Below are 257,032 nucleotides of genomic sequence, written 5' to 3' on the forward strand. Positions count from 1 at the left end.
ACGCCTGTCCCGGACATTCCGCATGAATGGACTCAGGTAACGTAAGGCCCTTTGTGTCCGGCTTCTTTCATTTGAGCAGGACATTTTCGGGGTTTATCCGTGCTGTCTTGTGTGCCAGTATTTCATTTATTTTTATTGCTCAATCATATTCCATTACATGGATAGGCCACAGTTTACCTGTGTAGCCATTGATATTGATAGGTTTGTTTTGAACCCCGCCCCCACCGCAGCGATCATTTCCAGCTCAAGCGCAGGTCTGGAGGGGCAGAGATACGGAATGGGATGGGGGGCCCTGCTGTGTAATTCAGGAGTCCAGGGGCGCCGGCCAGCATTTGGCTGCAGAGGGTGGGGTCCAAAAGCAGAGGCCCGGCGGGGGGGTGTGGGACCTCACACCTGGTCCCCCCTTCCCCGCACCTTCACCCTCTCCCAGGACCCTAACTGGAGCGGCGCGGCAAGTCTTTTCCAGGAACCTACCCAGTTTAGGAATCTATTTGCATGGCAAAGGTCCCGTGGCTCAAGATGGGGAATTAAAGTTATTAGCAAGTCTTTTCACAGATAAGTGGGGCTCATTGGCCAGCCCCCGCCCCTGCAGAGAACCTCTCCTGCCTCTCAGAGACCGGGAGCGGCCTCTGTTGATTAGCACCTGGGTGTGAATTTTCATTAACACGTCCCTGCTAATAAGAGAGAATTGGAGATGGGAAGGGGTTGCCGTCCCCAGCTCCTGCACCCCACCGCCTTCCTGGGCCGGCCGCAGTCACACCCAGAGAGACCCTGCTGGTGCCAGTCAGAGGGATGAGGACAGAATACAGCGTCCAGGTAGGTGAGCCCTGGGCGAGGCTGACAATCGTGCCCTGCAGATGTCCCCCGGTGGCGCTGGGACTGAGTGAGCCTGTGTGCGTGCACGTGGCCCGCTGCCTTGGCTGCAGCCAAGCAGCCTGTCTCACGGAGGGGACGGTCCTGGGCGGTGTGCCCCCCACCCCCGCGGCCCTGGCAGTGTGTCCGCGGCCGGGAAGAGCAGGGGGCAGGGGAGGATGGAGCCCTGCTGCCGATCGGCCCTGGCCCGGTCGCTGCGGTCACCGTGCGGCCCTCCTCTCCCGCACAGCTGCCGTCACAGCCCGAGGGGTCAGAGCTCACGCGGCAGAAACAGGCACACAGGGAGCAGCCACTGCGGGCCGGGCTGTGCATGTAGGGCTTGAAGGCCACCACCTGATTCCCAGTTATTTCAGGTGAGGTGGGCAGGTGTGTGTTATCACCTGTTTTACAGATCAGGACACTGAAAGAGATCAAGGAGTTTCTCATGAAGCTAGAACAGGGCTGTTGGGGTGGGGACAATGGTGGGTAGTGGTGGACAAACCCAGTCTTTGGAACAGCCCCAGCCAGCAAGCATGCACGTGTTCAGGGGTGTAAAATGAGCCCCTTAATGCACATGGGCTGCCAGTGCCCTTGCCAGCAGGCATCCTGCTTCTGCTTGCTGACCACACGTGTAGCTGCTGCTGAGACAGCTGTGCTGGGTAGAAGCCGATGCTGGATGGGCCCGTGTTTCAATGAGGTGCAGCGAAGCTGAACTTGCTTGCTTTTTCAAGATACCAAACATTCTCCCTAGTTTCATTCCCCTTCACCTATGTCCCCCATGCCCTGACCTCTCTGCTTCAGCAATTACCAGTCTGTTCTCTGTGTCTGTGAGTCTATTTCAGTTCTGTTTATTTGTTTTCTTTTCTTTTCTAGATTCCACAAGTAAGTGAGATTATGTGGTGTTTGTCTTGCTCTGTCTGATTCACTTCATTTGGCATCATACCCTGTAGGTCCATCCATGTTGTCACAAATGGCAAGAATGTACTCTTTATGACTGAGTAATATTCCATTTATACATGTACACCACACCTTGTTTATCCATTCATCTACTGGTCGCTTCTGTATCTTGGCTAGTGTAATGCTAATGTGAACGTAGGGGGGCATATATCTCTTTGGAGTAGTCATCTCATTTACATCAGGTAAATTCCTAGAAGTAGAATTACTGGGTCATATGGTATTTCTATTTTTAGTCTTTTGAGAACCCTCCATATTGTTTTCCGTAGTGGCTGCACCAATTTGCAATCCCATAGGCAGTATGTGAGGGTTCCTTTTCCTCCACATCCTTGCCAACACTTGTCATTTCTTGTCTTGTTGATACCAGCCACTCCAGTGTGAGGTGCTATCTCATTGTGGTTTTGAGTCACATTTCCCTGATGATTAGTAATGTGGAGCATCTTTTCCTGTGTCTGTTGGCCATCTGTGTATCTTCTTTGGAAAGTCTATTCAGGTCCTCTGCCTATTTTTTAATTGGGTTATTTGGGGGGGTTGGTGTTGAGGTATATGAGTCCTTTATACATTTTGGATGTTAGCGCCTTATCAGATACTTTATTTGCAAATATATTTTCCCATTCAGTAGGCTGCCTGTTCATTTTGTTGATGGTTTCCTTTGCTGTACAGAAGCTTTTTAGTTTGATATCCTCCTACTTGTTTATTTTTGCTTTTGTTTCCCTTGCTGGGGAGGCATATCTGGAAAAAAGTTACTAATGCCAACGTTGAAGAGTTCACTATAAATGATAGGCGGATCTTTCTGTATTCAAGACATTTATTCAAGGACATGCCACATGGGGTCACAGTATGAGCCCAGGACCAAGGAAAGGAATAGTGGTCATGAGTTGTCTGCATATGAAGATGGCAGACTGTCCCGGGAGCAGGGCTGGAGAGGCTGGGTTGGGCCTTGGGTGGGTGGGTGGTGCACCCAGAGGAGGGCAATGCACTGCTAAATTAACAGGTCCCTCTGAAGGGCACATGGGTGCCCCAGGATTCTGAAACACCCCGTACCTTGAGAACCAAGGTGGCACAGGGCTGGGTGTGGAATCTAGCCCTAACTGCAAAGCCCCTGCTTATCCCAGGACGAGGCCAAGGGCCACTTTATCCACCCTGCACTCCTGCCACCCCAGGTGTTGCCCCTGCATCTGCACAGCCCTGAGGGTGAGCGCTTGTTTGCTGCCTCTTGGTCCCAGCCTTCCCCCAGGCCCAGCACCCCCCTGAGAAGACCTGACGCTCTTGGTGCTTCCAAGGGGCTCCGTCACCCCAGGGCAAGGACCTCTGCAGGCCATGGCACACTCGCCTTGGCCCCCGTGGTGCCCAGCTCCAAGAGGGGCCAGAGCCCTGGACCCCCCGCCCAGCACTGGTCTGGGCGGCTTCTGCCCATCTTTTGGCATTTTGCTGGACCCTGGTTCCCTCTCCCTTGTCCCTCCTGTGGGGCCCAGTATATAAGGTGCCCTATGAATGCCCAACCCTCTGGCCACTGCACACACACTGGGAAATGGGGAGGTGGCTGGTGTGGGCAGCATATGGCTTTGGAGAGGGTGGACAGGGCACCTCCATTGTCCTGTCCTGCTAGGCACCACTCCAGCTTCTTCCCTTGTGGCCCGTCATTCCCTCCGTCAGACAGCTCTCCCCTCCTTCGTTTGGGTGGGCATGACTCCATGTCCTTCTGGGGATGGGCATGTGCCGCGGCTGCTCGGCCATTACAGCGCACCGTTCCGGACTGCAGCCACATTCAGGTCAGGGAACAGCGGGCTTAGAACTTTGCTGGGACCGTCGGGAAGGGACACTCAGTGTGGGCGCTGTTGGCAGTCGTATTGCTGCCCAAGCATTGGGTCTACCTGGAAAGTGAGTCAGAACTGAGGTGGAGAGATTCCTGATGTCACCCAACATCTCATGGCTCCGGTTACACGGAAAGCGTTAAATCTGGACTCTTACATTAGCCAACAAATTCCCCTGTTGCTAAAGTCAGCTTGAGTCGGGTTCCTAACACTTGCTGTTGAAAAAGTCCATTAGGGCTTGATACAAACTCTTCCAAGCTCTGTAGCCCAAGCCTCAACTTCCTGCTCTGTAAGGCGGGGAGAATGACACCCACATTTCACGAGGCTGCTTAAGGCTTAAATATGAGACACAAGGCACAGTAGCTGCCCCATAATGCCAGTTCCCCATCTCATTTAGATGGTGTGTGGGGCTGGGGTCGCCATCCAAAGTTTCCCGCCCTCATCTCCAAGGAGAGAGGCCACAGGGCCTGCTGTGTAGTAAGGATCGTTGTAGAAAGTCACTTTGCTGTGTTTTCATTCCCATGGTAGGGAAGGTGAGGGACGGAGGAATTCAGGTGGGACCCCTTCTTCCCGGGCCCAGTCAGCTAGTCAGTGCCAGCTCCGTGAGGAAGGTGTCATGCCACGAAGAGCGTGTGTGACCCAGGGGAGGAGGTGGATGGGGACACAGAATGCGGCCTGTCACAAGGCCTGTGCACAGTGCAGTTTGTCAAGGGAAGCAGGCAATGCTAACTGCCTGCAGTTCCCAAAAGCACCACACGGTGTCCTCAGAGAGGCAGGGGACCCCTCCACCCAGTTTTCCTGGTAGGGCAGTTTCTAGAGAAGAGAGAGGCTCTTCTCTGTTCCCCTGCTGTGCCCCAAGACCCCAAGCCTCTTCTAGTGTTCCCAGGTCAGCAGGCGAGGGGCAGTAGTGACACAGCACGGTTCCTGCCTGCCCCCTCGCCTGGCCCTACCGCCTCTCATACCTGTGTGACCTCAGGCAGTCACTCAACCACTCTGAGCCTCTGCATCTCCAAAGTGATTCCATAAAGCTTTTGAGCCAGCACAGAGGGAAAAGAAGTGGGTGGAGAGAAAAACGGCCACACAGTAGCTGGGCTGGGCTCCGCATCATGCTCATTTGAGCAAAGTGTCTCTCCTGGGCCTCTAAGGCAGGTGGTCCTCACAAGGCCTGGGACTTGGGCTGAAACCATTGCAGGGGCGCTGCTGGGATCTGGACAGGGTGGGAACAAAGGGTTACACACCACAGTAACTTTGGAGTCTGGAAGCAATATCACTGTTTATTTGGGTGACACATCTGCCCTCTGGAGGGCTCTTGCAGGTGGCTTAGGGGTTGAAGGTCCCCCCAAATCGCACCTTTCCCCTTGCTGGCTCTACAGCGGGCCCCAGCTGCAAGTCCAGGCCCCAGGGGCCTACTGAGCTGCAGCGTTTTGTTGTCGTGTCTGCACCGCAGGGCCTCCTGGGGTGAAGCCTGCCTGCCGCCAGCCTTCCCGAGAGCCCGTGGCAGCAGCCAGGTACTCCTCGGGGTGCTCTCTTTGGAGAAGCAGGGCACACTTCTGGAGCCGGGTCCAGGGCTCCTGCTCCTTCACCTCGTTCTCCAGTTTCTGAAACCTGCGGGTCACACACTGGAGATGAGAGGAACCCCTTGGTGCCCCTTCCCCAAGGTCCCCAGGGCAGACCGCGACCACCCCGTGCTGATACACGCACATCTCCCGGCGGCGCACCTGCCTCTTGGCTGAATGCTCAGGCCTCGGCGCGCTGCGCAGCGGGTGCGCAACACCTGTCATGAATGAGAGGGTGACAGGTCGAGCATTCTAACCAGGAGGAGGGCCATGTCAGGAGGCCTGGGGGTTCTAGGCGCTCAATGTCTCTGATGCATCAGAATGCCGGCGAGTCCATTCAACAAACGTTCCTTGAGCGTCTACAGTGACAGGCCCAGGTGCAGGTGTCAGCAGATCCCCTCCCCAGTTTAGTCAGGGCAACAAGAGTAAAAGAACATTTGTAACAGACGCATTTCAGTGCAGTGGTGGTGAATGCAGAAAGCAAGAGGTCCACCCGCCTGCCGAGGGCTCCCAGAAGATAAGGCGCTTGTGTGGGGCTTTTAAAAATTAAGAGGTCATTTTTTTAAGATAGCAAATATGCATGTTCAGTACGGGAGAATTGGAGAAGCCCAGGATTCACCCCTCCTGCTGCAGGCAGAGTGGGTGCTGTGAGCAGGTGGAGGCAGCCTTCGTTCTGGAGAAGGGGTGCCCGCTGCAGCCCAGGCTGCTGCCTGGGGTCCTAAGTGTCCAGATGATGTTGAAAAGCTTAGGAGAAACAGGAGGAAGGCCACTTTAGGGGGGAAAGATGATGACTGCAGCTTTGGGTTTGTTTTGAGGCTCCCACGTGGAGATGTGTTTGGCATTCAATGCATTCAAATACCTTTCATTTGAAAAAGTGATCTATGCTCTGATTAAAAAAAAAACAGAAAACAAATAAAACAAATATAAGTGGGTTTACAATGAAATCCCTTACCTCAGATCCTTATTTCCTACTCCTCAATCAACTATAATAGCTCCTTGAAAACGGTTTACACACACACAAGCATAAATGTACATATGATCTTTTTTTTTTTAACTTAAACAGAAATGTGAGATATACTATTGTACATCCTGCTCTTTTCACTGATGAGATGCACCCTAGATTCACTTCGGGCAGCACACACAGGCCTGCCTCATCCTTTTCCCTCTTGATGGCACTCAGGTTTCCAGTCTTTCGCTAATGTCACCAGGGCTGGGAGGACCGCAGCCGCGTGTTTGTGTGTGGGAGCGGGTAGCGGGGGAGGCAGAGTGCATGCAGGCTAGAGAATCAGGCTTTGGACTTGCACTGCTTGTGTTCAAACTCAGCTCCTTCACTTATAAGCTGGTGTCCTTGGATGGGCGATTTGACCTCTGTCAGCCTCAGCTTCCTTCACGGCCCAGTGGGAGTAAGAACAATAGCAAAAAATAAGATTATGCCCGCAAAGCACTTAGCATAGTACCTGGCACACAGCAGGTGCTCAGTAAAATCATAATAATACATCTGAGGCTGGTTAAAAAAAAGTGGAAGTGAAATTTCTGGGCCAGGGGGTCGGAACAACGTGGCATCAATGAGCAACCATCCAGGAGGCAAGCCAAATGGGTGGAAGCAGGACACAATTTAAAAGGAAGACCAAAAATAAAGCCGTAGTGTACTTAAAGTGGGTGATGCTTAAAGTACAATGTTGGTGTGTAGAAAGGCTTAATGATCAGTAATAAAGTACAGCGGCCAGGCAACGTCCCTCAAGGACATACGAATGTCACCTGTTTTACACAAGAGGACACTGAGGTCTGCCCCAGTGACACAGCTGGAAGCCCCAGTCAACCCTGGAAGTCGTACTGCAGGGCTTGCTCCCTGAGTTTGAGGCTCTTCACAGCCACCTCTCAAACAAGGAAACACCGGAAGCCAAACTTGCTAAACAAGCAACGAAAATCCCTCCTAACGGATGACCAACTAGGAAGTTATTTGCAACATATTGACAAAGAACTCTTAAAGTCAAAAGAAAATGAGCCTACCCATGGGGAAAAGACCCCAGGCAGGTCCCAGAAGGAGAGAGAAAGTATTGGTGACATAAAGACCTCAACCTCTCCATTTCCAAAGTGAAATCATAATGAGCCACCGGCTTTTGTCCTTTATTTCCTGGCCAGTGTGGGGAAAGGCTAAGGACACAGTGAACCCACCCTCCCTGCAGGCCCCCAGGGGATGAAGCTGCCAGTTAAAATGTGCCTATCCCAGAACCTGGAAGGGCCACCTCTTAAGAATTTATCCTACAGAGGGATTATGGAAAAGTCACAAAAATGACTGTGAGGGTGCTGGGCTGGGAGGATGGGGCCACAGTGGCCTGGGGAGCGTGCAGTGGGCTGCGGAGCCGGACTCCTCTCCTGGGAGTTGGGAGGTGGCTGCAGAGCTGGGACTGCATGTGCTTGTTTTCCAGCCTGGGGACACGGTGCGTACACATGTCCATGGTCAGGACAAGACAGTGGAGGTGGCCACCCACAGGGGATATGATTTGAACGCTGTGACCAGGCCCACATAAAGGTTCCGTCGAGCTGGGCCTGCCCCAGCCACACAGTGCGCCCCTCCCAGCTCCTGCTTGGTCCCTGGACCAGGGCGCACTTCCCTGAGCTGCTCGGTTCCCCAGTTCCCCAGGCTCCCTGAGCGGGGTCAGCCCCAAGTCCTGCCCTGCCCACCTGCAATGCCACACACTGTCCGCAGCACTGACTCCAGCCCTTTCCCTGCAGAGGTGCCCGGGGAGGAAGTCCTCTCTGCCCTGCCCAGCCAGCTGCTGTGGGGCCTCCCTGGGGGGAGCTGGGCCTGGGTCCCAGGAGCTCGGCCAGACGGAGGGGCAGCTGGGAAGGGGAGGTGGGCTCTGGGTTTCCAGAGGCTGGTGGAGGGCAGGGCAGGAGGGGCTGTCCTCTGCCCAGGAGGGCAGGCCCAGCCTCAGGGGTGGGGGAGGGGGTGCGAAGTGTGTTGGACACCCTTCCAAGGAAAGTACACAGGCTTCCCAACCGTACTGTCAAGGAAATTTTCCTTAAAATTAAAGGTCATTAAGTTAAGCTCTCGAGTGACATAAGCCTAGATTTAAAAACTGAAACGAAACATGATCTCAATTTAGTGGAAATGCCAAAGAAGAAACCTGAAGGGAATTCACTAGCATATTAGTGGTGGCATAATGGGATTTTTGGTGATGGATTATGGACTAATTAAATCTTCGTTTTTGTAGTGACCTGTGTTCCAAATTTCTACAAGTGAATAAATAACTTAGGCCAGAAATAACGAACAGCACTTTGTGCAGCGGGGAATTACTCTGTTACGGTAGCTCTACACTTGAAGCAGCTTGCATGGGCTGAGTGGGGTCTGGCAGGGGTCTGAGCCCACCCTGCACCTGCACCCTGCGTGAGGGTGGGTGTATCAGTCAGGGCCCCTGGCTGCGCCCTCCTGGCCAGGCAGGAGGTGAGCGCCCCAGACCTGGAGCTGCTGGCCTGCGGTCCATCCCTACAGGGAGGGCAGCCAGTGGCTTCTGGGTAGACTGGGGAGGCTCACTGTTCTCAACGCAGTAAAAGGAGGGGGTTAGACAGAAGGTCAAAACGGAAACAAGCTCATTAAACTAGGAATTTTCTGGGCCTCATTAGGCAAGAGCACCAGAAAGTTCCAAGCCATGACCTCACCCCGAAGGAGTGAGTGGCCTCACTGTAGCCGTGGCCTAACTACATACCTTTGACCTTTTTTTTTAACCTTTGTTTTAGATTTTCCAAAATTATGCATATTTTTTTGTAGAAAAGGTACAAATAAGAAAAATACAAAGAGAAAAATCACACATACTTCATCACCCAAATACAACCACAGTTACTATTCCCAGTCTTCTCCCTTTCATTCAAAATCAGGATTATACTGTAAATAATATTTTATAACCTCTCCCCATTTTTACTGAGAGAAATTCAAACCTACAGAGAAGTTGCAGGCACTCCAGTAAACCTGCCCCTGTATTCGCCGCGCCTCCCTCTCCGTCTCTCCGTCTCTCTTCTCCTGGGCTTCCCCAGTGCTAACATGTTCTCTCTCTCTCTCTTTTCTACACTGTTCTGGACCACGTGAAAGTTAAGTTTTGACATCATATTACTCCACCCGCAGATTCCTCAGTTGCACCTCCGTCAAGAGTCAAAGTAAGAAACCCCCACGGGAGGTAGTGCTGAGCGTTCTCAGTAAGTCTCTAATTAGGGGCAATGTCAACTGACCCCTCCTTCACTGTCCTCCTCCCCCAACACCCGGACGCCATACTGTCGGGTGACGAATGGGTGGACTTCCCGCCTGTGCTGAAAACCACCCAAGCATCCCAGCCCTACCCGCGAAGGGACCAACCGCCCGAGGGAAGTGCAGTCATGAGGAGCTGTGGCGCTACCTAGTGGTCACATTAGGAATTACCCCCGGCATGAACTTGAATTAAGGCGGAGGGAACCCGTCGTCCTTGTATCTCCTGTTTAGTGAGCCTGTGTATCACCCTGTGCCTAGGTTGTATTTACTAATTATATGTATTATCTCACTGAATGCCCACAAAACCTGAAGGTGAGGCTTCACCCAAATGTCCAGGACACTGTCTGGTATACTGTAGGTGCCCCACAAATCTTTTTGAATGAATGGAGAAACGGCTCTGAGAGGTTAAGGAACACAGCCGGGGCCTCCCAGGTGAAGGGCAGTGTCAGAATGCAGACCTGAGCATCTCAGCCATTCTGCTCCATCCCCCATGAGGGGAGGGTCCACAGAGAAGGGGGGTGGTTGTGAAGGGATGCTAGGGGATTGGAGCATCACAAGCTCTCAGAGCTCATGCTGGAGAGGGGGCATCAAGGCCCCAGGCAGGCAAGGGGCCGCCACCAAAGTCACCTAGCTCTGCAGTGGCAGGCCTGCCATGAGAAATCAGGGCTCCACTATGACCCCCCTTCCACCTGAAATGCTCATGAAGGTAACCATCAGCAAGAATTTGCAATTCCCCCAGAATGCGCTGCGGATGGATTACAGAGACACCCGCTCCTCCGGAATGGCCTGCGTACAGCTCACTGTGTGTTCGTAGCAGAAGGGAACACACGCACAGTGCACGGGACGGGGAACGGGGAGAGGAGAAATGCAGCACATAACCGTTTCTCTAGAGGATAATGGAGGGAAGGGCCTCAGGGGCTCGCAGCATTTTCTATAAAGGGCCAGAGAGTACGTGCCGTGGGCTTTACGTGTCATACGCTCTCTGTCGCCACTGCTCAGCTCTGCTGTTGAAGCATACAAGCGGCCCTTGGTAAGACATCAGCAAATGAGCATGGCTATGTTCCAGCGAAAGTTCATTTGCACAAACAGGCAGCGAGTGGGCCGATTTGGCCCAGAGGCTGGGGTCTGCCGCCCACTGTCTTAGATGACTGTGTCTAATGATCCGAATAAGCCTTTAAACAAAAAAAACTGAGAAAGCAAAAAGAAAGATGGTCTTGATGAGGAGAAAACGCCGACAAACGGCCCTCCTTTAGACCAGCCTGAACTCACTTCTCCTTTCCGACGCACTTGGGAGGGAACCGAGTGTGGCCCCTGGGCTAGGAAGAGAGAATGTAACGGCGGCACCATCTCAGCATCCAACCAGCTCCACTATTCCTCGACCCAGACACAGCCCCAGGGGTGGGGCTGGGGCCCCGGGACCTCTACCTCATCCGGAGGAAATCCTCGCATCTTTTCTCCAAGGGCAGCACCCGTGCAAAGGCCGTGTCACCCACTAAGTCAGTCCGAGGAATGGTGTGGTTTCTTGCGATGTTTTCCAGGAGTGGGTAGGCCTCAAAATTAAAATAGAAAACAGAATGTGGGGTGTCCTTGGCTTGGTCCGTGGTTGCAGTTTCATCTGGGCTGTCTCCTGAGGTGGGACAAGAAGACAGGTTCTGTGGACCCCCAAGGAATGGCTGCTTCCCCCATGCGCTGAGGCCTGGGCGGCACGTGGGGGCTGCTGTCTGCCAGGCACCAGGTCACTGGCCTGTGTGAGGGGCTCACTGGACCCGGAGGAGCCCAGAGAGAAGCCCCTGCCTGGCGTGTATCTAGGTGCCTGCCTATGACGAAGCAGCAGGATCCCTTGGGCACGAAGACTTGGGAGGGGATGGGGTCAGCCTGCGCATGGTGAGGGCCTGAGAAAGTCAGGGAAGTGGTCGGCAGCCACCCCAGGGTGCATCCTCATACCTCGGAGCAGGAAGTATGGGTGGTGTAAAGACACAACAAACGTCGGCTCCCAGGGGGCCGCCAGGCGGTAGGGCCTGGGCGGGGCGAAGGCACAGACGGTCTGAGGCACGGCCACATCCAGGAGGCGCACAGAGCCATTCCTGGAGAAGGTCAGCACCTGCCCAGCAGAGAGATGGTGGGTGGGGACTCGGTGCTGGCGCTCACCTGGCGCGGAAGCAGAGGAGCTGCTGGACACACAGACAAACAGACAGACAGCACTCATTCGCTCCTGGGGCCCCGGCCCGGGGTCCACCCACAGCTGTTTAGGACAATGGCAGGGGTGTGTGTCGGTCCCTGCGGCGCCCCAGCAGCAGCGGCCCCTCCGGGTGCTGTGTGGGACCCTGGCTGGCCTTCCCCCTCCTGTGCAGGCTTCTCTTTCCAGTCCCCCAAGCTCTCTGCTGAAAAGCGCCCCCCTGAGGCCAGGATTCAGCCTGCATCTGGCAGACACTCTTCCCCCCACTCCCTGGGGACCCTGCTCAGTGCAGGACCCCCCCACCTGACCACCTGAGATCCCAGGTGGGGCTCTTTTCTCTCTCTAGATGGACATACTGAACTCTCCCACTTCCTTAAAAGCCCCCCCTCCCCCCCTTACAGCTGCTGCCCCATTTCTCCCCCTTGTCGCCACACGTGGGGCCTCTCCCCTCTCCTCTGCTCGCCATCTGCCCCTGCCGCGGACACTAGGCGGCACGAAGCACTGATTTCTCTCCTGCCCAGGACACTGTGCCATTTCTGGTGTTTGGAGCCTTCTCCACACTCCCCTCCGGGTTCACTTGGGATGACCCTCAGTCATCCACGAGCTCATTTTCCTGGCCCCGTAAGTGATGGCCATGCCTCTGGGAACCTCATCTCTACCCACCTCCTCTGTCTGAACGGGGGAACCTGCTGGGACCCTGGCTTTAACCGCCACCAGCGCTGGCGGACAGAGGGCGCTCTCAGAGCCTCCTCTGGGGTCCCACAGGCCCCCTCACCACGGCAGGAGCACACCGGCAATCACCCTTTCCCTCCAGGCCAGGGCCTCCTTCAGCAGGCCCCGTAAGGGTCAGGGGGTCAGCCCCATGCCTCCCTCTCCTGTGGCTACAGCCACAGGCCACCCAGAACTGTGGTTCCATCCCCTCACCCTCTGTCCCGTCTGAGCACGCAGCTCCCCCTCCAGCCCCCACCTCACTGCAGCTCCCCTGAGGCTTGGGCCCACCCCACCCCAGCAAGTGGCCCTTCCCTCCACTGCCTGGCCCCTCCCCCCAGGGTTCTGGTCTGTGGCTTTGGGGACTCCCGGGGGGCACCGGACACACTGTGTTCTGGCTTCAAGGTGCCGCCTCCTTAGCTCCTATGGCTCAGCTCTGCGGTGCTGCCACCCCCTGCCCCCCACTGCTGCAGTTTAGGTAGGGGACCCCTCTCTCTGTCACACGGCGGCCGCTACCTCATGCAACGTGAGCCTTTGTCACGTTCTAGGGCAGCTGCCTGGCGATGTGTCTGTTTTCCCAGCTGAATCATGAGCCCCGTGAGGGCGGGGACCTTCTCTCTGTACCTGGCGCCCAGGCTGGTCTAGGGCCTAGCACATGATATGCCTTCAGCAAATAGTCTTTGAAGGAGAAATGACCACGTTCATTGAGGAGGAATGAGAGGAACCTACCATGCCCGGTAAGGCTGGGATGGGGGCCACAGCACAGAGGGCTTCATCCAAGTGCTTTTCTGGCCTACAAGAAGCAAGACACGCAGGCAGTCCTACTGGAAGAGTCTTAAAGTTTTGCCATCGTCTCCTAGCATATTCCTAGAGAAACTCTCCGGTATAAGCATCAGGAGATACGGAGACTGTTCATAACAGCAAAAACTGGGAACAACCCAAATAGCCAGTGAGAATGCTGAAGTAATTGTGGTGTTTATATGATGGAACACAATATAGAAAACATAATTCTATATTGAAAATGAAAATAAAAGGCCATATCCACCAACATGATTGACTCTCATGAACAATGTTGCAAAGCAAGTTACAGAATAAATAGCATTGAAAAGCCAGCTGAATACATAAAAGATTATTCCATTTACACATTCCCTAAATATGCACAGTTAAGCGACATAGTGAGAGATACAGTAAGATGGATGTGGTTAATTCTTAAAGAGAGCAAAGAAATCATGAATTTAGGAAAGTGATGTGGTGGATCGGGAAAAAAATGGCTGTTTTTGGCAGCAACTCCCATCAAAAGGTGGAATCTATTTCTCCACTGCTTGAATATGGGTGTGGCCATGTGACAGGCAGTGTGGCTGCCCCGGCCTGCTGCTGGGCACCCGGACGCTTCTAGGTGATCGGGCGAGACAGCCGGCAGGGGAGGCCACAGGAGGGGAGCCGAGTGCCCTGGCCAGCAGCCTGCCGCCCACCGTGTGTAAGTGAGGCCAGCTTAGACCATCCAGCCCCTGGCAGAGCTGTCGGCTGCCCGCAGGCACACGTGACGGCCTCAGCGAGCCCCGTGGAAGGGCTGCCCAGCTGAGCCCGAAACGGAAGCGCTGACCTACAGAATCAGGAGCTGAGCAATGACCGTTTTCTTAAGCCATTGAGTTGTGGGTGGTTTACTGATGCAGCAACAGATGACTAATAAGCGGGTTACCGTGGGGAGGAGAGAGAGGAGGATGTGATAAAGGAGAAGCACAGAGCCTTACCTGAACTGAAGGTCAGCTTCTTAATCTTGATGATCAGTATAGAGCAGTTTCTCTCCCTCTCTCTCCCTGGTGTGTGTGTGTGCGTGTGTGTGCGTGTCTACATGTGAAAGACACTGGTGATCCTGAGAAGCTCATCAGCAGAGTGATGCCTATGGGGAAAGTGGACTCTAGCTGGAAAGGTCTGGTTTTTTGCCGTTAGTGTCACCTGTGTGGCGGATCGTTTACCCGTCCCGCCCACAAGCCACTGACCTCTCAACAAGCACGCGGGTGGTGGGCCCGTGGGTACGCTTGGCTTCCACCAGATGGAGAGAAGCGTCTGTGCACAGCACCACACATTTCATTCGGGAGGTCACTGGGCCTTCGGGATACATGTTCTGTCCTTTGTGGACTAAGAAGTGTTTCAGGAAGTGAATGCTTTGGCAGAAACACCCCTCAGGAAGGGCGACGACCCCGAGCGGGAGTCCTGGAGAAAGTACACACCGGCAGGTCGGGAAGGGGGCAGAGGGGTGCTCCGTGGGGCCGGGGTCTGTGACCGGCAGGTGGGGCCCGAGGGCAAACTCCAGCAGTGAGCACACTCTGTGAGGGGGACCAGGCACCCCTGTGCCTGCGGGAGAGGAGCCCCTGCAGGGAGCCCCCCACTAAGTGTGGGGAGCCGCTGGGGAGGGGGCAGCGTCAGCCTGGACTGGGAGGAAGGAGGCCAGGTCCGCCCAGAAACTACAGGCCAGCGCCCTGCTTTCCACCGCTGACCGGGAGATGCAGAAGTGTATCTGAGGGGGGCGCGTTTCAGAAAAGGAGGGGGAAGTGTGTGTGTAGCCCAATTTATCAGTATCCAGAAAAATGGAAATGAGCGACTGGGCAAGGGATTGTGAAATCATGATCCTTCTTCTGTCCTTGAAGTATCTTCCCATATTCTAACAATGCTGTGGGTGCAGGGAATGAACCTCAGGGCGGCCTTTAGCCGTGTTCATCTTGGCGTCACGTGGGGAGAATGTCCTCCTCTTGGGAACACCACTGAGCTCCTCAGGAGGAAGTGGCCCACAGGGCGCCTCCTCCGGTCCTCACCAGCTCCCGGCTGAGAGGGCTGCCCTGGGGCAGACGGCCTGCCACTACCCTCAAGTGAGACACATGTCCTTTTGTAGAATGACAAACCACTGATTCATTCATTGCTTCTTTAGAAGTTTGGTAGAGGGAGACCCCCCCTTAGAGGCTGATGGATTTAGGGTAAGTGGATACCCCTGGTTTTCTGTATCTACAAAGCTGGACCCAGGACCCAGGATCCTCACACCCAGACCCCACCAAGGTGCCATCGCCCAGATGTCGCTGGTCTCACACTGACCACATTATAGGTCACTGCTTCAGCACAGTGAGGTCCCTGCTGACCAGGGTACGGGTACAATAGCAGGAAGGAAGACTCGCTTATTCTGGGAGCTCGGGGCTGGGAGGGGGAGGCTGACGCTGCCATGTATCGCATCAGTGCTGAAGACACTGCCTCAGTGAAGGCCATATTTCCAGGCCTGGTACAGCGCTGGGCACAGGGCAAGCACTCAACACATGGGGAATGGGGAGTGTCAGCATATAGTATGTTCAATAAATGTTTGTTGAACGAATGGATGAGGGGGAGGCAGGACAGCTCCCCAAGGTGCCTTTAGGAACACAAAGTGACTAGAGAAGGCCCAGCATGATAGGAGTTCCAGAGCTCCCGGGGCCCCGTCCCCGGAGACCCAGCCGGGTGTCAGGCAGAGGCGGGGGCTCACCGTCAGCCAGGTCCCACAGTGTGAGCACGCCATCCTCGCAGGCCAGCACCAGGTGGGAGCAGGAGTAGCTGAGCTGAGAGGCCGTGATGGGCGCAGCACAGGGCCACACGCCCTCGGGGTCTAGTGGGGGGGGGACACCGCCAGCAGGCTGCCTCCAGACCCTGTGCCCGCCCGCCCCCACCCCCTGGACACCCCCGCGACATGGGCAGGAGCACCTGTCTGGAGCTGCCACCCTCTCCTCTCTCCGTAGTGCTGTCTCCTTCCTCAGATAAAGTAGTAAGTCACCCTCCCGTCCTGCTGCAACTGACACTTAATGAATACTTAGGTGCTAAACACTTCACGTGCAACATTTCATTTAATTCTCATAAGGGTCCTATGCAGTATGTCCTGTTAGCGCCCCCATTTTAAAGATAAGGAGACCGAGACAGAGAAGTAAAGTGACTTGTCCAAGGGCACTACAGAAGTTTAGAAGCCAGATTACTTGGGAAAAGAATGGAAGGAAAGGAAGTCTTCCTTTTGTGAATTTTTAAATGTTACTTCTGAAGTGGAATTCCAAAGTATAGCTTAAATGTACAGCTCAAGGAATTATCACAAAATGAACTTGCTCCAGTAACTGCCTCCATGAGTCTGTGAGAAATAATTTCAAAGGGCTTTCACGTACAGAAACTCTCTGGCTTGTGCCATTCATAGCAAACGCATGCAGGAGGGAGGGACGGTGTGATTAATTTGCTCTGTGTTTCAGGTGGGAAAACCGGCTGGGGTGTGCAGTGCCACCTGAGGCTGCACGCCCAGAGGACAGTCAGGCTGGGACTGGACCCGGCCTCTGATGACAGGCCCACACCCCCTTGGTCTCAGCTGCCCGAGGAGCCCTGTGGGCCTGACTGGGCTTTGTCCCTACTGACCTGTCGTCTTTAAGAAACATGACAGTTCAGAGATGGGGCTTTGGGGTCACACCACAGCCACACAGCCCCCCATTCCTGCCTGCACAACTCTGATCCCCTGAAGTCCTGCTCCCAGCTAAGCTGGAGAGGGACATGTTCTGTGAGCCTGGTGCACGCAGGCAGCCCCACTGTGGCAGTAATGTGCTGGCTTTACCCTTTAGAGCCCGGTTAAGTGGATAGAGAAAGAAGCTGTGGCTTCCAGTCCAGTGCACGCCAAGGACCCGGGCTGCCCCTGGGGAAGCAGAGGGAAAGGCAAGTCACAGGAGGAGTCTGGGTGGCCTTTGGTTTGTGCCAAAGTGTTTGCCCAAGACGAGGATGGTTTGAAATTGGGCAGCGCCAAGCCGTGGCAAGCTTCCTGGGGGGAGGGCTGGGCAGCCCTGGGCTGTGCCAGGGCCACGTTGCCTTCCTGGGTGGGAGGGTGCTCACAACTGCCCTTTGGCTGCTTCACATCTAGGGACACTTTCTACAAAATGAATTCATGTCCAGAAGCAGCCGTGGGACATGTGTTCCCACCCTCCTCGGTGGCAGGTCACTCCCTGAAGGCAGTGCCAGCTCCATTTCCAGGGAATTGGCTTGGGGGCCACAGGTTCAACCGGATACTGTCAAGCTGCTGCTGGCAGCCTACTGTGTCCCCTATTCCCTCCCACCATGAGGGTTTGCTGGGCAGAACCTCTCTAGGAGGGCTCGCTGAGACCTTCACCCAAGGTGGCCCCTCGTCCAGGACGACGGCCTGCTTCGTGCTCACTTACCCGAGGGGCTCTGGGCTTCTGCTGGCATTGTAGTCATGCAGCTGGGAAGGAGGAAGTGGAACGTGGCCGTACTGGGGAAGAAAGGGACACTAGTCAGAGCCATGGGCAACTCCTCGGCAAGGAGAGAGGCTGGCAGTCATGGCACTAAGACCAGAGATGGGTAGGCAGGATGGACCTTCCCAGGGGTGCAGGGCCATGAGGCAAACTACATTCTGTGTGCTGGTCCTGGCGGGTGCAGAGGCTGGACGCCAGTGGGGGCAGGATGGGGGAAGCTGTGGGAGTCACTCCCAGCCCCTGGGTAGCGCCTGACCCTGGCAGAGCCATCTCTGTCGGGGAAGATCTCTTAATGACCAGACCTGTGCATAAACGCTTTCTTATCCTGGGACCAATACAACCATACGCTGATAAACTGACTTTCTTCTTTTTTTAAAGCCCCAGTTTCCTGATTGATAGGGTTTGTAGCTTTTTGTGGTATAAATACTCCAACTGTGGACAGTTACCAGCAGTTTAACAGCTGGCCTGCAAAATCTAAACACCTTGCCAGGCAGCACAGCAGTAATGTGCCAGGGGCTGGTGTGGATCTCAGGTAGTGGCTCCTGGGGCTTGGCCCTAGGACTTTGTGTTCTGAGCTGGGAAAACTCTCCCCTTGACAGCAAGATGAGAGGTTTCACTTCCCGTGTGAGGCAGGAACATTCCTGAGATCCGCAGCAGCTAGTGAGAACTAGTTCCTAAACCAGCTCCACCAGACACTTCAAAGACTTGGCCTTGGATTTGACAACTGCAACGTGGGGTTAATAAGGTCTACCTGATGGCTGAGATTAGAAAATAATGTATTTTAATAAATACACATTACATTTAGAAAGACTGAATGAAAATGTTAAGAGTGGTGACTTTTATTTCCACCTTCAGGATCCTCTGTGTGGTTTAAATGATCAGGAAACAAAAATAATTTTTGAGAGATGCTATGCTACATAATATTGTAAAATCAGCTCTTCTTCTCACCTCTACAGGTATCTATTCCTTCTTTCAAATCCATATTATCAGCTTTTGCTCTAACTATATTTAAACAATCTCCATACAACTTTTCAAAAGATCTGCTGAAGTTCTCGGAAAAATCTCCCAAACGAGACAGAACTTTTAGAAAGGGTTGATCCGGATGGCTTCAGCTCTATGGGTTGGCTGCTGCCTGTGCCAGCGAGGAGAAGCCCTGGGGGCACCGAGGCTCCCTGGCAGCAGGGCGTTTGGGCCGGGCCTCCTGTCGGCTCACCTGAGCGGCTGCTCCTCACACTCCCCGTCCAGGTACTTCGCATAGGAGGCGCTGAAGATGGCCCTTTGCTGTTCCCACTGACTGTCCTTGATGAAGTGATTCTGCCCCGAGCCCAGCCCAGAGCAGCCCTCTAGCTTTGCAACAGCTTCCAAGGGGCTTTTGAATGTGCTTCCTAGGTTGAAAATATTCCAGAATTGGTCAGACCGTCTGATCTCCCCCTTCCTGATTTTCTCCTCCCTCCACCATGCTTCCCAGGGTCCCACAGAATCCCTCCTCCTCAGAAACCCCTTCCTGTCCTGTCACCCATCTGTGAGCCCAGGGGTTGGGTCTTCCCCCCGGCTTCACTCCCTCCCACCCATGGGAGGCACAGGCAAAGAGCAGCTGCTGTCTAGGCTCCATCTCCCTCCCTCCGTCGTTTCCTGTTTCTGGATGACAAAGCCTCCAAAGGAAACACTCACTCTGTCACTGGACACCTAAATCACTATCGCGGTCTCCCACCTGCCAGGCGCTGTCCCTGTTTAGCAGCTGCTGAGGACCCACACAGCCAGCTGTCTCTATGTTTACGTTTATCCAACCACCTTCTTTAACAATCTCCTGTCTCTGCCAATCACTTTTCTTATTACTTCCCTTCCCAGTAACCTTCCATTTCTCTTTCTTTCCTCCATTCCCAAGTCCACAGTAAGACTGAGTGATTTATTTTCTGGGCTTACAGCCCAGCTTTCAGAACCGCACTCTTTGGAAGGGCCCTGGTCCCTCAAGTTGCCCAGGAGGTCCCCCCGCACCCCAGGTCTCCTTCCCCAGGGACAACAACTGTTACTGGTTTCTTACATAACTTTCTAGGAGACCCTGTCACCTGGGAACGTGTTAGAAATGCAGACTCTCAGACCCCACTCCAGACCTACTGAAAGAGAAACTGTGGGTAGGCCCAGCAATCCAGGTACCAAGTCCTCCAGGTGGGTCTGATCTAGCTAGGGTTTGAGAACTGTTATTATGCACTAGACCCCTTCGTTTTCACTTAACAAAGTATCTTGGAGATCACTTTATGTCAGTACCACAGACCTTGTTTGTTGCTTATTTTCATTAATGAAACTTTTTTCTTATTGTGAAATATAACACATTCAGAAAAGAGCAGACAAATGTGTTTCTTAGCAAATTATTATCAAGCAAACACCTACTCAAGTCAAGAAATAAAATATCACTCACTCCCCAGAAACTTCTCAAGGGCCCACTCCAGTCACAGCCCCCTGGGAAGAGCATAACCACTCTCTTGGCTTTTAAGTAACCTTTATTAATTTTACTTTTGCTATCTAAATGGGCTCCTAAACGCTATAGCTTTGTTTTGCCTGACTTTGAACTGTACACAAATGGGATTATACAGTGTTAACCCTGTCTACCTCCTTTTGTTTAATATTTTTTGTGAGATTTATCCATTTTGCTATGTATAACTGTAGCTTCTTGCTTTTCGTGGCTGTATAGTATTTCATTGAATGAATATAGTACAGTTTAATCTTTCTATTTTTGAAGAACATTTTGGTTTCATGTTTGGGGCTATTAAAAATCACATCACTGTTACCCTTCCTGTACATGTCACCTGGTACACATTTACTTTGCAAAACTATCAGGTATATACTTAGAAGTAGAGTAATCAATTCATCCCAATTTGCTTAGGAATTTCCTGGTTTAACACTGAAAACCCCACATCCTAGGAACCCCTCAGTCCCAGGCAAATTAGTAGGTTGGTAACCCTACCTAGGAGTGTAAATGCTGGGTAACAGGATACAAATTATCTTCAGCATTACTAGATAATGCCAAACAGTTTTCCAAAGCAGTTGCACCAATTTTCATTGCTAATTGCTGTGTAAGGGAGGCCTGATTATCCCATATCCTAACATAATATAGTCAGTCTCTTAATTTTAGCCATTGTGGTGGGTGTGGAGTGGTATCTCATTATGGTTTTAATTTGCATTTCCTGATAACTAATGATGTTGAGTACCTTTCATATGTTTATTGACCATCTGAGTAATCTTGTCTGTTTTATACTGAATTATTTATCTTTTTCTTAATAATTTGTAGGAGGTCTTTATACATTGTGGACCATTCATAAGCTTTATGTGGCTTGCTCTTTCATGCATAGTTTATGACTTAAAAAAAGTTTCCTCTTAGAACTATACTTATAATTTAGATATTGCTGCTAATAAATAGAAAAGATGGGAAATGTGGAGAAAGGCAAAGAAGACAAACACTGAGAAATCAATGGTAAAAGGAAAGAGAGTATTAGTTAAATTATACTGACCTGTAACTGGTTTAGGTGGTTTGATCTTCACTATGTGAACTGGAAGACTCAATTTAACGTCTCCTCTAAAACAAATGTCTACGTCCTATAATAGGGAAAAGCAACAGTTAATAAACCAACCAAAGGAGATAAAAATAGAATCATTAGAAACACTCATTCCAAAAAAACGCAGAGAAAAAAGAAAAAACAGATGGGACAAATAGTAAATAGCAAACTGGTAAATTAAACTAAAACATATCAATAATCATATTAAATAAAAATGGCTTAAACACCCCAATTAAAAGGTAGAGATTGTCAGAGTGTATAGAAAGGCACGACACAACTATATGCTGTCAAAAAGAGACTCACTTTAAATATAATGACACCAATATATTAAGAGTAAAAATATAGAAAAAGATATATCTTGTAAAACTAATTTAAAAAAAACCAAGATGGCTATATTATACCTGACATAATAGATTTCAGAACAAAGAATATTACGAGGAATCAAAGGATCACTGAAAAATTATAAGATGTTCAGTTAATCAAGGGACCATAACATTCCAAATGTTTATGCACCTAATAACAAGAGCTTCGAAATATATGAAGCATGAAACATGTCTCACTAGATTAAAAAGTTCTTAAATTACATGAAGTATGTTCTGTGGTCATAATGGAATTAAAGTAGAAACCAAAAAAAAAAAGAGAAAGATGTCTGGAATGTCTTCAGTATTTGGATACTAAACATCATGCTTCTAAACAATCTATTGGTCAGAAAAGAAAGAAAATAGCAAATTAGAAAGTATTTTGAAGTATTTTTGAAAATAACATATCAAAATATAAAGAATGCAACTAAGGCAGTGCTTAGATGTAAATTTATAGAATTAAATGCCTATATCAGAAAAGAAGAACTTAGTCAATGAACTAAGCTTCTACCTCAAGAAACTAGAAGAAAAGGAAAACATTTAATCCAAAGTAATCAGCAGAAAGGAAACAATAAAAATCGAACTGGAAATTAGTGAGATAGAAAACACAAAACAATAGAGACAAAGAAATGGAACTAAAAGCGGGTTCTTTGAGAAGGTCAGTAAAATTGACAAACCTCTAGTCAAGATGATTAAGAAAAAAAAGAGAGAAGACACGGTATTACCAATACCAAGAACTAAGGAGATGGTATCAAAACAGATTTTGCTGATGACAAAAGGATCATCCCCCGTCCCCAGGCCCTCTTCTCCGCCGGGCTCTATGAGTCAGGCAGGCGATCACCTGAGCCGTCCCTGGGAAGAACTGATCAGCTACAAAGGAAATACAACTACCCTTCGCTTTGAGAGTTGGCATTCTGCCACTTTGCTTTTATAAAAGGCCTACATTAGTAACTGCTTTCATAAACCAAAAGAAACAGGATTTTCATTTTTATGAAAAAAGGTGAAAGGTGAAGAGAGCATTCAGCATTTATTCAGCAGTGAACCACCGTGGGGGCAGCGGATGACTCCGAGCAGTGAGAGCTGCCCTGCCAGCTCCTTTCCCGGGAACTATGCTCAGCATCAAGGCGCCATAGCCTTGAGCTTTGTGAGCATCAGGGCTTTAACTTGGTTTATTTTGTGCCTTTCTTAGCAAGAGGTGTCTTGTGGTATCAGAAGAGCCTAAGAAAGGTTATTTTTTTGGATCTGGGTATGCTAAAAAAATTTTCCATGTAAATTCATGGTAACTGTTTCTTTGCTTTGTGCCATGATGTCTTACAAAAGTTTTCATAAGAGCACTCTACTTTTGGACAGCAGGGAAAATCTGTAATCCAACACCCCGATATGAGTGCTTCCCAGTAAAACAGCCCAGTGAGGGCACCCTACAGTGAAACCATCAACAAGCCTCAGACACGCCCCCCGAGCTTCCTGTCAGCTCCTCGGTGACCTCTGCCCTTAGAGATGAGGGGAGAGCTAAGGACCACCAGACAAGTGAAGAACGCAGCTCCTCCGAAAGAAAGAGAACAAAACAAACAGAAAGGAGAAAGCAACTTGGGGAAACAGACCATACAGGGAAAAGAAACATCAAAAAATTATCAACAATGTTTTCAGGGAACTATAGTAAATAATATAGTAATATAAAATAAATAAATAAATGGGAAGGGGACAATCGGAAACAAAAATGGGCTCTCAAAAATGAAAATATGATGGCAAAAATGAAAAACTCAATGAAAGAGTTGGGAGACAAGAGTTGATAAGCTCTCCCTAAAGGTTGAACAACAACTAAAGTATGGAAAATAGAACAGAAAATATACAGTATGATCACCCAGCTAGCAGGTGGCATAGCAGGATTTGAGAAGGTTAGTAAAATTGACAAACCTCTAGCCAAGATGATTAAGAAAAAAGAGAGAGAAGACACGGTATTACCAATACCAAGAACTAAGGAGATGGTATCAAATACACTCACTGAACTCTGGCAGTTTTGCTCCAACATTCAAAATTCTGCTGTAGGCAGACAAGTATTTTAATGAACAGGATAAATATTATAGAAATATATATATATAGGAACGACAAGGATCACATTTCAAAACAAATGAAAAAATATACATTCCTCAAAAATATTTGTGTGGCAATTGGCTATTTGAAAAAAAACAGGTAAAAGTTGATCCCTTCTTTGCTCCATTCAAAAAAGAAATTCCCATATGAATTAACAAGTGAGGTGTCAAAAACAAAACTACAAAAGTATTAGAAGAAAACACAGAATTTATCACCTTGAGATAGGAAAGCCTTAAGAGTGCACTTAAGAGAGCAACATCTATAAAGAAAAGATTGAAAATTTTGACTATCTACAAATCTAAAACTTCTTTTTATAAAAAAAGCACAAAGTAAAAAGGGAAACAACAGATTAGAAGAAAATATATAATGGGCAAAGGATACATATAGGCGACTCACAGGAGAGAAAACCTCAATAGCCAATAAAAATATAAAGAGATTAAGGAAAATTAACATGGGATGCCATTTTGTCCCATTAATTTGCAAAAAAAAAAATTCATTGATAATATCAAGGTCAGAGAGACTATGGAGAAATATTGATTAGATGTACATTTTTAGAGAACAATTAGCAGTATCTGTATTAAAACTAAAAACACACATACCCTTCAGAAGCACTTGGGTATACAAAGAAGAATTCACAAAGATTTTCATTGCATTATGTAAAAGCCGCAAACCGGGAACACCCTCACTATCATCAGTGGGCTAACAGCCAAATAAGCTACGGTATCTCCATTATATGGAAGGGAACACAAGACAGCAAAAGAACAAAGCAGGTTTTTTTCAACACTGAAAAACCTTGCCAAAAAGTTGATGAGTAAAAATATGCTAGTTTGTAAGAAAATATATATCGGATGATACAACTTATACAGAAAAAATTTCCCATAAAACAAAACTATATTTCTCAAAATAAACTGGTGCAAGAATATAAATATATACTAAAGGTCTAGAAAACACACACCGAATTAATAAAGGGATCACCTTGGGAGAGGGCTGCTCTATCTGAATTACCTGGTTTTCCCAGGGTGATGTGTATACGTATTATTTAATTTGGAACATTATGTAATTTAAAAATGGCAAAAGGTCTCTAGAGATACTTCATCTGGAAGTTTGCCACCACTCTCCTGATAGGCCTGAGTCCTCTGAGCTAAGCTTCTAGAAAGCACAGCTGTGCCCTCCACCTCAGAGGGAGGGCCAGGAAGCTCCAGGAAGCCACCCCATTCTCTAAAGTCTCCCAGCACAAAGGCGGGACCCCCCCCCCGAAGAAACTGCATGATGGATTAGGCTGTTATCTTGGCAAGGGTAAACTGAGTTTCATGGAGCTTAGAGCATATATTTCTGTGTAAGAAAACACAAAATTTTGAACATATAATGCCCATGGTCACCCTAAAATCACCCAATGTGGGGGTAATTGTGACAGAGAGAATGTTGAAGTGAAAAGAGATGGTCGTCTTGAGTGATTGTGGTTAAAATGCTACTTTTGCCAATTTTACAAAAAGATGTGACCACGTGAACACATTGCTAGGAGCCCCCCAGGGTGTTGGAAGGGGCCACACAAAGGAGGGGCCCTGAGACTTAACCTCCTTCACCTTCAGGGAAACCCACCTCTGGACAAATGAGTGGGTCATTTATCCTCAAGATCTTCAGTGGACATGAAACATAAGATTAAGTCACAGAGAATATGAAAATAGTGTGCTTTTTCTATATACTTTACTAGTATATTTGATACTTGAGGTGAATTTCAAGTCAAAATAAAAATCTCTAACCTGCAACTTTAGTTTCTCTGAAGATTTTCTTTAAAGTTTCTTACCATTTCTAAATTTTCTGAAACCGTGAGATCAAGAGTGTTCTGAGGAGAAAAAACGAGAAATTAATTCACAACAGGCTTCATATATATTCCCCTTCCCCACTTGAGTCCTCTGGCTGCTGTTGTGGGGAGTGAGCTCATTCAGTGGGCACAGAGGGCCAGTGGCTATGGGGTCCTCGGGCTCGCAGGATTTTAACACATGGTCCCTATTCAGCACCTTCAAAGGTAGTGGGGGAAATGGAATAGTTAGCGATACAAGTAGAAATATGAATGAGCAGAGGTAAGGACATCAGTTAGGAGACCGTTACAAAAACCTAAGCTGAAGTGAATGTTTCCGATTGGAAAAATATATGGATGATGCTGACAATTTATTTCTGACTCACAGCACAAGAATTACCATTGCAGCTGACATTAGTTGCTTACAACTCAGGGTATAGGAACTGAGTGAATTATGGTGAGAAACCTCTCTCATTCCAAGGTGCTTTTGCCAGTTGGATAATAAATAAATTCCTCAAAAAATGTATCTGCCAGGCACTAAGTATGATACCAAGGGGTTGGCTGATGAAAAGTAAAAGGTACATTTTGACAATCCAAAAATGTGTCACCTAGTTGAGAAAAAAGGACTTCCATGCATAAAAGGAAAATAAAAAATAAAGGCAGTATGCAGGAAGTGTCAGAAAAGAGGTACAAAGAATAAATTCTGTGAGTTTAGAGGAGGCAGATCTCTGGCCTGCAAACTCTCCCAGAGATACAGGGCCTACACCCCACAATGAAGACATGAAAACTGGGGAAAAAGACATCTTCTCAAAGCTCAGCAATGATTGTGAGACTCAATCCTTGTCTCCTATCTTAATAATTTTGCTAACCCTTTAGCACCTAATTATGTAAAACATGATACAGTATGTTTTAAATATATGCTCAATTAATATTGTTATTGGTTAAGAAACAACACCTGTACATTGGGCAGATGAGCAAATTAAGTCTTAAAATAATATCTGCTGAGGAACTATATTTTAAAGACACAGCACAAGGCCCAGGGACCTTATATAATTAAACTGAAATGGTAGAGTTCCTACCTTCTAAGAATAATACAAAGAATATATGTATTCCTGTATATTGAGAACAACCTGTTTATACCATAATCTGGGAAATTTGGTGGAATGCATGCATGGAAGGATTATTTCAGCAAAGGAGGGAAAAAAGATTACCTACTAGGCAGGAGTCAGGATTCCCAGAGAAATGCCTGGGGGTGGTCTTGGTGGAGCGGCCGCTCCGAGAGATGCTGAAACTCCCACTACTGAAGACACGTCCGCTTTTTAATAGCTTAACCAAAGCAACTCAGTTTGGGAGACAAGGGCCCTTGGGCCCGTTGTCCTCTCCACAGCCTCCAGAAGGCCTCATTTGTCTTCAAAGTCCAAAGAGGACTTAGGTTAGATGTGGGTCAAGGCGGGGGAGAAATGTATCAGCTAAAAACTGAGCTGTTTCTTACCGGGTGCGCCTGTCCGACTTTTTTCTTTGGATTTGTACCCGTTTGGGGGTGCTCCACCTCCTTGAGCCAAGACTCCTTGGGCAATTTATACACATCCAGCCAGATTTCCCCAGCTCCTGCATTGGGAAACCAAGGGACCATTGAGCAACTGCAAGCAGGCGACCAGTGTCCTCTGAGAAATGGCCTGTCTTCTCAGAACCGCTGGCACGGAGACCGCACCCTCGGAACAGCAGCTTTGGCCAGCTGAAGGAGCCGAGTTCTGCCAGGAATATTCACGCCCTTACTCCTGTGGAGAGCCGCCTGGCACCTCCCCGCAAGCCTCCCCATCTAAAGCTTCTCTCATGCTCACCGCACTGATGTACCAGCTTCCAACCAAACTCTCTGCCTTGCCTGGTCCCCAAGTTTTCTAGGTTCCAAGTGGTAAATTCCACTGACAGTTTGTCTTACAGCTCTTCCTGTCTGGGGAGGAAGGTGGCAGATGAAGAACCAATAACCGGGAGCGGCATGGCTGAGAAAGTCTCAGAATCTGGAGAGCTGCTGTGAGAGGGTTCTCAAGGGAACCCACCGTTGGAGGAGGTGGCAGCCCAGGGGGTGGTTATGGGACAGTACCATTGTCATAGAAACATGCTTAGCTTCTACACCAGATACCTGCCAACCTAGGAAAGGTTGCTTTCCCACGGTAGGGGATTCTGACTAAATGTTCCCTTAAGAGAGTTGTCATCTGGACACTTTGATTGCAGAGATCGGCCTCCAGTACTGTGAGGAAATAACTATCTTTGTTAAAAGCCACTCAGTCTGTGATGCTTTGTTACATCAGCCCCAGGATACTAGTACAGACCATATAAGTGTCCTTTGATGCATAAAGAATTACCAAACATAGATCTTCCTCAAACACTCAACGCTGGAGGGGCCTGGGGCAAGAGTGTAAATAGAGGCCCGTATGCCATATGTCTAAATACTTTAGAATTTAAAAATCAAGCTAATAATCATTTGAGTAAAATATGGTCTATCATCACAGTAATAATTGCAGCACATAAGATTCAATGTTGAATGCTAAAATTAGTAGGCAAAACTTTAAGGAGAAACAGGATATTTGCATAGTCTTAAAATACCTCCCCCAAATGTCTACCAATTACTATGGTGGTTTCAACAGTTTTCCAAAAATTCTTTAACCCTCCCACCTCCAGGAAGTGGTGCTTAAGTCCTCTCCCCCTCAGTGTGTTCTGGACTTAGTGACTTACTTCTAACAGAGTATGGAAAGGGAAAAACATAGCTGAACAGTGGAGGAACCTAGCAGACACCACATTAACTAAGAGATCAAGGTTACCCACAGCAGTAGTGAGTTATGTTGTTATCACATCCCTCCTGATATGATGCAGTGACAAGATCACTTCACCTCTGTGGTATTGTCCCCCAAAATCCTTAACCCCAGTTGAATCATGAGAAAAACAGACCAACTAAAATTGAGGGACATTGTACAAACTATCAGCCTGCTTCTCATAAGTGTCAAGGTAACAAACAACAAGAAAGACCAAGAAATTGTTACATATAGGAGCAGACTAATGAGACAAGATGACTACATGCAATCCTGGTGCAAATCTGAACCTTCTTAACAGCCTTAGGTCAATCTTGCCTTGCAGGAGGAAGGCTGCAAAGTCCCCTCCTTGAGAGATCCCCATCTTCAGACAGGTGGTTTGCTTGCTGGAGTCATCCTGAAAAGCAGAGATACTGATAGAGTAAGCTCAGCCTGCTCGCTGCCCAGAACGGGTCTCAGCGCCTGCGGGGTTCACCCCAGGGAACACCCATCCCTTTTAAGGCTTGAGACGTGAAAAGATGTCTCAAACTGCTTCATACTTCCCATTTCTGTACAGGAATTGGAAAAGATTGTATGTAAAGAAATAGAACTCGATGTTCTGTCTAAAGGATTTTAGGTTTATTTCCTGATTTCTTAAATAGTCCTGATGATTTGTGGTGATTTCATGCTATCTGACCTCCTGGTCAGGTACAAAAACCCGACAGACCTATGCCAGCACTCAGTTATTCAAAATGAGCTGAAATAAGTTCCATTCGACACTGAAAACTCAGGTCAGTTGCTTGAAGAAAGTATCTAGACTGCAGGAGTGTCTTAGTTTGTCTGCAATGCTATAACAAAATGCCACAGACGGGGTGGCTTATTAACAATAAACAGTTATTTGGCACAGTTAGAGGCTGGAAATCCAAGATTTCCAAGGATTTAAAAAATCTGGCAGATAGAGTGTCTGGTGAGGGCTGGCTCCCTGGTTCACAGACCTGCCACCGTCTCCCGGGCGCTCACCTGGTGGCAGGGCTGAGAGAGCCCTCCGGGGCCTCCTATCTCTAAGGGCACTGATCCCATTCAGGAGGGCTCTGCCTTCAAGACCTAGTCACCTCCCAAAGGTCCCCCCTCCTAAGACTGTCACAGTGTGGATTAGGGTTTCAACATGAGTTTGGGGGACACATTCAGCCCACAGAAAGTAGAGACTTATTTTAACCCTAGTATGAAACCTACTCAAATTTCAGGCCTGGTAAAGGAGTCTCAATGTGTATGGTTGTGCTGTACCTTTAAGGAGCTTTAAAACTAGCAAAGGTAAAGTGGCTAGACTAGTTAGGCTGGTAAATCCCCTAACTTATTTAAGGAGAACTAGTTTTAAACATTTCTATTTACCAAATTTAATATCAATTTGTGGTTATGGAAATTTCAAACATACATAGAGAAAATGGTATAATGAACCCCCATGTATCTATTGCTCAACTTCAGCAAGTATAAATACATATATTACATTTCAACCTCATTAAATCAGTATTTTATTTAATTAAGCCTAAAAGATTAATAATAATTCCTTAATACCACCTCACATCCAGTCTGTTTTCAAAATTTCCTCCATTGTCTCATAAATCTCTTATCTTTTCACAACTGGTTTGTTCAAACTGGGATTCAAATAAAGCCCATGTATTGAGTTAATGTATCACTTAAGTCTCTTTTAACTTGAAACTGTTCCCCAATTTGTTTTTCTTTTTACCATTTACTTGTTGAAGAAACCAGGTCATTTGTCCTATGGAATTTTTCATATTTTGTATTGGACTGATTTTATCCCTGTGGAGTTTTCAACATGTACCCAGGGTCCCCTGCATTTCCTATAAACTGCTAATCAGATCTAGAGGTTTGATTAGACTTAGGTTCAACTGTTTTGGCAAAAGTACTTCGCGGGCATGTGGTGTCTCCCTCCTGTCTCACGTCAGGAGGCTTGTAGTAGCTGGTTCTTCTCTACTGTAGGAACGTAAAGGTTGATCATTGAGAACACGTGTTGTCATCCTGACTCAGCAGCCATAATGTTCCCTACAGCCATTGATGGTCATTGCCTGGACTGTTACTCTGTAAAATGCCTACAAAATTTGACATAGCCTAATTCTATCATCCCTTCTGTATTTGTTACAATTCTTCTATAAAGATCTTTCCATCATCAACTATTTGCTTACCCTGATACACAGCCTATATGGAAAAGTCAGGAAAAACACTTTATTCTCTCCCTTGCCAGTTTTCAGAATACTGGGTTTGTACCCTAGCAACTTCCAAAGGTAACAATGAAGACTTTAAAAATATGTATTATGAATTAATGTTTTTAATGTTTTTGGTGTATTCTAACCCACCAACACCACTTTCTTTATCAGGTCCCTGTCAATTTGGGTATCGGAGTTGTGCTTGTCTCATAAAATGAGGTGAGGAGTACGCCCTACATTTGTTTCTTCAGTTTTTGTGTATATACAATTTACATACAGTTAAAGGCAGAAATATTAAATGTACATCTTGGTGAGGTCTAGCAAATGTATACATCTGTGTAACTAATGCAAAGTCAAGGTGTAGAGCATTACCATCCCCCCTCTAGAGATGGTTTGCTGGTCTCCTGTCTCCGTCAATACACCCCTATAGGAAACCAACGTTCTGAACTTCCTTACCAACATAGATCAGTTCTGGAATTACACAGAATGTATTCTTCACACATCCTGGCTTCTTGCACTCAACTTAAAAGTTTTTTTTAATTTTATTCACTGTGTTGAGAGCATCAATAGTTCGTTGTTTTATTGCTGGATAGTATTCCATTGAATTAATATACCACTGACTTTAATTCATTCTCTGATCATTTCCATTTTTTTATATCATAAATAAAACTTCTTTGGACATTCTTGTACAAATTTTTTGTGGATATATATTTTTGTTTATCTTGAGTAAATACCTAGGAATGGGACCAATGGGTCAGAAGCTTAACTTTATAAGAAACTACCATACTGTTTTTCAAAGTGGCTGTACCATTTTATACTCCTATTAGCAATGTCTGAAAGTTCTTGTTGCTCCATATCTTCATCAGTATTTGGCATGCTCATTCTTTTTAATTTTAAGCATTATAATAGGTATGTAGTAGTACCTCAGTGTGATTTTAATTTATATTTTTCTGTTAACTAACAACTTTAGGCCCCTTAAAAAACTAGATATTTGTGTATCTTCATCTGTAAAATGTTAGTTTCCTGTTTCCTGGGGTGTCTTTTTATTACTGATTTGGAGTTTTTTAAAAATTTTCTGGATATGTTAGGAGATACATATATACATTGCAGGTATGTTCTCCCAGTCTGTGGCTTGCTTTTTCACTTTCTTAATAGTATCTTTACAATAATAATAACTATTACTATTAAGACCTTTATTAACAGACATTTGCATTTAATTTTTGAAAAAATGGAGTTGTAATGTTTTACTACAAATTAAAAATGAGGTTCTTAAGAATCTCTACTTTGCCAGATATGAAATAATTTTAAAGGTATATTGAGAAAAACCAGGCTTTTTAGAAAGCCTATAAAACCACTTGGTATTACCAAAAAGAGACGCCTTTTAGGTAAAAATAAAAACCCAACACTGCACAGATACTGCCAGTAGTTCTAGTTAGCTGGTCAACGGCCAAAAATAATCACTCATGGTTTCCAGCTCCAATCTTTTGTTCACTTCTAATTGCAGGATTTCATGTAATGGGCTGCTTGGCAGGTAGTGGTGTGGCTGCTCAAGGCTCTTGGGGTTCACTCTCAGCTCCCAATACTGATCAAACTCTAGTAACATTTTGATGAGCAGAAGTTCTCATTTTTCTAACAGCCTTATTATTACCCCTGATTTTTACTAGGAATGTAATAACATATAATAAGCCACACATGTTTAAAGTGTATAGTTTGATAAGCTTTGGTTTATGTGTATCCCTTGAAACCATCACAATTAGGACAGTGGACATATCCATCACCCCCAAAAGCTCTCTCCTGCCCCTTGGTAATCCTTGCCTCCCCCTTTCTCCCATTCCACCCTAGACAAAAACTGATGTTTTCTGTTACTAGTTCATTTGCATTTCCTAGGATTGTATATGAATAGAATCATACGGAATGTGTTATCTTTTGTCTGATTTCTTCACTCAGCGTATTTTGAGAGTTACCCATGTTGTTACATGCATCAACAGTTCATTCCTTTTTACCACCGAGCAGTATTCCACCGTGTGTACATACCACAACGTGCTGACCCATTCACTTCTTGGGGGACGTTTGGTGGCTTCCAGTTTTTGGCCCTCTCCCTTCCCTATGGTAACCACCAGTCTGTTCTCTGGGTCTGTGAGTCTATCAATGGACATTTAGGTTGCTTTCAAAAAATCACTTTCTGAGAGCCTACAGCATACAGCCAATGTGCTAGGGACAGGGGCACACGGTGAATGGGATGTCCACTGCCCCCAGGGAACTTACATCCAGGGGAAGACACAGCCATACACACAAATAAGCATGGAGGATGAAGAAACACTGCTATAGAAATTCTGTTCTATACAGTGGTGACCCAGAGAAGGGGGAGCTCAGAGTGTGTGAGGGAAACTAGCTCAGATATGTTTGAGCTGCTCTTGAGGAAAATTAAAGAGGTGCACATAGTAGGGAGAAAAGCAATGAAAGCACTGCAAGGAGAGAAAGCAGCTTGGGAAAGGGAACAGGATGTGAGGCAGCCTGCAGAACTCGGGGTCTTGTAAGCAGCTGTTATGTGTTGGGCTGGTGTTCCACTGGGAATGGAGTTCGTAGAAATTTTCTTCTCACAGCAACAGGGTAAATAAATCCAGGCATTAACCATGTACCATCTGATATAAGGGATATTTTTAATGAGGCTTTCTGAACAGGGAGTCTATTTCTTTTCACTTTAGGACAGCTATCATCACACCCATATTGAAAGTAAACTTAATTTGTTGCAGCTTTTGGCCCAACTATAGGTGAAGGAACAGGAACTTACCACTTCATTGATAGCTCTGATCAGGAAAAGACCATCTTTAGAAAAATAAAACAGTCTAACAATACCTGCAACAGAAAAAATAAGTGAGCGGGTAAGACAGACAAGCAAGCCAAAGAAGAACCGTGATTTTATTTCAGCTGTTCTGGAATTACCATCACAGCGCACGCATTCCCAGGCCTCCTGCCCGGCCCCGCCCTGCCATGCTCATGCTGGACTCCCTGCCTTCCTCCCCAGCGCACGGGAACTGTTCAATCTGTTCTCCTGGCTGGGCCCTGTCCACCTGCCTGGCCCCATCCTCTTCTCCTGGAAGCCCCTGTAGGCACTGTGGCCACCCCACCCCACTCCCTGACTGCCACCCACCTGCGTCGGCACATCCCCGGGTCCTGCCTTACACGGTTAGCCTGCTGTTTCCTCTGAGCGTATCTTCCTCTCAGCGAGTTCCTAGATTCCTTGAGGGGCAGGACCATGTCTCACCTTCTCTCTGCCTCGTCTTTCAACCCCCACCAAGCTCCTCTTGCAGCTACTTTTGTTGAATTGGTGATTCTGTGATTCTAATTCCCACTCACCCTGAGGCTCCGGCACATGATCATCATCCATCATGACTTCTCACCTCTTTCTCTGGGTGCCTCCCAGACACTCAGAACACGTTCCAGCACAAGTCACTGGGGTGAAAGTTTATCTCCACCCGCTAAACAGTCCAGGGATGTGCGAGGGTGAGCCGAAGCTCAGCCCCCTAACCCATCGCACTGAGGGTCACACCAACACAAAACCAACTAGGCAGAACGCAGGGTGACAGGTGCAATCCTATCTTCAGACCAAACTCCCCCTGAGTATATCAACATCCCCATTCCAGGTGCCTCAAAGCTGTGTGTGTGCAAACAGAATTCTTCAGCTCACACGCCCCTGAAACCTAATTCCATAACTTCTGTCAAGGAATGGTATCACCACCCACCTAAGGAAGAAAGGAGACTTTTTTTCATTTCCCCTTCACTTAACTCCCTACTCCCCACCCCATATACAAATCCCATCACTCACCAAGTTTTCCCATTATATTTTCCTTTCCATTTCTCCAGCTTTTGATTTTTAACTAATTTTAGATTTATAGAAAAGTTGTAAAAATAGCACAGAGAATTCCTTTACATCCCTCACCTCACCTCCCTAGTGCTAATATTAACATTTCACATAACCGCAGAACAATTTTTCTTGTCATTTGAACAGCCTCTGCCTTGGTTCCGACCTTCAGAACCTCTCTCCTCAACGAATGCAATAGTTCGTTCTGGTCTTTCTGCCTCTGGTTCTGACTTTTACAAACTCCTCCCAGGGTGTTCTTCCTGAAGTGCCCACCTGGTCAGGTCCCTGTGCTGCAGGGCACTGCCTACAGTTCTCCATCCTCAGGTTGGGGGACAGAAGCCAGCCGTGGCTTATATGAGCAGCAGGATTGCTGAGTGCCAGAAGGCTGTGGGCTCCGGAGCTGTGCTTGGTTCGAACCCTGCCTCTGCCATATATTTTTCACACTACCTCCAGTAAGTTACTTAACCTCCATGCCTCAGTTGCCTCTTCTGAAAAGAAGGGAGAATAAACTGTCCTTACCTCCATGGGCCAATATATACTCAGTGCTAGAAAAGTGCCTGGCACACTTACTGTTCTGTAGACGTCAGTTAATACTATGTGCCCAGGGAGAACTCTGTGTCTGCCCTGCCCATACCTGGAAAGGAGATTAAATTGAACAACAGTCTACAGGGACCAGTAAATTAGGCTAAAAGGGAAGATGAAGAACAAGTACCCATTTCATCCACAGTAGTGATAAGTATTTCATTCTCCAAATCCGTGGCACAGATGGAAGTGACATCAACCTTAAGTTTCTCCCAAACATATATCCGTTTGGCATCGTAGAGATTATAGATGGAGAATCCTTTGGCTTCTCCAATAAATACATAGTCTTGGGAAATAGCCATACAATTTGGCATTTTGTTGAGCTGGGAAAACAAAAACAAAGAAAAGAGGAATGATTTTCAGCAGTCACCATCTGCAAATACTATGAGCTAACTTGTCAGAGAGGGATGTGGGAGCTTCTTAGACATGATATCTGCAATCACAGCATTCCCCAAACAGCCAGAAAGTCACAGCATTCCCTTTCTAGGGGCCAGAGAAAGAAAAGAAGTTGAAAATAAGTACACATTCACAACACCAAGTGGGACCACAGGCCCTGTGATGGGTGAACAATGGCCCCATTCTCTGCATATCGGTCATTAGAACACTGTGGAAAGAGCTATAGTTGAGGCAACAGCAGATTCTCAACCTTCAAGCAAGACAGGGGTTAATACGTTCGGAAATATTTTTAAAATAACAACAGGATATAAAAGACAGCTGCATCATCTTCAATACCATTTCCCCAGGCAGTTACTAGATCCACTATAATTAACATCAGCATGTCTATTATCTTTCGAAAATGCACCTGTTTTATTGAATGAAGGTTCCTAGTAGGAATTCTTTTCTTGGATCAAGTGTTTTCATTTATTAACCCTCATCTGAGAATCAGGGACTACTGGTCAGCCGCTCCATACCTTGCTTTCTATAACTGGAGGGTACATGGTGGGCTGGACCCGGCGGAGCTCAGCTTCCCTCGAGGTGTCCCTCTCCTCGATAATTTCCCACGACTTGTCAAACAGAAGGTTCACCAGCTTGTTGATCATTCGATAAGGCTGAGGCAAGGAATCCACCTCCTGATCTGGATCCTTGAAGACATAATCCTTTTCATCGTCCTTAGACCAGTCCTTCTCCGTTGGGGATGGCACCTCCAGGGCCCCCTTTTGTGTGAGAATGGGCAGCCTCATCTTCTGGGCTCGACTTCCTTTGGGGGATGACATCGCAGAAGGTAAACCTGTGAACTTCAATGAAACTCTGAAAGCAGATAAAGGAAGTAGGCAAAGATACTTTGAGAAAACAGGGAAGTTACCTGAAAACCTCTCTAGCATATCATCCTCTGAGCACTGTTCTAGTGGCTGGCACTTTCCTTACTTAGTCACAGGACTGTAGCCACATAACTCAGATAATGCTCTTCGTATTAGTCAGGATATCAGCAGAGACAGATATTGACATCTTCCGGGCCAGCCTAAGATGACGTATTCTATGATGGAAGAAGAATTTGACATCCTTATTGCCTTTCCTCACTTCCTGATAAGAGAGTGGCTGTCTTTCTGTCCCATAGAGAACTTACCCTCTCTCCTACAACTTAGGCTGCTCTTCCATCTCTGCAAATGGCTGTGCTTCAGCCACCTGGGGAGTGGGCCATGGCTTCTCCCCTTCCTTTCCCCCCTCCTATCAGATGCAGTTCAAGCACTTCTAATGTTTGCTGTCTAATTCTTTTATTTTTCTTTCTTCCCAGTGATGCCACCCAGGAGTTCTGTGGGAACAGTGCCCAGGAGCTATGAGATTTTCCAAGGGCCTCCAGAAGTGTTTAAGACTTGAAAAAAAATGGAATAAAAAACTAACAAAACAACCCACATAATCAAAATAATATTTACAACTTAGCAGCTCCACTCTGTGTGAGTAAAGTTTAAGTCTATAAGAACAAGTAATCTGTACTTTGTAACAAAACTGTCCAAATTATTTAAATGCTTTCAAATATTACAGTCAAAAAAGGAATTTAATATGGAACACAGGGTCCATTTTAAGATGCTTAATATGTAGTGGAGTAGAGTCTTGCACTGTCAGAGCACCTGCGGCCACAGAAGTCTTATAAAGGCCATGCTGCCATCTTTTCTCACCCGCCGACCACATTTATGCGGTTTCTAGCGCATGAGCAGACAAGATCAGTTGAGTCTAAATCTGAAAGGAAAGAATCACCTGAATAATTAGTGGGAAAAGTAGCCTGAGCTCACAAAGGGTCAGGAATGATGCCTGTTTCCAACAGTGAGATTGGGAAACCTCATAATTCACATGCTTCAGGTAAAGTACTCAGAAGAGTTTTGCCAAGGAATGGGAAAAATTGGCCATAGAATAAATGCTGCTGTGGTACTGCCCATCAAATCTTAGAAGTTAGAAGATAAAACTATTACTAAGTAATTTAACTGCATGACAGAACAAAGCTCAATATTTATAGGAATACAAAAATATCTAGCATCCAATGAAGTAAAATTCACAATGTCTGGGCTTCAATAAAAAAAAATTATCTGACACGCAGAGAAGCAAAAAATTATAAGCCATAATAAAGAGAAAAATCAGTCAATCAAAGCTGACTGATAATCAGCACAAGATATTAGAATTAGCAGACAAAACAGTTTTAAGTATATGCCACATGTTCAAAAACCAAAATGAAATGCTGATCATGTTAAGCACAGATGTGGGAGATATTTTTTAAAAAATCCAAACTAAACCTTTAGAGATGAAAATCACAAAGTCTGAGATGTAAACTACACTGGATTAGATTAATAACAAGATTTCATAGAGAAACAAACTAGATGGGTAGAAGAAAAGATTAATGAATTTAAAGCCACAACAGTAGGAACAAAATGAAAAAAAGAGGGAACCAAGGGTTTGGGCAGAAGTGTATGTGGCTTGGAGCATCTACACTCTGTATGCAAGGCCCCTCTTATTGATGCAGATGGAAGCCAGAAACGGGAAGAGTAGGTGGGTAGGAGAGGACTGGGGACCAGTTCTTCCCACAGTATCACATTCCAGCTGTGTTTCCAGGTATTCCAAAGAACCCAAGAATTCTTAATATGAAATGGGCTTTCTACATCATTATGAAAGTATATTTGTCAAGGTAGGAGAACAAAATATAACTTATTTAACAATTTGCTACCTTGATTTAAAAGTTTGAAATATTTTAACATATGGAATGTTTCTATTTGTACCCCTTCCCCAGGGCTTGCAAATGTTAGGGGCAGGTCTGATGAAGGCAATACAGATGGCAAACATAGGTGACCTAATTTTTTTATTATAAGGGGTACATTTATCAAATCACTGCTAAGGGATGGGTGGAGTTCTATGTCTTCAATCCCCACAGAAGGAATGTTCAGTTTTGCAGTCGCATCATTATCTATTTGTAACCCCACTTTGTTCATTTAACCCTTTTAGGATTTCCTCCAGTAGCAATCTCCTTTTGGTGTTCAATAATCCTAAGAGAAAATTCTCACTTTACCCGGCTCTCATTCTAGAAATACACTCCACGAACTGGCTTAACCATCTCTGCTCTAACCGTTTCCTTACCCAGACCCGGGGCTGGTATTGTTCAAGGGAAACTGAGGCACAGGGCTGGGAAATTAGAGACGAAGGCCCCAAGCAATAGCTCAGGGGACTGTCCATTCAGGATTCCACCTGGGGTTCACAGGTACCCAGGATCTTCCTGGAGGAAGTCCCGGGAATACCTGAGGCTGGGGAGGCAGGACCCTTCAGAGGCTCCCACTAGAAGGTCCTGGATGTTGAAGGGCGGCTGGGGACTCGTGGGCAGGCGCTGCACCAGAGGGCGGAAGCCAAGGTTGCTCCTACCTGGGCCTGCCGCTTGACGTCGCCTTAGTAACCACCACTTCCGGCCCCGACCGGAAGCCGGCTGCGGCCTCTCGGAAGGTGCGCCCGCCCCCTCGAGGCGAAGAGGCTCAGCCCCTGCGGCGGCCGGAGGCGCGCGCTCCCCCGGGAACCGGGTAGCACTCGACGGCTCGCGACGAGGCCGGGGCGACGTGTGGGCCTGGGCTGGGCGCCATGGACGTTTTCACCCGGTTCGCCAACCAGACGCAGGGCCGGGACCGCCTCTTCAGGTGAGTGAGCTGCCGGCCGCCTCCACCTCGGCCCCTGCCTTCGGCAGCCCTGGAAGGAGGTGGCAGGCCCGCGGACGAAAGCGGGCCGGACGCCGCGGCCCCGGGAGGGAGCCGGGCGCTCGGGGCCGGACTCGGCGCCCTGCGTGCGGCCGGGCCCGCAGCCTCCTGGGGCCGCCGGCCGTGCCGAGCCCATCGACGAACCCCCCTCCCCGGAGAAGACGGGCTTCCCTCTGCTCAGCATTCTCTCGTGGGAGCTTTTTAAAGAGAGACTTCGGGTTGGCGTTTGTGGCCAGGGAAGCCACCCACGTGGTTGTGGCTTCAGGTACCCCATGATGTGCTTATGGAGAGACGGAACTCTTATTTATCCCCTTTCTCTGCCATTATTGTCCAGTCTGCCTCATTGAGAGACTGCCTGTGAAATAGTTTTGTGAACTGTGAAACGAAATACAGTGTGGAGAGCCTCAGAAAGAACTGCCCGCACTTCTAAGGTACGCGCGGTGCTACTGAAAGTATCACACGGGGCTTGTGGCGTTAATGTTAATTCGCTCACGATGTCTCTTTGAGAAATTTGGCTGAGTCTTGCTCAATAATAAAAAGCATAGTTCCAATTGCAATTTCATTTAAGAGCTTTTCCGCCTCTTCTGGGTGTGCCAGTGCTAATACAAACAGTTCAGTAAGAATAGCCCCGGTCAGGAGACTTTTGGAAGCCACTTTATGCCCGATATTGTTCCCATTACCTTTGGGCTGTGTTTCCATCACATGTTCTGCCCTTTGGCCCTGTAAAATTACACCTCTTAACTCACTTAACCCTCTCACAACCCTGTGAGGAAGATGCTGTAAATCGTTCCCATTTCCGAGATGGGGAAATAAATAGAAGGTTGGTACATACCAAGTGGCAGAGCTGAGATTTAAATACAGTTGACTTCAGCTTCCACCTTTTTACTACCAAGCCATGCTATCTTTCTGATTAATTTGATAGATTTAAAATAATGGTTCCATTATATACACGCTTCATTGTAATAGAAGCCTACAGTTCCAACGCACTCACAATGTTACGCTGCAAGGTTTATCAACAGGGGTGGTTAATAAAATAGTTGTTTAGGATGTACTTGTTCAGCAAGATCTGGGATCTCTAGTATTCATTTCCAGGCTCCTTGGTGACCTATAGCTTCTGAGAACAAACCGGCACTCATAAAACGATGCCTTGTTTTTGAAGCATTCCTATTATTAAATCAAATCTGAGAAAGAGGAATTCATTGATGTGGTCAGCTTGACCCCTCTGCCAGGAAGCTCCTTTAAAAGAGAAAAAGACAGATTATTTCTCTTTACTTCATCCCCAATAACAAGTGCCACATTTCAGAAAATATGCCACATTTTTATTGAGAATATTTATAGCATAAAGGCATTCAAATGCAGTTATAAGACAGTAAGAAACAGGCACCTACTTTATTAAGTAGACTGCCAAATGCGTCTAGATGTTGATTATGTGATACAAAATTTCTCATTTGTTATATTTCTGTTAGCAAGGCATTGTTATTTGTAGTCATAACAGTAACTACTACTGAACATTTAGTATTATTAAACACGAGTCTATTTTAAAATAAAGTACTAATTAGTTTTGAAAGCCAAATATAAAAACATATCTATATCTATTTATATGTTGGTGTGTAGTTAGTCCTGTTATAAAATATTAAGCAATGTTCAAACTGTGGACTTTTGTTTGGTTCTGGTTTGAGTGTATGTCCTGCCACATAATTAGTTGGTTAACTACATTGTAAAAAAAAGTTCATTTTAGAAATCTGAAAAGCTTTTCACTGTAGAAAATAAAGAATACAGAGATTTTTGTGCAGTTTACCACTTTGACTACATCTATTTCGCTATGCCAGCAAAAGACCTTTTGAGGGGGGCTGTTCACTGGATTATTGCAGAATTCTCTTTCATTACCTTTGTGTTGCATTTCCATCCCATGCCCTGCCCTTTGGCCTTGTAGAGGGACTGTTGCAGAATTTTGCTCTTGTAAGGGCTGCTTACATGAGAATTGTCTTGGAAACTTTGCCTTTAGCAAGATAAGTTTCGCCTTCCCTTATTTCTTGAATCAAGTTTTATTTGGTTTGTAAATCATTCTCCTCATTTTTTTTTTCCATTTCAGAGCCACTCAGTACACATGCATGTTGCTTAGATATTTATTAGAGCCTAAAGCTGGCAAAGAGAAGGTGGTAATGAAGCTCAAGAAACTGGAGTCTAGTGTGAGCACTGGCCGTAAATGTAAGTACCCTGTCTCTTGAGGGACAGCGGTTCCTGGTTTAGAATCCTCAGACCCTGCAATTCACAAAATAATTTCCAGATCATCAGTTTCTAGCCAATCAGTTTTATTGATGAAGTCGACTAGTAAGGCTGCCCTCGTCGGATGACAGGCCAAAAAGGTTGAATGTTTGGCTGCAGACCATTTGCAAACACCTTCCCACGTTCACAGTTGGCGCTGTACCATATCTTTTTGCTTAATCATAATCAGTGGCACATACAGTGTGTTAGTTCACCTTTACTTCTCAGAATCACAAAATGTTTTCTCAGTCCCGGACATGATTTCTGGCTCCTGGGAGTGCTTTATATTCTCTGGGAGAACAGAGTAGCTATATCCTGCCTGTTTTCCCCTACTTCTGTTGGACTGTCACAGGAAATGGATGGATACATTTTCTTAGACCATTTGTGGGGTGGTTTCCTGTTTAAGGCAAAAAGTGAGGTCAGTGTTTGGCCTCATTTAATTCACTGTAATGAGGCATACTGGGAGATCCGTTACTTTCAATAACAACTGGATGCCTAACTCCTAGTTATTTGATAAGAACTAGATCTTACTAAGTAAGTAAGGAGAAGCTAGAATGGAATATAGAAATCAGATGTTGTCAATTATTTTTGAACACCTGCTTCATGTAGGTGTAGTCCTGAGCTTTATGGGAGAACTAAGATCACATGGTATAAATAATGATACAACATTTAGTGCCAAATTTATTGGCCGGGGTAGAGGAAAAGAAAGGTGTTTTGGAGTAGATGGAACTTGAGGTGTGGTTAGAGAGAGAAGGAACGAGCATTCCTGAAAGGTGGTTTCCTCTAGTGAAGCCTCAGAACTGTTATGAGCAAACCATTGTGCTAGAGGATCAAGAGGAAACCATTTGGACAGAGAGGAAACTTAAGGTGTCAAGCAGAGGATGGGAAGGGTGGGGTGAGCTTTGAAAGCTAAGAGTAGAAATTCTCAGATTCTTTAGAATGTTGAAGCTCAAAGGTCTAGTAGAGGTCACAGGTCTCTGAAGTCCAGGAAGGATTTACCCAAGGTCACTCAGCCAGTGAGTGCGAGACTGGAATTCAGGGCTATTCATTGCATAGTCTGTTCTGTGTTATTTTCCTAAAATAATACCAGACATTCTTCTGGGATTATAAATTTCCAGGGTAGCTGCTTCTGAGCATTTGCTGAATCTAAGAGAATCCTTTAAGAAAAGTTACTTCTTCTGTAGCCTCCATAATGTTTAGGACTCCAACACATTCTGAATAGTGTTCAGTAAATGCTTGTGGACTGATGCATCCCTGACTGATGATATGCTCAGTTTTAAGGACATGCCTTGCAGTGGTTGATCGAACTCAACTAGGAGTCACATGGCAATATCATTAGTTGTCCTATCCACCAATCCTACCATCTCTACTTTGTTTTCTTGACAATAGGGAGCCAGAGTTAAAGAAATGGCAAGGTGATAATGGTGATTCTTTAAAAAACAACAACAATCTTTTGTCTGGAAGTAAATAAAAAACAAGACATCAGACTCACCAAAAGAATGTTGCATCTGGAGTTGATGTTATCATAGTACCTTCCTTCTGAAGAAGGGTAGCTGGTAATACTCAAATGCAATAACCCACCCTCATCACTGACCTTGCCTGAAGGATGTTGTAAGTCAATGTTAAGATACTTGCTGGAAGGGAGGCAATAAATTTAAACGGTCACAGTCTTTTGTGCCTGCCGGGATCGGATCGTTTTAGGGGTCCTTAACAGGGTGTAAAGTCCTTCTCCTTTCTTGAGCAAAGACGGATGACAGTCAGTCGTTAAAAACCAGTGCTGTCCCTTCACTCTGATACAGGGATTCTGCCTTCTTATTACATATTAATTAAATAACTGTTGTGGGTTCTTCTTGCAGGGTTCAGACTAGGCAATGTGGTACATGCTGTACAGGCGACTCAGCAGAGCATTCATGCCACTGACTTGGTACCCTGCTTATGCCTAACATTAGCCAACCTGAACCGTGTGATTTATTCCATCTGTGACACCATCCTCTGGGTGAGAAGCGTAGGGCTCGCCCCTGGCATTAACAAAGAGAAATGGCGAATGTGGGCTGCCCGCCATTACTACTATACTGTCCTGCTGAGCCTGGTAAGGGATCTCTATGAAGTCACCTTGCAGATGGAACAGGTTGCACACGACAGGGCAAAGAGGGAGAAATCACCATCCCAGGATCCTCTTGGGTACAGTGTGGCCGATGAGGAAACAGAATGGCTCCAATCCTTTCTCCTTCTCTTATTCCGATCTCTGAAGAATCACCCTCCCTTGCTCCTGGACACGGTGAAGAATTTCTGTGATATCCTGAACCCTTTGGACCAGCTGGGGATCTGTAAGTCCAACCCTGGCATCATTGGACTTGGAGGTCTTGTGTCCTCTGTAGTAGGCATCATCATTGTGGCGTATCCTCAGATGAAGCTGAAGACGCGCTGAGGGGTTCTCAGGCTGAAGACACATACCTGCTTTAAAAGACACCCTCTTAGAGAACGGACATTGGTGTTAGGCACAGACCGTGTTGTACTGTGCTTAAGGACTCATTCATGCGGGCACTTAGTGACCTGTGGTGTGAGCAGAGGCGGGGCCAGGAGTGGAGAAGGGGAGAGCATCAAGATTTAGAGATGTTCTTTGAGAGGGCTGGAGTGACTCCTCAATTCTGAGTATTTTCCCTGCCCCTTAAATTTATTGAGCATCTCTTATGCACATAGTAGGAGCTTAGTGTTTGCTGAATGAATAAAAACTTAAAGAAAAAAATTGAAAAAGGCCCTAACAAATGAACACTAAGGTACAGTAACCTGTGGGCATGTGGGCCTTCATGGCTTTTGCACGATGGCAGTAGATCTGATGCACAGCCCTCTTCAGATCTACTAGAGGTGCCTTATTCCTGTGATCAGTTACCCACCAGCCGATCCACCTGATCAATTACCTTCTTCCATAGATGCCAATGCCAGGGTGGAGGGTAGCTGGGCTGGGCTGACAGCTTTTAAAATTGCTAGCCCTTCACTTCACTGCACTTCTGTCCTTCCTCTGTTCAGAAGTAGAATCAGAAACACGTTATGCACTGTCATGGTATAAATCGTGTCTTTAGGTAGTGCCATGAGTAAGCAGAAATCAGCAGCAGACAGGAAGGATTTGAGGTAAAAACAATGAAGAAGGTTACAGTGTGTGCCTGCAGGTAGCCTGTGACACATGGGGACACTGAGGTTAAAAAAAACTGAGGCCAGAACCTCATTCCTCTGACTCCCACATTCTTTCCACGTCCCCATATTCTTTCTACAATATCTCACTGCCTTCCTTATTGGGTGGAAGTGTGAGACTCCAGAATCCTGTGGGAAAAGCCTTTTTTAGAACTGTTCTTTATATAAACAGTTTATATTCTTTTCTATGAAAATTAAAGCCATATCTAGATTTACCAGCTAGACTATTTATTAAAGCCACGCAACAGTTTGGGCACTTGTACATTAATTTTCATCAAAATGATGCAGGTAGGAAATTTCTTGAATACTCTGAAGGCAGGAGGGTCTCAGTTTTCTATAAGTCAGACTTCATATGTGTAGGGTGGTTGGGGGCCGGTAGGGTTTAGTGAAGAGGCCATTTACTCATGCTGCTACTTCCCATCTCGGGTGTCGGGGTTATCTCTGATTACAATCTTCCAACTCGATGGAAGTGAGGTAGACAAATAGGATGCCATTACGTAGGAGGCTGGTGGCAGCCCTGCCAGGAGAGCCATCTCAACCTGAATGGAAATGAGAAAAGAAATGTACACTAAATGAATTTCCCATAAATGAGACTGAGATTCTTGAAAAGTAGACGCAGGTCCTCGGCTCTCTATTTCTAAAGACATCAATCAAAATAAGGGATTTAGAAAAGAACATTTTGGGAATTTTAAGAGAAATGAAAGCTGCTAATCAGGGCAAATAAAAAGTTTAGCTATTTTTACTTTGTCCAGATTGTCTACTGTAATGGATAAATTATGTCTAATAAATTTCTAGACAAAAATTGACTCATGTATCTGTGAATATGTTCTGGGAATGTAGAAGTAAGGCGGTCCAGAGATAACCAGTCCGCGCCGGTGGTCGGATGAGCTCTCCCCTGGGAGATCCAAGCCAAGGGGCCGAAGGGAGATGAGACAGGGAGCCTTTGCGTTGAAGGACCTCTAGAGGGTCTCACTCGGACTGCTCTGCAGGGGAGGGGCCTCCGCATCAGGCCTGGCAGGGGGCTGGCCTCTGCCTGGAGAAGTCCACCATGAATCTGCAGTGCCAGGTGGTGGTAACCGTCTTGCTACTTTTGTGTCTGCAAGTCAGGGTGGGTGGTAGGGAGCGGGGGAGATGCCACCTCTTCTAGAATTTATTAAAACCTTAGTGGTGCCCTGGTACCTCCCTCCCTGTGCATCTTTCTCCTTTCTAAATACCCCCACTTCCGAGCTCCGCATTCATGAGGGATTCTAGAACCAAAGACGTTCCTAATGGCTGTGCAGGCTAGCACTTTCACAGCCGGACGCTGTTGCCTGAGTTTATTCATTCAACAACAGGTGTGTGAATGCCATGCTTAGCTTCAGGATCCACTTGGGCACGAGGTCCCTGGGCTCTGCCATGGTGGAGCGGTTGGGGAGGGAGAAGACAGCTGTGGCCTTCACACACTGCTGGAAAATGGGCTCTTCCCCAGGGCCTCTCCCAGGCCTTTCACCACTTCTCCCCTCTCACCCACATTCTGGACTTCAGCTGAAGCGGCCAAAGGCCCGGCTCTGTCAACACTGCAGAGCCCTATACTCCCTCTGGCCCAAAGCCACTATTCCAAAGGCTTAAAATCGCCCTTCGGCCCAGTTTGCTCTCCAGACAGCCTTGTGGACAATTCTTCCTGAACCTTGAAGTGAGGGCAGAGGCTACTTCCCTTCCTCTCTGTTACTGTCCTATGTTTTAAAAGTCCACGTTGGATCAAAAAGTATGAAGTGTATCACATATTTATTACTCCTTTTGGAGCCCCCGTGCCTGATTCTTCCCGCCCTTTCTCAGTGTCCCTGCTCTTATTATATCACAGATACGGAATTGATTACCAAGGGTCTATCACAAAGCTGTTTCTCTCCACCCCCCGTCTCTTTTCTCTTGCCTACCAACAACAAGGAAAATAAGTTTTGTCCTTCTAGTATCCATTTTAACTAAAAGGCCCTTCTTGGACAATCTGAAAACTTTGCCTTATACCAGAGTCCTCTCTCATTGAAGCCAGGAACTAGAACTTGGGCTCCTACCTGGCTCACTGCTAAGGGATCGAGGGGTGTCGCTGGGGGCTGTTGATGAGTACCGGAGTCTCGGTCAACACCATCACTTTCCTGAACTTGACAAGATCCGGTTGGCTCTCCCACTGCCAATTCTGGTGGCATCTCAGCCCAGGTAGAGTTCCAACATATTTAAATCTAGATTTATTTAAATGTGAATCTAAATTTAAACTTAGAATTATTTAAAGCTAGGAATTTACAGAGATTGAAATTGCTTCATCAAAGGCTAGATAGTCAAGGACTCAACCCAGGCCTGGTTCTCTTCTCCGTTGGGAACCCTTTATCTTCATCACCAGAGAGTCATACATTCAGGTGAACCCTGCTCCCGTGCGCATGCTAATCTAAGGGTCAATGGTATATAAGGAGGTGTGAAGGAAACGGTCCCACAGGACAGGATGTGGAAAAGGAGCCAAAGCTTTAGAGTTTATGAGTCTAATAACATATATCCCAAAACCTTCTTTCTGGAAAACAGGTTTTTGGAAACTGGGGGCCGGAAACATTACAGAACTGGTATTTCATGGCTCTGGGATAATAACTCCTTTGAGCCTGGATCTTCAGCTCTGCTGTCCACCTCCTCCTTGGCTCAATCTCCTTGCAGAAGTTAGGGTATGCCCAGGGGACCCTGGGTTAAACAGCCATGACAACCAGCTGACCCAGCTTTCTCTTCCTCTCTGCCCTCCTCTGGCTGGGAGGTGTTAGCAGCATTACCCAAGGCTCCCCGGAGTAACTGGAATCGTTTCTGCCGGAGGAGACGCTCCACAGCCTGGGCTCTGTGCACCTGGGGTGGCAGCAGCCGGAGTGAGCGTGGGGGTTCTGGAACATCCACCTGTCCTGCCTTGTTTCTGAGTTAAAGGAAAGAAGTTGAGGGTAAGGGCCTGCTGGGGGTTTGATGACGAAGAGGCCTGTGGGAAACCCCTGAGGGAGAGACTGCTCCCCAAGAATGGCCACGTGCAGAGTAGAGGTTCTGGGCCACTAGCTTTTCCAGAACATAACTGAAGTAGCTGGTGTGCAAGTGACTGCTTTCTCACCTGGCTGAGCATGGAGGGAGGATTACCAGATAAGCTTGCTTAATAAGAATTAATGCAGACTTTTTCATTAAAAAAAAAGAGACTAAACTTGAAAAGTGTTCTTTTAGTCTCCTTTGGGCCCTTATCTAAGAGCCCCTAAACTTCATCTGAAACCTTTAATCTCTTAAAGCTACCATTATTTTCAGTTCTTACCCTGAACCCTTATAAGAACATCTGTCTTGAGAAGGAGGCTGTGGGTCAACTCATCCATATGGGACTCTAAGGTGTGGCCACTCGTCCGTGACATTCGCCCTCCAGCCTAAGGCCTTCTGTTCAGGGAACTTGAGCTCCCAGGCATCCTGGGCTCAGCTGGTGGCCATGAAAGGTAGGGGCCTGGCCCTGTGGACCTCAAGCCGAGGGCCTTCTGATGGACCTGAGACCCTCTGCTTTGCAGCCTGAAGAGCTACGATGGCGGTCAACAAGGGCCCCACCTTGCTGGATGGAGAGCTCCCCGTAAGTAACTTGGGCTTGTCTGAGTCAGGAGTGGACAGCTGAGCGGGGAGGGAAGGTTCAGGGGACCTTGAGTCGGATGGGCCTAGATTACATGCCTAGCTCATCACCCATTACGTCCTAGCTACTCCTGCCCTCGTAGAGGATCTTGGGCAGGGGAGGGAAGATGCCTGATTAAAACTAAGCACCTTGGAGGAAAAGGACAGAAATACTGCAGGGAGGGGCAGAAGAGGAAGGGAGCTACTGTATTCTAAACTCAGACGGAGAAGACTGCCCTCCCAGGCTGCATGTGTATTCAGGCCTGAGTCACTGCCCTTGGTGACTCCAGGAACATCCTCATATCGTGCTCCATGTACGTGGCACCTCTTGGAGTGACCTGGTGTGCAGCCCGTGCGGCATGCGGGAAGGGGTGAAAGGAGCAAGGTTTCCAGTGTTGGGTGACTAGCCTGGTTTTGACGGGACTTGGACTGGTTAGACACTCTGAGGTGTGCCTGATGCCTCTTGGCAAGGCCTCTCTGATTTAGGCACAATTAAGACAGCGAAACTTAAAACTTGTGAATGCATGCTATACCCGTGGTGTCCCAATTAGGCTTTACTTAACCTTTGCACTAAGAATCGCCGTGTTAGGTTTTGTACTGAATCTTAGAACACAGAGGGGCATAAAATGGCCAAGTGCCTAGTTAAGTCAGCCTAATGGACGATGGTTTATTCCATTCTCAGGATCTCTCTCCTTCTTGGGCTTTGCCTAAAACAACCCCTGGAGGCTCTGTCCAAAATGTTAAAGAAAATGTTTTGTTTACAGTCATAATCTTTTTCTAGTTCAAATTTCAAACTCACCTGGAAGACAAAAAGCTAAAATACTGTGGCCTGCTGTCTCGTGTACGCACAGGTCTCCCTGACGGGCCTTCTACCGCAGCCTCCTACCAACAGCAGGGGCTGGCTCCCTGCCTCAGAGCAGGACCACGCAGCAGTGCCGCACCCAAGGCTTCAGAGAGCTGGCGCCGCGGGTTGGACCTGCGAGTTTTCTCCTTTGACTTTAATATGAAGGATTCTTAACATTCATAAGAGTAGCCAGAGAATACAATACCCTCCACCAGCCCCAACCACCATTAATCCATCACCAGGCCTGCCTCATCCTCATTATTCCCCTACCTTGTGTTATTTTGAAACAAATTCCAGATGCGCCATTTCAGGCCTGAGTTGGAATCCTGGCTCTGCCATTTAGGAACTGTGTGATCTCGGGTAAGTTACCTCACATCTCGGAGTCTTTGCAGTAGTGAGAATGCTGACCTCAGAGGTTCTCACTTAGAATTTAATGAGGTCATGTCACCAAAGCACCTGGTTGGTGCCTGGAACACAGTGGTCCTGAAAATGCTTCCCTTTGCACGACTGGACTCCACATTCCTTTCCTCAAAGACCAATGTTTTTTCACTAAGATTCTTAGGTGACCTAGAATTGAATAATGTGGCTGCTGCCAAAGTTAAAATGCATTAATAAGAGCACAGCACCCCAATAATGAGAAACGACAGTTTCATTCACCATTCACATCCCCAGACCTCCTGGGGAACGCTGTCTGCAAGCCTGAGTGCTGTATTTTTAAGAAAGGCAACCCCAAACTATGCCCAGAGGAGGGGCTCACCAGACCAGGCTGGTGAGCAGTGTATAAGCTAAGTTAGGAGCTGGAGATATTTAGCATGGAGAAGGGGCTGCTAAAGGGAGGCTTCCTTGCCTTTGAATTCGTGAAGGGGCAGCCTGTGAATGATGAAATAGATTTTCTCAGTGTTGGTCCAGAGGGCAGTGGGTGGCGCAGTGGGCAGAGGTGGATTTCAGCTGAGCACTGCTGTCCAATGAGGGGCACAGGCCACTCTCCGAGGGACAAGTGAATTCCAAGGAGGCGTCTAAATAGACTCTTGCCAGAGAGACTGTGGGAAGGACTCCTGCTGCAGAGGCCCCCCCGGAGGCCTGAGGTTCTGTGATTCTGTGCAGCTGGGAAGATCTAAACTTACACTTTCTACCAGGTGCAGCCCTGGCTGTGATTCACTTATTCAAGAAATATTACTGTGCAGGTCTTAGGCTGGGCGCTGGAAGCACAGAGATGACAGCCTACAGGGAGAGACAGGTGTTCACACGACCCCAGCACTCCGTGACGAACATGGACAACCTGGGAAGAAAGTGGTGGCTTCTGATGCGAGGGAGGAGAGTCAGGAAGCTTCACAGACATGAGGTCCATGCTGTGCCTTGAGGCGACGGCACTGCACCAGACCGAGAGGGACATGGGAGGGAGGGGAACCTTCTAGGCAGTGGGACCAGCACACTCAGGCAGGGAGACAGTGTCCCAGAAAGACCAGAAAAAGTTTTAGATGGAGCCACCATCCAAAGTGAACTAAACTATAGACAGTCTGACACACGTGCTTTCTACCACTGAGTTCAAGGTGGGGTGCCTAGAAGGTGGGGTGCAACTGGTGTGGCCCCGGAAGGATGGAGATTGCCTCAGTAGTGCTGCAGAGCCTGGTCTGCGACCAGGAGAGCGTGGTGGCCTGGCTCTTGTTTTTCGTGTGGGGCATCCAGAGACTGCTCTGGCCTGGCTTCCTCCTGGGTCTCTTAGACCGAGCTAGCCTCACTGATGGGCTCCGTGACCCCGGGCCACCTTCCTGGGAGGCGGGAGAAGGAGGAAGAGTGACCTGAATGCCTTCCTTCCATGCCAGGAACAGGAGAACGTGCTCCAGCGCGTCCTGCAGCTGCCAGTGGTGAGCGGCACCTGTGAGTGCTTCCAGAAGACCTACACCAGCACCAAGGAAGCCCACCCGCTGGTGGCCTCTGTGTGCAATGCCTACGAGAAGGGCGTGCAGGGCGCCAGCAGCCTGGCAGCCTGGAGCATGGAGCCCGTGGTCCGCAGGCTGTCCACCCAGTGTGAGTCCTCGAGGCACTCAGAGGCTGCCCGCCTGCTCACGGATGCACTGCCTGCCTGCCAGTCTGGTTGTCTGCCAGCCTGTCTGATAGTCTCATAGCTTACTTGTCTCTCTGCCAGCATGTCTATCTGCTTTTTCATTTGACTGCCTTCCTAACTACCTACAAGTCTTCTCATCTGTAGATACAAGTGATGTAGGTACAGATCGATGTAGATAAATACAGGTGCAGATCTCTTCTCACCTGGAGATGCCTCACCTATAGCCCAGCTGGCATTTTCCTAGGAAGACAATGATGGTCCAAAGACTCGGCAGGGGAAGGATGGGTAGGGCTACGTGGGCAGTGCTGGGAGGGGGCCCGTGGCAGACCAGACACCCACGCTAGCTTTAAATCCAGCAGCAGCAGGAACTAACAGGGTCTGGCACAGGGCAGGGGCAACACAAGGGCTGGCCTGGCAGGGCTGGGGGGAGCTTTGGGGAAGGGCAAGCCTCTGGGCCGAGCTGCTGAGGGTACCTACTGGCCTGTGACAGGCAGGGGCGGCCGAGAGCTGCCTGCCAGGGCACCAGTGGTGAACAGCAGTCCATGCGGGCCTGATCAGACCTGCCTCTGTTAAAATTATCCTGTCCCATTTGAACATTTGGTCTCCAAGATAGGACTCTTGATAGGGCTGAAGGAAATTCCAGCAGCCCTGAGAAGCCTAGGGCCTTCCACCACCCTGATGGGAGAATTATGGGTATCTGAAGATTCTGCAGAGCAAACAGGCGAGAACACATGTAAAGAGGACTCAGGCCCTGGGCCAGCCTTCCTGCCTGTAAGCTCCTTAAATACTCCCCTGGGTCTCATTTTGCCCAGTCAGAAGACAGCCAAGTCATCTGGTCTCTGACACTTGAGAATTGTGTGAAGAAATATAAGCTATCTGGAGAAGGAACATATGAAAGAGAATATGTAAGCATCCTTTGAAACTCATCTCCATGATCATGACTGCAGAGCTCATATCCTCAGCGGCCCCTAGGCAGTATCTCCCGGAAGCCTCTGCGTCCTCTGGCATTTCTGGCTCTCTGGGGACAATGCCTTTCTCGTCCCTGTGGCTGTCTCCCCACGGTTGGCCGTCTCACTCCTAGAGTGAGCAGGAAGGGCCAAAGACAGCCTGAGGCCTGGAAGGGCTGTGGCGGGAGGCAGTCCCCTCCAAGACTAGGTAGTGCCAGGCCTGTTCCCCCCGGAGCCCACCCTCGGGCCCTCCGGTACCCTCCCCTCACACCTCTGCTCTGCTCTCTGCTCACCCAGACAGGGGAGGGAGCAGAAGGAAGGACAGTATTTTTTGGTGATTCACATAGTTTCCATCACTTCCTCCTGCCAGGCAGGTACCATCCATCCACGGTCCACACACGAAGGACCCGAGGCTCAGGCAGGCTGGGACTTGCCGGAGGGCCCACGCTGCAGATGCAGGTGCTGGGCTTTGCCAGCAGGACTGCCTGACTGCAGAGCCCCTACCGGGAGGGAAGGCAACACCTAGTCTCAAGGAGTCACAGCAGACGGGGGCTAAAGGTGGCGGGTTCTGAGGTGCTTGGGAGGCAGCAGGGCTGGGGTTTGAGGGCTGTGAGGCACCTTCCCTGGCACAGAGGCCGCTGCTAGGTGCTCACGGTGGAGGCGGGGCTCACCACACCACGGCCTTTCACTTCTAGTCACGGCTGCCAACGAGCTGGCCTGCCGAGGCCTGGACCACCTGGAGGAAAAGATCCCAGCCCTCCAGTACCCTCCTGAGAAGGTGAGTCCCTCCCCTCTTCTCTAAGGTGCCCCCCACTCTGTAGTCACTGCCTGTTGGGGGAGGAGCAGCCCCAGGCTGACGATGCTGTGACTGTGAGTCTCTGTGGCCAACACCCTCCAAGGCTGGTGGCAGCTGCCCGGCCCTAAGGCCTCACAACGGGCTTCCTCCTCTCTCTGTGGGGCCACATGAAGGCAGGCCTTCTGGGACCAGCAGGCGCAGCCCAGAGACAAACTCAAACAGGAGCTTGGGATGCATCCTGATTGCCCCCCACCTGGCCCCTGAAACCCTGTGGGCCTGCATTGGACCACTTGGGGACTGCAGCTGCCTAAGGTCACGGGTCTCAGCCATCAGATCCTCGGACTGCAGTCTCCTGTCCTCTGTGGGCCATGAGATGGGAAAGCACTTCATCTGGGGATGTGTTCACTGGGTACGCGAATACCGAGTGAAGTCCACGTCAGGCCTTGTGTGGACTAAGCTTCAGCCTCCCACTCTGTCATCCAGCTCAATGACCACCTACCCGTCACACAAACATCCACGGAGCCCTACGCACCTTATGCCACGGGATTTATCCAGTCTTCCCATTGAATCCTTTTGTCGACCCTCTGGGGTAGGAGAGGAAAGTCGTGACCTCCCCGTGGCTACACAGCCTTAAGTGGAGGCCACACAGGAGCGGGTCCGTTTGGCCCTGAGGTCTGTGCTCTTCACCCTTCATTTTTCCAGATGAAGGGCATATCTTTGTCACATAGTCTCTCCCAGGCTAATAGGAGAGAAAGACAAGTTATTTCAGTGCAGACTTTGTATGAGGATCAGCCACATCTATAAATTCGTATAAACACAGCTGGGAATGTAAGCCGTGTTCTGAGGGAAGGACAGAGGCCGGCAGAGGAATTGGGAAGGAGATACCGTGTGTGCAGGAGGATTCCAGGACAGATGTCATCAAGGAGGCGGCGGCCTTGCAGGGGATCCTCAAAGGATGGTTAGGATCTTGCAGGCAGAAATGGAGTACAAAGAAGCCAGGAGATCTGGGAAGTTGGCACGGAGAGGACTGGCGCCCTCTTCCTTTAAAGCTAAGCTTAATCAAGGTGCCTAAGTACTGGGGCCAGTGCCCTGGGCCTTTCAGTGCCTTCATGGAAGCTGAGCTCAGGGCCTGCCGGACCTACATGCCTGATCCCACTTCCCACTTCCCCCAGATCGCCTCTGAGCTGAAGGACACCATCTCTACCCGTCTCCGAAGTGCCAGGAACAGCATCAGCGTGCCCATCGCCAGCACTTCGGACAAGGTCCTGGGGGCCGCTCTGTCCAGCTGTGAGCGTGCCTGGGGGGTAGCCAGAGACACTGCCGAGTATGCCACCCACACCCGAGCTGGCCGGCTGGCCTCTGGAGGTGCCGACTTGGCCCTGAGTGGTGTTGAGAAGGTGGTAGAGTTCCTCCTCCCTCCAGCCAAGGAAGATTCAGGTATCTGCCATTGAGGGGGCTGGCAGACCCACCCTGGGAAGTGAGGTGGCCACCCTGGCTGCCTGGGTATTAGCAAGAGGCAACCAGGGCTCCTGCAGCCAGTGCTGGAACAGGGAAGGCCCCGTGAGATTTTCAGACCCTCACCTATTTGTAAGTGGGGGGAGTGAGTTGCCAGAATCCCCAGGGAACTTGTGGTGGGGCTAGGACGGCTGCTCTCCAGCCTGGACACGGCCTAGCTTCCTCCAACCCCTCTCTGATTTGCTTTCCCTTCCCCTCCAAAACCTCCATCCAGCCTCTGCTCCAGGGCATCAGCAGGCCCAGAAGCCTCTCAAGGCCCAGCAGAGCCTCGTGAGCAGGGTTGGGGCCCTGGCCAACACCCTCTCTCGACACACCTTCCAGACCACAGCGCAGGCGCTGAAGCAGGGCCACGCCCTGGCCATGTGGATCCCGGGTGTGGCACCCCTGGTGAGTGTCTGCCTGAGCTCCGACTGCCGGCCTGGCAGCCCTGTGGGTGCTCTGGTCCCTCCCATCCCCCACCCGACTCGGCCTCCTCTGCTGGGAGCATCTCTTCCAGCCTGGGCTGGTTCTTTAGGTCTGAGGACAAGAGGCCTTAAGAAGGGCAGAGGGCTGGTCCTCCAGGCCTCAAGGGGAGAGGATGGACAGGATATGAGCTGAGGGCAAGCCAGCTTGCTAGGGTGGTCCTGGCTCGCTGTCCACTTCTGTCTCTCCCATTTCTTCTCTGAGTCCACCCCAACCTTCACCCTCCCAGTGGGCCACTTGCTGTGGGCCCTCCCACCCGTGAGGGTACAGAGACCCTCATCTGCTGTCCAGGCACCAGGGCATGATACCTGTAAATAAGCAACAAAACCCTGTCCGTTGAGAAGAGAGCCCCAGCTAGACCTGCCCCTAACTGCCCTCAGGCTTCTGAGTTCCCTTCTAGAGACTTCTAATTTGTAGTCACTGCGCCCAAAGTGCAGCTGCCTTTTCTAGGCCCAGTTCGGGCTAAGTCCCCACCACACTCCATCCTTGCTTCTCTGTGTGTTTCAGCAGAGATAGGCTGGTTTTTTTCATAAGGAGCTTTAGTAAGAAACTAAGACCATAAAGGAAAAGCATAAAGGTCAACAACCAAGATAACCACTTCTAAGTCATCATTTGGGTGGTACTTTTAAAAGCATCTTCAGGACTGGCTTATTCATTCACGCAGACGTTTGCTGAGAACCTGCTATGTGGCAGGTTCTGTGGCTACAGCAGGGATGCAGGAGTAGTTCCCCTCTGTCCCCTGCACTGGGGTCATCACCAAGGGGGCTGAGAGTGACCTCTGCACCTGACTAGCCTCTGGTGGTGAGGCCCCCTGGGTGGCATGGCCTTAGGCACCCCTGTTCACCTAGGATATGATGGTGTCCCCTGAAGCTGTCCCCTAAGGAGGCCCTGTTTGTGGGGCTCTCTAGGGGTTTGGAATAAGCCAAGGAGTCCCTCAGGGGACACCAGCCCACCCTCCCAGGTCAGTTTCCTCCCACGGGACACTCTGGCCTACTTGATCTTTTTACCCTTTAAAGATCTGCAGAGTGTTTCTACTACAGTGAAACATACATCTCCCCTCTGACCCAGCAATTCCACTCAAGGGAAATGAGCGTTCATGTCCCCCAGAAGACACGTCGAAATATTCCTATCAGCTTTATTCTCAGCCACGAACCAGAAACAGTACGAGTGTCCATCAACAGTAGAATGTCTAAACTGTGGTATAGTTATGCAGTGGGATATTACACAGATATGAAAAAGAAGGGACAACTTCATCAAGCAATAACATGGCCGAATCTCACAGCGTCATATTGAACAAAGGAAGCTATTTAGGAGAGAAAACACATTGCATGAGTCCAAAGTTCAAAAACAGCAAAACCAGTGTATGATGATAGGGGCCAAATATGGTCACCTTCGTAGGGTATTGAGTGGGCAGGGAGCACACGGTGTTCTGGGTGTTGAAATGGTCTCTTTCTTGATCTGTGGTGGTTCCACATGCATTCCTATAAAAAAAAAACCCAGAGCCATACCCTGCAGGTGCATGCACTTCAGCATACGGAAGTCATCACTCAGTGAAAAGTTTTAAGAAGGGTCTGCAAGCTGGGGGCAAGGGAATTTCTTTGCTTGCCGCGACTGCCCACCTCGCGCAAGGGCTTTGAGACAGCGCCCTCCGCCTTCCCGCCCTCAGAGCAGCCTGGCCCAGTGGGGTGCCTCAGCCGCTGTGCAGGTGCTGTCCCGGCGGCAGAGTGAGGTGCGTGTGCCCTGGCTGCACCACCGCACGGCCTCCCAGGAGGAGGACCGCGAGGACCAGACGGACACAGAGGGGGAGGAGACGGAGGACGAGGAATCAGAGATGGAGGAGAACAAGCTCAGCGAGGTAAGGGAGACGGTGGGGGCTGGGGTGGGGGGGCGGAGGCTCCGAGGCCCCACAGCCCACGGAGTGGGTGAGCAGCTGAGGCACAGGGTGAGACAAGGGTCTCTGCTCCCAGGCCCAGGGACATGGGACATGGGACATGGTGCAGCGCGCTTCACCGCACCTCCAAACGCCCAGCCGACAAAGTCCTCTGCGCTTCTCTCAGCTGATCCTCAAACAACCCTATAAAATAGGCAGGACTGAGTTTGTCATCCCCGTTTTGCAAATGAAGAAACTGAGGTTCAGAGAGGCCAAGTGTCCTGCCAAAGGCCACACAGCTAGTGGTGGAGCCAGGCTAACAGTTTTCTCCATCCGTGTCCCTGTTCTTTCCCCTCTACCTTGGGGATCATGGAAGGGAAAGGGGCAGAGGAGTGGCTACAGCAGGTGCTGACCTTGCTCTGGCCCCCAGGTGGCAGCCCTGCCCAGACCGCAAGGCCTCCTGGGCAGTGTGGCGCACACGCTGCAGAAGGCCCTCCAGAGCACCATCGCCGCGGTGACCTGGGCACCGTCGGCTGTGCTGGGCACGGCAGTGAGGGTGCTGCACCTCACGCCGGCCCACGCTGTCTCCTCCACCAAGGGGAGAGCCATGTCCCTTTCAGATGCCCTGAAGGGTGTTACTGACAACGTGGTGGACACGGTGGTGCACTACGTGCCGGTGAGTCCCAGCAGGCTGACCCTCCCTCCTCCTCGGGGCCTGGAAAGGGCAGATAAAACAGATTTGACACAAGGGGCTGCCACTGCCCGCCCTTTCCCAGTGTCCCTGGTGGCCCTCCTTTGATCCGCAGTGCCCCAGAAACATTTTGGCAAACTGTGGTCCTGCCTGGGGCCCTTCCCAGCCTCGAGGAGAGAGACCGGTGGCTCTGGCCTGAGGCCTTTCCCCACGTCCTTCCTTCTCATCTGCTGGTGGGGAGGTCTTCCACTACCAGACTGGGGGGTTCCAGTGGCTCAGCCCTCACCCCTCAGCTCCCACCTGAAGGACCCAGCAGTTTTGCATGCTGCTTCCGGGGAAGGGGCTGCAGAGAGGCTTCTGGGGCACTCTGAGGGGTGAGCTGTGTTCTGGGGGGCAGCAGCTGCTCCCCTTTCTACCCTCCATCAACAAGAAAAACCCAAGGGACACAAATACTTTCCCTTTGGGGGTCCCTAGTCCCCTTACAAGAGCAAGTTACAGGTTGTGCAGGCTCAAGGAGGGCTGGCCAGGGCAGGAGGCCCCTTAGGGGTGGCCAGGGGCTGTGTCACTCTGTCACTCATGCCCACCAAGAGGCATGGGTGCGTGGGAGGGGCTTGGCAGCCAGCCTCTTAACCTTGGCTCCCAAACCGGGCCACAAATGGGTACCCTGACCCTGGCTGGGGCCAATGTATGGGCATGTTTAGCCCACAACTGACGGGAGGCACCAGCCCCACACCCTAACCCGTGCCCTCGGACGGCCGCTCCTGGGGGGCGTGAACTCGCGGGCCCCAGAGTTGGCGGTGGGAGAGAGGCGCAGGCCGAGGGCTGGGCCGGCGCCCTAACACAGCCACCGGGCGCTCAGCTCCCCAGGCTGTCGCTGATGGAGCCCGAGAGCGAATTCCGGGACATCGACAACCCGCCGGCCGAGGCCGAGGGCCGGGATGAGGAGCGCAGGGCGTCCGCAGCGCCGCCCGCCAGCCCCGAGCCCGCTTCGCGCCCCGCGCCGCCCCGCGGCGGCCTGCGCAGCGCGCGGGGCCCGGGGCCCGACGGCAGGGGGGAAGGGCCCGCCGCGCCCCGCGCCGCCTTCCCGGCCGGGCCCCGCGAGAAGCCGGCGCGCCGGGTCAGCGACAGCTTCTTCCGGCCCAGCGTCATGGAGCCCATCCTGGGCCGCGCGCAGTACAGCCAGCTGCGCAAGAAGAGCTGAGCCGCCCGGCAGACGGAACCCTCCCGTCCAGGGGAGCGCTGGCTTCTGCAAAGTCGTCGCCGTGGCCCGAGCCCCGTTCCCCCCGTGCCTCCCAGGCGCGCGGCACCTGTAGCGTCCTCTCTGGGCTCCGCTGTCAGAGCCCATTTTTAAGAAGCATCAGGGCAGCATCCGCTTTGATTGTATGCTTTGTTTTTTTTACCAAAAGATTGACTAACTTAATCTCTCGCTTCTCTAACCAAAGTTGTGGCCAGATGACAAATTTGACTGCTTCAAAAACTTAGGTCCTTTCTCTGTAGACAGGTATTTGCCACCAGTGAGTAACGTGTGTCCACTCTAAGGGTCCCACGGGAGGTCCCGACACACTTTTTAAACCTCAGGGGTTTTTTAAAGCTCAGGGGTTCCCCAAATTATCCCGGCTGTCGCCCGACTGCTCTGAAGGAACAACAGTCAGATGCAGCAGCTCTTGTGTGTTCATGGAAACTATCAGCGTCACTTTCTGAGATCCCGGTGCCCTCCACAGGCGGGGCCCGGCCTGTGCTCTGTAGCGCCGCCTTCTGGCCCGTAGCATCCTCACTGCCTTCCACCCGCGTAGTCCCCCTTCGTTCGTCTTTTGATTGCCGGCGCCCCAGTGCTGGGGACAGCAGTGACCGTTCACCTTACAAAGCCTATCCTGTATAGACCGTATGTATGGGCTCTATAGGCACAGTTCATTTCAAGCCCCACTTTTTAAAATTCTAACATTTGGTAAATCTAGGAATTGCATACCTATCAGTTTAAAACTTGTGTGTCTTCCTCCCTGAGTTCCCGGCTTCCCCTTCACAGAAACAACCAAGATGGCAGGCTCTTGTATATCCTCCCGGTTACCGGCTGTGCGTGTGCAAGTACGTGTGTATATACTCTCCACTTTGTGTACACAAGCTGTGGGCTGTTATACTGCTTTCTTATTTAACAATACATCTTAGAGATCTTTTTGTATCTGCATCATAAATCCTCCTTGATCTTTTCAACGGCCACATAATAAATGCTTCATAACACAGATGTTCTATATTTGATTTAACTCATTCTTAATTATGGACTTCTAGGTTGTTTCCAGTTTTTTGCTCTTGTAAACAATGCTACAATAAATGTCCTTATATAAATGGCTCATGTGGATGGGAGGATGTATCTATAGGATAAACTCATAACTTGGAACCATGACACACTGGGTAAAAGAGTAGGTGCATTTTGAATATTGATAGATGATGCTAAGTAGCCTTCCAACCCAAACTTGGTTTTTCTTGATATTTTCCTCTGCAGCTGCACAGATAATTATGATACCTCTGTCAGTCCTTCTAGAATCCATATATGCACACTTATGCCCTATGGGCTCCCGTCAGGCTCAGGAGTGCCCTCACCGTCCCTGCTCTGTTGCACGCTTGAAAGCCCAGTTCCCTGAAACTGACTCTGGACCCTGACACGTCTTTGGTTTCATGAGTCATTGGTCTTGATCCATGGTTTTGGAATCTGAGCATGCTCAGGAGGGGGAGAGGGGTCTGCTGGTGGACATACATATGTGGTCATGGCCAGGACTCTGAGCTGGCCTTAGACCCACACTCCACCCCCACAATCCATACCACCCCCAGCAGTTCCCTGGGGAAGGGATGTGGATCTGGCAGGAGGGGCCCTTAGAAACTGATATGTCAGGGCTAAGAAGACAGTGCTCTGTGGACGACTGCAGGAGAAGTGACATCAGGCCCAGATGTACAGAAATGAGAGCAAAGTATCTTCTCTAAATGACAGAACTTCGCATTGGTGGCCCCAAGCTGGATGTGGGACTTTGCTGGGCTCTGAGAGGCGTCACTCTGGTGAGCCTTTGTGCTCATGTGTATGTGAAGTCTTATCCACACTCATCTGCAAGCTCAGGACTTCGGGAAGATTGCCACTTCACATGGGATGCCAGGGTCCCTCTCCAGAGAAACACCGAGTCCCCCCTATTCTATTCTAGCTCATAAAACGCACCTCCAACTCAGTCACAGCTTTTGGAGATGGAAAAAGAACCACTATAGACAATAACATACATTTATACATGCAGTTACTTATCACTTCCTTTTTCCGTAATTACTGAGGGTCTTAATATCTGAAGGACTTCTCTGTCCAGAGAAAGATCACTACAACTTAGACTTTAACGCCCATTGTAGTAAGCATGATTTTCCCAACCATTTAAACACTTCATACTTAAAACTTACCAAATGCATACATCGAGCTATTTTATATATTTAATTGTTGATTACAAACTGAAAACTCAAATTGTTCTAAACATTTCTACAAACCCTGAGTCAGTGGGAACCTCTGCATGTCTTATCGGAATCTTGCTATGGTTAGTGAGCATGCAGGGGTTCCTCTGTTGCAGAGAGGGGCCTGAGCCTGCTCACGCTCAGTCAGGTCTCCTACGACACACTGCTGCGCCCTTCTACCCACCACTCAACGTAAGAGAGAGAACCTTTCAGAGTTCCAGCGTAAGTGGTCGGTGGCTGTCCAGGGCATCGTCTCACTAACAAACCCCTGGCACACAAGGCTTCTACTTGCATCATGTCTACTCATATTCCATTGGCCAAGGTGTGTCATATGGCCAAGTCCACATCAGTGGGATGCAGAAGAGGGAGAGGAGAAAACATTTGCTGAACAATAACACAAACTAGCACACAGTGGTTTAAACATGATAGAAGTTTATTCCTCTCTCATGTAAAAATGCAGAGATGAGTGGTCCAGAGCCGGAGCCGGGATGGCACACTACAGTGACAGAGGTCCACGCTTTTTCTATCTTATCATTCTGCTCTGAGTGACTTTTTTTCCCAAAGTCATCTCATAGGCCAAGATAGCTGCTCCTGCCCCAGGCATCATCTCTATATTTCAGCCACAGAAAAGAACAAGAGGGAAGAAGAAATTAAACACACCACTTCCATTTATAATTTACTGGACAAAATTTAGTCACATGGCCACATCTAGCTGAAAGGGAGCCTGGGAAACACGGTCTTTTTTTGAAGTGGTTATGCATCTAGTTAAAAATCAGGCGTCTTAAAGGCATGGGAAGTGGATCCTGAGGGTGGGGAGCAACTTACAATCTCTGCCACATGATTCTCTCATTCTCAGACATTTGTTTCAATATTTTAACTATTACATACTTCTGGCAGTGAACATTCTTATGAGTTTCTTAGGGAATATGCCTAAGAGTGGGGTTGCTAAGTCATAAAGTATCTGTATCGCTAACTAGATGCTACCAAACTGTTCTCCAATGTCCATACTGATTTACATTCTCACCAGAAGTATGTGAGTCCTCTTACTCAATAATCTCACCAACACTTGATATTGTCTAGTTTTACTATGTTTTGCAAATGTCAAGTGTGTAAAATGGTACCTCATTGTGGATTTAATTCCCTGATTAGCAATGATACTGAACATTGCTTAGCTTTATTGAACATTTGTATTTCACCTTCTGTGAAGTATCTGCCATACTTTTGAGTAGGTCTCTATTGGTAGTTTTCTTTTTATCATTGATTTTTAGAAGATTTTTCTATTTTCTGTATACTAATCCTTTATCAGCTATATGTGTCACAAATATCTTCAGTTTGTGGCTTATCTCTTCATCCTCTATGGTTTCCCTCAATAACCAAAAGTTTTGACCAATATAGTCAAAATTATAATTCTTTTCCTTTGTATTTTGCAATTTTGAGTTATGCTTTAAAAACTCTTCCCTACCTTGAATCATGAAGATATTGCCCTATATTTTATTTTTTGAGTATTTTCATAGCTTTGCTTTTTACCTTTAATTAATTGTATGTATGGTTTGAGTATGAATCCAAAATTTTCTTCCATATGTATAACTGATTGCTCTATACATTTCCTAATTTCTTGAATTTTTAGGTTTTCCTTAATTGTATACCGTAGGAAGAGGGTTGGAGGCTCCCAGGGGTCTGGGGAGGGAGAGCTTTGCTGAAATTGAGGACGCGACAGAGGAGTAGAAATAGCGGAAGCACGGAGGGTCTGCACCTGAATGAATGAATGTACGAACAAACGCGCGAAGAGCAGCTGTCTTAAGCCCACCAATAAGTAGAGGCTCAGGGCTGAAAGATCCACCCTCCCCACCCTAAGCGAAAAGGTCTCCTAGCTAGTTTTGGTCTGCTCACCTGTTACAACTTGCATTCTGAGACTCAAGCGCCCCGCCCGTGAGCAGATGGGCTTCTCCAGCTGGGAGAAGCAGGCCGCCTCGGTCCGCGCATCCCCAGCTGGGGGGCGGGGCCAGTCGGGGCCCGGGACCGCGCGGCCCCGCCCCTCAGGCACGCCCCGCCCCGTCCCGTCTGCGGACAGACTCCGCGGCGCCGCCCGGCCTGCGCCTCCGCCTGGGAGCGGTGAGGGGCGGGATGTTTTGGGGGGGCGGGGGTCCCGATGACGGCATCAGAGCGCGCCGCGCTGGGGCGGGGAGCCCGACTGCAGCGCGGGGGGACGGCGTCCACAGCCAAGCCGGTGGGTGTGGGCCCGAGGCGGGCTGGGGTCCGAGGACGGGGCTGGGTGGGGGCGGGCGCACCCTGGCCCTCCCTGCTCTCGCCTGGGCCCGACGGCCCTGGGGGCCGGCGCGCCTGCGAAGCCCTGGCCGAGCACGCGGAGCCCCCACCCTTGCCTCCCGGCCTCCTGGAGGCCCCTCCGGGAGCGGGCGGGAGCCCCCTTCCCTAAGTCGGGGGCCTGCGGCCGGTGTGGCGGGCCAGGAGGAGCGGGCGCCGACGCTGCGGGGGTCGAGTCCGCATTCGTAGCCCTTTCTCCACACTTTACGGGAGCTGCCCGCCCCCCCCCCGCCGCCGGCTCCCGGGACAGTCGTCCGTGAGCGGAGGAGCGGGGACCGCCCGGGGCTGGGGACGCTCAGGGTGAGCGGGCCGCGAAGGCGCCCACAGTACTGCGTGGCAGCCACCTCTTTGTCCCCAGGGCCGGGCACCCAGCAGGGACTGAATGATTGAACGAACGAACCGTTACTTGTGCTAAGAGTTAAATGGTGAAAAAGTGCTGTGGCCCCGCGGGTAGGAGGCAATGAGGACTGCGGTGAGGATGAGGCTGGGGAAGGTTCCCTGATGAAGATTACGCTTCACTGTTGGACAGCTTCTAAGCGTGGCACCTGTGCTGGGCGCTGGAGACACAGCACGAGGGGGACGGAAAGGTCCCTGCCTCCCAGTTCGCCGTCTGGGAGGTAGCGGAGACCAGCTCAAAATCTGCCAATTGCAAAATAGTGGCCAATGGCTGATGGGAGCCCTAGGGGGCGTTGCGTGTGTAGCGGTGGGCACAAAGCAGGGGCGCCTCCCTGGCCCCCTGAAGGAGGTGTGGCCAGCGTAAGTGCAGAGAGGGGAGGAAGCTCCGGCAACTCCTGGCAGGGAGCTGGCAGAGAAAGTGAGGAGAGGTAGGGGACGGGAGGTGAGTAGTCAGGGCAGGCAGGGCCTGTTAAAGTGTTTTGTTTTTTTCCTGTTAAGGTTTTGAATTTCAAGGGCAGTGGGAGCTTCTTTTGGGGGGAATTTAAAGCAGTAGAGTGACACAGTCACGTTTGCCATTTTCAAAGATGCCCCGGGTAGGAGGGACATCAGGGAGACTGGGACCAGTGAGGAGGCTGTCGTCCCATCAAGATGTCAGTGACCAGGGTTTTGGTGACAGGATGGGAAGAAGCACATGAACTTGGTATTTGGGAGATGGAATTGGCAGGATTTGGTGGTGGGAGCTTGGTCTGGAAGGATCTATTGATTTTTTGAAGAGCTGGGTAGAGAAGGGCTTGAGGTGACAGAGCAGAGACTGTGGGTGTTGCCTGGGGTGTGTGTGTTCTTCTAGGAGATAGGGTCACAGGGGAAGGCACAGCTGGAACATGAGCCCTTGGGAGTCAAGTGGGGGAGTTAGGGCCTTATTTTGCCAGTGATGGGAGCCATCCGATGTCACTGTGTAGGACGTGCAGCATTTGGGCGCTACACTCGGGCACAGATGTTCTGAACTTGGACCGCCCTCCCCTCCATCTCACCAGGGTCAGAAGCTGCAGGATCTGGCTCCAGATCACATGCAGGGTGAGTCCAGTCCCTGGAGCACTGGCGCTGATGGCAGGGCCCTCTTCCTCTCTCTGCAGGGCCCAGAGCAGCCCTCCCTCGGCATGGGGCTGGAGGCCCAGGGGCTGCCAGGGGCTGAGGAGGCCCCAGTGAGGGTGGCCCTGCGAGTCCGCCCGCTGCTGCCCAAGGAGCTGCTGCATGGCCACCAGACCTGCCTGAGGGTGGAGTCGGGGCATGGCTGTGTCACCCTGGGTCGAGACCGCCGTTTTGGCTTCCACGTGGTGCTGGATGAGGACGCCGGGCAGGAGGCTGTGTACCAGGCCTGTGTGCAGCCGCTCCTCGAGGCTTTCTTTGAGGGCTTCAATGCCACCGTCTTTGCCTATGGTCAGACAGGCTCTGGGAAGACGTACACCATGGGGGAGGCCAGTGTGGGTGAGTGGCCCTGATTGAGACCCTGAGCCCACGTTGACAGGCCCTGGTGTCTCCTGAATTTCTGCACCTGCCCTCTTGCTACTATTCCCTGCTGAAGGTGGGAGTGCTGGGGGACAGGTGCACAGCCCACTGTGGGACCAGCCATGCCAGTGGTCTGGGAAGGGCAGGAGGGAAGGGTTCTTGGAGGTGAGTGGCCTCTCAACTCCACAGAAATGGGGCCACTCTCTGGTTCTAGAAGTTGGCTTGTCTCTGGAGGTTATCAGGATGGCTGCTAAGGGTCAGCCATCCATGTTCTAGTTGGAGTGGTTGGAGTGGAAGAGAGACACACTGGCTTGCATGGCAGGGAGTCAGCTCATTCAGTCAGACTCCAGCAGTTTTGGGAGAGACACTTAGGGCTCAACTGAAAGAAATGCCCCATTTTAAGTAGCCACGAACGACTTTCTCTTAGGTTATAAAAGTGCATGTTCGTCATAGAAGATTAGGAAAATACAGAAAAACACAAGCACAAAATAAAACTAAACTTTTGGTAATTGCCTTTCAGAAATCACTCACCCTGTTAGCATTCCAGTTTCATTGTGAAAATTATTATACTAAAAAAAGGGATTATATTATACTCATTCTTTTTTACCCTGTTTTTTCTAAATGATGTATCATAAACATCTCCCTATATCATATTAAATATCCTTCAGTCTAATTTTTAAGTACTTCCTGGCCTTCCATTATGAATATCTGGTAATTTAACCAGATCCCCTATTGGATCTTAAGATGGACACTTAGGATGTCTTTTTTTTTTTTTTTTTTAATTATGAAGAAGAGTGTTGCTCTGCACATCCTTTTATTACTTCCTTGGGATAAGTTTAGAAGGTCCTTTAGATAACTGAATATAGACTACTATAATGAGCTCCCTGTCCCAGGGAGTAATCAAGCCAAGGGCATCTGATGATCAGCTAGATTGTAGTAGAGAGGACGCATACATCATGAAAGGGGTCGGCTGAATCTGGAGTGGTTGCTTCCAACTCTGAAGTTCTGTAATTCTGCCTGACCACCCAGAGCATGGTCGGGCTCAGATGGCCCAGCTCATCCTGGCCTCTTCTGCTACCTTCTCCATGCCGGAGGCCCGTCGTCCCGCTGCCGGTAAGGGCCTTGGGCTGTGTCTAGCTGAAGGCATGGTGGCAGGAGGCCGTCTGGTGTGTCCCCAGCCTCCCTTCATGAGGATGAGCAGGGCATCATCCCACGGGCCATGGCCGAGGCCTTCAAACTTATCGATGAGAACGACCTGCTTGACTGCCTGCTGCATGTGTCCTACCTGGAAGTGTACAAGGAGGAGTTCCGAGACCTGCTGGAGATGGGCACCGCCAGCCGTGACATCCAGCTTCGGGAGGATGACCGCGGGAATGTTGGTGAGGCCCTCTGGGCCCTCTGTTGGCTGGCAGGGGGCACCTGGCTCTAGGAGTCTTCACCTGCCGAGGGGTGGCTTACTTCTCTGGGAGGGGCACCTCTGAACTGGGAGACCCTCCCTCTGGAAGGTTTTGCTTTCATTTCTCCTGCCCACTGCATTCAGCATACACTTCTGTACCCCTCCTGAGAGGCACCGAGGGGTGCGGGGCAAGTTGGAGCCCTCAAGCCCGAACCATGATGGGCAGGAGCCCCTGGGTACGGGGAGGGACACGGAGGCAGGAAGTGCTGTGCAAGGCAAGCCCTGCCTTTCCGGCCCTCCTGGCCAGGGGGTCCGCGCCGTCCCTGCCCCAGGCTCACAGCCTTCTTTGCCCCCAGTGCTGTGTGGGGTGAAGGAGGTGGACGTGGAGGGCCTGGATGAGGTGCTGAGCCTCCTGGAGGTGGGCAACGCGGCGCGGCACACGGGGGCCACGCACTTCAACCGCCTCTCCAGCCGCTCCCACGCCGTCTTCACCGTGACCCTGGAGCAGCGGGGGCGCATCCCCAGTCGCCTGCCGCAACCTGCCGCGGGCCAGCTACTCGTCTCCAAGTTCCACTTCGTGGACCTGGCGGGCTCGGAGCGGGTGCTCAAGACGGGCAGCACGGGAGAGCGGCTCAAGGAGAGCATCCAGATCAACAGCAGCCTCCTGGCGCTGGGCAACGTCATCAGCGCCCTGGGCGACGCCCAGCGCCGCGGCAGCCACATCCCCTACCGGGACTCCAAGATCACCCGGTGAGCCGCCCCCGTCGGTCATGGCCTCCATCGGGCCCCCGGGGTTAGGGGCAGCGACGAGAGGCTGTGCTGGTGGGGCGCGCAGGAAGAGGGGACGGCCCCGGGGAACCACGCCAAGGGCCGGGCACCGGGGTCTGCACCGCGGCTCCCGGCGCGCTGGGGCCCCTGATGCGCCTCCCCTGGCGCCCTCAGGATCCTCAAGGACTCCCTGGGCGGCAACGCCAAGACGGTGATGATCGCCTGCGTCAGCCCCTCCTCCTCCGACTTCGACGAGACCCTCCACACCCTCAACTACGCCAGCCGCGCCCAGAACATCCGCAACCGCGCCACTGTCAACTGGCGGCCTGACGCCGAGCGGCAGTCCCAGGACGCGGCGGCGGGCGCGCGGGGTCCGCCGCGGCACCGCTCGGAGACGCGCATCATCCACCGCGGCCGGCGCGCCCCGGGCCCCGCCGTCGCGTCCGCCGCGGCCGCTGCCCGCCTGGGCGCCGAGTGCGCGCACTACCGGGCCCGCACCGACGCCGCCTACTGCCTCCTGCGCGAACTGCAGGCCGAGCCCGGGCTGCCCGGCGCCGCCGCGCGCAAGGTGCGCGACTGGTTGTGCGCCGTCGAGGGCGAGCGCAGCACCCTGAGCTCCGCCTCTGGGCCCGACAGCGGCATCGAGAGCGCTTCCGCCGAGGAGCAGGTCCCCCAGGGGCCCGGCGGGCGACAGGTGGGCGAGGACCAAGTGCGGACCCGGCGGGAGGGTAAGGGGCGAGGGGAAGAAGAAGGGAGGGCTTCATTGCGGCCAGCTGTGCCCCTGCCCCTGCCCCTGCCAATGAGCAGAGCACTTCCGGGATTCAGAGGCACTTCAGCCAATGGCCTTGATCACTTTCCTTAACCTCACTGAGCGACCTTGATCACTTTGCTTAACCTCACCGAGCCTCGGTCTATTTGTAAAATTAGGGCTGACGTTAGAATCTACCTCCTGGAGACATTGTAAGGCTGAAGGTGTAACAAGTACCCTGCAAGCGGTCAAAGGTCCAGTGAGTTATTTTTAATAATAGTGATGCCACTATTGTTAATAAAAACATGATTAGTAATTACAAGAGATGGCCCAAATGACTTGCGTAAAGGACCGCAGGCCAGATGGGGTCTGGAGCCCCTCTTGTAGGCAGGGCTGGGGAGTCCCTGGCAGGGAAGAGAGAGGGCCCAGGGGTCCCAGGGACAGGCAGACATGTCCCTCCAGCCGCTGCCCCCGAAACCTGTCTCCCTGCCCCACAGGAAGGTGAGGGGGCGCTGCAGCTGCTGGCCCTGCAGAACCAGGTGGCGCGGCTGGAGGAGGAGAACAGAGACTTTCTGGCCGCTCTGGAGGATGCCATGGAGCAGTACAAGCTGCAGGTGAGGCTGCCCCTTCCGCAGTGTGGAGAAGGCTTCCTTGAGGGGCTGAAAGAGCTGAGTTTCCCGGGAACTGGGGAAGCTCGGCAGGGTGGGTAAGATGGGGGGAGATGGACAACCTAGCAGAAGTGTGGAGGTGAGCAGCGGAATGGTGGGCGGGATGGTCGTGATGGCGGATGGGAGGTGGGATGGCCGTGCAGCAGGGTGGGACATGGAGCCAGCCCCTTCCTTTGTCCCAGGGTACCTGGGGCAGCACTGCTGCGGTGCCCCCTGCCTGCAGTGATCGGTGTGGATGTGCAGGACTGGCATGGAGGGAGAGAGAGGATGGGTGGGGTGCCGGGAGCCTGAGCCTGAACTAGTGCACTGTGGGGTGGGGGTGCGGGCCAAGAGGTGGCTGGAGGAATTTGGCCCTCCTTGGTTTCAGCCCAGGGAGGGCTGGTTGGCGCCATATCTGTTCTTTGGCTTTGTGCACCTCTGCCTGTCCATGTGCGTGCACGCCCTGCACTGCGTCCTGCATCAGCCCCTGGGCCGTGTCTTGCAGAGTGACCGTCTGCGGGAGCAGCAGGAGGAGATGGCGGAGCTGCGGCTGCGGCTAGAGCTGGTGCAGCCTGGCTGGGGGGCCCCAGGGCTCCTGCAGGGCCTGCCCCCAGGGTCCTTCGTGCCCCGGCCTCACACAGCCCCCCTGGGGGGTGCCCACACCCATGTGCTGGGCATGGTGCCCTCTGCCTGCCTTCCTGGTGATGAGAACTGGGGAGAGGTGAGCAGGTGTTGAGGCTGGTGTCCGCTGGGCCTGTTGCACTGGGCAGGCTTGGGCAAGGGAAAGGGGATGTAGGGGATGTGACCCTCACTCTCATGGGACCAGCTGTGACAGGCAGCTTCCTGGTGTCCCTTGAGAAAGGGCCAAAGTTTGGGTGACTCTTTAGGGCCTCTCAGAAGGGACTGGTATTTTGGGGCATCCCTGGGCTAGCTGGAGATTGCCTTGGGTGAGGAGGTTGCAGAGAGGGTTCTGGCTTCCAGCACTGGAAAGCTTGCACACCCCCTGAGATGGGGAGCTCATTATCACTTCTGATGCCACCTCCTCTGTCTTTGGATGCCTCTTTTTGCAAATTCAGTTTTCCACGAGTCCTCATCTCCTTGAGCCTAGTCTGCTTCTAGTTCTGTCACTTGGAGCCTTTTGGACAAAGGCTGCTCCTGCGTCTGCCTGAAGGCTCTGGGTCCTCTCAGCTCTGACGGCTTGAGGGACTGAGGATAATGAGGATGTGGGTTTGGCAGAAGTGTTATGCACCCACCACAGTGGCGGGGTGTTCTTGGCCAGATAAGATACAGAGGAGCTGTATACAGAGATAGCAAGTGTGCACTGTCACCTGAGTACCTGGTGCTATAGGCTCCAGGGCAGGAGGTGAGGGAAGGGAGAATCGAGGGGAGGGGAGGGACAAGGGAAGGAAGGGTGGGAGGAGGGAAGGGAGAGAGGAAGCTCCTGCCCCACCTTGAGATTGGGGAGCCTCCCAGAGATGTCACTGGAGTTAGATCTCGAAGGTAAGGTAGGGCTTGAGGTCAGAGAGGTGGGGAGGGTGTGCAAGGTGGGGCCTAAGTAGGGGCAGGCTTGGTGCCGGGCAGCGGCTGTTGGAGGGGGTCCTGCAGTCCTCTGGCCCTGAGACCCCAGCACTGCCCTGTCAGGTGACCAGTGGCGGGGAGGCCGGAGCCGCATTGCAGGCAGAGGCAGACAAGCTGGGAAGCGGCTCTTCGGCTGCTTCAGAGGAGGAGGAACAGCCTCCACCCAGGAGGGCCCTGCACCTGCGCAGGTGAGTGGGGCCCGCTGGCGACCCGACAAGGACCTGCGCAGGGCCTGGCTGCCCTGGAAGAGAATCCCGAGGGCTCTCAGGGTTCTTCGCCTGCATTGCCCTGGCTGGTTCTTGGTGGAGGAGAGCACATAGGGGCTGGGGGCTTGGAGTCCAGAGCTCTATTTTGGGGTGGGTGTGCTCTGGGGTGGGCCCAAGCCTCCTGGTTCTCAGCCTCCAAGGTGGCCCTCAGTGCCCCCAACGGCCCTGTACCCCCTACGCTCAGTCCCTGGCTTCAGTTCTGCCAGGGTTACACTGACACAATGGCCTCTCTTCAACCCTGGCCCTGGAGGTGGCTGGGCTGGCAGGGACTGGGGGGCATATGGACTCCTGCTTCTTTCCCCTAGGAACGGGCTCAGCAAGTGGAGCCAGAGGGTGGGGGCCCGCCCAGGAAGTCCGCTGGAGAGGAAGGGCCCAGAGGAGCTGGGTACAGCTGTCCCAGGGCCTAGCGGTGAGCTGGGTGGGGTGCAGAGAGGACCCTGACTCCTCTGTCCTCCATGGTCCTGGACTGGCCCCCCTGGACCGCCCACATCTGCTCCCCGGCTGCCCCCGCCCGGGGTACACTCCCCCCTCCTTTGCCTCTCCCACTGTCGGCTGGGGGTCATTAATAGTGGGCCCATTACAGCAGTCTGTGGGAGCAAGACCCCCACCCGGCCCCGCCAGGCCCCCACTGCCACGGCCTCCGAATGGCGCCTGGCCCAAGCCCAGCAGAAGATCCGCGAGCTGGCCATCAACATTCGCGTGAAGGAGGAGCTGATTGGCGAGCTGGTCCGCACGGGTGAGTGCGCGCAGGGCACCGGGGCCGGAGGGCTCAGGCTGTCCGACCGACCGTGCTCCCTCCAGCTGTGCAGCTGAGTGCGCCCGATAAGCCCTCGGTGCCTCAGTTCTCTCATCTCTAAAATAGGGGTAGTGATTGCACCTCTTCTGCAGGTTGCTGAGTTGAGTTAGGTCAGGCAGAATGCTTAGACCCGCTCTCAGAAGCGTTACCTATGATTATTATTATTATTATAATTAATCAGTTGCCTGCTGTGTGTCAGGCTCGGTGCTAGGCACGGAATCTCCCAGTCCTGGGGAGCAAACAGTGTCCCTAAATCATGCTATAGCTTCTCCTGGTGATGCAGGTGAACAGGCAGGGGACCGATTTAGGTGGTGACCAGTTGAGCCCATTTACTTAAGTAGTTAGGAATGTATTTATCAAAAAAATACATTATGAAGATTTTCTAACAGACAAAATAGACTAGTAGAGTGAGTGGGTTCCTGTATACCCATCGCCCAGATTTAGCTTTACCAAGATTTTCACTTTGTTTCCTCTCTTCCTTTTTCCTTTGCTGAGATATTTTGAAGCAAATCCCAGACATCATGTCATTTCATCCCTATACCCATCAGGATGCCTCTTTTTGGACATTTTAACCGAAATGTCTTAGCACATCTAACACAATGAACGTCAATCATCTCAGTGCCCCCTCAACTATTCAGCACTGTCTGCGTACAGCTCGTTTGCTTGAATCAAGCTCCAAACTTGCTCCTCACATTCTTTTTGCTTGTTAGATCTCTGGAGGCTCCCTTCTCTCACCTCTTCAGTCATCTAGAATGTTCAGAACCCCGAAGGTTCTGGGTTCCTCTGTCTGCTTCCTTGTGGTGTCAGTTAACCTGTTCCTCTGTCTGCTGTCCGTATTTCCTGAAAATAGGAAGCTAGTTCTACAGGCTTAATTATATGTAAGCTCAAGTTACATCTTATTTTAACATGTATTAGGTAATAGTAAAGCCTGTTAACCCATAATGTCCCTGGGTCACTGCTATGGATAAGGCTAATTCTAAAAGTGAGTCCAGTTAAAGAAAAATACTAAGTAAATCACAGTACTCGTGGTACGAAGGCTTAGCTAAACCCCTGAAGGTGACTGGCCAACACAGTTCTGGAACACACCTCAGGGGAACGCACAGGTGGCCTTATCGTGGGGAGGGGCTGCCCGTGCTGACAGGGTCCCCCATTCTTGCAGGGAAGGCGGCGCAGGCCCTGAACCGGCAGCACAGACAGCACATCGGGGAGCTGGAGCAAGCGGCAGAGGGGGTGCGCGCCGAGCTGAGTGAGAGCCAGAGGCGGCTGCGGGAGCTGGAGGGCAGGGAGCCCCGGGACGCGGGTGAGCAGTCGCAGATCCAGGAGTTCCGCAAGAGGGTCGCTGCCGCCCAGAGCCAGGTGCAGGTTGGTGTCGGGACCGGGGTGGCATCTGCGGCCTCCCAGGCCGAGGGCCCCAGGGTCGGGACACGCGCACCCCAGAGCCCAAGCCCGTGGGACCCGTGGGTACTCAGCCCTTGACTGGTGGTGCTAATGCCATCCCGGCTCCAGGGGCGAGGCTGGTCTTAATAGAAGCTGCAGGGCTAGGGGTCGGCTCTGCTTCACTCCCACCGCAGCAGATGCAGCAGGGCGAGTCCTGCCTGAACTCCATCTAGGAGACCAATTAGGGTCGGGGATGGGGGCGGCAAGGAAAGCAACCCCTCCTCACGCAGCCCACTCCTCCCTGCCCCCATTTCCTTCCCTCTCCATCCCTCCATCCCCGTCCACCAGCAGGTCCATCTCGTCCATTCACTTACCCTTTTATCAGTTGATGTGGCCACTGTCCAGTATCCATCCATCCTTTTGTTTTTCTGTTCCCTTTCATCAATCCATACATTATCTGTCCATTCTACTCTCTGCCTTTAATGATCTCACCCACTTATCTGTCCACCCACCCTTCTATCCATTTTTGCAACTGTCCATCCATCGTTCATCCCTTCTTTTCCCATGCAGGGGTTCAAGAGCCAGTGTGGTGGAATGGTGGAGAATGTGGGCACCGGAGCCCCACTGCGTGGGTCTGCATCCCAGCTCTGCCATTTACTAGCTGTGTGTTCTTGGTCAAATTTCCTAACTTCTCTGTGCTTCAGTTTCCTGATCTATAAAGTAGGACCAATAATCATAGTTTTCCATAGGATTGCTAGTACACACAGAGCACTTTGCTGTAGTGCCTGGCACACGGTGACTGTCACAGGAGCTATCATTATTAGTTGTGGTATTGTTATTAGACCATTATCCCCCCACCTGTTTTCTGCCCCTCTGTCCGTCACCCCTCGGTTGAGTGCCGTGCACTGTGCCAGGCTCGCGGTAGCTCCCAAGCATGGCTCAGCAGAGGCTGCGTGGTTCCAGGTGCTGAAGGAGAAGAAGCAGGCGACAGAGCGGCTGGTGTCGCTGTCGGCCCAGAGTGAGAAGCGGCTGCAGGAGCTGGAGAGGAATGTGCAGCTCATGCGACAGCAGCAGGGGCAGCTGCAGAGGCGGCTCCGTGAGGAGACGGAGCAGAAGCGGCGCCTGGAGATGGAGATGAACAAGCGGCAGCACCGAGTCAAGGTTGGGCTCTGGCTTGCAGGGTGGGGGAGGCAGCAGGAGGCTGAGCTGGGGCACAGCCAGGGAGCCTGGTGAGCTCCCATGCGGCCCCACCACTCACAACCACACCACCTCAGAAAGTCACTTGGCCTCCCTGAGTTGGTTTTCCTACCTGAAAATGAAGAGATGTGTAGGAAACTCAAGGCCGGAGTGAGTGCCTGTATGAGGTGACGGGCATCCTGTGGGAGCTGGAGACGTGCTTCTGCCTGCGGGTCCCCAGTGAGGCCCCAGGGGTGGTGAGGCTGGGGGCAGGCACTCCTCAGGCAAGTACTGGTAAGATGCTGGCCCCACAAAAACGGCCCTGCCCGCTGAGCTGCTCACCCTGCGCATCCCCAGGAGCTGGAGCTGAAGCACGAACAGCAGCAGAAGATTCTGAAGATCAAGACTGAAGAGATCGCGGCGTTCCAGAGGAAGCGGCGCAGCGGCAGCAACGGCTCTGTGCTCAGCCTGGAGCAGCAGCAGGTGGGGCCTGGGCTGAGCCTGCACCCCAGGAGCACCCCCAGCCTGGCTGGTGGCCGGGGCCCTCTGGTGTCAGCGCCTGGGTGCACCATTCTCCCCGTCTGAGCCTGGGTGGCGGTCCACACAGCCAGAGGTGAGGGCTGAGAGCCTCCCCCACCTCCTCCACTTCCCCTTAGAAGATCGAGGAGCAGAAGAAGTGGCTGGACCAGGAGATGGAGAAGGTTCTGCAGCAGCGGCGGGCGCTGGAGGAGCTGGGGGAGGAGCTCCACAAGCGGGAGGCCATCCTGGCCAAGAAGGAGGCCCTGATGCAGGAGAAGACGGGGCTGGAGAGCAAGCGCCTGCAGTCCAGCCAGGTGAGATCCCATCAGCTGAGGTCCCGCCAGGTGAGGTCCCTCCACGTGATGTCCCTGTCAGGTAAGTGCCAGCCACGGGCAGCTCTGGCCTACCGGGCCATGGCCTGCACATCCCTCAAGAACTCTGTAGGATATTTGACGCAGGTTCTGATGTGAGGGCAGAGGAGCCTCTCCAAGTGCCCATCCCACAATTCATTTGACCTCACTGACCTGCTCTGGGACTGTGCAGGCACAGAAAGGTGGGATGGCCAGAGAGAAAGAGCCTTCACTGGCACTGGAGGCACATGCACCTGGACCCGCCTGGCCTACCTGGCATCATTCCCTCCACTTGAATAGAAATTCTGAGCCAAAGTTTCTTCCTGCCAAACGGAACCATAGTGTCACCACTATGGTGGTGGATCCGAGGGGGCCTGTCAAACACAAACCCTAGAGCCCGTTCCAGGAGCGGGAACTCAGGCCGGATTCTCACAGGGCTCCAGGCCCACCCCTGCCATCACGGAGCACCCTGGAGCCCAAGAGGGTTCCAGGTGCCGCTGTTTATCCAGAACTTGCCTTGGCCATTAAAGCCCTCCCTCACTTCCTCCCACATCAGGTTCCGGGAAGGTCCTTTAGGGTTTAGCCACTAATTTCCCATAATTCCCATTCCAGATTTTCCAGGTGAGTCGTCTTGGTGGCAGGCCACTGCCACCCCGCTCTACCTTTGCTCATGTTGTTCCCTTCTTGGCAGAACTGCCTTTTTCCCCTCCATGGTCTGTGCCCTCCTGGGCCGTCTCGGGGGCCCCTCAGAGACTCTGGTCCTCTTGGCCCCTGCTTCCCGAGCTGCGGACCCGAGCTGTGTCTGTCACCTGCATGAGGATGGGGCCTGCTCCTCGCCTAATCCCTGGCGGTGCTGCCCCCAGGCCCTCAGCGAGGACATCGTGCGAGTGTCTAGCCGGCTGGAACACCTGGAGAAGGAGCTGTCCGAGAAGAACGGGCAGCTGCGGCAGGGCAGTGCGCAGAGCCGGCGGCAGATCCGGGAGGAGATCGACGCTCTGCGCCAGGAGAAGGACTCCTTGCTGAAGCAGCGCCTGGAGATCGACGGCAAGCTGCGGCAGGGCAGCCTGCTGTCCCCCGAGGTACGCCCGGGGCCTGCCTGCCGTCCTCTGCCGGGCTGGGTGGGGCCGTACTGCTTTTGGGCATGAGAGCCTCCTGCTGGGGGGCCTGCTGTCTGGACCCTTGAGTCCCTTTCCAGCGGGAATCTGGACTCACTCTGTCCTGTGCCACCTTAGGCCACATGCTCACACATCTCAGCCCCCTGTGTGGGGGTGTTGGGAGCATGTCTGTACTAGAGGCCAGTCCCTTAGCAGCAGGGAAAGCCTGCGTGGGACAGCCTCCCCTGGCGACCCCCGGGCCCTCGGGCTGCCTGCTGTGCCTTCCCTCTGTGTAGGGCCTTTGGAGCTTCCCGAGGGCACCTCACTTGAGGCCCTGTGCTTCAGAAGGCGGCCCCCTCGCAGAGCCACAGCCTCCCCCGGGTGAGGGCTGTGAGGGAAGCCACCCTGTCCTCGCCATGGTGCTGTGCTGGCTGCACGCTTCGGACGAGGGGTGCCAAAGGCTCACTTGAAGGGCCTCAGGAAGCTAAGCCCTCGGGAAGGTGCCACTCCATTGCTGACAAGGATGTCCTTGCTCTCGGGGACAGGTGGGCTCTGAGTAGGTCTGCCCAGGACCGTGTTCAGGGAACGGTGTCCGACGGTGCAGGGAGCAAGGACTCCCCCTCCCCATGTGCCCATGTCCCGCAGGAGGAGCGGACGCTGTTCCAGCTGGACGAGGCCGTCGAGGCCCTGGACGCGGCCATCGAGTACAAGAACGAGGCGATCACGTGCCGCCAGCGGGCGCTGCGGGCCTCGGCCTCCTTGCTCTCCCAGTGCGAGATGAACCTCATGGCCAAGCTGAGCTACCTCTCGTCCTCCGAGACCAGAGCCCTGCTCTGCAAGTACTTTGACAAGGTGGGTCAGCAGCTCCCTGCCGCCCACCGAGCCCCGCGGGGAGGTGTCTGCTGACAGCTCCAGAGAAGGTCCTACTGCCTCCCAGATTAGGGGACAGAATCAGGATAAACTCTAGGCTCCAGACTGTCCTCTTTAAAGCCTGTTTTACTTTGTGAAACTAAGACCCAGTCTCCTGTACCCCCTTCTCCAGTCAGTTGGCACCTTCAGGGCATAGCCCTTGCCCAGGTCAGTGGTTCTCAATAGCGGATGCCTTTGGTTCCCCTGCTCCTCTGACAAGGGACATCTCGCCATGTCTGCATGTCACGACAGTGGGGTAGGGACTATCTTCAGTGCACAGACAGGCCTCCATAACCAGGAATAATTGTGACCCAAAATGTCAGTGCTGCTGAGGTTGAGAAATCCTGGCGTCGATGAAATCCCACAGCTGAGGCTCCGCCTCGACGCTTAGCAGAGCCTGAGGCAGGGCCGGCAGACTCGGGTTCCGCTTTGTGAGCCAACTCTCGCCGTTTGGCAACCACTGCCCAGAACACTGCGGAGGTGCCTGGCGCCAAGTCTCGGCTCAGCAGGAGACCCCGCCATTCCTCGGGCTGGCTGCGGCTGGGCAGCGGTGGCAAGTCGGCCGAATGCCCACTGCCTGGTTGAGGAGGAACCGGTTAAGGGGCAGTGCCAGGCTGGCTCTCCCAACAGGTGGTGACACTCCGGGAGGAGCAGCACCAGCAGCAGGTCGCCCTCTCGGAGCTGGAGATGCAGCTGGAGGAGCGGCAGCGGCTGGTGTACTGGCTGGAGGCGGCCCTGGAGCGACAGCGCCTGGAGGTGGACCGCCAGCTGACCCTGCAGCAGAAGGAGCACGAGCAGAGGGTGCAGCTCCTCCTCCGGCAGAGCCGGGGTGAGGCGGCTGGCCTGCCCGCGGGCCGAGGGGCGGCTGCCCGCCCGCCCGCCCACAGCCCCTCACCGCCTTCTCCTTTCCCTTCTAGACCACCTGGGTGAAGGCTTCGCGGACAGCAAGAGGCAGTATGAGACCAGGATCCAAGCCCTGGAGAAGGAGCTGGGCCGCCACGTGTGGGTCAACCGGGAACTGAGGCGGCGGCTCGGTCGGAGCGCCGCAGGCCAGAGTGGGGGTAATCTGGGCCGCCACGTGTGGGTCAACCGGGAACTGAGGCGGCGGCTCGGTCGGAGCGCCGCAGGCCAGAGTGGGGGTAATCTGTCCGCGGTGCAGCGCCGGGCCACGTTTGTCCTGGTGGCAGTGTCAGCCGTACTCTCGTTCTGGGAAGGCTTAGAAGGCATCCCAACTTCCACTCTTCCAGGGTCATCTCCCACGTTGCTGGGGCCTTGGGGAGCTAAGCCCTCAGGAAGGTGCCACTCCTCCACTTCTGACAAGAATGTCATTGCTCTTGGTGACAGGTGGGGAGAAGAGGTCCCCGTGCCCGGAGAACAGACAACCCCCTGCAAGTGAAGATGAACTTCCAGCCCCTGAGCTTTGGCAGGCCCCCCTCACCGAGGGTGCCCCCCACGCCCGGGAAGAGATGCGGGACACAGTCCACGCCCCGCTGCCGTTGGCATGGAAACGCTTGAGCCTGTGTGGTGAGGAGCAGGGCCAGCCTGAGGAGCTGCGGCAGCGGGAGGCCACTGAGCCGCAGGTGGGGCGGGTGCTGCCTGGGGGAGAGGTGGGTCTGCCCCGGAGCAGCGGGCCCTCGCCCAAGGTCCGGCGGGACCTGCGAAGAGCCAGCCCCGGGATCATCGACGTCAGGAAAAACCCCCTGTAGGCTCCTGGGCAGAGCTGGCCTTGGAGGGAGAGTCCCAGCCTGCCAAAAGGTACAGTTGCCATGTTTGCTTCTGTGTCGGGCAGTCCTTATCTCACACTCTAAATCCAAGTCCTGATTTCTACCCATTGGAGTTAAATTTGGGCCACAGCCCAAATGAGCCAGACTGATTAAAAAAAAAAAAAAAAACCCACAAATTCCTTCCCTTTAAGCTCTGGTGCCTGACTGCCATCTTTCAGCTGGAGTTTCAGGACCGTTCTGGCCTCCACGTGCAGGCCTCTAGATCTGGGTTCAGCCAAGGCTTGTCACGGCGCTCTTAGTGGCAACAGGGCTGGGGTTTAAGTGTTCTTATGTATATGGGGGGAACTGGGTTAGCCCAATTTTAGAATTTTGTAAAACCGTTTTCTAATAAAAGAATAATCTTTAAAGGGAGAAATGGAAGTTTGATTTGCAAGACAATCGCAGGAATCAGGTTTGGGAACACAACAGACCTGAAAGCTTTCCAGAGGCCAAGACAGTTCTGACTCAGCCCTACCGTCAGGCAGGCCGCTCGCCGACACTCGGCAGATGGGCGTGACCGGGTGAACGTCCCCTGTGGTGAGGACCAGGCCGTGGGCTGGCTGACCTCCAGGTCAGACCATGAGTCGTGGCTGCTCCAGAAACCACTAGTGCTGGACCACGGTCACAGTTAACCTCAGGCTAGTTAAACAGAAATGCACCAAATGCTAAGTAGCCAGAGATGATTTTATTGTCATACTGGGAATGTAAAGTCCGTTGTTGTCTGGTGGCTTTCTAGCCTGTGTATGGGTGCTTCGTGTATAAGCACTGCTTCTGTCTCAGAGTCCCAGCGTCGGAGCAGCTCTGAGTGGGGGGAGCCATCCTCCGCTTCACAAGCAGGGTGAGTAGTCCTCTGGCCCACCAAGAGCGTAGTGAGCGTGGGGCTGGACAGGGATCCTGGGCTCACATTCCTCGTCCGGTTCCTGACTTCCGGGCTGTGACCGAGTTACAGCACCAGCTCCACCAGCTCCCTAACGGGGGCGGGTGTGGTGGGTTTGGACAGGGCCTGGGGAGCATGGAGTCCATGAGGGGCCTCTGAAAACCCTGAGGCATTCTAATGACAGCCTGATCGCTGCCCCCAGCAGAAGAGGCTGCTTTATGCCCCTGGGGACCTGGCTGACTGCACCTTCATCTTCTGACGTGCCTTCGTTCCACAAAGCCCCCTGTGTCGCTGGGCAGCAAGCTCAGGGTTCCATACGGTGCTGATCAGCAGGGCCCCGGCTCAGATGAACTGAGTCTCTGTGCCAAGAATTCCTGTGTGATGTGTGTCTGGAATTCCTAACACATCCGGAGAAAACCGCGCTCGAGCCCTTCTGTCCAGGGAAGGCGGTGGCTCTGGATAAGCGCGCTAGTGTTGTAGTTAGAAGTCCCCCTAACTAGCTAATCAGCTTCTTCCGTGTGTAAGTTCTGCTGATGGGGCGCCTCCTGGAGAAAGCTCGGCTGAAAGGAGATTCCTCTGCCGTCAGGGGGAGAACATCTGTGTCCTCACCTGGAAAATGGGAGGAAGCAACTGAGGAGGGAACAAGAGAAAACAGGCTTGCCTGGCTGCGGGTTACGCGTGAAGAGAGACGGTAGCCACCACGGCTCCCTGGGGCTCTCCCCCTGCAAGCCAGGACGGCATGATTTACAGGCCCCCCCTTAACGTCAGCACTGAGCTGCCAGCTACGACCTAACTGAAAGCGCCAGGCGCCGCTGTCTGCCTTCCCTCACTTTGACAGTGTACGTTCTCTTCGTCCCAGACTCCGGGGCTTCATGTACTAGGAGCGATTTACAGTGTGGCCGCGGGGAAGGGCCCCACCGGCCGCATCCTCATCAGTTCCAGCCCCAGAGGGAAGCCTTGCCTCCAGGGCACCTCACAGGCTCCATCCAGCTCTTGCTGGGCGGGGCCGCTGGACAGGGCGCCTCAGGGCTGACGGATGATCACTGCACGCAGGCAGTTGGTCAGCAGACCGAATGCACGGGAACACGTGGGATCAACCCAGTGCGGGAAGCGGCTGGCCGCAAACGTACCACCTCGTGCTGCTCAGGACACTGTCCTCAGACTCTAGGGACTACAGAGGCGCAGGGTCATTTTGGTCCACTTCTGTCACTAAGAAGCTGAAGTATTTGGTAGGATTTTAAGGGAGTTTCTGTTCAAATACACAGTGGGGTTCTAATGTGGAGCGACTCTGGGAAGACCCGGGACACTGTGGGGACAAACCGTTTGTCCCATGCCTGGGCATTTGCTGTGACTCCTCCCAAATTCAGCTGCCCGGCACCCCTGAGCCATCACCCGAAGAGGGAAGTCTGACCCTGGCCGGTCTTCAGAACCTGTGAGAGCACATTACCTCCGCTGTCCTTACACTGAGGGGGCGTCCTCCCCCGGAACAGCATAGGCGACTGGGTCAGGGCCCGGAGACCGCTGGCAGAGAGGCAGGTCCGCACAGCCCAGCCGGGGGCCGGGGGGGAACCTAGGAGATGGCACGTGGTCAGCACAGCCCAGGGCCTCGAGCCTGAAGGCACAGCCTGCCCCCCCACCCCCGACAGAAACTGTGCGGCCACACTCACCTGGGACAAATACGTCGTCGTCCCTGCTGGAGGAGGGCCCCGGCGCACTGGTGCCTGGAGACCCCTCCTCATTACCAGCATCTGAGTCTTCTCTTTGCTTGTCACAGACTCTTTTGGTTTGACGCTTAGCTTCCTCCTTGGCAGAAAGGAGCCTCTTCCTTCCCAGCCCAAACTGTCCCCAAGAGATGGCCTCCTCGGCCTTAGGCCCACTGTCCCTAGGGGGCGACTGGTCTGGCAGCTGACACACTCCCTCGAGCTCAAAATCCCCCAGGACGGGGGGCTTGCTGAAGCCGGGCCCCAGGCTTCGCTCCTTGCCCTCTGGCTCGGGTGGCGCGCCCTCCTGGGGCTCTGCGCTGGCTTCACCCCTCCCGGCGGAGGTGCTGACGCTGCAGCCCGCCGCCCTCTTTCTCCGAGGCCAGTCTTTAATCCTGTCGGGAGTGGTCTTCCCGCTGTGCTTGGGGGATGGTGTCCAAGGAACTCCAATGTCTGTTTTAAATGGAGATGGGGTACTAGGGGGACAGCGGGTGGGGGTCCAGGACTGGCAGATGTAGGTTTGTCCCCCATTCTTGCCAGGGGTGCTGTGCGAGGGGCGAAGGCAGGGGGGCGACACGTAGGTTTCAGGTTTGCCCGAGGACCTGCTGCCCCTGGGCAAGCTGGGACCAGCGAGGGAGCTCTCCTCCCTCCTGGGAGGCCCAGCTTCTGACAAAGAGCTGGGGTCCAACCTCTTGATTCGCAGCTTGGGAAGGCCAGAAGCTTGCATCTCCAGTTCAACTTCATAGGCCTGCGGACTGGCAGGGGCTGTGGGAGGCCAGCCCGAAGCGGGCGGGCTCTCCAGCTGCACGGCCGCCCGGCGCTGCCTTCTGTCTGCGGTACAGCGCAGGTCGTAGGAAGGTGTCAGGGGAAGGCTGGGCCCGGAGGGAGGAGACGGAGGACTCCCGGGGCTGGACAGAGAAGAGTCCTCGTCAGCAACCACCACCCTTGACCCCTCACCTTCTTCCAGCGGTGAAACGTTACTTTGCGAGTCTCCGCTGCCCTGGGGCTCAGCTTCATCCAGCAGGGTGAGGTGCTCCGTGGCACCTGGAATCAGCAAAGGAGAGGCCAGGTGCCAGGCCCTCCCGAAGCCAGTCCCAGGGTGACTGTGTCCTTCAGGAGAAGACTGAGGAGAGGGCGTCCCTTCCTTCTGGGCCTGTCCGGCATCTGTGATGGTGGCTGGGTTGTCAGTTACGGCAGCCCTAGGGGCAGCAGAGGCATAAGGCTGGCACTCCAGCAAGTTCGTTCCAGGATTGGAGGTCTTTCTATGCCTTTTCCCAATTCTAGAAGGGGGCAGGAGGGAGGCAGTGTCAGACGGAGCCATCTGTGGGATTTGGGGTGGGGCTGGGGGTGCGGAACCGGGGAGAGAGGTGGCCGTACTGGGCGGTTCCTGGAGCTCTTTCCAGTCCAGTTCCCCAGGGGCAGCAGATTCTACGGAAAATTTCCTAAGTGGACTCCTCTGGGAAATACCACATAAAGGCGGAGGAAAAGGTTTCTTTTGGGAAATAGGTGGGGAAGAAGTCCTCGTGTCCCTTGGTCTCTTCGGGGTTTTGACAGCTTTATCCTTCTGTCTCTGCGCTGGCTTCTCTGTTGGAGACCCTCCGCGGGGGTGGGGGCATTGGCGGTTCTGATTCGGAGGCGTGTCCGTGAAGGCAGTTTCTTTTTGCACCCCCAGGGCTGCTGCTCTCGGGGGCGTCCTAAGAGAGTATCTGATGGCAGCCAGGTACTCACTTCTGGCCTGGGCAGCCGACAGAATCAGGGCTGCTGGACAGGAAGTGCTTTCTGAACTGGAATTCACTGGGGGCGGCCAAGAAGAATTCTGCAGAAATCCACATGGCTGACCACGTGGCCTTTCAGGAGTTCCTGGTGTCTTCTGTTCAAAAGGAGAGGCCCCTCCTCCTGCTGGGGAGTGTCCTCTCTCCGGAGTGACTTTTGGTTGAGATGGTGAATCCCAGCCACGTGAGGAATCCTCTTTTAAGGACTCCTTAGAAAAGACCTGTTTGGCAGGGGTCATTTCTGTGGGAGACTTTTGCAGCCTTTCAGGGGTGCACAGTGGGGTTTGTGGTTGAGGGAACCTTCCTGGTGCAGCTTTAGAAGAGCTTGGAGATTTCCAGCAACGCTTCTTAGGAGTCTGTAAAGAACAATGCTTATTTCAGTACTTGGATATCATAACTCATATTCATTCTCCAGGTGTTTTAGTAATCTCTAAGATGATTAGAAAGACACCTGGGAGATGTATAGTCAGCCAAAGGAATGATCTTAAGTTGGATTTCAAATAGTGACATGACTCCACTTCCAAAACAAGACCCAGATTTTACTTGTCCACTTTTTATAGCACCAGGCACTGTTTCCAGTCTTACTGCTTCTCCTAAGACAAATAATTCTAGGTGTCACATCTGCTATGCACTTGCATTCAACATGTGCTTACTAAGCACCTACTATGTGCCAGGCAGAGTTTTGTGTGTGTGTGTGTGCACACACACATGCATGAGAGAGAGAAGGGGAACAGAGCATGGAATATGTGGCTACCTAAGGCTATCTCAGAAACGACACACCCCAACAAAACATCTCCCTTCCTTGTGAAAATGCAGTGAAGTGCTCCCGCAGGCAAGGGGGTCAGACGCCCATCATTTCTACAACCTTTGATCATCTCAAAGGACTCCTGGTCTAGCTGGCATGTCATGTTCAGTGGGGTGATGATACTGCAGTATACGGCCAGTGCAATGCCAGGGACGGGCATGGGGCAACATGGCGGGAAAGGGAGGGCTGGCTGCCCGACCCAGCTGGCAGGACGAGGGGAAGGAATGTGGAGGCAGGTCATAAAGAAAGGTGGCAACAGGTGACTGTGGGGGAGAGGGAACGTGAGGCATGAAAACAACAGAGTGAAGGTACAAGCGTGCAAAGCAGCAGTGTGTACGGCCCGGTGGTGCAGCCTGACATTACTGGGAAACGCAGCGTGAGGCAGAGAGGCGAGGGCTGCAGCCAGCCAGGCAGCAGCGACCAGGCCACGACGGCCTGTGCAGGGAAGAGGCCACCCCTGTTCATCTGCGGCTTCCAACACAGCTTGTATTGTATCCACACTCAGTATCCTCCCCCAACCTCTAAGCAGTTGGTTACGTTTTCAAACAAAAATTACTACTTTTGAACAAGAGAATTCCACTTCAGGAAAACTTAGAAAACTGCTTTAACAGACAAAGATTCTAGAGCTTCAAGCAATGTGATGTCACCTGGTTAGAAAGACCGCTCTGACCTCTGAGGCAGGGTGTGTGTGAGAGGGAAAAGGCTGCTGAGATGTTTGAGGCAGAACTGAGCTAGGACAGGAACTGTACGGGTGGAGAAGAGGGAATGGACATAAGACACGGTGTGTAAATAAAATCGGCAGGATGGATTGATTGGCTATGCCTGGGGAGGGGAAGACGTCAAAGATGACTCCCATGTTTCCAAAATGGGTGAAGGGATCGAGTGAGCAATGTCACAGAAACAGACGAATGATTACTGCACATTTCAGAGATACATATGTAGCATATGATGTAAACGGTGGCTGAAACCAAGAGAACAGATGAAGCGTTTACTTGTTTTCTCCCCTCCACCCTGGCCCCGGCCAACTCAGCTGCCTTACATCCCCAGATACCCAATAATCATTCCTCCGGTCAACCCCAACCACCTCAAATCTCTATTGTTATCTACAGATTACCTGCTTTTTCTTCCCTAAGTGATTGTGTTTCCTTGGCCATGTCTCTATGTTTGCCAAGACTATACTATTTTAAACACTATAGGAATTTAATACCTGAGAAGCTGTCGGCATCTCAGAACCCAGTGTGTTTCTTGAAGGACTTTTAATTCGAGCCGAACCCTTCTCTGAGGGACTGATCATCTCAGTCACTGCCCCGAAAAGAAGCCTTTTGGGAGAACGAATACTGTGGATTGGAGGATTGTCTCTTTGGCCTGCAAGTCAAAAACAGTGACAATATTTACATTTTCTCAACTCCTGCCCTCCCAATACTAATGAAACACTCAGTCCATATGAGACAGTGACTTGAGAAAGCAACTGGGGTGGGGAACTCACCTAATCATGTCAGCAACTGCAATGGCTGCTACTTTCCTGAGGTTTAGTAAGACTGCATAGTAACCCCAGCCCTGTGCTAGGAAACAGAGGTGACTAAACCCATCTAATTTGTAAATACAAAAACACATTACCTGATGATCCAAGCTAATGATGGATAAAAGAATGAAGGACATACAACAGACACCTCCTTTCACCTAGCATCCTTATGTGTAGGATATAAACATATGGTGAAAATTATGGGTAATTTCCTCTTAAATGAATTACCTATAAGAATAGTGTGGATGACCAGCAGCAGAATCCCAAGAATGACTGATAATGAAGGCCATGGGTTGTTCATCTGGTCATTGTCCTAAACCTCAAATATGCAAACCTTTTCTATGTCCCCAAGGTCAAGAAAAAATGTCAAATTTCATACTTCTTTTCTCAAAAATACTTCCCATGGAGTCAGCATGCATGGACTTCTGAAGACAGGTGGGCAAGCACGTTACCTGACTTGTCTTGCTGGAGTGAGTGAGCCCTCTGCACACTTCGAGACTTTGGCTGAGATGCAGAATAGAAGGAACCAGAACTTGTCCTGCTGAGTGACAACTGCTTGATTCGAGGACTTCGTCTTAAACTTATTTCTATAAAACCAGAATCACAGTTTGTAATCAGGGAGAAATGCAAGCCTGACATTTTCCCATGTATGAAATGGGTAAAATTTATGTAATACCACTTAGAAGATGGAAATTTGGCAAGCTGCTGGCTTTGAGACTTCTGGAGTTTGTAACACAGAGGCGTACAACACAGATCTAATTCATTTTACTGAGCTTTGCAGATAATGTATCTTTTACAAATTGAGGGTTTGGGGCAACCCTGCATCAGGCAAGTCTATTTGGTGCCATTTTTCCAACAGCATTTGCTCGCTTTGTGTCTCTACATTACATTTTGGTAATTCTCACAATATTTCAAACTTTTTCACTTCTATTATATTATTATGGTGACCTGTGAGCAGTGGTCTTTGATGTTTACTATTGTAACTGTTTTTGAGTGCCATGAGCCATGACCATATAGGACGGAGAACTTAGTTGATGAATTATGCATGTGTGCTGACTGCTCTACCAACCAGCTGGTTCCCTGTCTTTCTCCCTCTCTTCAGCCTCCCTGTTCCCTGAGACACAACAAAACTTAAATTAGACCAATTAATAATAACCCTACGATGGCCTCTAAGTGTTCAAGGGAAAGGAATAGCCACTTTTTCATTAAGGTGTGTACGAAGTTGTTTTCTTAGACATGATGCTGCTGCACACTTAACAGACTACAGCATATAAAGGGTAAATGTAACTCTTCTTTCAATCACTGGGAAACCAAAAAATTCAGCTCCCTTCATTGTGATGTCTGCTTTGTGGCGATGGTCGGGAACCGAACTCACAGTGTCTCTGAGATGCGCCTTTCCACGGCTCCCACAAAGCACCAAAACCCACTGACTCACTGGGCTGTTACTTTCAGAAGTCTCATAAACTGCTGCCTTTAAGCATGATGTTCAGTGAAAAAAAGGTTTGTAGATTAAAAAAGTCACAGCATAGTGATTTTTGTAAAAAACCAAAATTGCAGTTTTCATATGTGCAATTTATATACTTGTACAGATATAACACCTGTAAGTATTATTAAAGCTAAAATGTCAACAGAATATCTCTGAGTTACGGGATTTCCAAGTGATTATTAAAAATTTGGCTTCTCTATACTTTCTGATTTTCTACAATAAGCAAAAATTACTTGAGCAATTAAAAAAATAAGTTAGGTTTTGGAAACACTTCCTCATCACACAGACAGCACTTTGTATTACACAGTGGTTTAGCTCTCACTCTGAATTCCACCTCTGTTGGTAAAAATATTTCTTCTCCAGAAATTCTCTCAGTTAAATTCAGTGTTATTTACTGGTGAACACCGTGGGCCCAGAGCTATCCCAGTGTCTATAAGGTATCTTAGGGTATGCTAAGTGACACACTCAAGGACCGGAGGGTTTTTGTAGACATGAGATAAAATTTTAAAATCCCAAAATTCCAAAACAAAAAAATATATATAGTTAATACCATCTCCTTTCTCTGGGGACTCTTCAACAACGTCAATATCAGGACCAGGATCAGAGGACCTTAAAGAAGGACAAGCGGAAGGATTATATGTATCATTCGTACCTAATGCATGTGAAAGGGGGATAGAGCTTGTCACCTCACAGAGTAAATAACACAGGGTTTGACAGCACCACTGTCAGCAAGCTTTCTCATACGCTACTGTCGAGAGTGAAATGGTTAGAACCTTTTTTGGAAAGCAGTTTTACAACAGAAAAATTAAAAGTACATATGCCTTTAACCCACCCTTTCACTTCTTCAATTTATCCTATAAATTGTGTGTAAAATCCATACACAAATAATATTAAGATGGAACCTTGATAAGACTGAGTAGACACCCTTCTTTATTCTTCCTGAACTAAAAAAACTCTGAACGTTACATATGAAGTGAGCTTATAAAGACTAAAAGGTAGAGAGAAGAGGGGCCAGAGGAGACAGGGCTGTGGGCTCCTGGGGTCTCCTTTTTGCCTCACGGATCCCACAGTGGATGCTGGAGACAGTGACAACCAGAACATCTCAAGAGGCACAGACAAAACGATGCCTCCCGGGCAGCCAGCTCTCTCTAGCCAAAGCAACAGGCAAGGGGCAAGCCTAGCAAAAAAGAAACTTTCTGATGCTTCGTGGCTGACTCCAACCAATTGCCATGGAAAACTATGGCCTCACCAGCAGAGGCCAAGTTGGGACACCAGACTTCCAAGCCTTGTCCCTAAGTAGGAATGAAAACTCCTAGGAATAAATGGATTTAGAAAATGTGGAAAACCCAGTCAGTGGAATACCACTCAGCACTAAAGAGGGATCAACTATGAATATACACAACAGTAGGCCTGAATATCAGCCACACCAGGCAAAAGACGCCTGACAAAGAATACATCCTGTATGATTCTCCAGCCCTCAGAGTTTATATCATGCTCTTTGATTATAAGTAACACAATTAAGACTTGTGTCATGAAGGTCACAGGAAGGGAACCAGCAGCCCAAAGGTCACCAGGAAGGCCGTGTGGGTACATACGAAGAAGCCGGACAAGGGGCTCACTCACCTGCCCTTGATTTGTCTATGAAGCAGCCTTCTGGAGATTTGCTTATGTATTGGAGTCTCGGCCACACTTTTAGTCAACAGTTTGTGGTAACCTAAAATGCAAACAGCATATCTTTCATTTAACTTTATCAATAAGCAGTTTGAACTTATATATGGCTTACTACTTAAGCTGGAGTGGGTCTTAATGGTCTTTGAACTAAGATCTAACCACAGGACTCAATTAACATGAAACAACAGTTTATCAGTATTAGTACGGATTAAATAAATAAGCCCATGTAAAATATAAATTATAATCTAATAAGCAATCCTGAAGAAATGAAAAGTGCTCACTAGGGCTAACACATTGATCCATCTAGTTGATGGTGCTTATATTTAGGATTAAATGAAGTAAAGTATGTGAAAATGCTGGTAAGTCATGCAAACATTTCAAATGTTAAGAAATTTAATAGTAAGAAAAGTCTGACTGCCATAGTGTTCGCAGGACAGCACACAGTCAAGCTCCTCATGGAAGAACTGGTTTAATGGGAGTTCAAAATGGCTAGAAAGAGGAGTGGTTGGCAGGAATGTGGAGTTGAGGGCCTCTGAAAAAACTCCACAGAAGGAATGGGAACACTGGCAAAAATGGTCAAAATCAACTTTAGAAATCTGGAAACTAACCAGCTAGCAACAATCCAAGAAATATGTATTCAAGAAAAACAACTGATCTTGGAAGAGTGAGCTTTGTGGAACTTTAACTTGCCCCAGTTCCGGCCCCCTTCTCCAGCCCTGCAGCTTAGCGAACCGAGAGCCAGGGGTCACTGTGAAAACCATCAGCCCAGGAGCCTCTGGGATGGGGTCTAATGGGACCAACGCTCCTCCAAAGCCTCTTTCCCAACGTCATTATGTGACCTGCCTGGCAATTCCCCGGAAAACCCTGCTCACAAGGGCTATCTCTATTTGACCTTAGAACTCACCCAGTGCAAACAATCCTTTCCCAGGGAACACTTACTGAAAACTATCAGCAGCAACTGCAGACATCACAGTTGCCAGAAGTGGTGATAACAGCTGGGGCAAACAACAAGCTAACCAGAGGTTTAAAAGGGAAAACAGGAATGAGGTGTCCACAGAGGACTCCGCAAACTTCCAACATATTCCTGGGAACCTACAAGTCCGTGCAATGTAGGGCTGTGTGCACACCCAGGAGAGACCTGAGAAGGCCTGACCCTGGCACCTACGGCCAACCCCGAGGCTCTGGAAAAGCAGGAGTTGTGAGCTGCCTGGCTGAGTCTGTGGGAACGAGCCAACAGAGGGCCGCTCAGCAAAGGCTGAGAAACCTACCGGTTCCAGGCATTTAAGGAAACCTCTGATCATTAGCTGACCGCTCAGCTAACCGAGCAGGGATTTTGGTGGCCACATGACAGAATGTAGACTTTAGAATTAGTTCAGGAAAGTCACTAAACAAACAAAACAATAACAGTAACAAGTCCTGGTAAGGCAGGAAGACCCCTGATTATCAGAATTGCTTCATATTCTTTAAAACACCCAGTTGTCAACAAAATACATTAAAAAATACAAAGAAATAAGAAGTATGGTCCATATACAGGGGGAAAAAAGGCAGTACAAACTGTCCCTGAGCAAGTCCAGATATTGGATCTATTAGACCAAGACTTTAAAGAGGCCATTTGAAACAATACACTCAAAGAACTAAAGAGAACTGTGTCTAAAGAACCAGATGAAAACCTGAGTCTGATGACTTGCCAAAGAGCAAACATCAATTAAGGGACAGAAATTATAAAAAAGGACCAAACAGAAATTCTAAAGTTGAGTAGTACAATTTCTAAAGTGAGAAATTAATTTGAGGGGTTTAGCAACAGATATGAGGTGGCAGAAGAAGGAATCAACACATTTGATGATGGACTAATTGAGATTATCCAGTCTGACAGTCTGATGGACAGAAAGAAAAAAAATGAAGAAAAATAGTCTCAGACACCTGTGGGATAGCACTGAGCATGACGGCAAGCACCTGCCGGGTCCAGATAAAGAAGGAAGGAAGGGGCAGAAATAGCATGTGAAGAAATACTGGATGAAAACTTCCCAAGTTCGATGAAAGACATCACATCCACGAAGTTCAATAAAACCCAAGAAGGATAAAGTCAAAGAGATCCACTCCTATATAAAACCTAACCAAACTGTCAGAAGTCAGAGAGAAAGAATCTGGAGAGCAACAGACTGATCATGTATAAAGGACCGTCTACAGGAATAGCAGCTGATTTCTAATCAGAAACAAAGGACAAAATGGGAATGTGATAATGTATTCAAAGTGCTGAAAGAGAAAAGAATCAACCAAGAATTCTACACCCAGCAAAATTACTGTTCAAAACTTAAGAAGAAATCAGCACATTCCCAAATTAAAAACAAACAAACAAAAAACCCAAAAATATAACACAGAGAATCTGTAACTAGCAGACCTGCCCTAAAGGAAGAGAATCCTTTAAGCGGCAAGGAAGGGGGCACTAGAGAAACACAGATCCACACTGGAAATTAAAAGAGCACTGGCAGAGGTAACCACATAAATAAATATAAAAGACACTAGAACTATTCATTGTTTGTAACTTTTTTTCTCCTGAGTTAAAAGATAAGACCAATAATTATAAATTAGTGTTGATGGGCATACAATGTATAAAGATGTAATTTGCATGACAGTACAGCACAATGGATGAGGTAGGTAGGAAAAAGAACTTTATAGGAGCCAAATTTTTTAATGCCACTGAAATTAAGTTGACATTAATCTGAGCTAGGGTTTTACCAGATATTCATTGTTATCCCCAGGGGGAGCGATGTCTCACAAAATGGTGTGTGACAAAGAAGACTGTGGGAACTGGATCGGATCCAAGAACTGCCCCCTCTCCTGGCTACCCTGAGGCAGTACCTTTGGGCCTCTTGAGGTTGTCAAGTTTACACTCCAGACCTTCCACAGCTGACACAGAATGGCTTCTAGGAAACCCCCGCTTTACCGATCTCTTTGAAGGAGAAATCATTTCCTGGTTGAAGAGATTTCTTCGAACTTTGGTCACTTCTGAGGGCATAAAGAAAAGGCCAAATATTATCACTAATAAATGCCATATCTGGGAGAAGATACCTAAAACAGAAGTTGCTGAAGAAAACTGCCTACAGACTGACTGCTATATTCAGATTTACTAATGGGATTTCCTTAAATATTATACTCACATGGTACATTAAGGCCATTTACTCTTGCAGATTCAATGTTAAATCCAGGTTTTCAGGAACGCGAGGAAGGCCCACATCACTTAAATCAGAAGTTTTACTCATTGTAAAATAGACATAATCCTGACGTAAGAGTTTGGCTAATGAAGGTCCTAGTCCTCTTGTATATCCCGGGGTTGTGATGATTTTCCTCACTTTGGACCTTTTTGCTGCCTTGTATTCAGCTTAACCTCAAGTAGAGAAACTTTTCAATCACAGATTTCATTCTTCTTCTGAGTATTTCACTAATTTGCTTGCTTATTTTAAATTCTCTTCCTGACTCCAGAGCATGAGAGCTGTGACCATCTACACTCAAAGTTAGGAAAAACAGCTGGAGTCCAGAAATACTTGACAAAGCTAGCAGGATGGCATTTTAATCCTAAGCAAGATGGCCCAGAGAGGCCACTCAAAAATTCACCAAGAGTAAACTCTAGGAGCAGGTCACTTAAATGCACACAAATAAACTGGGAGGAACCCTTATGCTTACCCATCAACGATATAAACATTAATGTTAAGGACACCAGTAACACACCACAGTTTCAAAAAGTGTTTCTATCTCCCATATAAGAGTCCCTGTTATCTGCCTTACGCTGTCTGTGAAATGGATTTATGGCCTGACAGCCAGCTTTTATTTACTTTGTTTTTCCCAAGTTTTTGAAAAGTGTAACGTCTACAGGAAATTTCAAAGACTAATGCCGTAAACAGTCATCATTAACCACCCCCTCCCCAATTCTCTCTCTCTGTTTGTAGTTTCCCACTCCCTACACTGTGGTCATAAGCCGCAGGCATCATAAGTCTCCAGGTCCCTGTCCTCCAGCGCGTGCCTCCTGGGACCAAGGGCGTATCAGCGGGCATAGGATCCACCTTCCAGTCTCTCTCATTGCCTCAACAGCTTCTTGCTTGGGCCTTAACTTTAGTAAGAACTTAAACTTCTTTCATCTAAACCAGTTTTGCTGCCTCTCTTTTTTTTGGCTTTCATGATAATGGCTTTAAAAAAAGAAAAGATTTCAGGCCAGTTATTTTGCAGAAGGCAGTATTTTGAGACCATGTGAGTATCTTCTTCTCCCAGCCCATGGTGTTTGGACATATTTCATTAACCAGCAGCCATACAAACCTGTAATTTATAGTTTTAAGCAGCTGCTTAAATCCATACAATCAAAATAAACTTGTCACTCTAGCCCACAAATGCACACACTGAGGAAACAGCATACCTTGTACTGTATCTTTCACTGGGAGTGCAGGTTGCTGGAGAGCAGGGCAAGTGTGCTCCTGAAAGGGGAAAACATCAGCATTCATTTAAAATAAAAATAAAAATTCCACAGGAAGCCCTTTGATTTTTGCAGTTCCACACAGTGAAACATAAATTATGGTACATCCATCCAATGCAGACATTACAAGAATTAGGAAGACCTGTAAGAATAGGGAAGGAAGGAAGGCCTAGATACACTAACGTGTAAGAGAGGTCCGTGATAGGGAAAAGTAAAAAATAAATAAATAAAGTAAGTATAGTAGGCTAACCATTTGTAAGCTTATGTACATGTGTGTGTGTAGAACACACATGTTTAAGCCTTTGGTGTGTGCGGTGGTTATATACAGAAAAGGGCCTGGGAATAAACACAGTAAGCTGGCATCAGTGATTACTTCTGAAGGGTGGATGGAGAAGGGACACTATAACTTTTAACTTTGTATGATTTCAATTTTTTAGTGATGGTCATGTATACCTTTTATGACAAAAAATAAGAGAAAACCCATATGAAATGATTAGAGGATGGAACTTATCTGTATTAAACTGCTATTTATTTGCTATTTATAATAAAGGATTCAAGAGTCTAAAATTCAGCTGCATCTAAACAATGAAACTGTTTTTAAAGATTTGTTTTTTCCATTTTGCCAGTGTAAGTGAAGAATGAACTACTTCCTAAGGGCAGAGACTTAAGAAACGATGTTGTTTATTAATTAAAATTAAAATTGAGTCGTAGTCTCAGTAAATCTGGTCTTAAATGCATAAATAATCTGAAACATAACTTTCAAAAAGAAGTGCTGGAAAAGACTGTAAATCATTATAAAATTCAGTGAGAGAGGAGGTCTGGTCTGACATGTTCTGGCCATCCACTCCTGGATTCACACTCTCCCATCAAGATTCCAAGGTATCTAAGATTTGCATCATATTCACTTATACTTATTAAGGCATATTAAGAAAGTGAACACCAATAACTCTTAAAAAAAAAAAACCACACTTCCAATTCCACAGGATTGTTACTATAAATCTTTGGAAACAGAACAAACCACTATTGTAATGATAATACTTCTAAAGCTAGTTCGTACAGAATTTTAGCTTTAATCAGTTCATGCGGTTCAGAAGTTTCAATGCATTCTTTGTTGCTCATCTTTCCCTAGCAAGACACTAATTCTACTCAGAATTACTAAGTAATTCTACTAACTAGACCCTTCCTGGGTTTTTTTGTTTGCAAGTAGTAAATACCTTCCTTAAGTCCTTACATCTACTGCAATAGAAAAACAATCACCACCTAGCGTCACGACAGCTCTTAAAACAAAAAAAATTGTTTTCAAAGAAAAACACAGGTACTGAAAAGTTCTTATATGATACATGTTATTTTTCAGTTGTCTCTTTGCTTATGTTAGCTATTATTTTACAAGTTTTCTTATCTATGTTAAAGATTTTGAATTAACTTAGTCATTCCTAACTTTGACTTGCTATTTTTCTTTATATCACCTGTCATTCTTCTGGGTAAAATGGATAATCTTTAACAAACTTGTGTTTCTTTATTCCTTGGATTACAGTTGTATACACATACATAAAAACATCTGATTTGATTTCTGTATCTTCCAATGTCCATTTCCTAAAAGTAAGACACTGCTTTTCAATCTTATTTATTGTGTCAAGTCAAGCTGGAGGCAACGACTTGGTGGGCCATTTCCTGTCTCTTGGAAATGACTTACATTTTTTGTAGCTCTCTTGGACACTTTGGGAATTTCAATTTGTCGAAGATTCTGTGAAACTTCTGCAATGCTTTTATGTCTTATTAATGCATTTTTCCTTTTAAAAATAGAAAGAAACAGTCAATACACATTCAACAGAGATTATAAGTAGTTAAATTAGAGCAGAACTACAGTTTAAAATAAAATGCTATTTAAATAAAAGTTATCTTAGTGTTGGCCTGAATTTAGAGGAAAACAACTCAACCCTAGAATTTCTAAAAATCACTACTATAAATTCAACTAGTTATGAATAATGAAAAGCACCACGGAAAACTTAAAGTAAGGTGAAATTCTAAGCTTATCTCATAAAAGGTTTCCTGGAGACCCCCATGTGGGCAGTCAAGAAGGGCGCTGTGGACCATATATACAAAGTACATGTTCCCCATGATAAAAGTGTCAGATGCTCCTTGTTAGGAACTCCAAAAACTGGCTTCTGTGATTCACACATAAGGATAACTATTAATTTAACAAATTGTAAACAAAGACAGTTGGACTATGGTTTAAACATGCCCTTTTTCAGAACTGTAACAGTCCAAGTAATTCCTTTCATTCCTTGAGCTCCCACCTTCTCTTCTTAGCTGATCTGGTCCGTAGCTCCTCTAGTTGATCAGATTCAGTGCCACCCGACACTGATTTATGAGCACTTGACATAAGAGGCACAGAAAGAAGGGGTGATTTGCTGTCTTGTGTCAAGGAGTCATCGCTGAAAAAATCTGTAGGAAGGACACCAGCCAGCTTCTGAGGAATCACAAACCCTAGGCTGTTGTAAAGATTTCCAAGTGTCTTTGGGATAGAGCTGATATACCTTTGGGACAGAGTTGATAACCAATAGGCTGGTTAAACATGCAGCAGTCAACATTCCACCCTCTCTAGTGCTCCCTCACCCAGCATGAGAAATAGTTCTTATAATTCCCAAGTTCTGAGACAATACCATATGCAGTTCTTAGTAAAATTATTTTAAAGTAAAACTTACAATCCCAAAATTTCCTCCAGAAACTTTGCTAAGTATGCCGAATCCTCAGTTAAACATATCATGCGCAGCCAATCAGTCACCTGAAGAAGATTTTAGAAGATGATCACATGCCCTCTGCAGGGAAGCTGAGAGCATCTATGGCATGCATCCAGGGGCACTAAGCTCTATACTTGCCTCCTCCACTAATTGTTCCATATTATCTGTACTTTCATGTATTGAAGGGCACTGCAGACACATCTCCAAACGAAGAAATACCTGAAGCTGGCATCTTGAGAGAAAAAAATACGTGGTCATATCTATTGTGAGTGCTACTGAACTAAAGCTCCTTCTTTAAGCATATATCTATCTATATAAAAACAACTCAAAAGAAGAGCTGCTGCCTTCTCTGAATGACAATATGGTTATTAGGTAAATGGGTGGGTCAAACTACATATTACGGCACCAAGAAGAACCAGCTACAAAAGCCTCTTTGAGCAATGGACAATCTGTTTTAACAATGACACAAGCAAAGCTCGGAGCTCTGTTTTGGAGTAACAGTTAAGGGAAAAAAAAGGCAGTTACGTACTCTCTGATGTTGTCTTCTTTATCTAGTGTTTTCCCTAGATTCTGTCGAAGATTTTTGCTAGTTTTTAAGAGGGTATTTTTTACTTGATTCAGACAGTGCATCTGAAAATACAAAATGATTTCATAGAATATTAAGTTACTTACTTCTCTCTTTCACAGCAAACTAATGCTCTAAGAAGGGAAATACATTCCCTTACAAATTTCCCCCTTCCTTTATTTAAATGAAAAATAGTGAAATGAATATTCTTTTGTATATCTTAAAAAAAAGAACATGGTAAAAAAGTATTTTAGAGCAAAGGGCATGGATACAACAAGCCTGCAGATTCGAACTCTCTTAAAACAATGGTTTGCAATTCTTCCTGTGATAATCGTCATCTAGCAAGCTTTTTAAAAGTGTAGATGCCCAGATCCCAACCTCCCAGGGATCTGTTTTAGTTGGTCTGGAGATAGCCCGGCACCAGCATTTTAAAGAAATGTCATAGGTGACTCTAAAGTGCAGCAGAGTTAAGCACTTCCGGCTTTATCTGTGCAGCTCTGATGACGATGGAGATTTCTTTAGAAAAGGAGTACATGTGATTACCCTCACCTGGCCCATTTCCTTCATTTCTGCCTTACCGGTTCATCGTGTCCAACTTCTAATCTCTGGAATGTGCTTACCCCTGTCCTCATTTTATTTTTAAATCATGTACTGCATAATAGACATTTTCTGAGACATCTGAACCAAACCCACCAATAAGCAACCACATTAATGGCAAGCGACCCCACCCAGGTTCTCTTACTTCTAATTCCTTTGTGCCTCTGGATTTTAGGAATGCTTTAATGGTTGAGATCAGGTTCCGAGCACATGAATACATGATTTCTCCTGTGGCCACCGTCTTTTGGTAATTTTCATGTATATAAGATAGTAGCTCCTCCTCAGTTTTAAAATCTGTGGGGGAAAAAAGGTCAAATTATCAATCCAGCTGAAGTCGTCGTATTGTGTAAGCCCATGGTTGTCTGCTGGAATTTTTGTCTCATGGCAGAAATTTGGCTGTGTCTGGCTTGCCAAGACTGGTGGGGAGGGTAAGGGTGCTACTGACATCTAGTGGGCGGAGGCCAGAGATGCTGCTAAACATCCTAGAGGGCACAGGACAGCCTTCCGACAATTATCCAGTGTGTCAAATGTCAGCAGTGATGAGAAGGAAAAGTACAGGGACAGGGATTAATTTTAAGGCTTTGAAAATCAAGTGCATGGGTTGAAAATGTATGGGTAACCACCAATGAGAAAGAAAGAAACTGTATAACCTTCAAACCTAGCAGAGAGGAAAAAAGAAGAATAAAGAAAACTTGATTCCATGGCCTGTTAGAAAGGAAAAAACAACAAAAATAAGACACTGAAGAACACCTAGGCTTATCAGCAAACCATAATTACAAACACTTATTTTACAAATACGCTTGCTGGCTAACAGAGAGATACTGTCAGACTGGAATAAGAAAAATTTAAGCTGTTTACAAAAGATATACCCGAAACACATGATGAAGAAACACTGGAAATAGAGCAACAGTGAGAGACTGAGGCAAACACTATCCAACGGGAAGCTAGTGAAGCAAAACAGACTTCAAGGCACAGACTTATTAGGAACAAACAGAGTTATTATTCATTCACTGAAGACATAATTACAGGGAAAATATGAATTATTCTGAATTTATATGCACCTGTCAAGAAAGCCTCAAAATATCTGATGCTAAATTTGGCAGAACTGCAAGAGAATTTTGACAAATCCATGCAGTTGAAGACTATAATACAATCATCTCAGTTACAGAGAAAAGAAGTAGAAAAAAATAGTAAGCATGTTGAATATTCAAACATTACTAAACTTGATGTAAAAGACATATATAGAACCAAATACCCAAGAATTAGGGAATATACATTTTTCAGTACAAATGGAGTATTAACAAAATGTAACCACATATTAAGCCAGAGTTTCAGCAAATATTAAAGAATAAATATCTTACAAGATATGCTGTCTGCACACAGGCCAAAACATTAAAAACTAATTATAGAAATAAAACACTCCCTAATATTATAGATGTCAGAAAATATTTATAAATAAGTACCAATGGAAAGAGAATATAGCAAACTAGTATAACGCAGTTAAATTTACACTTAAAGGAAAATTTATAGATTTAAATTATCTTTTAAAGAAGAAAAAATTTAAAACCAATTAGCTAAGGGTCCAACACAAGAAATAACATGACAGTAAACCCAAAAAATAAATGAGGCGATAAGATAGGAGCAGAAATGAACAGGAAAAAGTAGAAATGAGAGATCAGTAGAAACAAAAAATGATTGAAAAGCCAAATAAAATAGAGAAATCTAAGACTGTGCAGCTGAAGAAGAGAGAGAAAGGGCATAAAGAAACACTATTAGAAATGAAAAAATAGAGCAGAAATTCAAATTACTAATTCAGGTTACAGCTGAAGTTCATTTTTTCTGTTAAGATAACCAGTTGTTCCAGCACCACTTCTTGCAAAGATTATCCTTTTCCCATTGAGTTGTTGGGGCACCTTTGTCAAAAATCAATGCACCACCGTGGTGCAGGTCTATTTCTGGGAAGAATTTAGTCCAGAAATTGTGTTAATACCACATTAACACTGTCAACTTTGCCCTCCCTTGAATGTATCATCCACATTCTTTTAAGCCTTTACTAGCTCATTAAAGATGTTCTGTCTCACTCGAACTAATTATCACCAATGGACCTGGTATTCCATGGGGAATACACTTTTAAAGAGCAGAAAACTTTTATTCCAGAATTTTTAAATGAACTCAAAGGTGACATCATGCCACCACTGCCTGAAGTTCATAAGCTATCTTTACAATCGCCCACAGGCCTGTCACTGTCAGTGTGAGCTGAGAATGTACCCCAAGAACGAGAAACAAACTACAATCCGATTTTTAAAAAAAGGAAAAGGAACAAATAGGAAAATAAAAGCTACTGGACTAAATTCTTCTGCCCAGCTTTGAGAGACCTCACCAACCTAGCCCTGGTTACTCACGCACCCTTCCCTCTCCCTGCATGCACGGATGTGGAAAACTTCCTCAACCACGCGTCCTATGGCCAAGCCAGAGCCCTTCGCCGTGACTGCTAATGCGCGCCCTGGTCTGACGAGCTCCTCTGTTACTCTCCTGTGGCCTCAACTCTGCTCGGTCTTTGGGGTCTAGCCTGCGCTCCACTAGCTCCTTGCAAACCTGCTCAGCCTGTCTTGGCCCTGACTGACCTTCCCTTTCTTGACTCCTGGTACATCTTCTAAATGGGCAAGTATTTTCTGTTGTAGATTCCTGGTTCTCTTACGTATTAATTTTATTAGCTCATTATACACATGATATATAATGTCAATATGTATCTGTATATATATATGCATTATTTTTATCTTTGTAGCTGGATCACAAATCTGAGAATACGATGCTATTTTTACCATATTCTCCATAACACATGTTGGGGCATATAGTAAATATTCAATAAATGTTCAATAATTGAGGGATATGATTAAAATATAAAAAATATAAGGCTATAAAAGAGTCAACATGGACTTAGACACCAAAATGCTCTGGGATTGAGGAATACCTTTAGGCTTAGAACTTCTTAGTGTCCTCCCTCTGTTTTCCCATTTCTCTGCTGTTCTTCCGCCGGCTCTCTTTGGCATCCCTCTCTCCCCCGCTGCATCTGGACTGCCATCTGGATGCGACTTCTGTGCCTTGACGTTCAGCCTTGCAACATTCAACATCTTTAAGGAGCGGCACATGGTATTCATCTTCTGCCTCACCGGAGTACGAGGGACACCTCCTACCAAAACACCACAGGAAGAGAAGTAAAATAACTTCACTTCTGTGGAATCAAGAGCTACTTTAATGCAGATTAAATATTCTGTGGAAGAATACTGAAGTGAGGTGTATCCTTCCAGAACGATCCAAATTAAGTTGTTCTTGCATCTCTTTTAACCTACAGCACACGTTAGAGTGAGAGCTCTTCTTTTAACTGAAGCTTAGGGATTAAACATCTCAATGTCATGAGATGGTATTTACATAAGGCACATGCCAGACTTATCTTGGCATCACCCAGTGGTCACAGAGTTGTGATGAAACTCTTTGGAAAAGCAATTTAGCAGTCTGCATCGATTGCAACTTTTTCCTGCTTTTTCATAGAGTAGCTTGTTCCTGGAACCTTAGGCTGGGGAACATCACTCAAAGAATAAATCATATGCACGATGCACACTACAGTATCATTTACAATGATAACTGAATACAATCTGAATGTTCAACAATCTAAGAATTTGGTAGCTTTTGTTAAGCAATGAGGTGGAAGTGTAAAAAGGCAAGATAGCAGGTGAGCAAATACATTTAAAGCAGCACCCAACACTGTATTTAAATTTGTTGTAACTAAAAATGAAAATGGGGTATACTCATTAAGAAGGTAGGATTGTGGGTCATTTAAAAAATCACTACTGTATTAACGTAATTATTTTCAAACTTGAAAAATAAGAACCTGTCCTTTCATTTTAGGGAATGTCAATCTTTTAAAATATACAGTTTCACAAGACTGCCTCTAGAAACAGCTTCCTACGTGCATACGTTTCTTTCTGCTGTCTTCCTGGTGAGACACCGTGGATTCTTCACGAGACTTTCTCTGGTAGAGCTCCGAGAGGCAGCGGGTTAGTTCACTTTCAGTTCTGGAAGGCTCTCCCTTCTCGGATGAGGCAGCCTGTAGTAACCTGGAACAATTCAGTATGTCCACCTAAAACTCTGATTTTCCAAAATGCTTTAAAAACAGTAACAAAATTCAATATCCTTTTAAAAGCTAATCAAGAGATGTCCCCGCAAGATGCCTTCAAAAATGTATTTTCTCAGGAGAGAAAATGATCCCTCTTCTCATTTATCACATGAACAAACTCCAGGGCAGAAGCTACCTGTTCACAAACCATACAGTACTGACTTTTATTAATAAGATTCTTCACTGTCCTTTGGTACATGTCTAATTAGGGCAACCATTGCACTCTGGGGCTTCCACAGTTATTTCTCACTCAGTGTCCATACATTATTAAGTACAAGATGATGCAATACCGGGTACAGGCAGCCCTCTGAGACACTGCAGGTTCGGGTCCAGACCACCACAATACAGAGAATATTGCAGTGAAGCAAGTCAAATGAATCTTCTGGTTTCCCAGTGCATATAAAAGTTCTGTTTCCACTGTACTGTAGTCTATTAAGTGTACAATTGCATTATGTCTAAAAGAAGGACATACCTTAGTTTAAAAATACTTTATGGCTAAAAAAATGCTAACCATCATCAGAACTTTAAGCAAGGTGTAATCACCGGCCACGGATCACCATAACAATTATAATAATGAAGTTTGCAATAGTGTGAGAATTACCAAAACGTGACAGAGAGACACTAAGTGAGCAAAGGCCATTGGAAAGTGGTGCCGATAAATTTGCTCCACACAGGGTTGCCACAAACCTTCCGTTTGTAAAATATACAATATGTGCGATGCATAGTAAAATGAGGTCTGCCCGAAAAAAGTTAACCACGATGACTTGTGAATAATTCTTTCACTCTGTAGTAAACTAATTTGGGATGGCTGAGAGGGGGAGGAAGTGGGGCTGAGGGACGTGATTAGCTATTAAATGCTTTTCTGCATATAGCGAAATATCAGTCGCTAAGTAAATTACGAAAATGGCACAATGTTCAGAATGTTTGTATCTTACTAGCTTCCATTACCTGCTATCACCTGATTTAAAAGTAGGAGAAAGTTATGGCAACATTAGTTGAGTCTGCTGGGGCTATCAGTGTCCTACCTGCAGCAGGTCTGAAACTAATTCTCCCTAAGTGTGTTGCTGTTTCCTTTAACAGAGGTGAGGTTTTTTTCTGTTAATGTTTAGAATTTAGAAACCTTTCAAATACACAGAAAAGCAGAAAAAAACATTATTAAATAGTTAAGTATGTACCTCCCACCAAGATTAAATACTTGTTAACAGTTTGCTATATCTGCTTCAGATCTTTTTTAACAAAATTAAGCATTATAGACACACACAAAGCCCCAACCTTTTCCCACCCCTTTTTCCCAGAGGCATTCCTAGATTTGTGTGTATCTTATTTACCAACATGAACTGCTATGTTGTTGTAAATTCTTTTAAAAAGTGGCATCATACAACACCATCCTTTTGAAATTTTGTTTCTACTAACATATCTTTCATGTGCATATAAATAGCTCTAGTTTATTCAGTTTTACTAATATATATATATATATATAATATTCTATTGTATAACTATACCATAGTTTATCCATTTCCCTGCTGAGGATTAGCTGGTTCTTTCCACATTTTTGTTTTTAATGACTGGGAGAGAACATTCTAACATAGCTCTCCTTGAGGTTGTACAAAAATTTCCTTAATGTAGACACCTAGAAGTGAAATTGCTTGGTGTCAGAGTGTGTGAAGTTTCTGCTTACCTAAGAATATAAATTGTTCTCTAAAACGGTTGTAGCCATTTACACTTCTATCATGTAAAGGTTCTCATGTCCATACATGCTATTGTCAGATTTACTACTTTTTGGTAATCTAATAGGTATGAAATAGAATATTGTGGGTTTTTTCTTATTGTGGTTTTAATTCCCATTTGCCTAAACTGAGCGTTTTTCCAAATTGCTGCTCTTGGGCTTCCTTGTAAGAACTGCTTGCTCACATCCTCTGCCCAACTGCTTATCTTGTTCTTACTGGTTTTTAGGCGCTCTGTACTAACTTGGACACTATCCTTTGCTGGTATATGGATTACAGCTGCCCAGGTTTATGACTAGTCTTTTTCATTACACAGAAATTTTTAAATTCATTATAATGTATATATAGTTTCCTTCACGGTTTGAGTTTTTTATGTCTCACTTAAGAAATCCAACCCTAGCCTGATCTTCTGTGTTTTTTCATCTTACAATTTTTCCTTTTTTCTTCTGGATAGACAATTATCACACCACTACTTACTGAATAGCCTCTTCTTCTAATTTATAACGCTGCCATTGTCATATGCCAAACTCCCATACGTGTGTGGGTCACTTCCTGGGCTTGCCGTTCCATTGGTCTCTGTTGATCCTTGCACTAGTACCACACTGCCCTCCTTATCACTAGAGCTTTATGGTAAATTTTGCTATCACATAGGGGAAGATGCACCTTTTGTTTTGTTCTTAGCTTTTTGAGCTGTACCATGTCCATAAATCAGAAGATTCATTATTAAGGTATCAGTTCTTCCCAAATTAACCTATAGACTCAATGCACTCTCAGTCAAAAATCTTAGCAGGCTCTGTGGAAATTAATGGTAAAGCTTAAATTAAAATGTGAAGGATCTAGAATAGTCAAAGCAATGCTGGGAAAAAAAAACAAAAAAAAAAAAACAGAACAAAGTTAAGAGGACTCAGACTACCTGATTTCAGTCCTCAAGACAATATGGCATTAACACTTTCTGAAGTAGTCTTTCCAGAAATAGACCTGCACAATAGTGGCCAAATGATTTCAACAAAGGTGCCACAGTAACTGAATGAGAAAGACTGTCTTTTAACAAATGGTATTCAAACAACTGGATATATGTATGGAAAAATATAAACCCTGACTTACCTCTTAATAATATTTTGAATTTGCTATATATTTTATATTTGTAATATTGATTTATATCTATTTTTAAATTGCTCAAAAATCTTGCTATAGATTATTTGGCGTCTCAAGAATCATCTTTTGTTTCTATTGATTTCTGCTTTCTACTTGATTCACTTTTTTTTTTCTCTTTATTGTGGCCTTCTTTATTTCTTGGGTTTACTCTCTCATATTATTTCCTTTGTTGGACACTTAGCTAATTGGTTTTTAATTTTTCTCCTTTAAAAGATAGCTTAAGTCTATAAAAATTTTCCTTTAAGTATAAACTTAGCTGCATTATGCGTTTGCTATCTTTATTTTTATTGCAATTTAATACTAAATATTTTCAGACATCCATAACATAAGGGAGCATTTTTTTGCAATGAATTTCCCCCCAACTTTTTTACTGTAGTAAAATACACATAAAGGTTAAAATCATTTTAACCACCTTTAAGTACATAGTTCAGTGGTATTAAGTATATTCATGTACTACTATCACTTCCATCCATCTCCGGATTCTTCTCATCTCGTGAAATTGAAACTCTATACCCATTAAATGCTGTTTATAATTAGTTTTTAATATTATTGGACTGTAACTCAGAAAATAAGGTCTATTAAAAAAACCCAACAAACCCACATGCATATATGTGATCAATATATAATCAATACCCAGAGAAATAAAAATGTATTACCAAAATGACTCCATCAAATTTGAGCTGGCGCCACTGTGGTTAGAGCAGGGAAACCACCTCTCCACAACAGCCGCAGTCCAGGGAGTGGTGCGTCCAAGCTCCTGCTGGGCCCACTCGGGAACAGGAGGGGCTACAGGGGCAGAGGAGTAGAGATGGAAGAGCAAGGACAGGGAGAGAGGCGTTAGAACCGAAGCAGAGAGTCCCAGCACCGGCTCCTCCCTTGGGACATACACAGTGGCATCATCTGCCACCAGCTCAACCCAAGCCTACGGTGTCTATGAAAAATGCTGCTTCAAAAACAGACAGACGCAGGCTTCCTCACTGCTCCTCCAAAGCACCAGACACAACCCCCCTCACAGCCTTGGCCGTCGCCACTGCCTCTATCAGCAATGTTCTCTCCCTATCGCTTCGTTCATGCCTTTGCTCAAACATTACTTTTCACAAGGCCTGTTCAAAATTACAAACTTCCCACCTGTAACACTCCCCACCCCTTCTACCGGCTGTATTACTATAGCACTTTATCCCTTTCTAATATACTATATAATTTCCTTATTTAGTTTGTCTCGTCTCCCCTGACTAGATGGTAAACTCCATGAGAACAGAAACCTCAGTCTATTTTGTTCTTGGATGTATTCCCAGTACATACATCCCAGAACAGAGAGCAGGCACTCAATAAACCTGTTGTATAAATGAACAAATGGAAGAATGATCAAAATGATTATATCTACCTAACATAAACAAGGTTTGTATCATATTAGTAACAATGCAATGAATCAGAAGGCAGACAGAATCACAACAGTTTTATATGCAGTCTTTATTAAATGTATTACAAACCAGGCTTCATTAATATCTTCGATTTCAAATCAGTTTCACAGAGCCAGATTTGGCTTCCTCAGAAGTGCTTCAGCATTTCTATAAATAATGATGACTTAAATTGCCTGAAGTATTGAAGCTTGCTTTTATCTGTTTTATAACAGATACTGGGATTCTACTTAGAGCACAGTGATAAAAAAGCTCTGATGCTGGAAAGACTGTAAATGCCTGCCCTAGAGTGTGTTAGTGACTGGATCAGAGAGGCTTACCAGAGGCAGCAGGATCTTCAAGTGGACTGTGAATCTGATTCAATAAATTATCCATAACATCAGAAACAAGGGAAGCTGTGTCCTGGGGGCTTCCTGTCACGGCTGTTTGGAGAAAATCTCTTTGAAATTCAGCCTCCTCAGTGCGGAACACAGTGAGAACTGTGGCGTTGGCAGAGAGGGGGGAAATCACCCCAGTGATGGGGGGCCAGCCTTCACCAGGGTCCACACTGGCAACCTGCATGTGAAGTTCTAATTAATTGAGAACATCAACACATGCCTAAAGAAGAATGCAGCTTAGTAAAAGACAGAATGATGGTCTCCCCCAATGATGAATGACATGAAAGAGAAAATTGTGGAAAAGACAGGCTGGGTGGCTTTAGTGCTAGAATTGAATTTACTGATCATATAACCGTAATCCCTCAACTTACAATAAGAAAAACCTAAGGTTACCAGGAATATTTGCTGAGCACTTATTATGTGCTTACTATAACTTACCAAATCCTCACAACCACTCTGAAATGGAAATGATCAGAATCCCCATTTTACAGAGGAGGAATTGAACTTGGGGAATAAGTTACCTGTTTAAGGTCACCTAGTTTGTAGTATGAGGCAGAGACCAGGCGTAGATGAGTTCTAAACCTATACTCTTAAGCACAAGGCAACACTACCACTTCAGGGATTTACACAGACCACAGAGTGGGCAGCAGAGCTGAAACCCAACCTGACCACCGGACTCCCCACCTAGTGCTCTTTCCATTAGAGCACAGAACTTAGTACATCTGTTCAGGTGGCGAGCCAGCTTTCTTCGAGGCTGTTTCATCATGGGATCCAGAAGAGAGATGTCTTCTGAGGTTACAAAGGCCAAAGACAAAATGAGGTAAGGAATTTTCTAGTGGTTTAAAAATAACTAGGATCTCTAAATCAGATCTGGGTTGGTATGTATTCTTCTCAGAAGGCATTTCTAAGTTTGTGTAACTACTAGACATTATCTAGTTTTACAGTATAGGGCTTTTTAAAAATGAGATGTACTTATTATCTAAAAGTAATAAACATCTAACAGAAGAATTAAAAAATAACAAAAAGCCACCCATCACTTCACCACCTTAATATAATCATTCCATTTGGCTCACTGCCTTTTTTCTTAAGTGAATATGATTTAACTGGGTTCGAGGCATATGCAATTTAATGAACTGTTTCTTCACTAATGAGCACTGTCATGATACTATAATGCAGACAGTATTATTTGCAAAAACTTCATCTGTTCCATGGAGACTTGTATTTTGTAGGGTAATGCTTGGCACTTCATACACGTACTTATTGCATTTTGCCAATGTGGTAATAGACAAGAACAGCTCAGCGTGTGGCGGACACCTACCAGATGTAACTCCTTGGCCATCAGCCTGTTTACCAGCTGCTGAAATAACACCCTCTGAGTCGATCGGTTCTCATCTGGAATTTGTAGCATCCAGCTATCAGTGCCCAAAGTGCCGCTTACTGGAAGATGCCACGGGGTCACTGTGCCTTTTAGAAAAATTCTGACTGGTTTCTGAAAATGTCTCTGGTGCATAGCCAAGGGTTCTAGGGTAACTGTCCATGTTTCTTGAGTTTCTTTGCCTGTTAGAAAAAAAAAAAATGTTAAAATTCTAATATAATAGTCACTAAAAATAGATTTAATAGTAAAAAAAGAATTGGGTTGTCAGTTGAGGTACTTGTATTGTCACTTAACTCACACTTTCACCCTCATTCTACTGCCCAGAGGCTATTACAGCCAAGTTCATTTATTTCTGTCGGAAAAGCTGCATATGAACAGAATGATGAGGGTACAACGTGATGTCAGAACCTCTCAGTAATTATGCCTTTGAAACAAGTATTCAAGCAACGCTGCTTACAGAAAGAGACACTGCTTCTTAAACCCATAAAATGCAGTGCATCCTATCTTATGAAGTTAATTTCTAAAGACTACAACTGATGAAACTGCTTAAACACAACTGCTCTTAAAATGTCCTTAAACTGAACATAATATGTAATAGTTCTATGTATACACCTCTATATGGTATTAGTTCTGGGTGACTATATAATGATTCAGAAATTAGATTCCCATATAGGGAATCATACGGTAAAGCAAATTTATGAAGATCCCAACATGCTGGCTCTTCCTGGTAATAAGCACCATTTTCAGCTTCTGTCGCTTAATTTGTTGTTTTTCCTCTTAATCAATCAAGTGTTTCTCTGTGGTCTTCAATCTACCGATCTCTTTGGTGGGGAAATGCAATCTTACTGTTCCAGTAAGCAGTTAGACAGACGTGAGCGGAAGGAGAGAAGGGGGGACAGCGGATCACCCGGTTTCCGCCCTGACACAGCTCTGTGTCCCTTAGACCAGCCCCTTCTGCGGTTCAGACAAACTGATAAGCAAAAGATACGGGTCCCTGAGACCATCCCGATGTTAGAGCACGTGCACTTAACGAAGACCTTGTCACTAATGACCCTGAGGCCATCATAATATCATTACTATGTCATTTACATGACATTATATGTCATTCCCATGGCTTAGACGCTCATGGGAAAAATGATGAACACAAACTTGCACAAAGAGGCTGAAGGGGAAGAAACAAGACGGATTCAAAGGATGATGTAAAGGTGGCAAAATGGGAGGGGGGAAACCAAGTAAATCCCCATAAAAAGATACAGTGTAAAACCCAGCGGGATCCATTAGGATCAGCCTGCTAGGAGACGCATACTTCCCTTTCACATTGCTAAATAAAAAACCCTTTGCAGCTTTAACTCTCTGTTGGGTCTCTGGACTGAATTCAATCCTTTGAGAAGACAAGAGCCAAGGAATTCCACAATCTACCACCCCATAACATTACCACCTATTTGCTTGGACACCTGAACGATATTATCCTTCTTTGCAAACCCTTGGGAAACCTTAAAATCACTCACTTGTTCTTTTTATACATGGGCCTGCGTCTGTTCCATACCAGAGTTCAGTCCTGTCCTGGGGCGCCACAGACTTTGCTGAGACATCTTTTAATTCCAAGCATTAATTGAGTGCCTGGGCTGCTGGAAATTCTAAATAAGAAGTTAAACACATGGGCCTGCCCTGAAGAAATGAATGTAGCTGAGACCAAAACACTCCCCAAAATATTATTTGCTTACCTTCAACAGGGAGAAATAATGTTCCTTCCATCCGCGGAAATGAGGCTTCATACTCAGGAGAATTATAAAGCAAACAGTTTAAAGTGGCATCAGCAGGCAGAGTTGAAATCCACGAAGAGCAGTGAGGTTCACTTGACAGCTTTTTTTCACTACAAAGCAGTGTTTCCCCCGCTTTAGTGCGATCCCGGCTGAGAGTTTCGGACGGCAAGACGGTGCCTCCTATCTGGTGGAGCAGTTCACATACCGTCCAGTACCCCAGGTGGTCTGGGGAGTCCCACAGCTAAAATAAAAAGTAAAGAACTTCAGGTTACTGTAAATTAGCACTCATGTATAAAGCTAAGGAAAATCAGGAGAAAGTAGAGTTGATACCTATATTAAAGGATCAAATCACAATAAATTTATTGAACCAGACACAAATAATGGTCAGCATCCTGTTACTTTATAGCCCAGCAACATAGTTACTACACAATATGCCTTCAAGAAAGTGTCCATTTAGTGAAAAAGAGCACTTCAATTCTATTTTCTGTCAAGGAACAGAAGTGATACAAACCACTGGGGATAAATCCTAAAATGTTCAGTCCATAGGAATATAAAGCCATGACACATTAATAAAAATAATTTTGTCCTATGCAACATGATGTAGCAATGGCCAGGTATCAGGGGAGGGAGATGGGATACCTCCCCTGGATGGCTGCTGACTCACCCTCCCCACAGGACTGTGTGGAGACCAAACGCGCCTCCTTAATTCTGTCTTCACTGCTTTCACTAAAGCCCTCGTCATCCCTTGCCTGGGCTCACTGTAGCCTATAAAGTCTGCACTGATTCTAATCTTTCCTCTATATTGCTCTAAGGAGTATTTTTTCAAATCACATATCTGATCATGCTAATTGTCTGAAAACTTGCAAGGGTTTCCCACTGCCTCCACCATGAAGTTCACAACCAACCCTAAACAACCTTTCCAAAACCTAATTTCTCCCTCACCCATCTCTCTTCCAGGCACCCCTCACCATTTGCTGTTTCCTGAACAGGCTGCATTTTATTATGCTTCCCTGTTTTCTGGTTCCTGGGCTTCCCCTTCTTTCTTCACCGACCCCGCATACTAATTATACTTAAGTATCCAGCTTAAACCCTGCTTTCTCTGCAAAGGCCACTCCTCACTCCTTCACACATAGCTGACTCATGCCAACCTTCTTTCAACAAACTTTTATTGAGCAACCTTTACGAGTCATGAACTAGAAAGACAGAATCCCTGTCTTCCAGAATCTTAAAGTCAGGGGTAGGGTAAACATAACAGCAATAGCATGAAAGATTTAATTCAGCATCACAATGCAACATGACAATCTTCAGGTACTATGGAACACGAAGGAGGGGCACCTGTCCTAGAAGACTACTATCATGCTGGCTGGCCTGCTCCACAAGATGAGTTTACAACTGTAGGCCACAAATTGCTTTGTGAATGTGAGGTCTTCTAGATCATCTCTAAACTTTCCATTATATTCAAGTTCAAAGAGAGGCCTGAGAGTGCCCAAGGTCACAGCAAGGCACTAACAGACTAGTTCAAGAACCCAGAACTATCTTGGACAGTGCTTTTAAAATGAGGGTGGTAACCCTTTGATGGAACAATTGAATGGTTTATGATCAGCATTAAAGAAAAAACAACAGCAACAAATAGCAGTATCAACGCACAGTAGAAAATAGCAATAGTGAAGATAAACAATGTGAAGCTTTTGTTTCTATTACACATACCAGTTTGGAAAATGCTGTAATGGGTTAATCAATTAATTAGTATTTGCTGTTACCACCCACGTGTTCATGCCTGTGTTCACTGCTATGGGGGAGAATGGTAAGCTAGTTCAGATACCATAGATTCTGATTAGGATTTTCTACCAAAAAGAAACAAAAAATTTGTTGAAATTATTTCAGCCAGAGGACCAGCCAGGGAAAAAAAAAAAAAAGGTTTATCAAATGAATTATAAAACTTTAATAGAGTTGAAAAGGACATGGACTTTTGAGTGAAAAGTAATATATGTACATGATTTTTTAAAAATCATAAATGGTATATAGAGTGTGGTTACATTTTATCATTTTTTTATCTGTGTCATAGGGTGCAAGAGACAAATTCTAGTGGTAGTTTCAAATCTGAGGATTTCTAAATGTCCACCTGACTATAAACTCCAAAAGAGAAGGAACCACACCTTTCCAGTTCACTAATGGCATCCCCAGCACAACCGGCAGGTATGTAATAAATGTGTGTTGAGTAAACCAGGGGCATAAAGTAAAAAATGTATGGGAGGTCTCCTACGTCGCCTTCTATCCTGTATCTTTGCATGATTCTGTGTCCTTGGAGCCCTCCTGCCCCAGTCTGAGTTCAGGTTCTGTTTCTCCCAAGTCTGCTTCCCGGACCGTGAGCAATATGGATTCTCTCCTCTTCCCTTCTCTCTACCCCTGTAGTGACAGCTCACCAGCGACAGAACCTAAGACTCCCTTTTGCCTCCACAGGGTGGCTGAGCAGAGGCTTTTGAGAAGGAAAAGCTAGATCCTCACCAGGAAAAAAAAAATCAGAAAAGCTTAAAATCGTTTGCCAGGCATTTCCTTAGGGGAAACGGCAGAGCAGATGTGAGAATGGAATCCTCAGAGAAGACCCGTCCCCTCAGATGGCGGAATAGCAGAACTGGAGGGGATCTTTAAAAAAACCCTGTCAACCTACTTACTTCAATGCTATTTCGAAAAGAAAAGAAAGAAGAATCTCGAAGCCCCTTGTGCCTAAATAAGACTGCCTTCTAGCCAGTATTTGACTTTTAAATACAATTGCAGAATAAATGTGATTTGATATCAATAATCCTAAATCAAGCAGTTTTGTGTCATACACTGTGTCCAACACTTGATTCACTGCCTTAAATGTTAAGTCCTAGGATCCCATTTTCCCCACCAAATGTTTGCCATTTCCTTAAACACTCCACCCTTTCCTTTTCTTTGACAAGCCACTGCTGCCTTATTTTGCATTTGCTGTACCTTTTTCTGGGCTTTGTATGTGAAGACATGTCAGAAATGTTTACATACTACATCGTTATGGTTTAAGTATCCATTCATTTTCCATTTGTAATCTTGCAATGTAATCCACTTCTAATGACAGGTGTTGCCAGTAAGTGGGATCACATCTTTCAACTGGTTAAGCCACCTTCCCATCAATTAGAACAAAACCCACACCTACTACGTTGGCCCTACTTTGACTCCCTCTCCTACTAGGTCTCGTTATTCCTTGCCCTTTTGTTTCTGCAATAAAGCTCATCTCCAGCTCAAGTCTGCCTGGTATGTTCTTTCCCATCTTTTACATTCCTCCTCCTTCACCACTGAATTGTCTGCTCCAAAGGCCTCCCCTACCACCCTCTATACAGTAGCCATCCCCCCCTCCCCCCCGCCTCTGCCCCATCCCAGCCCCTTCTTTTCTTTCTAGCACTATTTGAAATCCTATCACTTACATGCTTCTCTGTTTCATCTGTTCATCTTGTCTGTTTCATGTATTTTCACTCTGGCTGACCACCATGTCCCCAGGGGCTGAAACAGTGTAGTGGCTTCTCAATGAATATTTGACTATATATGGACTGACAGGAGGAAAATGGTGAAGGCAAATATATAATAATTTATCTTAACACACTTAACTGGAGCAGGGGCCCCACTGCCTCAACAAAAATCCAAATTAGCCATTTAGGAGTCTTATGTCCATAGGAATTTCTTCCTTTAGTCAACAAATATTTACCGAACACCTACAATCTCCAGTACACACCTGGAGGGGATTCAGAGATGTGTGTGCCTGCCTTTGAGGTATTTTTAGACTAGATGGAAGGTGAGACATGTGCACGGCTGGAGCAGAATGGGGAAAGGGTGGGTGGTGCCACAGAAGCGTACAGAAATTCGGAAGTTGAGACTGAGTCCTTGCCATCCGGGCAAGGCCTTATAGAATGAGCGAGGTCTAGATGTCATCGTAGCCAGCACTGGCATTCCGGGTGACGGTAAGACCAAGGGGCAGTCAGGACGAGCTGGCCAACTAGACCATGCTTCAGTATGCTGGAATGTGGGTCGTGTGTAGGCGAAATAGAGTCTGGGAAGGCTGTCGGGTCCAAACTGTCAAGGACCTTAAACTCTTTGGCTTATTAGGTACCGAGCACCTACCTATTTTGTGGTGAAGGGTGTCTCTGCCTGTGACCACGGGACTCCCATCTGAAGGGACACATGCTGGTCACGCTGGACTCATTCTGGGTCTACCGGCTGCTCTGCAGACGCTGCCAGGGCCTGGCTAACCAGGAGAGCATTGTGCACTAAGTCTGAGTTTACCATAGACTTACCTGAGACCACTCGGCGGTATCCACCCAGTACAAGATGATCTTCCGGGCGATCATGACTTCCTGGACTCTCTTGGGCAGCAGCTTCTCCATGACCTGCTTGTGGGTGGGCGGCAGGCACTGGGCCCGGGCCTCGCACCCAGACACGAACTGCAGCAGCTCCCTCTGCGAGTGCGGACAGGGGGCCAGGAGGAAGACGGCGTTCGCAAAGCCCCCGAGTGCAGTCTCGGCCTCCTTGGCCTCGCTCTCCACGTCTAGCAGCCTCCTCCCGCTGCTGCGCAGGATCGGCTTCGTGGGCGACGTGATCTCGGGCCGGTCCCACTGGTAGTCCAGCAGCGTCTCCATCAGGGCGCCGTGCGTGTGGCTGACCCTGGGCGCCGGGCCCGGCAGGTGGGCGCCAGGGGCGCCATCCCCGAGCCTGGCCTCCAGCTCCTCCTCAAAGTCCTCCCAGGAGCGGGCCCCCAGCTCGCGGAAGTCAGACATGCGGGACGGGCGGCTCCGCGCCCCCAGGGAGTCAAAGAACTTGAAGGCCCAGCGGACCCTGGCCAGGCCAAATCGGCAGCTCAGGTAGGTGAGGAGGCGCAGGGCGGCCCGCCGGACCCGGCTGTGGCCAGCGGCACCGCCCGCGGTGTCCAGCAGCAGCATTACGTTGTGACAGCAGGCCATGTCGGCCGCGCCGCCGCCCTGACGTCTTGGACCGGCCACGCGCAGCTGTCTCACGGCCCTTACTTCAGGGAACCAGCGCCATTCAAGGCTTTTCTCTCTGGCCCTGTGGAAAAGCTCCCGCGCTCTCCAGAAACTGCTGCCATTGGCGGAGCCACCCCGCAGGGTCATCTCTTATTGGTTTCTTTTCTTACGTAAGGTAGGTAAGCGGCTCCCATTCTTGGCGCTGATTGGAAGAGCCGTGTCGAAAACTTCTGCTTGATCGGCGAGGGGCCTGGCTGTGGGCGGGGCGCTGTGTTTCGGGAGAAACTTAACATTCATTGGCTTGGGCCTTGGTTTTAAAATTTAAAGAGGTAGCGGTGCTTCGGGGGCGTGTCATTAGTGGGGGCGATTGTGCGCAGGCGTGAGTGCGGGCTTTTGGGAGATGTTTACCAAAACTTTGAAAATTTAATACCCTAGAGAATTTGGGATGGTGTGAATCAAACTGGTTTGAAGCCTCCCTAGGCCTTCTATGTCGTATAATCCGCTGGTGAAAACTTTTAACTTTCTGTAATTTAAAAAATTATTAAAAATTAAGTTTATTTCCTTTGTTTCAGTAACTTTTAGAGGAGTTTTTCCGAAGAAGGGAATCAGATCCAATTAAAAGACGTATGTACATCATGGCGTTTAACTTGAGAAAAATTGGAAACGTTGGAACGGCAATGATTCAATAAAGAATTGTGCGTCCTCGAGGAGAACATCGTGTAGCTTTTTAAAATAATGTTTTATAAGGAATGTTAGTTTTAAAAAAGGCTGCAAAATGGCACATGCACTGAGATACCCAAATTTTCTGTTTGAATATTTTTAAAGTGTTAAGCAAATATTGTTAACTGAAGAATGATTGTCTCTGGGTGGTGAGATTATGGTGATTGTTAAATTCTTGTGTGCTTTCTGCATTATCTAGCTTTTCTACAATTCTGTACTTCTATATCTCAGTTTTTATAGTAAGGGGGAAACTATCTTCAATGAATAAAATAATCCTCTTGTCGCAAATCAAGACTCCTCAGCTGTAAAGAAGGTTGTAATTCTAGATGGAAGCTGTTCCTATTATTGGTCCTAACAGCAGAGAAGAATTTAAACTCTCTAGGTAGGACTGGTCAACTTTAAATCTCCTTCAATATCCATAGATTTTTCTGAGTCGATTGTTTCAAGAAAGACCACCACTGATACTTCGCAGATTGTCCATGACTAAAACTTAACATCCCCTGATCCACCCACTGTGATTTCAGAGCAATAAATTTTTGTTGGTCTTAATGGATTCAGCACTTGCTAACAACATCCACACTTGTTGTGTCGTTTATTATTCATTCAACAAATAATCAGTAATGGGAACAAATAGATAACTATCCTTCCCCTCAGGGAGTTTATGTTCCAGTGGAGGGAGCCGAACAAAAAACAAGTAAGTTAAAATACATGTTAAGCGGTATTAAGGGCTATGGAGAAGAATTAAGCAGAAAAAGGGGATAAGGAATAGGTAGGGTTATGCAGGTTCAACTAGGATAGTCAGGTGACATTTCAATAAAGACATTCGGACATCAGGGACTCTGAGCCCTGTGGACATCTTGGGGAAGAGAGCCAGGAAGAAGGAACAGCAAGTGCAAAGGCCCTGAGAGAGTGGTTTGCTCCCTTATTCTTAAAGCTAACTTCCTAAGAATTATTAAACTCCCTCTTTTACAAAAAGAGGGAACTGAGGCTCAGAGAAGCTAAGAATCTCCCCTGTAATTTCATACTCAGCAATTCACAAATGGAATCAAATTTAGATTCCAAGAGCAGGTTTCCAAGGCAGTGTTTGCAACCTAGACTGAAAAACCAGCTTTATAAGGAGAGACTCAGAGCACTTTTAAGAGTAGTTTAAAGGTGAATGATCAAGTCTTTGTTTAAAGCAATGCCTGGGATACAGCTACTTTATCTCCATTTCTTCTCCTTCCCAGATCAACTATCTACCTTAAAGGCTATTTATATATATATATATGTTCCCCTTTCCCTTCCTGCCTTCTGCCCATTTACTTTGTTAATGAAAAGTTATGGCCCATCTGCCTATTGTTAAGTGAATATAAAGGAAGAATAAGCCTTAATATTTGTCCCAGAATAAAAAAGCAACAAGGCACCTGTCACAATAGACAGTTCAACACTGACCCAAAGGTTTAATATTGTCAAAAGAAGGTCATCCAAAAAGAAATCATTACAGTGAGTTGGGTTGGCCAGATATGCCACCCGCACACCAGATGGGGAAAGGGGAGCATTTTATCAGGTGTGGAAAACTTGGATGCCCAGGCAGGTAAAGGACCCTGGGCATAGGAAATGGAAGTGGCTGGGGCTGTGGCCCAAAGACCTTCAAAGTCTATGTTAAAATATAAATAAATAAAAGAAAACCTCCTTGCCGTACTACTTAAGTCATTTAAGTGAAAACTTAGCAGCCCAGGACCTTTTTGCAGCGACAAAAGTAAAATGATGTCTATTATAAAGAGATCACAGATCAAATCAGCAGCTTGCTAAATGTTCATTTATACAGTGTGACATAAATAACGGGAAATCTTCCACATCACTGCTGATTAAAATGATCCCAAGTTAGGGGCCAAATACAAAATTATGATTAGAGAGTGGAGATTTATACGTCTGTTTTTAATTTTTTAAAAATCTTACTAGAGAAAAAGCTAAGGCACTGGACTGTCCAGTTAGGTACGGGATGAGCAGTCCCCACCCTTCTCCCCACCCTGGAGGATGTCACAGCGAGAGCTGGCTTGAGTGCTCACTGTGTCCGAGGCGGTGCTTTGTGGAAGTTTCATGGAGAAGGTAAACATTTAAATAGGTTTTTGTCATTTATGAACTATAAGACATTATTTTACATCACATGAAAAAAATTCAGCCAATGACAGTAACTCAATGTTTTCTAATCACTCCAAATTTTTTGGTTTATATTTGAAAGAGCTCTTTTAGATTTGTGTGGACATAATTTTTAAAAATCATTGATCACCCTTACAACATATAAGGAAAAGAGAATTTTGAAGCAAAATTAATTGCCTAAGTATTCCTAAAGCTGCTTCACATTCAGAATTTCTCTCTTCTGAGTCACTTGCCACTTCGCTCATCAGTGTCAATCTTTTTTTTTTTTTTTTTTAGGAGAGCAAGGTACAGGCTTTTATTTAGAGATACAGTGAAAGGATAGAGCTCCCGGCTCATGCCAGGAGGGGACAAGGGAGTCCCATCAGTGTCAATCTTTTCATACAATACCACCGTCTTTGCCAGCAGGAGTTGGCAATGCAACATTTCTCAAAAAAGCGTCCCATTCCCGCATCTGGTAGTTCCTTTCAAACCACTCTTCCCCATTCTGCAAGTTTGATGCACACCCACTGACCATGACACCTGCCGCGCTACCTCTCACTGGCCGACAGATTTTTTAGAAAGGAGAGCAGAGAAACGGGGTGGAAGCCAGGAGAGATGAGGAGTTTAGGAAAGGTGTTCTATTTTTTCTCCTCTTTAAAGATAGGAGGCATTGCAATGTTTCTGTGTGCTTGGGAAATGGTCAAGAAGTGAGTGACAAATCTGATGCTATAGAAACCGAGATGGCCAGGGAAGATGATTGTAATTGTGCAATAGCCTGGGTGGATGAGATGGGTGGGCTTCCCCCTTTATTCTGGAAGATCACGAGCCCTATGACAACCGTAGGGTTCTATTGCTGAAAAGAAAAGGGGAGGATGAATATGGGAGAATGACTAGCAAGCTTAGTCACATTAGGATTAGGTGTTGCTAGGCAAGAGCAAGAGGTGAAAAGGGTGGGGGCTTTGAGGATGTGTGCCAGGGAGAGGTCATACTAATTAGAAATTGAATTGGTTTGGCACCTTTATCAAAAATCAGTCCTTGAAGGCATTATGTTGAGTAAAATAAGTCAGTTACAAAAGGGCAATAACTATATAATTTGTAAATACCTAGGATAGGCAAATTCATAGAGACAGAAAGTAGAATAGTGGTTACCACCAGCCTGGGGAGCAGAGAAGGGGAAATTATTTAATGGGTATAGAGTTTCAACTTTTCAAGATGGTAAAGATGGATGGAGATGTTCTAGAGATGGATAGTGGTGATGGTTGCACAACATGAATGTCACTGAACCGTACAATTAAAGTGGTTAAAATGATGAATTTTATGTTATCTACATTTTATTATTAAAAAATTTGAACTAGAAAATATAAAATTGGGAATATATATATGACCTATTTGGAGTTCTTCATTCTGTTCCTTTGATATATGTATCTGTGCCCCTGCCAATACCACACAGTCTTGATTACTGTAGCTATATAATAAATGAATTTGAGGAGAATTGGCATCTTTACCATGGGTCTTTCAATCTGTACATGAACATGGTATGTCTCTTCATTTATTTAGATTTTTTATTTTTTTGTCATCGTGTGGGAGTTTTCAATATACAAGACTTGTACACGTTTTGTTAGGTTTGAATCTAAAATAATTCCTTTTTTTAACAATTGCATATAGTATTATGTTTTTAACTTCAGTTTTCATGTGTTTGTTGTTAGCATGGAATACAATCAATTTTTGCATGTTGATCTTGTGTCCTGCAACCCTGCTAAATTTACATAGTAGTTCTTGAAGAGTTTGGGAGTTTTTTTATTTTTTATTTTTCTTAAAGATTCCTTCGGATTTTCTAGGTAGCCCATCATGTTATCTGCAAATAGGGGCAGTTTTACATGTTCCTTTCCAATTTGCATACAGCCTTTTATTTCCTATTTTACCCTCATATTGAACTGGCTTAAAATAAGAGTAGTGAAAGCAGACATACCCATTTTATTTCTGATCTTAGGAGGAAAGCATTCAATCTCATCATTAGGTATGTTGTTATCCATATTTTAGATGTTCTCTGCCAAGCTGAGAAATTTCTCCTTTATTCCTAGTTTTCTGAGAGTTTTTATCATAAATGGGTGTTGAATTTTGTCAAATGCTTCTGCATCTATTGAGATGATCATGTGATTTCTGTTTGTTTATATGGTGGATTACTTTGGTTGATTTTTGAATATTGAATCAGCCTTGCATAGCAGGAATAAGTCCCACTTGGTCATAGTATATAATTCTCTGTATATATGTATGAATTCTCCTTGCTAATACCTTGTAAAGATTTTTGCATCTATATTCGTACAGGATACTGGTCTATAGCTTTCTTTTCTTATATTATCATTGTTTTTGGTATCATATAATACTGGCTTCATAAAATGAGTTGAGAAGTCGTTATGCAGCAATGTTAATATAATTAATTTGACTGCAATGTACATTTAAAAATTATTAGAAGGATAAATTTTATATTATGTATTTTTTAACCACAATTAAATATTACAAAATGATTTGAGAAGCATGTCTTTCTCTTCATCTTTTGGAAGAGATTGAGTAGAACTGGTGTTAATTCCTCTATCAACATTTGGTAGAGTTCTCCAGAAAAACCATGTAGACCTGGGATTTCCTTTTTGGGAGTTTATTAATTACAAATGTCACCTCTTTAATAGTTACAGGGCTATTAGACTCTCATCATTTAAAGTAATTATTCATTATTAATTAGGGCTTAAATCTGACATTTTATTTTTTGGGTTCTATTTGTTTTTCTCTTTTCCCTATGGTTTTATTGAACATTTTTGTAAAAATCTATTTTGATAAACCGAAAGTTTCTGTGATGACTGCCCTTGCACTGTTCAACATGTAAGAACTTATTCACTATGTAAGAACTTGTTCACCATGTAAGAACTTGTTCATTATGCTTCAGAAGATTGGAGACTGTTGAGAATTAGGCTTGGGGTTGATTAATGATTGTGCATTGAGTCCCCTATACAGAATTTTATTGTTGTTAACAACCATTTGATCAATAAATATGAGAGATGCCCTCTCAAAAAAAAAATCTATTTTGATTTATCATTTGTATTTTTAGTAGTGAATCATTGTATTGTTATTGTATAGATTTTTTTAGTGTCTTGTCTAAGTATTACGTTATATACATAGGACTTAATCACAGTCTACTGGTGAGGTATAGTGTAGAAAAATATAGAAATATTCTCCCTTTAAATCCTTGTACCTCCCACTACTTATAAGTGCTTTAAATATTTCCTTTACAATAACCACATTGGACAAGTATACTTTTTGCGTAACCATCAAACATAGTTTTGAAAACTTAAGAAGAGAAGGAAAGCTTAGTGCATTTACCCATATTTTTACTCTTTCCATTGTTCTTTCTTCCTACCTGATATTCAAAGATTCCTTTTTGGTCACTTCCTTTCGGTTTCAAAACTTCCCTTGGCCATTCTTTTAGGGTAAGTCTACCAGCCGTAAATCCCTTAATTTTCCTTCATCTGAGTATGTCTTAATTTTTCCTGTATTCCTGGGGGATATTTTCACTAGATATAGAAGTCTAGGCTGATAGTTCTTTCTTTTTCCATTACTTGAAAAATGTCACGCCACTTCCACCTGTCTCCCACCCCCATGATCTCCACTGGCAGTGCAGTGGGGGAGCTGCATGACCACTGGGCTGCGGTGAAAGCCCTGTTCACTGCTGCGTTCCCCCTGATATCACCCTAGCAGGATCAGAGAGGGCGTCTTGTCACCACCCAGTGGATGTGGAGGTAAAGGGTCCCCAAGTGACCTCCACTGCACTGTAGGAGCCGGCCTCATTTCCAGAGGAGTGCAGATAAAGGTCTTAGCTCCCCACTTGGCCTCCCCTGATACCAGTCTGGCAGGAGAAGGGCCACCTCATTATGCCCAGTGAGGGTGGAAATGCAGGCTCCCTCTCAGCCTTTGTTGATGGGGCCAGACCATAGTTTCTTTTGGAGTTTGGCTGGACTGGAGTGACATTGTCTACAAGTTTTCTGTCTTGTTAATCTACCCCTTTCCTGGTCTTTTGATTAGAGAGAGTAGACTTTTCTGTGGCTTTATTTTTCTTGTCTGCATCCGTACTGGTGTATTAGGTTGCCAACTTCTCCAACATCTAGTCAGATGTAGCAGGCAAAAAGGAAGCCCAGGGAATTCACTGCCATCTCGTCTCTTGGTCTCAGGATCTCTAGCCAGTCTCACTTTTCTCTCATCCTCTCAGTCTTTTCATGTGTGTTTACATAGAATATCCAGGGGTTTTAGCTTTACTTAGCAGGGAAAAATAGGAATAAAAATGTCTGCTCCATTTTTTCTGGAACCAGAAATTGGGAGTCATTGCTTTCATTATAATTTATCACATTGCACTATATTCAAGCTATTTCTTTAAAAAATTGCCTCACTTTATAAATTGTGAGTTCTTAGAGGGCAGGAACAGTGTTTTATTTGTCTTTGTGTCCCTAGTGCTTAGCAGAGTAACAACGAATCATTTTTAATTGAATTATAGTTGTTAGGAATTTGTGCAGATACAGACACTTCACCACCAGAGGGCAGTAGCAGCAAACCTCACTGAGGGCTGTGCAGCCGACCTGCCCCACCCGGAAGGAAACCTTTCCCCAGACTGCAGGTCCTTGGTTTGTGTGAGAAAATCGCAAGTCTGGGGACTCAATGTACTTGGGTCTTCTAGAGAGAAAAAAGGACCTTGGGGTGGCTGACAAGACTGCACCTGCAGCATTTGGGTCCCCGTCTTTTGGGGAAGGTTGCTTCCCCCTCTTCCCAATATTGGGAAAGGAGCTCACATATTTCAAGCATCTAGAGCAACAGTCCTTATTCAAGGCCCTCCTCACGTGATTTCTGAAAGGCAGGCATTATTTCCTCCCTTCTACCGATGAGAAAACTGAGGCTAGTACGAGGGAGCGCTGAAGCTCTTACACTGTTTGCCCAAAGAGATGCAAGGACGGCCTCATCCCCCTGATGGGGTGCACAGGAGAAGGGCCCTCTGCGGGCAGTGGAGGGCCAGGCCAGCCGCACACCCAGCAGGCCTCTGGGCCCTTGAGTATGTCCCTCATCTTTCTTTAATGGGGCGATAATCCCCTCTGCTTTTCAGAGCTGTGCGATCCAGGGCCAGGACCAGCTACAGAGCTTGCAGGGCCCCGTGCGAAATGAAAACATGGGACCACATGTTCAAAAAGTTAAATATTTCAAAACAGCAACAGCAAAGCATTAAACCTAGCACAGGGTCCTTCCAAGCATGAGGGTCCGTGTGACTGTCATGACTATAGCCAGCCTGTCTAGAGCAATAATAGAAATACTGAAATAACAATAACTTCCCTCTTTGGGGCACCTACTTTGCAGTATATTCTGTCTGTCACTTTAAATATTTCAGTTCTTTGAACCCTCCTGGGGTTGTTTTTCCCCTGTGTGTTTTTATCTGTGCAATGAAGAGGTTTGAACTAGAGCAGTAGTTCTTAAACCTGGTTACATATTAGAAGCACCCGGGAATTTAAAGAAAATAGGCAAAGCTGGCCCCACCCCCAAAGATTCTAACTGAACTGTGTTGGGGTGGGGCCTGGGCCTGAGACTAAACACCCTCCTGGTTCTGAGACTGGTTTCAATCTGACGGCGATGATGACGGAAAAAGTCCTTCCCTTCCTTTGAAAAAATAGATGACGGACGTGTCTGGACAACTCCAGGTCCAGTGAGGCAGGGTGTCTTGAGGTCCCAGTGCTAGGAATTTTTACTGGCAATGACATGATGTGCCCTTGGTGAGTCTAGGCGAGGGGCAAGGCTTCTAGGGACTTTGTTTCTCCTTCACAGCAGCCATTTGCCCAACCATCCATTTCTGCCCAGGGGTCTCCACACTCCAGTGTTCCCGGGTGGTCTCTGGGGTGATCTGTCCAACTGTGGCAGTGTTTCTGGGCCCAAAGAGAAAACAGTGGTTTCCCCCAACCATTCTGGCAACTGTCAGCTTGCCTAGCTTCCATGCAAGCCAGAGCGATGTGCAGAAAGCTGTTAAGAGAAGAAAGCAGAAAGTTTTCTGAGTGCCTGGTGTTGCACCAGGAATATTCGTATTTAAATCTTCCAAAAACCCTTCTGGGTGTTTTTTTAAATCCCCATTTTATCTGACCACTGCTAGTTTGACCCCTGCTAGTCTTCTTTCTGACCCCTGCTAGCCAGAGGCCTGGGACCCTACTTTCTTGTTCAAACCCCACTTCCATTCCCACCCAGTAATACTCCCTGGGCAAACCATGTCTGAGGGTCAGTACAATCCCAAAGCCCTGTGGGATGGGTTCTCCCTTTTCTGGCCAAACTGTGGTGGAAGCCAGTGAGGCATGGCCCAGGCCTGCTTTATCAGGACTTCACAAAGCCCAGAGCTCCCCTGCCTTGGGTCCTATGGAAATGTTCTGGAACACTAACCCTCAGTCCATTCACTGATGTGAGAACCCAAGGAAAAAGGAAGGTCCCCTGGGGAGACAGCCAAGGTTCCTCGTAGAAGCCCATCAGGACATGGGCTGAAGCAGCAGGGGGCACAGGGGCTGCTGAGCAGGGCTGGAACTCCTTATAGGATCAAACTCCGTCTCTGAAGCCAGCTGTGCTGCACAGAGCCTGAGTCTGCTGCCCTGATGTGACCCTCAGCCACATGCACTGCCTGAGAGGCAGTAGCCTCACTTTTGAGGAAGGGTCTCAAATGCCCCTCACTATACTTGGAGGGGCTTAGAGAGGCTCAGGGAAACCGTGGGGTCCTGGATGGAAGGGTGGGAAGGAATGGAGACCCCAGACAATTGAGGGGTGTGGGCAGGATTGCACCCTCCCTAACAGAGTCATGGCCCAAAGAGCTGGCTGGCTGGAGCTAATTTGGAGGCCCCACCCCACTAGGAATGCATCTGCCCCCACAGGAGAGGGGACCTGCAGACTCACAGCTCTGAGCTGTGCTAAGGTCACAAGAGTCACAGTGAATGTTTCTATTGCATCAGGAATCCTGGGACTGCCAAGAGGTCTAGGAGTGAAGAGCTGGGAAATAGAGGAGGGGTGGCATCTACTGAGTCAGTGCTGGGAGCTGAGCACCAAGCATCAGGCACTGTGCAAAGGCTAACTTTGGTTGGGAGCTGGAAGACACTGGCAAGGGAAGCAGAGGGAATAAAGGTGGGTTGGCATCTGCTGAGCCAGTGCTGGGACCTGAGCTTCAAGGCAAGAGGCCAAAGGGAGGCTCCTAGGTCACTGTGGCACCACCCTGCCTCCTGGCCTTCTGGTTTTAACTACCAGGTTGGGTGACTGCTCAGTAACCTAAGAGCAACGGGACCAGCCTGAGCTGCTCTTGACGGAACAGGAAGGGGCTGGGATGGGGACAGGGCTGGCCAGGGAGAAGCTCTCTTCATGGGCAGGCATGGGCAGGGCAGGAAGGCAAAAGGCTCTCAAAGATAAACATGAAGATGACTTCAGCCAAGGGTCAGGGACAGCCTGTGCTGGTCAGCTATCCTGCCCATCCCCACCCCGCGGTGAGTGTCACAACTGTGAATAGCAAAGATGACAGGGAATACTGCGAGAGTCCGAGTTGATGAGCAGGTGCACCACGTCCCCACAGGCACCTCTGGTTCTGGTGTCCTTGTGCCTGAGCATCTTTGACCTTGTGGGTGTGGTCCTAGATCCACCCAGTTCTTGTTTCCTTATTTGTTATATCGCTTCTTTGAGTGTCCTTATGTGTTTATCCTAGTTTATTTTCCAAAAAAATTTCTTATTGAAATGCAGTACTTGCTTACCAGAGAAAATATAGATAAGCAAATTGAATGAATTGAAATAATCACCCAGACATAGCCTCTATTAAGGTTCTTCACAATGTTTATTTCTTAATGGGTCCATACCCAATTAAAAAAAATTAGAGTATAATATATGTGTTGTCTTGTAACCCACCTTTTCCACTGAACAGTGTATCATGGAGGGTGTTTCTTTGTCATGAAATACAAGAAAATAACCATTTTCACCAGCTGCTTGGCACCCCAGTAACATGGACATGCACTAAATCATTTAATGAATCCCCTCTTGGTAGACACTTAGGTTCTTCAAATATTTTGTTCTTATGAACAGCACTGTGATTTGAAACATCCTTGGGCACAAATGTGCCCTTGTCCATGATCTTTTCTTTTTTTTGGAGGAGGGCATGAATTCTTAGGAGTGGAATTAGTCTTTTGGATGGCAGAGGTAGTCTCTTTTAAAGCCTTTGTGAACTTTATTTGCCAAATGTATTGGACATCTGATGTGCTTGTCTGCTCTGAATTCTTCCCTCCTTCTAATAACAGCATTTGTTTTTCCTTTAGGGAACCACATCTTCCCAACTCTCTGTGGTCCTTGTGGGCTGTCAACCACTAGACACCTCTCCTCTATAGGGTTGAACATGTCATTCGAGGTGGCCAGAGAACTCTATTGCCCTGGCCATGTGTTCAGTTTAGAGATGGGCATATGATCCAGAGAGAGTTAACCCTGAGACTTGATATGAAGGTTTGGTGTGAGAGAGGGTCTTTCTCTTCTTTTTGGATTGGAAGCTGCAAAGATGTAGGCTTGAGGCTATAAGAGGTCAAATCAACTTCCCTGCCATGTAGATAGAGTCTAATGAGAATAAAGCCACCACACCCAGGGAAACAGAGTCAAGAAATAGAAAGTCAGAGCCGTGATGACCTCACCAAGCCCCCAGATCCAGCTATGCCTGAAGCCACCCCTCCTTAGATCATCCCAGTTAATTGAGTCAGTAAATACCCTTTTTTGTTAAGCTACTTTCATATGGGTTGCTCCCACTTGTAAGTGAAGGAGTCCTGAGTGATACACTATGCTGTCTTCCTGAAAAGTCATACAAATTTACACTCTCAATAACATTGGATGAGAAAGCCAATTTCCAAGGCCCTGCTCCTTACCACTGGTCCTCAGGAAGGGCAAACCAGATCTCAGTGCTGACAAGGCAAGCCTAGATGATTAGAAAATTGTTCCCTGGAGTTCTGTAATGAATTAGGACACACACAGGCTAGAGTGAGCATACTAGTTAATGGACAGTTGGTTCCTGTACAGATGTGTATTATGGTTAAAAAAGGGTGATCAAAAAATAAGGGCAACAGCAGAAAACACAGAGATGCTCAGCTGCCTGTGTTTTGTGGCATTAAACTACAGAAATATAAAAATGGAGGTGCCAAACTAGCAGACTGTGGGCTGCGTCTGGCCAAGGAACGTGGTTTATTTAACTTGCATGTTCTCTTTTAAATATTTGGTAAAGGAACCTGAAGTCTCACAGAAAAGGCAGCTTTCAGGACTGGGATGGGAAGAGTCAAGGAAATGCAAGACATCAACTTGTGCCTGAGAGGGGAAATGAGGCGCAAACCGTAGAGATGCGTCGGACACGGAAGCCATTTGGAGGGCTCCCACTGGCCAAAGCTGCACCAATTTGAGCACCAAACAAGAATAAAGGCTGTAATCGCATATGTAACACCGAATACATAAAAAATGCAGCAGCCATAATGGTACTTAAAAAAAGAGCTAAGCACTTTGTTATTAAAGCAGTCCCCTCTTATCCACTGTTTCACTTCCCGCGGTTTCAGTTACTTGTCCTCAACCTTGGTCCAGAAGCAAATGATCCTCCTCACGTATCCTCAGGTCAGTAGTGGTCTAAAGCTGCGTCATGTCGGCCACGTCACTCCCCTCCCTCCATCTCATCACGCAGGCATTTTATCAGCTCACGTCATCACAAGGACGGTGAGTGCAGAACAATGAGGTATTTAGAGACAGAGAGAGAGAGACAGAGAGAGAGAGAGACCACATGCACCAAACTTATTACAAAGTATGGTTATAAGTGTTCTATTTTGTTACAAGTTATTGCTAGTCTGTTACTGTATCTAATTTATAAATTAAACTTTATCATAGGAATGTATGTGGAAGGAAGAACATAGTATATATACAAAGGGTTTGGTACTACCCACAGTTTCAGACATCCACTGAGGGTCTTGGAATGTATCCCCCATGGATAAGGGGGGACTGTGGTATCCCACAAAGTTGTTATACTAACTTCTTACTCTGAGAACTGGTAACTAAAGCCAAAAGATTCAGCAGTTTTTCTGCCTCCAGTAGGAACCAGTAGTTCCAGTTTCAGGATAACCAAAAAGCCCCAGCTAATGAGGAAAAGCTCTTCTTTACAGTCATGCCAGCTAATAAATGTCAAGGAAATATCATTAGAAAAACACCCTTTTTCTTGCAATCCCTAATGAAATCATTGATTCAGGCAAGGAGCTTTAGTGGATGTTAAAACTATTAGGTAACATGGCTCTAGGGGAAATGACTGGTCTAAGGAAGAAAATGCAGTTGCAATGAGGGCATCATCTTAACCCTTTCTTCGATCGAGGATTTCTACTAACAGGACCAACACTCTTTGCCTCCTGAGGCAATGGACTGGGCAGAGTCAGGATTACCTGGAAGAAATTATTGCCAAAATATTGACCTAAAATTTAATCAAGGTTTTAGAGCTAACTTCCAATTTGTAGGAAATGCAGGGACGACTAAAGGAACCGGTTAAGAAACACCACCAGGAAACAGGCACAGTCAACAAGACACTGGACTGAGTTCTTCAAATCAGTCAGTGAAAACACAAATAAACATAAAACAAAGAGGCCAGTGGAGATCTGTTCTAGCTTAAAAATATTTAAGACACTTAACAGTCAATTTCCATTTGGGTCCTCAATTGGATTCTGGTTTAAACAATCCATCCAATGTAGTCATTTTTGGGGTAGTGAAAGAAATTTGAGTGAAGAAAAGATACTTGTTAATATTCTTAAGTATTATTGTAGCTCTTTAGGAAAACAACTATGTTGTGAAGAGATACCTATTGAAGTATTTAAGGGTGAAAATATTTTATTAGCTTCTTTGATTTTCTTACTTGAACATCCTTAAGCAGGAAAAAAAAATAGGTGTAACAAATGTGGCCAAAAAAGTGTTAAATCTGAGTGAAGAGCGTGTTGGGAAGGAAACATTTTCCTCTACCTTTCACAGTTCTTCTTGCTGGTCTAGAATCAAATTGACAGGAGACAGATTCACAGAAGAAAGTCAAATTAAATTTTGTACATACAGGAACTCCACATACATGAAAAATCCGAAGATAGAAAGGTAAAATGAGGTATATATGGCATCCTGAGTTAAGGAATGGGGTAGGAGCCTGAGGCTTCAAAGGAGAGGAGAGTGATTCAAAGGGCAATAAAAAGCAGACATTAGCACCACCACACAGATGGGTCACTGGGAAAAAATTCATCTCTGGCAATAACCCTTATTTTGAAAAAGAACTTTATTTAGATTTTTCTAGGCAGTTAGGGGAGGAGCCAAATCTTCTCTTGAACCTTCAGAGTCTTCATTGCCTTCAGTTCAAAATAGTCCACATGCCAAAGAGACACATTTGGGGGTGGCCTGCCTTTGGCCCCCACATTTCCCTCCTTTGAAACTTCCCAGGAAGTCTCACATTAAAAACTGAGCAAGCAGATTGTTCAGTGTTGTTGAAGCAGCCTCTTGGTCCTGGGATTAGGTCAGTTCAGTTAAACAGGAGGTGGTCTTGCAGGTGGGCTTCCAAAGTTAGGACTATATTATGCAAGCAGTCACGTAATTAATAAGAGGCATTTCTATGGAAACAAAAGAAAAACAAAGGTTAATGGTTGGAGCAAATTATAAACCCAATGTCTGAGTCCTGGGTGTTGCTAGGGGGAGGATTTCTAGATGTCAGGTTTCAGGCATCTTCAGATAGAGTGATGACAGACAGTGGCAATCTGATGGATTTCCCTGGCTTGCTATTTGAATGTTCCTGAGTGTCCCACAGAGCAACAGGCACAAAGATGGTCTAAACATGGGCTGTTGTGGTGATTTCTCTAAAGTTTATATCAAGTTTCCTAACTTCAGTTTGCAGGGCTTCAGGAAAAAGGCAGCTTTGGTTCTCAATGACTTCAAGTCAGAAGGATGGGAGTAAATTGGAGATGTTCGTTTGGGGTCATAGCCAGATACTTGAGGAAGCCAGAAGAATTCAGGATCCAGTGCAGTTTACAGGCAAACAATAAACACTCAAAGACAGTTAATCAGACCTAGAATCTAATATCCAAAAAGATAACATAATATCCAAAAAACAAATCACCCTCATTTTATCAAAGATAACCACAGCAAGACGTTTGTCTGTACACCAAGTCTTGTTTCAGTAAATGTGGCCTGATAATTTAAATAAGTTCAGCAAGAATAGCGATGGACAACACAGAGGTTTTTTAAAATCTGCTTTGCTGGAACTTTTCATAAAGAACTTTTAAAGGCCTCTCAAGGCCAGGAAAGCCAGTCCAAGGACTTGTCATAATTCCACTGCAAGAGCTGTAGATTTGGGTGAATTTCTCTCTTCTTAAGGTTCACAAAATATCCTGAGGTTCCTGCAACTGCCAGGAAGAGGACATGCTTACTCACCTGGTAAAGCTGCTGGGAGCCCTGGAGGTAAGGTACCAGGCTGGTTTTCCTGAGGGCTTCGTGGGCTCCGTAAAGTCAATTTTAGTTCCTTGAAGATGCCTGGTCATACCTGAATCCACGTGTCTCTCTCTTAAGTATCACATTCCAGTCAAAGCTTTGGTAATATAACCAAGGTTTCTAATTGTATCCTGTTACAAGGAGAAAAGATTCTTATTGAACTTATGCAAGTAACTATATTGCCATAAAAATAAGAATACATCCTGGAGTTTCTGAATTCTGGAGGCATCAGTTAGGGAGGAAAAGACAAATGTCTCATATTTGTTTGCAAAGGTGTATTTTACCGTATTGCGTGAGTCGTGCATAGATAGCTTTGGGGAAAAAGTTCCCTTAAATCTGGAAAAGTAAACATTAGAGAACCAGCAGTGTTTTAAATAAGATGTCAGAAAAATGATCAACATCCTCCTCAGTTCATTCAGTGTCATGTTATTCATTCTTATTCTGCTTGAATCCAGTTTCCTCACTAGTTCTGTAAATTCTAACCCAGTTCAGATTAATGATCTTAAGGTCATCAGAAACCTGTATTTGTCAAAAGTCCTTTCCATGAATCTCTCTGACAGTGAAACACACTTGCAAAAACAGCAGAATAAAATAACAACTGTCTGTAGATTATAAAGGGCTTAAAAATGGCCATGGTTAAAGATTTGAGTTCATTATAATGCAATTGACAAGAGAATTTGATTATTTCTGTAAGATAACATTTTAATGACCATAATTAGAAGTGATAACATACCAGGACATATCAGATTTCTAGGAGTTTCTTATAATTTCTAGAACACTTATTTTAATAACATATTTCTACACAAACATAATCTAGCCTAATTAGCTTAACATCTCTCATTAGGAGAAAAACATCTAGGGACCATCTGAAAAATCTCAGGGTTAACTAGAGGTAAAAAGAACTTTATGTAGAATTTGATTTTGGAAAGTTTATCAAAATTAGTTTTAAAAAGGTTTTAAAACACTTGCCTGAATAGGATCATAGGTCATTATAAAACTTAATTATCCATTTAACCAAAGTGACAACAGAGTATTTTAAAGGCAAATACAGAAGGTTACATAGTTGGGAGCAAAACTTAGTTCTTTTAATATTAAAAAGACTACATTTTTTGTAGTACATACACACAATGGAATATTATTCAGCCATAAAAAGAAAAGAAATCCTACCATTTTCAACAACATGGATGGATTTAGAAAGTATTATGCTCAGTGAAATAAGCCAGATGGACAAAGACAAGTACCAGATGACTTCACTCATTTGTGGAGCATAAGAACAAAGCAAAACTGACGGAACAAAATAGCAGGAGACTCACAGACTATGAGAAGGGACTAGTGGTTACCAAAGGGGAGGGGTTGGGGAATGTGGGTGGGGAGGGAGAAGGGGGCACTATAATTCACAATCACAGTATAGGTAGGTCACAGGGAAGGCAGTGTAGCCCGGAGAAGACAAGTAATGACTCCACAGCGTCTTACTACGCTGATAGACAGTAACTGAAATAAAGGGGTGAGGACTTGACAATATGGGTGAATGTTGAATCCACTGTGTTGTTTATGTGAAACCATCGTAAGACTGTATATCAATGATACTTTGATTAAAAAAAAGAAGATTCCATTTTCTTAGGTAATCAAAGATCTAATGATAAAGAAATCCATGAAGCACAGGAAATTATTTTGACAAAACACGGACTTTTGTTTTTTAGGCAATTACTTTAAGGGTAAAGAAAAACCCTTCACAATCTCTTATTATCAAGAGCAGACCAATTGTCCAAGAAAACTTTGTCCTTTAATAGAGAGAAAACCAAGTTCTAATTTGCACCAGTGTACTTTTGATACTAAAATCTATTCTTAAATAAATTCATTTTAATCTTAGTTGGCTTGACAACACATTAAAATTCCTTTTCCTAAACCTTCTACATTCAGATTTTGTCCTGTGTTTTCCTCTTTAACCAGCTTCACATTAGGACAAAATGACTTTCTTTTTCCTTAGTAAAAATGCATTTCCATTCCTCATACCTTCTTTTACCAAAAGTACACATCCTACTTTTCTTGCATATAGAGATATTTCCTTTATTATTTCTAGTAATTTTAACCACATATATTAATTGGAATTCTTAACTTCTAGAAACCTTAATTTCTAGTGAAAACTAAATACCAAGCAATTGTGAGTGTTACACCAGCATTCTTTACATTGGCAAATTTATGAATATATTTCATAATTTCTCAAAACTTGCTTCTCCATAGTACAATCTTTCAATAAAGCACAAAACATACTTACAACAGACCCAAATTTATCTTTAGTTTCTCTGTAATAAGCAGACAAAAGTAGGTACCCTTAGACTTGTTTAGCAAGTAATGTTCTAGTATTTTATCTTACTTGGAAATAATCTAGATATTAAATGAATTTAACTTAATCCATCACTTAACAAAAACTTTAAGGCTTCAGGTCACCAAAAATATCTTGGAAGAAGCTAGTTTAAAAGTTTAACACCTTTTTATATTACTTACAGCTATCCAGTGTTCTTGTCCTTAATTTTGTTTAGAATACCAATAAAAATTTCATGAGACATCAGACAAATTCAGTCACTCTCCCGAGCCATTTTTTTTAAAAAAACGTTTCATTACCGAGGTAATATCAACTTACTTGGCTTACGTAAATCTAGGCAGAATAAAAGTTTTTATGTTAATGCTGGTAACTCTGAAGACGTATCTGTTTTAATTAAACCAGCAACATTAAATTAGCTTTAATAACAAAGACTTTCCCAGAGCACATAAATCTGAAAAACATTTCGGTTAGTTTTTATATTTCTGAGAATTTTAGAATAGCCAATCCTTACAAGCACTTGTCTTCAAACCAACTTAAATGGAGCTCTTTTACAAATTAATTTTAGCAATACCTCCAGAGGTAGAAAAATCTCACACACCCACAGCACACACATATATAAACACATAGACACAAATAGAGACCTATGGTTACTAATATCTGGAGACGATTTTCATTCATCCAGTTTCCAAATACTTCATCTCCCCTCTCCTTTTTCCTAATGCGAAACATCTCCCTAAAATCTGCATAAAAGCACAGTCAAGTTTCTCCAAGGACTTTAGTTTCCTAAGACAATACTTAACAAAACTTTTGAGCTAAAGAGGGGAGGCTTGGAATTGACAAAATGACACGTTAACTTTGAACAGTTTCTGGAGTCATATTTCTAGTTTTGCCAAAGTTCATAAGGACAGTTGTTCTCAATTCCTCAAGGAATTGGGTAGTAACTTAAATGACATCACAGGTTGATCTACTCCCCCCAACTACATTCTCCTCCATTTGCTTCTTTCCCTCTGGATACATAGTTTTATTTTAAGTTAAGGGAGAAAATCTAAAAAAGCAAAATTCCTATCAGCTCCTCAATTCCTATTAGGCCACAGTTTGGGCAACTTTTGATTACAGAGCTACTTTAAAAAAAAAGCCTTTAAAAAATCTTGTCAGTTTTCAGCTGGGACAAAGAGTAAATATTTCTGTTAGAATAACTCTCTTTTGGGTGTAGGAGGGGTCCCCAAAGTGGGTGCAAAGGATACTCCCTTCAAAGATCCAGAGTCCCTCCCACGTGGCCAAAAGGAAGAACCGACAGGGATCCCCAGGCAGGCGGAGAACCAAGCCCACTTCTTAGGATGCGAGAGGAGGCCGGCAAGGAGCCGGCAGCTGCTCCGGGAGGGGAAGGATCGATAACCGGTGGGTCTGATCGGGAAAGGGGGGGCCGTCGTGGTATTTGATCTTCCTCTTCTACCTGCCCCCGAACATCAGCCTCCAGCGGATCGTTGGCAGGAGGACCGAGGAGAAAACCTGGCCATCTGTTTCCTCTGGGCAGGGTGGAGGGGATTTGCGGATGACCACTGATCTTTTTAACACTTCTCTAAATTTCATAGGATCTTCTGGAAAGATCCGCTGCTGCCCAGGGGACATGAAACCTTTGGGTGGGGGTCTAGGTATATCCCCAAAGGACAAACCCTGCGCCTGCCCCTGGTGCTTCTGCTGCATTCACTCCCTGACTCGGAGCGTTTACACGAGTAACCTGTGTACTCTAGGCCTGGGGATCGGGCGGGAGTGTTCTTTATACGTCTTATAGGGAAAAGGGAAGTTAAAATAGGCAAATAGGGCCAGGTTCTGAGAAGAGGAATTTACATTGGATTTAATTTTTGTCTTAAGTCTAACTTCTGTTCTTTTATCTTGTTATGGGAATCCCTAAGGCTGGCTGTTACACTAACAAGCCATTGGGAACTCTAAAAAGAATTTTTTCTCTCAAATATAACCAATTTAAAGGATCCATCATATGTCCATTGACAAGTAGGCTCTCTCAAACCATAAGCTTTTTCATGGAAAGGACTCAAAGGTAACTTTCCAGGCTTAGGATAAAATTTTACCATAAGGTATATAGATGGCATATTTAGAGGGCATAGATGATGAAGCCCCCGAGATTTACTCCCTAAGGTAGTTTAAGAAAGCAAAGGCCTTCATTGCACAGTAGGAAGGCTCCGGTCTCCACGAGAACATGCCTCCATCCACAGACCCACTGATCCATGACCCCGGGCAGGCGATACTGGAACGGACTTCTCTGGCACTAATGAGCGATGAAGACTGAGATGACAGAAGTTCCTTTTGGGCTGGGACCTCTTGTGCCAACTCCCCCTAGAGCTGGCGCAGCTGGACAAAGAATGTGGACTATTAGATCCACAACCTCTCGGGCTGTCTGCCAGATGCCCGTGCTATGCATTTTCTGGTTGGCAGAGGCCAGAGAGAATATTCTCAAAGACTGTCTCTGGGAGGGAAAAAATAAGAGTACTCGACAAATTTACCAAGAGTGCCCAAGCCCAGGAGACTCGTTCCACCACTATTTTCTCCTGTTAATCTAAATTTACAAAGAGAGAAAAAGGACTCCACCACCCTCGCTCTATGGGTCCCTGCAGACAGGGTATTCCAGGAGGGTGGCATGATATGAAATCTTACCTTCTGCCAGCGATGCCAGATATCCCAGAATCCCTCAGCGGCGGCAGTTCTAGGGCGAGCACCGTCCAGTGAGATACGGTCTGCGCCGATTATGCCAACTCTTAGGAAAGAAACATTTTCCTCTACCATTCAAGTTGTTCTCACTGTTCTAAGAATCAAATGGACCTGAGACAGATTAACAGGAGGAAATAAAATTTAACTTTGTGCATATGGGAATCCCACACCCATGAGAGGTTCAAAGACAGAAAGGTAAAAATGAGGTACAGGTGCCATCCTGAGCTCAGGAATGGGATGGGGCCTGGGGCTTCAAAAGGGAGGAGGGCAGTGCCCAGGGTAATAGAAGAGCAGGTGTTTGGGAATTCTATGTCTGCCTTATACACAGATGGGTCATTCAGAAAAAATGTATGTTTAGGTAATAACCCTTATTCTGGGAAAGACCCCAGTTTGATTTTTCTAGCTAGTGAAGGAAGGGACAGAAGCTTCTCTTGAGCCCACAGGGTCTTGACTGCCTTCAGTCCAAAAATGGCATATTTTGGGGGTGGCCTGCCCTTAGCTCCTACAAGTGTTGTTTGGATGTCAATATTCATTATACTATCACTATTTTCTATACGGTTGAAGTTTGTCATAATAAAAATTTTTTTCTTAAGATCAAGAATATTTGATCAAATATTTTAAAGTCAGGAGATTTTGTTAAAAAGAAAACCTCAGGCCCCAAATGGGATCACTTTTCTAGACCAAGTCACCAAACCAGGGCTTCCTACTTAACCTAACGCAGTTTCAGACTCCCCGAGAAATGTAGTCGGTCAGGAATTTTCTGGTGAGCACCGATGAGGTCCTCTGTTAGTGCGCCTTCTCCATCCCTCCCCAAAGATGGGGTCATCTTCACGAAAAGGAAAGGCCCTCCACTCTGCCCTCTAAGGGAAGGTGACCCCTCTTTCCCTGATAACTTCTTGCCCCACCCTCCTTCCACTCCAAGGAGCCGCTCTCTACATGGGGTGCTGCCCGACTCATGAACCGCTTAATAAAGCCAGTTAGATCTTCAAGTTTACCCAGTTGAATTTTGTTCTTTAACAATTTCATGCAAAGAAATCCAGATTTCTGGCTTCTCTGGACACTTCAGAGGATCTGGTTACTGGGTCCATATTTCCAAAGAAAACATCTGGTGCCAAGCTATGGCTGCTTCTCCGGTCCTCCTGCCCCTAGCGTGCCCTTCCCTATGCTCACTTTACTCACTAATTTACCCGCCTGCCCTTGAAGGCATTTGAGTTTGCCAAGAAGGCCCAATCAAACATAAAAGCAATAATGAAACCATTGCTTCTGGAATACACAGGGAGCGAAGGCCCCTGGTAAGGATGAGGGTGCAGATTTAAGCTCTGCAGACTCCCGATGCAGGATGAGACCCACCCGGGTGGGCGTGTAGGGTCGGCTCTGACCCAGGCAGCCGGTCAGGGTAGTGTGCTTGGCTCTGCGGGGGTGTCTCAGTCATGTGATTCTTAGGTCACTGATTGTATGTAAACATTTATCATTCGTGGCTGCCAACAAACACACTTCTAATGTTTAGGATGTTCTCCACCTTTTGAGCCTGTGCAAGAAGAAACCAAAACAAACTCTCCCAGCTTCCTTTGCGATTAGAGCACAGACGTGTGACCAGGTGTCCACCAATCGAATGGAGCCTCGGAGCCCATGATTTGGGAAGTGGGCACCAGTTTGGTGAGGGTGGCAGTAGGAGCGTCCAGAGGCGGTGGTGGCGGAGCTGCGAGCCCAGCATCAGGCTGGCGCGGGGTCGCCCCTGGCCCACTGTCAGGGCAGCAGTGGTCTCTCCTTACAGCGGCTCTGCCTCCTTGTCACAGCTTCTGCCTGGCCTCGTGCCCTCCAAGACATTGTCAGAGGCACCTCAAAGCCTTTTCTGCTTAAACTTGACATAAAGGGCTCTGTGTTCCCAACCGAGAGATCTGAGGGATTTGCCACTTCATCTCGCTAGGCCTAGGGCTGAAACATGAAGGAGGCGCCCTTGCCAGGGATGCACTCAGAGCCCTTTCACCCGAGCTCCCCACTTCTCCAGACCCTGGGTCGTTTGGGAGTCAGCCCCCACTGAGCTGTGAAGCCCAGGGTGCTGGGGAGTTGCTGAGTGAGGGGGTCATCGTCCGTTATTGAATTGCCATGTCGACCTTGGCAAATAACTCCGTGTTTGTCAGGCATGGAGGAGTTAGTCTCAGTAATCAGACCAGAGAAATGAGAACTTCTTCAAGCCAGCCTAGAATCTCCTGTGAAGAATACTGCTTTCCGGATGCTCCCAGAGCCCAGTGGCTAGGACCACGCTGGTGTCAGGATCCCACCATCCTTTGATTCCCAGAGACCAAGTGCAGTGGATATGGGGGAGAAAAAGGAAAGAAAACCACACCCACACATTCAAAATATTGAGAAAGACTACAAAGAGCTGTCCGAATCAATTAGTCAGATGATATATAGCAGCTATGTCTGAGCAGTGCTTTCTGACTCAACTCTATTGACACCATCGTGGGAATGCAACCCTGTGCATCCTGGTCCCCAGCCATCTGCCCAGGGGCTCCTTACAGGACATGCTGAGTGGGAGGAGATGACTTCCACTGCCCCATGACGCTACTGTCTTTGCAACTTCCCCAGCCGAACTTCCTCCTTCAGCATCTGGCTCTGCCGGGGTTACTGCTTTCCCCTGGAACCTGAACCAGGAACTTCATTCCCCAGGCGCTGTGGGGACAGCCCAGCAGCCAGCCTTAATGAAACTCAGGAAGAGTCACTGTGTGACTTGGACTGTAGGTAACAATAATGTGGTAATAGCCAGCATTTCAGTGGTGCTTATTACATGGCAAGCACCATTCTAAGAACTACACATGTATTGATATTTCATTTGCATATGCATTCCTTGAGGTAAGTGCACTGTAATCTCCATTTGATCCATTTAAATGAGGCACAGAGTGGGTCGTGGCTTGCCCAGAGTCACAGCATCTCGTTCACATACTCCCTACTGCCTGTTTACTCAGAGGGGAAAGTGGAATTTGTAGACTTGTACCCTAAGTCCTAGGTGGGATTTTCCCTCTGAGAATGTCTGAGAATGAGGATATTTCTCTGAGCTTTCTAGGAATACATGAGGCGTTTTTTCTTAGGATCCACTGAAGAAGGGTTTCTTTGTGTCTGGTTCCCTGGACAAGTGCCCACAAGGATCCAGAGGAGCCTGACCCCTTGGGAAGACTTCTCGGCTGTCTGACCACGTGTGCAGCCTCTCTTAGCCTCTCTGGGCCTTGCTTTCCTCACCTGTAAATGAGGATAATATAATACTACTACCCAGCTCATCGAGTTGCTGTAAGGTTAAATGAGACGATGCATGCAGAGCAATTGTACAGATTACACGAATGTTCATTGTAATTGCTAGATACATGGGGTCTTCCCTATTGTCTGTTGTCCATGCACTAAAGTTACATTCCATGTAACCGGACAGATGGGGAGCCTCCGAGCTGCCCGTTTCCCAATCTCACGAGGAAACTGTGAAACCTCTGAAGACGGAGGGAAGGCCAAGGTCCCCAGAGAGTGCTAACCTTGTTGTCCAGCTGTTGGGCATCATAAAAGGTAAGTCAAGTGGGAGAAAGAGATGACACAAACCAGTGAGGGGGCCTGTGCCAGCCCCTTCCTGACCATGGATGCAGAGCCATAGGGTCAGAGGGTAGAGGCGCTGTGCCCATCCATGCAGAACCAGGGGGGACAGGACAGCAGACTCGCCTGGGTTTGAATTGTCCTCCAGCCACAGACCCCAATGCTGAAGTCCCATTCTTAAACCTTCTTTGCAATGACCATTTCTCTCCTTCTTAAAGAAGTTATAACATCATGATTAATAGTTCATACATACAACATAGTAAAAAAATGAAGCCATTTTAAATAAAAATAATAGAATGAGTATCTGTATACTCACCTCCTAGTTAAAAAATAACAGGACCGGTGCCCTCAAAGCCACTGTGTGTCCCTCCCTGACTCTGTACCTCTCCCTCCTCACTGCTATCCTGAATTCTGGGTTAATCATCCCCCTGATTTTCTCTAGGTTTGAACCATTTATACATTTCCTCCTACATAATGCAGTGTTTAGTTGTGCCTACCTTTGAATTTTCCCTCCTTTCCTGTTTTCTTTTGATTTTTAAGGATTTTTCATTCCATTGCTTCAAACCTCCTACTTGTTTGGAACTTAGATCCTTTATGGCTGTTCTTCAAAGGTTATCCTAGCTTTTTCTTACCTTTGCTCATTGCGGTCAAATTTACATAACATTACATTTACCATTTTAATCAGTTTTGAGTGTACAGTTCAGTGGTGTTACGTACACTCATTTTGTTGTGCAACCATCACCACCATCCATCTTGGGAACTATCTCATCTTCCCAGACTGAAACTCTGTACCCATTAGATCATAATTCTCCATTCTTCTCTCCTCTAGTCCCTGGTAACCTCTATCCTACTTCCTGTCTATAGCTTTTTCTTTAACATTCATAGCTAACATAATAAAGTCTGAAGTCAATCAATAGCTGTATATTCCTCCCAAATAATACAAGGTCCTTAGAATTCTTTAATTCCAACCACATGCTCATAATTCACATGGCATTCTCATCCAGCATTTTAGCTTGTTTCCTTATCACACACACAAATTTCACACTATTTAATATTTTTATACAGAAAGTGTGTGTTTAGTTTTATCCATGTATTTGCCAGTATCTTTGCTCATCACGCTGTTATCTGGTTCTTCCTGCTAGGATATCTGAAGTACATTCTTAAAGTTTTCTTTAAGGAGGACTATTTGGTTGCATGCTGTGCTTTTATTTGTCTGAAAATGATGTTGTTCTTCTTGAAAGATGGTTGAAAGATGGTTTCTTAGGTATTGGATTATTGGTTGACAGTTATTTTCTCTTAGCAAATCGAAGATATTATTCCACCCACTTCTGGTATCACTTGTGGCTATCAGAATGCAGCTATTGGTCTAATCACTAATTCTTTGTAGGTGACCTGTGTCTTCTCTCCAACTGCTTTTCACATTCTCTCTCTCTTTCTGGCTGTGTGTATGTGTGTGTGTGTGTTACAGTTTTGTTGTAATGTGCTTGAGCTTAGATTTCTTTTTTTTTTATTTTAAAAAATGTATGATTGATATTTTTAATATTTAATTTCTTTTTTATGCTTGACATAAATTTGAATTTATTTAGCTAGTTAGTTATGTTTTTTATACTGAGGCACATACAATAAACTGAGCTTGGATTTCTTTTTCTTTATTCTATTTAGGATTATCTGGGCTTCCTGGATCTGAGGATTGGTGTCTTTTCAAAGAGGCCCATTACCTCTTTCTATTCCCTAATTTACCTCCTTCTGGAACTCTGATTTGATATATTTAAGACTTTTCACTCTATCTTTCAGTGTTTCTTATCCTCTTTTTAATATTTTCCATCTCACTGTCTTTCTGGCCTGTACTGTGGGTATTTTCCTCAGATCTTCCAACTCGCTAATTCTCTTTTTGAGTATCTAATCTATTTGAAACAGAGGTTGACAAGTGATGCCCTGTGGACCAAATCTGGTTCGTGATCTCTTTTTGTATAGTCCTCAAAATGATAATGTTTTTAAAAAATGTTTAAGAGTTGTAAAGAAACCAAATAAAAACACATGACAGAGAACAATGTAGCCCACAAAACTTAACATATTATTTTGTGCTTTGCAGAAAAAGTTTGCCAACTCCTAATTTAAAACATTCACTGTCCCAGAAGATTGTTTCTAATTATGCAAAATTTCAAACATACAACATAAAGAAAATAATTGTATAATAAACACCTATATGTGGCATATATTCAAGCATTTTAACATATTGCCATATTTGTTTCATATTTTTTAACCATCCTTAAACAAACAATGGACATCATGATACTTTACTATGAAATATTTCAGCATGTATCTCTTTTTTAAAAAGGCATTCTCTTAAATAACCCAATATCATTATCACACCTCATAAAATCAACAATAATTCCTTAATACCATCTAATACTCAGTGCATTCAGATTTCTCCAATTGTCTCCAAAATATCCTTTATAGCTAGATTTTTCAAACCAGGATCCAGTCAAGGATCACACACTACATTTGACTGTTTTTATCTCTTAAGAATTCTTTAAGCTAAGATGGTCCCTCCTCTCCCCAAGTCCTACCTTTCTTTTTTTTTTTTTTTACATCGACTTTTTTTATGAAACCAGGAGAGGGATCTTGAAGTATGTCCCACGTCTGGGTTCGCGTACTTTGTCACAGTCATCCACTGAATTTTGTATTTCAACTACTGCATTTTTTTATAAAAATTGAGGTGATTCCCAGAAAAGACAAGTAGTGATTTTACAGCATCTTACTATGCTGATGGACAGTGACTGTGAAGGGGTATGTGGGGGGGACTTGGTGAAGGGGGGAGCCTAGTAAACATAATGTTCGTCATGTAATTGTAGATTAATGATACCAAAAAATAATAATAATAAAAAAAATTGATGTGATTCCTTTTCAGGACTGCCTCGCCACTCTTTATAGTGGTCTATACGGTGATGGAAACACTCTATAATAGCTATCGTGCACCTCTTCTCAGCTCCGTGTTCAAGTGGTGTCACACCGGTAGCTTGAAGCCAGCCATGGCAGGAGTATTTACACCATGAACATCAGCAAATGCTACAGATCAAGGCTTAGTTTAATGGTTTATTGACTGTCTAGATTTAAGAAAGTATTGGGAAAATGTTAATCATTCAGATTAAACTTAAAAGGGTGCAGTGCCTATAGTCATTACATTGTGAATAGCATCCAAACAAACAAAAACACTGAGAAATACTCTTCCACTATCCAAAAATTATCTGACTTAGCAAAGAAGAAGCTTACACTGCTGATTAAGGAATGAAGTTCTACCAATTGTCTTTGCTGTTTCATTTCATTTTCTTCTTTAACGTAAACAAAAGCGTCAACCAACATTCATTTTAGAACTGTGGTGACTTGCAACCATAGGCTGACTATGGATACAAAACCTTGATAAAAAAACTTTTTTAAGTGTTTTGTGTGGATTCATTCCTATATAAAATCTATAATAATGAGCATTGCATATTTTATTATTATTATTCATAAACTATGTGCTATACCTCCTTTGTATCAGTAAAACTTATGGACATATATATAGACACATTTTTCCCCCATGTCACTAGGTGGACTCTAAAATGAATCTCTGATCTCTAACGTGGAGGGGTCATCAACTCTGAGGGGCAGCAGAAACCCTCAGAGCCCCAGCCAGCTCTGGGGCTCCTTTAGCCCCAGTTTTGTGATTTACTCTAAAATGAGAACTTTTTAGTTCAGTGATACACTTAAAAAGATATTTTGTTTAATATTTTATTCCACATTCAGTTTTTTGTGTTTTTTTTTTGTTATTTCACTGGGAGAATCATTCTCTGGTAGAATCTAGTCTACTACCACTCTCATGTTTTGCACTGATATTTGGGCACAGGGGGCTTGGCCAAACTTTAGAAGCCAGGGCTTTGTTTATTCATTTCACCCGTCCATTCTGCAAGGATGCATGCTCAGCCAGCTGCGTATGTGCAGTAAATCAGTGGGGCTAATGCCTGATCACTGTGTCATTCCCTGCCTTCTCATGAAACATGTTTGGATTTGAGGTCTGAGGTTCTGGATGGCTCCACTGTTCTGGGCTTGTTCGGCTGCGTCATTTGGGGAGTGGTATGGACGGCTTTGGCTTGGGGATGAATTATCATTGTTAGTATCATCATCATTTTGGTTCTCCCCCTGTCCTGCTCATTTTGGGCAGAGCAACGCTCCATGGAGGGGGAGCCATTCACTTTAATTGGCATCCTAGGTTGACCAGTAGCTTGTCTTAGTTTGCATGGGCTGCTATAATGAAATACCACAGACTGGGTGGCTTAGATGGCAGAAATTTATTTCTCACAGGTCTGGAGGCTGCAAAGTCCAAGATCAAGATGCCAACCAGCTTGATTCCAGCTCTCTTCCTGGCTTCAGGTGTGCCCTCACATGGCAGAGAGGGAGAGCTAACTCTCTGAAGTCCAGTCTTCTAAGGACACTAATCCTATTGGACCAGGGTGCCACCCTTTTGACATCATTTAACCTTAATTATGTCTTTACTCCACACAGAGCCACACTGGGATTAGGGCTTCAGCATATGAATTCGGGGGGGGGGGCACACAATTCATTCCATAGCAGCCCGCTTGCCCAGGAGACCCAGTATGAACTACAGGGTCAGACAGACCCAAGGTCAAAGCCCAACTCAGCTGCTTACTAACTTCAATAACTATTTCATCTTTCTCACCCTCAGTTCCCTACTCTGAAAAGCAAAAACATTAAGTTCCATTTCAGAGAGTTGTTGTAATTATTACATTAAAAAAAGTATAAAAAGTACCTGGCACAAGACATATATATCTCAGGGGCTTAACATACCGTTTCCTAGATGGTGCAGCTCCAAGCATGATCCACGTACCAGCATCAGCATCACCTGAGGTCATGACAGAAATTAAGAATGTCGGGCTGTCACGGACTTTCCAAATTGGAATCGGCATCTTAACACCCTCCTCGGGAATTTGAAAACACTTAAGAGTCTGAGAAGCATTGAAGTAAATGGTGTGACTTGGCTGGCTTGGCCATGAGACATATTGGGAAGGCAACACGTGACTCAGGGTGCAGGGAGTGGGCTGGGCCAGGCAGCACTGGGATTTCACTTGACCCGGCTCAGATCTGGTCACGGGAGTGGCCACCAGGCCTGCTTGGACCTCCTGCTTTACACAGTTCCTACACAACTGGCTTCCTTAGGACTCTTGTATCTACACTTTCCTACTTAGCACATAGAGCGAACCATCTGTGCTTTAGATAGACAGATGCTTAATGAAAAAATGGATCCCCCACTGGTTCTGCAGGGGCCACAGTGGTAGCTGATGAGTCATTCCCAGGACAGGGCCCTGGAGCTGGAAGGACCAGTGACAGAGACAGAGCCCTAGGGACTCACACTTGGGGGACCCTGCCTTACATTATATTGAACATATGAAACTACCCCCACATCTCCCTTCAAATGTAAATGGGACATAAAGTAATTTGAAATGATATAGGGACCTATCTTTCCCTTCTTTTTGCTACAAAAACATATTTTTAAATCTTATTACATTTTTTCCTATGTAAAAAGTAAGAGGTGAAGAAAAATATAATAAAAGCCTGTGATATGCACCACACAGCTTAAAAAGTAAAATGTTACCAAGATGCTTCAAACTTCCTGTTACCCCTTCTCCACCCCCTCCCCAACCACCATCCTGAATTTGGAGGTTATTGTTCTCATTCATTGCCTTAAACTTTATATATAAAAACTTTATATATAAACATTGCAGTAACTTGTACGGTTTTGTATTTGAAGTTTTTCGGTGTAATTCTTGTCATCACCACTCGAATTCTTAAAGAGTGAGAAAATCTAACCTATAAATGAATTTCAAGTGTTATTCAATGTTTACAAAGACAGTTAAAAAGTTAAAATAGTTGTGTGTCTTGTGGGCCTTTAACAAAGTCACTCATTTTGGTTTTGCGGTTTTCCTTTCGTTTTTGGAGGCCAGTCATCTTTTTATAGGACTTATAAACATTTCTGTTAATAAGAAAACCTCACAGGCCCTGGTCTGGGTCTAAAACCTCTGAGGGGTATGGCAGGCTCTGTGTACAGAGTGAAGCTGGCACTTTGGGGCATCACTGGGCAGTGGCCAGGCCCCTGCCCTAAGCTGTTCGCATCTATGAGCTCACTTACTCCTGTCAGGTAGAGGAAATAGGCCCCGGGTTGTCCAGCACCAGGTAGAAAGGGGAGGAGCTGGGATTCAAACCCGGACAGTCTGAACCCTTCCTCCCGCTGCCTTCTGTTTTCTGAGCCCCATGTGTACATACATGTATTCGTACTTTCTCAGAATCCTCACAAGGACCAGGTATTGCTATCCCCATTTTACAGGAAGGGACACTGGTTCAGAGAGGCTCAGCGACTCACTTTGGTCCGCACTGTTGAAAGCGGTGCAGGTTCTGGAATTAACTCAGCGTCTGTGTGATCCAAACACTGCCTGGGCTCTTAAAGACAGCGCACAGCTGCCCTCTCCCACACCTGCCACTTGGCAGCGAGGCTGAGTGTCCTGCTGCCCAGTCCTGCCCCTCCCCGCTTCGCCCCTTGGTGGGGAGAGTCCTGCAGGTGCCGGTGGGAGGCTGGAGAGGGCACCGGGAGCTAGATACCAGCGTCACCTTGCTGTGATTCGATTCCTCGCTGTCGGCCTAGAGCCACTGCAGGGGGGAGAGGGCTGTTTAAGTGCAGGCCCTCGCCCTCTGCCGCCTCCTCCCCTCCTCTCCCCTCCCCATCCCCCTCTCCTCTCTCCAACACCCTCCCACCCAGGGCGGAGCGCAGGTGTCTGGGAACAGGGCTAGCTGCAGTAGTCTCAGCTGGCTGCCTCTCCACCCCACTGGACCTCCCTTATCTTGGGCCATGGCAATGTCTCCTGCCGTGCTCCCCAATCCAGGGTCACCCCCAGAGGGCTAGCTCAGTGCACTGGCCTCCTGCTTGGAAATGTGGGGTGGTTTTTAAAGAGCCAGATCCTTTCCCAGAATTCTCCACTTCCCACCCCAGGGAACTGAGCCAGGGAGAGGCAGGGAGGAAAAGGACAGGGGCTTCGAACCGGGAGACTAGGGGTTCATCCCAGGCACCCGTATAACCTTAGATCCTCTTTCTGGGCCTCGGTTTCTTCACCTGGAAAGTGTGTCTGGATCAGACGTTTTCCAAGATCTTCTCTTAGGAGTATGTGACTAAATCTATACCCTGCCCTGCAGTCTTGGGTTGGTAACAGGTACATATAAAACATTTTTCTTTAATTAGAAAACCTGGCAAACCTGTCCCTTGCCATCTCAGGAAGAGGCTCACTAACTTTTCAGCCCACAGAGGAAAGAGAAGACCAAGAATACCTAGTTTGGAGAGAGAAGGAAAGCAGAGGCCAAGGCAGGAATAGGGAGAGAACCCCAGGGCTCAGTTCAGGCAGTACATTAGAATCAGAGGTGAGCTTTGAAAATAGGATGCCTGAGTCCTACCCCGGAGCCATTAATTTACAGTTTCTGGGGGGCTGTAGAAGAGTGGGGGGAACCTGAGTATCATGTTTTTCAGAAATTTCCCAGATGAGTCTGATGCACAGTGAAGGTCAAGAACCACTGTTTGGGAGCAAGGTTCTCAAACCACAGGACACCACCCCCCCTCCACCACCAAAGGGCCTGATGCACACTGGGTGCAGGGCGCTGGGGAATGTCTGACTCCGCAGGTCTCGCCTGGGGCCTGTGTCGGTTGCTTACTGTTGCTCTAGCAAATCCCCCTGAACTTAATGGCTTACACAGCACAAATCTATCATCTTGTGGTTCCGGAGGTCAGCAGCTCAAAATGAGTCCCCTGGGCTGAAATCACAGTGTCACAGGGCTGGGTTCCCTCTGGAGGCTCTTGTGGAGACCCGGTCCCTTGTCTGTTCTCCCGTCTACAGTCCATCTGAACTCCTCAGCTGGGGCCCCTTCCTCCGTCTTCAAAGCCAACAACCTTCCCACCCCAATTTCTGCTTCTGTCCCGTCTCCTGCGGGCCTGACTCGCCGGCCTCCCTCTGCCACTTATAAGGAACCGTGTGATCATATTGCACCTACTCAGATAATCCAGGATAATCTCCCTGGGTCAAGATCTTCACTTAATCACATCTGCAAAATCCCCTGTGTCATGTAAAGTAGCATTTTCACAGGCTCTGGGGATTAGGACATGGGCATCTTTGGAGGCCATCACCCTGCCTACCACAGGGCCTAGGAACTTACGTTTCTAACAAGCTTCCCGGTGCTGCTGAGGTTGCTGGTCGGGGACCAGGCTTTGAGAACCACTGCTTTAGAGTGTGGCAGACAACATCCAGACAGGTTGAAGCTGCCCGAGGAGTAGGAATGGGTAGGTGGGATTTGGGTTGATGTGGAGATGATTTCTCCTTCCCTGCCCCTGCCCCGAGCCCAGGAAAGCCTCCAGGAAATGCGTAGATGAGACTTCCAAAGTTGGTGTTTCCTTTAGACCTGGCCCGTGGGGAGACCACCTTCAGGTGGGGGCAAGCAGGCTCAGCCGATCTTAGTCAGGCAGGATGGTAGAAGATGACATTTTTTTCTTCAAATGCCTGGCGTGCTGCAGATGGGCCCATGTGAAGATGGAGGCCGTGCTAGATGGCATTTTGGTGGGAGTAGGGAAGACCTTTCTGAGGTGGGCCATTTGCACCCATCTCTAAAAAAGGATCAGCCACAGAGATGCAGGGGAAGGACTGGAGGGGAGGCCGTCCGTGACCTTGATACTCAAAGCAGGAGCGGTATCACCTGGGATTTGTTAGAAATATAGCAACTCAGGCGCTGTGCCAGGCCTGCAGAATCTGCATTTTAACAAGCTCCCCAGGGCATTTCACATGCAGTCCATCCGAGAAGGCTGTGACTATCGGGGAGAAGGCTAAGGCTTGAGGAAGGGGGAAGGAAGAAGCATAGCTAGCCTAGGACACTCAGGTGTGCTCCGCACAGTCTGGAAGTTTCTGCTGCAACCTGGTAACCAGGCAGGAGTGACCCTTCCCCCACTGCCCTGTGTCCCGCAGAAGGGCCCCGTGCTCACAGCTGCACAGTGAGGGGAGCTTTGGTTCAGTGGGTATCACCCAGAGGGAAGCACCTGAAACCGGAGCTCTGCCGGGCTTGGCAGGGCACTTGCCCTCTGCTAGGTGGGGACAGTGCAAATAGGGCCTCTGTTTTTGCGTGTGCAAATCCCGGTGGGGAGGGAGGCCACCTAGATCTGGGGCACCCTGCAAGTCTCTGGGAAGGCCAGACCCTCGGGGCTGCCTGGTCCTCTGGTCCCCTTACCAGGGGTGGGAGGTGACGACAAGTTCTTGGATCCTTTCGGCCATAAGGTGACAAAGAAACTTTCCTGGTGGGTGGCATTCAGCGGTCATGCTAAGGTGACCACACGTCCCATTTGCCCAAGGCAGTCCTATTTACACCTGCTCTCCTGGTGTAATTATTAATAATGCCCCCTCTCCCTCTGATCTGGCTGATAGTAGGGTCACTCTAGTTAGAGCCCATGTTTGTCCCCAGGACCAATGGAAGATGACTCTGAAGGAGCACTGGGCCAGGAGTCAGCAATGGGAAGCCCTGTCTTGCTGCCGGCAAGCTGGGCCTTGTATGTGACCCCTCTGAAGAGGTTGGGGCAGATGGGCCCCTTCTAGCTGAGGAGTTCATGAATGTGAGACATGGTCCCTGGGGGTTCTGCCCCTTCCGTGGGCGACAGGGCACCGCCCCTCCCATAGCATTTTGACTCTGTGTCTCCGGGGAGCCTGCATTCCGTTAGGCCTTCCTCCCCAGCCTGCTCTCTGAGTGCACAGCCTGCAGGGGCCCTTGGCTGCGGTCTCTGCTCCAGCAGCCCCTTGCTGCCTGTCAGCCTGCCTTCTCCTCCCCTACACTCTGCCCCAGTGGGACCCTTTGTTAGCCTGGACCCCCTTGTGTGATGTTTGGGACAAATAACCTAATCACCTGCAACAGTGTCTCTACCTGTCATGGGGGGTCTGGGGCGGAGGAAGGTCATGACATCATTGTTGCCTGATTAGGGGGAACGTTCACAAAGTGCCCGGCTCAGAGCGGGAGCTCACCAGGTATGGTTTAACCTCATATTTCCCATCTCAATGTTAGTGCGGCGTATCATTCCGTCTTAGCATTGCCCTCCTGCTGGAGGACTCAGCCCAGGCCTTAACAGTTGTCTGAGAACCAAAGGGGGTGAGTTACAGGTGTGGAAGCACAAGGAGGTAACTCTCTGTAACACTGTCACTGGAAGTTTCTGCGAAAGCTCTCATTTCTCACCCCCAGCTCACAGACTACATGTTCCATTGGTCATGTGACTGGTGTGTGGGGATGAAAGTGCCCTTTAAAATCCCTTTAAATGGTTATATAGCTTCAGTGCTCCTTGTTCTTGGAGCATCATGTCATTAAACTGAACTGCCTTCCCTGCCTTGTTCCTTTTGTCTTGTTTTCGTGTGCTTTGCTCGGGCAGGAAGAGCGCCGGCTCTGCAGTTTGCCCTTTACCTGATGCAGCCTTGTCTCCTATGAAACCCGGTTTCCTCTTTTTGACCAGAGAATAATTGTCCCCAACTCACAGACTTATGAGGGTTACATGAGGTGGTATATGAAAAGGACCTGCCTTGTGGGATAAAAGTAGGTTTCACCGCCTTTTATCCCGTTCTTTTTCTTCTCGCTGAGAATATACAACTTCCTGGGGACAAGGGAAGCAAGCCAGCAAGACAGAGTTTCCAGTTTCTGTTGCTGCACAACAAATGATCCCCAAACTTAGCTTCAAACAATCTTTTTATTTTTCTGTGCCTTTGAATACTGGCCCAAAGGAGCAGCTCTGCAGTGAGAGGGCGTAGATGCTGGATATCCCCAAACCACCAGGGTCCCGCCCGAGAAGGCACAGGGTCTGACACCGTCTGCAGTGACCGGCGCCCCCAGTACCGAGGAGAGTCAGAGACCTGTAGAAGATGCCAGAAGGAGCAGAATTCTGTCTTAAGGGCTTAAAGAGGAATTTAACTTGCTTGACATGGTTGTAGGACAGATTTTGGACTCAAATCAGGAAGAATTTTTTTGTGACTATTTTATGTTTAGTATTTTGAATAGGCAATAATACATTGAAAAAGTATTCAAAGGCACACAGCAAAGGTCTCCTTCCCCCTGCTCTTCCCGACCCACACTTCTCACTATAGTCCTCACCTCCATGCCACATACTCACCTTAATAGTGCCTAGTATATGCTCCCATAGTTTTATGTTTTCCTCTTGAGTTTTTAAAATCTCTTTCTTAATTGTGGCAAAATATAGTTTACTTAAAATTTACTACTGTTTTAATCATTTTAAGTGTACCATTCAGTAATATTAAGTATATTCACATTGTCATACAACCACCACCACCATTCAACTCCAGAACTTTTTCCATCTTCCCAAACTGAAGCTCTGTACCCCTTAAACAACAACTCCCCATTTCCCTCTGCCCCCAGCCCCTGGCCATCTCCATCCTACTTTTGGTGTTTATGAATTTGACCACTCTGAGTACCTCTGTAAGTGGAATCGTAACAGTATTTGTCTTTTTGTGATAGCACAATGTCTCAAGGTTCTTCCGTGTGGTAGTGTGTCAGCATTTCCTTCCCTTTTAAGGCTGAATAATATTCCATTGTATGCATTTACCACATTTTGTTTATTCATTCATCCACCAATGGACTCTTGGGTTGCTTACAGCTTTTGGCTATTGTACATAACCTTGCTATGAACATATGTGTACAAATATCTCTTCAAGACCGTGTTATCAATTCTTTGGGGTATATACCCAGACATGGAATTACTGGCTAATATGAAAATTCTATTTTTATTATTTTGAGAAATTTTATTATTGCATTTTGAGAGTCCTTGATATATTCTAGCTACAAGACCTTTAGCAGATATGTAACTTGCAAATATTTTTTCTAGTCTGTCATTTATCTTTTCATTCTCTTAACATCTTTCAAAAATCAGAAGTTCTTAATTTTGATCAAAAAAGATTTCATGGGTCATGCTTTTGGTGTCTTGTGTAAGAAATCTTTGCCTAACCCAAAGCACAAAGATTCTCTCTGAGTAGTTTTTTAGTCTCAGGTTTTCATTAAGACTATGATCCATTTTGAGTTAAATGTTGTAAGTAGTGTGAGGTATGGGGTCCCTAGTGTTTGTTGACAGACTAACACTTGTAACCAGGGGTTCCCTGAGAAGGCACAATAAAAAAAGAGGTTGGTAGATGGGATGATTACAGGCCAACAACTGTTCAAAACAACTATATTTGGAGAGGTCCATTTCAGCAAAACAAAATGATTTTCAACACAAAACCTTTCCACATCTCTCTTTCAATCATCTTAATTTCATATATTGCCCAATTCTTTGTTTCTTCCACAATATTTGACTTAATAAATGATATTGCCGCTAACTAAAATAAGTTATTTCTAAGACTTGTGGTTCAAAATCAGCTCTTTTATAGCGTACTTGTGTTTCTCACTCAAAAATGATGTTTCAAGGGATAAGTTTTCCCAAAAGTTATCTTTAACTTTTAAATAGGGGGGAAATCCTAAATGTTCGTAGAGGTTAACTAAATATTTATGGCACCTTCATTCACTAAAATATTTGCAGCCACTACAATGATGTGAAATTTTATTCACTGATACAGAAAAGTGTTTATAGGCATCACTGATTGGGAAATGCAGGTTATAAAACACAGTGTACACTGTGATTCCATTTTGGTTTGCTTAAAAAATATTTTATATATTTAAATATATTAATATACAAATATATAAACATATAAATTCTAGAATGATATGCAACAAAACATTGACAATAATTATCCAGGATTTCAGATCATTTTTACATTCTTTCTTTTGTTTGTATTTGTTAGAATGCACTTCCTTTCCTTTAGATTCATGAAGAACAAGAATGCTATTGTCAAACAAAGAGAAAAAAATGCTATTGACATTGTGTGAAAAAAATTCAATTAAATGAAAACACAGTTCCTTCTAAGAATACAGCTCTGAAATCGGTGAATCAAGTAGAAATGAAGAACTAGATGCAATCAGAATTGCACAGTCCCATCCCTTGGCAGATCCTCCTTTGCCCCCAAGAGCTGTCCTCCCTCGTTGCCCACCTGTGCCCATCCTGACCCCCGACAACCCTGAGGCCTGATGTTCTGCAGCTGCCAGCCTGGGCTGACCCCTCTCCCTGTGCTGGGCCTGGCGTAGGGTCAAGAGTGTGTAGCAGCCCAGGTCTCAGGTGCCAGAAAGCCTGGGGTGGTGCTGCTGTTGATGAGCCACTGCTGTCCTGGGGGCTGACCTGTGGCACCTGCGGAAGGTCTGTGCTCAGACTCCCTCCCTCCCATCCTCCTCTCTTACTTTCTCCCTCTTCTCCTCTCCCTCCATCTTTCTTTCTCAGTCCTGCTTCCCTCCCTCCCTCTTCCTTCTTCCATCTCTCTCTGCTTCCTCTCTCGTCCTCCCTTCCTTTCTCTCTCCCTCCATTCCTTCCCCCTTCTCTCCATCTCCCATGCACCTGCCAAGTGAGAGGGACACAGTGATACTAAGCCACTGTCCCCTCCTCAGGGGACTTGCAGTCTGGGCGGGGAAACAGCTGAGTCCCAGAGTTCCCTGCAATGTGCTCAGAGCATCTAAAGGAGGGCTTCCTGGAAGAGGTGACACCTGAGCTGAATCCTGATGGATGAGGAGGAGTTGGTTAGGAGAGAACACAGACAAGAACTCAATCTAATCTGAGTGAGGGCAAGTCGGTTGTGGCTTCAGGTTCCTGACTGGCCCTCCTGGCCCACAGAACCATCCCTGCCCAGAAGCCCTCCTTGGCTAGGCCCGGCTCCTTGGCCGTCTTGTGCCACCATCTCCCTGGAAACCCAGCCCACCTGACCCTGTGATAGCAGCCTTGACTGCAAGGCTTGGCTCGGGCTCACCCCAAACCGCGCCTGCCTTTGTGCTCAGGGCTTCCCAGGCTCACCCAGCTGCTCCTGCTGGGTCCTGCCCGGGCTCTGCAGTTCTCCCATGCAGTGTGCCAGTTCTGTACTTTAAGTCCAGGTTCTTCCTGATACATTTAATCCAGCATCTTTAGCTTTATCCCCAAGCATTTAAAAAACGAAAACAAACTGGTCTTGTTCTGTAGGAGAACAGATCTTCATCTTCTTGAAAGCTGCGATTAGGTTTGTTTCTCTGTCAGTGTTAAGCCCTTGGGGCCACTTTAAGCAAAGGTGTGACAGAGCAGAAATTACTTGGAAATCTTTCTTACTCCTCTCACCTCTGCTAAGGACCCCTCTGGGCACCCTGATTCACTTGTCAGGTCTGGATCACAATTTGACAAAAGACCCAATCACGGGTTATAAGCACATGTCTTATAATCACTATATTCTCTATGCTAAAGCCACTGCCCTCTCCAAGTTTCTCCTGGGTTTAAAAGGTGTTCCATGTGGACATAGGCCTTGGAGAAGTCAGCTTCAGGATGAGTGGATGAATCAGCCTTGAAGGTCAGACATGGGAACTGGGGACCAGAATGAGAGATTTGGGGCAACATGCATGATCATGTGATAAAATTAAATTTTAATAAATTATATTCAAAAAGAGAGACAGATGGGCTGGAGGGGAAGTTACTGGAGGCAATCAGGCATGGAGGTTGATTCAGAAAAGCTGAAACAAGGTCAAAGGGGCTTTCATCAGATGGAGGGATGGAGCAGAATCCAGAAAAGCTGCCTGGACAGACCTACCACAGCCAGTAGGGACAGAGGGGACCCTGGGCGTGTGGGGTGTGGTCTAAGGTTGGGGGTTGAAAAGGCCTAAGGCTGGGGGTTCACAGGCTTTTATTTCTCTCCTTCCTTTATTCTGTTAACACTGAGAGTCCATCTTAAAGTCCATGGAGTGCTCACTGCTTCCAGAGCCCCACCTGCCTTAAGTTCTTGTAAAGGGAGCTGGAGGAACAGGCACTTAGATCTTTAAACTGCCCTACCCCCAGGCACAGACCAACCTTACTGCCCACTGCCCTCCACCAGGTCTCTGACCCCCAAGGCCAGAAATTAACAGCGGGGAGAGAGATAAGTAAAACTTAATCCTGCAAGATTTATGTGATGGTATGATCAGAACAGCCTTAAGCTCACTCATCCACTCAGTAATTAACTGTGTGCTACCTTAATGCCAGGCACATTCCAATCTCTGAGGACACAGAGTTGAGCAAAACAGATAAAAATCTCTACCCTTTTGGTGATTACATTTTTTTCTTTTGTATTGGGAGTAATTTTTATACAGTGAAATGCATTAATCATCCATGTAAAGCTTGATAAATTTCTATAGATGTTTATAACCGAGTGTCCACCATCCCCAGTCAATAACTACCTCCCCTGCCCCAAGGTAACCCCTATCCTGACCTCTGCATGAATTTGCCTGTCCTGAAACTTCATAGCAATGGAGTTGTGCCTGGCTTCTTTAACTTCTGTTTGCGAGAACCATCTGTGTGGTGCCTATATCAGTAATCGGTTCTTTTTTTATTTCTGTGTGGTATTCCATTGTTGTGTGAATAATCCGCAGTTTACTTATTCATTCTCTGAGTGATGGGCACTTGAGTTATTTATAGTTTGAGGCTTTTATGGATAAAGCTGCTATGAACATTCTTGTACATATTTTTGGTGGACATACAAATTCATTTGTCTTGAGTATATCCAGTGGCATATCTAGAATATTTGATACTTCTAGAATTTTGGATCATTTTAGTATTTCCAGTCCTTTATACAACAAAATTATTTTTAACAATAATGTGATTAATAATAACAAGACAGTGACATTTTAATTTTATTGGGCTTTATGTGTAATCACACCATCAAAAAAAGTTAATCTAAGTATTACCATGCCAAAAAAAAAGGATTAATAAGTACTTTTCAAGTATGTTAATTGTTCCTAAAGGAGACAAAAACTCATACCAGTTTGTACTCTGTTTTACCATTTTCAGTTTTAAACACAAAATGCCAATATTCACATAGAACTAAAGTAACTTAGGTTCTGTTTCTTTGTCCTTAAAATCACTGTATTATCATTATTGACAATACACAGTTAAGTAGAGGAATATGTAATGCCACAGGGATTCACGACAGGAACTGTCTTGAAAAAGCTTGAATGATTCTGAAGCTTCAGGAAATCACTCTTAAAATAAAGGCAGGTACAATGGAATATTATTCAGCTGTAAGAAGGAATGAAATCCTCATAAATGTGACAACATGGATGGCCCTTGGAAACATGATGCTAAATGAAATAAGTCAGACATAGATGGACAAATACTCTATGATTCAGTTATAGGAGGTACCTAAAGGCAGCAAATTCATAGAGACAAAAAGAGTATCAGAGGCTGAGGTAGGGGAGGGAGGGAGGATGATTAGTGTTTCATGGGGACAGAGTTTCGGTTTGGGAAGATGAGCTCTGGAAACGGACGGTGGGTGTAAGTAATGCCGTTGAATCGCACATTTAAACATGGTTAAAATGGCAAATTTTATATTAGATATATTTTACCAAAAAAAAAAACCCTCATAAAATAAATGCACAGAATCCATGCATGTTGGGGGCCGAGTGTATAACTGGCCCGTAGAATTAACTTCCACGTAGAATGCAATGTTTATTAAAGGACAAGCACTATAAATATGCTAATTTGAAGCTTGCATATGTAAGATTTTTAAAACTCAGTGGTAATTGCGGCGATTGTTTCAAACTTAGACCAACAAAAGATGTTGTAGGTAGAGGGATATTTTATCATGACATTATTTAGAATTTTCTGCTCCTGGTGCATGGTGATAATAAAAAGCAGATGAACTTTCAGTTGAGTTTTTTTTTTATTACTATCCTAAACTCTCTACAACAGCCTACCCCCTTATCGCCCGCACATCGATTAAACTGAGCTACTGCCCCACCTTGAATATATGCCTAGGAGTGGAATTTCTGGGACACAGGGGAGGGGTAAGTTTGATGTTTACCAATTTATTCTCCCACCAGCGATGCATGAGAGCTCTGGCTGCCCTACATCTCTGACGACTCTTCGGATGGCCAATCTTAATTTTAGCCGTACTCCGGGGAGTATCACAGAATCTCATTGAGATTTTTGTCTTGCTTTTCCCTGATGACTAGTGGTGTTAAGAGTCTTTTCATGTTTACTGGTCTGTTAAATAGCCTCTTTCTCAAGACTTTAGCCCAAATTTTGTTGGTTTGGTTGTTCTTTTTTATTGACGTAGATACTCAGGAGTCCTTTCTCAGATATGTGGATTGTGAAAATCTCTTGTCCTCTCACTCTTTTAAAGGCATCTTTTGACAAATATAGGTTTTTAGTATAATGAAGTCCAAATTACCAATTTAAAAAATTTATACTAAGTGCCTTTTATGTCTTGCTTGAAAGATCTTTGCCTGGACATATCTCTTCCTATGTTTTCCTCCAGGGGTTTTATTGGTTTTTGTTTTCACATTTAGGTCTATGATCCATCTTAGGATGGATTAATGTGTATGGTGTGGCGAAGGGGTCAGAGCTCATTTCTTTCCCCTTATGAATATGTATAGAAGGAAACATTGTTTCTGCCACAGAATTGCCTAGTTGTCTTTGTAGCAAATCAAGTTACCATATATGTATGAATCTATTGTGAACAATTTTTTTTTTTTTTTTTTGAGAGGGCATCTCTCATATTTATTGATCAAATGGTTGTTAACAACAATAAAATTCAGTATAGGGGGGTCAATGCTCAATGTACAATCATTAATCCATCTCAAGCCTAATTCTCGTATTGTGAACAATTTTAAAGTATCAATTTCCAGATCCTCAACTTCTTTATGACTTTCCTAAAGTGAATCTATTTTCCTCTGCAGTCCAGCATCCAGCCAGTTTTCCCTTCCCACCTTACTTACCTTTCCAAGTAAGGCTTGCCTTTCACTCAGTCCGTGACCGTGGTGCATGATATAGATGGTGCAAATCACTAGGGACCCAAACAAAGGAGAAATTGGGGAGTGCACACTCCTGAGGGGGAGACAACCCCCCAACAAAGCACAGAGAGCATCAGCTATAAGCATTGAAGGAGGCAGCATCTTACTCCAACTAAGGGGCAATTGTAGGGGACAAGACTGCACACCGTCTACCTATTCAGCTTAGAATGAGAAGTGGGGTGCTTGTCACCAGGCTATGTATTAACACACTCATTTGAGCGGAAAAATGAATCCAGGTTTTCTTTCTTTTTTTTTTATTGAAGGGTAGTTGACACACAGTATTACATTAGTTTCAGGTGTACAACACAGTGATTTAACATTTATATACATGATAATTTTAGGTACCAGCTATCACCATACCAAGTTGTTACAATATTTTGACTATATTCCTTATGCTATACATTACATCCTGGTTACTTATTTATTTTACAATTGGAAGTCTGTACTTTTGTTTGTTTGTTTGTTTTTGTTTTGTTTTTTGTTTTTTGTGAGGGCATCTCTCATCCAGGTTTTCTTTCAACAGATAGTAAGTCTAATTGGGTTGACTGGCTTGCAAATTAATTCTGATTTTGCCAATTAGCTTATATGGCGGACATTTTCCATGAATTAAATAAACCAAATCTGCAGCTCTGAGGTTCTGGAGAAGTATATACAACATGTAGGACATGACCATTTTTTTTCAGCTATTACAATTATGATGAAAACTATGGATGTCAACTTAAAAATATGAAAGGGAGTATGCAGTTTTCCAAAATTCTTTTAGAGAATATACAAGCATGAAAGTTTGAAGAACACTCATGTGGTTCTTGACTCTACTTGCAATTGGCATCACTTGGGGAGTTTAAAAGAAGATGACACCTGGGCTTCACTCCAGGCCAATTAAATGAGTGAAATCAGGGAGCCAGGAGGGGGCAGTTTTTAAGATTCAAAGTGCAGTTAGGCTGAGAACCACTTGCTCCGTCCGCCACTCTGCCCTGCTCCTCAGTAGCACCTAAGGGTGTCTTGCTGACCCACGTCCATGTTTAGCTCTAAGCCTAGACCCCTCAGGCATCCACAGGCCTTTCCAACACAGCACGTCCTAAAACAGCCCTGGCAACATTTCTGATCACATCAGTAAACAATGTAGGGGTGTGCACCTTTACTGTGTATATAAACAATGACCTATATATAAATATACAGACACATACATCACAATGTTAGTAGGGCATGTGCATCATTAAATGTCTATAAAATAGAAAATAGAAAAGTCTGGTCCTAAAAATGAGTATAAATACAAGTTCTAATATTTTTTCTCCACATCCAATGGATGACCTCTGTGCTTTTGCCTATGCTGGTCCTTATTCCTGGAATTCTGTTCCCCCTTGTCCTTCTCTATGAATCTCCACTTATCCTCTAGGACCCAGTTTGCACACCTCCTCTGACACTCCTCCACAGGGAGACCTTTCCGACCCCAGGCCTGTACTAGGCCTCTGTGTGTCCACCTACCATGTGACGCTCAGTGTTGGTGCTTGGATGTCTCTCCCGGCGCTGGGTTCAGAAGCACAGTAAGGGCCGCACTCCGTGCAGGAGCAGGCTTGTGGTAGCTTTGCAATAAATGTTTGTTGAATGATGGAGAAGCTGAGAGGAGACAGCCAGACTGTATAACAACCAGTATTGAAGCAGGGTGGGGTGGGAGGTGAGGAGGGGAATTCTGGAGAATCCCTGTTAAGAGAGCATCAACCCTCCAGAGGCTGGGTTGGGGGCAGGCAGGGCTCTGGGTCAGCGCGGGAGGCGGGGCGCTCTGGTCTGGCCACACCCCCGCCTGCTGGCTGCGCTTTATTCACAAATGGCACATTCCTAGAGCCCTGACTTTCCAAAGGCTCGGGGCTTTTTAACAGTCTGGAGAGCAGCCTTCCATGTGGGCTGCGGGGAGAACTCCAGCCACCCTGCGAGGGGGTGCAGCAGGCGGCCACTGGGCAAGACCCCTCCCTTGGTGGCTTGCCTTCTGGAATTCCAAGCCTGGCCAGGACTCCGAGGCTGCAGGACCCCCGAGGGGATCAACTGGATCTCCTCAAAGCAGACATGTTTATCTTCATGTTACAAGTGGGGGCACTGAGGGACTGGAGTGGTGATCTTTCCAGGACTGACAGGTGCAGAACAGGGCCTAGCCTGCCAGTGCCTGCCCTGCCGGAGGCCCCCAGAGCTGGTGCAGAGCTCACGCCAGGGTGTGTCTCCCCACCCGCCTCAGGAGCAGAGACTCAGCCATGTAGCAGGCACAGGACTATGACAAGAGTTGCCCTTAAGCTTGAGGCCGAGTATAGATGCTTTTCCCCCCACAGTTAGCAACCTGGGCTATTTTCCCCCAACCCCCACAAATGTCTGGCAACGTCAGGAGACACTTTGAGACATTTCAGCTCTGGCTGCTGGCATCCTGTAATGCCCAGGACCGCCCCACACCAGGGATTTATCTGGCCCCAAATGTCATCAGTGCCAAGGCTGAGAAGCACTCACCACACCCACCTCCCTCTGCAGTTTACAGGCTGTGCCTTCTGCCTGGCATGTCCTGCTCCACTCGGTCTGTTAAACCTCTTCGTGTCACCTCCTTTTCAGATCTGCCATCCTCTAGCTGAGTGACTTTAGGCAAGTGATTTGACCTCCTGAGAATAGTCAGCCTTTGTGTGACGGAGACGCAGTCATAAGCAGGAGAGGGCCTAGCTCCGTGCTCAGTTCCTAGGAAAGTCCATTTCCCAGCGGCTGCTGCTGTCACTGATCTCGGCTTCTGTCTTCCCAGGATGCCTGTGGCTGGTCTGTGAGCCTTTGGACCCCTGTACCCACAACTTACTCTGCAGTGGTGTGAGCTGACGCCCTGGGCACTGTGCACGCTGAGAGAGCAGGGGCCATGTCTTGGGGTCTTGGAGCATTGTACTGGTCCTGGCATGGGGTGGGTGCTGAGTAAGTGCTGAGCCCCTGGTGTGTGCTGGCCCCTGTGCTGGACAGGGCACAGAGGGCCTGTGGGGTATATGGGATTGGAACTGTAATCGGGCAGAGGGTATGTGTGGGACTCCCCCTGAACCTGTGACTCTGTGGTTCCTGCCCCAGGCCTTGGGGACGCAGATTTTTCCTAGCAGATTTGGGTAACTCCTAATGGCAGCCCCACAAGGGCTTTTCTCCAAACTTTTTGTTTACAATTTTCAAACCTACAGAAATGTTGCAAGAATATTGCAGAGAACATGCATGGACCCTTCACCTGGACTCACCATTTTTGCTTCACGTGTGTACACACACACACACACATACACACACACACACACACACACACACACACACACACACACACACACACAGTTTTTTCCAGAACCATTGGAGAGCTGGAGACAGCAGGACATTTCACCTCTAGATGCTTCTGAGTCAACTAAGAATGTGAACATTCTCCTCTATAACACAACACTCATATTCAAAGCATTCACGTTGATAAATCCCTTATCAATGTACGGCTCTTACTAGCATAGCCCCATTGTTCCAATATGTGCTTTTTGCTTTTTGTTCTGACACAGGAGCTGATCACGGATCAAAGCATTGCCTGAACCTGTCCTGTCATTCTAACCAACATTCCCCTCCTTTTTCTGTCCTCCAGGACACCTGCATTTTTGCAAAAGGATCCAGTCATTTTGCAGAAAGTCCCTCAGTTTGGGTTTATCTGCTGCTTCCACATAATTAAATTCAAGGTATGCGGTTTCGGAGGAGCAGCACGGATGCAAGCTCAGATGGCCAGTTTCCCCCTATTGGGGACCTTATTTTTGATCCCATACTTTGTCACAGATGAGAGCATCTTGCAGAGCTTGCCTGCGTCCGCTCCCCTTACCCCCCAGGCCAGACTAGTTGGAGGCTGCCCCATAGGCGTGGAGAGGTGGCTGCCTCTGGGGCTTTGAGGACTGAAGGGGATCGGGTGTGGCCAGAACTGCTTCCTGGGCTCCTAACCCTTCTCCCCACCCTGTGGTTCTGAGGAAGGCATTGGCTTGCTCTCCTGGCCCCACCTTTGAGGACTTTTCAGAGAGTACCAGAGGAGAATGCCATCATCTGTCATCACAGGAGCAGCTGCGGATTATATTAATAACACTGCTGAGTTTACAAAGGACTTTCCCATTCATTTCCAGTTGCAAATGAGAGCTGTTTCCTCGAACACCTACTACCACACTGTTGAAATCATCACATACCTTAGAATCATGTAGTCCTCACAACCTCCCTGAGAGGCGGGTACTACTGTCACCCTATTGTTTGGATGGGACAACTGGAGGCACAGAGAGGTCAAGCAGCCTGCCCAAGGTCACCTCTCAAGCCCTGGCCCCTTTGGCCCTCTGGGTCAGGGTGCTGAGCACCATGTTGCAAGTTCTCCTTTAAGCCTCAGAGCAGGTCAGGTGTTGAGCAGGGCAGAGATGGAGGGACCCATTTGCAGATGGAGGAAATAAGGCCCAGAGAGGTTGTTGTGCATTCCGATGAAATTTGTGGAACTGGGACCAACGCCAAAAACTTCTGAGTCTTGGCCTAGAGCCCTTTCCACAACCTCAGGCTGCTTCTGGGACTGAGGCCAAAGATGCCAAGGGTGCTTCTGGTGATCTGCCACGAGGGGCAGGTAGAGGGAAGGGCAGTGGCAGTGACTGTCCCTACACAGCTCCCTCAACACAGCCACCACGCCTGGAGTAGCGATACCCTGCCTCAAAGCAGACAATTTGAATCACATTTGCCCCCGAACCATGAGCCCCTCTCACCTGCCCACGTAGCTGCCACAGCCTGCTTCTCTCTGGCCGTGGAGGGAATCATCCCTACCCGTCATCTCCTCTCACCTAGGCAACCACATTTTAGAAGGAAGTGGCTGGCTCCTCTGGCAAACCCCTGTCCAGCCCGACAGACCTGAGCGGCTGGTTTCTTAAAGGTCTCAGAGGACAAGCCCAGAATTCCAGCCTACTAGTGATCAGAGGAAGTACCAAGCCAGGGGCGGTGGCCTGGAATCATCTGGTGGGAGGTGGATGAGACAAGAAAAGCCAGAGGGCAGAGAGGGAGAGGTCTACCTCTTACCTACTCTGCAAATCCTAGAACAGTTCATCTCTTCCAGGAAGCCCACCCTGATCTCCCCGGGACCCACCAAGCTTTCCTCAGCTACATAGGAAAGTGCTTGATTCTGCTTTAACCACTGGGGCAAATTACTTGTGCCTCTTGCATAGTACAACCTGGGGTTGGGGGGAGAGGGAGGGCATCTTTGTGTGGCTCTTTGGGCCTAATCCTGAGTTGTATATGCAGTAGGTACTCATGCTTTGATTAGCTGAATAAATTGAAAGAGTTCACTCATTCATCTGTTCATTCATTCACTCAAAAAATCATTAGTGAACAACCCTGTTGAGTGAGACTCTCTTCCAGGGCCCTTGCCCTTGGGAGCTGACATCCTAGCGTTGGGAGACAGGCACCAGATCAGCAGGCAACCTGAGGCCAGTGCTAGGAATAAAGTGCAACTAAACGAATGAATGAAGTGGAGCTGGGGATGGGAGAAAGGGCCCGGGGAAGAGGGCTCCCACCCTCCCACTGCCCTGGCAAACCTGCCCTCGCTCCAGCACCCCCGGCACCACGGAAGGGCAGGTGCACTGCAGAGTCTGGGCCCTGGGGTGGGGTTGTCTGTTGGCCTGGCCTTATTTTAACTGGAGAGAAAATATTCTGGGAAGAGATATTCTTCCTGGGCTTCTGGGAGCAGTGGCCATTTTCCCCCATAGGGGCACCAGAAATAAAACTGCTGGCCTCTGGAGGGAAAAACTGAGAGCTTGGTCCACGCAAAGACCAAGGGCAGCCGATGAAGAGGAGAGCGGCCCCAGGAAAGTCAGAAAAGTGCAGTAGCTTCGAAACACTGCTGAGGAGGCCAGGACCCCAAGTTGGGGGTAAGCTGGGACTAGAGCCAGCAGAAGGACCTTCTCTTTTCCCCTCCCCTCCCTCTCTCTCCCTCCCCCATCCTGCACTGTGACCTTCCCCGGCCACTCTGTTTACACTACACCCCCAGCCCTCTCTTTCCCACTTCCCGCTTTTATTTTTCTCCCTGGCACTTATTACCCTGTAACCGCTCTATCTACACTTTCCTTACCCACGGTGCCAGCCTTTGTTCCCTGCTGCCTCCCTGCACGCAAGCCCCCCAAGGACAGACTCTCCATCTTCCCTCGTTGGTGGGTCCCAGCCCCTAGAGCAGCGCTGGCACACAGCAGGTGCTCCAAGGATGTCATTCACTCCTTCCTTCATCCTTTCAAACACCCCCTGAGGGGCTTCTCTGGGCCCACCCTGTGCCCTGGGCAGGGGAGAGTTACAAATAGTATATCACTTCCCTCTGAAGGAGCTCATGGCCCTGTGGGAATGGATGGCGCCAGGCCTGTGTGCCCCCACCCCCTTTGCCCCAAATTCTCCACCCCTTGCCTCCCCGCCCTCCACTCACTCCTCTTGCCGTGTGTTTACATGTCTTTCTCTGCAATGGTGACTACAGGTACCCGAAATCAATCCCCCTTCTGTCTCTGCCCGGAGGGGACGAGCAGTGTGATGTAATGAGACCAGATAGCTCAGGGTCTGAATGTGGAGCATGTTCCCTAGGTTCTCTGGGAACTCAGTTTCCTCATCTCTAGGATGGGGCTTCAATAGCCACCCTGCAAGGGTTCCATTGAGAAGAGAATATGTCTGAATGGTTTGGCCACAGCTGGCACATAATAAATGGCCTTCTTGATGGAATTGCTCCCGCAGTGTCTGGCTTTGTCTTGAAGGAAGCTGCTTCTTGTGCCAAAGGAGTGGGGGCACCCCAGTGCCCCATTCTGGTGCAGTGGGACCACACTCGAGTTCCCAACACCCTGATCCAGGGCTCAGCCTCAGGTGTTCTACATAGCATATGTGGCTTTGCAAATCTGGGATTCAAACTGGCAATGATTTTTAAAAACCTATTAAAGAATTCATGCATGAGGGTGCACAGGTGCCACTAGCACACCTGGCTCATAAAGTGCATGCTTTGGGGACATCTAGCAGTATGTATCAAAACAGTTCAGCCTCTAGGAATTCATGAAAACCTGTGCAAAGACGTATGTAGCTGGATGTTCATGGCAGTTATTTATAACACTAAACAAATAAAAATAACCTCCTTGTCTAACACAAGGAGATCAGCTAGATAAAGCATGGCATATCCTGCCATTAGAATGATGTAGAAGATGAAGAATATGGGAAGATGGTTACAAAATATTAAGTGAATAAAGCAGTATAAATCAACATTACAGTATGAATCTTTCTTACAGGAGTGTTGCCTCTAAATAGTGCGATTACAGGTGGTTTTTAGTTTCTCTTTGTGCTTTTCTATATTTTCCAAAATCTCTACAATACACCTGTATTAAAATTTTTAAAAGAAAAATTAGAAAATCAAAGTAATTTTGACAAAATATGGACAAAGCATCGACTTAACTTAAATTCTATAGTTAGCTCATGTCAAGATCTCACACACTAACCATTGTGTAATTACTGATCATAGCTCAATGAACTTGTGAAAAACTCTTAAAATGTTCCTATGATCTTTTAACATGCATATTTTTTTCTCAATCTCTTTTTCTTTGGGAATAATTTTGGATTTACATAAAAGTCGCAAACATAGTACAGAGAGTCCTTGTATACCCTGCACCCATTTTTTCCTCTAAACATCTTACATAACCTGGGGGCATCTGTCACAACCCAGAAGCTAGCATGGCACAGCCCTGTCAACCAAACTGCAGGCTTGGTGTGGATTTCGCCGGTTTTCCCACTGTCACCCTCTTTCTGGTCCAGCCAGTATCCGGGGTCCACGTCGCGCTGGGTTGTCCGGTCTCGCCAGGTTTCCCTGGTCTAGTTGTTAGGCGTCCCTGGATCCTGTATGGATATATCCTGTATGGATTTTCATGTATCCTGTATGGATTTTGTAATAAAAAAAAGAAGGGGATGCTGGTGATGCTGGTAACGGTGAAGTCGTTGATGACTTATGTTTGGGAAGTCCCTTCTTTTCATCGCGGTGGGAGCAAATGATCCGCCGTGTTCTCCCTGTTCGCGGGAACCGAGGGGAGCTGATGGGGCGCGCGGAGTCCCTGCGCGCCGCGCCCTCGGCGTCTGCTTGGGGCGCCGTCCCTCCCGACGCGGGGCGCTCCGGGGGCCTGGGGCGGGGCGCGAGCCCCGGGCCCGCGGTCCCCTGGCCGGCTGGGCGGGCGCGCGGGCGGCACCCCTGTTCCGCCGCCGACCGCGGCCGCCCCGCCCCTGCCCACGTCTTATAAGCCTGTCCCGCCTCGAGCGCCCGGACTGCCCGCTGCCCGCCCGGCCCGGCCCGGCGCCCGCCGCAGCATGGCCTGGAACACCAACCTCCGCTGGCGGCTGCCGGCCACCTGCCTGCTCCTGGAGGTGGCCATGGTGGTCCTCTTCGGCGTGTTCGTGCGCTACCAGCCCGACGCCGACGCCCGCTGGACGGAGGACAAGCTGTCCAGGAACGTCACCAGCGACCTCGACAACGAATTCTACTATCGCTACCCGAGTAAGTCCGGGGAGGTACAGGGGAGCCGGTGCCCGGCTGGCCGAGGGCCCTGCCTGGCCCCGCGCCTCCGCCCAACTACAGGCGGGCAGGGAGGCATCAGGAGGAGATGCCCCACGCGCCCTGACCCGCCCCTTGGGCTCCCCACCGCGAGCGCTCTCACCTAGGGCGCTGGCCAGTCTGCAGATCCCGCCTGAGAAATGGGCAGGTGTGCACAAACTCCTTTTCCCTGCGAAAAAGCAATTGGGAAAACTCACCAGGGTGAGCGCAGTCCAGGTGCCATCAGAGGCCTCCCAGCTCCCCGTTGGAGAGCCCTACCTAATGTCCTCCGAAGATCCGAGTCCCATCCCAGTCACCACCCAGTGGGGGACCCTGGCTCCACTGTGCCCGGACTCTCCAAGTAAGGGGACCAGTCTGACGCCCAGGGCTGCAGGGATGGCTTGCTGGTCTGCTAGGAGATGGAAAAAGAGCCCCCCTGAATTCTCTGGGATCCGTGGTACTGTGGTTAAGAGCATGACCTCGGAACCACTAGACCCAAATGGGGATAATAATAATAGCACCTCCCTTACAGGGGTGAGGTGAGGTGAGGCTGGCTGAGACTGTGCAGGTAAAGCTCTGGCACAGCGCTGGGCACGGAATCGTCACGTCATCTACAGAGAACGATTACTAAAGGAGAATAAACACAGATGCCCTAGGACTCCAGAGTTGTAAGAACTGGCCCAAGGTCACTCAGTTCAGCCCACCCTCCAGACCCCCAGCCCAGGACTCTTTCAGGTTATCCATGCCATCTACCAGCAGTCAGACAATCTTCCTAACTGTTGGTGCCCACATAGTCATGGGCTGTTTTGGAAGAGGCTCTAAAGCTCATCTCAGCAGCCACTGGTGCTTCCTCCATAGCTTGTCCACCTCAGTAATGGGATTCTCTACCTCCAAAAATAACATTTGACTTAGATCCAAATAAATAACTGCAGACATTCAGGATAGCAGCCTCCATGAAAAAAAGTCAGGGGGTTGCAGTCTGGGTGGGAACCAGCCATGTTAAGAGGCTACCAAAAAGCTAGGGCTATCCAGGGCCACATTAGTAGAAATATGGTGCCTAGAAAAAGGGAGGTGATGGAAGAGAGGTGTGCCCTGTGCTGGTAGAGACCGCAGCCTCTACTGGGCTCCACTCAGGGCTCCATTACTTTAAGTCATGTTGACAGCTGTGGCTTGGAATTTAGGCCCCAAAGTCACCCTTCACATTGCCCATCTTTACCCTCTGGGGTGGGGGACTGACCCAGCAAACGGTGAGGTAGACAAGCTTGAGACCCTCCTTTGCTGTTCTTCACTCTGGCTCTTGCTTATCTCTCACCATAAAGCCGGCCCTCAGTACAGCATGAAGGGCGAGGACTCCCTTGGGCTTTAATAGGTCCTTGATGAGCCGGGGCAATGGAAGGTCTCAAGACCCTACAGTAAGGGGTGCAGATCTCACCAGCGAGGGGTGCAGTCCTCACATCTCCCCAGCTCCTATCCCTATTCCCTCTATATCCACCCACCCACCTTTCAGGCTTTATCTTCATTGATTCCCTTAACAACCACTTATCTACAGGGTGACCATATAATTTATCAACTGAATGACAATTTTGAGGGTGAATGGGTGGGAGAGCGGTGCTAGCAGTAATATGCCAGGACACAGGCATGAACCGTAACTGTCCCAGCAAACCAGGGCTTACAGCCCCTCTGGACAAATAAGTTGAATATCCTGGTCTCCGGCCCCAGGGGGCTCAGACTCATGGAAAGCAGAGAGGTTCACCCTGACACCCCAGGCCTGAGTGGGGTCAAGTCTGGGCAGCAGAGATCTGTGACAGCCTCCTGGGAACAAGTGGGATGGTGAGGAAGGGAGAGGCCAGGCAGAAAGGGACCCAAGGAAAGAGTGTACTGGGAGGCGGGGTGAGTGGCGCACTGTGGACCAAGAGTGGGGTAGGAGGATTCTAAGGGGGGTGAGACATCCCCAGCCACCCAGGGGGGCCTTGGGTCTTTCCTGCCATTGCCCATCTGAGTGTTGGGGAGCAGGAAGTGACAGAGCAGAAGCGTGTGAGCAGAGAACCTTAGCTTCAGGACCCCTGGCAAGGGCGGGACACAGTGGCAGTGGCTCAAGCCAAATGGGCCTTCTTTCCCTTGGTCATCACCGCTGCCCCGGGAGGAAGGCACTGCGATGGCTCCTATTCTACAGGCAGGGACTCTAAGGCCGGAGAGGGGAGGCTGCCAAGGTCACTCGGCCAGGAAGCCGGAGAGCCAGGGTCTGAGCCGGCGCTCTGGGGCCACTCTGCCCCTTTGGCCTCACCTTTCCCCTCCTGCCCTGCCCTACCCTCTTCAGGTCCACTGGGCCCAGGTGGCTGTGGCTAGGGGCAAGAGGGCACGTGTCCTTCTGGCCCAGGCGGGCACCAGGCCTGGGGTCCTGGGCAGCAGGGGTGTGGGGTCTGGGCCCGCCTTTGCAGTACCTTCTGGCTTGCTGGCTCCGGGCCATCAGCACCTCTGCGGGCCTCATCCCCGCCCAGGGGATTAGTGGGGCCTGCTGGGCATCTCTGGTTTCCAGAGGAGTCCAGCTCCAGCTGGCTCAGGCCAGAGCACAGGAGGGCTGAAGGATAGCCCCCCAGGCATGGGCCTCTGGCAGGCAGCAGGCATAGAGCCAGCTTCCTCGTGGACGGGTTCTCCAGGGCCTGAGCGCCCACAGACAGTGTCTGGGAGAGGTTCCCTGGGGAGGAGCCATCAGAGCCTGTGCTCCTGAGGCTCCTGGAAAGTCAGGACACATTTCCAGGGGGTGACCCAGAGAAGACGGGGCCAGACTTCCAGACGCCCAAAGGCCTGTTTACTGAAGCCAGGGCGGCCAGGCTCGCCCGCGCGCCCGGGGACCTCCATCTCAGATTTGGCTCCGTTTCATAAAGGACATGCTTTCCCACCAGCAGAGGGCAGTGTCACTTTGGAATTAACCAGATCTGGGTCCATCACTGGATGGAGTGAGCCAGCTCCCTAAGCACCCGAGCCCCCGTGTGCTTATCTGTAAAGTGGGGACGATGTCTGACGTACAGGCTCTCCAGGAAGACTGAAGACGGCAGGTGTGCGGGAGGGCACACCTCACGGCCTGGCCTGGGAGCTTCCTCAGAGGGGAGTGAGTGCTCGGCCACAGACGGTGTTTCAGCGGAGGCTCCGCATCCGTTTAGTGGTGTGGCCAAGGAACGTCCCCCTGAATATTTAGTTTTACTTGTTATAGCACTTAAGTTCCCTTCTGCTCTTCTCCCTTTCAAGGGCTCGCTCTTTGCACGCCCTGCTGGGCAGGGTACTACCTATTTCCATCCTTGTGGTTCAGAAATGGAGGTGAGATTCGCCCACGCCCGCAGCCAGTCAGTGGCCCCAGCGCACCTGCTGTCCAGGGTCTCTGCACTCCCGGGTCTGGCTCTCACCCCCTGACCATCTGCCCAGGAGACTGTGCAGTGATGGGATCATCGGCTCTGAGGTGTGGGAGAGGCAGCACAGAGCCTTGGGGAATTCAGGGACTGGCCAGCAGGCCTCAAAGAGAACAGTGTCAGCTGAGGCGGCCAAAGGAGAAAAGGAAGGGGGTCGTACCCAGGCCACTGCAGGGCACCACGCTGTGTCATGGAACAGAGGGGAGGGGGCTGCCATGGCCCACGGGCACGGGAAAGCTTGGCCTCCGATTTCGGAAATTTTGGAGATCCAGCAGGCTTGGTTAGGGACCCCTCCTAGGAGGAAAATGAGCTGGGGAGGGAATGAAGGGGAGAGTGAGAACAGATGCGTACTGGCTCCCCCTTGTGGCAGCTCTCGGGGCTGAGAGGAAGCATGCCAGCTGCACCCCATCAGGGACCTCCCAGTTGAGACATCAGGTCTTGGGCTGGGCTGCTTGAGTCACCCCAGGCTGGGGAAAAAAGGGGGAGGAAGGTGGTGTCTCACCAACTTCCACTGGCCCTCAGCAAATTGGCAACCCCATGGAAAGCAGCTGATGTCCTGAAAGAGAGGGAAGTAGTAGTTAATGGGATTGAGCAATTGCTAAAGAGCCAGGCCTATGCCCAGGGCTGCGGCTGCATCACCTCATTAAATCTGCACCGCAAACCTCGGGGTGGGCACCACCTGAGCATTGTTCCTGTACCCCAATTCACAGAAAAAGATACTGCAGATCAGAGACATTATGTCCTTGCTGAAGGTCACACAGTTTGGACCTTTAAACCATTACTATTAAAGGTATTTTAAGTAGCCCCAAACATCATGAAACATAAGTTAATAAACTGGTACGTTTTGGTTCTAAACAAGGACCAGCTGGGAGATAAAGAGCAAGAGACCAAGGGAATGAATCGGGGAGGTGCCCAAGGGGAGGGAAACCAGCGTCTGTGTGCCTGAGGGCCAGGAGAGGAAAGAGACGCCCCAGAGAGGGACAAGGGAGAGGTCAGGACCCCCGGAGTCTCTCAGGACAGAGAACTGGTGACCTCTGCTCCTGCTCATGGGCCCAGGAAAAGTGCAGGGAGCTCTGAGCTGCAGATGCCCCCAAAGTTGGGGCCCCCAGTCTTTTTGGTTTGCCCCTGCCGACTTTTTGGTTTGTCCTCTATGCCACCAAACAGCTGACACCCCTCTCTTTGAAAGGCCCCCCCTTCTGCAATGCTGCCTTTTCCCAGGGACGCTCCCACCTGCCTGTCAGTACCACTCTTGTCTGGTCCACTAGCTTCAAGGCAGGCCAGTTGTCTGCTACTGTCTCCCCCTCATACACCCCACATTTCCACTCACAGCAGTCCTGCACCATCTCAGAGCCCGGCTCCAATCCTCCCAAGCTGCCCTGCCCAACCTTCACCAGCACCCCACCCCATGATCACCTCTACCTCCCACAGCCAGCACCAGACCCAGCACCCCTCCCACCCCGGAAGCCTCTTCCCACTTCCTTGTGTTTAGCAACAGCCCTGCCCTCCTGCCAAATCCCCTGCCTGCTTTTGGAATTGTAGTCAGAATGTGTCACCTCCCTCTTTCACACCTCTCCTCCAGTCTGTCACCCCTCAGTTCTCCCAAGAATAACATGTATGGGGCTCTACATACATTAGCTCAGTTTCCCCCACAACTGCTGAGAATGTGATAAACCATGAAACACGATAATGCATGAAATCGCCTGTGCACATCGTGAAACCTAAGCAGAGCTGCTGTTTGTGTAAATTTGCACAAGTCTTCTCCAGGCAGAAACTCTGAGCTCAGAGCACCATCCTAGGGTGAGATCCACAGCCGTCTCGCATTGGCTGGCATTGGCTGGTGCGCCCCCACCCCTCCCCTGCAGTGTCAGGGCTCCTCCCAGGCTCCTCCAGGTTGCTGCTGGCCAAGGGGCCTATGGCTGTGGCCTGGGCCTCAGGAAGCTTCAAGGGGGTGCAGAGCCTTGGCCAGGCTGCAGGGGGTGCCAGGGCCTATCCGTCCTGTGGGTAGGAGGTGTTGGACTAGAGAGGGGCTGTAGCCTCACCTGACCACGGCATCTCACCTGGGGCTACCTGGGTGCTGCTGAGCTGAGAGCAACAGGCATCCATCCATTCATGGACATTGACTGAGGGTCTACCTAGGCATGCTTGTAGGTGCCGGGCAACACCAGCATAAGCAGACAGGCACGGCCCTGCCTTCTCGGGTTTTATACAGTCTCGTGGGCTGGACAAGCAAGCCAAACTGCAAGCTGTAGTAAGAACTAGAAAAGAAAGAAGAAGGTGCTGTGAGGGAGGGAAATGACCTTACCTGGGCAGTCAGGAGGGTGTCTGTGATGAGGTGACACTTGGCTGAGATCTGCAGGAAGGGAAGTTGGCCATCCCACAGGAACAGCATCCTAGGCGGAAGGAAGGCCACAGGCAAAGATCCTGGCAAGGGACCAAGAAACACAGGGAGGCTGGTGCAGCCGGGGCACAGAAAAGTCAGAGTTGGGGAGGCAGGCGGGCAGGGCAGGCCCTGAAGACCCCCTCAACTCCCTGCTTTATTTTTAACTTTTTAACTGGAAATAATTTACACCAATATAATTCCTAAAAATAGAGGTTTTCTCTTCCATAGCCACAGTACTCAATTTCATACATTTACATTGTACAATTCTTTAACATAACATACGACTTCTAATGTTGCTAATTGACCTAAGAATTACCTTTATCTCTCTCTCATTCTACCCAACAAACCCAGAATCCAGTCTAGAGTTAGGTTTCGAATTTACCTAGCGTATCTCCTTAGCCTCTTTTAACCTGCAACATTTTCTACAGCCTTGTCTTTTATGACATTGATAGCTTTCAATAATACAGCCTCACTCCTTTCTAATAGATTGTTAAGTCATTTTGTGCTTGTTTCCTCATGATTAGATTGGGACTACGCATTCTCGGCTGGAATACCATAAAAATGGTATGTCCTTTTCAGAGTAGTACATCTGAAGGCCCATGGTGTCCATCTGTCCCTCACTGGTGATGTTAATTCGGGTCATGAGTCAGGACATGCAATTCCTCCAATGTATGCTTACTGGGTGTTTTTTTTTCCCCTCCCTTACAACTCAGTAAGCAGTCAATAGGGAGACTCCTTAAGATAATGCAAATACACTGCTTTGCATAAAAACTTCTTGGATTTTCCACTGATGGAATCTTTACTGTGAGAATTATGTTTTTTTTCCAACTTCAGCACTCATCTACATTTAAGCCGTCCCTTGGCATTCTGCTGTAGGCAGGAGCTCTCCTGCCTGTCTCATTTATTTACTTACCTAGCGTGAGTCCCTATTTTTTACATGGTGTTAATGCTTAGAATACATGATGATCTTGGAGCTCCATTGTCCCAGATTTGGCCAGTGGGAGCCCTTAGATCTGGCCTCCTTAGAGGTGTCCTGCGACACCTATAGTTCATTTTAGTGTCTTATAATTTGTAACTGCCTCTGCCTCTCAGAACTCTTTGCCTTCTGTTATTTCCTGGCACCCTAGAACCATGTAATGTTAGCACTGGGGGGACAGGTAAGATCACTCTCATCTATCCCTTTAATTTTACTGCTGAGAAAGCTGAGGCGCTGAGACCTAGTGACTCCAGTCATTAGGTGACTCCAGCCATCTCCCCAGCATGTGGAGGGACTGGGGTCCAAATTCAGGTCTCAGTGATGCTGGGAAGTGTACGTGCTGGGGTGTGGGGATGGGGGGTGCAGGTGGAGATGCTCCTCAGGGGATCAAGTGATGTGCTTGGCCAGTCAAGGGGCTCCGAGGCCAGATGAGACCAACTTCTCCCCAGTAACGGAGTGGAGTTGAGGGCACAAGGCCACAGAAGGCCTGGGTTCTAGACCCTGTGTGTGATCCACACTCTGGCCCCAATTTCTGATGCTCAGACGCCACACCCACCCAGGGATGAGGGTGGAGACGGAGAGCGCCAACGCCAGAAGGGGTGCTCCCGCCTTAAAGTGCCGGCTCACCTCCGTCCCACCAGCCTAGCGCCCCTCCTCCCGCCCCAGCGGCCTTAGGACAAGGCGGGGTAGTGGCCGTTCTACCTGCAGCGGAGCCATTCCCGACTGCGCCTGGCCCCGGGACCCGCAGGCGGAGACGCGAGGGCGGGCCTTGGGGGCTGCCCCAGCCGGGCCGGTGGCAGGGAGGGCAGGCGCGGCGCCGGGCCCTGCTGGCCTACAGCCAGGACCGTGGCGGGCCCTCGGAAGGCCGCCCAGCCACCTGCTGCGCTCTGCCTCAGGTTTCCAGGACGTGCACGTGATGATCTTCGTGGGCTTCGGCTTCCTCATGACCTTCCTGCAGCGCTACGGGTACAGCTCCGTGGGCTTCAACTTCCTGCTGGCGGCCTTCGGCATCCAGTGGGCGCTGCTCATGCAGGGTTGGTTCCACTCCTTCCATCAAGGCTACATTCTAATCGGCGTGGAGAAGTGAGCTGGGCGCACTGGGCGGGGCGACGGGGCGGGGGCGGGGCCGGCGGGAGGAGGGCGGGGCCGGCGGGAGGGGGCGAGTGTGAAAACGAGCCCTCGTTAGCCTGCTGGGAAAGCAAATCCGCAGAAAGGGTTTACAGGCAAACTGGTAAAAAAAAACTACGGTTCAAATACAAATCCCTTCTGTCACATACAGGGCACCAACCAGGTATCACCAGCCTAGCGCCCCTCCTCCCGCCCCAGCGAAATTTAAAACATATGCCAAATATTTGCAAAATATTGATTTATTCACGCCATATTAATAAAACTAATTCACTTACTGAGTGCATGAACTAACAGAATCAGGAAAGGTAGCTGACTAGATAGAAAATACACTGGAACCAATAAATCAGTCTTTTTGTATATAAAACCCTTGACATGCATACATATCACTCTGCAGTTCAAAATGCACAAGAAATTCCCATTCCCAAAGCCACAGACCCAAACTATGAAGAACCTATAAAATATTTATTTAATTGGCCACTGCAGCAACATAGCTATGGGTAAATGAAGAAATAAGAGTACACAACTTTTTAAAATCTTCAAAGTGAATTATTATCACTTTGTGAGTTAAATTTTTGGTGAGCCAGTTATTCAGCAAGTTAGTCAACTTGGGAACTGATGCTCAGCAACTGAGCTGCAGGCGATTTCTGGGGCCCGGGGCTGAGATGAGCACGTCATCCCCAGACCTGAGCTCGCGGCGCCTTCTCCTGGCTTCTGTCCTCCCCATGCGGCAGAGCCCTCCAGGTCCCGCCTGCGACTCTAGGGTGGTGCCCCTCTGCAGAACCTACCCGAGCTTCACTGAGCTCTCCTGAGATGTGACGTCCAGCTCTCCATTTCCCGGGAGCTGTGGGCCTTTCTGCTCCCCTCTCATTCCTTCCTAATGGTTGCCTCTGTCAGATGGGCCTCTGGCTGCAGTTATGGGAACTCGGGCAAATAGCTTGGCCTCTCCAAGCCTCCGTCCTTTTCCCATCTATGTGATGTGGCTAATACGACATGTCCCCTAGGGTTCAGCTGTGGCACAGGAGGGCAGGTGCAGTGCTGAGCAGGTACTTACTTCAGTGCCTGGCACTTAGTAACTGCCATCATTCTTTCAGCCCACCACTAGGCCCTGGGGGGCAGCGAGCAAGACTCATGGTGAGCAGACATTCCAGCGATCGCCTTCTGCCTTGGGAGGGACCCTGATGGAACAGGGCCCTGCCCCCATTCTGCCCTATAATCAGCTGGCTTCCTCTCACCTCCTGATAAACACCCGCATGTACTCCCTCCTGAGCAGGGGCGGGGAACCTCCTCCATCTGTGACTGGCTTGAGGAAGTGGCCCCTATTGTCCCCACACCCACCCCAAATCACAATTCTGATGACTCGGTGTGGGAAAGCTACACTGAGGGCCTGCCTGGGAATCCGGGGCAGTTCTGCTGCTGGCAGGGCATAAGGAGGCCTGGGTTAGGCAGCAGGCATGTGGACGGAACCGGGCCTACCGTGGCCACATGCCGTCCACCTGTCTGTCTGCCTTTCCACCAGCCCTCTGCTGGGCTTTCAGGGCCCAGACTTAAGGAGGGCCTGTGTGCTCCTCTGCCTCCAGTCTCTCTGTTAGGCTTTCTGCCCTCTCCCTCCCCCAAGCCCCCAGCCCTCTACCTCCTGCAGGAAAGCCTCTCTGTCTTCCTGGACATAGATCCTTTCTCCCAGATAAGGTGAGCAGGTCACAATAGTTCAAACCCAAGCAAGGCCTGGCAGCCAGCAGGAGAAAAGTATGTAGACCAAGAGATAAGGGTCTAGAGAAAGAGGCCACATCTGGTTGGAGGAATCGGGAAGACTTCCTGAAAGAGGAGGCAACAAGAAAGGCAGATAGGAAGGGCAGGTAGAAGATGGGGCACAGGGCAAGGCTCCAAATACGGGGCATGTTCAACAACAGCAGCCAGACCACCTGGGTGCCTTGAGCACAAGCAGCTTACAAGGTTGGGGGCCTGAGATGGGAGCTGCAGAGGAAGGGTGTGGCATCTAGCATGTGCCCCTGGTGTGCCAGACACTTGGCGTGTTCTTTTACTTCTTGGAGTAGCTCTAAGATGTTATGTGCCCATTGCCACAGATGACGAAACTGCAGCTTGGAAAGATTAAGCCACAAGCCCAAATCCACAGACAACCAGTCCCGATTCGAACCCAGGGCTTGGAGTGCCGCTTCTTGCTGTTGCCTCAGCTCCTCCCCGACCCCTTTCCACAGCCTCATCAATGCGGACTTCTGCGTGGGCTCTGTCTGTGTGGCCTTTGGGGCAATTCTGGGCAAAGTCAGCCCTGTCCAGCTGCTCATCATGACTCTCTTCCAAGTGACCCTCTTCTCAGTGAATGAGTTCATTCTCCTCAGCCTGCTGGAGGTGAGCAGGGCTCCAAATGGGGATGAGGGAAGGGGACACTTGGGGAGACCACAGGGGGACAGAGAAAGAGAGGCCTAGGGTGACCTGCCAGCTGGATTCAGGTCAACCTGGCACATCACTTAACCTTCTGAATCTCAGTTACCTTGTATCTAAAGTGGGAGCAATGACATTCATTGGCCAGGAATGATAGTCTACCTAGCAAAGCAGCCCAGTACCTGGACAGAGCATATGTTAGTTTTCTCCTTCCTTTCTCTTTCCTGCCCATCAAATGGAAAAAGTGGAATGTCACTGCACATACTCTTGCACACACACCACATTCCTAGATTTCCCTAGCAAGAAAAGGACCCAGTGTATTCAGTGGGCACATCTATAAGGAAGGACCCAAAGGGAGTGGACAAAGTGGACATGTGCAGCTGCACAGGTTGTACACTGTACCACTCATAAGTGCCATTCACAAGGACTATGGCAGAAATAATGCCCCCAGGATTGACCAATTCAATGACTCAGATAAGGGACACCTTAGGCCTCTGACTCAAGCTCAGACACTTCTTTGGTGCCTTGGCAGGGGTGAGGTTCATTCAGGGACCCTACCCATTACTTAGCTCCCAACTCTTCTACATTTGGACACTGCTGGGAATCTCCTACCACAATTGCTTTTAAAGGCCACCCTACATCTAATCACTCATTTTGTCATTTTTTTCAGTGGCCAAACTAGTCGAAGCCACTATATCTCTTCCTCCTGACTCATCCCCCTACCTTCATCCTTGCCCCACTCACCACCTCAGGCCAGTCTTCACCAGCATATAAGACCGTTTCCCTTATGAAACCCTCAAGGAGTTCTTAAATTTCACTTCAAATAAAATCCAGTCTTGTTATAAGTCCTCACATGTTCTGGCCTCAGCAGCCTTTTTCTCCACACTTACCATCTACTCTCTCCCCATCTCTCTGTGCTTTGGCCATACCCTGCCTTCTGCTCAAACACACCAAGCTTGGGCTTACCTCAGGGCCTTTGCACTTGCTGTTCCTTTTACCTGGATTGCTTGTCCCTCAGTCCTTTACATTATTGAAGTCTCAGCTGGAATATCACCTCTTCACAGAGGCCCTCCCAGATTCTCCTACCCAGTATTGCTTTCTCCCTATCCCCTCCCCTCCCAGTGTGACAGTCACAGCTCTCACATCACCTTGGTTTGTTTTCTTCTTCATAGCAGGAAACCTTCTTCAAGGCAGGAAACCTTATCTGTCTGGACCAACTCTATGCCCAGCACCTAGCCCAATGCCTAATAAGTGCTCAACAGATGTTTGCCAAGTGAATGGATTTCAAAGTCTGACGCATGTCAGGAAATGCTCCAGGCACTGGGGTACAGAGGGGGCAGGACTCTGGCTTAGACTGCTCACAACCCAGTGAGGGAGCCAGGAAGTCAATAGATGGTGATCATGCTGTGTAATAAGGAGTGAGTTCAAGGGCCCGGTGGCCAGCAGGCAGGTTAGGGGGGCTTCCTGGAAGAAGAGACATCAAAGTTAGAAGTCAAGGAGATCACCACCAGGCAAAGCAGTGAGGCTGAGGGAACAGCCAGAGCAAAGGCCTGGAGGGAGGCCCCTGGGGACAGGCCTCCAGTGGTTCCACCTGGCTGGAGAGGTGGTGGGTTTTGGAGAGGCTATGGGGGGCAGGGGAGGGGTGGCTCACGGATCATCAAGATTCCTGGAGAGGGTGTTGAAGTTCCTGATGAGCTGGCCCCTCTTCTTCATTCTCCTCCCCACATTCCACTTTAGCATGAGGGTAGTGGGGGCTATGGGAGGTTTTAGGCAGGGGTGTGGCATGGTCAGACACATGTAATGGAAATGTCACTTAGGCTGTGGTGAGGGGAAGAACTGGAGGCAGGAAGCCCAGTAGAGAGTCTGTCCTGGTCGCCCTGGTGAGACGTAAGGGGCTGGACCTGGGCCAGTGCACAGGGAGGACAGTGGGTGCTTGAGGAAAAATAAGAAGGTGAATAAGCAGGCTTTGGAGATTGGCTGGGGTGGGAATGTGGGAAAGAAAGAAGTGAGGCTAGGTGACGGGGTAGACAGAGGGGCCAGTGGATGAAACCAGACATAGGCTGAGGAAGTAGGATCTTGGGTGTTAGTTAAGAGTTCCTTGGACCACCACCCCCCCCAACTCTCCCTGATCTAACGCAGAAATTCTTCTAATGCGTGGCAGTCTTCTGTCCTCTCTTTGGGCCAAGTTCAGATACAATAATCACTGTTGAACGTGTAAGCAGCTCTTGCCCCTGGCTGGACCCTGCACCTGCTCTCAATGCTTCCTCTGGGTGATCTCATTTAACCCTCAGACCTGAGAATAGGCCCGATTATCACCTCCGTTCTATAGATAAGAAGGCTGGGACCCAGAGGTTAAGGGACTCACCCAAGATCATACAGCTAGCAGAGGCACCCACCAGCCTGGGAGTCAGGAAACCCAGCTCTGGCAGCAACTCCACAACTAGCTCTGTGACCTTGGACACCACACTCCACTGTCTGGTGGGGGTTCCCCATCTACACTGAGCGGGGGCGTCTGTGATTCTGACCGCAATTTCCTCTGGGGTTGGTCCAGAGTGGGGAGGAAGAGGGGGCTGAAAAGAGGGGAGGGGGCAGGGGAAGAGGTTTAAACCCATCAAGCACCTGTTGGGTGCCAGGCATGGTCAGGGACTTGACACAAGTTATCCAGTTTAATTCTCAGGACAGCCCTGTCACTACGATCTCCCCCACATCATGAATGAGGAACTTGAGATCTGAAGAAGTCCAGAGGCATGGGGTGGGGTGGGCCAGGGGGCTCAGGGTGGGTGGCGGGGGCCAGCTCCGCCTGCTCTGACCTTGGGGCACAAGGGAGATGAGGGTTGGGGGTGGGACGGACAGGGAGGTTAGCTGGGAGGTTAAAGGGCAAGGGGTGTGACAGGTTGCGGGGGAGATGTGTAATGGCAGGCTGGATGGGGTAGAATTGGTCCAGGCACGGTTTTATAAAAGGAAATGTGGAGAGGGGAGACCAGAGGGCAGGAAGGAGTTCCCAGAAATTAAGATAAGGTGGAAGCTAGTGGGTGACCAACCCGGTGCATGGTCACCCGGGTTCCAGCCACTCTTCACCTCTTCCAGCTGTGTGACTGAGCAAGTCCCTCGCGAAGCCTGGGCTTTCCCATCTGGGCACAATCTCATCTGTTGAGTGAGGATGCTCTGGCATTTTGCCGACAGGCTTACAGCCTGGATTCAGGGATCCCTATTTTCCCACCTACCCAGTTGATTGGTCTCCATTCTGCAGCTCAGAGTCAGAGACAGCTGGGTCCAGTGTGTGTGTGTGTGTGTGTGTGTGTGTGTGTGTGTGTGCACGCGCGGTGGGGGTAATGCTATGAGGAGGGAGGGAGAGAAGGCGTCAACCTGACAAGCCTCCTGTACCCCAGTTGATTGGTCTCCATTCTGCAGCTCAGAGTCAGAGACAGCTGGGTCCAGTGTGTGTGTGTGTGTGTGTGTGTGTGTGTGTGTGTGTGTGTGTGTGTGTGTGTGTGTGTGCGCACGCGCGGTGGGGGTAATGCTATGAGGAGGGAGGGAGAGAAGGCGTCAACCTGACAAGCCTCCTGTACCCCAGGTGAAGGATGCAGGTGGCTCTATGACCATCCACACATTCGGCGCCTACTTTGGGCTCACAGTGACCTGGATCCTCTACCGACCCAACCTCTATCAGAGCAAGGAGAGGGAGAGCTCTGTGTACTACTCGGACCTGTTTGCCATGATTGGTGAGAGCTGCCCTCTGCCCGAGGGCCGCCCTGGTGGGGGAGGTCGCCGTGAGTGCAGGCCACAGCGACCCCCATGTGGTCTGCGGGGGCTACCAGTTCCCTGTGGGGAAAGGGCAGAGGGTGGCTGCCTGCAGACAATTCCAGAATCCCAGATGCTTGGCCCCCTCCCCCCTGGAGCTAGAAGAAGTCGTCATTCCTGTGTTTTCTGTAGGATGCCCCCGGGGCAGACCCAGTGGTAACCAGGAAGCAGTGACCCCACCCCTGGGCTAGGCAAGGTGCACCTCCACCTGCTGTGCCCCTTTACCCAGAGCGGGCATGTCCACCACCCACTCTGGTCTTTTAAAGCCCAGCCCTGCCTTCAAGGAGCTCTAACAGGGTAGTGAAGAGGTGGCAGTGTCACCGGGTCATCTCCCTGCAGTGGAGGTGGGACAAGGTGGGAGGCCTGTAGCCCAGCTATGGATGGGGTCAGGGTGGACTTCCTGGAGTGGAATGGGAGCTGAGTGGGAGTTAGCTGGTCAGTGAGGCGGGAAGGGCCTTCTGGGAGGAGCCCCCAGCATCAGTGAAGCTGCAGGGGCGGAACACAGCCGTGCCTGTGAGCCATTTGGCATCTCAGGAGCTGAAGGGCAGGAAGTCGGTCTGAGCTCTGTTGGGCCCACCTAATGCTGCCTCTCCTGGGCCCACTGGGCCTCTCTGGTCCGGCCAGGCTCCCTCTTCCTGTGGATGTACTGGCCCAGCTTCAACTCAGCTGTGTCCAACCACGGAGATGCCCAGCACCGAGCTGCCATCAACACCTACTGCTCCTTGGCAGCCTGCGTGCTCACCTCGGTGGCCCTGTCCAGTGCCCTGCACAAGAAGGGCAAGCTGGATATGGTGAGCGGTGGGGAGCCCTTGGGGAGGTGTGGGCACCGATCGGCATGTCCTGCTAACAGGGCTGTCACACCCATCTTGCTGATGGAGAAACTGAGGCTCGGGGAGAAGTGATTTGTCCCCATTACATAGCTGTTTTTGAGCACAGCCCAGACCAGATTCCTGGAGGTTCTGTTGCACTGATGAGCTGGCCCCTCTTCTCCATTCTCCTCCCCACAGCTTGGGGTGCGGACAGCTGCTCTGGGCTGCGCCCCACATCAGACTTGCCCAGCAAGGCTACTGGGGGCACCTTCTCTCTGCCGGGCTTCTGATCCTCCAGACACTGGCCCTCTGTTTTCCTAAAGCTCCCTCAGCTGCCCCACCCCCCCACACTCAGAGGGGGAGCCCCTCTGATGCTTTATACACTCTGCTGGGGAGCTTTGTGGGGATATGGTGTTGCACAGTGTCCACGCTGGCTGAGACTAGTGGAAGGGTCCAAGCCCCAAGGGTGTTAGTAGATTTTTCTCTGGAAGGAAGTCCACCTCTCGGTCACCTAGGCTGGCACTAGCTTCCTGACATGGGCTTATGTGTGCTGAGACACTGCCAGGAGCCCCCGGACGCACCGGACAGCCACCGAGCAGAGAGGTGTGGACTCAGGCACCAGAGAGCAGAGAACCAGCCCCACTGACAAGGGCACACGTTCAGGGAGGGACATGGGATAGGGTCAAGGTCAGGGGCTCCGGCTAAGCACAGACTTGGATCAAGACACCTTTCTGCCCTTTGCTAGGCTGTGGAGGCTTCAACAAGTCATTTAACTTCCCCACATCTCCATTTCCTCATCTGCAAACATCAAAAGATAACTGCACTTACGTCCTGGGTGTGTTGTGGAGATGCAATGCATAGCGGTAGCTGGTGCAGGTGGCCCTCGGAGAGCCCACCGGTGCTCGTGCAGGCCCCCAGACTCTGTCTTGGGCATGTGTGCATGTATAGGCCCCACAGGCCCCTGACATCAGCACGTGAACATCAGACTTGCAAACCTGGGCACACAGGTGTGTGTGGCACTGATATAAAGGGAACATGCAGGTGTGCCAACAGGGCTCACTGGTGTGGACACAAGTACACTGATGTGTGCACATGGGAAATGCCCAGACTGCTGGTGTGGCACATGTGCAGAGAACACTGGTCCAGGCTGGAGCCATCCCTGGCTCCCACACCGTGGGTCAGCTCCTCCAGGCTGGTGCTCGGGGAGAGGACTGAGCCCTTGCCCCCTCTGCCCACCCCACCCAGGTGCACATCCAGAATGCCACGCTCGCGGGAGGGGTGGCCGTGGGGACTGCCGCAGAGATGATGCTCATGCCTTACGGCTCCCTCATTGTCGGCTTCATCTGCGGCATCATCTCCACCCTGGGTTTTGTGTACCTGACGGTGAGGCTTCCAGGCAAGGGGCTGGGAGCTGGAGCATGCTGGGGTATCTGTGTTCCCGACAGTGGGTGGGCGGGGGTCCCTAGGGAGGGGATGGCCCTGGAGAATGGTGGGTCTCTGTGTATTGGGGGCCTCAGAACCCTGGCCTCCCCACACCCCTCTCCCCTGGACTGAGCAGCACCCATCACCCCTCTCCAGCCATTCCTGGAGTCCCGGCTGCGGATCCAGGACACATGTGGCATTCACAACCTGCACGGCATTCCTGGCATCATAGGTGGCATTGTGGGTGCTGTGACAGCGACCTACACCAGCAGCGAGGTGTATGGACAGGACGGGTGAGTGTGTAGTAGCTGCGGGGGGACTGAGCGCCCTCCTTCCTTCTCATTCCTCCTTCCTACTGCTCCCCTGGGGGCCCAGACTGTGTCTCTATCCCCTGCCTTTCCCAGTCTTGGCCACTGCTTCACGGGCCTCTCCTCACCCCTGTCCTTCCGCAAGAGCCTGGGCAACTACTGGCTCGCCCAACGCCCCCATTTTGCAGGTGGGAAGGCTGAGGCCCAGGGTTTATTTCACCTTGCTGTCTACTCACATTTGTGGGGTGGCAGCAAATGGTTACTTGCCCTTTCTGTGGAGCCCTGACCTGCCCCCCCTGTCTTTACCCCAGGCTTGTCCATACCTCTGGATCAAAAGGTTTCAAGCCTAACTGGACCTCACGCATGCAGGGCAAGTTCCAAGCTGCTGGCATCTTTGTGTCCCTGGCCATGGCCCTGGTGGGTGGCCTCTTCGTGGGTGAGTGGGAGTGGCCGGGCCACAGGTGGGGACACTGCGGGGCTCTGAGGGTGGAGGGCCGGGTGTACCAGAGGCCAACTAGGAGCTCCCAGGAGCCCTTTGTCTCTGCACTTGTGAGCATGGGGCTGGGGGATTTCGCCAGCTGAGGGAGGGGCTGGGCAGACAAAGAGGAAGTAGTGCCTGACCTCTTGGGACCCCCACCTGCCTCTAGGGCTCATTTTGAAATTGCCAATCTGGGGACAACCTTCTGACGAGAACTGCTTTGATGATGCGGTCTACTGGGAGGTACGTTCTACAGACCTGTCCTCCGCTAGGGTGGCTGCATCCCTTCCCCACCCTCTGCTCACACCCGCAGGGCAGGGGCCTGGGGAGCCAGAAGCTGGGGGATGGGGACAGAACCTGTCTCGTCCTGCTTGCCTGTCTGCAAGGCTGTGTCTCCTCCTGGGGGCTGAAGGCTTTATTCTAGAACAGTAATTCCCAAAGTGTGGTTCCCGTGCTCCCCAGCAGTGCCTGGGCACCTGTTGGAAATGCACATTATCGAGTCCCACCCAGACCTCCTGAATCCAACATTCAGGGCCTGGGGCCCGGCACTCTGTGTTTTAACAACCCTCCTTGTGTTTCTGGTGAAAAACATGTCTGAAAACCAGTGCCTGAGACCAGTGGCTTTGGGCCCTTACATGCACACTGGAATCTGGGGAGCAAACCCGGGCCTCGGCTCCCAGTCACTTGGAGTAATTAAAGCTCTCCAGGTGACTCTAATGTACGGTCTTGGTCAAGAATCATTGTGCAGTGCTGGGCTTCAGACTGTGTAAGAACTACCTCGAGACCTGGTAAAAAAGCAGCTTCCCAGGCACAGGCCCAGAAATTCTAATTTCTGCAATTAGGGACTGGAACTCTGCATGGGAACAAGCTCCCAAGTGATTCTGGTACCAAAACTGAGTTCCAGGACACTGCATGACTGTGAGCATCTAGAGACATGTCAGTACAAAAATCCAACATTGTTCTGGAAGCTGAAAATATTACAGTGTCCTAGAACTCAGTTTCTTTAAAAACATGCCACCATCCGGGCTTTCTGTGACTTCAGACAGGCCTCCTTCCCCACAAGTCAGGTTGGGAAGTGTTTACCTGTGTGAACACAGGTGGAGGGTGCCGGAGGGTCCTCCTTGCCTCCTGAACTTTGCCCACAAGGCAAGGGCGAGGGCCTGGCCTGTGTCTGTGGCCCCTGAGACGAGCATTGCCCACCACTGCCTTCCATGTGCTGCTGGGTCTCTAAAGTCATAACAGAAGTTGTCAGGGCAATTTTAACTAATAACCACTAGATACACATGCATCTTTGTATGCATATTTCACATACATAACTAATGTGCCTTTTAAATGTGCTCTCTTTAAATTATTTTTTAAATTATAAAATGCATAGAAGCTCATTAAAGAAAATCTAGAAATAGAGAAAACCGAAAGAAGTTCCACCACCCGAATTCAAGCACTGTTGATATTTTTGGCACAGTTCCTCCCAGCCTTTTTAAAAAACCTGCATAGATTTTTCTGACACAGCTGAGACCATAAGATACACCCTATTTGGTATCCTGCTCTTTTTCTTTATCCATTATCATAAGAAGTGTTTTGTGTTATTACATTCTTAATAAATTTTCCTTTTTAGCAGGATAATTGTTTTATTTCTATAAAGTCAGAACTTAAAAACTATTTTAGACACCGTGATTAGAAGCCACATGGATTTAATGCTAATGAAATAAACTAAAAAAAAAAAGTTATCAATTCCAATATGTAGAAGTTCATTCACTCTTGGTTCTGTTTTGATCTTTGTAATTTACTCTAAGTTCACACCTTCTCCCTCCAGTGTACTATATGCCCTCCAGTGGTACTAAGTCTCAAGTACTACAGTTTTATGCCAATGGACGTGACCCACCATGCTGTTTCCTCTGTCCCTGACTGGCCTCTGGGTGGTTCACCTGGGCGATGAGGTGGCTTCCCAGGAGATCGGGATGAGATAGATGCCTGCCAGGACCACAGATGAGGCAGTCTTTAGGATCTACTCTCTGAGCCTTGAGGCCAAGGCAAAGCTGATCCAGCCTACCAACACCCCACCCACCAATCCACTCCGGCCTCCCTGCCTCCCCTTTGGACCCGCCTGCGGTTCAGGGAGCTTGCCGTGCTGCCTCTCACCTGGCACCTTACTACTTGTAAATCAAAAGTGGGTTTAGCACACCTAGAATCCCCCCAGGCTTGGTTATTAGCCTCTTGTACACATTTACAACTCCTTCTGTCGCCGGGCATTCACTTGAATGCCTTTCCATTGCTCTAGTGGGGCAAGGACTCTGCCTCGTCCTCGGAGTGCCCCAGCACCCTGGACAGTGGCTAAGGCGCCGCCGGGATTCGACGCTTGCGTGAAGGACTGCCCTGCTCCGTGGCATGCAGTCTGCACAGTACTCACGAGGTGGCGCCTGCCACACACCGTTTGCTGCTCCTGCCTTGTCCAGGCAGTTCTAGTTCCACCAGGCACCAGGGCCCTCTCGGAGCTGCCTCTTCTCTCTGCAGTTGCCTAAGGAACCGAAAGACGGTGCAGTCCACCCTGAGGACCCCACCTTCAAGCCCTCAGAACCTTAAACTCCCAGGGCAGGTGAGAAGCAGGTGAACATGGGCTTGGCTTATCAGTGGGGGATAATAACGGGCAGGTTCCCTCCCAGGGGCGGGGGGACCAACTCTGGGTATCAGAAAGAAATAATTTTGCCTCAGCAAAGGAGCAAAAAAGAAAGAAAGCATCAAGAGATGAGGATGTGGGCTTCCACCCCTCCTGCCTGGAATGGAGTTGGGGTGGGAAAGGCACTCAGAGGCAGACAAGGTGCACACTGGACAGACACAGGAACACGTGGAAGGCGCTCTGGACTGGAGGTGACCTGGGCTCACACTTGGCTTTGCTAGTCACTAGCTGAGTTATTTCGAGTATCTCTTCATCCCAGAGACTGAGCCTTAATTTCCTCATTTATAAAAGTGGAGATAACAGGTCTGGCTCTGCTGTGCTTGTTGATTCCCCCACCAAGACCCTTCCTCCTTTCCTGCCATTTCCTTGGCCCCTCTGTAGAATGCACTAAGCCATTTCTCTTGCTTTTTGTGTCTAACCCTCCAGAGCGCTCTCCAAGACAGGTGCAATTACTTCCCTCTTTTAATAGATGATGAAATTAAGGTTTGGAGAGGGCTCTGGCTCCTCGCGGCTGCTCAGAGCAAGTGGAGGACCTGGGTCTTTCCAGGTCATTATCTTTGGTCTTATCATTATTTGGCCTCCTTGGAAGCCAGAGCTTGAAAAGCGCCGTGTCTAGGGCAAAAGGCTGAGTGCCGTGGCCGGAGAGGATGTTGGTGTTTAGGAAAGAGAGAAGCGAGGCTGTGAATGGTTGCTTCCAATGCTTACCCCACCCAGAAAAGGCAGAGGTGCCCTGGGTGCTACAGCGGGACCCAACAGGGGCCCGTGGCTCTTGGCTCTCTCCTTGCAGGCTCCAGACTGACCCGCACTCCGGAAGGAGCCAGAGCCAGTGCTGACCAAGCTGGGAACACAAGCGCGAGGCGAGCAGCACCCCACTTGCTGGGGGTCCCAGGCGCTGCAGCTCTCCTTTCCTCTTCATCCCAGGGAGCCTGCCTGAGAATGGAGGAGGAGGAGGTGTAGACAATGTGGGCATCCACGCCGGGTCCTGGCTGCAGGAGGCCTGCCCCCAGGGGTCTTGGTGGCCACCTTCTGAGAAAAGCAGGCCAGAGTGGGGCAGGACCCGAGACCTCTGAGACCACTTGGCTGCCAGCCACCAGTTGCTGGGTCTTGCACTCTCTGCCTGCCTCTGCCAGCTCCTCCCATGCTCCCCCTGTCATGCGGATGGCAGCCTCTGTGAATAAACAAACATTCTTGGTGTTCCTTGTAGGATGGGTGTGAATGTTCCAGCAGGGCCAGTTTGAGGACCCAAGAGACCTGGCCTCCTGCCCCAGTCCTGGCCGCACACCCCAAGCTGCCTCCTGCACTTTAAGGGAACCCCCCACCACCACAGGCTGAGAAGGAAGAATATGTCCTGGAGCCACAGGCTGGAGCCCCCTGGCAGGGCTCAGCTTTTGGGCTGGGTGCTTCCCCAAGGCCCGCCCTTACTTCACATCTCCCATCCCAGAAACACTCGCTGCGAAAACTGCCATGCCTGCCGTGTCCTCGGTGTGACCCTGCTCCGTTTCAAGGGCATTCAGGCAGCGTGGGGAAGTAGAGAGGGAGGGCTCTTTAGGGCCACCCCCCGCCACCCAACCCTTCCTTCCTTCCTCTCTGCCAAGCCAGCCCTGCTCTCCCTCTACAGTGGGGGAAGGTCTCAGCACATCAGGTCTACCATCACTTATTGAGACCTGCCACTACCCTGGACACAGGGGTAGTTCCTGCCCTTACAGGGCACACAGTCTGGCTGGGGGGTGGACCTGACACCAGTATCCACCCTGAGCTCTGACAGGAGTCAGTAGCTTTCCAGAATGGGTCGCCGGAACAGGGTTTTGAAGGCTAAGTAGGAGTTTACTAAAAGGCTGGCAGAGAGACAGCTTGGGCAGAGACCCAGGGATGGGAATCAACACGGTGAGGTTTGGTATGGCTGAAAGGGAAGCGGGGCAAAAGCACGCCAACTGGCGGATAAGACGTAGAATCCAGATCCTTTGTGGAGCAGACCCCAGGGAAAAGGGGGTGAGAGGGGTGGGAGGAGAAGGCCTCCCCTGCCTCCAAAGCCACCCTCCCCGCCCCCTCACAACTCCCGCATGCACACACACAGCCCCTTTGCCAGAGGAGGGGCGCGAGGGGGAAGGACGGCGCTGAAATGCAACCTATTCATGTCCCCGCGATGTAACACCCCTCATTTTCCATGCTGGGTAAAGACAAAAACCCTTTACAACCTGTTTCTGGAACTTGTCAGCAGCTGCCAGGAGGAGCATGTTAATTAAACGTCGGCAAAGATGGAAGCCGGAGGCCCGGCTCTAATTGGACAGTTTGCTTCACCGGATTGAAAAACATTGTGACAAAGGAGGAGGTGCGCGGCGGCGCGGCAGGGGTGCGGCGTGGTGGGGAGGCGAGCGGCGGCTTTGATTCCAGCGGATCCCGCCCCAGCCTCCCCCCCGCGGCGGGGCGGCCAGCCAGCCGGCCAGGCCGGGCGGAGGGAGACCTCGCCGGTCCCGGAACAGTATCGGGCCGGCGAGGATCAGGCTTTGAGGGCGGTGGGGCGGGGCGCGTTGCCCCACCCCGAGGGGATCCTGGGGGCTGTGCAGGGAGGGCGGCGGACCCGAGGTCGGGCTGTCGCCTCAGGGCAGTGTCCAGGCTGCCCTGGGCGCCCAGACCCTGGGGAGGGAGACAGCTGGGGCTGGGCTCCTGTTTCCCAAAGTAGCTCTGGGTCATGTAAGGTCTTTAAAATGTTGGCAGCTGGGAGGCTCGTCCTGGGAAACCAGGCCACAGAGGCTCTCCAGGACCTTGCAGAATGGTGCTTCCAGCAGGGCTGCAGGCACACACCCAGGCACTGTCCCCCCGTCGGTGTGTTTGAAGGTTTTCCCCCAAGTCCCCTCCTGTTCTTGACTCACAAATGGTGATGGCAGTCATGCACTGAGCACTGACTATGTGCTGGACACAGTGCTGCGTGCCCTCCACGCCCGTAGCCCCGAGAGAGAGCTTACATTACGCTCGTCTCACAGGCGGGGAGACTGAGGCCCAGAGAGGGTAAGTGCCCCGTCCAGGGTCACAGAGTTATTAAAGGTGGTACCAGGGTGAGACTGGAGCCCAGGTCCCTCTGGTCACAGGGTCTGAACCTCGGTGCCCGTGTATCCTGCTCTCTGCCTCCTGGCCCAGCCAAGAGATAAAGCCTTTAGGACTGGTCTCTAGACTGAGGGGTCTGAAATATGGGGGTGCAGAAGGCTGGTGGGGGGTCATTCAGCAAGGCCTTATGCATATTCCCCAACCCCATATACATGCCCAGATTGCATCTCCTGGGGTGGGGGTGGTTAGCTAACACGGACAGAGCCCCATCCTCTGTCCCCTTCTGCCTTGGGCCCAGTTTGTCCCCCACCCCACTGTCACCTTGAGCTGCTGCCAGGGGTGCCCCTTTTGGGATGGGAGGCCAGGCTGGGGCCTGTGAAAGCCAGGAGCAAGTATGGGAAAAGCAGCCATTGTGGCTGCATGGGGATTAAGTGGGTGTGGAGGGCTGAGGCCATTGACAAACTGAGTTGTGGGGGTGCCGGGGGAGGGATGAGCCGTGTCCTGGCTGCCTGCTGGCTTAATCCCCTGGGAGTTGCAGCCTGAGGAGCCCCAGAAACATGGCCACTGTGGAGAGAGGGCTGCCCTTGTGGGGCGGGGGCAGGGGACAGCCTGCTCCTTCCCCGATGCTCTGGGTGGCCACTCTGAGGAGGGGATGGCGGCACCTACCCGTGTGACCCCTGGCCTGGGCGGTGTGCAGAGCGGGACGCTCTAAGGACGCGCGGGCCCGGCTGATGCTGCCCCCACGTGTGTGTCTGAAGTTCAGGGCTCCCCATGAGGGGAAGGAGGCCTGAAGGCAGCAGCAGAGGTCCCTGACTGGGGAAGGGAAGCATGACAAGCACCGGGACAGCACTCCCACCAGCAGGCCCGAGTGGGTGCTCTGTGTGTGTGTGCGTGTGAGCATGTGTGTGTGTGTGTGTGTGTACACTCATGTACTCACCGTCAGGCGGGGTGCTCAAGAACGGCCCTTCAGAGGTGGCTGGAGGGGCTCTGAAAATTGTAATCAGATTAAGGGGGCCAATCACTTAGGGCTCTTGAAAAGGCCACAAGGTTTCTAATCAGCCCTGAGCCTCAGCCCAGAGCCGGGAAGGGGCTCGGCAGGAGCCGCCCGCTGGGGGGCCTTGGGGGTGGGGGCGGCTTTCTTCCCTGTCTGTCTCTGGTAATTATGTCAATTTGCTAGCCAAATTGTTTGCTCGAGTGGACGGGGGCTTGTGCCCCATTCATGTGGTAATGTGGGAAGCAGCAGGCCTCCTGGCTGGGAAAATAGGAGGGCGAGAGGACCCTTCTCCAGGGCGCAGGCAGACCTGTGGGTGTAGGGCACCCAGGCCTGGGGAACCCGTCCCCCACCAGCATGGGGCTCTCTTCCAGGAATTCTAGAAACTTCCAGCTTGGGTTATGTTCTGGGATGTCGTGTGGGGCCTGTCCAGATGGAGGACGGGGATGCGGGAACCCCAGAAAGGACAGAAGAGGTGGGCAGCTCTCTTACCAGTGCCAGGGCCTTTGTGGACCAGGCAGAAGCTTGAGCAGTTTGGCAGGTGCATGGGGTCCAGGAGGTGCCACAGAGGAGGGTGGGGTCCTGAAGGGTGAGCCGCAGCCCAGACTCAGGGACGTGCGCGGACACTAGGAGAAAGTTCTTACCAGTTTACTGAGCTTTGGTCGGGCACCACTCAGGTGCATCTACTTTGTACACAGTGGCTCAGTGACCTGACGGCAGCCCAGGGACGGGGGCACTGGGCTCCACGTTTCACAGGCAGAGAAATGAGGGCCCAGAGAAGCTCAGTGACTTGCCCAAAGCCACACGGGTAGTAGGTGGGGAGCAGAGATTTGAACCCAGCTCTGTTTGATCCCTCTGCCCGCTCCGCCTCACCCACACCACAGTTCATTTCTTCCTTTAAGCAGCAAACGGGAGCTGACAGTCCACCCAGTCTGAGGAGGCAGGGAGGGCATGGAGGATGGGGATGCCCAGGGAGGGCACGTTCATGGAGCCCCTCAGTGCCGTCATCCAGACACAGGTAACTAACTTCCTGTCCAGAGCCTACACTGGCTGCATTCTCCTGCCCTCTAGGCTACCCTTACCTCCCTAGGACCCCTTCAGCGCACAAGGACCCCTCCCATCTCCTTTGAGTGTGCTCCCCAATGCCTCCATTTCTCAGATCGTGGGGCCCCCCAGTCACTCCCCACTGGACTCATCAGGCTTGTTGCTGTCCCTCTGAATGTGAGGAGCCTCCTCCCCACAGATGCTCACAGGGCCGCTGCCAGACCCTGGCAACCCCAGCACCCCAACCCCAGTACCTCCTGTCCCATTCCGGATGGTTAAGATCTGCCCTGTGAGAAGCATGCAGGAGGCTGGGGTGTGGGGTACCACTGGTGTTTGGCACAGGGAGAGAGATCTGGGGAAGGTCTACAGCCCCAGCTCAGCACCCCTCTCCCCTCAAGTGGGAGAAAAGACCAGAGTCCAGGTTTACTTAATCTAAGTCAATAGGCAGTTTACCATTTGACCTCCACTGAGCCAGGTGCTGAGAAGCAAGGGTCCAGGAGGCTCCAGGCTCTAAGCACAGATTCTATTGCCCTGTCGGGGAGTGAGCCTCAAGCCAGGGATGCAGTGACTGGTCAGGATGGGAGAGGACTAAAGACTAAGAACAGAGAACTCAAAGTGCCTACTCAGTGCCAGGCACGGTTCTGGACACATTCCGTATATGAATTTATTTAATCTTCACAATGGCCCTATGAAGTGGATATGGTTATTATCCCATTTTACCTCAGGAATAAACTGAAGCACAGAGAGGTTTATAACTTGCCCAGGGTCACACAGTTAAATATGTAGCAGAGCTGGGGTTCAAACCGCGCCCCAGATGCCCAGCCTTTTAAACACACCCTGCTAGTAGCACTGGGCTGTTACCCCTCCTAGGCCACCAGAAGAGAAGAAGGGGAGGCCCGAGGATCGTGGAGAGTAGGGTTGTGCAGAGAGGGCTGCCTTGGGCAGATCGGTGACGTCTGTCAAAGGCCACAGCCAGATCCAAGTGACCCTGTGGGTGAGGGCCGGGAGAGGGGACCATGGAACAATGACACAATCTCACTCCTCTCCCTCTTGGCAAAACTGACATGGGCCCATGGATTTAGAGGGTCAAATGGGCAAATGTCCAGCCCACCTTCCCAGAAGCCATGATGTCTAAGCTGAGTCCTGAGGTTCAAGTAGGAATTACTTAGGCAAAGGACTGGGAGAGAGGAGAGACTGACTTCTGGGAGGTGACAGAGCATGTAGCTCAGGAGAGGTCAGGCAGGAGGTCAGTGATGAAGGTGGGCGTCTACCCAAAGGCAATGTGTATATCATACTAACGGCAAAGAGAACAAATCATTGAAGAGTTCTAAGCAGCAGGGGTGACAGGATCAGGAACAGCTCTCCAATCCTCCTTGCTGTCGGGGGTGCCAGCCTCAGGGCCTTCATCCACTTCTGGGAATTAATATACTCAGTTCTGCCTCTGGGCCTTTGCACCAGCTGTGCCCTTTGCCTAGAATGTTCTACACATCTTGCCTCATTGCACTGACTCTGTATGCATGCATTCCTACTCATCCGTAAATTTTAGGGAGTATTTCTCAGAATGAAGGTAGCCACCGTGTAGATGAAGAGAATGGGCATATCAAGCAGCTTGGGAATTCTGAGACAGGACTTAATAGGACCTGAACCTACCACCTGCAGCATTTCTCCTTGATTTGAGCGTGGGCTAGAAAAGTAGAAGCCCCAGATGTAACCTAGAAAAGTTCTTTCTTTAGCCTAGAAATACTCTGCCACCTTACGTTCCAGGAAAGTGTGCTTTGAGTTCAGGGAGGAAATAACCAGAGGGCGAGATCTGGGCACAGCTGGTTGGGGGAATGGCAGTAGGGGTGTCCAAGGCTGTCATCCTCGGAACTTGCTCTGCGTGCAGAACAGCTGGCGAGGCCTCCTGTGCTGACTCTTGTTGCCTTGCTTGCTCGTACACTGGGGCATATGGCTTTTTTTGCCCCTGCCCACTCCTTACCTGGTACACATACCAGCAGGGCAATAAATGCTAACTAGTACTGTGGAATGTCATATTTGATGGTGTACTACTCTATGTATAGAACAGATATAGTATATATATAATATAGTGCCCATCATACTGTATGATAGACTCTTACGTTGGCCCCTATGATCCTCACTTCCTGTATTCACAGCCATGCATAATCCCATCTCCTCAAGATTAGGCAGGACCCTTGACTTACTTCTAACCAACAGGATACAGCAAAGGGGATGGGATTTATGTGATTACATGTATATGATGATATGATATGATTACATCATGTATGATTGTAGCACTCATCCTTCTGGAGTCATCCACTCCCTTGCTGGCTTTGATAAAGCAGGTGGCCATGAGTGGCCTCTCAAAACTGAGGGGCAGGTGACAGCCAGCAAGAAAATGAGCCCCCCCATCCTGTGCAAGGAACTGAATTCAACCAACAGCTGCATGAACTTAGAGGTGGATCCTTCCCCAGTTGAGCCTCCAGATGAAGACCCAGTCCTGGTCTGCACCTTGATAGCAGGTTTTCAGAAGACCCAGCTAAGCCATGCCAGAACTCCTGACCCAGGGAAATTGTGAGATAATAAATAGATGTTGTCTTATACTTCTGAGTTTGTGGTAATACTGTTATGCAGCAGGAGATAACCAATATATACACATATATGCAACATGAATGATGTATGTAAACTCCCATACACCACACGTTAGGTCAAGCATGGTATTCCATCCCCCTGACCACAGTGATTGGCCCAGATATAGTCACATGGCACCAACCAGGCCAATCAGACTCTTTCCCTGGGTTTTTATATGGAAGCAGGAAGAGACTTCTCTTTCTTGTAGGCGTGCTCAGATGGTAGATGTTAGCCTTATAGTTGACAAAATCCATGCTCTCTTACTGCGTAGAGGAGGCCCTCCACAGCAAGGGAGAATGCAGCCACCTCACAAAGAGGAGACCCAAGACACACTGAATGACATCCTTTGAGTAACAGGATCCTGCCACACCTGATGCTGGCCCACCCCTGGAGTTCCCAATTGCATGAACCATTAAATTCCTCTTTTTGCTTCTCTTGGCTCTTTGCAAGCTTTGAGCTCCCAGAGGGCAGAAGATCTTCCTTACGATATTCCCCACGTGGCCCAGCTCAGTAAGCTTTTCCAGAATAAACACAGCCAATGGTGGCTGGATGAAAGAGCGCTATGTGTCAGGTGCCCAAGAAAGCACTCACATGATCTTATTCAATCTTTAGGAAAACCCTGATCATCATTAGTGTATCATTTGGGCAGTCTTGTCTGTAAACACCAGAAAACCCCAACAAAAAATGGCTTAAACCATACGGGGACTTACTAATTCCCATAATAAGAGGTCCAGGGATACACCAGGCTCTCAGCCTGCTTTCCTATGATTCCAGTGGCTCCATGTTCTTCTTGCTATTGGCTCCCACCGTGCATCCACGTAAAGGTGACTGCAGCAGCGCAAGCCATCACATGCAGACCCAGGAGTGTCCAGGCAAGACGAGCAGCCATGTCCTTTTTTACTTCAGTCATTTTTTTTAAGTGAAATTATGCATATATGTAAGTGGCTTTAGTTTTAGTGTTTGTGGAGTTTTGGGGTGCAGGGGGGAATGACGTTATTCTTTATATTTTGCAGCTCATACACCTTGTTCTTGATCAGCTTCTGAGCATTCGTTAGTAGGGATATTCTCTAATTCAGTGGTCCTCAAAGGGTCTGTACCAGCAACATCATTAGCACCTGGTGATTGGTTAGAAATGCAGAATTCTTGAACACTCCTCCCTGCTGAATCAGAAATTCTGTGAGTAGGCCTGACAGTCTCCTGGTCATCCTGACACACATTCAAGTTTGAGACCTACAGCTCTAATTTATTTAACTATTTATCTGCTGAGACATTCCGGTTGTTTCTTATTTCTTGTTATTAAAACGTGTGCTATAATACATCCCTTTATTTTTGTTTTTAATGTTCTGTGAAAATGTTTCTTCTCTGTCAAAATTTTCTTGGTTTATTTTTCACATTTTCTCTCCTACATGAATTTAAGACTGTTCCTAATTTCCAATCTCAATGGTATTGCATTGTGTATACGCTTTAATTCAGGAAGGATTGACATCTTGACAGTATTGAGTTTTCCCATCAAATATTGAATTTCTACAGGATTTTAGGTATAATTCACATAATGATATGTAATTTAGGCAAGCTTTGTTATGATCCCACATGTAACGATTGCAGGAGATATCATGAGGGTCTTCTCCTTTCCCTGAATTTTATGAAGCTAAGAATATAATCGTGAAGGGTCAAGTGTATGATTATCTTATTCTTCTTGAGATAGCCTCACTTCTTATGTCAGCCTCTCCATTACAATTCAGTTAAGCTTATGTCTCTTCGAGGAGGGAAAGAAACCTTTCCCAGAAATCTCCTCCCCGTGTTTCATTGGCGATGGAAATTTTAAGATGTGCCTCCCAAATTCCTCTAGGATCTTCACCATCAAGAGGTGAGATCTGTGCCCACCCCTTGAGCAGGAGCTTTACTTCATCAGCAGGACATGACAAAAGTGGCACTCTGCCAGTTTCCAGGCCCAGACCTTAAGAAATTGGACAGCTTCTCCTTCTGTTTCTTGGGCCACTCGCTCTGGGACCCCAGCTGCCATGTCTGAGGATGTTCAAGCAAGGAGTGCAGGCCTTGGCCCACAGCCTTGGCTGAGCCACCAGCCCACAGCCAGCACCAACTGGAAGCCGTGGGACTGAATCCTCACGGCGACGGATCCTCTGCCCCATCTCAGACCACCCAGCAGGTACCGCGTGGAACAGAGACATGCTGCCCTTGCTGATTCCTGCCCGATTTATTGAACAGAACAAATGATGGCTGTCGTTTCATGCATGGAAGTGGTCTGTTAGGCAGCAGCAGGAATGGGGCCGCAGGTGCAAATATGCAACACGTGTTGATGCCCAAACCAGTCGCTGATGTGGGGACTGGGACCTCTGGGAACTAAATGTTCCCAAACCCTCCCCCTGGGGCTGAGCTGGGTGGATTCCCTCCCCTTCCCTGAGCCAGGAACAGAGTAGGAGCTGTGCTCCCTGGGACCAAGGAGTGACTGCTCGTGGGTGACCAATGGCGTCTGCTGAGGACACTGGGTCCAGTTAGATGAGGTAACTGGCTCGAGGTCACACAGCTAGTATGTGGCAAGGCCAGAATTTGAACCCAGGTTGTCCCCCAGCTGTCTGGAGCAACCAATGACCCCGCCTATCCCACCTCCGTTTGAGAATTTTCTCCAGTGTTCTCCACTCCCCAAAGCCTTCCTCTATCCGTCTCACCCTGGGCGGGCCTCCCATGTGGCACATATGCATGTACTCTCACCTGTGCCTGCACAGCTACCCCCAGGACACAGTACCCACAGGGACAGGACATTTGTTTCTGTCTCCCCCCCGGGGCACATGGAGGGCTGGGAAAAGGGTAGGGATTAGGTACAGCAGAGTCTTATCTTTGGTAGGATTAGAGTCAGGACTTAAGGTGGACACCATATAGTCAAAATTACCCCCGGTGCACCTTTGAAAATTGCCCGGCAGGTGGTTTTGTATATACAACCTTAAACAGTACTGTACATGGGTAATGGATATACTAATATGTAATATACAAGGAAGAGTACATACTCATATATGTACAGTATTTTAAATTAGACACATGCTGAGCATTTATGCACGTAATTAAATGCACAGGAGATAAACATCACTGTAAATGTTTGATAGAAGAAGGTATCAATCACTGCATAAATGAAGGGATGGGTCTGGCCCATCTGCCCATCTTGGCCCTCAAACTCTCCCTGGTTTGGCCAAGTGCTGTTTGCTTTTCTCTTGTGCCTGAAATTTCCCCCACTGGAGTCACTGGCACCCAGACACCCAGGTGGTGTCCCAAGGCCATAGTTATGAGCAGCACCCCACTGCCTGATGTATGTTCTGGCCTCTCCAGATGGCGGGTCAGTGCCGATTGTAATGGAAGGTCACCTCACTGGCACTTTGGACATTCCAGCAGCTGCACCTGGAAGATGGACTGTGGGTGTGCTCATGGGTGTGTGCACATGCACTGACACATGTGCCCTGGGGAAGAGCTGCTGCATTAAGGACCTGGTCCTTCCACACGTTCCAAAGAGATCCCACCACGGGTCCAGCAGGCAGAGCTGGCATGAATGCTAACCTGCTGTCCCCATCCCATCAGCCAAAGGGAACCCTTGCGGACTTTGCTTAGAGGACTCAGGGTTTAAATTCTGTTCCCTGGAGTGTCCTTAGGGATGTTGCAGTGGGGGAAAATTTTTACTTTTCACTTGATCCCCTCATATGCTGTCACAGCAAACATGTTTTTCCTTTATCATCAAAGCTAGTAACATTTTTTAAAAGGATTTTTTAAGAATTTGAAACCTTTTGTTTAAAAGAATGTTGAAACATTTTGTCTCATCCTTCCCAAACAAATGTAAATTCCTTTGACGGTGAGTGGGGCTCCCATCCTCAAGGCTTCCCTGGATCCCAGGCGGGAGCCCCCTTTCTACCTTTCAGAGCCCTGGGAACAGATCATTCCTGGAAGTCTGTCCCTGACCCAGCGCAGAGGCAGTGGCGCTTCTTCACCTGAGCTCCAAATGCAGGTGTGCGTGGCCCCAGGTTTCACAGCAGAGAGGGCATCACCTTGAAGAAGGCACTGATTCTTGCGATCAGAGCTCTGAGAAATGCAGAGCTGGCCCTGACAAGAGAGGCCAAGGGTGGGTGTGGGGCCTGCGGGTGCCTGGGGGTGGGGTGCCCTATCTGTCCCCTCTCCTGCTCCTCCAGCTTCCTCTCCTGTTGTCTCTGTCTCCTCTGCAGGCTGCTCAGGCGTTTCTCTCTCCATCTCTCCCCTCTCTGCCCCAGCGCCAGGCTCACCTCCAGCTGTCTGTAATTTCCCCTCTGTCTCTCTCTGTATGTTACTGCCTGGTCCCCCTGTTTCTCTCCCATCTTCTTCCCCTCTTCCCCTCCCTCTCTGCTCCCTTGCCTGCCTTGTCTGCCTTCTCTCAGTGGCTGTCTGTCTCTCTCCTCCTCCTCCCTGTCGTCCCCTCTGGAAGATGATCTGGTATCATGCCAAGCCCAGGGGGAAGGTCAGGGCACCCTGCGGGGACCAGCACAGACTGCCATTAACCTGTCACTCCCGCCTCCAGTGAGGAAAACAGCGGGGCTCAGGAAGGGCGAGGATGTGCAGTCACTGGCGATGGGACATCTCAGCTGCGGCTGACAACTGAGGGCAGAAGCCCCCCAGCCAGAGGGCTGCAGGCATACTCCAGGGCACGAAGGGCACATGCAGCGGGCTTCTGGACACCAGCCTGCCCTACAGCCTGCTTCCGACTTCTGGGTGAGGGGAACCTGGGCTGGTGGCCTCATGCAGGCCTCCCTTCCCTGAGGCCCTGGGAATTGGACCGCAGAAAGGATGGGGGTCTCCGTGAGGCCGAAAGCAAAGCCTCAGGGGCTGTGCATCCCCTTCCGCCTGAGAAGGGCTGAGGTCCCATCCCCTGGCCTCAGCTGACTGGCTCTGGGGCCCGTCCATATGCAGGAGGGGCCTGGCTGGCGTTGGATCAGCAAAAAGCACTCCACGCCACCTTCATCCTGGCCTCGGAAACGGGAGGCGGCCCTGGAGGCTCATACTCTTCTGACTGCCAGACGAAAGGGGGCGACGTGAAGAGGCTGCCTGGGCCAAGCATAGGGGCACTTTGTGTCCCTCCAGACAGAGCTGCAGACGTCTGTGAAACGTCAATTACGGCTGAATAAAGACATACACTCAATCCAGACGCGCCTCCTTTCAGCCCGGGAGGTGTTTCCAGGCCGGGCCTGGGATGCCTTTGGCAACCTAGTTTGGCAACTGTGACTCTGCCAGGAGCCCTAGCATTCAGCATACCCAGGGAGGAGGGGAGCAGGCCAGGCTACCTTGACTCAGCTCTTCGAGGTGTCCTGGAATGTGGGGTGGGGGTGGGCAGAGAAAGGAGCAGCTCACCTCCTGTCCCCTGTCCTCCAGGCCAGGCCAGGCCTTGGGGTTGGGAGGACACGCAGGGAGTCGCACAGACCCAGGCCTTTGTCAGTGCTGAAGGAGCCCAGGGCCCCTGGCAGCTCCTGCCTGGGATCAGGGTTCACTTCCTTTCTCCTGATGGGCTAGTGTGATGCATCGCTGAGGGGATGGCATTCAGAGAGCCTAGTTCAAGCCCCAGGGTGACCACAGATGCTAAACCTATTCCCCAACATCACTGGGCCGCCAGGCCAACCCTTGGGGACCACTACCGTTGGACCCTCTTGCTCTGTGAGATGACTAAGCCACCATTTGTTTAAGACGTGCTCCATCAGCCTATCAGTAACTTGCAGCCAGAAACAGTCCTCCCTGACACAGTAGGACAGCCCGGGGTTCACATTCTTGGTCTTGTACTTTCTAAGTGACAGAAGAGAGTGTGCCACTCAGCCACCTTGTGGGGAGGGGCCACAGCCCTGGCGGACTGTGGGGGCCTAGGACAGAGCATTGATTCTGGACGCAGTGAGCTGGGCTGCCTCTTCCTAGGTGGTGGTGGCCCCTGAGGTGCCCTGGCCCCAGGAGACCTCATCCCTGAGGGGTCTTGGGCAACAAAGGCATTTCGTGGGGAACTCCATACTCCCTGGGACACCAGACCACTGGCCCTTTGGCCACCATGTGTCATGCCCCGAGGGAAAGCCAGTGGGCCGCCCCGGGGCAGAGAGCGCAGGCAGCCCTGATGCTGCCCCTCTGCTCACTGAGCACCTGTAGTGCCTGAACTCACAAACAGCTGAGAAAGCCCCTCAAGAGAGGTGGCCCCTTGGTGGTGTCCTGCTGGGGGCAGTCCTGGCTCTGCCGCTTACCAGCAGAGGGACCTCAGCGCGCCAGCTGACTTCTCCGTGCCTCAGTTTGCAGACCTGCCATTGTTAAGGACACACTCTAGATGGCTGCCTGGCACCCCAGGAGCAAGTGGCAGGGCTGGGCTGTGAATCCAGGGGGCCTAGCTCCCGAGTTCATATACTCTCTGCTTCTCATGGTCCCGAGGGATGCAGAGCCTCAGTCCCTACTTGTCGAGGCCAGAGGGAAGTGATGACCCCGGATGGATGAGCCCCGTTGCCTCTGCTCCTCCAGCTCCTTGTCCCCTGAGTCCCCCCTCAGCCCTCCTCAGCCTCCACTCCCACCAGTGGCTGAGGCATCTATGACCTTCAGGTCGGCCAAAATGAGGTTACGTGTGTGCGTGTGTGTGCGCGTGTGTGCAGTTGTACCACGCAGGTGCCACTGACACACGTGGCTGGAGCAGGGCCCTGGCACCCCCTGACACTCTGAAGGTGCAAGACAGAAATGAGCCTACAGCAACACCTTCATTGTGGGCTGAGTCCCAGCGTGATCCCAGCTAAATAAGAGGCCAAGGATGTGGGACTATTTATGAGGAAGAACAGGGAGCCACCTTCAGCCCGGACACTCCCGGAGGGAGGCCGTGAGTGGTGCCACCTCCCCTGTCTACCCGCCAGCGCTGGCGTGTGCACCCACGAGAGCCAGGACCAGCAGATGGGGCTGGGTGGCACGTCTCTGAGCCTGTGAGTAAGCATGCGCCGTATCAATGAGGGCATTTATGATCATTCATATTTAACTTTTTTGAAGCACTAATACTTTCATCTAAGTACAAAACCAAAAAGGTTGGCAGGGTCCTTGTCCTTGTCCCCGATCTGGCCCATTCTCACTGCTTCCTAAAACGATAACTGTTATGCGTTTCTTACATATCCTTCTGGAGTCTCCTTGTACCTATGCAAAGCTTCTGGAGGCTTGCTTGCCTCGCTTTGCTTCCACCTGCTGCTTTCACAAACGTGGCTGCAACAAGTAACCTTGCACACAGCTGGTTCTCACGAGTGTGCACGTCCAGGGGGAGGATGGCTGGGCCAGAGCCGACATGCGTCTGTCACTTTGCCGTGTATCTTGCCCAGTTGTCTTTCCTGAGGCAGGCGCCACCCACTACCCACAGTATATGGCTTCTAGAATCTTAGTAAGAGGACCACTGGCTGTTTAGATGCCCACATTTTGGCTTGGCCAGCAGGGCACAGGCCTTCCAGTGCACTCAGGCGGGGGTCCTGCACTACCCATAGGCAGCCCCATTCGTGTCTGAGTCTATTCTTTCTCCCCTCTTCCTCTGGGACAGTTACTAAGGATGGAGCTCCCCCCTCTCTCCCCCTGTCCCCACACATAGATCCGTTCTGAAAATGCAGTGGCACAGCCTTGAAGGAAAGGGTGCATCTGCCCATGGCTGCTCACTCAGCAGGCCCATGAGCACCTGGTCCTGCTAACTGCTGAACATATGTGCTGGGTGATCCTGGCCAAGTCCCTTAACGTCTAGGTCCCAGTGTCCTCTTGAATAAGAGGAAGGGTATGGGATTCAGGGGGCTCCCAGTCCCCTTCTAGGTCTAATGACATATCATCCCCAAACCATGCTGCCAGTCCATGAGGAAGGGGAGGAAGGGCTTGGAAAGCACCTCCGTAGGCTGATGAATGTTGGCACTTGTTTGCAAGGGTGGCCTAAAGGCGGGCAGCCCAGAGAGAGCTCCCCAGCTGGTGAGGGATGGCGTGCATGCAGCTGCGATTCCCTGAGGTGTCCCGTTACCTCCACCAACCACGCAGAAGAGAAGAGCCCAGGCCTGTCCTTGTTTGAGATCCTGGCGGGCCTGCTGTGTGACTTGGTGAGTTTGCCCCTCCATTTGCCCCTTTGCAGGAATGGGGCTCCCTCACCTTTCTCTCAGGTGGCACCTGGGAACCCTGGAGATCTTACCAAGCTCTGGGCACAGGGCTGTAATGTCACCTGCTTTCCTGGGGGTTTCCAAGAGCCAGCCGCTGGGCTGCCATGCTGGGGCCAGTCTTGGAGGCAGGGCGCCCATGCCCCGCAGCCAGGCCACTGGCAAGTGCGGTGCCAGGCACAGGGGCCCTGCGCTCTCTCTCCAAGGCATCTGGACAGGCCGGGAGGCAGCCCAGGACGAGTGACAGCTGGGAAGGTTTAATTGCTCCTCAGTGGCTTGGGAGCACCTCCCTCCCTTGCCGATGATCTGCATTTCAATGCGAGAAGAGTGGAAAGTAGGATGCTGCTCAAAGGGGTTACAATGATTAATCATTTAAAAAGCAAGATCTTAATTACAGGCCGCAATTTTTGCTATTTAGGGAGTCCATTAGTTGCCAGAAAGAAGAAGAAAAAATTATCCCAGGTTGTTCTCCCCTGAAAGTAGAGGGGGAGGGGGAAGGGGCGGTGGGGGAGATTCAGCTGCCGATCTGATAAGGGGTGGGGGCAGGGTCGCACCCCTGGGAGAGGCCAGGCCAGGAGCAGGACAGGCCGCCTGGTGTGGGAGCATGCAGAGAGGCCTGGGTGACAGTGCAGGGAGGTGGTGTGGGAACAGAACCGCCTGCCCTCTCCCCAACTGGCAGCCACTGGAATGCCACCTGTGGGTGCCCACAGGCCTCCTCCTGGGCCTGGCAGCTGGTAGGCAGTCTCTGCCCCACTGCAGCGGCCCCCCTGGTCTGCTCTGCTCCAGATGTGCGGTAATTCGTTAGGCCCTCCCCTCTGTCCCCTGTGTGGGTATTCCTCTGGTCTGGTCTCAGCCCCCAGGGTGGACAGTGGGGTCTGGGTATGGGGGATGGGGTGTTGGGATTCAAGCAAACAACCAAAACTCTTTAGTGGATGAATTTACTAATTCTTAGGGGGACTAAAAGAGCAGGAGACCAAGCCCCATCCTCGCCCACCACTCTGGCCCTGTGGTCTCAGAGGCTTCCTACGTGGGGATCTGGACATCTCTGTCGCCTTGGCCACCTAGAAGTCTGGGCACGCTCCCACCTCTGAAGGGGGTCCTGCTGCCCCAGGTTGGCATCTGCAGCTCCAAGCCTCCACCTGCGCCTGGGCTGCCAGCTCCTGACCCCAGAAAACAGCCCCAGCAACCGAGGGGCTGCACTAGTGCAGGACCAGCTGTCAGAATGCCAGAAACCCAAATCCTGATGACAGTGGGCCTAATGCTACAAGTGCCACCAAAAGCGACAAGTCAGTGTTGAGTTTTTCTGGTGTCGATAGATGACTGGACGAAGATGTGGTACATATACACAATGGAATATTACTCAGCCGTAAAAAGGGGGATCTTGTCATTTGCAGCAATGTGGACAGACCTAGCAGGTATCATGCTGAGTTAAATTAAGTCATACAGAGAAAGACAAATACCATATGATTTCACTTGTATGTGGAATATAAAAAACAAAGCAAAACAAAAAGAAAAACGCCCATAAATACTAACAACAGACTGTTGGTTGCCATAGGGAAGGGGGAGTGGGGACAGGTAAAATGGGTGAAAGGGATAAAGAAGAACAAACTTCAAATTATAGAATAAATTAGTCACAGGAATGGAAGTACAGCATAGAGAATATAACCAATAGTACTGGAATATCTGGGTATGGTAACAGGGTAACTACACTTAGTGTGGGGAGCATTTAGTAATGTATATAATTATCAAATCACTATGTTGTGCATCTGAGACCGATGTAATATTGTATGTCAACTATATTCTGATAAAAAAGAAAAAACATTAATAAGTCAGATGTATCAAAAATGCTAAGTGTGAGCTGGAACCAGACCCCAAAATGTCCCTATTCCTGATACCATATGTTTAAAACAAGCTTGCAAACAAGTCAAAAAGTTTACCAGCCTACCCAGAGGAAAGATTTAGTCCCTGCCAAGCCTGCTTGATATTGGTAGTCAAATAAATAAAATCACGTCTATAAACAGTCCCTCCTGCCAGACTGATTAAATGCTTCTGTGTGTGTGTGTGTGTGTGTGTGTGTGTGTGTGTGTGTGTGTGTGTGTTCAGTATCCTCATCTGTTCTAACATTTAGGCCCCCAGAGGGCAAGCTGCTAAATTGGACTCAATAATAAGCCCAAGCCACAGACTCAGAATGGGTTTAAATTTAAAAGAACCAAACTGATTTCTTAGTGTCTCTACCTTGGCTCGTGCCTCCTCAGTCCTCAGACCCAACCAGGGCCCCCAAGAGAGGGGAGGGTATCTGTCCCTTTAATTGGCAGGTGCTGCCTCCCGGGGGGTGAGCGCACAGACCTTCGTTCATCTACTTGCCGCGCCCTCCGCTCCAGTGCCAACTAATTGCAGGCTTAGGCACCCAACAGGCTGGACCACATTATTTCTGACGTTGGCTCTTTTCGCTGGTCGCTGCCTTGATCAGCAGCTTTTACTTGTCACCCTCCTGACAGTCTTGACTTAGACCAGGAAATGGCAAATGTGATGGAAATAAGCATTTCCCTATTTGTTTCTATCTTTCCAACAAAGGGGGCCTGAAGGATGGAGAGGAGCCTGGCGTGTGGAAGCCCCTTCCGTGGGTGATGCTCAGATCACCGGGTGGATCACACCCGGGGCCCACGACCGCCCCTCCGAGTCACCCCACCCCCCAGGTCCTCAGGGGCTGCGGGGTGTGCGGACGCTGCTCTGCCCTACCCAGAGACCCACTGAACGCGCACGCCTGGAAAGGCGCTCTAACCTCAGGGAGTCCCGAGTGCCTGCGGGCGCCAGGCCACCCTCTCTCCCGACCCGCGACCCGCGGGGCCCCATCCCAGCTGCCCACCAGACAAGGCTCCAGTGAAAGTTAGGAAAGGGCGCCCCCTCTAGGCAGACAAGGTCCTTACAGGGCACACCGCTTGGGGGCTGCATGCAGGCTGGATTTCAACCCCTCTTCACCCTGGGTTCTTTATGTCAAGCTCCCAAACAGGCAGGTTATCTTACACGCAGGGAAACCGAGGACCCCTGTCCTAGGGCACACAGCCCCAAGGGGCCGCCCAGGGCCTAAATTCATTGCCCTACATCTCTTAGGTAGAGACCGAGTGCACTCCCACAAAGATGAGGGGGGCATCAGGGCCTAGCCAGGAAAGGGAGCAGGTGACCCCCCAGACAGCCCGAGCACCCCTATTTTCAGTATGAGGAGCTCCAGGCCCTGACCAAGGGAGTGGCAGGAGAGGAGAGAAGCTGGTAGCTTTTATTGGTCCTAAACTGTTTATTTGTGTGACGTGGTATCTTTTTCAAGGCACGTTCACATCCAGGATCTTGTCTGAGCCCCTCACACCAGCATGGGGGTACCAGGGCAGGGTTGCAATGCCCATTTTATAGGTGTGTCCCAGAAGCTTGGAGAATGAGACCCGCACATCCTTTACCTGGCAAAGCTGAGGCTAGGACCCAGCGCTAGTTCCAGAAGGTCCCAGAGGCCTTGGGCTGGGATGAGGGCCACCCTCTGGGGAGAGACCCAGCTCAGACTCCCCCTGCCCATTCCCGCAAATCCTGACAGTTTATTCACCAGGCCGTATGACTCATATCTCCCAGAAGCAGTGCATCTACAGAGAACTCAGATACACCCCTCAGCAGGAGAGTGCCTACCCTACCCAGGCCGCAGTTTCTTCACCTGTAGCTTGGGCTTAATAATAGCATTCATTAGTAATTATTAGTAATAGAATCCAAAGGGTTATTGTGAAGAGTCCCTGAGGTGCTGTGTGTAATGCGTTCGGGCAGTGTCTGGCCCACGGGAATCCCTTGTTACACTCATCTGATAGCAGCACTTTGCGTCACGGGCCTAGGCCCAGGAGGCCCTTGAAGGAGACGCAGAGGGTCCCCCTCTCGCAGCCCAGTGCCCACTAGGGCAGACAGAGCAGGTGCAAGTGCAGCCAGGCAAGGCCTGGACAGAGAGAGGCCCAGGGGGTGGGCAGCTAGCCCAGCCAGTGGGCCTCCAAGGCCCCTAAAAGGGGTGCCCTCTAAGACCGGGTGTGCATTCAGTCCAGGCAAGGAAAGAGGGCCTGTGTTCTGGCCAGAAGGCACAGCAGGTCTGCTCAGGGCCGGCAGAAACTCGGCATAGTTGGAGCGTGGGGTCAGTGCAGGGAGGGGAGGCCAGCTCCCAGGAGGCCCGAGGAGGCCCCTGCCTCCACCCCCCACTGGGAGCTTGGCCTTCTGGGGCACAGCTGAGCTCAGAGAGTGGGAGGGTAGGAGAGAGAAAACATGCTGTGCTGTGGAGAGAGGTGCAGGTCAGGTGGTAAGGGGGGCACAGGGAGGGGCCAGGTGGGCAGGGTGCCCGCTCTGGGGTGCAGACAGTCTGGGTGGGGCTATTGTCAGTGTGGAGGGGCAAGGAGCTAGGAAAGGGGCCCTCTTTTCTCATTCAAATGGAGGTGTGTGGGCCAGCTGGGGTGCTGCAGGCCACCCCCAGGCTGCTCCCCTGGACCCGAGCCCCCGTCCTAGGGAAGAGTTGCCCCCAGCCTCCCAACAGCTGCCCTCTAGACTCTGAGCCTTCCTGGGCTGGTGACCCAGTACGGAACAAGAAGGGGATTCCCTGGTGGCCCTCCCGGAGTCGTCTCTTCTGAGCCAAGAGCCCCAACTGCCTGCACTCTGCTGTGCGACCTCCCAGAATCCCTTCCCCTGTCTGGGCCTGTTTCCTTCCTCCTCTCAAGTCCTGGCACTGGCACCCATTTAGTCTGGGGAGGGACACAGGCCAGCAACTGGGCCTCCCTGCTGCCTGGATCCCTTCACGCTCCCTCCAGGGGGCCTGGGACCCATGCATGCAGGGCAGACCTTGCAAAGGGCAAGACCAGACACTCCCAGATCTGCTGCCCTCCCCGAACAGGCTCAGCTGGGGTCAGGCCCTCTTTAGGGCTGTCAGGATGCCGAGCTTAGTGCCTTCCCTCAGCAGGGGGAGCCCTTGTCCCCCCACATCTGACAGGCCCCCTTCTGCTCCCAGGGGCAGCCAAGGGTTGGCAACATCTCTGCTGGCTGCCTCCCTCCTTCTCCACCTTTTCCCCACAGCTGTGGGTCCTCCCACCTCCGCCTGGGACTTCTGTCAATGCTGAATTCATGACATCTCAGAGGGAGGGCTTCTGGGTGGGTGGACAGATGGGAGGGGGAGATGCTCTAGGGCCCCTACCCCCCTTCCCTCTTTTGCAGGGCCTGAGCAAGCAAAACAGAGTCCTTTGGATAGACTAACGAGAACATCTTGGGCAGGAGCAATGCGTGTATCTGGGTACAGGACTGGGCTGGCAGAGGACAGTCCTGCCCAACAAAGAGACCCTGTGGGACCTCAAGCAAACTCTGGGGGTGTCAGTGACCAAGGAGTCCTGAGCAGGAGGGAACTCAGGAACAGTCAGTTTGAGCAGACCCGGGATGAATCCCTGCTCTTCCACTCCCTAGCTGTGTGACCTTGGACAAGTCACTGGACTTCCTCCGTGTTTCAGTTCCCTCCTGGTGTAAAAGAAAGGGAAGTAGTGACACCTATTCTAAAGGGTTGCTGTCACAGAGTAGACGTAAAGAATCTAACACAGTACCTAATGTCTAGTAGGTGCCCCGTAACTGGTAGTGTAATTGTTTTTATTCCCGTGGACAAGTAGCCACATAGTACTTTAGTGCACCGTGCTTGGTCATCTTAGGTGAACGGCATCCCCTCTCTTGGCCACCTGTCAAAAGGAAGGGCTTGGGGCAGAGGAAGACCCAGGTTTCCTTCTGGTGTGAGCTTGTGTGACCCGGAGGCAGTCTGGGTTGAAGGGAATGAGAAGCCTTTGGAAGGAACAGAAAAGTGGGTGGAGTCGAAGGGAAGGCAAAGCGTGGGAGGAGCCAGGGAGGGACCGGGTGGGAGGAGCAAGAAGGACCGACTGAGCGGCCAGGGGATCAGAAGGAGTAGGCGCCCTGGACACCCGAGGAACTTCCGGCTTGCTGGAGGTGGAGCAGGTTGACTCGCTTAGAGGGCTGATGCCTAGAGACTGGCCCCTGGGGCTGGGGGTGCCCTTCCCGATTCCAGAATGGACCACTAGACCTTGAATGGCCACCTCCCCAGACTCAGAGGAAAACAGGTGGAGTGAGAACCACTGGCCAGTAAGTGGGCCATTATTTCTCCCATGAGCTCTCCCAGGGCACTGTGCGTGACCTCAGAGGCATCCCCTCTGTCCCCCATGCAGATGAGGGGTGGGCAGAGAAACATGAGATCAAACCAGGGCAAAGAGCTTTTCTAGCCTTTTCCAGGAAGGACCGGAACCTTCCCACTGAACAAAAGTGGCCAGTCTCAGGGGATGGCTGAGGCCGGGTAGTCTGGGCAGACAGGGCACCAACCCAGCCAGCCCCTTTGGCCTTGGCGATGCGGATCACCCGCTGGTTGGCATTCCTGCCCTCTTTCTGTAATAGTGGTTAGAGCATGGTCTTTGGAGTCCGAGACCTGTAGGCTTGAATTCCACGTATGTGCTGAGAAAGCCACTCACTTCTCCCAGCCTTGGTTGTCCACAGGAAGGGGTGGTACTGGAGCAGAGGCCATGTGGGGGGCAGGGGCGCAGGCTTAGTGTACCAGTGCTTAAAGGGCTAAGGAGGAGGAGGGGGTAGAGCTCTCCTTCTCCCTTTTCCCGTCCTCACATGGTACCTCCTTTGAGCAGGGCAGTGGGGCATGTGCTCCCGGACGGTGCAGGGGCCATGCAGATGTGCCCTCCAGCCCGTTTCCCCATCTTAGCCCACTCTCCAGCTGCCTCTCCCAGCAGCCCACACTCAGTCCGCAGGTGAATGGCGCATGCAGCATCTCCTCAGATCTCCCTGGGGTTCAGCAGGGAAACTGCTTGCTGCACGTGTCCAGGGAGGAGCCCTGAGACAGTGGCCTGTGTGAATGGCCGGCCCCAGGGCGGGGCAGCTGGCGTGAGCTAGACAAGTAGGTCACGGGCCCAGGACTAAGTCTGGCTGCCTAGGAGGGGCAGGAGGCTGCCTTCCCAGGGAGCCTGGGAAACCCTCTCCCTACTGGGCCACAGGCAGGGGTGGGAAGTCAGGGCCCCCGGTGGCTTTGTACCCTACACAATTGCAGCGGCTCTTCCGGATAAAGGGGCAAACAAAGGGGCCTTCGGAAGTGGCCACACTACTCAGCACCCGTGGAGGCCCCAGGAAGCCAGCTATCATGGGCCGGCCACCCAGGCATCCTCCCAGCACACCCCTGCCACCCAACCTCCCAGCCAGCTGGGCCCCAGCCACCCACAGCCTGGGCAGCTGGGCTGGGGTTAATGAAAGCTGAGGGAACACCACCCTGCTGGCCAGGAGGCCCAGAAAGGATCAGAAGAGCTCCAGCAGAGGTCGGTGGAGGAGCTAAAAGGCTGCCTTATTACTTTCCAGCAATGCAGCAGGAGCTGGCGAGGGGTGGGAGTGGACTTCAGAAAGGCCTCTGAGGCAGCCAGTTTGCAAACAGGATACGGCTCCAGGAGGCTAGACATAGCTTCTCTTCTGAACCACCTCCCACGGGCCAGTCACAACTACAAGGCCCCTGTCCTCAGCCAACTCAGGTGTCAGCTGGGACTCTCACACTAGGGCCAGGCACTAAGGGAAGTATCCCAGAGGCGCCCAGAAGCAGGAGTTGGCAGGCCTGGGCTCTGCGCTCTGGTTGTGTGATCTCAGTGGGCTTCTTAACCCACTGAGCCAGGGTTCCTTCCCCTCTAAATGGCTTGTAGAGAAATAGTGCTGGTAGGACGGGCTGTGCACGACAGGAGGTGCTGGGTACCAGGCCCGGCACACAGGATACGCTCTATGACGACAGCTGTATTTCTCAGGTCGTTAGAATGCAGAATGATTATCAATTCTAAATCGGTTCTGCCCCAAAGTAGCGCTCAGACTACGGCTTCCAGCAATCCAGTAACACATGGCATGTGTTGGGGTGAAAGAGTTGGGACCATAGAGCTCCTTCTACACCCACCACCCCATTTTTTAAAAGTAACTTCTTTATTTTGGAATAACTCCAGACTTACAGAAAAGTTGTAGGTGTTCCAGTATACCCTTCATCCAGATTTCCCGGACAACTTATGTAACCATGGTACACTTGTCAAATTAAGAGTTAACATTTCTACAATACAGCAGCTCCTCTTATCTGCAGGGGACACGTTCCCCCCATTCGGTGGATGCCTGAGACCACGGATTATACCGACCCCTATATATACTATGTTTTTCCTATACAGATACACCTATGATAAAATTTAATTAGTAAGTTAGGCACAGTGAAAGATTAACAACAATAATGAATAATAAAGTAGAATATACTGTAATAAAAGTTATGGGCCCATGGTCTCTGGCTGTCCCTAAACACCTTATTGTCCTGCACTCACCCTTCTTGTGATCATGTGAGATGGTAAAATGCCTCCATGATGAGATGGAGGGAGGGGCCTGGCATGCGCACTGGGACACAGGGTGAAGCTACTACTGACCTTCGGATGGCCTTCTTTCAACCTCAGTGGACCCTGCAGGTAACTGAACCTGTGGAGAAGGGGGTACTGCTGCACCATGAAATAAACTTCAGATTTACCAGGGTTCGGGTTTCACCAGCTTTTCCACTGATGTCCCTTGTGCCAGGGTCCAGTCCAGGGTACCACACTGTCGCTGGCCATCCGGGTTTTAATGGATGAAAGAACGGAGGTGTCGCTCTTCATCAGGCAGAGCTCTCAGCAAAGCTGTCTCCGCCGTGGGCACCAGATCACACGCCATCCGGCCCTGGCTTCAGAGTCTCTCCCATCAGGAGGTGGGTCCCCTCAGCTCATTGGTGCACGCACGTAGGGGCTGCCCTTGGCAGAGCTCTGCATTAATGAAGGATTTCAGTGGCTTCTTGCAGCCTGGAGGTCAGAAGGGAGAGTTTTAGAGCTGTGGTGGACCACACAGATGGCAACTGGGGCCCCAAAAGCGTATGGGAGGCCCTATGTCCCTGCTAGCTGGTGCAGGCACACATCCCCTGCCCTAAGTCAGGCCCTTCTGTAGCTCAGAGGGTGGCTCTGAAACCAGAACTCTCCCCATCCACCCCACCCCCAGTACTCGCATGAGAACCAGAAGGAGTCCCAGCCTGCCCCCCAAGCCCACATGGGTGACTCTCCTCTTAGATCCAGGTCATGGCATCTGACCCTGGGCACCTCTGGGTCCCAGCCTATCCCCGGAGCAGGGAGTTGGCCGGGACCCCAAGACCAGTGGAGGGAAGGCCCCGTTGCCTCGGGGGAGGACAGGACAATGCCCCCTTTTTCCGGCAGCTGGCAGAGCCTTCCAGGCCCTGCGCTTCTGAATGCCCTTTGGAGCCAGACACTGGACTCTGTTTGCCAGGCAGCCCCGTGCCAGGCCCGCCACCACCCAGAGAGAAGGAGCCTTTCTTCCCTGCTGGCCAAAGCCATGGCTCCCAAGAGAGCAGCAGCAGCAAGGGGGGCTGCCCTCTGTTCAGGAAACCGAGGCTTCCCGCCACCCTGCCCCACCTCCGCTTGGGAACCTCAGAGCTGGAAAGAGAAGTGTGTCACCCCCTTTGTGAGCCAGGCCTGCTCCCTCCTGACTCCAAGGCTACAGGATTCCCTCCCCAGCTTGGCTCTCAGCCTCAGCCCCCATTTCACCCCCTACCTATTCATCAACTGCTCTGAAGACCTTTCACAAGGCTCATCCTGTTGGCCTGGAAAGGGGTTTGCGCTGAAGCCCGCTGATGGCTGTGTTTGGAAGGAGAAAGAGCTCCCAATCGGAGCTACTGTGCCTTCTTTGAAGGTGGACCCGAGGCCCAGAGAGGTGACGGATGAGCCTGGGGGAGGAGCATGGATGGGGCACCAGACCCAGTTCAGGACTGCAGTCCCATGTGGCTCCCAGGCCGTTTTATCCAAGGACCCCCAGTTCCATATAAGGGGTGCACCAAGACAGCCAGAGGGCTTGGTCACTGCCGGGGCTGTTGAAGCCCGATCTGGGGTCCGTGGATCAGCCAGGGCAGGGAGTGCTGGGACTTCCTGCAGGACTGGGAGTCACTGGGAAGACAGTTTCAGATAGATTGTCAGAGACTTTTAGGAGAGCCAGGCTTGGGGGCGCCCTCCACCACTGGGCCAATTCTGGGGACACCCTCATCCAGAAAACCTGGGACAGCACCACCCCTCGCTGTGAGCCCACCCACAGCAGCAGACCCTCCGGACCCCCCAGGCCAGAGTGAGGTTGCACGGGTGGAGATGGTCACCACATATGGACCACACACCCACAGACGGGAACTGGAGTTGTGCACAGAAGCACATACACCAGGACACAAAGGCCCACTACTGACAGATCTGTGGAGACACGCAGATGAACCCCACAAACAGACACACAATGGATAACAGTTGTGGGGATGCCTGATCATCTCACAACACACCCCAGACACACAAAGAGACATAAAGACACACACACACACACACACACACACACACACACACACAGGAAACCCAAAGACAGACACCTCACAGACTCAGACACAAACACACCCGGACCTACAAAGATAAACATACCAAGGGTGTCCCAAGGGACCTGGTCTGGGGGCAGGCAAGTACCTCATCTGTAGAGAATTTAAAAACAATAATAAAACCCACCTTCAGTCTGCTTTTTTATTATTTATTAAGTCTGCATTGGAAATTCTTTATTTCCAGTGCAGTAACAAGATACTACCTCCCCACCAAATTATCTCATTAATTCCAACAAATTAGAATTTGGGTCTTTTTTCACATCATTTATATTACTGTAAAATATACACAATATACAGTTGGGTGTTTTTTCTATTTTTTTATTGTGACTATTTTAAGCACTTTTAGGTGTACAGTTCAGTAGCATTGAGTACATTCACAGTGTCGTGCAATCACCACTACTATCTATTTCCAGAACTTCTTCATCCCAAACAGAACTCTGTACCTGGTGAACATGAACTCCCATTCCGCCTCCCCAGCCCTGCCAACCTCCTTCTACTTCCTGTCACTATGAATTTGTCTCCTCTAGGTTTCTCATATAAGTCAGATCATGCAATACATATCCTTTTGTGTCTTAATCTGTTGGCTTTAATAATAAATATGTAGACTTCAAGTCAGTACATTTTTATTATTTATCTCTATATTAACCCTGTGTTCTACGTGGACCTTAATTCCCACTCCTAATTCCTATTCTAACTCCCAGCTCCACAGCTGGACCCCATCCGGGGGTTGGAAATCACCAGGTGGCTTTCAGGAGCAGTTTGGGTCACTAAGCCCTAGCTCTGCGACACTCAATTTGTAGAAACGGAACTTGAGTTGCTTAGTTTTATTTGTATTTAAATTTTAAAACACTGAATCAGAGAGCGAGTTGTAAGGCCATAGTAATTTTGTTAGGAAAGTGCAAATTTTAGATGACACAGGAATTTGAATACTTTGTTTAAAATTGAAGTTTCTTCTTTTTAAGTTGTTGGTCTTTAATTCCTATTTAATTCTAATGTAATTTTATTCATTACTGGGACATATCAATATGTAGGTATGTGTTTCCCCCATTTTAAAAATAATGTAATTTAAAAGTATGCATCCATCTTTCCTTTTTTTTTTGTACCAAAATGTTCATTGTATTTTAAATTTTATTTATTCTTGAAATGGCATGAATGTATATACAAAATTCAAGAAAAGAAATTTTGGCTGTCCCCCATTTATTCTATTTATTGCTATTCATTTCATGATTATTACTGCCAATAATTTTGTCTTATAGAAAGTGGGTGGTGTTAAATATTGGCTCAGGGTATATGCTGTCTGTGCCCTGACATACACAAGTACATCTCTCTCTCTCTCTTTCTCACACACATACACACGCACACACAATATGTAGATAAATCCCCCTACCCCGCCACGCCCCCTTTCTCGTATGAAAAACCATTGTTAAATGCCCAAAGCCACTGATCACGAGGCGCTTAAGTCTCCCTGGCAGACAGCGTTCCTGGTGGTGGAAAAGTGGGTCACCGACCACAGGGATCTGCCCAGATTGGGCACCCCTGAGCAAGGCGGGGCCTGGAGTGAATGGGCAGGAGACCCCAGGAGATGTCTGGAGTCAGAACCCCTGCCCCTCGCCCCAAGGTTATCTTCCCCACTGCACTTCCATGGTATACCACGAGGTGCCGCTGTGGCAAAGCGATCTCTGCCTACGGCCCTTTCCGAACCACTGGGCCAAGTTGGCAGAGCGCCCTCCCCGGTGCCTGGCACTGCGCCCGGCCCGGGGAATCCAGGAGAGTAAGTACAGCCTAGCCAGAGGGACTCACAAGGAAGCCAGCAGTAACGGTGGCCGGTGCCGGCGCTGTATACTGCATGCTGTTTCCAGGGCCAAGGAAGCTGTGCCTTGAGCAATGGCAGGCGGAGCCAGAAGCCAGGAAGGATGCCCCGAGCAGAGGCAGAGGTGTGCACAGGCCTGGAGGTGACAAGGAGGCTGGGGAGCGGTCGGAAGGGGGCTGGTCACCAAGGGCCTTTAGTCTCAGCCCGACCCCTTGGGACCCTGGGACATGAGAGGGCCACACAAAGACGTGGTTGGATGTAAACTTGGAAAAGTACTCAGCTGTCATTTGTGTCCAGAATATGGAAGAGGCCCCACAAAAGAAAGAATATGTATGCATACACTCATGGATATCCATAAAATATATCCAGAAGATACACAACAATAATGGACGTTAGTTTCCTCTGAGAATAGGACTCCTGGCTACACACAGGGGTGGAAGGAAAACTTACATTGTGTGCATTTTGTTTATTTCGCCTCTTGAGCCATGTGAACAAACCACCTTTCTGAAAAATAAATGAAAATTATAAACTTGAAAATTGTCAGGTCTTTATAATTTAAAAAAATAAAAATCACTTTGGTTGTCTTGTGTTGGGTGAATCGGAGGACAGACACTGGGGGCAGGGTGTCCTAGGGAGAGATGGAAGGGACCTGGGCCAGGCAGGGAGGCTGGGTGCCCGTGGGGGTGAGCTGGGAATCTCCAGGGTTCCACTTATGAGCTTTTCTGGGGCTACAAAAATACAAGGGGCATGCAAAAGTACAAATCCAAATAAACAAATGTTTGAAGATGTCTGTAGAATGAAACTAGTGCCAACCAGCCAATTGCCACACAGCTCACAGAGTAACTTATATTCAATGTGAGTGGTTGTTAACAGGTTTGACAGGCTGAGGAAGGGATGCATGCCTGAGGGGACCCCTGTGGGACTTGCCATTCTATACTCCAGGGCTGAAGCCAGGCACCAAGGGCCTCGGAAGACACACCCCAGACCAGGAGCAAGTTTCTGAGGCTACAGATAGTCCTAGACATCCTCACCCCACTCTGCTCCAGGTGAGGAGTCTGAGCAGGGGCAGGAGGCAGCTCCCAGCAGTGGGGCTCTCTCAAGGAAGGGTATGCAGAGAAACAGCGGTGGAATATCTGCAGTGACAGAGAACCTGGAGACCACGATGGTCAAACTTCCTCCTCGGACAGAAAAGGCAGCTGAGCACAGAAAGGGATAGAGATTGCCCCAAGACCACACAGCAGTTAGCTCCAGGGCTGAGACTCACCCCAGTCCTCTGCCTCCCAACCCTCAGTGGCCTCCACAAGGCCACACTGATACGATACACCCCCATTCCAGAAGCCAGGAGGTGACTTCCAGGGGACCTATCAGGCAGAACGGTCCGCCATTCACGGCTCCAGAAGGATTGTTGGTAGGGGTCACAAAGAACTCCACATACCAAGCCCTGCAAATGCTGTGCCTTCTGCAGAAAGGGGTGGAGGGCAGGTCTTGCTCTAGACCTCTGGACATTTGCCCGGCCCAGGAAGGCTCAACCACCTGTGTCACAGGCGTCTGAGCTGGCCGTCCCCTTGCATGCTTCCCTCACATGTGAAAAACACTGGCTCGTCCAGCCTCACAATCCTGATGTACACAAAGGAATGGATTTCCAGATTTGATTACTTAAACATTTAAAACTTATAAGGCAAAAATGCCTTATATGAAGTTTAAAGAAAAGAGATGATTAGAAGAAAATGTTAACAACATAAAATAGAGGAATAATATCTATATGAAGGGTTCTTACAGATTAGTTTTTAAGAGACGAGTAACCCAACAGAAGGTAAAGGTCCAGTGAGATAATAAGTAGCAGGAAAGGGATTTCATATGGTGGGAGGAGCTGAATAAACCTGAGTATCTGTGTCCTGGAAAAAATCAGGGAGACGGGGCTTTTTCTCTCTGTGGGCACAGGACCAGCCTGCCATTCTCTGCCTCCTTTTTCTTTCTGGCTAAGAGATGTTGAGTATTTTCTGTGCCAATCAGAAACACACACACACACATACACCTAAGAAAACTTTCTTTTAAGAGCCCCTCTGTGTATCTGCTAAGATTTTTCAATCCCAGAAAGGGACCCCAAGAGTAGACCGTGAACCCTGTGAAAAACAGCTGAGTTTGAGCTCTGACGTGGCCACTCTTGGTCACCTCCCCTACCTCTGCTGCCTTCTCCTCCTGCTAACAGAGCTCCAGTTTCGTTCAGGCAGCCACCCCACTCCCAGCCAAACAAAGGATTCCTGATTGAAGCAGACCAGAGACCTGCCAGAGGGGCAGCAATATCCTCAGGGGCATTTACATTTCTGTGGGACATTTTTGCTTGTCACACTGTGGGAACACTGTGCTTATCTGGTGGACTGCGATGGGACTAGAAATCCTGATAGTCTTATGTAACAAAGCTCTGGCCTGAATCCGACATGACTTTCAAATATCCCACTGAACAGAGACGTAAGTGAAAAATCTCAGCCTAGAACCTAGTCCCCCTTTACATGTTAACAGAAAGGTTTTTTTGCACAGCTTTAGGACAGCCTTGACTATATATACCACAGCACAACAGCCACTGTGTCCAATGAGGAAGCTGATGCTCTGTGTCGCTTAGAGACTTCCCGAGAATTAAACATTTCAACACGATGACTACCTGTGGCATTTTAGTCACCAAAGCAATCCACCTGTATCTGTCTGCATCCATTGCTGCCACATTAATGGAGATTTTATATGCAGGGGAAGGCATCTGAATGTTTCATTTTATGTCCCCTAGAATATTTGTGCCTGAGCATATATCGTGAAATACATATTATTCTATTACACATTTCCTTTTGTTCTTCCTTTAAAGTTAAGGCCATGTATTGATTTTTTTTTGCAACAGGATGTGTAAGTGGGTTCTATTTTCCCACAAACATCATGAGGATAGTAATATTTGTTATGGAAAGGGTGCGATGGGCCTGGTGAGGTTAGAAACAGCTGGTCTGAGCCAGTCAGTGCCATCTGCCCTGGTGACGAGTATGGGTCCGTGGATGGGGTGAAGCATTTTCTCTCATCTCTCTTTGGCATGAACAAGCAGGCAATCGCATAGCCCTGGCAGCCACCTTGTGGGCGTGAAGAGGGGATGTTCCTAAGGATAAAGCCCATGTGCAGGACAGAGCTGGAGGGCCCGGCTCCCTGTGACCTCACTGAGCCCTCATGCTACAGGGTCCCAGGGTGCCCTTCCTCTAGGCCTCTGACTCTGTGACGCTCATGTTTCTATGGAGAAGGAGGCGGCAACCAGCCATGAGGTACAATGGCAGGAGCAGTTTGGGTTAAAATAACACTACAGCCTCTGTTTCCCCTTCAGGAGGGAACCCCAGGAAGCAAGGCTACACCCCCATCTCACTGTTGATACCAACAAGGCTCAGTGTTTCTGGCCTTTTAAAGGCCACCAGGAGCCGTATCTCAGGAGAGGCAGCCGCTGCTGAGGACTCCCGCCCTAGGCTCTCCCCACCTCTCAGAAATGTTCATGGGGCTCAAAGGAAGTCTAGCAGATCCACGAGTCTAGATCTGCATAAGAACTTGAGCCTGAGTATCACTGGGAAAACCAAGAGTAAACTGAGACCCAAGCCACAGAAAAGCCAGTTCGGCAGAAACGTGGCATGTTACACACCTCTGGAAAGGTCCTGGGAATTGCTCGGTCCAGTTTCCTTGCATGTCAGTCAGGATAGGTATTGTTATGCTACAGTAACAAACAACCCCCAGATCTTAGTGGTTTAAAGCAACATCATGTATTTCTCACTCATGTCTACACACTCACTGCAGGTTAGGTTTGGCAAGGGGCTTCTGCTCATCAGTCACTCAGGGATGCAGGCTGAAGGGAGCCCCACACCGAGCTCCGTACTTCCACAATGGCCAAGGGAGAGAGAAGTGAGAGCATGGCAAACCCCAAATTAACTGTCCTTTAAAGCTGCTCCTGAAAAATGTCACCTGTCTCACTCATGTTTCATTGGCCCAAACAAGTCCCATGCCGTGGTGTGTTCACCAGGTTTGCGTATAATCCTCCTGCATCAATGAAGGGAGGGACCTGAACGTGGAGGAACAGAACTACAGTCTCCTACACCTGGTTTGCAGTCCATGAGGCCATCCTGATTCTACCTGCGCTCCCGGAAGAACATTTCCATGACAGCAGATCTGACTGTGCCTGCGCCCATTTGAAGGCCTTCAGGGGGACCCCGTCCCTGACCTGACACAGTTCAAACCCTCAACCTGGCTGCCACAGCAGTGGCTCCTGCCCACTTCCCCTCCTCCTGTCCTTTTCCCCCCACTTATTAATGCATCCTTAAATATTCACTCTGGACCTCTGTTAAACTGACCACTATGCCGAATGCTGGTCAGGAAAGCATCCAAGACCACTCCTGTGAGCCCCTTAGGGGCCAGGACCACCTGTTCATACCTAAAGACTCCCAACTCCAGCAGCCTCTGAGGGCTTCATACCTTAGGGCTTTTGCCTAAAGCCCTACCACCGTCCCTCCTCCCACATCCAGCCTGGATCCTCCCTGACTTCTGCAAGCTGGGCCGTGCCCTTCCTGGACACGCCACGACCACAGAAGCTATGCAATGTGTTATTAGATGAACTGTTTGCTTGTCTGTCACCCCGAGCAGATTGTGGGCTCCTCAAAGATTATCATGGGTAATCCATTATGCAAAATGACAACAATGTAAATGTTCAGCCATAAAGGATTGTTAAAAAGGTCATGGCCATTTATATTCTAGAACATTACAAAACCATTTTAAAATGATGAGGTAAAATTCTTTGAATTAGCAAGTCTCCTTTAGAACTGCAATCTCAGATACAGCGGTGCAGCCTTACCTGCAGCAATAACCTAAGTGTCCACCAATAGGATACTGGTTAGATGTGTTAGACTGGTTAGCCAGAGACAGGTAAGATTCCTCAAGGGAGGAACAACCTAAGACAGGCACAGTTGCAGGGGGGTCATCAGGTGAGAAATTGGGGATCAACAGAGGTGAGGCTTAGAACCTCACCCCCCCCGTTTTGAGAGAAATCTTCTGCATCCGTGGATGTTTTGTTGCCCTTGTCTAGCTTGGATTAATACTTAGTCCATAGGCACACACCTGATCATCTACATTTGCCCTCTTACAGCACTAAACTATGTTTTCTACCTTGATCTTGCATCTACCTACCACTTCAGCATTTTATTTAAAAAAATAATAATAATAATAATAATAAGGGAGAAATGTGGGATTCACATATAAATCAAGTATAAAAATCAAATGAATATTCATACTTGACCTGATTGTTTATAGTTCATAATGCGTGATCAAAACCGAAAGTTTCTGTGATGACTGCCCTTGCACTGTTCACCATGTAAGAACTTATTCACTATGTAAGAACTTGTTCACCATGTAAGAACTTGTTCGTTATGCTTCAGAAGATTGGAGACTGACGAGAATTAGGCTTGGGGTCAATTAATGATTGTGCATTGAGTCCCCTATACAGAATTTTATTGTTGTTAACAACCATTTGATCAATAAATATGAGAGATGCCCTCTCAAAAAAAAATAATGAGACAACACCATACAGGCTGGTGTGGAACCATCTCCAAATACACTGTAAAGTGAAAAAAAATCAGAAGCAAAACGGGAGTGGGGGAGCAGTGTGCTAACTTTGTTGCACAAATGCACACACGGAAAAACACCTGTGTGCTTATACACACACAGAGCATGTCTGGACAGATACAAAAGGAACTTTTTGGGAAAGTTTCCTTGGGAAACTTTGGTTGCCTCTTGGGAAGGGAACCAAAGGTAGGGGACCCAGGCAGGAAACATACCTTTTCTGTCTACCTTTTGTACAGGTAGATTATTTGACAATGTGCTTTAAAAAAAATGTCAGGAAGAAAATGTAACATCCTGGAAAAGCATTCAAGATATCTTGTTAGTTTAAAGAGATAAATTCAAATTTCAAAATCACAGGTACATTATGACCCTTTTTTTTGTAGAGTAAAATGCATCCTCAATCTCAATATATAAGAAAATGTTGCATTCTGTGCTATTTTAATTTGGTTTTATTTGACATCCTCCTAATAAAAGTTCAAAGAGAAGAAAAGGGTATAAACAAAAAAATATACATCCCTCTTCCCTCAGTTCAGCTTCCTGGGCTTCTGCTCACCTCCCATCACACCAAAAATAGTAAGTTTTTAAGTCTGGGAGCTGGGTTGCAGGGGATATTTTATTGTTTTGTGTGCTTTTCTGAAAGTTCTATTTTTTCTCAATAGGCCTAGATTACTATAGAAATAAGAAAAAAAATACATACTTTTTAAGTGCTCAGGATGAAGCGAGCCTTGAACCTCCTTCCTTCTCTCAACTCTAGGAGACCGGCTACTCCCGCCACTGTCCATTCAGACCACCCTCCCTCACGGTAAGAAGCTGAGTGGGTGGCAGAATTGAATTTCTAAGTTACAGGAAGGGCCCCCAGACCCATTTTTAATAAAATCCTCCTTCCTTCCTTCCTGCGCTGCCCTTATCACCTTCACGCTCCCTTTCTTCCTCTCTAAACCTCCTTTCAGAGGCCAGCGTAGCACCAGGCAGAAGAAGCCAGTTGCCCTGTTGATTCTTCAGAGATGCTGAACCGAGGAGTCCCCCCTGGCTTGTCCTTCCTCGGGGACTCTAGAAATAAATCGGAAGCACAGGAAGGGACCAAGGGAACCAAAGTGAAGAATCCCTCTTTCATAAGAGCTCAGGTTAAAAACAAGGGGCCTTGTTAAAACCGCACCTTAATGAGACTCCTTCCCGCCTAATTGTCGCCATGGCAATGACCCCTAGTGGCCATCTGTAATTAACTCGAGAGTCAGAGCCACCGAATGAGCCCCTCCAGTAAATTGCCCGCCAGCCCAGGCAGTCACGCGGCCCCTCCTTGGTCCTCGGCCTCCAGCACAGGTGATGGGGCAGAAAATTCCCAGCCCCGGCTTCCCTCTCTACCTCCTGATTCTGACAGGGGAGGGGCTCAGACCCATGGAAATAATAGCAGCGCTACTAATAGTAACAGTAGCTGTTATACCAAGTACTTATGCTTTATCTTCGCAGTAATCCTGTAAGGGATGCGCTATTACTATCTGCCTTTTTCAGATGAGGAAACTGAGGCACAGAGAAACTGTCACCAATAAGTGACAGAGCTAGGATTTAAATATAGGCACTCTGGCTCCAGAAGCACCCTCATAATTCCTCCTCTAGAGATGGAGTTCCAATGGGTCACCAGCTTCTCTTGAGGGCAGTAAACACCTGGAGTTGCCTACTGCTGCTTTCCAGCTGTGCGACCTTAGACCACTTTGTACCTCTGAACCTTGCTCCTCATTCAGAACAGGGAGAATGGTTAAAGTGAGTCAGAGGTTGGGGCAGGGGCCTGAACAGCCTCATCGGTTCTATTCAGCAACGAACTCCAGACTCCACCAGAACCTTCCTGTTGTCTTCATCCTGGTGTGGTTTCAGAGGGAAGATGGCCTAAAGGTTAAGAGATGATAAATGTGACCATCCGTGAAAAGCCCTGGGCCCAGTGCCTGCCCACAGTAAGTGTTCAGTGAATATTAGCTACTATTATTTTCACTAAGTGGACTAACTGGTCTCAGCTGTCCAAGTGTGCAGATGCCCCTGAGGAAGACCTCCTACACAGAGCTAACAGTTGGGGACAGGAGGAAAGAGAAGCAGTGGGAAAGCCCAATTTCCACCAGTTTTATAGAATACGTGGACAGAACGACCAGGCCTTCTTGTGCTCAGCGTATTCTGTGAAAGAATACACTGGAACGGCAGAGAATAGCTCTGACCAAAGGTGGTAGCCACCGTCTTCCCTGGCCCTGCTCACTGAACACTTACATAAGCCTAACCAGATCAGGTCAGAAGGCCCAGGGGCCAGCCACCAAGGCACATTCCAGCCAGAAGGATTAACAGGCACTTCCTTTCCCCCAGGGGCACAAGATATTTCTGCTTACATTCAATCAGCCAGAACTTAGTCAATGTCCGCACCTGGCTCCAAGAGTACATTTCTTGCTCCTGGAAAGGCAGGCTTCATATGGGGCAGCCATGGGGATGGGGAAAGGAAGACACTCTGTAGGCTTTGCCACAAACCTCCAAGTCCTCCTCCACACCACCCCAGAGTAATATTTCTAAACTGCACTTCTGACCATGTCTAAATCCTTCAATGGCTCCCACTGCCTTTTGCATGAGCTCTGAATTTATTAGTATGGATCATAAGGTCCTGTAAGTCTCTTGCTTTCCCCTTTGCCCTTCATTCTAGCCACACTGGGCCACTGGCCATTCTCTAAATCAGCCTTCCATGGTTCCATGCCTTTGCCCATACTTGGAATGCCATTTTACCTTTTTTCCACTTAGTTAGAATATTACCTCCTTTCTAGAGCTTTCTCAGGGACAGAAAGGAAGGGGTGATCACGGTGGACAGGAAATGCTGTGCATTCAGACTTGGGCTGGGGAAGCATTCTGCTGTCCAGGAATAAAGAAAAGTCTGAACCGGGGATGTGCCTGCCTTATTTGTGCCAGCAGGAGGCAAGCTGGGGCTGCCTTAGAACTTTGAGATGGGAAGGAATCATAGATTTAAATTTGTTCTTCTACCTCCATTTGACAGATGAAGAAACAGACCTATAGACAGGCAGTGACTTACTTTAAGGTCACACAGTGGCAGAGTAGGGACTTCTGGTCTGCCATCAATGCTCACTCCACACTTGCATTTCTAGGCTATAGCCTACATGCAGATGTTTTATGGGGAGAGGCCGTCACACCAGGAGACATGGTTCTTGCAGAGGCAGGACAGCAGGCGTTGTTCAGAGGCCTCCGTCTCTCAGCAGCTCCCAGGAAAAAGCACACACACGTATGCACACACATGAACCCACAGGGACTGGCATCAGCACTTGGTCCAGCTCTGCAGTCCCCCCATGACATCAGGAGGGGGTACAGAGCACCGCACCAGAGGCCAAGGAGACTGGGGAGGCCGAGAACTTTCCAAGGAAGCCACTTGAATCCATCTCCTGTCCTTAATCTACTTCACTTCTGCATCCCTGGGTGCCTGAGAGGGCAAAATTCACCCTTGTTTCCACCCTTGGTGCTTGAGACAGGGGGCATTGTCCTCCCCCAGTGGACAGTGAACTCTCAGTCATTGTTCCAAAGGTGAGCACACAGTGAGAAAGACTGCCTTTGCTTCTCGGGGCTGCTCATCAGGGCTGCTCAGGGATCACCCTGGTCCTAGGGTCCCTGCTGGCTGCAAAGGGACATGGCATTCTTGCTGATCCCAGGGTCCCTGAGAGGAAGCCTACGATCATCGGCATGAGCCACCAGCCAGGCAGAGCCAAGCTACATTCCGGGATATTATATCTATCCCAACTTGAAAAATAAGTTGCAAAGAGGTATCCAGTTGCTTTCTCCAAGGGCACACTGGGCAAGGAAGGTGGTTCTGGGAGGCCTGGAGGCCAGGCATGTGGCCTGTCAAAGGGTATGTGCTACAAGACCACTCAGACTCAGACCCACTCGCTGCTGAGAGGCAAGAATGTGCCCTGGTGCTCCTAATTCCAGTCTCAATCTGTTCCCCACAATGTCAAGGGTCTGCAAACTTCAATCCCAGAAGGGTGAATGTCAAACTGTTTCACCAGCTGGGATCCTGAGTTAAATTGAAGAGAAAAATGAAAATTCCCTAGAACATGTATACCCTGAACAACTTACTCAGTCAAAGATAGGTTCTGAACAGGAATTCAGAGGCATGTGGAAGATTGAGAGCATCTAAGATTAGAGCATCTAAGAGACAGGTAAGTGTCTGCCAACAGGACACTTATCTGGAAGAAAATGTTTAGCCTAGTGCTTCCCCACCTCTTGGGGTTCCTTTCCTTTGGCCTGCCTGCCAGCTTCCAGTCCAGTTTTCTCTTCCTTTGCCTGCGAGGCTATGTCAACACCAGCTACCGTTTCCTCCCACTCTCTCTTAGTCTTCCCTCTAATCACCCCACTCTGTACTCTCATGTCTCAAAAAGGGCCTCCTTGAGGCTATGTCCAAGAGTCAGTGCTCAGTGCTCATCCTACTTGGCCTGTCACTGTATTGGACACTTCTCATCTCTTCTTCCTTCTGAAGATATTAGTTCCCCTGGTCTCAAGGATGCCGCTTCCTTTGTTCTCCTTCTACTCAGAGACTTACCCTCTTGGTCTTCTTTACTAATTCTTCTCATATTCCTCCCCTCAAAATCAAAGTACCCAGTGTTTGGCCTCTAGAACATTTTTTTTCTGTCTACACTTACTTTACAGAGATTTCATCTTGCCTCAGGGTTCTAAATAAGACCTATAAGGTGTGAATTACCAGGTTTTAAACTCCAGTCTGGACCTCTCCCCTGAATGCTAGGTTTATATATCCAGTTGCTTATAGGACTCCCACTCAGCTATCTAATAGGCCTCTCAAACTCAACATGTCTGGAGGAAAGCTGATAGCCCCATCCCCAAACCTTGCTCTCCTACCTTCCTAGTTCAGGAAATAGAAACTTCATTCTTCTAGGAGCTCAAGTTGAAACCCCTGTGGTCTTTCTTGACTCCATTGTTCCTCTCGTACCCCATCTTCAATCCCTCAGTACATCATAGCAGTTCTGTCTTCAAAATATATGAGAAATAAGTCAGTTCTCACCAATCTCTGCCATCCTGACAGGTATGTGAGTGCAGGCAAAGGCTAGATCATTGAGAAGGAGAAGAGGTCTGTTGACTGTGGCAAGAACTTTTAAGTTTTACTCTGAATTATACAGGAAACCATAGGAATACTTTAAAGTTGAGAGTTGCCCCTTTAAAATGTCACTCTGGGTGCCGATGAGGAATGGATCGAGGCGGCAAGCCTGGAAGTGGTGAGACTGGTTAGGTCGCTGTTGAGGTTTAGAGGCAGAATGATGATGGCGCGGGCCGCTTTCCTTTCATGAAGAATCCCCCACCTCGATGACTCGGAGGAGCCCTCCTCACAGGTGGGAAGGCGGGCCCGAAGAGGCTGGGCGAGCGAGCTCCGTCCGCCACCCCCGCAGAGGGGGCCCTGCGTTTCAGCACCACAGGGCGGACAGCTCCTGCCCCACATCGGAGCGGAGAGCCCAGAGGTTCAGCCCGCGCCTGCGCAGAAGCCAGCGGCTAGATAAAGAGGCTCTGGACGAGGCTTAGGCGAATACCCTCCCTTTGGAAACCTTCTTTTTGCTACCCTCTAAAATGGAGGTGAAAGTGCCTCCGCGCCGCCTCACAAGGCTGCTGTGATCGCGGATGAGCCAGCCACCCATAGACTTTGGAAACACCAACCGAAGGGGCTGTCCTAAAACAAGGCCTCTCAAATACTTACCTTCACAGACTCCAGAGTTTATTTCCACAACTTTCAAGAATAAAAAATAAAGCCAAGTTGTACTGGGCTGGGCGAAGGGGCGTTTGGAAGCCTAATCTCGGAGCGTTTCCTGCGAAGCCCCCAGTCGCCTGCACGACAGAGCGTCGCATCTCTGCTCTGAACTAAACCGTTTCTCCGAGTTGGACAGTCAGTCTGAACCGTCCCAGATCCGGGGTAGATTTTCTCCCTCCAGTAGCAGAGTCCCTCCGGATGGGGTAGCGAGAGCCCGGCGCCCTGCTCCTGCCCGCTCAGCGCATGCTAACCAAATCTAGTTTCTCTTGACGCCTTCGAACTGGCTTGATTTTCTCATTTGGAGCTCGGCAGGACTCCTTCTCCTGGGGTTGGGGAGCATCGACTGGGATCCGCAAACTGAAAGGACTTCGCTGTGCCAGCTCAAGTTCCTGAAGGTGTCGTCTTGCTGGGTCAGGGAAGACAGGCGGGGCCTTGGGATTTCTCTCTCTGAAATGATCTGTGTTTGAGGTCCCCAAAGAAGAGCTGTCTCTCAGTTTCCCTGACGGAAAAGGGAGCAGAGAGTCGGATCCCGGCCTTAGGGATACCAGCAAACCAATATGAGAGCCCCCCGGGGCTCCCGCACAGGACCCATACTGCTACACCCCCTCGACGTCCTTCCTCTCCACCACTGCCCAGGTCCACGCGGCCACCCTACACCCACCTGGCCCTCTCCCCTTCCCTTCCCTCCAGAGTGGAGGCCCAGGAGGCCTCTGGGAGCCTTCCCACACGGGGAGGGGATTGTCCTTAGGCCTGCCTTTCTCTGAAATGGGGCAGGAGGCCAGGCTCCAGCAGGACTCCTGCTCATGCGCCCCAGCCTCAGAACCACCCTGCACTCAAGGAGCAATGAAGCGACTACGGAGGTGGGGGGTGGGGACTACGGAGGCGGCCTGGACTAGGTTTCCTGGCGTGAGGACTCTCGGAGCCAGACCTCCATCCTGCAGCTCTCTTCTTCCTCATTCACAAGGTAACTTCAAGCAAGTCACTTCTCAGTTTACTGCTCCCAGCCTCAGTTTCTCCACCTGTGAAAGGAGGGAAAGTCGTTCCTCCCAGGGGGGGCTGCTGTCAGGAGTCACTGAGACAAAAATAAGCCTCATATCACAGCCTCAATAAGTGTCGCTCTATAATTAAGTGGGTGACCTCCTTGGAAAGGGGGATGCCTGAAGAGACTTCCCAGAATTAAGGGAGACGTTCTCCATCCCCAAGCATCACGTTTTCTAGTATCTCTCTGGGTCCCTGCGACCTCAACGCACCCTCTCTTGGGGCGCCTGGAAGACAGGAGCCAGGCTGACGACACTGCTGGGCCAAAAGCCACGGCTTGGAGCCGGCAGGGCGGGCGAGGCTCCGCGGACCTGCGCTGAGCTGCCCGGGTTCCGCCGCGGGACGGCGCCCTCCCAGCGGCGGGGCTCCCGCCCGCCCGGTAGCCAAAAGAAAACTCTTCGGTGTTCAGTCCTCAACATCTTTCTGATTCGTGCATCTTCAAGACGAGAATCAAACTGGTTTTTAATTAGCCGCACTGATGGACTGTTGGCAGCTCTGGTATTTTTAAAATATCTATGAAAACAACTATTACGTACACATATATACATACATACCAGGGCTCCCGAATTAGCTCTTCTCTCGTCTGCAGAGCCGCCACCGCCTGGTAGTGGCGGAGAAAACGTGGCGCGGCCGGCAGCGGAACCAGGAATGTCACGATCGAGACCAGTTCCGCTGTGGCACCCCCGCTGTACCTCTTTCTGGGTCGGCGCAGGGGTGGTGTGAAGGCTGGGGGAGGGACACGGCTTTCACCAACCCCTCATGCCCACGCCTCCAGGCTACATGCAGTCTCCCCGCAACTAACTCTAGGCGAGAAATACTGGGTACCTACGCCAAGCTGGGTGCTGGGTGCTGGGAGCGCCGCGGAGAAGCAGAGTGCTCTGGGGCCCGTCACCAACTGGGCTTCCCGAGCACAGGCGCCTCCAAACCCGGGCCCCACGGCAGCAAAGGGACTCTCTCATTCAAGAAATCAGGCCTCTAAGTGTGGGTTCGTTCCAGGGCGCCACACTGCGGCCCCCGCGCCCTCAACTTACTGGCTATTTTACAGATGCGACGCCGCCCAGCTCTTGGCGAGTGCACTGCACACAGTAGGTGCTCTGTGGTGGGTAACTGCCTCCAGCTTCGCTTGCCCTAGCCGGTCGCTCTGCGGCGCCTCGGGCTCCCCCTGCTGGCGCACGCGGTAATGAGCAGAGCCAGCACCTGCTGGAAAGCTGGAAAGCTTATTTTTTTTAGTTGACCCTCCAATCAGTCTCTGGCTATCCCCGCCCCATCCCCCTCTCCCGCAAAAGTTACACGCGAGAGTGTTCCAAGAAAATCTTATTTCCCGGTAGCTTTATCATAAACGCAAGCAAAATGAAAAAATGCATTCATTTACCCAACAAATATTTACTGAGTGCTTCAACCCCCACAGCTAACACTAAGCACTTACTGCATGCAAGGCATTGTGGGGCTTTTCTGTGTGCATGGCTTACTTAACTCTCACAACTATAGCAGGGTGGCACTTTTGCTATCCCCACTTTATGGTTAAAGACACTCAGGCCCTAAGAGAGGAGCTCAAGGTCACACACAGTTGTTAAGTATCTTTGAGCCTGGCTTGTCCCCAGAGCGCAGAGCCTCCACTACATCACATCACGGAGCACTGTGGTTAAAAAAAGGCATTGGAAGGGGCTTCAAAGCATCCCTTTCTCTAATTTCCCTGGGAAATTTCTCCTAGAAAAAAGAAACAGATGAATGTTTCATCTAGAGAGAGATGTTAGGGTTTTCCAGGTCATTTCCTGGGTATGTGTTTGCTTGTAGCACCAGCCGTTGCCAGAACAAGGTGGTTTCCCCACATTTGAAGGAGAGGGAAGGTAAAAAGAAATAAGTAACAGCAGGCAAATGAGTAGCAGTTAGATTCCTATCCCATCCCCTGTCCCTTCAAAACTGTACTTCCTTCCAAAAGAGAGAAGCATGAGGCCCCATAAGATTTAGTGGCCTGTTCTTCACTCCTGAGAAGCCAGAACTGTGAAGGAAGCTGACCTACTGCAGTCTGACCAATCCCACCACCAACCAAGTGGACTCATCATACCGATTCCGAGCCTCTCGTTTGTTCTGGGGCCTGGGGTGGGCCTCAGCACTGCCCTCAGCTGGGCCTGGGCACGTCTTTGGAGCAGAGTGATAGGTACCATGAGACAGGCACATGTGGGGAGTGAGTTAGGGAGGGGTTGCCCACTTTGGAAGGAGTGCCACAGCGAGACAGCCATGGAGCCAGACCAGGAATTGGAGAATCTTAGAGTGGAGAGAGGCCTTGGAGGCCAGCCGATCCATCATTCAGTCAACACGAGGACTTTCAAGGTACCTTGGGCGCAGGATGTTAAATGGGCCACCTTAGTCCCTGATAGGAATAATCTGATGTGGAAACTGAGGTCATTACACCACTTTCCACTCTGCCTGCCCCATCCCTGTGCCCTGCCCCAGGGTAGTAGGGGTGTCTGGTTGCCCCTTTTGAGACTCTATATGCCTCTTAAGACAGGGTTTCTTTTTTTTGTGGTATCATTAATGTACAATTACATGAGCAACATTATGATTACTAGACTTGCCCCCATTATCAAGTCCCCACAACATACCCCATTACAGCCACCGTCCACCAGTGTGAAGACAGGGTTTCTGTTCCTAAATGCTGTTCTCCAAGCTCTGAGCACAGGCTCTGACACAGAAGAGCACCTGACTTAAATTCCCCTTTAGCACCCTGATAGGTGATCACCCTGCCCCTATTTGAATGCTCCCAAAAACGGGGCACTCACTACTTTCCCACAGGCTTCTCCTGTGGATCAGTTGGGTGATTGGGTTCTTCTCCCTGTAGCCTTACAGTCCTACTATTACCCTCTGAGCCTGTCCTGAGACCTGGGAAAAGCTATAGATTATTCCAGAGAGCCCAGTACCTGCCTTCCATCTTTAGAGGCTAGTCCAAAAGGAAAATCTGGAAAAGGGAGATTTCTTATCCCAAAGGGCATGGAATGACCCATGTGAGCCCCAGAGGAGAATTCAGCCCATCTAGGGGCTGAGATCATAGCAGAGTGTATAGTTGGGTGGAGGCTTCCCCTTCAAGCCCTCCTGCATATCTGGTCCTGAGTGTCTAAAAGAGGCTGTCCTGGAAAGGCCACAATGCTGTCATGCCATTTCAGTTCCATGGTATTTTCCTGAGTTTTCATGTGTCAGGGTGAGCTGGGGTGTGAATGTGTCCATTCATGTGTGTGCATGTCAATCTCCATCTTTCAACACAGGCTAGGCATGGACCCAAGAATGTGACCAGAAATAAGCTTGTATCCTGGAGGAAGGGGGGAAGGGGAGGGCATCCCCACCGTGTGCCTAAGCTGGTGAATGTCCTATAGCCACAGAAGAAATGGAGTTCAGATGACCCTAGGGATGTATGCATGTATGAGTATATAGAAGTGTGTGTGCTCACAAGCAACCCCCAGTTCGGGTGGCGTGTGTGTGTGTGTGTGTGTGTGTGTGTGTGTGTGTGTGTGTATACACAACTGCAAAGACAAACTGTGGCCTGGTTCTATGTCTAGGTGTCAGTGTGTGGGGTATGTGTATATATTCACAAGCATTTCCCAACCTGGTTCTGTGACACTGTGATCTTGAGGCTGAGCATGCTTGTATGTATGCTTGTGTGTATATGTGTGTGTACAATGTAATCCCAAGCCTACATGTGAGTGACCATGTTTGTGTGTTTAGATGTGAAGCCACATCTGAGTCAGGGACTGGATGACTGTGCATGTGGGCATTTTATGTGCACATCCCGCTTGGTTCACTATCACCAGAGCCCCATGGACATAGATGGGTGCTCTGACCACAGAGGCTGGGGCCAGGTGGTCCTGAGGCTGGCTAAGCATGTGGGGGACATGTATAGGTGAGTGTTGCTTATGGGCAGCCTTGTGGAGCCTGTGGCTGGTGTCCATTCCCTATGGCCTCTAAAACTCCTCGCCCTGCAGCACCTTGGCTGTCCTTGCTCCCAGACCACCTTCCCCAGGAGTCCCTTTAACTCTCAGCCCCTTTCCTGGCCAGGGGGCTGAGAGTTGGGGGATATTCATCTCGGGGAGTTTTTGTTCCGCCTCATGAAAAGCCTCAATGGCTGGGAATACCATTCTAATTACAGGGAAGCCCAGCTTATGTGGGGGACACAAAGGGCTGTGGTCTCATAGCAGCTCCTCCATCCGTCAAATCTGGCTGTCTAATGATGAGGTGCGAGCTGTGAATGCCTAAAACAAACTCAAAAAGGAGGGAAAATAAAGCCGCCGGGGGCTTAAAATATATTAAATTACCCTGATTAGGAGTCGTGGCTTTGCAGGAGCTGTTTGGAGAGGCTGGGGAAGCTGTGAGTCCCGCTATTCACGTGCGGGTGTGGGGGTCAGTAGGTCGGGAGGGGTTCACAGAGCCCTGGCCCATTCTCATGCTAACACCAAGGACACACTGCAGGCTTAGTGGGCTGGAAAATAGAAATGAATTTGCCATAATCCTCCTCCTCCCGCCAAGCCCAGGAGAAGTGTTGCCTAATTGCGGCCCAGAGCCTGCTGGGCGTTGAGACAGGGCCACACCCTGGAGCCTGTGCCCTTCAGCCTTCTCACCCCATCACTCCTTTTCCCTGTGGGGCAGGGGCAGGGGCTGGCAGTAGGTTCCAGTGTGTATATGTGAGGTGGGTGTGCCAGGTGCATGTGCATGAGGATGCACACATGCTCACCCCTTCTGAGGGTGCATTATTCAGCTACCCCTTTACACAAACACAGGCCATTCACAGATGCAGGTACCCCTCACTGCTCCACACACACCCCTGCATAAACACATACCTTTTGTGGACACAAATACACCACACACTTTGCCGACACATGTACCCCTTCATGGAGGAATACACACAGGCCTCCCCACACTCCCCACACAGTCCTTCTCAGCCACATGCTGCCTCCCAAATGTGGACACCCATGTAATTATCCCTTCAGAATGTGCTCCAGAACCACAGACCTAGTACAATGTCAACATTTTACAACAGATAAAACAGGCCCAGAAGACAAGGGACAGCCCTTTCCCAGAGCCACCATGGTTAGCCTTGTCTCTATCTGCTGCAAGACCTTGGTCCTTCCCCTACCCAGGCCTCAGTTTCCTACTGTAAAACGAGGTGCTTGAACTAATGTTCTAGAAAACCCCTTCCAGCCAGGAAATTAGGAGAGAACGAGTGTCAGGGGCTACTGCTCCTGCCCCATCCTCACCTGCATATGCCTGGGAGTGTAAACACACACACACCCTCCACAGGGCACATACGATGCTTTTCTCAAGTGTTTGCAGGGCTACAAACCAGATGGTAGGTCCAGTCTCTGTGGCCTGCATCCCCACAGGTCCCGCTGCAGGTGGCGCCCCCACCCAGCCCGTGCTCCTTCAGCCACACATGTCTATGCGGTTCTGTCCCCCACATTCTGAGATGTGGGGAGTCAGGTGTGGCTCTGAATCACAGGGCAAGATAATGTGGTCCCTGGAACCCAGGAGAGGCATCTAACCACAGTCCTCCCCCACCCGGGGCTCCCTCTGCCAGCACATCTAGAACAGGTGAGCCCAGAGGAGACAGGGCGAATGCGTGTGACCCTCCGACCTGATCCTGCAGCGTCAGCGCAGTACACCCCCAGCATACTCAGCTCAGCTGTAGGAGTCAGGGAGCTGTTCCTGGCTAGACTGGAACGGACACTGCGAGAGTAAACTGGGTAGGGGGAGGCAGGGAGGCAACTGCAGGGCCCTGTTCCTCTCATGGTCCCTAGGAACACCCCTCTCCTTCCAGCACCCTGCAGAGAGCCAGGGGCCTGGGTGCATGGAGGGCACCAGGGTGGGCACACCCAGGCCCCCCCCCCCCCGCCAGCTGCTGGCCAACCTGTGCCAATCAGCCTCAGCATTTTCCTCTGAGCCACAGGAAAGGGAGGGCCCCGGCAGCCAAAGAGCATGAGGGCGAAGTCCCAGAAAGGGCAGGATCTCCCTCCCCTCCACCCTCCCCAGGCAGAGAGGCATAAAACCTGGAGTCCCTAGAATACCTCCCTGGGCGGTGCTGGGGGTCAGCTGAGGCTGCTTTCTCCCACTGATCCCTGGAGGGTGGGGTCACGGTGAGCTGCTAAAAATAACAGTGGGACCCCTGGCTGCAGCAGGGGAAGAGGGTGCAAATGAGACCCTCCCAGCTTGGGGACCCAGGTGTGCTAAGTAGTAGTTGAACATCATGGAGGCAGAGCAGGGGGCTGGTGGGCCAAATGCCGGGGGGCTTTAGGATGGAGGCCCTGTCATGTAGGCCAGGATTCTTTAATGAATTGAGGGGTTTCATAAAGTGGAATGGTGCAGAAATGGCAGATGCCACCCCACACCCTCCACGGGCACCTGTGTGAAACATCCAGGGGCCACCTGTGCTCCATAGGTGAGATGGGAAAGATGAAGCCTAGTGATGAGGTCAAATAACAGTTTCCCTCACCTTCAGCTTCAGACAATCGCGTGGCTCCTTTTCCTGTCCTGCACTGGATGGCCTCACCAGAACTCTCGTTTAGGGGGCTATCTAGATCAAACCCCACAAGCCCTCTCCAGGCTTCCCAGCTCCAGGCCAGGCAGCCCCACACACTCCTGTCATAGGGAGCAAGAAACTCCTGTGGGGCCACTTGTCCAGAAGAACCACAATGAAGTGAGGCGGGTAGGAGACTGTGGCGGGGTGGGGGCAGGTGGAGGACAAGCCACTGAGTGTGGACAGGGTGGCAGGGTTCTGCCCTTCAGTGCCACACAAGTCAGGCCTCACCTGGCACCCCAGAGTTTCCCAAACGGCTGCCCAGGCCTCAGGCCTGGCTGTGCCTGGTGGGTAAGGAACCACATTGGAGCTGTGGTGCCCTCCTCCAGTTTGATTCTGCTCCTCTCCGGTTTTGGAGGGAGGTCGGGTTGCAGCCCCGAGGGACACAGAAATTGAACCAAGGGCGTAACTGATGAGTAAAAATGGGAGCGCAGACAAGAGTGGCTGAAGCCCTTATCGATCCCCCGACGCTCCAGCCGCACCTCGGTGGCCAGGCCCAGTGTTTGGGGAGGATGGCCAGGCCCCATCCTCTCCTCCATCCCTCAAGACCTCAGTTACAGTCAGCCGAGCTAAAATCCATAAATTCCTGCGGAAGCACACACACCAGCCGCATAGGTATTCACCACAAACATACAAGAGCAACGAATTCGAATTCCAGAATCTTCTCCATATAAAATAATGCTTCATGAGGCAATGCTCAGCCTCTAGACCCTGAGGTGGGGAGGAAGTGCCCCGGGCCCGGAAGGGGTCTGTTGGCTGCCCTGTTCGGGAAGAGAAGCCCCTCCATCCAACCTTCCCACGGACGCGCAGGAAAGGGCCCTGCGGACTCCGTGGGCACAAAATGAGCCTGCCTGGGCTGGAGGCCGCCCAGGATGCAGAAACGCCTGAGATTTCCCAGCACAGGAGCCGCGGGGGGCTGCTGTGTGGCTTCGGAAAGGCCGGAGACATTTCTAGTTAAACATTGATGGGAATTTCGAGCCATTCCTAGTTTAACGCGTATCTCCCAAGGCCATCCTCACCGTCCCTGTGTCTGCCCCACTGCAAATGGTCTGGCGCATCACACTTACCTCCCTTCACACATAAAGAGAAACGGGAACGGGAACTTTTTTTTTCTAGATTATTCCCAAAATGAACGCTGTGCTTGGGCCAACTCCAGCGGAGTCGAGTTTTCTTTGGCACGATGGCACTGCCAGGGTTCGGGAAGGATCTCCGCGGGGCTGGCGCCGGCACGGTGATGGAGACCGGGAGGGGCTGGGGACTTGGGGCCACCAGCTTTTCGGCGGAGAACCGCAGCCCAGGGTTCCTGCGGCCCGCTCCGCTTTGGTGTCGGTTCCCCAGCTCAGACCCAGCGCACCCGCCGGCCTCGCGAAGAGAACCTAGTCCCCGCTGCAGGCCTTCCCGGACCCCGAGCCAGGCACACCCGCCAACACCCCAAGGCCTGCCCAGGCTGGAGGCTGGATTTTCAGAAGCTGCCTGCGTTAAGAGCAAAGGAAACTGACTAGGAGAAACTCCAATATGCAACGATTTTTCTAAATATCCCGATTGCCGAACCCCGCGTGACCACCGCCAGGAGCCATGCAAGGGCTGGGCGGCAGAGCCGGGCTTTCGGGCCTGGCTCCGGGCTTCCATTTGTAAAACACAGAATGAAATCGGGAGAGCGAATATAGACAAAGCCACTTTAAAGTGTTCGATTGGCGAAATCTCCACACTTAGCACACACTTTCATTTTCGAGCAGCCCATGGCTGTAAGCAGGTCCAGGAAATCGATTGTGTTTCCGGGAGAATTCCACCCAGGGAACAGAGCCCCGGGAACGCGCGAGGGTGCATACGTTGGAAGGAAGGAATGGATATGTTAGCCCTCCGGATGCAAACGCACTTATAACCTCCGGCTCACCTCTGTGGGCATCTACAAATGTATGCCTGTTTAATCTGCTTCTACACTCTCCATGGAATTGCCACAGTTGTGTGGGCCAGACCGGCCACCCACCCTTCTCTCCCTCCGCGCACACAGAAAACTTAGCTGCATCGGCCGAAAACTACCATTCGGCCCAGCCGGGACGAAGAGCCTCTGGCCTTGCGCTGGCCAGGGGGGCTGCAAATTGAGTTGTCCGGATTCTCATATGCTCTGTCCTGTACGTCTATGCCTTAAAACAGACCAGTTTGGAGCACCTACTGGAGGGACACACAGGGGAGCCCAGCGCAGGGAAGGAGGGTGTGGCTGGGGCCCACCCAGACAAGGTTGACAGGCCCCACGGGCACTGTGGGCCACCGTTTCCAATATTTTGCCAGTGTTTGGGGGCACCCATGGGGCTCTGTGCAAGTGTATCCACAGGGCCCTGCAGCCGGAGCACAGGACGAGGCTTTTTGAAGGCCGTGCATTCCTCATGCTGACTTTGCCTGTCAATGGGAGAGACGTGGGCTATTGACCCAGCGGCCTCCCCCTCTCCGTCTATTGTCGCGGCTCAATCACGCATTTACCGGGAAAAAAAGCGAGTTTATTTTACCCTGGAGGAGCCTCGTGTTGCAAGGGGTGGGGAGACTATCCGGGGGAGGGAGGATTCTTCAGTCACGACTGTGCAGATGGGTTGAGGAGAGACATTTTCAGAAAAGCGCCAATTTCCCCTTCACAATGAGCGCTAAGTACCTGATAAATGGGGCTGGTGTTTATTCATGAGCAGGTACTTTGGAGATGGCGATTAGAACAGCCGCCCGCGCTGCCTCGCCAAGGTACTTAAAGCCGGGCAGGTGCAGCGCTGCGCGCGGCCCGAGCGCACAAAGCCCGCGGCCACAGCGGCGCGGGGAGGGGCGTGAAGGCGGGCCGCGCCGGGCCCCGAGGGGCGCGCAGCGCGCAGGCACCTTAGCCCTTTGTTCCTCGGCCGAAGGCAAGGCCACTTCACCGAGGGGCGTCCCGGGGAAACCTCCCCTCTAATTACCAAGAACTTCCCTTCGTCCCTCCGCCCGGAGCTCAGCCTGGCAACTGTGGGTCTGGCGGACGCGGGGACGCAGCGTGAGACCAGGCTCCGCGGTTACGTAAATGCTGCTTTTGCGAAGTAACTAACTCGACAACTGGGAAGAAACAGAGCCCGGGCCTGGGAACCGCGCGGGCAAGCGGTTCTGGCCGTCCCGCCGCCGAGGCGCCACCTCTGGCAGTGCGGGTAACCTCGGGCTTTCAGGTTTTGTTTCAACTCCAAGGGGAGAAAATTGGGGTCTGTCTCTTTCCACGGCTTCCCGGCGCCAAGGTCGTGGGACAAACCCGATCTCGCCCTCAGAGCGGCTCCGGAATCCCTAGGAACCCCTTTTTCTTGCCCACGATCGGCGGCCTCCGCGGGACGCGCACGGAGAGCGCAGCTGGCGCCCCGGCCGGCCCTAGGGGACAGAGGGCAGCGTCCTCTGCGCAGATGCCAGTGGAGCTGCCCAGAGATACCCCCGCGGCTCGGCCGGGCAACCCCCAGCCCGGCAGCTTCGTGGGTGCTTCGTGCACGTAACACCCGGACGCCCGAGGCGCTAGTGCAAGCGGGCACTCTCGGTCCGACTCCTGGGGCCTGTCCGGGTGGCCTTTTATCTTTTTTTAAAAAATCTTTTCGAAAAACAGACCAAGATAATTTTTTGAGTAATTTCAGCACGCAGAATCAGAGACAATAAATCTGTTTCAAACTGGCTGGATTCTTCTTGGGAGTGGGTGAGGAATTCTTTCAGAATGACCATAAAAAAGCAGGCAGGGACCAGAGGTGACGCCCCACAAAGCAGGTCCCCCCACCCTCATTCTCCACCCTTAAGAACCCGATGGCTCTCCCGCTCGATCAGATTGACCAGAAGATTTATAGAGATTAACGTTCCTTATAGATTTTTCTGGAATCTTAACTTTTGGGTTAGAATAAATTGCAGATGCAATAATCCCGGTTCCCGGGGAAATCTGACATCTAAAATGTGAGCGAAAACTGAAAGTAGTAACCCAGAGGCCCGACAGAGACGCAGGCGGAGGCCAGCCGGGTGCCCGCGGCCCGGACGCCGCCGCCCCGGACGGGACCCGGGGCCAGACGCGCCGACGCCACGATTAGTTCAAAGGGATCACAGGAGAAGCAAGGCTTCCCTCCTTGTCTTCTGCCAGGACCTGAGTTAGGGTTGGAGGGTGAAGCGTTCTCTCGAGTAATAATAGTCTGCGTCCCCAGCTCCAAGGACACACCGTGGTGTTGCGGGGACTGCCTGCGACGCCGGGTACGCCCCCCTCCCGTGCGCCGCCGCGTGGCCGCCACCAAGCTAATGGCTTCCCTGCACCACGGCCTTGGGTAAAAGTTACCGCGGAGCAGGACCGCGCCAATCCCCACACCGGAAAGGCAGGGAATCCGGACTTCTGGCTCTGGAAGCCAGCATCGTCGTGGGCTTGGCATGCACAGCGCGGCCCCCCTGGTCCCCACCGCAAGATGGCTGCCGGCCGTGACAAGGGGGCCCAAATTTAGGCAGGAAGTGAAAGATAAATTGGAATAGGTGGGGGGCGGGCGGCTGGAGATGACGCAGAGCAAAGCAGTTTTTATATTTTCCATTCCACAGACCTTAAAGGCAAACCGAAAAGACGCTCGTGGGATTAGGAGAAGGGCAGTCAATACTAACGTCCAGGAATGATTTCCTTCGCATTACAGATTGAGAATAAATCATAAAAATGTAATGAATACGATTCTGGGGAAGCAGATAAGCCTGGGTGCAATATTTGGCCCTAGGATCCTCAGGTCGGCTTCCCCAGCTGAAAGTTTCTGTTTTTCTAAGAAAGACATCTGGACCAGTGCTTGGGCATCCCCAGCTTCTGACTTGTGCATCTCACTCTGGCAAAGCCCCACTGACCTCTGGCCTCTCTCAGCCCAGTGAGTTAGGCCCTGAGGTCTGCTGAGCAGGGGTCCTGGGTGAAGCTGCCCCCAAATGCCCTGTTCAGACCTCAGACGCACCAGCGGTACACCCCTTTAACCCATGAAGAGCCTTATCTGTTTTTGGAGTCAGTTGGGCAGGAATGTCCAAAGGGCTCTTATTACTCCAGCTATTATATCACAAATGTCTTGTATTTCACTTGGTTGGTGATAGTCTCTACCTCCTGAAAAAGCTGGGAATATCTCATCGACTTGATATTATTTTTCTCATCACCAGGCCAGTGACTGACGTAGGGTGGGCTCTACTGAATGTCAGTTCTGACCGGAAGGCTTCAGGCTAGAAGGCAGAGCCCTCACCCGGTGGGGTCGGTGGGTGCCGGCCACCCCGCCCGAGCTTCCTCCTCTGCAGTGAGCCCCTTAGTGGGGCACACAGAGGCAGCGCTCGGGATGGAGCCTGCACGGGAACACTCGGGGCAGGACTGGGCCTGCACCAGAACACCCAGAGGAAGCCCGTCCCAACCTGGTTCTATTTGATCCTCTCTCTGGGTTTGTGATGAAAGATCTAAGGTTGCACGGACTCGGGGCCTCGAGGAGTCACCAGGAAGGGCAGTTTTCACCCAAAAGCTTTGCAATGCAGCCCCAGGGGGCCAGAGCTCTACCAAGAGACTACAGTTCTGGGGTCCACTGCATCAGAGGTTCTGATGACCTTCTGAAATCCCTCCCAACATCTAGCTTGGGACCCCAAGAAGTGTGAGGGAGGGCAGTGCGAGGAAACTCCTGCAGAGCTGCGAGGACACTGGGGGACACTTGTTTTCACGCCAAGGAAAGTGTACATTTCTTCCTGAAACGTGGCCCTTTGATGAGCAGTTCGTAGACTCAGGTGCACAGACCCTGGAGCCAGGCTGCCTGGGTTCAAATCTGCCATTTACTAGCTATGTGGCCTTGGGCCACTTTACTGTCTCTCTGTGTCACAATTTCCTCATCTCTGAGCAAGATTGATAACAGTACCTATCTCACGGGGCCCTGGTGAGGATCAACTGAGCTAATACAGGGGAAGCACTTGGAAGTATGCCTAAGTGAGCTCTTAAGTAGGAGTTGCCCAGCCCCCGGGATGCAACCCCACCCCTTCGCAGTCTCTTCCACCAACCCGACTGTCACCATTTCTGTCCCTGCACCCGTGCCGGGATCTCAGCCTTCCCTGGTTCCCAGCGCCCCAGGGATGGGACAGAGGAGGGCAGACCTGCCTGTGTATTACCTGCTTGATGGACACTTCGCTGAGGAATCTCTGCCTCAGTCCTTCACTGATTTTCTGCCATGGAAGGGAGTTGAGTCCCTCTCTCCCTCTCTCTATCCTCAGTTCCACCCACAGGCTGAGATAGCCATGTGCAAACACATGCCCTTGGCTTTAAGCAGTGAGAGGGTGAGGAAGACCAGCTGACCCCCGCCCCCATGACAGATCCCTCTCAGAGGCAGGTAGGGCTCGGCTGCCTCCTGACATTTTCACTCTAGCTGGCTCACTTGCTCTACACGCAGACACACACACACACAGATGCACGCACACACACACAGATGCACGCACACACACACCTCTAAGTGGTTGGGCTCTTGGACAAAAAAGATTTCAAGGGTCTGTATTTAATTCATCACCTGTGAAGACACTGCGGATCTCTGTGACCTCTGGGGGGTTTAAGTCATCTGCCTAAGGAGCTGCTGTCTTTCCACAGCCCAGGCACCTCCTTGGCAGCTTGGTTCAAGCATGTGGAGACCAACTGGTGTCGGTTTTTTCTTTTCTGAAGGAGGAGGGGCGTTGTTTTTTGAAATGCAAAGTGACAGTAACATTGTCATTAAAGGTAATTGTTGTTAAAAATAATAATAGCTTTCACTCACGGATACATTTACAATGTCTCCGGCACTGGGCCAAGCACATCTTATTTTATCCTCACAACAAGCCCACGAGATAGGTTTGCAAGCCCATTTTGCAGATGAGGAAATGAAGATTTGGCAATAGTCATATGGTTTACAGGGGAGAGAGCCAGGGTTTGAACACAAAACTCCAAAGGCTGGGCTGTTCACCACCCCGTCTCCTTCCTGTCTCTGAGTGATACAGAAAGTGAGAGAACCACCTGAAATGTGATTTGGGAGGCACTGCAGCAACTAGCTTAGGAACAAAGCTAGAATGTTGGTAGTATAGTCAAGCACAGAGTCTAAATTAGCCTGCCCAATTTCAGAGCCCACCTGGACCTCATTCTAGCTTTGCCTCTAAAGGCAATTTACTCAACCCCTTCACACCTCAGTTTCCTCTTCTTTAAAAGGGGGCTAATAACAGAACCCACCTATTTTAGCTGGGAAGACTGAGTTAATATATAAACAGTAAATTATTATTCCCTCAGCCTACTACAGAGTAGTATTTCCATCACCCTTTGCAAACTGCTGCCTTAAATTTCCTCAGTCTACCCATCTGTGAGCTGAGAACCGTGGCTATTGGGACAAAGAATAGTGGTTTTTCCAAGATGTCACAATAACCAGGGAGAACCAGATTAGAGCTCAGGACAGCAGTTCCCAAGAGGAAGAAGAAGGGTTGAGAGCAGCTTCTGCAGACAATTTTGCAGAAAAAATGTTTGTTTCCCTTTTTAAAAAGATGTAAACATCTTTCCAGGCTCCTCTGACATCGGAATGTCAGTGATGAATCAAGCATAAAGACATGCACTAGGTAGGTCACAGTCTCCATTTTTAGTCAACTTCCTGGTGGCCCTGCTGAGACGTTTTAGGAGGCCTAAGGTTTGATGCAGTGCATGAAACCTCAGCCCACCCAGGCCCTCAGAGTGGACAGTGGAGTCTTACAGAGGCTGGGGTGGGTGGGGGGAGGGCTTTTCTGGCATTTCTTCTTTTTAAAATTTTAAAGCAATTTTTGGCTTAAAAACATTGGACCAGCCATTTCCTCCTGGTTCTTGCTTTTGAACAGAGGGGAAAGCTCCTGGGAGGGTGTTATTGCAATTTGAGCCAAGGTTTAAAAACAAAAACCCCTCAATTCTCAGTGCTTTTTAATTTTATTTGTGTATTTGATTCTTTGTTAATTCATCTAGAAACTATTGCCTTTATTGAGTGCCTACTAAGCGCTTAGCAGTGAAGTTGCAGATCATAAGAGGGGAAAGAAATGTAAGAGAACTCTGAGCAGACCTCCTGGAGGAGGAGATCGTGCTCTTGCAGGTAGACACTTTAGCATGAGTGAAATACCAGAAGTGAGAAATCTGGGGACTACACAGAGATGAAGAGGGAAAGGAACACAGAAGGGAGAGCATGGCTTCAGGAAAAAAAGGGCCATCTCCTCCCTTTTAGCTTGCTGCTTCTAACTTGCTGTGAATTTAGAAGCCAAATATCATGGATGTTAGAACTGTGTGTGTAGAACATGAGCACATGAACGACCGCGAAGTGAGCACCTGCAAGTGGAAGAAGGCAGGGATGGGGGACAACGTTTGGGCCCCTCAGAAGAAGCCCTCGGTGCCCTTTCAGCCTGGCAGCTTGCTGGTTGGGTGAGGTACAAGTTACCACCTGTCCCCACACGCGCAGGAACAGAAAGAGGGCCTACAGGCAGAGACAAGGGTCCACCATGACCCCTGCACTGCCGCTGAATCACAGTCCACTCCACCCACTATCACCATTTGGCCCAAGCTGGAGATGGGCGGTGGGGCAGGGAGGGAATGTCCACAGCTGATTCTCCTTAGAGCACAGCTACGCACACACACCACACACACACACACACACTCGAGAGCAGCCTCAGAACCTGGGGGGCGGGATTCTAACTGGGGGTGCCTCCAGCCAGAATCTGAGAGTCACGAGTCAGAGCCAGAACCAGCAGTGCGGAAGCGAAGATCATGAGGCTGACCAGGAGAGGCGGGGGCGCTGGACGGAGAGGGCCACGGCCTCGCCCAGGCGTGACTGGGCGGCCTTGCCCTGTGTCCCCCTCCCCAGGCCTGGGCCCCCAGAGCCCTGGAGCGGCAGCGCGCCCCCCGGAGGCCCGGCGGGACCGACGGCCTCCCTGCCTCTTTGCAGCACACTGCCCTCCGCCCGGCTGCGCGCGGTCGCCGAGTTCCGAGCGGGGGGCGGGGCACCAGGGGTACAGGCGAACCCCGCCAACGTTCTTACCTCCGCGCGAGCGTCCGTCCGACCAAGCTCGGTTTGCTGCTGGGACTGCGGGGCTGGGGCGGCTCCCACGGACTCGGATCGCCTCCCCCCGCCCTGAGCCCCCAGACCCTTCGGTGGCCCCGAGCGGGGGCGCCGAGACCCGGGGACAGGCGCCGCGCCGGCGGGAGGAGGCGGCTCCTGCGGGGCGCGGTGAGGCGGGGCGGGGGCGTCTGCCGGGCCCCGCCCGGAGGGACTTGGGAGCGATTATCTCAAAGAACAAAGGCAGCTGGGGAAGGCCTGGAGCCCCCCCCCCTCCCGCCCCCGGGCCTGGCCCTGAACTTGAACTTGTACTTGACACTTTGTCCGGAAGGTGGCGAGGGAACCCCTCTGAGCCAGGACGGGGCTCCTGCGCGCACCTCCCGTGCCGGGGCGCGGGCGAGCACGCCCCCCTCGGCGCCAGGAGGGAGCCCGGCGTCCCCAGGTGCCCCCGGATGCAAGGGTTCTGGGGTCCCCGCCCCCTCCTCGGAGGGTCGGGGTGCGAACGAGGCCTCGGGTCTCCGGCTGGAGGAGTCGGCCGGGGCCCTGCGCCTCCCGCCCCACAGCCCTACCCTGGCCAGGCCCGCAGCCGTCGCGGCGCTGGGCCGGTCGGATTCTCTGCACGTCGCGTCGGCCGCCGCTATTCAGCCGCTAATTGAACGTTAATGGCAGGTGCGGATGAGGTCAGCGGAGCTGGCTTTTCTCACACATTTTTCATGCAAATTCGTGAAACTCTAAACAAATTTAAATAAAAAGCTCTTTGTGCCGCGCGCCCATCAGTCCTCTCCCTCCTGCCCGGGTCCGAGCTCCTCCCGCGGCTCTGGGGCCGGAGCCTGCTGTCCGGCGAGTGCGGTCCGTGGGGGGAGCCGGGCGCTCCCAAGCAGCGCCGCCTGCCGGCCTGGGCCGCACCCCCTCCGCAGCGCCCACCGCGCCGGGCTGCCTGGGGTCGTGGGGCAGCGCGAGGCTGGCTGGGTGCCAAGGCCCCTAGGAAGGCAGCGTGGGCAGCGCTTAAGTGCCCAGCATCGGCCCCGTGCGCCTGTGCTGGCCTGCGGGCTGCGCCCACGCCCACAGCCCTTGCAGCCAAGGGCCGCCTGGTCAGCTTTCTGGGCCTCACTCTCCCCCTTGGTTAAACAGGAATTAAGATAGTGCCCCCAGGGGCATACGGATGTCTGAGGATTGGCCCATGATTTAGGACAGGGACAAGCCCGTTAGAAGAGCACGGGCACATGAACGTGCTGATTATGATCTGGGGTCCAAGGGCCTTGTGAAAATGAATGCTGTGGTTTGGCACATACATGCAAAAACTTGTCAGAAGCTTTCAGGGGATTTACCACCCCCTGCATCCCGTTCTGGTCACAGAGATGAGATCTGCAGCCCAGCTCTGCTGCTTCCCAGCTGTGTGGCTTTTCCTTCCCTCTCTGAGCCTCCGTTTCTTAGTCAGTCTGTGAAATGGGTTTATGTCATATGCAGTGATTGTGAGGATTAAATAAGACATTGGTGGAGCAGCCATCAGTTTAGAGGAACTGGGGAGCTGCCGCCCAATCTGGAACCTCAGAGCCCCTCTCCCAGGTGCAGCACACCCATGATTGCCTCAAGGCTACCTACGTATAGGACTTGGGCCAGTTGGCAGCCTTCATCCTGTTACCCAAAAGACTCTAGCCCAGGTCAGAGGGACATTTTCCAAGGCCTTGGGGGGCTTCTTGCTCAGCTCTTCCCATCCATACTAGGGTCCCCTCCACACCTGGACAGTGAATTGTCTTTGCTAATGGCTAAGTCTTACTTTCCTCACCCATGTCCTCCCAGAAGAACTGACCAGAGACATGGAAAGCTTTGAAAAGAAACTTCGTTGTGGGCTGGGAAGAGACAGGCAGGGGTGCTTCCAGGATAGGAAGAGTCCTCTCTCTCTGAACCTGCCCTTCTCCTCCCTTGGGACCATCCAGGGTTCCCAATGGCCTGGGAAGAATTCCTGTGATTCAAGCTGGCTGGGTGTGATCTCTTTTCTCCCACTTCTGCTCCCGGAGAGTCAGCCTTCCCTTCAGGCCAGACTCTGGGAAGCCCTGGAGCAGGCCTAGGAGCACCCTCATCTTCCTGCCAGGCCTCTTCAGGTCTGCAGTACAGATGACCTGCAGGCAGGGGACAAGGAGGCTGTAGCATTTAACTGCCCACTCCTGCTTCCCACCAGGCGGAGACCCAGGGCCTACCCCAGGACCCATCCCCTTCTCTCCAGTGCTCACTCAGGCTTGTCTTGACCAGCTGGGCTGCATCCTTACCTCTAGGCCACTACCTCCAGGAAGCCCATCTGGATAACACTGCTGTCTCTGGATAACTGGAGGAGAGGCTATACCAGACAAAGGCCCCAGTGGGTAAGAGGCTATGTAATACTCCCCTACCTCCACTCCACTGCCCCGTCCGGGGCTGGACACACTGCAGGAGACACATGGCATTGGGTGAAATTGGGAAAGGACCATCTGAGGTGATCTTACAAAGGATTTGTAGGGTTTGGCAAGAAGAGGCTGCAGCTTTGGGGCCCTCCTTCAAGTAGCCAAGCCAAACAGGGTCTCTCCGGGGTTAAGAGTACAGACTTTAGAGTCAAAGAGACTTGCTTTTGAATCACTTCTGGTCCTTGCCAGTTGTGTGACTTGGGACCTGTAACTTTTCTGGGCCTCAGTGTCCTCATCTGTAGAACAGGTGCACCAGTAATATTGGCAGCCTGTAAAGTTGTAAGGAGTCACTGCTGTCCTCTGCATGTGGCCACTCATCATACTTCTTTCCTCTCTCCACTGGCCCCCTAGCAGACTTGAGGTGACTGTAGCTGCCCCTAGGCCCCCGGGACCCCTGTGGATTTCCCAGGTCCCTCACCCCTCCGAGGCCTTCAGAGTTCCAATGGAAAACTCATCAGGTGGCTGCAGCGTGGTGGGGCCTGCTGGGGTGTTGCCTGACTCTGCAACCCCCTGCTCCGCATCACCCCTGAGAGACACTTGCTGGGTCATGTACTTTTTGGGTGAATAGAGCAGATAGGGGAGGCAATTGGCACTGGGCGCCTAGTGTGCCCCATTCAGCAGGGTACTGTCTCTCCCAGGACACACGCTGCTTGTATAAATAGGGCTTTTCACAGCTTTGTCCACTCTTCCTTCAGGCCCAGGCCCGACACGCCCCAGCACCATGACACCTCCCCTGTGCAGGGTAGATGGGGACACCTCCCCCTCCCTAGCCCATTCCTTAGCCCCAATCAACTGCCCTGAGCAACTGGCTGGGAGGGAGGGTGGCACAAAGCTTTCAAGGGTCCCCCCAAAACAGGTAACTCTTGAAGGCAAGGGGCAACATCTATTTACAGTGAAGCAGGAAGCTCTGCCCTCCAGCCCCTCGGCCGAGGAGCTCAGACAAACCATCGACTCAGCATCAGGGCGGGGATACCCACCTAAGGAAGACCCAGAGATACTAAGCCTGGCACTTGGCAGGCTTTTAATTAACAGTAGCAGCCATGATGATGATCTGTGATTATTAGGCCCAGAAATGGCCAATGGCAGAGTTTCTGGGATTTTTTTCCTGCAATATCACCACCATCCTTTCGGAACGCCTACCCCAAGTTGGTCAATAGAAGTTAAACCAATTATAATAAACAGCCTTCTTAAATTTTTCAATAAAAATACTCCACAAGCATGGAAAGAAAACATAACATTACAGAAGAGTACACCCACCCATTCCCACTCTCCAGAGGTGGTCTTCCAGTAACTATTTCCAGAAACTCTTCACACACAGTTAGGACTGACTTTTAAATACACACAAATAACAGCATATACTCTGTTACCTATTCGGCAATTTATTCTGTTCACCCATCAATATGAATGGTCATCCTTCCATATCAGCTTATACAGAAAGAACTACATTAATTTTGGCAGCTGCGTTGTATTCCACAGTATGAATGGATCACTGGTTCATTACCCTTTCTTTACATACCTAAAAAGAAATGCTCTGATGAGCATCCTTGTACATACTTCTTGGAGAACGTTTACATATATAACCATCGAGTAAATTTAGTGCAATTTGTTTATATCCGAGTATGTGTGCCTTTTATATTTTGATATTGCCACATTTCAGCAAATACTGTAGAATTTACACTGTCCAAATAACAGTGTTGACGATAGAAAAAGGCACCAAGATTGCCAGCCGTGTGAGACTCAGGCCACAGAGGTATCAAGTAACCTGCTGAACATGGCACTGGTCTGGCTACTGTCCCGAGGGCAGTGCCCAGTGGTTTCCTCCTGCCCAGGTCCGTGCAGGCTGGTGGCTGTGGGGCGCCCTGATCGGAGAGGAGTGGGGCCTACAAGGGTGCTGGGGCCGGGGGACCAGCCAGCATGGCTGGAATCCTCCCTGAATGGTTTCCTGGGGTGTTATTTCTGCCCTGCCCAGTCTCCTTTGGGGTAGTTGATCCAGAGGCTTCTAGAGAAGGGGTTAGGCAGGAGGAAGACAAGGGTGTTTGTTCAGTCTTCATCAAAGGTACCCAGGCTGTGTCACAGGAGGAAGAGAATGTGGAAGGCGGGACTGTCCCTGGGAGAGATGGGACATCAGGAACCCCCGACTAATGAAGAGTGAATGTGCCCTTGAACCTCACTGGGCTCCACCGTTCTCAGGCACAGAACAAGAGTTGAGACATGTCTGCGCCCAGCTGCATGGGGACGGTGGCGGCTCATCTCAGACCCTTTGACAGGCCAGGCCTTTTCCCGCATAGCTCAGGTCTGCCTCCGGACTCCCGTGGCAACAGTGCGGCCGCATAGCTGCCAGTCCGGGCCCCGCCTGCTGTGAGCAGGAGAGAGGCAGGGGCGCACCAGAGGAGGACAGCTGGGGAGAGGGGTCCTTAACTCCCAGAAGGCTGCAGCCCCTTGCTCTGTCTGGCAACCTCCCGGCACGCCGCCCTCAGTCCTCCGGGGCGGAAATGCGGGTGGTAAAGAGCTTCTGTTGGCTGGACACCTGGTCACAGAACCTCGGACTCAGAAGAGGCATATGGGTCACCGGGGCAGAAATGATGGCTGACGGGCCAAGGCAAAGGGCCCCGCAGGGTGGGTTGGGGCATGTCTCCCCAGGCCCCCTGACAAGTCCCAGATGGGCAGGAATGGGAGCGGAGCCTGCACCATGTCCTCTGCCCCGGCCCTGCTCCTCCGTCTGGGCCCCAGACTGCGGCAGTCTCAGGACACTGGCTACTCCATCTACCCCTTCTGCTCGGCTCTTCCCCTTCTGATGATCCCGAGTGTCCTGCAGCAACATGACTCTGTATTCCGATCCTGTGACCTTGGTAACACACACAGTTCCTCTCCGTCTCCATTTTCAGAGCAGCTGAAAAGAGGTGGTCCCATTGCACATCACAGAACAATCTAAAGATAAGAGAAAGAATATGTGAAAAGGAGCTTTGTACTCTGGGGAGGAAGGTGTCCTATAAATCTCATTCAGGTATTATTAGGGCTGAAAGTAGGTACTTCTGCTCCCTGGGGCTGGGGGAGGAACTCGCCTGAGGTTGTCTCAGAACCTCTCCAGCAGAGCAGGCCTGGAACTCAAAAACAAGAGGTCAGGGAAGACAACGGTGTATGTCTGTGACCTTTACAGCCTCCGGGTTCAGCTGGGACAAGGAGGTCAGAGACAGCAACCATATAATTTCAAGGTACTTTACCTGTATTATTTCTATGCCTTGCTGCAACTTTATGAGAAAGGTGTGGTTATCCTCATTTTAGAATTAAGGAAACAGGCTCAGAGAGGTTACACTGGCCATACCAGGACTTGAGCCCACATCCACCTGATTCCATGGCCACACTTACGTCAGCTCTGCCGGTAGCAAAACCACCTGGTCGCAGGTGCAGGGAAGAGGAGCTGGGCACCAAAAAGTAGCACTTCCCCCGTGTGTTTCTTCTCAGGGGTTGCAGCCTCCGAGTCTAAAGGCCCTCGCTCAGGGAAGCAGGACAGAGCAGGTCCCAAGGAGGACACTGCAAAGCCATGCTGAGGGGCACCTGGTGGGAAACAGAGCCACTTGGGCAAACACCACTCAGAGCACGTGGAAGCAGGAGGCTCCAGATCAGATGCTGGGAGCAAACTCACCCCGAGACTTGCTGCTCTCTGGCCCAAGTTTTGTTCCAAAACAGGTCACTTCCCAGCCTCAAGTCATTTGCCGGCAGTGCACTGTGTTATCATTTCCATACCCCCCTGCATCCCAGGGGCAACCTGAAGGCAAGATGGCTGGGTTTCCAGTGAGCCAGGGGGCGAAGGGCAGGGGTTACTGGAAGGTAACAAGAGAAAAAGAACTTTGACATTGTAAGATGTCACAGCTACAAGGGAGCTTAGACACCATCCTATCCCATGCTCCTTTTCCAAGCCCTGAAGGGTCAGGGTTCACCCAAGAGCACTCACGGGGAAGGTGGCCTGGAGTCCAAGACTGACTTCCAGCTCGATGGGGCTGTCTTCCTGTGCCCTTGTCCCTCTGCCAGTCCACCTTGGATTCTCAAAGGCAGGGAGGTCAACCAACAAGGCAAAGAAAAGGGCCAGGTAAAAGAAGCCACTGCTGGCAGAGCACACCAGGTGTCCCAGGGCGGCTTTGGGAAGCTTGGGGTTGGGGACAGATGCTACCTTGCGGCCAGAAGCCTCCCTGGAGGACAGAACACGGCTCCACACCAGCAACACTATGCTCCTGCTACCACACAACCAGACCGTAGGAACCGTGAACCTCCCATCCGTGGCTGATGATGCAACAGGCATGAAGAGGGGAATCAGGACGTGGGCGAGCCCTGGGGTTGACCCACAATGCTTCTGAGAAGGGTCAGGAAGGAGGGGCAGCTCCAGAGGATGTGCAGAGGGTGAGGCCCTAGGAAAAGCTTGTCCCCTTCAGAGCTGCAGACTTGCATCCAGGGCAGGGCCTGGAGCTGGGAAGGACATCAGCTCACTGCCCTTTGCTGCTGGGTCCTCTGCCAGATCTGGGGATCCCGCATCCGGCAGCCTCATCGGAAACTGCCCTCGAGGAAAGTCTGTGTGCTTGCTGATGAGCAGACACGTGATGGGGCAGACAGACACAAAGACAAATGGACTTATTTCGGCCCAGCTGTGCCCTCCTCCCCGGGCTGATATCTGGGCCAGGGCCCACGGTGGAATACACTAATGTGTCACTGCTGTCCTCACCCCGAATCACAGCTGCATTAACTGGTCCTCAGGAGCTCAACTCCTTCATACCTGCCCCGTACCTAAGGGCAAGGACAAAGAAAAGTTAACCTGACTTAGTGTTTTGCATGTGCTTATGCTTAAGCACTCGTCACAGCAAATCCACAGGTATGGATTATTATTCCTACTTACAGATGAGGGTTTAGAGCTCCAAGACATTCAAGGGTCTGCTGCGTAGCGATGCCAGTGGCAGAGCTCTGATCTAGGTCTCCACTTCTCCTCCTCCACCTCCCCTCTCCAGCCAAGGTCCTGGGCGTGGACCACCCCCACCCTGGAGGGCCAGAAGCCTCTGAACCACTAGGCTCATGCTCAGCATCCCTGCCTCCATTTCCTGCCTCCCCAGGGTTCTCTCAGGCCTGCTCAGTCCAAGCAAGAGGTGCACACTGCCCAGCATACAAATCCTCACCCCCAACCAGCCTCAACAGTGCTTTCCTGGCTGACCAGGGGGAGGAATATCTGCAACTTACAGACAGCTTCTTCTACTGGGATAGGGACTGGGGGGCTGGGGTGGGGGTGGGGGCAGCTACCAAACAATGAAAGCTCAGCCATGCAGAAAGGGCTGGAGAGCCCTAATCTTAGGAACTTTCCTCCTGAGGAGCAGAACAAGGTGGCCCCAGCTTGTGGGCCTGAGCCCAGCCCTCCACTGGGTCCTACCCACGCAGGGTGGTACCCTCCTGAGGCTGGACGGGCAAGCGCGCTTGGAATGTGATTCCCTGGCTTTGCGTGATGCTCGGTTAGCAGAGTGAAACACCCCTGTCACCTCCTAAAGCCTCTGCCGGCCACCCCGCGGCTCCACACTGATCACCAGATTAAGGCGCCTGCTTGGGGCTCCAGCTGTGGCAGCTAGAGCCCTGCAGGGAGGAGTCGGGAGGGGCCGGGAGGGCGGTGGGCGGCTCTCCCAAGGCCTGCCTGACTTGCCTCTCCCCAGCCCCAGCGTGGGCCCTCACCCTGTGTCTCTGCCACGAGCTCTGACTCTCTACTCTTCTCCTCGGGGTGCATCAGACACCTGGCTGGACTTCCTGCGCATCCCAGGAGACAGGGAAAGGGGTGGGAAAAGCGAGGCGGGGCTGGCTAGAGCAGGGTGAGGGGCGGATGGTGAACCTGGAGGGAGGGCCAGGGCACCCCTGCCAGGACAGAGCGCCACCTGACCGTAATCCCAGAGGCTCCCATGGGTCCCTCCAGGCAGCTGCCTAACTCCAGAGCAAGGTGCATCCCGCACACCCGAGGAGAGGGCCAGAGGGAGTCCAGAGATGGGGGAGGCTGGCAAAGAAGGGATGAGAAGGCACCTGGGCATTCAAAGCTTTTCCCTGAGGCCCCAGCATTTCCTGAGCCAAAGTCAACCCCAAACCATTTAAAACACGAACACAGAAAAAGAAGTTCTCTCTGTCTGCGTGGAGTCACCAGATCTGTAAGCATGGGTCCGTCCACGATAAAGACCCAACAGAGGGAACGGGGGTTTTGACACAGGGCTTTTAGGACTGTGACTGTTCCGTGCTTGGGCTTTCAATTACCCAGAAGCTGTGACAAGAGGGAAGGGCCAGTGGACTGAGTGCGAAAAGGTCAGGAAAGAGCCTGAGAGCCAGACCTCCTGGTCCCTGGAGCCAGAGACCCTGCCACCTGAGCACGAGGGGCCACGTGCCCTGCTCCCGCCCCTGCCTCCCAGGATCACTGTGAGGAGCAGCGAAACGCTGGCAACTCTGAAAGCACAGCCCAGAAAGTTGTGTAGAGGCCCAGTTCGGCAGGTGTGCAGCCCCTTCTGAGCCCTGTCCCCAGGCCAGGGCCTGCAGGCGGCGACCAGGACACACCTGGGGCCAAGACCAGCAGCTGCTCTCCGGCTCCTTCTTTGCCGCCACTGCCAAGCTCCCTTCTGCTGGGCCGGGGCCTGCCTCCCACCGCTGAAGGGCAAGGACAGGAGGAGAAGGGCTGGGGCTGCTGCGGAAGGGCCTGTGCAGAGCAGATGCGGCAGACTCTGCCGGCTCCTCAGCCTCTACCCCCCTCAGGCCCGGAGGCGCCCCCTCTAGTGTCAGGAGGGATAAAATCCTTCCTACAACACCCCTGCCACCCCAGCCAGAACATACTGCCCCGCTCCTGTCCCGGGGTTCACCGAGTGCTAAATCAACCCAGGTTTGAAATGGTCGCCACTGTTGCAGACTTTCAGAGCTGGAAGGGACCAAGAGATTCCTGAAGTTCAACTCAGTCATTTTGCCAGTGGAAACATCGGGATTCTGGGCATAGGGGAGAACTGGCCTGCCCGAGGTCACACAATGAGCCAGTAGCAAGGACATGCCTCATGCCCTGTCTACCAGACCCCTTCAGACCGCTTCCCTGTTCAGAACCAGGTCTCTGCAAGGGCTTAAAGACGGCTTCTCCATCATTTCCCAAATAAGATCCTGGTCCAACCATGGGCGATGGGGGTCTGGGACCAGGGGAGGCCATAATGCAATAAGCAGACTGGCCATCTGGCTTGGGGACAGAGGAGAGCCCAGACTGGCCACTTCTGCTGCCCGGTCCTGGGGGACCCTGTGTCGCGAGAGACAGACTGCCAGATGGACAGGCACTGGCCTGGGTCTGGGTAGAAGCCAGTGAGTTCCCTGTAGTCAGAGCTAACCAACTTTCAGACATGATCCGGTAGGAGTGGTGGGGGCACAAGATGCAGAGCCAGGCCCCCTAATGGGCAGAGAGACAGAAAAACCGAGTGGGGGAGCCCAGATTCCCACCCAGGCTCAGCGCCTGACTCCCCAGGTAGGCCCAGCCTTGTTCAGCTCCACAGCCACAAACAGGTCCCCCTCCCGGGGAAAGGCAAACACGTCTCCCCTGGCACCTTCTCAGACATGCATGCAAAACTAATTAACATGGGGAGACATGCGAGCAGCCGGCCCGCTCCACACCCTCGAGTCCACGCAAACAAGGCGAGCCCTTGTCCGGGGGACGTGCACAAAGCTTTGTTGCTAATTTAGGCATCTGTCTCTGTCTGGCCTGGTCCTCCTGCCTGTGCTGGGGTTTTTCCCAGCCCCTCGGACAATGCTGGGAACAGGCCCGCCGATCCCTTATTCAAATCACACCCAGGACAATGAGCTCATTGTGCAGGCCACAGAAAAGGGGATGCTGGGGTGTGTGTGTGGGGGGGGGGTAAACTGGGCATCGGGAATGGAGAAAAGTGGGGGGTGACAAAAATAGGAACCCAGGAAAGTGTTTACTAACACAACCCCTGCAGCTGCTTAGGACCCCTCTCCCTGCCCCCGCCTGGTGGGCAGCTGGGGAGAGGTCCCAGGACCCAGAGGTGGGGGGCCCCAGAGTGGATGATGGCCAGCAGATACTAAATCCGGTTCAAACCTTCACCTTGCTGTCCTCTCCCACCTTCAACAGTCCAGCGCTACCCCTCGTGTCCTGGCCAGACATGTTTTCTCGTACATTGGTTTAGGGGTTTTCTTCCTTACTGCGGACTGAGCTGTGTAATGTCCAGATCTGGACTGAAGAGAAGACAGGGCTTGGGGGAGAGGTGCTGGAGGCTGGGCAGGGTGGGACCTGCTGCCTTGGCCATTGTCTTCAGGCAACGTTTCATTTTCTCCTCCTTCCCAGCTAATAAATTAGAGAGGAGATGGTGAGCTGAGCTGAGAAGGGACAGGCTCCCCACGGATGGTGGGCAGGAAGACTGAGCTCTCAGCAGATGGGGCTTACCCAGTTGGGCCGCTGCTCACACTACACCTGGTCAGACACTCACATGTTGTCCCACACAATGATTAGCATAAAAAAACCACACACACACACACACACATAAATCTCCCAAGATCCCTGAGGGGGAGATGTGGGGCTTTGAAATACCCTCCCTCCTACCAACACCCCCGAGCTCCTTGTCGCACTGAGCGCGCCTAGACAGGCCGACGTAAACAGACATACACAGCCTGACACTGACACGCAGACACAAAAAGAAACACACACACTCAGAGGCAGCCCCAGACACACACACTAACAATGGTGTGATGAATGCAGGATGGCGAATACATTCAGTCAAAAGCCCACACTGCTGGCCGCACAGCACCAGGGTGGCTAAAAGGTTATAGAGAGGCTGCAGGCCAGCTCCCCGGACAACCTCCTCCCCTGCATCCGCTCTCAGGCCTGCTGCCTATCCAGGAGGTGGAGTAAAATACCATTTCAGGGATCCAGATGGAAGTTAACGCCTCCTGAGACAGAAAAGTTTGGAGCTGGTCTGCCTTTAGTCAGAGTTGTCTGAGCTGCCCCAAAGAATTTTTTCTTTAACACTGAAAGAAAAGATGTTTAAAAATTATCTTGTCCTGCCTTTTGAGATGACATGTCTTGAAGTTGGAGCAAAGCAGAAACTGGCTGGGGTGGTTTTCCCTTAAAGTAGAATTCCCAGCTTAGAGTGATTTCTTCCTGTAGTTAAAGGTAATTTAGAGAAGGGATACCAGGACAAAGAGGAATACAAATGGTTAAAATCTAAGAGACCCTTTAAAATGTACTTCTGGGGATAAAGAAGGAGTGGCCCCTTCTCCACTGGCTCAGAGCAGTGGAAACATATTGGGTTGAGCCATATGGAAATTGCCAGTATTTGACTGTTAAGGGTCTAACTAAAAAGAAATTTCATATGGGTCAACCTAATAGGTAGCAAGCTCCAAGAACCACCAGAGGAATTTTCCTTTTTTTATTTCCTCCCAAACTGTCTTATTTGATCCCTGAAGAGGAAAAAAATAACAGTAACCAAAGCCCCATATCTGCCGTGGACCATCCGGCCACAGCCCCAGGTCTGTACATCATACAGAGAGGTTGCAGCAGGTGCTGGAAGGAACTGTGGACACACAGACACACACACACGTGACCCGCAGCCTCGGTGAGGCCAGGACCCACCTTCAGACTCCTCCATCAGGGCTCATGCCTCCCCTTCCCCAGTCTTCTGACTCTGGAACATGTCCTGGAGGGGACAGAAGGAACAGAATGGGAAATGGGACAGTGCTCCTGGCCTCTCTGGAGGAGTGGCAGGGTCTAGCATGGGAGTCTATGCATGCACTTTGTCCTAGAGGAAACACCAACCATGCAGCTCCGGGACTAAAGCAGCTACCAAATTTAAACCCAAGGGCCAGTCTCTGTGCATAGGGCCTTCATTCAAACTACTTCTAAGGGAACTGCACCAGGGAAGCCAGAAGGGTGCTGAGGCCACCCGGTGTAGGGAAGGTGACTCCTTGCCAGCATCTGGACATCCATTTGGCTAGTGGAAAATCATTCCCACCAGCTCTCTGGGGTTTCCCAGGGAAGGGAAGGCAAGGTGGGAGGCTTTGGAAGCAGAGTCCAGGCACTGTTCTGTGTCTCCCTAGCTGCTTCTTACTTGTCCACAGAGGAAAGCCTGGTTCACATATGTTGGCTCAAGATAGAGAACAGTTACCAAAACTCAGAGCTGCAGCTCTAGCTGGCTGGTCCATACGGGAGCTGAGGGGAGGAGACATCCCTGAGAGTCTCCTAGTGGCTGGCAGACCTGGGGCGCCATTCAAAGACCTGAAACAACCTTGCATGTAGTGAGGAAATGGCCTGGCCCCTCCTACATGCTTGACAAGTACTCTAACCACGAACGCCATGGAACTTCAGAGCTTTATCTTTCTAAAGACAACACAACACACACACCCCAGACTCAGCAAGAAAACCAACAGTGTAGTTACAATAATATGAAACTTGTTTGGCCTTCCTGCTCCTGGGAGACATGTGAGAGAAAGACCGAGTCTGCCGTCTGGGTGTTGGGGTGGGTGGACTCACTTGGGGTAGGGACTACATGGAGGATTCTTCCAAACTCCAGATGTTTCACAGAAGGCAGGTGGGTGCCCACTGCTGCTGACTTACGAAGCTCACCTGCTAACCTCTGCATTTAGGATCCAGACATAGCAGGACCAGGATAAAATTCTGGCCCTCATGTCTTAAATTGCATCTGATTTCCTTCAAGGAAGAGAAATCTGCACATGAATTCTTCCAGATGTAATTTATTATTTGATTACATTTAAGATGTTCCCTACCAATTGCACACGCAAATCTTGATAGGTTATTGCCATGCTGATTCCTAAGATCAAAGTTGTTTTTTAAATGAAGAAAATGAAGAAAAGGCAATTGAGATGTCACAGTTCTATACAGACCCAATGGAATCCGGAAAATTAAAGTTCTAGCCCAGGCTAAATGGCAGCCTGAGGTGACCACAGGCAGAGCATGAAATGGCCTCTGACCCTGCTCTCCCAGGCTCTTGGGGCATGGAGAGAGGCAGGGAAGCCAAGAGCCTCAAACTGGTGGAACTGTCCTATTCCCAGTGCCCACCAATCCAGCACCCCCTTTCCTTAGCCTGACCTTCCATCCTGGATGGATAGACGAAATTCCATATCACACAAGCTAGAAGTGCTAGGCAAGGTTCTGTGGTTTCCTTCTCTGTATCCCCTAGGTCTTGCCCAGAGCCAGACACATAGTTTGTGGTCAATAAATGTTGAGTGAATAAATGAATGTGGTAAAAAAACAGAGTCTGGCATAGGAAGAGTTCCAATTCCTGAGCCCCACAGTCCCCACGTGATCTGGGACAGAGCTCCACCGCATAGCCCGGGAGGTGTTAGAGTCCAGGCCGAGAGCCATCAGATGTGAGAGGCCAAGGGTGGGCAGGCCTGCTTGGCTCCAGCTGACCTGGCAGTCCCCTGTCTTGCACATGGTGCCAAGACCAGTTCCCTTAGCCTGCCGTCCAGTCCACCCTTGGTGTTCTCAGCCCCTACCACCTGATCTACTGTTCCCTTCCCAAATCTCTGGCCCAGCCAGGCAGGATTCTGCGCTGCCACTCCATCCCCACTTCTGAACCTTTCTTCAGGGAGGCCTCCTCCCCTCCTTTGCAGCCGAGAAGACCTGCTCGGGTACAGTGAGCCTTCTCTGACGACTCCACCCCTAATGAGTTCCTCCTCTCAGCCTCCACGACCTGAGTCAAGCTACCAACCTGTTGGATGTGTGCCTCGTAGGCAGGTTGCTGTTCGGAGGGGTCAGGGGGCAGGTCAGGGGTTTTCCTAGGGGTCTCTTGGCACCATGGAGCCTGGAGCTTGTCCACGGGCCACCCAAAGCCATGACTTTTTGTAGCAACTGACAGAGAACCGAGCCCAAGCCCTTGCTCGCTGCCCTCCCTGAGCCTTCCCTCATCACAGAGGTGCGATGGGCACCGACAGCACAGCCTTGCTGGCTCACATGTGCTCAGCCCTCTGCCACCGCCCAGCCCACACCCACACCCATTCTACAGCAGCAGCTGGGGGACACAAACGGACATTTCCTGAGTACCACAAGGTAAGTATTGCTACCCGCAATTTTACAGATGAGAAAACTGCCTGAGAGAGAGGTGAACCTGTGCCTGAGGATTCTAAGCCAGGTCAGACGGACCCCCACACCCCCATGGGCTGCATGCGCTGCCTCACACCACTGTGATCTTGAAGCTTACAATGCAACAGCAGAAGAGCAGATGAGAAGCAACTAAAAATGGGGTACAGGAAGCTGTGGGCTCAAAGGGAAGGGGCAGCTGCAAGCTTGAGACCTCCCTCTCTTTACCCCCATTCTCCCCACAGAAATACCCCCCTCAGAGACATTCACCACTTCTTCTGTCCTATGCCACCACACTGGATGGATAGGAAGGTCTGTCATTATCTGCTTAAGGACCAGACAAGACTGGACAGAGGATGGGTATCCCCTTCCCTCCCCCAGAAGACTGAAAACTTCCTCAGGGAGATTGACGCTGCAGAAAGCAGAGACTCATGCTTGCCCCGGGCAGGTGCAGTCCCTTGGCACCGTGGGCAGCCGGGTAGGCTTGGGCCAACCCCTGATTGCACAGACTGAGGCACAGTCAGGCTACAATCACACTGACAATTAGGAGAAAGCCAGGACTGGTGGGATGCTTCTCACCCCTCCTGACACCTCACCAAGGCTCCCGTGGGCCGGCAGTGAGCCCTCCTACCCAGATTCTCCAGAGGTATTGCCACCCTGAAGCAGCAGACAGTACACAGCCTTCCTGTAGCAACCCGGATGGGCTCATGTTGCTTCCCAAAGCCCGGGCTGACTGCTCAGGAGACGAGGACCCACAGGGGACTCAGACGCCCACCGACGCCAGGACTGTAGCTTCTGAGACAGACCCCATGAAATCACCCCAGTGGCATCTGGCTTAGAAAAGAAGGGCAGACCTGAGATTCCATCTACCAGTCTTTCTGTTCCCCAGGAGATGGGTCTTAAAGAAGACTGAGTATGCCAAGTATTAGCACAGAATGCGGCCCGGCCAAGTGCTCGATGAAGGCTTCCTTTCATCGCCATGACACATCACAGTTTCCTGGCTGCCCATTCCTCGCCTCCCAGGCGCATGTGAGGGGACCTCTCTTCATAAACTCAAGGCTTGCCGCAGCTCAGAGGCCTTTAACCCAGTCCAGGGTTTCCAAGGCAGGAAACAGGGGTTTCTGGGAGGGAAAGGAGGCTGGAAGGAAGGCTAGACCTGCAGCCAGGAGTCCGAGGTACGAAGGCCCCTGTGCCCTCTGACAGCAGGATGAGCCCAGCACCTCCCTGGAAAATCTCTCTGAACACCCAAGTTTTGGCAGGGTGCCAGGGCAGGGGGCCTCTCCGAGCAGACGCTGGCTCTGGGCCAAAGCGCATGGCAGAAGCTTCGGTTTGCGGAGAGCAGCGGGGGCAGAGGGGAGGGGGGCAACCAGGAAAGGGGCAACGAGGACCCCTCGGGCCACAGGAACCCTACTTGTAGTGGGCTTGGCATGAACCCGATGCACGGCTGCCTTCCCATTTCCTGGGGCTTCCTCACATCTGGGAGACTGTGAAATGACTGGGAGGACAGGGAGGGAGTGGGGCGTGGGGAGGCGCTCCACCCTAGGGACCATCCACCTGTCACCTACATCTGTGCCCACACAAGCCCCACGGGGCACCGCTAACCCCCATCCAAGGACCTCTGGGACTGAGGGGTAACTCCCATTTAAGGGGCTGTACGAGGCTCCCCTAAAAGAAGGCCTGAGCCTCCCTTCCAGCCCCCAGCCTGCCTTGTCCAGGGCCTTCTAGAGGCAGAGCTCTCTGTGGCCAGAGACCTTCAGGGGTAGCCCAGGATCAGTTACTGGGCATCAGGGCTGTGAGAGGTCTTGGGTCTAGACTAGACCAATGAAAATATGAGCTACAAGTGTAATTTAAAATGTTCCAGAAGCCACATTAAAAATTAAGAAGGAACAGGTAAAACTAATTTTAGCAGTGCATTTTCTTTAAGTCAGTATCATCATTTCAGCATGCGGTACTGACCACATCTCGCGAGATCAATAGTGGGCAGTGGACTGTGTAGCCCAACTCTTGATTCTAGCAACCTCCCCCATTTTCCGATGAGGACGGGGTCCAAGTATTGAAAGAGAGGGCACCAGGGTGGGAAGGGAAGCCCTGAACTCCACCCCTACACTGAGGCTCACCAGCCCCTCCTTCTAGCCTCCCAGTAAACACTTGTGGCCTGTGAAATAGGCCTTTTCACAATAAATCAAATTCAGGGGGACTGCAACATACACCTATTTGGAATAGACAAACTGGAGAGGAGTAGAAATGGATATACTTGACATCACACGCTCGGAACAAAGACCACCCGAAAGGAAGAGGAGGGAGGTGCTGGGAGACCTTTGCCCTGGAGGCAAGCCTAGATGAGGACCTCTGTGTGCCACCCGGGATCAGGGACACCTGGCTCCTCTGGGTTATAAACACCCACGCGCCAGCACTGGGTCTGGTGAATTTTCTACCACGTCTCCCTGGAGGAACTACCCACAAAAGCTCCTCTCTGCTTTAGAAGGCAAGAACAAGTCGTGCATTTACCCAGTGCTTCTAGTCTTCTCA

The 257,032-nt window shown here is 49.7% G+C and overlaps 6 protein-coding genes and 5 long non-coding RNA genes across 43 annotated transcripts; 5 read left to right on the forward strand and 6 right to left on the reverse strand.

The window, feature by feature from the left end:
* Positions 1-4,874: 4,874 nt before the first annotated feature.
* Positions 4,875-38,772, reverse strand: WDR93 (WD repeat domain 93). 8 transcript variants are annotated; one of them, XM_073226977.1, is made up of 18 exons: positions 38,641-38,701; positions 36,169-36,277; positions 35,715-36,051; positions 34,934-35,126; positions 33,151-33,215; positions 28,477-28,555; positions 26,844-26,959; positions 25,358-25,396; positions 21,059-21,143; positions 18,766-18,937; positions 17,499-17,569; positions 16,904-16,981; positions 15,809-15,928; positions 14,304-14,517; positions 13,033-13,096; positions 11,364-11,520; positions 10,845-11,046; positions 4,875-5,225 (listed from the first exon to the last, which is right to left on the reverse strand). In XM_073226977.1, the coding sequence occupies exons 3-18, from the start codon at positions 36,015-36,017 to the stop codon at positions 5,027-5,029; spliced, it is 2,157 nt and encodes a 718-aa protein (XP_073083078.1). In that variant the 5' UTR covers positions 36,018-36,051; positions 36,169-36,277; positions 38,641-38,701; the 3' UTR covers positions 4,875-5,026. The 8 variants fall into 8 exon arrangements, 5 of the variants coding, with proteins under 5 accessions (XP_073083078.1, XP_017506850.3, XP_017506849.3 ...); XR_012127041.1 differs by lacking the exon at positions 38,641-38,701 and adding an exon at positions 5,339-6,062 and having other exon boundaries at positions 5,094-5,225; positions 10,845-10,969; positions 35,715-36,001; positions 36,107-36,226; XR_012127039.1 differs by lacking the exon at positions 38,641-38,701 and adding an exon at positions 5,339-6,062 and having other exon boundaries at positions 5,094-5,225; positions 35,715-36,001; positions 36,107-36,223.
* Positions 38,706-45,223, forward strand: PEX11A (peroxisomal biogenesis factor 11 alpha). Of its 4 annotated transcripts, XM_017651355.3 has the most exons (4): positions 38,770-38,906; positions 39,298-39,394; positions 41,056-41,171; positions 43,085-45,223. In XM_017651355.3, exons 3-4 carry the CDS (start codon positions 41,075-41,077, stop codon positions 43,654-43,656), a joined length of 669 nt encoding a protein of 222 aa, XP_017506844.1. In that variant the 5' UTR covers positions 38,770-38,906; positions 39,298-39,394; positions 41,056-41,074; the 3' UTR covers positions 43,657-45,223. The 4 variants fall into 4 exon arrangements, with proteins under 4 accessions (XP_017506843.1, XP_017506847.1, XP_017506844.1 ...); XM_017651354.3 differs by lacking the exon at positions 39,298-39,394 and having other exon boundaries at positions 38,706-38,906; XM_017651358.3 differs by lacking the exons at positions 39,298-39,394; positions 41,056-41,171 and having other exon boundaries at positions 38,739-38,906.
* Positions 45,224-47,153: 1,930 nt separating this feature from the next.
* On the forward strand, positions 47,154-59,579 carry PLIN1 (perilipin 1). Of its 3 annotated transcripts, none has more exons than XM_037000437.2 (9): positions 47,154-47,359; positions 47,954-48,012; positions 50,715-50,919; positions 52,599-52,681; positions 53,872-54,136; positions 54,429-54,601; positions 56,343-56,531; positions 56,977-57,222; positions 58,097-59,579. In XM_037000437.2, the coding sequence occupies exons 2-9, from the start codon at positions 47,968-47,970 to the stop codon at positions 58,436-58,438; spliced, it is 1,548 nt and encodes a 515-aa protein (XP_036856332.1). In that variant the 5' UTR covers positions 47,154-47,359; positions 47,954-47,967; the 3' UTR covers positions 58,439-59,579. The 3 variants fall into 3 exon arrangements, with proteins under 3 accessions (XP_036856332.1, XP_073083081.1, XP_073083082.1); XM_073226980.1 differs by having other exon boundaries at positions 57,145-57,222; XM_073226981.1 differs by lacking the exon at positions 56,977-57,222.
* A 1,544-nt stretch (positions 59,580-61,123) lies between these two features.
* On the reverse strand, positions 61,124-62,734 carry LOC118968740 (uncharacterized). Its single transcript, XR_005056549.2, has 2 exons — positions 62,602-62,734; positions 61,124-61,320 (listed from the first exon to the last, which is right to left on the reverse strand). It is a non-coding gene; the product is annotated as an uncharacterized lncRNA (long non-coding RNA).
* Positions 62,735-62,778: 44 nt separating this feature from the next.
* Positions 62,779-78,690, forward strand: KIF7 (kinesin family member 7). Of its 7 annotated transcripts, none has more exons than XM_073226972.1 (19): positions 62,779-62,938; positions 64,563-64,914; positions 66,114-66,314; positions 66,688-67,081; positions 67,274-67,793; positions 68,345-68,461; positions 69,000-69,215; positions 70,136-70,260; positions 70,644-70,747; positions 70,922-71,074; positions 72,294-72,496; positions 73,475-73,672; positions 74,045-74,170; positions 74,344-74,520; positions 75,420-75,635; positions 76,296-76,502; positions 77,190-77,388; positions 77,477-77,620; positions 77,904-78,690. In XM_073226972.1, the coding sequence occupies exons 1-19, from the start codon at positions 62,861-62,863 to the stop codon at positions 78,263-78,265; spliced, it is 4,092 nt and encodes a 1,363-aa protein (XP_073083073.1). In that variant the 5' UTR covers positions 62,779-62,860; the 3' UTR covers positions 78,266-78,690. The 7 variants fall into 7 exon arrangements, 3 of the variants coding, with proteins under 3 accessions (XP_073083073.1, XP_073083075.1, XP_036856469.2); XM_073226974.1 differs by having other exon boundaries at positions 70,925-71,074; XR_005056546.2 differs by lacking the exons at positions 77,477-77,620; positions 77,904-78,690 and adding an exon at positions 75,996-76,195 and having other exon boundaries at positions 77,190-77,385.
* A 173-nt stretch (positions 78,691-78,863) lies between these two features.
* TICRR (TOPBP1 interacting checkpoint and replication regulator) lies at positions 78,864-113,647 on the reverse strand. Its single transcript, XM_017651353.3, has 22 exons — positions 112,811-113,647; positions 108,468-108,747; positions 106,687-106,925; positions 105,312-105,546; positions 104,230-104,359; positions 100,496-100,635; positions 99,492-99,710; positions 96,666-96,814; positions 95,888-95,988; positions 95,497-95,590; positions 95,323-95,402; positions 94,915-95,154; positions 94,311-94,407; positions 92,561-92,618; positions 91,015-91,161; positions 88,108-88,198; positions 87,035-87,093; positions 85,451-85,585; positions 84,684-84,841; positions 80,867-83,027; positions 80,647-80,769; positions 78,864-79,808 (listed from the first exon to the last, which is right to left on the reverse strand). The coding sequence occupies exons 1-22, from the start codon at positions 113,639-113,641 to the stop codon at positions 79,696-79,698; spliced, it is 5,880 nt and encodes a 1,959-aa protein (XP_017506842.3). The 5' UTR covers positions 113,642-113,647; the 3' UTR covers positions 78,864-79,695.
* LOC140847238 (uncharacterized) lies at positions 113,540-114,787 on the forward strand. The gene is made up of 2 exons (XR_012127038.1): positions 113,540-113,669; positions 114,067-114,787. It is a non-coding gene; the product is annotated as an uncharacterized lncRNA (long non-coding RNA).
* Positions 114,788-127,701: 12,914 nt separating this feature from the next.
* On the reverse strand, positions 127,702-157,257 carry LOC118968729 (uncharacterized). Its single transcript, XR_005056526.2, has 6 exons — positions 156,960-157,257; positions 155,400-155,467; positions 142,338-142,392; positions 133,866-134,030; positions 128,816-129,003; positions 127,702-127,998 (listed from the first exon to the last, which is right to left on the reverse strand). It is a non-coding gene; the product is annotated as an uncharacterized lncRNA (long non-coding RNA).
* A 5,275-nt stretch (positions 157,258-162,532) lies between these two features.
* LOC140847248 (uncharacterized) lies at positions 162,533-168,832 on the reverse strand. 5 transcript variants are annotated; one of them, XR_012127059.1, is made up of 5 exons: positions 168,772-168,811; positions 167,947-168,000; positions 167,605-167,754; positions 163,836-164,230; positions 162,533-163,391 (listed from the first exon to the last, which is right to left on the reverse strand). It is a non-coding gene; the product is annotated as an uncharacterized lncRNA (long non-coding RNA). The 5 variants fall into 5 exon arrangements; XR_012127060.1 differs by having other exon boundaries at positions 168,689-168,810; XR_012127061.1 differs by lacking the exon at positions 167,605-167,754 and having other exon boundaries at positions 162,534-163,391; positions 168,772-168,832.
* On the forward strand, positions 163,767-186,102 carry RHCG (Rh family C glycoprotein). Of its 8 annotated transcripts, none has more exons than XR_012127058.1 (11): positions 163,768-164,004; positions 171,697-171,883; positions 174,142-174,292; positions 177,900-178,047; positions 178,751-178,917; positions 180,181-180,318; positions 180,514-180,650; positions 180,977-181,082; positions 181,313-181,386; positions 183,655-183,736; positions 184,605-185,011. XR_012127058.1 is itself a non-coding variant. In XM_073227024.1 (11 exons), exons 1-10 carry the CDS (start codon positions 163,818-163,820, stop codon positions 183,721-183,723), a joined length of 1,383 nt encoding a protein of 460 aa, XP_073083125.1. In that variant the 5' UTR covers positions 163,768-163,817; the 3' UTR covers positions 183,724-183,747; positions 185,022-186,102. The 8 variants fall into 8 exon arrangements, 7 of the variants coding, with proteins under 7 accessions (XP_073083126.1, XP_073083125.1, XP_073083124.1 ...); XM_073227024.1 differs by lacking the exon at positions 184,605-185,011 and adding an exon at positions 185,022-186,102 and having other exon boundaries at positions 180,977-181,101; positions 183,655-183,747; XM_073227023.1 differs by lacking the exon at positions 184,605-185,011 and adding an exon at positions 185,022-186,102 and having other exon boundaries at positions 180,977-181,101.
* Positions 186,103-207,657: 21,555 nt separating this feature from the next.
* LOC108388314 (uncharacterized) lies at positions 207,658-240,201 on the reverse strand. 4 transcript variants are annotated; one of them, XR_012127159.1, is made up of 6 exons: positions 239,966-240,201; positions 223,319-223,868; positions 222,472-222,600; positions 212,419-212,472; positions 210,205-210,251; positions 207,658-208,548 (listed from the first exon to the last, which is right to left on the reverse strand). It is a non-coding gene; the product is annotated as an uncharacterized lncRNA (long non-coding RNA). The 4 variants fall into 4 exon arrangements; XR_012127157.1 differs by having other exon boundaries at positions 222,472-223,868; XR_012127158.1 differs by lacking the exon at positions 210,205-210,251 and having other exon boundaries at positions 222,472-223,868.
* Positions 240,202-257,032: the final 16,831 nt, after the last annotated feature.

The sequence above is a fragment of the Manis javanica genome, chromosome 18 (assembly GCF_040802235.1).
Source record: "Manis javanica isolate MJ-LG chromosome 18, MJ_LKY, whole genome shotgun sequence".
Lineage (NCBI taxonomy): Eukaryota > Metazoa > Chordata > Mammalia > Pholidota > Manidae > Manis > Manis javanica.

Bases quoted from the DNA above. Each gene is read 5' to 3' on its own strand.
- WDR93 (XM_073226976.1), bottom strand. The intron at 28,556-33,150 runs GTAAGTTCCTGT...TCTGCTTTTCAG, and splicing joins TCAGAGCTATCAATGAAGTG to GATGACTCCAGCAAGCAAAC. The intron at 11,047-11,363 runs GTATGAGGATGC...GTCCCACCTCAG, and splicing joins CCCATACTTCCTGCTCCGAG to GAGACAGCCCAGATGAAACT.
- PEX11A (XM_017651354.3), top strand. From the start codon at position 38,851: ATGGACGTTTTCACCCGGTTCGCCAACCAGACGCAGGGCCGGGACCGC. The intron at 38,907-41,055 runs GTGAGTGAGCTG...TTTCCATTTCAG, and splicing joins GGCCGGGACCGCCTCTTCAG to AGCCACTCAGTACACATGCA. The intron at 41,172-43,084 runs GTAAGTACCCTG...TTCTTCTTGCAG, and splicing joins TGTGAGCACTGGCCGTAAAT to GGTTCAGACTAGGCAATGTG.
- PLIN1 (XM_037000437.2), top strand. From the start codon at position 47,968: ATGGCGGTCAACAAGGGCCCCACCTTGCTGGATGGAGAGCTCCCC. The intron at 54,137-54,428 runs GTATCTGCCATT...ACCTCCATCCAG, and splicing joins TCCAGCCAAGGAAGATTCAG to CCTCTGCTCCAGGGCATCAG. The intron at 56,532-56,976 runs GTAAGGGAGACG...TCTGGCCCCCAG, and splicing joins AGGAGAACAAGCTCAGCGAG to GTGGCAGCCCTGCCCAGACC.
- KIF7 (XM_073226972.1), top strand. From the start codon at position 62,861: ATGACGGCATCAGAGCGCGCCGCGCTGGGGCGGGGAGCCCGACTGCAG. The intron at 74,521-75,419 runs GTGAGATCCCAT...TGCTGCCCCCAG, and splicing joins AGCGCCTGCAGTCCAGCCAG to GCCCTCAGCGAGGACATCGT. The intron at 76,503-77,189 runs GTGGGTCAGCAG...CTCTCCCAACAG, and splicing joins TCTGCAAGTACTTTGACAAG to GTGGTGACACTCCGGGAGGA.
- TICRR (XM_017651353.3), bottom strand. From the start codon at position 113,641: ATGACCCTGCGGGGTGGCTCCGCCAATGGCAGCAGTTTCTGGAGAGCG. The intron at 106,926-108,467 runs GTAAGCAAATAA...TTTTTCTAACAG, and splicing joins ATTATTTCTCCCTGTTGAAG to GCAAAGAAACTCAAGAAACA. The intron at 94,408-94,914 runs GTGGGAGCTCAA...TATTTTTAAAAG, and splicing joins AGATCAGCTAAGAAGAGAAG to GAAAAATGCATTAATAAGAC.
- RHCG (XM_073227024.1), top strand. From the start codon at position 163,818: ATGGCCTGGAACACCAACCTCCGCTGGCGGCTGCCGGCCACCTGCCTG. The intron at 178,048-178,750 runs GTGAGAGCTGCC...TGGTCCGGCCAG, and splicing joins GGACCTGTTTGCCATGATTG to GCTCCCTCTTCCTGTGGATG. The intron at 181,387-183,654 runs GTACGTTCTACA...TTCTCTCTGCAG, and splicing joins ATGATGCGGTCTACTGGGAG to TTGCCTAAGGAACCGAAAGA.